The following is a 276,701-nucleotide window of genomic DNA, read 5'->3' on the forward strand; positions in this document are numbered from 1 at the left end:
TGAAACAGTCTTTGCTGTGACCGCAAGTCAGTCACCGGAAAAACCATTGATTTGGATTTGCCGTGGTGACCGCACAGCGCGCATTTGCCACAAGGATAAGATCCTGTTTTCTGAACTGCTGTTTCGTGCGCTAATATTTTGTAACGCATCAAGGCAGCGCCGATGGTGAAGGGTCGCTTGTATACTACACATGCTGATGGTTTCAACTGTATTGCCTAAAAAATGTAATAACTCAGTACCAACAAGCATTTTTTCAGCAATCAGAAGGAATTGTCACAGGAGACAACCACTCGGTTTCAGTGGCAAATATTACAGCCCATTACATCATCAAACAAGAAGTGCGTGCTGTGGGTAAAACAGAACTATTTCGTCGATATATTGACGACATAGTTTGGCTGTCGTATGGAAAGACCCGCACGTTGGCTGTGGAACGCGCCATACGAGATAGGTTTGCACGAAATCACCTCGAAATAACCTTTCGCTGCATCTCCACCAACGAAGATGGCGCTCGGCTGGAGTTTCTTGATGTACTGCACATCATAGACAAGACTTCGCGGGGTGGTTTTTACACCACCCACTATGTAAAACCGACGGCAAAAGGGAGATTATTCCTCAACGGCACGTCCCACCATCCACCTTGGATTTTTAGAGGCATCGTGTTTGGGGAGTGCATTCGTCTCCGTCGACTTAATGAAATGCATGACCGATATAGGTCCAGCCTCTGCGACCTTGAGGCAAAATGTCGGCGCTCCTGTTTTCCTTTTAAAGTGTATTCCGCCATACTTACTGCAGCAGCCGAATGGAAGGAACGTTTTGCCCCCCCCCCCCAACTTCCAGACACCGGAACGAAAAAAGAATTGTTTGGGCTACTTCCTTCACCAACATTCTACGACTGACCGACCGGGAAATTCAGTTGAAGCCATCAGCATGTGTAGTATACAAGCGACCCTTCACCATCGGCGCTGCCTTGATGCGTTACAAAATATTAGCGCACGAAACAGCAGTTCAGAAAACAGGATCTTATCCTTGTGGCAAATGCGCGCTGTGCGGTCACCACGGCAAATCCAAATCAATGGTTTTTCCGGTGACTGACTTGCGGTCACAGCAAAGACTGTTTCACTTACGTCAGCGACTTTCGTGTCGCAACTACGGAATATATGTTGTCACGTGTTTGGTGTGTGAAGAACAATATGTTGGCCAACCAAAAAATAAGTTTTCGACCCGATGGAATTCACATCGAGCTGTTTGGCGGACGTCCGACATAAGTGTAGGGGGTGACCGCGCGGCCCTTCTTCAGCACTACCATAATAAACATTTCCGACTTTTCCAAAAAAAGTTAGACATTGCACAATGTTATAATGTGGTTTTTGTAGAGGAACCTCGGACTGAAAAATTGGACGTTTGTGAAAACAAATGGCTAATTGTAACGGGCGCCACAATAAATGTTCAAGCGATGGTCCTTCCGGCAGTTCGGTGACTGCAATCGCTTTGTTGTTACAATCGTGTTTGTTTTTTTCGTTTTGCGCCCTTATCTTTTCCTCGCCCTTTTTTTCGTGGTTTTTATCAGCGCCATACCTGCCGGTCTGCATTTGCAGTCCTGTAAAACAGAGGAAAGACTTTTTGCGGTTATTCTGGGGTTGCGTGTTGTTTGTATTTTTTGCTTTTATCCCGCTTTTTATTTTGTTTTTAGACACTGATGATGTTTTTTATAGCGAAATGCATTTGTTTTGATAAAACAAATAAAATATAGCGACAGATTTAGTGGTTTTCACACTGAATTTTCTTAAAAATTTTGTATTATTTAAAAGAAATTTTTAAAAAAATAATAATAATAATAATAAGTTATCTATGGCGGAGCTGCAGCTCCAGTTTCGTGACGTTTCATGACGTTTTCAGTTGTGCGCATGCGCACTTGGAAAAGCTACATGCCGGGCGAAATAGGCGAGAGGGGGCTGTGGCTCGCGCAGCCCCTCCCGTGACGTAGCGCTGGTTGTGTTGTCTGCTTCGCGTCAGTGAGCTCCAAAGCCAAACCCGTGTACTGTGTTTTTAAGTTCGACAGTGAGTGCAGTTAAATAATTATTTTGCTATCATTAAATTTATTGTTTGACTGTTAGTCGTGACTTTATAAGATGACTGCAAGTGGGTTTTAGTTTTTACAGATATCATTGAATTAAATAAGTGTATCTAACACCTTGAAAAAGAAAAAAGGGTCATCTAACACCTTTAAAAGTCACAATTAACCTTTATAATAAATAACTGAATTAAAAAGATTTATGAAAGTATGGGGCAAAACATCTTCTACTACTCCAATGTCATGCAGGAATAAGCAACAACAAGAAATACTCAGTTTTAGTTCCTAATGCTACCAAAGAAAAATTAAATTTGTGACTTAGAAGTTAAATGCCTCACTGAAATTCAGGCAATATCAAATGCAGAACAAACAACTGCTAGCAACAGGAATTTTGAAAAGAAGACAAAAAAAGAGTGAAGACAATTTAAAGTGTGGCTTTCTTAACACACCATGTTGACAGTATTTGCAACCAATTGCAGTCATGTGTATTGATATAATGGACATGTACTGTTTGTCTGAACAGTAGCTGCTAAATTGCTTCACAGGAAGTGTTTCTTAAGAATGAACATTCTACAGACAAGATAGTAGTGACACCAAGCACATCCTATTGTTGACAAAGAAAAGCTAGTTACTCAAATGAAAATGTTTATGTAGATCTGATGTTCATGATTACTTTGAAAATAATTAATCAAGAGATGATGTTTTGACAAGTTAAATTACTAGGATGAAAAATCCTTTTTGCTGTTTCCATGATTCTTTCAAAGGCAAAACAGTTCTTTTTAACACTGAAAAAGATGCCAATTTTTCTGAGGAACACCAATATTTCCAAAAGACTTGCACTTGCAGTGCTAGTACTAAATAGAAAAACAGTTTCTTAGTTATCATTTGGGATTAAGGAAGAAGCTATCAATTATCATGCCCAAACTATAACTTCATGATTCATTTTGGTTGGAAAAAGAAACCACAAGATTTAATAATATGGTTTAAATTTAAGTGAGAGTGTTGTAAATTTTAAAGCTTGAAGGCGTTTTGCACTTAAAAAAGGAATGTTAAGCTATTTGCCAGCAAGCAGCAATTATAGCAGCTAAGAAACCAAAATACAATCAATAGTCTGCACACACAAATTCAAGAAAGATGTTTAAATGAACAAGTTCTGAAACCAATGCAATGTGGTTGTTAAATTTGTTAGTTATGATACCAATAAAAAGCTGTATGACTAGTTTTTTTGTGTGACAATAATCTGTGAAGTGTCATAGAATATGTTGAAAACGCTGACTGTGGCTAAATTTACTTAAATGAAACATGAAAATTTTTGTTGTCGAACTGAAATACTTCGACCTTTTTCGACTCATTTATATCTATTTTTTTTCTATATTTCTGTTGTGTTTTACCGTATTTACAACCGCTTCGTTTCGAAGCTGTGCCACGTGTGTTATTGTTTTTCACATTATTACTGAACGTTATTGTGTTTGGCCCGTCGCTGTGCAAGTAAACAAAATACACAAATGATGCCGTCTGCTCTTTACACTCGTGTACATTATTGCGTAACAAAAATCACGTCACAATGGAGTTGCTAATTAAGATTTGTATTACTTGCACAAAACAAGTGGCTAGAAATCTAGAAATGTAGCTTTTCAATATATTGCCAACTTATATATGTTCAGTAGAGGCTAAAATTTGTGGGGGCAGCAGCACCCCCACAAATTTTAGGCACGAGCCGCCACTACTGCTTAACCGAGGCATTATTTGGTGATTATATATGTAACTCATCATTCGAGACTCAAATCCCTAACACTGTGCATTGACCCATTTAAGACCTAATCCTTATAAGTTTAATGGTTATTGTCTAACCAGCAAAACTTTAGACTGCAAATCAATTTCCGACTTGCCCATTTGCGGGGTTCACAGCAATTCCACGTGGTGAGTAGGTTTTGGTTTGTTTGATCAAAGTCTTGGTGAAATTGCCTCTTGTGTTTGAAACCTTTACTGCATTAAACTCGCGATCAGTCCAGTAAAGATTTTGGTGGATCCAGTCAACTGCAACTCCATGGGGTTTGATGACCTACATGTTTTTTTGTGATATATATGATCCTCATATTTTTTACAAAACAAATTTTACGATATTGCGGGTTGAAAGAAAACGTCCGAAAACCTTTTCAGGAATTCGGTTTAAAAAAATGGTTGGAAATAACTACTTACATTGAGATCCGTTTGTACAAACGAGTAGCTTCTTGATCGATATGTAGGCAAATCGTATTGAACCCTGCGATTGCGTACATTGGAAAACATATTATAACTATAAACTTGACTCAACGGGTAAAGTTAAGTTGGAACAACCTTCAATCACAAAATGCATAATCGTAAGTCAGTTAGCTACATGTAGTTACTGCGTTTTTTGCCACAGCAAAGAAATTAAACATTGTAGACAACGTTTTTTACCTTACAATTCTTCGATGGATGCCATCGGTGTAGTAAATGTACTGTTGGCGGAAATCTATGTCTACAGCGAACGCGTCTTTCAAACCGCTTAGAAAGAAGTCCGTCCCGGTACTGCACAAGAACATGTAACTTTTTGTATGTTAAAATGTATCGTTTAAGTTGAGTGTTGTTTTATTTACGATTATATTATTTTAAACCGTAACATTCAAAAACTAAGCCACGTTTAATAAGTTTTATAACACTTGAAAAAACAATTTAACTAATAACGCACCCGGGTTTGAGGATACCAGCTTCGACTGCATTTGCCAAAGCAAAAACGGGAATGCTTCCATCGTCAGATAAAGCTGGTAAAAAATAAACGCTTTGCTTTATTTAATTCAGTAAGTCGTGCCTATACCAAACGAATAAAGTATAACTTAAACAAACCGTAGAAGTTTAACGGTAAAAGACTGTTGGAATTTAACAGTGTTTGCAACCTGTTGTGTATTGCACCTCATGAGTTTATTTATTGACCAAAACATATTGAGTATAGCCTATCTCACACCTTGAACACGAAAGGCCTGAATTCCATTTCCTGGCTTTTGAGTCGACGTTACGCCGTTTCTCACGGATGACACAAAAGAATTTGGGGAAGTTTGGGATGAAACAAGAATTGTTCCTCCGGAGCCAGCTGAAAAGCAGTACACGTTTTAAGAGTACTTAACAGATTTACACAACTAAGTTATATGTAACAAACCACAAAGAGTCTGATGAAAGTGGATATTGTGACACTATAATTAATTTCTAACATATATATTTTAATGACAAGGTTTTGAAAAAGTGAAAAAAATTGTGAAAAACCAAATGTGAAAAAGTTTTACCTGAAAGTATCCCTTGATGGATGGCGGCCGCACATACGTACGAGTCGATTGAATATACGCCAGTACCCCATAAAAACGAGGCCACCGTCGCACACGTGGAAGGGCAGTTAACTCGTAATGGCAAAGGAAAGTCATTGCCTTTGGTGTAGCATAAAGCATTACCTGCGTTCAAAAACGAAATCGAATTAATCACATGGGAAAAAAGTGAATTCCCAAAGCATGATTTCAATAAAGTATCAAGTACTTTCTACACTACTTTTAAACACTTTTTTTACTTTGCTATTGCATAATGCAAGCCAAGGCAGGAATTAGTGCATGTAACGGTATCATACTGTGCATGAGATTCTGTCATGTTACCTGATATCATGTGAAACTGATAAAACTGAAAATTAGTAATATGTACAACGGCACAATAAAGCATGCTTGGTGAGCCGCCAACGGATCGCCTTATTGGGTCAATGTCACAAATACTAATGCATTTTATTTGTCAGTCGAGTTTTTTGTTATTATGCAGAAAAAACTGTTTCACTGGAAGCAATAAGAGAGAACAGAAATAAATCACAAATTTTACCTGTACAAGGAGAACATGGTGACAACCGGTAGTTCCCATCAGCAAGTTTATTAACTGGGCACCAAGCCACCCCTGGACTAAAAAAGGAGCCGTGAGTTGAGCAAGATCGCTGTGTTTTGCCGTTGATAGTAAATGGAACAATGCAACGTTCGCCCTGGGCGGTGCAAGTGCTCTCTGTAACACAAAAACAATAACAGGATGATAGTTTTGCGATTACCGATAATCCGAAAGTGAGTCATTTCTTGACTGACGTAGACTGATTGCCTTGGGCAGCCTAATTGCTTCAGTCTTGCGCTATGTAAAATAGTCTGCAAAAGGGCAATAGGAAGTTGTTGAACTTGAAACTGGTCATATGTGGAATTTATCAACTTGTTTTTGTACAATGAACGCACAAAAGAAAAGCGGCGTTTCCAAACCTTCGCATTGCATGGATTTTATTGAACCCTTTCTTCACCTCAAATTTAGCAGAAATGAATTAGAAAGATTCCTGTTGTCAAACCAAAAAGGTTAAAGAGCACTGATTTACATGTCACATACACAAGTTTGGTTGTTTGTTAGTGAAATTACAATATGTGAGCCGATTTCTTTTCGTTTTGGGGCATTCAAAACTTTAACATACAGCAACTTAATTTTCGTCTTGCAATCGCGCAACGTATACTTAAAAGTGTGCCTATCAACTTGCATACATTAATTATTACATCTAAACAGTAACATAGGCTTACCGAACTGTCCCAATGCAGAATGGTCAATAATTATCAACAAAACAGAAATGCAGAACAGTGTCAGTTTCCACAACATTCTGAACTTGCTTATTCTACACCAGAACCTGCACTTGAAATGTCTGCAGAAACCAAAAATGATCAGAAAATATGTGCCTTTATAGTTTTGGCGCTGTTATAGGCCTTATCGAGCCCGCGGCATATTCGTTACCAATCAGGAATGAATGACTTTGGAAAAGCAACCATCGAAACCATCGTTGCAAAGTGAGTCACGTTCCATGTTTTACATCACTGGTCACGTAATGCAAAGTAAGAATGCTAAGGTCAAATAAGGACAATTTTATCTGCAGTCGGTGATGTAAGTTCCGAAAGCTTTCTGCGTAGAAATGCAAACAACCCTGGGAACAGGGAGTCGAACCGCTTGTCATATGGGTTCAGGTTCGGTTCGGGTTCATTTGTTTTTGTTTTTAAGGGTTCGGGTTCGGTTCAGGTTTTAAAAAATGTATATTTTCGGGTTCGGGTTTTGTTCCGGTTCGGCCAAATTATCCGGCTCGAACCGGTTTGCGGTTTTCAAACCGGTTCAAATTTTTATTCATTTTAATTTAATTCTACCCATCATCTACCTGTCCTTATCAAACTCCCAAAATATTTTGCAGGTGCACTGTTATTTTTGACACGCCCTATAAGTGTTATCTCGCGTATTCTTCAGTGCGTTGTTTTCAATAAAAATCATAACATTTAAAATAGACTGCATTTTTTACTGGTTCGGTTCCGGTTCGGGTCCAACGCCAAACAAAATATGGGGTTCAACTCCGGTTCGGGTTTTCAGAAAAGCGTAGTTAGCGGTTCGGGTTCGGTTCGGGTTTAATGAAATTAACCGCTCAAACCGGTTCGCGGGTTCGGGTTCAGTTCCGGTTCGACTCCCTGCCTGGGAATGCTTATAAGAAATCCCATTCCCAATACATTAAGGTTACCATATCTGCGTGAGCAAAATTCCGGACGGTTTTAATAAACATCGTCGGCGAAGTTGCGTCACAATGCATCGTATGGCATTTTGTACCACGTTACCAACTCAAACAGTGCCATTTTTGAGAAAAAATTCATTACTATCACAGTTAGAAAAAGCGCAGTTTTGTTTTTAAAAAGGTTACAAAACGGAAATTTTTACAAAATCCGATCATTTTAATAGATGGTTGTTAGCTTTTAAGACGCGTTGTTTCGCAGTAAAGTCTATCTTGAATCAAATCAGCAGATGCAACAGTTATAACGTAAACCTTGAAGTCCTCATTGAAAAGAACTGTTAAACTACTGTAGGTTAGGTTAGGCTCAATTCCGGATACTGAGAGGGTTTTTGAAAATTATTTCCGGACACACATTATACGTCAGGTAACCCTGCAATACATAACATCCAAATATATCGTGTGACAGGTTGTCGATGAAAACAATGAGTTTGCATGTTTTTTTTCGTCCACAGTACACAGGACAACGTGATTGCTAATATTTGCGTTGTATGATATCGATGGTAGCCCGGGTAAACAGGCAACACCACGCAATGCCAGCGTGTTGCCTCCGGCACGATTGTACAAGCACCTTCCTGTCTAGTGTACAAATTATTTCAGTGCCGCGCTCAATCCCACAGAAGAAGAATGTTGGACCTAAATGTTGCGTTACAAGTTGGTTTGGTCTCAAGTCTGTGCTTAGCATTTTCAGATATTGCAGCGACTAGACTTTTTAGGAATTCCAGTCTCTACGCAAGTTTACCATATAGCCTGCAGGGCACTTTGAAAATCAGGTTTGGGAATGAAGTAATTGTGTTGTGAATTATACCCTAGTGTTGGTAGTTGCCTAAAACGGTTTCTAACTCTGTTGATCATGATAACTTACGTACCTAAGTGAACAAAGTTTGCACTAAGGGGTACGATTTTGTACACTAAAGCCCTTTCTACAATTGAACACAGTTTAACTGCTTGCGCATATTCTGCGTTTGCAAGTATTCTATGCATCTATACGATGGGAACGGACGAAAACATTAACAAGGACCATTTACGGTAACACATTTCTGTGCCATAAATTCTATACATTTTTAAAACATTTGATGCAGGGGATATTCAAGACTCGCAGAAGTCAACCTGATTGCTGCTCTCGGATATTTATTTGCAGGTACGATTTTACTTGACGTTAGTGACCTGAGCAAGTATTGTAACAAAACGAAAATGTTGTGGGACTATTTATGCTATTGTACGTTCTATGACATTAGTTTAACAGTTAAAAAGCGACGATTATGTTACATCAAACTTATTATTAGGAAGAAACATTTAGAAAAGAAATATGCGACACGTAAAATATTGGTGTTTTTGACGAAGTTTAGCAGCAGTATACATTTCAACAGCTCTGAGAGCAACAAGATCTATCTTATATCTGTTTAGTCATGATTTGTTTCTAAGTGTATTGTTCCATGCAGATTTGTATTTGATGAATCGCGAAGATCCGAAATGGAATGATGTTTTGATACGTGTTCATCATATTGTTGTAATATGGGTGATAACAGTGGCTTTGGTAAGGAATTTACTACAATAATTTTACTATCGGTTGTGACCGTTTTACTTGTTATAGGCCTACGAATCATGCTGTTATTTTGTTATTTACTGTTTGATGGCAGAAATTTCCACTCCGTTTTTGACAAGTCGGTAAGGAAGCTATATAGAGTAAAGTTTGGCACTATACATGGCACATAAGCTACGTTAATAGATTTGAGATGTAATCTATTTAACGTATTTTATGAGATAGACTTATGCACGTTCATTTCTTTACATTTAATTTTATATTCTTAAATTTGTTTAAAATGATTGTTTCGATTTCCATCTCTAGTTTTAGAAAATCTAAACCTAAAGTCCGTCCTTGTTTATACCCTTTCAGTATCATTATGAAACATCTTAACCTTGGCAGCGAGCTTTCGCGTTTTGTAAATGGAATAATGCTCATTACCATTTTTCCACTATGTCGGATCGTTCCCATTCCTTATTATTTTTGGCAAGTAAGCGCCGAGTTTGGAAGGGCTGACTTCAGGTAAATAGATTTTGAAATTTCCATCGTTCCGTCTAACAAATATGAATAGGGGGTTAAACAAGTTTCCACATGCAAGCACTGATCTACAAAACCTTTAGATTGAGCTACTTCGTCATTTTCTCGTGGATATTCGGTCCAGTTATCTTGGATTTGATCAACATTTGGTGGTACAGTCTGATGATAAAAGCAACAATAACCGTGTTTAGCCAAAAGCAGAAACTAAACAATCAATACACTTGAAAACACATAATTTTCATCTGACAAAATTTATCCTATTCAATCTTGTAGTCAATGTGTAGATTCTTAACTATGCCTTTGTGATAGTGTTGCATGTGTAGCTATAGTTTCTGTGTTTTACTGTTGTTCGCACAGAAGTTAAAAATTAAACTTATTTTAAACTATATATATTTTTTAATTTTGCCGAGTTTTATTAGGCTTTTTTTACTGTCATTTGGTGTAAGCGTTGACTTATAGGCTAGTTTATGAGTCAATATAGTCGTTAAACTTGGTCGAAGGATTTTTTAGCATAACTAACAGTCCCAAACGAAAGTTATAAATAAAGAAAACTAATTAGGGTGCGTTGTATTAAATCTGAAAACGCAATAAACACGTATAACAGTAACCTGGGAAAGTGTCAAGATCTAATTTTGGGACATACAAGTTTCATACAAACTTAAAAGAGAAGAAGAAATAGTCAAGAGCGGAAACCTCGCTTTAATACAGAGGTATTATCAGATTACCACCCATCAGCTCATTCATTCGCCTGTACCGCTGAAGTGGGTATAGAAATGGGTATAGACACAGCGTTTATACCCTGAAGCGTAGCAAGGAAAGTTCCGAACAAACAGTGCTAGAGTAAAACATGCAATTAATGCGGCAACATGTAAGTATAATCGCTGTACTATTTGCTTTGTGTTGGAAATAATGCTATTTGTGTATGTGAACATGCAAAACAAAATGCAAATAAAAAAAGCTAATTGGTGCTCAAAACTCGTGCCAAAACGCATTTCCTAAGTTGTTTGCATTCCTAAGTTGGTCGCGGATTGACACTAGTGCCATAATAAGGTTTTAAGGTAGTTTGATTTGGCACGTGTGGTAATGGTTTTATGACTTATTTTAATGAAATGAGCAAATACGGCTGGAAGCGTGTAGTTATTATGCTTATACATAAATGTTAATATTTTAAGCATATAAATCTGCTCTATTGATAGCAAGCCATTAATAAAGCTGTTGTTGTAATCTTTAAATTCTGCAAGCAGCAAAGTGTGTTTTGAACATTTTTGAACTTTCATTGCCTGCCAGGCAGTCAGATGGAGCTCTAACGGGGCGAAAAATTTCAACCAATTAAATTATTTTCATTTTGAATTTTTTGGATTAAATAGACATGTCTAAGCTCCGTTGTACGCCACATTGTGATGTCTGGATGCCACAATTAACCATATTTCATAAAACATGCAAAAAATAAGTATTTATTCCAGTTTCTAAACAAAAAATATTTTGTATACATATAAATTGGACCAACACATTTTGTTACATCGCAAATTACTGTTTTGTCTACCGTGTTCCCATATTGTAAATTTCAGTGTAAATAGCGCTATCATGTGGATAGTTTCGCGCCTCGTGTTCGACAAGTTTGCTGGAAACGTCAGTAGTTCGTTTCTTTTGTCTAGGAAACTACTGTAGTTTGTTTTTCAGGAAAATTAAGTAAATCTTTTGTTAAATTTAAAGTAACCTGTTGCTGCGCACATAAAGTCTGCCAGTAATTCGTGTCCAAGTTGTTTTTGGTAAGTGTTGTTTTATTTGCTTGTTTATCTTGGTCAACATTATGCCAATAACCATTGTCTTGTATTGTTAAATCCTTGTTGTGACATTATGCCTGGTCTAAAGTGTACTCTGTTATTTACAGTTTGACTTGATTGCTCGTCGACAAATAACTGTTTAAAGTCCTGGTCAAAACGTTTCGGTAAGAGTGTAAAATTATAAAACCGGCGTTTTTCATTGTGTTTATGCCATGATATTTACTTTAGAAAACCGTCCGCCAGTCTAGAAGTAAATGCATCCTGCTAATTGAAGCCATCAAGGGCTTTGTTTCAATTAAACTGTTACAACCTTGTGTGGAGTGTTAGCTGGAAGAAGCCTGTAGTTGGGATTTGGCAGGCGCGTTTTTGATCCTAATTAGAAGTACCAGAGTGGACGTCTGTGCCTACTAGGAGCACCGAAGTAGACGTTACATTCGAAGTTTTCGAAACGTTTGTTTAAAACGTTTTGATTTAAAGTGAAGCTATGCCTGGAAGTGAAGGAGGTCAATCCTTTTCATCACCATTATCTAGACACCAAGTAGTGCTGAAAAAACATGCAGCACCATCAATGATCCAACTGAAGCATGACAAAGAATTACTTAATGACTGGTATAAGACTGCAGAAAATGCAATCATGTACAAAGATATTTCATTGGTCAATTCTGTGTCAAAACGTATTGAAGAAGTTTCAACTCGCTTGATAAACACATACTCTAAGTTTTTAGAGTGGGTACCATCAGGTGTAAAGCATGATGACTTTCAACTACAGTTACAGGAAGTCATTCAATGCAAGAAGGAAATGGAAGCAAGAATTGATCAATTTCGAACAAATTTCAAAATTCAGGTTGGAGAGAACATTGATGCCAGTTCTTTATCATTTGTGACATCTCCAGTTGCTGTTCGTACTTTCCCAGCTGTGCAACAGGCCCGAAGTGCCAGAACGCACTTTTCTAAGTCTACCCATTTTTCAGGAAGCTCTGTAAAGACACAGGGAAGTGCTTCATCCAGTGTAAAGCGATTGGAAGCAAAAGTTCGTCTTGAAAAGGCTCGAGTGAGATCATTGCATGTTGAGAAAACACAACAAATTGAACATGAAAAACAACAACTTCAACAACGACTTGAACATAAAAAACAACAACTAGCAGCACAGTGTGAAATTGAAGAAGCTGAAGCAGAAGTTAAGATTTGGGAGGCAGCTTCTAATGCGTCTCCAGAAGATATACATGTTAGATCAAATAAAAATGATATTCCAAAACCTTTTCATAATGATCTTGCAGAAGAAAATGAAGTTCTATTGTTGAAGCCCCCTACATCCAAGCACACCTCTCCGCTGGACAATGCTGACACAGAAAACCCATCTAAAGCAGAACCTGTACAACCTGAAAGTGCTGTTGTGCGGGGAATAACCCGCAGTCAGCAACTGATGGCAGATCTACCACCAGCACGCTTGAAGCCGAACGAGCCACCATTCTCGTATACCGGAATCGATTTTTTCGGTCCGTTTTTAGTGAAGCGCGGCCGCAGCGAAGTAAAGAGATATGGCTGCATTTTTACCTGCATGACGATGCGTGCCGTCCATATCGCAGTTGCCGAAGATTTGTCAACCGACTCGTTCATAAACGCCTTAAGAAGATTTATCGCTCGACGAGGAAAGCCGGTTGAAATTTATAGCGATAATGGAACTAATTTTGTGGTAGCAGAGCGTGTTCTACGCGAAGCCCTGGAAGAGCTAAACAAGGAGAAGCTGGAAGCTCATCTCCAACAAAAAGGAATAAAATGGTCGTTTAATCCCCCAGCAGCAAGTCACATGGGCGGCATATGGGAGAGATTAATCCGTTTGTAGCGTATCTTTAAATTACACGCGACTCGCGACAGTACTTGCGATGTTGGATTGTGTGCACGCTTCATTCTATTCAGTGTCTCGCAATAAACGGACGTAAAACAAGCGTGCCTACAAATGGTGACCCCGACGTGAGCTATTGAGTTGTTTTTGCTGGATTTGTAGGCTAGCTATAAATCAACTCACAGTCATGACAGAAAGCAATGTGACATCAGTTGCAGTCAAAATTCCACCCTTTTGGCCGCAAGATCCAGAGCTATGGTTTTTGCAGGTGGAAGCACAATTCACCGTCAGAGGAGTAACCCAGTCACTGACAAAGTTTAATCATATTGTTTCTGCTGTCACTCCTGAGATTGCCTCAGTGGTCAGAGACATTATTAAGCGTCCATCTAGTGAGGAACCCTACGAACAACTAAAGAATGCTTTGTTGCGAAGAGTAGGTATGTCACAGCACCAAAGGCTGCAAAAATTTCTTCGGCCTGGTGATCTAGGGGACCGCAAACCTTCACAAATGCTACGGGACATGGAACAACTACTGGGTGACGTGGAAGCTAAACAGATTCTTCGTGAGGTATTTCTACAAAGGCTTCCAGCAAACCTACGAATTGTTCTTGCTGCACTAGATTTGGATATAGCTGAGCTTGCCGAAAAAGCCGACAGCATGGTTGATCTAGTTGACCCACAGCCTCTTTTAGCAGAAGTAGACCAACTACAACAAGATGTTGCACTGCTGAAACGCAAACCAGCATTTGAAAACAGGCGAAAATCGCAAAGAAGCACGTTTCCCACGTTGTGTTGGTACCACAGACGCTGGGGGGATAATGCAAGAAAGTGTGTTTCGCCTTGTAGCCGCAAGGGAAACGTGGAGACCAGCCACTAATGGCGGCTGGTGCCGCTGGTCATTTTCGCCGCCTTCTACATGTAACTGACCAAGCAACTGGTCGGACATTTTTGGTTGATTCTGGTGCCGCAGTAAGTGTTATTCCTGCAAACCGGATAGATCGCAATACATGCCAACGAAACCTAAAGCTTGTTGCAGCAAACGGAAGTACCATTGCAACATTTGGCACCAGAAAAATTAACCTTAGGGGTGAAATCTTTTCATGGAATTGTATCATCGCCGAGGTCACGCAGCCGATTCTTGGCGCCGATTTCTTTCGACATTTTGGTTTACTTATTGATCTCAGTCGAAATAGATTGATAAATGCCAAAACATTTGACAGCGTCAAAACTGGCATTTCTAACACTGCCGCGCTTGGCTTGTTTGCCGCAACCAACAACAGAAATGAATTTGAAGCTATTTTTATGGAATTCCCAGCTTTGCAAAGTGCGGTATACAATGATGCTTCCTTGAAACACAACGTCAAGCACTACATTGTTACCAATGGTCCTCCCGCTTATGCCAAAGCTCGTCGGCTATCTCCAGACAAGCTAAAATGTGCTAAAGCAGAGTTTCAAAACTTGTTGGATTTAGGAATTGTTCGCCGTTCATCAAGTACATGGGCCTCTCCACTGCACATGGTGCTCAAAAAGTCTGGCCAATGGAGGCCATGTGGCGATTACCGCAAGCTTAACAAAAGCGCTATTCCTGATCGCTACCCAATTCCTTTAATACAAGATTCTTCAGCTAATCTACATGGTGCGACAATTTTTAGCAAGATTGACCTTGTCAGAGCATATCACCACATTCCGGTTGCTAAAGAGGATATTTCCAAAACCGCAATTATCACCCCTTTTGGATTATTCGAATACACACGAATGCCCTTTGGCATCTGCAATGCTGCTCAGACGTTTCAGCGATTTATGGATGAGGTGTGCAGAGGTTTAGATTTTGTTTTTGTCTATCTCGATGACATTTTGGTTTTCAGCCCTTCGGCGTCTGCTCACCGTAGACATTTGCGTTTGCTTTTCAAACGGCTTCAAACCTATGGGATTGTTGTAAATCCTGACAAGTGTGAATTCGGATGCACAACAATAGCCTTTTTGGGACATCAAATCACCACCCAAGGCATTTCTCCACTCTTAAACAGAGTGGAAGCCATCCAAAAATTTCCTCAACCAACGTCCAAGAAAAGTCTAAGAGAATACTTGGGACTAGTAAATTTCTACCATCGTTTTGTTCCTAGTGCCGCACAAATTTTGCATTCCCTGCACCAGGCACTTACAGACACAGAGAAAACTTTTAAATGGACAGAGGATTGCACAACTGCATTCAAGGCATCAAAACAAGCCCTGGCAAAATCAGTGATGCTTGTTCACCCTAAGGCTGACGCGCCTACACGAATCACAACAGATGCTTCAGGCACTGCGGTTGGCGCTTCACTGGAACAACGCCACAACGGGGAATGGAAACCAATAGGTTTCTTTTCAAGAAAACTTAAACCCGCAGAAACACGGTACAGTACCTTTGATCGCGAGCTTCTTGCTATTTATTTATCTATTCGCCACTTTCGTTATTTTGTTGAAGGCAGGGTGTTTGCTATTTTTACTGATCACAAGCCCTTAATTCATGTGTTCCAACGAAACTCTACTGCATTGTCACCTCGACAAGTTCGCCATTTGTGCTTTATTTCAGAGTTTACTACCGATATACAGCACATAAAGGGTAAAAGTAATTTTGCTGCTGACGCATTGTCGAGAGCCAGCATTAATGCTACAACATCATCTGCAATTGATTTCGCTCAAATGGCACTTGCACAACAAAATAATGAAGAAATTATTGCATATCGCACCTCGGTCACGTCACTTATTTTGTGTGATGTACCTTTGTTTGCAACAGAGTTAACGATTCTTTGTGATATTTCTAAAGGCTACCCCCGTCCTATTGTACCCTATGCGTATCGTCGCCAAACCTACGAGGCGATTCATAATTTGTCACATCCAGGCATACGTGCAAGCCGTAAACTGGTCTCAGACCGTTTCGTAACTGGGCACGAACCTGTCTACAATGTCAAAAAGCTAAAATCCAACAACATACAGCTGCTGCTTACAGCTCCTTTTCACTGCCAACCAGAAGGTTTGCTGATATACATCTGGACATTGTCGGACCTCTTCCCGTTTCTCGGGGATGCACTTACTTATTCACGTGCATCGACCGATTCACTAGATGGCCAGAAGCTTTCCCCATGACTGACGCAACAGCGCAGTCTTGCGCAAGAGCTCTACTCTCTTGGGTCTCACGTTTCGGAACGCCTCAGACCATTACTTCAGATAGAGGTCGTCAGTTCGAGTCAACACTTTGGGCCAACCTTAGTATGTTATTGGGTGTCCATCGACAACGAGCAACCTCCTACCATGCCCAATGTAACGGCATTGTGGAACGAATGCATCGTCAGCTAAAAGCCGCTTTAAAAGCACGCTTAACAACCACCGATTGGATGGACCATCTTCCACTCGTACTGCTCGGAATGAGATCTGCTGTTAAGGAAGATATTGGATGTTCAACCGCCGAATTGGTGTATGGTGGTACACTACAGTTGCCCGGGGAGTTTTTCACGTCGTCAACTGAACCACAAGATCCAACGTCGTTTCTCTCAAAACTACGAGAAGCAATGAGGGATTTGCGACCGACCCCGACAACCTGGCATCGACATTCTCATAACAGAGTGCCCAGCTTATTACGCAATTGCAGTTTTGTTTTTGTTCGAAACGATGCGCACCGTACACCCTTACAATGTCCCTATGACGGTCCATTTAAAGTTATTCAAAAGCACGCTAAGTACTTTTGTCTTGAAATTAATGGGCGACAAGACACTGTGTCAATTGACCGTTTAAAACCCGCCCATATTGAACAAAGTTTTACGTCGCAAGAATTTACCAATCGTGTTGTACCTGTTTCTCCTCCTATCGTATCTCCCCATCCAACAGTGACGCGCTCTGGTCGTGTTATTAATTTACCTTTGCGTTATCGTGTATGACTTGAACACTGGTGGGGGGTATTGTAGCGTATCTTTAAATTACACGCGACTCGCGACAGTACTTGCAATGTTGGATTGTGTGCACGCTTCATTCTATTCAGTGTCTCGCAATAAACGGACGTAAAACAAGCGTGCCTACACGTTCTATACGAAAAATCTTGAATTTGATGCTACACAAGTCACCGATAATAAGTGAAGATACGTACGTTGATGGTGGAACGTATGTTGATGGTGGAAGTTGAAAATATACTCAACTCCAGGCCGTTGACGCCTGTCACGTTTAGTCCAAGCAACGACGTTCCTTTGACACCTAATCACATTTTGTTACAAAAGCCAAGCCCTGTCATGTCACCTGGGCAATTTGACGAAAAGGACAACTACACCCGCCGTCGGTGGCGCCAGGTGCAGTTTCTCGCCGACGAGTTTTGGAGACGATGGGCCAAGGAGTATTTACCAACCATCGCCTTGCGACAGAAGTGGCCAGACAGAAGAAAAAATATCGAGGTCGGCGATATCGTTCTCATTGTTAACGAATCTATTCCCCGTCGAGGCTGGGACCTTGGTCGAGTTATAAATACCTACCCAGACAAACATGGAGTTGTCAGACAAGTTGACGTCAAAACGAAATCAAGCATCATCAAAAGGCCAATTGCAAAGTTGTGCCTTGTTGTTGAGGCTAGCGGTTCCCAAGTGCATCCGACACGCCTCGACAACTAAGTTAGTCGTCGATTACTAGTGTTGAGCGTGGTGCACTAGATTGAAAGAAGACATGAAGAAATGAACGCTATGCTGTTGAGCTAACACCCACGCTTGTTTATTCATACAGGCGTTTGATTGCTGCAACTAGCCAATTAAATTGGCAGATTTTCGTCGCTATCGCGTGTGAATTTACGATGTTTTTTGTGTTTGTGTATTGAAAATGTACTCTTCTGAGCCGTACATTTGTGGAGGAGGATGTTACATCGCAAATTACTGTTTTGTCTACCGTGTTCCCATATTGTAAATTTCAGTGTAAATAGCGCTACCATGTGGATGGTTTCGCGCCTCGTGTTTGACAAGTTTGCTGGAAACGTCAGTAGTTCGTTTCTTGTGTCTAGGAAACTACTGTAGTTTGTTTTTCAGGAAAATTAAGTAAATCTTTTGTTAAATTTAAAGTAACCTGTTGCTGCGCACATAAAGTCTGCCAGTAATTCGTGTCCAAGTTGTTTTTGGTAAGTGTTGTTTTATTTGCTTGTTTATCTTGGTCAACATTATGCCAATAACCATTGTCTTGTATTGTTAAATCCTTGTTGTGACATTATGCCTGGTCTATAGTGTACTCTGTTATTTACAGTTTGACTTGATTGCTCGTCGACAAATAACTGTTTAAAGTCCTGGTCAAAACGTTTCGGTAAGAGTGTAATATTATAAAACCGGCGTTTTTCATTGTGTTTATGCCATGATATTTACTTTAGAAAACCGTCCGCCAGTCTAGAAGTAACTGCATCCTGCTAATTGAAGCCATCAAGGGCTTTGTTTCAATTAAACTATTACAACCTTGTGTGGAGTGTTAGCTGGAAGAAGCCTGTAGTTGGGATTTGGCAGGCGCGTTTTTTATCCTAATTAGAAGTACCAGAGTGGACGTCTGTGCCTACCAGGAGCACCGAAGTAGACGTTACACATTTAAATACGCTCCAAAAAGAGTGAATAGATGCATTTCACTCAATTCAAGCTATCGACATTGTTACAACTTTGTATTTGTTTTTTAGCCATTTAAACTAATTTGGCCATATTTGTCTGAAAACTATTTATGTTTTGTTTTTTGTTGGAAGACAACCACAAACACCCAAAGTTTGAAAACCCATCAACAAGCAATGTTAAGAAAGTTTTGGACTTAACCGGCACAAAAGAAAGAGATTCAACACGGTGCATGTCAAATATATCACCATAAGCCACCTTCTAGAAAGCACAACAGTCACACATTTTTGTCCATAAAGCACAGTATTAGGTAAGCCTTCTAACCCTTCCAACACGAATGGGCCGCTTTGTTTATTCATACAGGCGCTTGTTTATTCATACAGGCGTTTGATTGCTGCAACTAGCCAATTAAATTGGCAGATTTTCGTCGCTATCGCGTGTGAATTTACGATGTTTTTTGTGTTTGTGTATTGAAAATGTACTCTTCTGAGCCGTACATTTGTGGAGGAGGATGTTACATCGCAAATTACTGTTTTGTGTACCGTGTTCCCATATTGTAAATTTCAGTGTAAATAGCGCTACCATGTGGATGGTTTCGCGCCTCGTGTTTGACAAGTTTGCTGGAAACGTCAGTAGTTCGTTTCTTGTGTCTAGGAAACTACTGTAGTTTGTTTTTCAGGAAAATTAAGTAAATCTTTTGTTAAATTTAAAGTAACCTGTTGCTGCGCACATAAAGTCTGCCAGTAATTCGTGTCCAAGTTGTTTTTGGTAAGTGTTGTTTTATTTGCTTGTTTATCTTGGTCAACATTATGCCAATAACCATTGTCTTGTATTGTTAAATCCTTGTTGTGACATTATGCCTGGTCTATAGTGTACTCTGTTATTTACAGTTTGACTTGATTGCTCGTCGACAAATAACTGTTTAAAGTCCTGGTCAAAACGTTTCGGTAAGAGTGTAATATTATAAAACCGGCGTTTTTCATTGTGTTTATGCCATGATATTTACTTTAGAAAACCGTCCGCCAGTCTAGAAGTAACTGCATCCTGCTAATTGAAGCCATCAAGGGCTTTGTTTCAATTAAACTATTACAACCTTGTGTGGAGTGTTAGCTGGAAGAAGCCTGTAGTTGGGATTTGGCAGGCGCGTTTTTTATCCTAATTAGAAGTACCAGAGTGGACGTCTGTGCCTACCAGGAGCACCGAAGTAGACGTTACACATTTAAATACGCTCCAAAAAGAGTGAATAGATGCATTTCACTCAATTCAAGCTATCGACATTGTTACAACTTTGTATTTGTTTTTTAGCCATTTAAACTAATTTGGCCATATTTGTCTGAAAACTATTTATGTTTTGTTTTTTGTTGGAAGACAACCACAAACACCCAAAGTTTGAAAACCCATCAACAAGCAATGTTAAGAAAGTTTTGGACTTAACCGGCACAAAAGAAAGAGATTCAACACGGTGCATGTCAAATATATCACCATAAGCCACCTTCTAGAAAGCACAACAGTCACACATTTTTGTCCATAAAGCACAGTATTAGGTAAGCCTTCTAACCCTTCCAACACGAATGGGCCACTGAGTGAAAGCTTAATATAATCTGTGTGGAAATTATTGCAAAGTGGTAAAGTTCAGTGCTCTGTTGAAGTTCATGTTACAACATCAGGCACATTATGTTGCATTCCTCACCTCGAGTTCCACCCACCTCCTGAATCTTGCATTTATTTGCGGAACAATATACAAGGTGAACGCTCTACAAGCAACGGTAGTAAAGTCACATTTTGGATAATCAGCGCATGGGTTCGATGTTAGTTAATTCAAATCAATAGAGGATACAACCGCAATTTGTCTGTGAACGCCGCTGGTGAAGTGTTGGTGTGTCATCCTAGCTTGTTGTGTGCGACCATTCACTGGGCAACGACAAAATATTTTTTTACTGGTATCTGTAATGTTTTAACTGATTTTGACTAATTCTAGTGCCCTGATTTCAAAAATGCAATCGGTTGATCTATATCACGTCTAGTTTTTCTGTTACGGTATATCCACGTTTGAAAAACAATCTATATGTATAGTCTACACTATAGTGAAACTGGTTTCGAGTATTTTATTTGGAATTAACGTTGTTGCAAGCACAAAATTTCGAATTTAATTTTAAATGTAACAGGTGGACACTCCTAACAAACAAACAAATTGTTTCAAATTTGTAAGTTATCAGGTATAGGCCTACACATGTACTTTGTTAACTTTCGGAACTGAGTGGCAGCAATATCGTCCTGTTTAACTGACCAACAGCAGTTAGCCAGGACCACATTATTCCCTCTTCCCTGACACGTTTTGTTTTACTGATATCCTGTTGGAACCTTTCAGCTTAATTCTCATCATTTATACCCCTACGTTTTAAGGAATGTGTAGATTTATACTCATTTTCGTACCGATTTTTTTAGACCGCTAACTTAGTTATGTACTCTTTCTAATAATTTCAGTCATTTTCTACTGTTTTTGTCCATTACTGCAATATTCCAATCAACATTAGGTAAGTGGAGCCCATTCCTTGTCCTAAACCCCTCAAGCCACATCAAAGTGTGCAAGATATGCACATTTGATACAGATCTTTTTTTTCTTTTCAGTTGTGTTGTATAGGTATTCACCAGTAATGTAGCATTAAACATCTTGGTAATTCATGCAACACCTTATAGAGATGACCTAGCCACTATTAATTTTAGTTTTACCACCTTGCTTTACTAGTCTGAAAATCACTCCATAAAACACGTATAGTTTAAAGTTACCGCTAGCCTGCACCAACCATTTTAGACAGAGCATAAGCATAGAACGCATATTCATGCTATGAAACTGACCGCACTGTAGGAAATTGATGTGTATAATGTAACAAAACTTTAACAAACACATAAAAGCTTGATTTTAAAGTCATTGAATCTGTATGGTCATACATTTTGATTTTGTAAATAACTTAAAAAGTTGATCTGATTGAAGAAAACCGTAATGATTTTTGAAATCAGCACCCCAAAATTAGTCAATATCAGTTTTAACATTGAAGACACCAAAAATTGTGTTGGCCAGTGAATTATTTATGCGACAAGAGATCACCGGCACTGAGAAATGACCACTTGCAACTGGGCGATTAAATTGTTTCGTGTACAGTCTAACAACTTTTCTAACTCTGTGTGGTCGAAAACATCCCGAAGTTTAGCGACTGAATTCTTCATGAACTGGCACAGAAGACCAAGAACCGCAACGATATTTATGAAGAGTGGTGAATAGCGGGTGGCTGAACTTTAGTTACCATAGTATATGCAAATAAAAATACGATCGGTGAAAGGGTATGCTCAATACATGTCAGCATAAATTAAAATTAGTCAGTTTCAGAAGAAGCAACATATAATTAGCTTAATGGCATCATCAGTTCCTGCAAATCCATTGCTATAGGCGGTTTCGATCCATTACTCGAACTATTTTGATGCACCACGTAAGTGTATTGTTTGGCACAATTAAGTGAACGACATACACAGCAGCAATTTTATTGTAACGCCAATTAATTTAACATACCTCTTCCATTTGCTCCTCGACTTGTTTTTTCTCTGCATTCTTGTAGGGAAGCCAGACGAGATCTGAACAAGTCCGAAAATACACATTTCGCTTTAACCCCACCGGATGAAGTTGGAACTGTCATGCATGTGTGGCTACAACTTCGTGTTGAACAAAGATTGAGAGCTGTCAAAAAAATTGCAATCATTGAAGTACGTGCGCGAAAATCGTTTTAAAACACGACTAGATCGCCTTAGTCGTCCCTTTACTCACATGTAGGATTAGAGTATCCTTCGTCAGGATCAGAAAACCCATTGGCTTTGTCATACCTATCAGTACACACCGCGCAGACAGTCTAGTCATTTCATTGAAACTGATTGTAGCTTTGTGAACCAAATCCCTGTAGTAAGCTGCAAAATCCAAAACATAAATTTCCTGTTGATTTCGTGCATAATTGTAAAGCTGGGGATGTAGTTGATTGCCATTAGCAAAGTGCCACGAGAGATGTGCAACAATTTAACCAAATGTCTGGCTTTTAAAATAATTAAATCTTGCAGTGGGTTACTGTCTTACATATGCCAAAATTGCAAGTTGAAAATATCTGAAAAGAAAGTTGCTTCTAATACCTTGATCGTGGTAAACTGAACACTGTACCAGTATGAGATCCTTTAAAGGTTGTCCTATTAAGTGCATTGAGGAAGGCAACTACCCAGTATACGGGTTGCTGCGCTGTCTTTAATTATCAGAAGGCGTGACTCCATGCGCCTCCAGACAGCACAGCAGGGGCGATCGCTTGTGTCCTAAAATTGTCTTTAACGCGCCTTTCCTTGCGCTCAAACTCCAAGACGCCAAGAGCTGTATAACGAACTCTTTTATTCTGCAATGTGACCGAATGGTGGCGCTCGAGAGTATGGCAGCACAGCGAGTGCAAGGGTCAAAACAAAAGGCGGTTTCTGCAACAAGTTTAAATTTAGACAAGGCAACAGACAGAATTTCAGTGACATTTACGCTTACCAAAAGGACCGGACTCATTTAAATGCAAGCGATCAGTAGAAGGTCTGTAAATACAGCATCAATAACATCACATATAAACATCACTTAATCACACTAGTGTCGGACGGCAAAATTTTAAGCAACAATAACCTTACCGGAATAACACGTGGGTGGACGACGGCGGGATTCACGTCTGAATAAAGGTTTCACACAACTTCATTCCGAAAGGTTTACAACAAGGTTTAAACATGTTCTTACTGGTCACTAAATGTACAATTCACACAATGGTCGATTCAGTTTTTAACAGCATAATTTTCCTGTTCCATACACAAAAACAAACAGACCAGTTAAAAAACGCACGGTGACGCTGTAAGTTCCAGTTGCTAATAAACACGAGACGGCCTCGCTTACAAGATGTGATACCAATAAACAATGTCAGGTTGTGACATCACAATGACCGTTCGTTTGACAAACAGTATTTCAGGTTGCACAACACTGCGTCATACACACGAATCAAGGCTACTGGCGGGAAACATAGAAAACATTAAGGCGGGAAACATAGAAAACCAATCGTTTATTAGGTTATCTGGTCACCTAACCTAAGCAATAAATGTTTGTATAGGTTTGGAGTTAAATTGTCCATCTTTTACCTTTTACCACTGGTTCCCAACCAGACATTCGGTTTGTTGTTTACATCATTTGACTTGTTTGATGCCGAAATTATAACTTCATCGATTTAGGAATTAAACCGGGTTTGCCATCACTAATTGTTGTGTTTCGACAGTCGACTTGATTTCCTGGTTATAAAAGATCGTTTAAAGTTGGGAGTGCCCTTGTAGTTATTTTATGACATATTCTACGACAAAACAATAATAATATCTTGTTAAAGATGACCAACTGTTTTCGTTTTACTCACCCGTCGAGTGTTCAACAAAAGAAAAGTAATAAAACTTTAACTCACATCCATATATCACTACGTTAAAAAAATTCAACCTTCGTGATACATAATTATGATCAAATAATGCGAACTTAGTCTATTCATCAAAGCGTAAACTTCAGAATCCGTTTAGTTCATTGTGTTTACTGTATAGGTTTAGCTTATGGATGTAGAATGTTTACGTTTATGAGGCCAATCAACATTTTATTTACACTTGAGTAGGCCACATAGATTGTTTTAGATGCCTGGAACAGTGGTTTCCAAACCATTTCATTTTCATAACACATGTTTTGTAAAATTCCGGAATTGGACTTGCGGCCCAGGATAAATTCAATGCTAAAGCCATTTGAACACTTTAGCAAAACAAATTCTCAAGCTGCTAAAAGTAATTCTCACTTTTACACTGCAGCTTTTTGGATTTCAATTCACCTAAATACAATTTGCTTGATTACGCATATCAACAACCTATAAGAGCGGTGACATTACAGACAAAACTAACATATGAAATTATGCGTAAACAATTGTTACTTGTGATAAAAAAAAAAAAACTTGATTAACACGCAAGTAAGATTGTAAATACATGACCTCTTGAAGGTCAACGAAAATCGTCAGCCATTTAAGAACCAAAAACTTCAGTTTGAAAAAAGCTGGCCTAGAGTGTGAGTTGCGTAGCGTGCGGTACCATGGTCTTTAGGGCGCATGTGGCCCGCGGCTTCAAGGCATGAAAATTGGCCCTGAACAAATTTTGAGCAGGAGACCCCTGGTTTAGGCAATGACTTCAATTCTAAAGCGGTTTCGACGGAATTTTTTAAAAAGCGCAGTTATGTTTTTAAATAAGTTACAAAACGATAAGTTTTACAAAATCCGGTCATTTTAATATTGTGTTGATAGCTTTTAAGACGCGTTGATGAAAAGAACTGTGAAAACTACTGTAGGTTAGGTTAGGCTAAATTTTGGAAATGGAGAGGGTTTTTGAAAATTATTTCCGGACACAAATCATGTCCAGGAATTCCGGACGTCAGGTATAACCCTGCAATACATAACATCCAATTATGTTGTGTGACAAGCTGCCGATGAAAACAACGAGTTTGCATGTTTTTTTCGCACATCAGTACACAGGGCAACGTGATTGCTAATATTTGCGTTGTATGATATCGATGGTAGCCCGTGTAAACAGGCAACACCACGCAATGCCGGCGTGTTGCCTACGGCACGATTGTACAAGTACCTTCCTGTCTAGCGTTCGAACAATTTCAGTGCTGCGCTAAATCCCACAGAAAAATAATGTTGGACCTAAATGTTGCGTTACAAATCGGTTTGGTATCAAGTCTGTGCTTAGCATTTTCAGATATTGCAGCGACTAGACTTTTCAGGAATTCCAGTATCTACGCAAGTTTACCATATAGCCTGCAGGGCACTTTGAAAAGCAGGTTTGGGAATGAACTAATTGTGTTGTGAATTATACCCTAGTGTTGGTAGTTGACGGTTTCTAACTCTGTTGATCATGATAACTTACGTACCTAAGTGAACAAAGTTTGCACAAGATGGTAATATTTTGTACACTAAAGCCCTTTTTTACAATCGGACACAGGTTAACTGCATGCGCATATTCTGCGTTTGCAAGTGTTCTATGCATCTATACGATGGGAACCGACGAAAACATTCACAAGGACCATTTACGGTAACACAGTTCTGTGCCGTAAATTCTTTACATTTTTAAAACATGCGTTGCAGGGGATATTCAAGACTTGCAGAAGTCAACCTGATTGCTGCTCTCGGATATTTATTTGCAGGTACGATTTTACTTGACCCGATCCTTAATTATCTGAGGAGGGGTGAATTGGGGTTAAAGTATTTTACAAAACGAAAAAAAAAGTATTTTACAAATTGTTGCGTGGCAATTTATGCTATTTTACGTTATATGGAATTGGCTCAACAGTTAAAGGCGATGATTACATCACATCAAACTTATCATCAGAAAAAAACATTTCAAAAAGAAACATAAGTTATGATACGTAAAATTGTGGTGATTATTGACGAAGTTTACCAGAAGCTCTGAAAACAACAAGACCTATTGTCTAGCTGTGTAGTCATAATTTGTTTTGTAGTCATAATTTTTTTGGTTAAGTATCTTGTTCCATACAGATTTGCATTTGATGAATCGCGAGGATCCGAAATGGAATGATGTTTTGATACGTGTTCATCATATTGTTGTAATATGGGTGATAACAGTGGCTTTGGTGAGGCATTTACTGTTATAGTTTTACTATCGGTTGAGACCATTTTACTTGTTACAGGCCTACGAATCATGCTGTTATTTTGTTATTTATTGTTTGATGGCAGAAATTTCCACTCCATTTTTGATAAATCGGTAAGGAAGCTATAGAGTAAAGTTAATTATTCACTATGTGACAAAGTTATCTATTGTTTGGGGCTGTAATTTATGTAACGTATTTTATGAGAGAGAATTGTGAGTACCTATATGCACGTTTATATTATAGAATTTAGGCAGTTTGTTTAAAAGAATGCTGGTGTCAATTTCCATTTTTTATTTTAGAAAATCTAAACCTAAAGTCCTTTCTTGTTTGTACCTTTTCAGTATCATTATGAAACATCTTAACCTTGGCAGCGAGCTTTTGCGTTTTGTGAATGTAATAATGCTCATTACCATCTTTCCACTATGTCGGATTGTTCCCATTCCTTTTTATTTTTGGCAAGTGAGCGTCGAGTTTGGAAGGCCTGACTTCAGGTAAAAAAATCCATGGTTTCGCTTTGTAAATATACATAGCGTGCTGAACAAAGTTCCTTGGGTAATGAGTAATCGTACAAACTTGACTACCACACTCAAGGACCAACTCACTAACATGACTTTTAGGTTAAGCTACTTCGTCATTTTCTCGTGGATATTCGGTCCAGTCATCTTGGATTTGATCAACATTTGGTGGTACAGTCTGATGATAAAAGCCACAATATCTGTGTTTACCCAAAAGCAGAAACCAAACGATCAATACACTTGAAAACACGTGATTTTTGTTTCATTAGGGTTTTTTTTCTTCTTCAGACAAAACTTATCCTATTCAATCTTGTAGTCAACTGTAGATTCTTAGAACTGTGCTGTTGTGATAGTGTTACATGTGTAGCTATTGTTTCTGTGTTTTACTGTTGTTCGCACAGAAGTTAAAAATTAAACTTTTAAATGTTTGACGAGTTTCATTAGGTTTTTTTTATTGCCATATGTAAGCGTTGACTTATAGGCTGGGTTATGAGTCAATGTAGTAATTAAACTTTTATAGCAGCAGCAGGTCGAATGATGTTTTAGCATAACTAACAATCCCAAACGAAAACTATAAGTTAAAAACTCTATAACGTATAACAGTAACCTGGGCCAATATTTAATTTTGGGATATATAAGTTTCATACAAATTTAAAAGAGAAAGTGTAATAGTAACGAGTGGAAACCAACGCAGAAGTATCACCAGATTACCATCCATCAGTTCATTCATTCTCCTGGAACCGCTTTGTCAAAAATACAATCGATGTAAAGCAGGGCTTCTCAACCTTTTAACGATCTCGTACCACTTGGGCGCTCCGTACTGCCACGCGTACCAACAAAAGTAAATACAAAATAGACAAACCTACAAATGTGATAGTCTAAAGTTGGTAACAAAATGGTAGTTTCAAATTTTTCAAAATTTGTTTCTTGCATTTCCGATCTATTTTTAGCTTACAACTAGTGATGCACCGAAGTTTCGGTTGGCCGAAACATTTCGGCCGAATACGCTGTTTTTCGATGTTTCGGTTTCTTTTTTGAAAATTCGGCCGAAACCGAACTTTTTGATTGCATGGAATTAATACCCAAATTTTCATTTTCGCCAATACGAAACATCACAAATACTTGCCACATTGTCTGCGAAAAGTTACAAGTTTAGTGAAGCTTTCGCATTGTGAAAGTGATTTTGGTTGTCATAACTGAGTTCACTTGCATCAACAACACAAGGTTCAGTTAAAAACACCCATAAGAAATGCGGTTTTAGGTTCGGCCTGATTCGGCCGAAATTATTCGGCCTCGTGGCCGAATATTCGGTTTCGGCCCGAACCTTTTTAGGCGGGTTCGGTGCATCACTACTTAGGCCTACAACTAACATAATTTATTGCTATTTGTAACTTAAGCTATAAAACAGTAGGTGATATCTATCAAGAGCCATCATTTGACATAATAACGCCCAGTGTCCTACAGCGTTTTGTACGCATAGGCGCCGAGTTTTACAAAAATGCAAGGTGGCGGATCTGAAGTATGACGTCACTGATGCGTGCAACCACAAGAGCTCAAAATTCGAAGCCCAACAAGTTTCCTATAGAATACAACGTTTGTCACAATTGGAAAAAAATACGTGTTGAAACAATATTATAACTTAGTAATATTTATTTATATTTTGAAATAATTGTTTGAAATAATATTTATTGTGGGAACATGATGCTGTAACGTTTATTAGAATTTTAACGGCGTTTAAAAAAAGTTTCGTCAAGTAATTGCTGCTTAGCATCACCTGACGTAACCATTTATCACAACACATTCGCATTGTACACAATAATGGCCAAACATACACTGGCAAACAAATGTGTGTTTGGCGTCATAAACAATACACTAACCCAGGGGCGGGCAACATACGGCCCGCGGGCCGGACCTGGCCCGCGACGGGATTTTGAGCGGCCCGCAGACAGTTTCTGGTCTTACATGATAATGTGGCCCGCGGCCACAGTCTGCCGCAATCCCCCACTACTTGTTTACTACGTCAAAATATAGTTGTAACGGACAGTAACGCTACCCAATAGCAAAAAAAAACTTTCCCGCCGTTGTTACCATTGCACGATACATCCATTGTTACGACATAACTGCCAACCTTGTGTGTGGCCTGCTTTCACGGTTTCCTTTGTTTCCACACGTGTAGCCTAGTTAGTATTTCTGCAGTATCTAAGTCTGTGGTTTATGCATTAAATTTGCTGTGGCGAATAATTTTATGTTATAGTTAGATTGTTTGGACTGTATTGTAATTGTGACGTTCTTGATTGTATTTGGTTTAAGTGGTCAAAAATCCGCTTTGAATCACTGGATAAATACGCGATTAATGTATCGATTCAGGAATACGGCCCGCCAAGTACTTCATTTTCCTATATCAGGCCCGCCGACTGGAGAAGTTGCCCGCCCCTGCACTAACCCAAACAGGTGGTAGTTTTCAGTAACGTTTTGATGCTATTTCGTCAGCACGCTAGTTTAAAAGCATTTTTTTCTTAATTTTCTTTAGATTTTACGATACCGCTATAAACAAACCAAAATTTCCACAGTGGCCGCCACCGTGCTTTACAAGACCAAGGTGGCGGCGCCACCCCGCCACCGCCTACTCGGCGCCTATGGTTGTACGGCTTTTCAAAGCAACTGTGCTTCTTGTTGACAATTTACATGACCTGTATTTTGAAGATCGTAATGATACGAAACAACAGGAATAGTTACGTAACAACAAGAACAGGTTTCGGGGAATTTTTTTCTGAACAAACCAAGAAGATAAATAAAATAGCAAGTTGTGAATCCAGGTTTTTGTGAACAAAACGGAAGCTACTCGCGTACCACCTGAAAAACCTTCGCGTACCACAGGTTGGGAACCCCTGATGTAAAGCCTATCCCAAGGGGCTATAGACCAGTGCAGTGTTTTTAAGGTGTTTTGGGGGACCGAAACGGTCTATGTTTATAGAGATCAGTGATCAGGCCCCACAAAACATTTTTTGTATGTAATGAGTAGGGCAAATATTTTTTGACTTGTCAAAAAAAGTCAACATTTTTAGAATAGGTCAAAAATTGTCAAAATTGTTTACAAAGTCAAAATTTTTTACAAAGTTAAAATTGTTTACAAACTGCATTGTCGTGGTGTTGTAGAGGTTGCACTGCCAGCAAACTATTCGTTTTACACCTTGTAGCCTACTTTATACTGTTGTAATTGGCCCATTGCCCCAATTATTGCGAATCATAAACCATCAAGTGAGTGAAACAATTAGGTGGATATGGCGTGATGCTCAACACACCTCAAAACGTGCAAAAGTTTGGTAGGTCCCAAGTAATTTTACGGCAGCTGCAGGTTAGGTGCAGCTCTTGCTTTGGTTTTGCTTGAGATACTTCATGTATCTTTCGTTCATACAAATGTATTGAATAATTTTCGTTGTGTCTTAGCTGCAGTTTTTTGGCAGTGATTTTTAATTAGCTCATTCCCTTTTCAGAATAGGCTAGGTCTATGTTCAGATTTTTGCCCTTCTGTTGTTAGACTTTTGCACATTCTTTCGCTCTAGTTAGATTAGCCTAGTCCAGTGGTTCTTAACCTTTTTATAACGGCCGAACCCCTACGATATTCTTCAGCCTTTGGTCGAACCCCAAAGTTACATCCTAGGTTTTTGCCCCATTTTCTTTGGTAGGTCATAATTAGTTTTTGTTCAAACGTAGTGGCAACAATTACTGTTTGTCATTTTGTTAAATTCTGACATAATAGTACAAGCAACTTGTTCATGATTGCTTTAATTCCGGCAATTTTTGTTTTTACCAAAATGAAGCATTGTATTTTTAGCATCTGTACACAAACATGAAAAAGATGAAGAAATAAGTTTTTGCTGCCAACAAAATTTCGTTGCTTTCTGCTTGCGAACAATGCTCTTTGTTACGTCAAAAAAGATAATTAAAACCTTAGTGCAGGGGTGCACAACCATTTTGCTAGGAGGGCCGCATCGCAGATTCTTATTTCACCAACGGCCGCCATTTACCGGCTAATTTTTATTTTAAAATGCTTGGTTGATATTATGTATTTACCATCTAATGGCGCCCAAACAGCCCAGATTAGTTTCTAGCTCGGTACACAGATTGAGCTGCACAGCGAGGAGATCAGTCTTAAGTATTTATGATGTCATAATCTATATTGTGATGCTTGTGGTACCTGTTTTGTTCGCATTGTTGGCACACAATAGGCGTACAAAAAGTCTGATACATATGGTTATTAGGCTGGTAATACTCTTTTTAGTACCACAAAAGCTGTTTCGAGATGTTTAAAACAGCCCTGCCTAAGTTTAACCTTCCAGTGTTTTGATATCTGGCAAATACAAATTGCCATTTTTAGCGACTATAGACCCTAAAGTCAAAAACGAGTATTTGTATTGCACTTCAAAAAGACCTTCGTCGAACCCCTGATCCGGCGTTGCCGAACCCCTGGGGTTCGATCGAACCCCTGTTAAGAACCACTGGCCTAGCCATATTTTAACTTTTTGAACGATAATGCGTAATTTAACTACTTGAATTCTTCATAGGTCAAAATTTTGTCAAAAAAAAGTTTTTTTTAAGGTCAAAATTTGTCAAAATTTTGTAGGTCAAAATTTTTCGTTTTTTAGGTCAAAAAATAATTGTCCTAGTAATGAGAGATGTCTATGCCGCCAAACAATTTCATGCATGAATGAGTCCAAAACAGAAACATGTCATTTTCATCAAAAGTTGAAATGTGGCAACGTTAGATATTGTGTTGTATGGCATGACTATGTGGTGTAGGGTCGGATGTCACATTATGTGTTGAAACCATTAATCAATAATGAAACATTCTTGTTTCGTTGTGTTGTATCCGTTTTAACGTTTGATTTAGTTGTCGAGTAGTGTGTTGTCGTTGTAGGCTGTAGCAGTCTTTTATTATTATTCTTACATCTTTTATTGCCTAAATAACTTAATTTTATATTTATTTTATTTCTTGCTTAGAACTGAGGATGCCATTATATCGGCGAAATCGATATTATTTGTTTACAATACATTGCTACACAAAAAACACAGATTGATTTAGGTGTACTGAAAGCTTCAGTTTACTAAGTTACAATAATGAAACATGTTTGATTTGTTTTGAAGTTGTTAGAAATAAGAGATGAATAAAAAAACGATATGAGCGTCATGCCATGTTATTTTTATTGTAACAAATCATTTTTTTTATGTTCATAGCGATGTTAATTTAAAATATATATTTTTTACTACAATTACAGACCTATAAAGGTCTATAGACATTTTTTTCTGTATGCCATAAACATTGTCACCGATTTACAAACGACTGCACATGCAGTGTACAATAAACTTATTTTTTTGTTTTAACCACAGCATCTGATCTCCAGCTCAATATTGCTAAAAAGCACCATGTTGTTTTTGGTGTGTACTGTTATGCTGTTTAGTCCAACAATGGGACAATTGGTACCCGGCATGTATTGTGGTGAAAGAAACTGCTATGATGTTTTAGAAGTTGATGGCCATGCTACTCGTTCGGAAATAGCCAAAGCTTATCGCAAAATGGCTCGTGAATTCCACCCTGACTATTTAAAAAGTAGAGGTGCCTCGGAAAATGAAATAGAAGAGGGCGTTAAACAGTTTCATCTGATAGCAACTGCCTATGAAACTTTAAAAGAGACCCATACAAGGGATGAATATGACTATTATCTTGCTCACCCAGAAGAGTATTACTACAATTACTACAGATACTACAAACAAAAAATGCCAAATGTTGATGTGCGTGTTGTCCTGGGTGGTACAATCACTGCTATTTCAATATTTCAGTACATTAGTTGGATGACTTCATACAACACAGCTATAAACTATATGGCTCAAAATTCAAAATACAGAAATGCTGCAAAAGAAGAGGCAAAATCAAGAGGATTGTGGCTTGAAAAAAGGTATAAAGGAATCATTTTTGAAAAATACTAAAAGTTCTTTATGTTTAATTAGGTAATTTTCAATCCTACAACTTGTTTGCAGTGAACAAAGAAAACAGATGCGGTATAAAACAAGAGAAGCAATAAAAGAAGACGAGGACAAATTGATAAAGAAGATAATTGAGGAAAAAATGGACATTCGTGGTGGATACCAAAAACCGGCTTACACTGATGTGTTATGGGTACAGATTGTACTGCTACCCTATTACCTTTTCAAGTGATTATTTAAAGTCAATTAATATCCATTTGGATGTTCGGTCTTCACTAAGTAGCTGATATTTTAGATTTTTTTGGTTTCATATCCGATGGTTCATGGATTACACAATTCAGAAAAAGGAATTCACAGATGATGATAAAGTTTATCTAATATGCAGAAATATGAAGATTAGACCATTGCAGTGGGAACTGTACAGTGACAAGAATAAACATGAGTTTATGGATAAACAACTTTGGATAAAGAGTAATGCAGTGGTAAGTTTGAGTAGAATTGCATTATATGAGTTCCAAATATGGTAAGTGCTCATTTACACTTTCCCAACTAAAACTAAGTTGCAGTGACGCTCAACTATGGCAACGGAGCAGTATTTTCTCTCTTTTGTTGCCGAATTGAAAAAAGTGCTACTCTCAGCGCAATACATGACGTCATGCTTCCTAACTGTCGTTGCTATGGTGCAATCGCCCAAGTGTGTTGAAGAAACATAAGCAACGCACACACACTCTTTAATTGGCGCACACGCCGCAGTTCGTTTCATTTGTGCTTTCTCTTGTAGTCAGGTTTATTTGAAAAGATATGTTACATCGCATCGTAGCCAAGGGACCCAACATTTAAATTTAGGAACTTCCCTATGACGACAGTTTATGGCGTTTTAGTCTTGTTTTGGGTAGTTTCCCTTATAAAGGCATCTCGCTTAATATACACGTAAAATTGTTTCTGACCTATTTCGTTTTGTAGTTCAAACCAACGCGTTAAGCGGCAAAGCGCTGTGCATATTTGTAAGCAAGCCCAAACCCGAAAGTACACGACTGAAACCTGGTCAAACTTCCAACTTCGGCGCATTCTACAGCGCAAGGGTGCAAAGGCGAGCTGCATCAGTAACCCGTTATTCAATTGACAAAAAGAATAATTCATTTTAGCAAACCTTTAAAGACTCAGATTGTGGCGCTACTTTCTAGCTTACTCAGCAAAACTGCAGCTGCAAGATTAGCGTGACTGTCACGTGATCAACGTGTGATCGTTGCTTCAAAAATTTAAACCAGCAACAAATACTAGAGGAATAAATGCCTTTCTTAATCGTTGATCCACCTGATAAGTTGCGCAAGGTCACGAATAGACGACATAAAATATGTCAGTCGTTGGCACGTTCCCAATTACGTGAATCTAAACAACATAGTGTGATTACTTGCCAGCTAACATTTTTTACAACCATTACGTGTTTTACATTTAACATTTTTCAAATTTCAATACAGTTTAATACTTCGAATTTGGTGCAGTTCTCACATAGTAAGAAATTACAATCAGCGTCTTTGCCGGAACACCAGTTTCGTAATTTTAACGTGTTGGACTCTTTTAAACGCTTGTTATATCACTATTGGCCATTAGATAAGCCAACAATAAAGGAACAATGTGCACGGCTTTGAGATAACGATTCCTAGTTATCGCACAGCGGTAAACTGAACGCCGATTTAATCTCCTAATAACTTTTCAAAAATATTTTATGGCCGAGACGTTTCATTTTCAACGTTAGATGCGTTATTTGGTGTAGAATGCAAACATGCATCTACGTTTTTTTCGCGTACATTACCTCCGGAGGATTTTACTATCATATCGTCGTCTTTTATTCGAAAAACTCGGTCTGTTTGACTTTCACATAGAGATCATCAATCCGGTTAATCGCATATTTCGTTGAAAATCGATGCGAATATCCGGTTTATGCGATAAACCGGTATGCGATTAACCGGACGATTTTCTTAACAAACGATGGGCGACGGTTTGGGATTTTGGATTGCGATGCAATTAAACGGATTATGCGATTAACCGGTATGCGATTAACCGGATTCGTCTGTATCAACAGTACATATATATACCAGATTTTGCAGAGCTGAATTAAAAATTAAAATTAATGTGGCAGAAATTAAAAGCAATTTCTTTTTTATCTAAGAGATCTCAAAATTTAAAATGTTAGTTATTCATTCTTGTATGAAAACCTTTAATGAGTCACTTGGATATCTTAACTGATTTGTTTTCTTTTCAAGACTTACATGGCTGAAAAGGCTGAAGAAGCAAAAATAAAAATGGCAGAGGACCCAAAGATGAAGAGATACAGACGGTGGATGAATAAAGGGGGGCCAGGAAGAATGACATTTGAAGAGGGTTAAACACCCCAAAGAACATTAAACAGCATTCTCAGTGCAATACGCAGTTAATTTCGTGTGACTTAACACTTCTTTCAAATGTGAAAGAACAAGTGTCTGTTTCACATTGTGATTAACACAGACATATTGCACACTTATCATTCTGTTTAGGGGTGCTAGATGAAAGTACAGTAAAATTCCATGCGACAAAAACCTGCCAGAAGTTAAAGCTATGCAGCATTTACAAAACTGCTGCCATTTGTGGTATTTTCATCGCTTTCTGTTCACATCGATGCAATAATGTATTTATTTGTGTTTAGACACAACCAACTGCAAAGTCTGTCGAAATAGTGAAATGCTCTTTCAAAGTGTCATTCAAGTAGTCGTATATTGCAAATGCTTTTAGTAAGAAATTCGAATAAATTGAATTATTTATGGAACGGAACAATGCATTACTTGTTAAAGGCGTCGTTTTTAACAGAAGAATACTTAATTCATCATTCACAAATTTTAATGTTTGCTGTAGAAAACTTTTATCGTCAGACTTGCAGTCCAATCAGCAGTATGGGGCAAACAGGATTGCCTTTCAGACTGCAATGTATGATAAAATATGTTTGAAAGGACAGTTGTCTACAACATTTTTTGTTGCAGCGTATCAATTTGTACAGAAATGTTTACATAAAACTTATAGATTTCTGTATATTAGGTCGTTAAGCCCGGAATTTCCGCGAAGCAAAGTCTAAAATCAGACAACCTTCGATTTCGAACAATGCAGAACATAAATCGTGCCTGCTTTCAGCCCACTTGACAACCTTGGCAAGTATTTTCCCAGGGTCGTTTTTGACACGGAGTCGAAAATAACGACAACCGAAAAATTAAGCCGCCAAGTTGGCCGAGTGGTTAGCGCAAGCCGCAACCGCCTTGTGACAAGGTCATATGTTCTAATCCCATCTCGGTTGCTTGTGTTTTTTTTTTGTTTTTGTTTTCTTCACGGGGTTCGAACCCAGGAACCTCCCGGGGACGAATCCCGATCAGGCGGTTGCTTGTGTTTCCCTGAGCAAGAAACTTAAGCGGCATTGCTCCAACCCAGTGGTTCCCGATAGGTTGTACTAAATTGGAGTCACTAACTGCCTTAACCAATAAAATAAAAATGAAACAATTAAACAAACAAACAAAGTTTCTAGACGAACGAAACAAACGTTTTCGAATAAATCCTTCCATTCATACGAGCCATGACATATCACATGTCATATTTTTGCCAGAAACAATCTGTTCCAGCCACTCCTTGTTCGTATAAAATACTTCGTGCAGTTTACTTCTAGCAGGGATTTGACTTGTAATTGTTGATGTCAAAAAGAAGGACAAATTTTAGAAATAAGGACGGTATGGCAACCCTGCATATAACTAAACCTCGCGTTATATAATGTACACTCGCGGTCATATTTTTTATCAAATGGACGTCGAATGGTAAACTTGCTTCGGTTCCTCAAAAGTGCTTACGTCATAGTGTCGACTGTCACAGTCTTGTCTCGAATGATTTTTGTGTGTGAGCGACAGCTGTTTTGGTCGTTGTTTAAATCTGAAAACAAAGGCGAAAAATTGTTATTTGTCACACGCCTATGATGTTACAGTTACGCTAAGTACAAACAAACGAGCGGATTTTTGTTGTGGCTTAGGCACAGAATACAAAAGTTTGTTTAAGCTGTAGGTTTTTGTGTGGTGGTGTTGAAGAACTTGAAACTAAATGAGGAAATATGACAGCAAATTGCTATCTTACAACCGAGAGTTGTTTGTATCAAACCAGAACAAAGATGAATTTATAACGACATTATAACAAGTGGTGGTTGTTTTATTTTCAACCACAATTAATACAGATGTTTGTACTTGTGCCATATTGAATGTAAATGTAGCTTTTCTGATACAGATCTGTTCAGTTGTCAAAGTTTGTGAAAATTGTATGTACAAATCCCTGTGATTGCATGTACACATTCATCACCAAAATATTTTCCCCACCATTTGGCATTTAAAGGCCAAAATGGACAGAAATGAAATCCTAGCAAACTTTCAGGTAAACAATGAAGTACTGCTTTGTGTAAGATTCTGTAGTTCTGTCACTAAAAAAACTGTTGATCAGATTTTGTTATCTATTTATGTGTTTATTTTATGATTTATGTACATCCTATATCACATTTTACTTTCCACTTTGTAGGCATGTACAGGAATTGATGATATTGGAGAGTGTATGGTTATTCTTGAACAATGTGATTGGAATTTTCATAATGCAGTCACTGCTGCCTTGGCCGACAATCATTTGCAAGGAAATTCTTCCCAATCTGGGTAGGTATTTTTACCTGATCAAGCATTGCACAATAAAAATCCTTAAATTTCAATTTATACTGCCCATTCAGGGTTCAAACGGAGGGAAGGACAGGAAAAATGTTGACCTTTTCCTGTACTTTGGGTGGAACGACAAAAGATATTACCCTCGATGACTCCAATACTGTTGGTATGTATAAAAACAAGTTTTTACTTATTTGTGCTGATTTGTTGTATATATATATGTTTTTCACACAGGTGATCTAAAGCAAATTGCCTCAATTGAACTTGGTATAACCCCAAGTGAAACTGAATTTGAAAAATGGCCAGCTGTATCACATGTGTTACGACCAAATAATAACACAGTGCTTGCCACTATGGGTTTGCCCCACTTTAATAAATTGACTGTGAAAATGACTCCATTACCTGGTGTCACCATAGCAGAGGACACTGGAAACAGCAGTGTACCATTGGAACTTCCCTGCTCTATTTTTAATGAGTAAGTATTTAAATAATTTTAAGGTGTAAGCAGTAACCATTGTGCACATGGTTGGATGGTTGTTTTCAGCAAAAAGATTTTAATGTGCAGAAATGTAACACCTTCAAATGATATTGTTGACTTGACCCGAACATACAAATTGAAGATTTCAAATGTTGAAGACCAACAGATTCACATTATTGACTGTGAAGGTTCAAAAACTTTAAAAGAGTTCAAAGAAGATGCAGCTGCTGTCACAAGAATCCCCTTAGATCAGCAAGAGTGGAGAGGCTTTCCAAAAGGAGACTTTGTTGACAATGACGTGAGTAACAAACTAATTGTGGGTTCATATAGTTATTTGTTGCATAAATAATTCCCATTGTTTGATAACAATGGCCTAATGGTCCATGTGGCCACATTTGTGTATACAAGTGCAGTGGTGGTTAAAAAGTTTATGTAAAATGAAACAAAAAATAATAAAGAGGCAAGAAAGTAACAGCAGCATGAGGGGTAGTGGAGAAAAGGCAGACCAGCAAAAAAACAAAGCTAATAGATTGTCATACAAGAGACCTTCTGGGTTAGACAAGGGGTTACATAAGAAGTGTCGGTACAGCCACCGTCTTCAATTACTGGCAAGAACAGGATTAAGTAAGTAAATTATTGTTATGAAACATTATTAAATTATATGAAGTCAAAAGGGTTCAGAACATTGGCTTTTTGCTTTCAAGCATTTCTTGTTAAAGAGACCAATCCAAATTGTTTCTTAGTATCTTCAACACTTTAATATGTTTGTTTTTGTTCTTTTTCCCACCCTATTCCAATCACCCCAATTCAGGCTACCCTTTCTAGCCTAAATCTTGAGTTACCTGTTCATTCTCTGCATATTAACCGAAAGCACAGTAAAACCATTCCCCCACACCTTAACCCCTTTGCGGTACTGGCCGGAGCCAACAACTTTCCTATTCATCACAACAATGGCTCGAGTTCCACGTTGCCTCAACCTATGGTAATTTCGAGCAGTGATGATGAAGAACCTGTGGAGACATTTGGAGATGATATATTTAATGATGCTAATGTAGGAGTAAAAAGAACAATTAGTTTAAGTAAGTTTTATCTGTAACTCCTTTTGATTGTTGAGTTGATATGACGGGCCCTGCAACACAATTACATTTATTTGTGCTCATCATTTTGTTGTTGTTTTGTAGTATTGTTGTTTACAGATGTAATGTGATGTTAAAAAACAATAACAAAACCGCATGCATTTTTTTGTACAACTTTTAGTTTATTAACTCAGCTTATCAGTCATTTTCCTATCTATTTTTTTAGTGCCTGAAAGAGCAACAGATGAAGTAATTGCACAGCAACAGTTCAAATCAGAATTTTTATCGAGGTATGCTGAAGGCCCCGACTTTTACCTTGACACACTGACTGCTGCTGTTCAAAAAGCGTTTGGATGTGAAGCACGGAAACGAAAGCTTTTAGGCAAGTTTACATTTTGTTCCTCAAAGGATTTGAAAATATTGTATTAACACAATTGTATGCAACATAAAGCAATGAAATACATATTGTTGAGATTTTAATTGTTATTGTTTCTTCTCAGTGACAAAATAAAGGCTCACTTACATAAGGTTATTACAATATGTTGTGAGGTAGCAAAAACAATCCTAGCCAATTCTTATAAAAACAGGCTGTCAAATATGTCACTGTATTGTGACATCTGGATGTTAGTGTCTCCTAATTAAAAATGCAGTGTATTTTACTGTATAAATACAATTACTGTCACTGTTTTCTGAGAAAATCCACTAATGATGGTGAATATAACTTACATTAGATCACCTAGCTCAGAGATGGCGAACCACTGACCCGCGGGTCACAAAGTGACCCACCACGTGAATTCTAGTGACCCACTTGTAGTTTTAAAAATTTATACTGATTACTATAGGTAGGGTTACCAGATTTCCAAGATTAAAAAGCAACACAACAGTTAACTTAACGCTCTTTGCCACATTGCCTATTGTCTTAAAATACCGATTGTTGAGTCAATTGTGAGGCAACAGATGTGCTTATTTAAACGTAAAACTTGAAACGATTTGTTGTACCTTTGTTGACGCTGTTCGGTTCCACATATTCATGCGAATCCTTGTTTTCACGCATGAATTTCATACAACCATGTGCCAGGAATCGTCTCAGCTCAGATATGACTGCTGCGTGTATTAAACTGAAAACTACCTAAGATTGAAGAAAAGATGCAACAACAAGCATCTTAGCATTGACATTGACATACAATAAAATATGTGACCCACTTCGTTTTCTTTCCGAATTTTGATGTCATGTTTGACCCATTCAACTAAAAAGGTTCGCCATCCCTGACCTAGCTAATATATCTGGGGTTATTTCCCTCTTGCACCATTTGTGACCTAAAGCCAGAGGCCCAAAGTAAATGCTGTATGATGCAGCTAACCTAAGGCAGGGGTCCGCAAATAGGGGGTCGCGACCCAAATTTGGGTCGCCAGACCTTCCAGTCTAGGTCGCGAAATATTTTCAATTTCCCAAGAATATAAGCATCGCATCTACAGTATTAATAAATTTCGGCTTTTTTTCAACCTTTTAATTGTCATTGCATTGTTACATATGACTACGTAACTGTTACATACAGCTATATAACAATGCAATAAGTTAAGCGCACCTGTGCAGGCAGTCATGCATTTTCTGATTAGCTGTGTTCTCAACACAGAGCCCACAGTTTTCATTTTTTAGAATAAATACGTTCGTTTACCTACTGTTTTATGTGAAAATAGCAATTTACAATAGCATAATATAGTCTTAACGTTGATATTTTGTTGCTTAGTATTTTCCTCAAACTTACACGCTAACAATATGCTTGGGTCGCGAGAACTTAGAGCAATTTTTTTAGGGTCGCGCCTAAAAGTATTTGCGGACCCATGGCCTAAGGTAAAAGGTTATTATTCAATTTTTCTCAATTGAACTGCATCCTCAGGCCTAGTGTAAGTTTCAAATTAAGTTTGTGCCAATGTCAAAAATGCTGTTGGAATTGGGCCAAGATTAAATTATGTAAATGTTTTTTGCTCCCGAAAAATGTTTAAAATGCCACCAGCAATCAGAATGACATTACTTTAAGTAAAGTTTTTGCCAGAAAGGGAACTTAATTCATAGGTTCTCAACACTTTGTCCATTGTTGTTAATCATTCCAGCTGTTTATCTTCACCATGACGGAAGTATTCAAAGTAACGTCTTCTGCAGTCAGCTGCTCGCCAACCAATCAATTATCGAGTATTTGAATGCCCATTTTATCACCTGGGCATGGGATGTCACTTCAAGCTTCAACAAAGAAACGTAATTTCTACCTGTTTATGCAAAATGTTAATTAAATCGCAAATTATGATACTTGCACAGTTTTTAACTCGTTGGCTCTTATCCGTAGTCTTTTCATTTCGCCCTGTTTAGAATTTTTTGTCCAATGCAATCCAATTAAATATTTTTAAGTTTACTAAACGTTTAAGTACTTTAGAGCACATTTTTAAAAAAGTTCCAACAAATCTATTTAGCACATTTATTGCAAATGGTTTCTTCAATCTTTTTTGACCACACTTTTTGTATCAGCTTGTACATTTTACAAATGCGATCTATATTGTCAGGTTTTTACGTTCGTGTCAACGTTACCTGGGTTCGGGTGTTGCTGACACCGTGCGGCGGATGAAAAAAGATCATTTCCCGATGTTGGTTCTCGCTCAAGGCAAGGGTCGTTCCTGCGATGTAACCGCTATCATTCAAGGTGAGTTTGATTTAAAAAAATTTTTGAATTGACACTCCCAATTACATAAACCACAACGCCGTGTTTACCCTTGAATGATGAACTTCACCACAACAGTCACATGTGTATGTGTGCACAGGGATTTGCCAGAAAGTTTGTGTTCAAGCTTTCTACTAACCTTTTTGTCCTCAGGTATTTTAAAAATTTTCACACCATATTATTAACGTTACTTACTTGCATATACATGTGTAGGTGAATGGTATATAAATAGTAAATTATTAGGTACAATGTAGAAAATATACAATTGCAACATATGAGAAAGCCACTCTTCAAGTTTAAGAAATATTAGGGTCGCATCAAAAAGTTTGGAAACCAAGTCAAGTCTTTCAGCGTGTACTATCAAGTTTCTTTGATAGATACCTAAATATTTCTTTGATAGATTTTTAAAGTGGGTCGTACCACAAGATCGATACTTAAATCTAAATTGTGCTGTGACGTTGTTTGAAAGCACACGGATGTGATGTGTGACGTGTTCAGGTTTTTTTTAAGGTTTGGTTTGGCTGACCGCTAAGTAGTTTTAAGAGACCGCAAGTGTTTCATTTAAATACCAAAAAATAGCCATATTTGCTTATTTGCTTGCAAGTCCAAATTTTGGGAAACCGCTGGAGAAATTTGGACTGGACGTGTTTGTCATTGCCAATTTGCGTTAAAGTTGTTTGTAAACCTGCCCAGATTGCCTGCTAAATGATAATGCTTCAGTAAACTGTCGTTGATTATTCGTTCATCTTTTTTCTAGGTAATTCTGAACTAGGCGAGTTGATGGCGAGGATGATAAAAGCTGTTGAAGATGCGGAGACACAACGAGAGCAGGACATACGTGAAGAGGTTAGTACATAGGAAATCGTCTAGTCCCAGTAGTAGACGATGTAAAGATTTCTTTTTGTAAACAATCGACCGATTATTAAATGTGGTGAATCCGATATTCGTTCTATATTTGCTGTTGAACGAGATTACTGTGTTCTCGAAAGGGACCGTCTGTTTCTGCTTTTTTGTTTTTTTCAAAAATACCGTTACTCCTTCAGGACGCGCGAAAAGCAAGGGAGCACATCAAACGAGAACAGGAAGAGGCCTACAGACAATCACTGGAAACTGATAGAGCAAAAGTAGGTAACATGTAATAACTGATAAGACACGTGGCAGCATTACGCCTGATTCCACCTTATTTTCCATTTGAATTTTTCTTTTATTATGAATAATGTCCACGAAATAAAAGCTCTACCAAGCCCAACTTTTAGTCGTAAAAGCACTTGAAGCCTATACGAGGGTCTGCATGTTTTTGTGAGTTCGAGTAAAAAGACGGAAAATTATAAAAAAAACGTTTTTTTTCATTCAGATGTTAGTGGAGCAAGAGCAGATGCTGAAACAAGAGGAAGATGATAGGCAGAAGAAGATTGAGGAGGATAAACGGTTGGAAGAGATCAAACGACTGGAGACTCTTGTTCCTCCCGAGCCAAGCGCCGATTCTGGGGAAAAGGTAACAGAAATGTTTAGGTTTCAACAAATACAGCGCTCTGATCACTAAGGCAGGCGCGTTGTGAAAAAATTACCCAAACATGTTACTTGACCTCCAAAAAATACCTTGCCTTATATGTTATGAAGGGTCATAAAAATATAAAATTCTATACATACTGTCAGCAACTTGTTCCCTGTATTTTAAAGGCCGCAAATACTTTAAGTTGTGTAGAAATTTATATTAGCCGTATTCACATACTTTTGACGTTTTTGTAGGTTAGCCGAGTTAGGTTTCGTGCTCCCGACGGTTCCACGTTTCAAAGGTCTTTCCTTGCAAGCAACACACTGAACGACCTGGTGAACTTCGTTGGTTCTCAGGGTTACCATAGAGATCAATACAGAATTCTTAAGTCTTGGCCGAAAGTCAACGTGAGATTATTTTGGCTTTGTGTTTTTCTGTTAAGTATGGAGTTTTATATTTAAAATTCATCAAAGCTAACATTCCGCTTGTAATTTGTCGCCCAACGTTGATGCTGACTAACAGTTGTAAGCGGGACCATATTTGAAGCCTGAAATCCGGTTTAAAATCAATTGTTTTTTAAAAACAAAGCCCGAACCGGACAGAAAGATGGAGAAAAAACTGCCGAGTGTTAAGTCAAGTCCGTTTTTTTGAAACTTAAACCCGAACCCGAATAGTCCGCTCTGTGCTGACCAACGTCGCCCTTGCAACAATAAATTAATGGAAAATGATATTTTTGCCAGATCCTCGGTTTGGACCTCACTTCTACCCTTGAATCGAACAAGATTTATCCGCAGGACTCGCTAATTATCGAGGAAGTACCAGACTACGATGTGTAACTTTTCTTTCTTTCGTGTTATTCGACATTAAATTATTGCGCATTGCAGGCCAACGTGATGTCACTGTTTGTTAAAAAAATAGTCCACGTCTCTCGCTACAACAGACGACCACTCGCTGCTCGTCACGTGACCTATGTAACTTTACTCTCTTTTCGCGGTTTTAGGCAATTTTTCCTTACTGCTTTTGTCAAGCTTTCTCTTTGCTGCGTGTTTCGTCAATTATTTTTTGTGGAGCGGATTTTCAACTTCTAACATTTTCGATACTTTTTCCTACAAAGGCTCGAACCATCAGCCCCCATTAACGCCACGCGGCGCACTTTGATGCAACAAGCTTTTGAATTGTTGTGTACATCAACCGTGCGTAATTACTCTGCAAAATGGCGCAGGAATTGTACGTTAATTGTTTGTTTTCAAAAAGCCTGGTCTTCGAAAGCTTATAATCCCCAGATAATAAAATTGTACGTCTGCTAATTGTTACGCGTTTTATACATATTTTCTACACAAAAACAAACAGTTGTAGTTCGTTTATTCCACCCTGCTACCGTTAAGATTTGAATGCACATTTCCAAGTATTCAAATTTCATTTTTAGTACATGGCACGTTTTCCGTCAGCACATGTTGCCACATATAAGGTATAATAGCCTATTCTCTGTTCGTTAATCTGATGTGTTAAAATCGCACACTTTCGCCTCATGGAACGCGTTCTTGTCTTTGTATCCGTAAAGCTTTTAGCGTTGAATAAAACAAAATTGTATGTCACCTCTTTATAAAGGTTGCTGGTGTCTGCATGTACGAATAAGGTGAAAGTAGGCTATGTTTTAGGTCTAAACATGACCGAACTTGCTGGTTTATTAAGCAAATTAGTGTAATAAGCCGGGAAGCCCTCCTGAGTTTTGCATCGATACGCGGTCATTTGGATTGCTGAAAAAACTAACGCAACATAAACTTCCAATTAACAGGCTACACAGGAAATGTGAATTTACCAAACAACATCAATTCACCACGAAGCCAAGTTGATTTTAGAACGCACAATGTTGACTAAATTTAACTTTAACTTTTTTAGCTAGTAGCTTTAGAGCCAGAAACGATATTTTTAAATAGAGCCAACCTAATTTTTTACATATTTTATGTCTTTTTTCAGATCTTAATTGCTCCCCAACGTATAAAAGTTTAGCTAGTAACGCCCTAGAAACGCCCATGGTAAATTACATGCTTGAGCAGCCACCCATATCCAGGCGCGTATGTAGAAACCCAAAGCAACAGCAAAACAATTACCTTGCTGGCTTTATTAAGTTGTGCGGCGGCGTAAGGTCGCCACATGCTTAGAAGGGAACCCTTGTTCGGCGCCAAACAGCATCATGAGAGGAGAGGCAATCGGTAGCGATCCAATGGTCTTCGGTTTTGAGAGTATCAATGAATACCAACAGGGCCCAAAATGCACAGACATCGTCAGCCTTACCTACAACACTTTATTGCACAAGTAAGTGCTCTTAAGAAGATTGCACATTTTCAGAAAATAGAAGGCAATATTGGTTTTACAATGTCCACACTGATACAAATGTAGTTCTATAAAATGTTAGACTGTCTTGTAGCTTCATTCCCAAAGTTTTCCACTTTCTCTTTTCTGTATAATTTGAACAAGCCACAAACGCAAGGTAGACAGTGCACTTGTGTGTAGGTGATGGTGAAACTACACTTTTTTAAAATAATTTCCGTAAGGAAAAAAATGTTTGTCTCACTAAAACAAAGTGTTTCTACAAACTATCTTTGCAAAGTTGTGACATGAATAGTGTTTTATTTTGTTTTGGTCGAGTGGTGTAGGATGTCTTGATAATGAAGTTCAAAAGAGTTTTTTTTTTTTTTTACCAGTAATAAAGATACAAGTTGATTTTGTATTCAAACTTTTTTCTGTTGACAGGTACATTATTGTAGATGGCCGAGGTATTTTTTCTTGGTCACACCGAACATCATCCCCAAGGTCAACTTGTGAGCTCTCATTTCCAAAATATCATAATCGCATGCTACGGTGCTTAATCTTTTGTGAAAAGCACAATGTATATTTTGCTATATGTCATGATTATACCCTTCAGGTAACTTGAAACTAATTCAGATATGATTATTACTGTTTACATTTTTTTACGTACATGCCTCCCTACATTGGATTAACGTTTCCTTTTTGGGAGCTAAAGCGTTGTGACAAGAAGTATGAAAATGTATTCTTGTTTTTTTATCCGACCTAAGATTTGATGCACTGCATTCCTTAGATGATATTTTATGTTATGAAGGTTTACAACAAAAATTTTGAACCAACTTGCAAGGTGGAAAATCAAAACATGAGGGCTATTCAGCATGTGGTTTTTAACTCACAACAAAATGAATTAATAACTACAGGAATAGCTGGCACAACAATATGGAAATATCAACAAATGACAAAAGCTACTTTCCATGAAATCAAACCTATGGCTAACTACAGGTACATTATCTATTGCACAAAGTAGTGGTGCACATGTTTTTCATGTTGTTTTCGTGCAGCCTAATTTTCAAGTCCAATCATCACTTAGCTGAGGACATGTGGTGTACAAAAGTCCATTTGGAAGAAGAGACTCAGCAACTATACTTCTGTTGTGACACTGCACTGTTCGTGTATAATGCACACAGCATGAAGCTTTTGTGGCAAATTAATAAGTGTGTAGGCATTGCATGTCATTTATAATGCATTTTATGAGAATGCTGTTCTTTGCTTTGCAGTGCCCATGGATCAGCTTTGACAAGCATTGCATATTGGTTAAAAGGAAAAATGCTTGTGACTGGTGGAATGGATGCCGAGGTTAAGGTTTGGAGCAGTTTGGGAGGACACATTTGTACTTTTCGTGGACATTCAAGGCCTGTGACAAGGTATTGTGATGTTATTACTTCAGTTTAATTAAAAACATTTACATGTTCTTTTATAGCGCTTTTGCATAAAAAGTCTGCAGACATATGACATTCAAATTACAGTACCACATATACTCACATTTCAAATTCAATTAGTAAATCACACTCTTTTTAGTGTATAACCTAATTAAAAAAAGCTTTACACTGTACTACTTTATCATCTGATGAGAATCGGGTCACTATAAAACAAGTTGATTGAATGAATTACGGTTTGATCAGTAACATTATCCAAACACAATGTCTTGTTTAGTATTGTTGTTCATCCACACTTAAATGGCTTTGTGATGTCTGCTTCCCTTGATGGCACTGTAAAAGTTTGGTCACTGTCCATGTTGGAGCTGATCTACAGTTACAGTGTGTTTGCTGACGGTATTGATTGGATGAGTGTAACACCTGATGGCTATGTATGGTGTGCCACTGTCAGACAGGCAAGTTTGTAGACACTTACATCAATTTGCCAATTACCCCATACCTTGTATACAATAACACTTTACCCTATCATCAATATGGCCAACAGATTAGCACAACTCCCCCAAGCCTATGAGATTGTGGTTTTGAATATTAACTTACATGTATGTACCCATGCAATGAAGTTCATTGACAGCATCATTGTTAAAATATTGCAATGAGGCGATGCTTTATTTATGGGTATAAAATAAAACATACAAACAATGTTGTTTTTATAGCTGCTGGTGTACAAGTTCAACTCATTTGCTGAGTTCTGGGGCCACACTCAATGTAAGGTCACAAGACTACAGGCAGTGGAAGATATTCAAAAGTCAAATAGAATTATTGTAGTCGGAGATGATGGTATGTATGATTTGTAAGTATTTTGACCTAAGTAAAATGATGACAAAACTCAATATATTGTCATAAATGTACCCTGTAACAAGGTAAAATCATGAGGTTCATAAATATTAAAAAAAGTACATGATCTGTTTTAACATGTGAGTTAACATTCTATCACAGTGGATATTATTAACATGACATGCCAAAATTAGTTTTGCACGTTAGTATACATATAGTATACATGTAATAGCAGTGTGACGGAAGCCCCCTTTTAGTTTCTAGGGTTCTTGATGTGGGTACTATGGTATTGTGTACCATAACTTTTGGTTGCAGCTGTAACTATTGTGTTTACTGTTTTTAATTATTGCTATCCAGGTAGCATTCGATTATTTAGAGAATCAGTCCCTGAAACTGATGTCCTCTGCACTGTGCTTCCTCCACCCACAGTTTCACTAACAGAATCAGTGATGGTAGTTTCATACAGTCGATTCAATAACATCTTCTTTGTTTTATTAAATCCATGGAAGATATGGGTTTACACTGGGAAAACTGATCCAGCTTGTAGGTTGGTGTTTGTATTTTTCAGCTCCAAATATTCTTGCTGCATGTACCATAACAAATTTTTAATAGTTCATAGTATAGTAATTTTGAGAACTAAACTTTCACTGTGGACTAATTTTTCCTAAATCACACCTTTCTAGTCCACGGTTATTAGGTTTTCATATTTTGTAGATAACCTTGCATCAGTGTATATTAATTACCAGGACTTATATTTTCAAGGATTTTCTGTTGTGGCACTTATCTTGTAAGATCCAAACAGTCAACCTTTCATGGTGATTCATTTGTACCTTATAACAGGCTTGCTGAATGGGATGTTGCAAAGATACAGAAATCCTCACCAGGAACAGAGGAGGACAGCAAAGCAGCTAAGAAGGAAGTAATGCTTCCTCAACTTCAAAAACATGTGATGAACAGACCTTCTGCAAAAGATGGAGGACATGGAGTAATCAGCAACTGTTCGTCTCTTGAATGTGTTTATTCCTCACAAGGATTTCAATTTCATGAAGAAAATGGCATTTGCTCGGCGAGACCTAGGTATGTAAAACTGTTTACAATCTAACTGTTGAATAAGTAGTGTTGTATCAAAAACCCACAAAACGCTTGGTTGCAGGAAAGCCTATTTATTAACATGCAAAAAAAACTGCAAGATTTGTTGTCATATGAAAAAGTTACTACAACTTAATTTATTAACTTTTGTTGCATATTGCCTTTCAGACATTTATTGGCAATTGGATTAAAAGATGGAAGAATATTGTTCATGGATCAAAAGCAACGAGGCCTCAAATATTTTGAAATGCAAGTGAGCAACGGACCAGTTGTTGACATTTCTTTTGACTTTTGTAATCAACGACTTGTAACAAGATGTGCAAACATGGACAGCGTTATACAGGTAACATTGAGCAACTAACTAAAAATCTTATAATATTTCTAACTGTGCTTTCTGTATGTTTTTAGATCTGGGGTTTACCAGGCATTGACCAGCTGTTTCGGTTTACATTGGAAAGCAGCTTTACTGCATATGCTTTGTTTGGTAACATATTTGTAAGTGGCTACGACAACGGAAGTGTAGTCCTAAAAAACTTATCAGGTAGTGAGTGTTTAAACATAATGCATGCACTTGTATCTTGGCATCATCAAAGGTTATTTCGCACCGTTTCTTTATTTTTAATAAAATAAAAAATGTAAATGTGTTTAGGAATCTTTTTAGTGTGTTAGAAATTCTCATCTTTTCTAGACAACAAACAGTTGATCCAACTAGGAATCAAAAACTGATAAAATTTTCAACTGGAATATTTTAATATCTTACAGAAAGTCAACCAATGATTGACTTGGAAAATATATCAGGATTTGGGAAGTTAGAAAGTGATGGTCTGTCTGATGATCACAAAGCACCAATCATAGATATCAAGTCATGTGAACCTCAAAAGATATTTTGCTCCTGCAGGTTTAATTTCACCCCTAATGATTTTTGCATGTTTTATCACAAATATTACATCCATCACTAAAGCTTTTATCTTATTTTACTTGCATGTTTAATTATGCAATTGTTTTATTTCTACAGCATCCACACTGATATAACACATCGATAGATTAGTTGACATAATTTTAACTTTGTGAAACTGGAATGTTAATCTGGGTTGTAAGGTTATCAGGCTGCTTTGTTTGTAGATTCATACACAATATTTAAATATTTCAACCTTTGCTTGTTACCAAGTAAACTTTTCCATATTTTTGCATGACAATTGCCTTTACTTTTAAAAATGCTTGTTCACCTTTTTAGTTGCATGATAGCAAATTATTGATGCTTCATTTGCATGACACATCAACTAATATTATTAGACCTTCTATAACATGCTTTTATCAGCTCTGATGGAGTAATGAAAATCTGGAACTACAGTAAAATTCTGCTGAATGAAATAGTACTTGATGAAAGTTTGTCAAGCTGCACATTCATTAATTCTTTTGGTGATCTTTTAATTGGCTGGAAACGACATGTCTTTGTGATTTTCCATCACCATGTATCACCTTATCACCAATCATGCATGTCTGTTGACAGTCTGGAATTTCATGACTGTGGTATGATATCGTACTCCATAAAAAGCATTCTCAATTCTGATTTTAGTTGCATGTTTTTTAAACAGTATTCATGTCATTGTTTTGTGTTGTTGCTTTTTACAAAAAAATTCTCAATTGTTAAAACTACCTAATGTTGGATGGGATAGAGTCAGAAATTTATGAAGACCCAGCAATCAAGTATGACTCTCATTTTGAGGAGCAAGAGGACTCCCCATTGACCATGCAAAAATACCTCATCCCTTTCAGTTTTATAAATGTTGAAGACCCACATCAATTTACTTCTATTGAAAATCAACCTGCCAAACAGGAAGTACGCTGACTGAAAATAATGGATTGCAAATGTATACATTTGTGTGCCAATGAGAGTTTATCATTCTTTGCTAAACTCTTCAAACATAAATTATTGGAATACTAAATTATATTTTTGCGTGTGGTTCAGGACTGAACTTACAAACATTTTGTTCTTTAGGATAGTGAAACTAGCAGTAGTGAGCAGTCTTTGCATGCACCATCCGAAACCTACATTTCTCCAGCATCTTCATATGATTGTTTATCATTTCTAACCAGTTATCCAGAAATCAAAAAGTTCCAGCCACTTTATGACTCTGAAGGTAATACTGATATCAGCTATGGAGACAATTAGATACAATACCAGTTAGACAACGTCTTGTGATGTACTTTATATTGAAATCTACAAATGTTCCATGTTTGTTGTTTTATTCTATTATTCACTTTGCTTGTTCTTGTATGTTAATATACGTTTAAAAAAACATTGTTTTTTAGGTATTAATTTCCCTTATTTTGGCACTTCACCTGGCCCAACTCCAACCGAATCTTCAGAGAGTGAAATTGAGATTGAAAATAAAGATCATGTTGAGGATGTGTATGATCCGGTGATTTGGGTAAATGTTTTTCATATCTCCCAATTCATTGTTCTTTAGTACTTGATCCAAAATCAAATTTGAAGAGCCAGTGAAATCTGTTGTATAACTTTGGCAAAATTTCTTATGGTTATCTGTGTAGAAATCTGAAGTAGCATTAGATGCGGCACAGCAGGTTACATTGGCTTCAAACGTCTACAAAGCCGTCAACCTTATGAAACCACAAGTCCCAGGACTGGAGATTGTGGAAGGCCCAGTGGAAGATGAAAGACCATCATCTAGGTAATTTGGTTCCGTAGCAAATACCACATTTAAAAACAAATTATAGCACTAATATCACAAATAGCAACTCAACAAAGTTTTAAGCTGTTGAAGGTCAACATATTTTTTATGTCAATTTTTTGAAGATTTGCAAATGCTCGAATCGATGCTCGTGCAATGATGAAAGCAGCAGTCTCCGCTGTCATTGCAGTAAACAAGTTTAGTAAATCTGCACCAACTACACCAAGAAAGACCAGGGTGCGGTCTGCTGCTGCAGTAAGTTTTTCAGTTGTATTTTTTCTGATTTTTGCTAAACCGTACTTCATACTACTGACAGATCAGAGCAAAGAAAAAAAGAAAGGAATCAGTGAATAGCCTTACAGCACAGAGAAGACGCAGTGTGACTGTTGATGATGTGGATGAAGAGTCCTCTTATCAAGTGTCAACTGCTACATCACCTGCCGTGACCACTGTCGGCTTTGCGGTAAGTTAGTTTTTCCATTGGCTTAGTCATAATCTTATATCAGAAACAAAATATAGATGTTGGTTTGTATTTAAATTTGATTCAGGTCAAATTTAGAATGTCATTAAATTGTGTACCTTATTTGTGAAAGCAAACTACACAATGCTTGTGCTATTTTTATCTAAAGTTGTGTCATTGAGATACCATACTAGTGAAACCTTACTAGTGAAAGAATAATTTTCTTGAAGTCTGGTATAATGTTCATAAGAAAAAATACAGGATTCATGTAAAATACATACATTTTTATTTAAAAATCTAAAAAAACATCAACATGCTTCTTGTCATGACATGTTATTCTATATTTATTTGTTTGCTTCATTCCTTTTCTGAGTGAATGCTTCCTTGATGTTGTTGAATTGAATTTGATGAGACAGGTCTTGTAAATACTGCAGGGGTTGGTGGTGGAGAGGTCACTATAACATGAATTTGTTGTCGCCATGTACTCTGAGCATTGCTCGGTGACACCCTGGCACCTGGCATACAGCTTCTACACCTGGCAGCCAACCGAGATACTTGTCGTTTAAACGCACAATTAAATCTCTGGTTCATGACAACATATACCAAAGGACTAATGAAACCATTGCTCACTGTCATCACAAAGACCCAGAAAAAGGCTGTGGATGTCATTAAACTCTGCAAAAATGTATAAAATACACTGGTATATCATACAAAAGTATTTAAAGTTCATTCTTTGTACTTACATCTGTGGCAACAATAATTGATGTTGTCACAAAAATAGGAGTCCACATCAACACATACAATACGACCAAAATCATTGATGTTTTAATCACTTTCATTTCAATCCTTGCAAACATCTGACCTTTACCAAAAAAAGAAGTTTACAAATTGAGACACTGCTAAGTTCAGGCGACTCTATTTTACCTGTGTAGTGTGAAATTTCTCGGCGCATTCGATTGAGCTTCACCATTTTGACAATAATGTAAATTTTGTGATATTTGTAGCATACAAAACAAAGTGGTAAAATGTAAATCATCATAAAAATCATGCCAAACCAAGCGTAAAGATATGCACTGCTTGTCCAGAAGATAGTACAAATTAATGTCTGAGATAAAAGATAAATGAAGTAACATTTATAACGTTTAGTTACATACAATTAAATGTCAAAACTGATTTGTAATTTAAATGTTTTAACTAAGCCTCAAAATGAAGGTCTTATATGTCTTACTGCAGTTTTGTTTGGCAAATTGATAGTTATTCCTGAGCTGCACTCATCTTTGGAAACTGTGTAGACATCAAATAGTGAATACAATGGAATTAGAATAACACTGCTAACAACGGCCACAAGGACAATTGCAGCAATTGTTTTGTAAAGCTTTTTTCTTGCATCATTGCGAGGTAGCCTTTTTACAAAAGTTGTGACATGGTTGTATCTGCAAATATCTACAGTGAAATTTATCTATTGTTTACTCTTTACATTTAAAACTAACATGTTGTAGAATTTTTAATTATTTCTTGTTTGAAAGATATTTTTAAATGTAATTATTTTTTCCTTCTTATTTATAAATGTTATAAAATTAAGATAAATGAGTTATTCCTATTTTTTTACACAAAGTCATAAAATTCTCCACACAGTTTTGGTTTAAACACACCAATTTAATTAACTTTATACTATGAATTTAAACCTAAAAACAATGGTTCAAATTACCGGTCAATGCTAATGAGTGCCAGTATCCATATAGCAGTGGATCCAGCAATCGCCAGCAAATATATAGAAACCTTGCACCATGTTTGCCCATATTCCCAGGATTTTGATTTTCTGCTTGCTGCCACCAGTGGAGATACACAGTTAAAAGCAATAAACACAACTGACATTGCCACTAAAAATAAAACAATTAGTCTTGTCAAAAAAACACGTTTTTGATATTTGCACAAAAAATTATACCGGGTTAAACATTAAAAACGCATCTATCAATACTGCACTTTAAAAACAATTATTGTAAAAAAACATAATATTATACAGTGGACAACATTTATCTGAAAAACATACCCAATCCTTTTTTTATTTTTAAATAAATTCTGTTTAACACGATATACATTACTGCAAATACATTTTTATTACAGAGGTGCCACTTTACCTACCTATATAATAATGGGTCGTAAATTTCCTCAGCGTTGTGTCAAAAATGGTAACAAGCAAAATTGTAAGGTTGATAATCATGGCAAGACTAAAAGTGATGTACAAAACTGCAATTTCCAGTCCTGATTCTACTTCTCTCTGGTCAGGCGGAAAATCATAAAAATACATAAACCAAGTAAAAACTGTCACGTTTTTTTCTCCATTAGAGACGAACACATACGAGCATTCACCCATTTTGTTCCATAGGTTTTTGGTTGTATCTGCTTTTGTGTTGGTTCTGACATTATAAAAATGTGTCATGGGGTTGGAAACTGAATTCTGTTGTTTTTGTAAATATTGACGTGCACATTTATTGATTTAAAATTAAGAGAAAGGTAAATGTTGTGTAGGCACATTTTTTGTCGTGAGAACTGGACGATACTGGAAATACCTACTTTTATCGTAAATCCAGATATCATTATTGATTGGCTCCTTATCATGTACATATTTGTCAATATTGGTTTTTGGTCTAATGGAGTCAGTTTTTTGGTTGAATTTGTAAATCTGCAGATCAATCCTGCTGAAAGTTTCATCTTGCATTTCCGTTGCCAACATATTGTTTGTGTGTGACTTGCTTAATTTCATGTTTGTCAATATTGAGCAAAAACACACATTGATTATTAATGGTTCCAAGTGTCATCCCCTTTGAGCACAGATTGCTGTTTCAGTGGTTTTAAAGTTAATGTTGTTAATTTGATGAATCAATCTGTTGAAGAACCGTTCTTTTAGTTTTAGGCTTATTTTATTACAGCATTGTTACAAGACATAGGTGCCTGTGATTTTCGTGATAACCCCTTTGTGTGTTGGTTCACTGCATTTGTTTGAGGTTCACATTCATAGTATTTTACAAATGTTAACATAACAGGGTTTCTTTCCGCTGGAACTCTGTTGATTGGCGCGTTGCTTCACAGTTTTAATCAACACAAGCCCCCAGTGTCTCTAATCAAAATATTTAGCTTGGCGTATTCTTACCATGGCGCATCGCCAGCACGTGACCAGCTCCCTATTGTCTTGTGAAGTTGGAGTGGCACCACCAGCCACCATGGCAAGGACCCTCGACAACAATCAACGTGTAGTTGGAAAAATCTGCACTACATTTTGTCAGCTTTGTTTTGGTTGAATCAAGCGTTGCAGCTGTGTAGCGACAGTTGCGCATTTTGCATTTTGAGTGCGAAATTCTTGTTCACTATCCTTCAAGAACAGTTTGTAAAGGGCTCAATTGATAGTTTTGACCAAGGAATTCGGAGGTAGTGAAAAATCAGTTATTTGTCATGTCGGGTAACTGCTCTTCGTGTTCGTAAGTCAATATGTCAGCTCGAGAGTCGTTTCAAGCGGTGCCATTGCCACCAAACTGTTTCTACAAATCCTTCAGTGGCATCGACATCCATCTGTTGACGCACGGAGTAACGCGTGTACAAATCCCGAACTGTTTGCCTGAGCTGAGGGTAGGATAATGGAAACGGAAAATGTTTTTAGACATCAGTTGCAATTTTTAAACCAAAACGTTTTTTTAGGGCAAGGAAGTTCCCTTCGGAAAAAGCGTGTCAATCCCAAGTAAGCAAGGTCAGGTGAAAGGTCAACGGGCAGTGGTAACAGCAACTAAATCTGCAAGGCTGACCAAGGCTAAAAACCAAGGTGATTGATTGTCTCTATTTAACTTTTGTGTTTTAATAGGTGTGCTGTTTTAGATCACTGATTGTTAAAAAAAGTAAATAGATTTACACTGGAATGTGTTTTGTTATTTTTTTGTAGAAAATGGCCTTTACTCGCAATGCGGCTTTCTTGGCGCTTGTTTCAGTATTTTTAACCGGTTTTAATTGGTTGTCATATATTCTTCACTGGTTTATGGCAACCAAAGTTTCTCAACTTCGCTGACCAAAAAACGCATATTATTCCCCCGTCGTTTTGTGGCAAGCGCAAAGATCTTTTTTAGTGACGAAGCAGTTTCACTGTGTGATAGGTCAAAGAGCTGGCAAAAAATGCGCCTATTATACCATTGCATCGAATTTGAGTTTTGCAAATGTGGCGGATGTGTCTCAAGTACTGCACTCCCATTGTGTAGTAAAGATACAGTGCTCTTGACGAGCGAGCACATTTCGTCTTGTCCTTCAACAAAGGGTCTGACGTTGTTTACACTGTAGCGTGTTGTAGAAGCACGCCCTCGACAAGTCAGCGATTGAAACTTGAGATATTTTATTGTATCGGCGTATAGTATTGTGCGTATCGCTTCATAGTCTGCAGTAGTGGAGCTATCTGGATTTCAATTTATCAAAATTGTTTTCGTAGGGAGGTGAATTTGTAATTCGAGTTCAGCCCATCGCATTTTGTCATTTAAAGTTATTCAGAACCGACTGGCAATCACGGAATCCTTGTTGGGTTTCTGTTTATGCATAAACACATTTACAAACTCTCGCTTTGTGATTTTAGCGTCGGGTGAAGTGTTTAGTGGCGATTTAGTTGCTTTGTTCTGTAAGGGCAGCGGCCCCTGTACCTGCACTTTCCGAAAGTAGTTTCTGCGCTAGCATGAGATTTTTTTGTACAAAATCGTATTTTTCTTGTAGGTGACTCTTTGAAAACAAGAAAAAAAGCGCAAGGTAGCAAATCTGCTTCCTCATTTCAGCAAGATTCAGTAAAGCAAATCAAAAAGAAGACTAGAAGTTCTTCTCAGGCTGGTTGGTAATGTTTGGTTGAGCAAATTGCTTGAATAAAGCTAATCAGTGTTGTAACATTTACGTGATGTTTTGACTTTTAAACGTGCAGTTTTTGTTCAAAGGTCCAAGGTTACAAAGTGTGCCGGAATTCGTAAAGAAGCCTTTGCACGAAACTTCTGCTGGAAGCGGGGTCAGTATGATGTACAATTTTTAGACACATGGTGCTTCAAAATAAAAAGTACCTAAAAATCAAATTGAGCCACTTGACTTTACAAGTACCCTATTCTTTCCAGCGCTTCTTGTTTATTTAGTTTGGAAGGACTAATTTTTTTCTCACCAGTTATACACTGTTAAGTTTGGTCGTTTGGTTTAATGGTTTGTTTGACAGAGTGGCATTGGGGTAGCGGGCGGAGGGGGTGGGATTACCCAAGTTCAGATGACATACAAACGACCGGAATTGTTCAAAAACGAAGAAAAAAGTAAACAAGTTGAAGTGGACGAGACGTCTAAAGAAACCAGTTTAGACCAGAAGAAATCGTAAGATGCGTTGCTTATTTGACAATGTATACCTACTTGGCCTGTTTCCCCCATAACTTTTGCCAAAGATTAAGTTTCCAAATATAGTTTCGTTTTCTACCTATATAATGCATCGTTTTCCGGTGCATTGACAAATGGTGAATTTTCATGCTATTATTCTCAGTTCACATAAAAGCTGATAGTCGGGGTATCCATAAAAAATAACAAGCGTTTTAATGATGTTATGCCCAAACAAAACAAAATTTGTTTGAAACAGGGAAGAGTCCCCACAAAAACCTGCATGCAACGCAGATCCCGGAGCGGATTTAAAGTCAACCAAAGATTTTCTGCAGAGATTTCTCCAATCGCCAAGACCCAACACAACAATGAGGTTTGTATACAAAGAGATTTTCCAATTCAATACTTTACAACAGTGCTGCGCGGTGTTAAAGCCCGCGGGAAAGCTCCGCAAAGTGACAACTTTTACAATCTTTTACAACCCTTCAGTTTGATTTACTTTATTTCATTTCGCTTTACTGTGTAAATAAACCGACTGCAAAATACTGTTATAAAAGTATTGAAAGTATATAAAAGTATTGAAAGTATATAAAAGTATTGAAAGTATATAAAAGTATTGAAAGTATATAAAAGTATTGAAAGTATATAAAAGTATTGAAAGTATATAAAAGTATTATAAAGTATATAAAAGTGTTATGATAAGCAAGTTTATGTCATTTACCACGCAATTTGTTGTAGTGGTTTAAGTCAATGAAAATCAACCGAAACATCCAATGTCATTTTGTTTAACCCCTAACTATCAATAGCTTCTTACATATTTTATTCGTTTGCAGTGGTCGGGGTGACAAAATTGCAGAAAAGGATAAGCGACCAATAACACGCGGCCGGACAAAGTAAGATGACATTGTAAACCTTCGCAATGTTTTGAATCGTACTAATATATCACACACAGTCTATAAGCGATGGTGAATTTAGAGCAGTGGTTCTTAACATTTTTGTCACGGTCGAACCCCTATGATATTCTTCAGCCGTTGGTTGAACCCCAACAAGTTGCATCCTAGGGTTTTAACTCATTTTGTGCCTTTGACCATACGTTTTTGCTTACAACATAGTTTCATTGCTGTTTTGCTGCTTACTAAGAATACGCACAGTGTTCTTTATTATGTCAAATATAACCTAGTTACAACCTTCCAACGTTTTGCCATCTAGTAAATAAAAATAAAAAAATTTTTCGCGTCAATATACCCCTAAAGTTTTATTAAAATGTTTGAGTATTTGTACTTCAAAAGACCTTTATCGAGCCTATTAATCAGCGTTGCCGAACCCAGGTTAAGAACCACTGATTTAGAGAGTAATTTGACATTACTTGCTTGTCTAGGTCTGGAGACCACGTCAAAAGTTACCATGACGACGAGGACGACGACCCGGATAGAAGCAAGCTGGCGGATGTGCTCGATTATGACTTGCATGCCATTTATAAAAAAGATGGACTTCGTTTCGACGAGTGTTGGCAGGTTGGAACTTTACTTTTCAAATGAAGAGTTTGAATTGTTGCACTTTAATGCAAATTGTGGGTGGTCACATCAAGTGTTTGTTGATCTTCAATAAGATGTTTATGTTTTTGTGTAGGAACGAATGTTAGAGCGATATCAACTTATGAAGCTGCAACGGGAACAGCGCCACTATGCGGCAGCTAGCAAACGAACGATGCTCGAGCACGATCGAAAGTACAAGATACTTTCACATAAACCTGTATGTATTAATATTTCTCTTTTGAAGGGCTGCATAGTATAACCCAGGGGTTCCCAACCTGTGGTACGCGTACTACTAGTGGTACGCGAAGGTTTTTCCGGTGGTACGCGAGTAGCTTCCGTTTTGTTCACATAAACCTGGATTTACAACCTTATATTTTGTTTATCTGGTTTTGTTTACAAAAAAAAAACATTCCCCAGCCTATTGTCATTGTGACGTAACTATTTCTGTTGTTTCGTATCATCTTCAAAATACAGGTCATGTCAATTGCCAACAAAAAGCATAGTTGCTATGAAAAGCCGTACAACACGGTGGGCGTTAATTGTGTCAAATGATTTCTCTTGATAGATATCATCTACTGTTTTGTAGCGTTGAAAGAAATATGATTGGAACAAATTAGTTGTTCTGCAAGAAGTGGTACCACAGAGAACATTGATGTGCTCTATGGTGGTACGCGTGGCAGCGCAGAGCGTCCAAGTGGTACGAGATCGTAAAAAGGTTGGGAACCCCTGGTATAACCAAAGCAATCGTTTTTAAAATATTGAAAACTACTCATAGTTGAAAACAGGGGGCTACATCACAGTCTTTCTTTTGCATATCTGAGGTGTGAATGTTTTTTGAACTTTTTTACTTTCATTTCTGATTTTTTGTTACGGTGAGCTATCCTTGTTATCAAAAATTCACGTGTTACAATTTAACTGTTGGAAGGTAATTTTGGTGGTATATAATTACTGAATGGTCGAACACAAGTTGCATAAGTACTGACAACATATAAACAAGTTTTACTTGTTGGCGGGTTTTATAATTATTAATCTTACCCCTAAACTAAGTGCAGTATTTTTTTGTATTGAAAACATCTTTATACTTAGGAACTCATGTATCACGATACATTCGCCTGGTACGAGGATCACGCTCGATTTGCTGAACACGTGATGAACTCTCCTCTATTTGCCGGTGACGCCGATAGAGTCGAAACCACTGACGGGTTTGTGGCGAAGCAGTTGGATGGTCCGGTGTCTGCCATCTCCACAAACCGCTCGAATCTCGCCCCGCCCGCTGCCCGACCACCAAGCATCGCTGAAACCTTACTTCGTTCCGCATCTAGGCAGGACCTTGCTACTCCGCAGAGCGAAAAACCTGATCTAACAAAGAAGTACAGGTTCGTAAGATGTCGGTGATTTTTTTCATAACAATGTTGATGGGTATGATATTCTACCCAAAGTCCGTATTGCCGCAGCCTGGGATCGTTCGCAAACACCCTACTGGTAAATTGAAACCCTGTGAATATACTGTAACGTACCACGTTGTGACATTGTTGTAACTTTCGTGAAGAAGGATTGGCAAATGGCCTGAAATGTTATCACACCAATATCCTAAAATATTGAAACATTATATCTTTTCACGTCGTAATGTTTCGTGTTCAAATTCGTTGTCGGTTTTTCTACGTGCTGTAAATCAATGTTATATAGTTAGACAATTGCATATTGCATTGTCAATGGAGTTATATATTTCTCAAGCCTCTATTTAACACTGAAAATGAACGTTTTAACAGCTGTACACTTGAATTTACGCTGGTGTCAATAATCGCAGATTTTCCTTTCGTCGAACCTCGGATGGTGACCAAAGTTCAACAATCGACTCACCAGCTCGTCCCAGCACAGCAGAATCAAGAGGCATCGTTACTCCCATGCCGAGCCCCGTGCCAGCTGCTACTCCAATCAGTGTAGCCAATCTCCGACAGGCGTCATCGGCTAAATCCATGCGAAAGTTCTTAGTCGAACGACCCCGATCAAGTACTTCCATACCAGGAAAAACGAGGTATTATTATATACAGTAAAACCGAAAGACTGTAAATCCTTGGTTTAAACAGAATCAGTCGGTTTTAAATGAAGGAATATATATTTCGCGTATGTGGCATCATCAGTTCCTGTAACCGAAATACAATACGATATAAAAATGATTGCTGAAACAAACACGATAAAATAAATAAAAGCAGTAAAACACTAAAACAAGATTTTACTGTTTCAAACTGTCAACGCTGTCTAAACCAACCTCAAACACAAACAGAACAAGCGAAAACTCCGGGCACTGAATCAAGGGAGAAAAAAATGGTTTGATCTATTACTAAAGTTATCGTTTTGAGGTATTATTATGGGTCCCCTTCCCTGAAGGGGACACATATTGATTTTACTCGAATTGTTTTTTTCTTTTTCTTTCTTTTTTTTCTTCTTTTTTTTCTTCCCAAAGTTTGTCCGACTCGTTTTTCCATCAAATGTTTAATGGATTTGGCTGAAATTTACACAGATGGTAGATATAGTTATGTAGATGTGCATCCCACTTTGTTTTTGTTGGTAACTCCAGTATTTACCCCGTTAGCCCCCTAAAATGGGTGAGTTTTTAAACAGTGTCAGAATTGGCTGAAATTTGGATTTCTTGTATAGTATGCCATTTATAGGTGTCGATTGTTGTGTTCAACCCTGTAGTCCTAACATTTACCCCACAAGCCCCTAAAGTGTAAAACGTATTTGTATGTTACTGGGCACCACAAACGAAAGATTTCTTTGGAGCAATAGTGTTACAAGGGCAACCAGTTGTATGTTGCTCGTTGGTGGGTTGCTTGGTGGTAGTTTTGCGCCATGGCAGTTAGGGACTTGTCAACAGCGTTATGACGTCAGAAACATTAACGGATGTTGCTCAAAACACCTCTAGTGGTCGAAATTTTAAACATTGGCAGACCGGGCTGAAATTTTGCAGTACTATTGATTGAGTCATTGTGTTTTTTATATATTTTTTAGTTTTTGTGTCGAACCCAATTAGTTGCCCTACTAGCCCCCTAAAATGGGTCAGTTTTTTAAAACGTTAAATAGGACATACTTTAAACAAATATCTGGGGTGAATCTAATTTTATAGTTTGTATTCTACATTTAAGCCCAGTGCCGATCACTGTGTTTTACCTTACAACAACCGATTTGTAGGTCGGTTTTTCGTAATCATAGTCATTGACATCAGCAAGATTTGTTATTGTTTTTAAACGATATTGTTTATAAACCATTTAAAATTTATGCTTGGATTAAGTTTCCGCCAACATATATGTGAAAAACTACCCGTTGTTGATGGTGTACAAACTTGCCGCGTAAATATGTTTTATTATCAAAGAACCATGTCACTTTTACAAACTGCTCCCAATGTAGATACGTTCTTATCAAATCGGATCCACCACACTTTACAAAAACCACACGTACGCCGAGTCCAACCAAGCTGGAGGAAGACCTTCTGAAACAGAGGTTTCCAAGCCAGCATCATCAACTCATGCGTTCGCTCGGCAGACTTGAATCCAGCCAAGACAAATGGTACAGCGACGCAAAGTCAAGTGACGACGACGATCAACAGTCTCGTAGCGCTAGGTATTCAGCCGTTAGTCCCCGAAGAAGTGGCACCTTTGAAACCACACCCCGCTCTCTTGTGGCTGGTGATTCGACCAATGGCCGTTCGTGGAGGCGTCCGTCAATCAGAGAAAGCGCCCCGGCTGTTTTACAAGCAAGAGACCCGTCGTTGATTTCCGTTCTGCACCGTAAAAGCTCCAACTACGTCCCAGCAGCTTTTAAAGTTTAATTTCAAGTGTATTGTCTTTGTAGTTTTTGTTTTATTCACGGCATAAAATTTACCTAACACGCTAGCTATATCCAACACTGTGTCGATATGTATTCTCACGATTATTATTTAACGATTTGTTTAATACATTGCGTCTTTGACTGCATTCAGAAATTAGTGATTAGGCCTAGTCTAAGCTCAGATTAAGTGGGTGGCAAATTAAAGTAATGCTTGGAAATCAGGCCTGGATTATCGACAAAAATATGTTTGGTCATTTCGTAATTTGTGTTTCAACTTTCTCTGTCTAAATGAATTTGACTTTTAGATGTAAAAATCAACCAATGGGAGAAAGAGGGGTATGATTTTTCTGTGGTATGTTGGGGCAAGATTAGGAATCACTGGTTAACGCAGACCTTACATATAACCAATACGAATCTTGTTGCGCGTGGTTGCATAAGAGCCACTACACAGAGAATTGTTGTCTTAACGCACATTCATTGGTTCAGCTTGTTCGCCACTCACCAGCATATCTAAACACAAACCTTTGCGCTAGCACGAACGTAATCTGTTAAGCTGTTTGTTAGGTAAGTTAATATTTACCTCGAAGAGATGTCAGAGTCCACCTGGCTCGCTCCAGTTACAAACTTAGGGGATATCGGTTCGTATTGGACAGCTAAGAAAGTGAAGCAGGAAGATCCGATTATTGCACCACCCAAAATTATCATGCCACGACAAACAAGGCCAGGGGAAGCTTCGTCAACGAAAAACAAAGGAGTGTATATTCTTGACGAGCGTGAAATCGGTAAGTCGAATTAGATTATTAAAAAAAATTTCACGATCACATTTATTCTGCGAAAGTTATAAAGCACGTAAGACAAGTGACGTGTCAGACACATTATCCGGACCTACAAAATCTTTTTACAATTTTTAAACAATCGTTTGTGAAATGAGATCTTCTCATTTTTAACTGTTTAACCAAAAACTAATAGGTACAGTCATTTTTTAAAATTTAAACAGTATAAATTGTGTATAAAAACCATCAGTTTTTTGTACTGTATTGGATTTTCTGTTTTACCACGGTACATTCTCTTCCACGTTTATTTTTCGTTCCGGTGTAACTGAGAACTGTAGTAATTTATGCAAAGCGGCGAATTTTTTGAGTAAAAGATTAACAGATGCCAATATGCCTGGAATGCGCAAAGATAAAGATGAGGAAGCTGGTGAGTGTTATAACTATTACCCATATAATACAAAAACTATAGGAACCATACATTTTTACAAGGCATGCGACCATGCGTTTAAGTTTTGCGCAAGGGATACTGTTTTGCCGAACATTTAATGGGCAAAAGTTTACAGATGTTTCTTATTTTAAGGAAGTGGAAACCCATTTGCTTATATCGAAAGAACCGCTGTCCTGCAAGAAGCAAGGATCTTTCAACAAACCCCAATCAATCCTCGAAAATGCTGCGAGATTTTAACCAAAATCATTTACTTGATCAACCAAGGGGAAATAATAACTACCAACGAAGCAACGGAAACCTTTTTTGCAATGACAAAACTGTTTCAGTCCAGTGATGTAAGTGCTTGCATGTAAAATGTGTCATGTTTTATCAAATGTGTAACAAGTACTTTAACTATGCTCCTACTTATCAGGTGATTATGAGAAGAATGTGTTATCTCACGATTAAAGAGATGGCAAAGATGACTGAAAATGCCTTCATTGTCACCCAAAGGTACATTATTTTAGTTACAACAATATAGTTGTAGTCATTTGGTGATTTCACTGAATTTGTATTTTTTTGTTTCAGTTTGACAAAGGACATGAATGGAAGGGAGGATATCTTTCGTGCTGCAGCTGTCCGAGCTTTGTGTGCTATCACAGATTCAAGCACCTTGCAAGGAATAGAACGATACATGAAGCAGGCAATTGTTGACAAGGTACTGATCTTTCCACCAGGGCCAGTGTATGATATCTTTATGTTATGTTTAACTGTTTTTTTTCAGGTGCACTCTGTTGCAAGTGCTGCTTTGGTATCAGCTTTGCATTTGACTAAACACACCAATGATTTTGTCAAGCGCTGGGTTAATGAAGTACAGGAATCTTGCTCTAGTGACAATGTTATGGTGCAGGTACTTAACAAGTAGTATACTTTATGAATGTGACAGTTTTCAAACTTAATTTTGTTTTAGTATCACGCCCTTGGTTTGCTGTACCACTTGCGGAAAAAGGATCGCTTGGGGACATCCAAAATGGTCAGGAAATTTATGAAATCTGGTTTGAAGTCACCATTTGCCTACTGCATGTTGATTAGAATAGCTAGCAAGCTACTCGAGGAAGAAGACGCTGGGTAATTATTTGTTTTAATACATTTATTTCCTACTGTGTGACCAGCTTCAGAATTGGTTTAGAAAATTGGCTTGTGTATGTGTTGTTCCTTCTGAATGAAAAAATAAGGTAAAACTATTTTTCTTTAGACATGACAGTCCACTGTACGACTTTATTGAGAGTTGCTTGCGCAACAAACATGAACTAGTGATCTATGAAGCTGCATCAGCCATTGTCAACATGCAAAACTGCACCGCCAGGGAATTAGCCCCAGCTGTATCAGGTAACATAGATAACTTTATACCTTCGCTGTGTTGTCAAATATTTAACTGCAACTAACTAGGCCACCATAAAGTTAAACTCATGTTCCTATTCTTTAAAGGTACACTTTTAAAATGTATGAATCCCAAACTTGGTTTCTATTTTGGTAATGCAAATTTGGTCTAATTTAGGAAAAGTTACACTTTAGTGACTGTTTATCATTGTGTCGGTTTTTAAAACAGCTCATGTTGCTAGTTTAGCTTACAGACTAAAAAATGGTTGGTCAAATTTCTTTTGATTTATTTTTCGTAAATATTTAGTTTTGCAGCAGTTTATATCCTCTCCTAAGCCAACAATGCGATATGCTGGTGTAAAGACCCTTAGTAAGGTATTGGACCTTATTCTCCAAAAGCCTACATGCTTGCTTTCATTTTAGTCAAGCAATCTAGTTTAATTTGGCTTGATGTTATGTTACAGCTCTGCAACATACTAACTTGCCAGTTACACAATCTTGTGTAGTTTCCTTTTGCACTTCCACTCCATTTGTAGTGGTGCTTGATTTCTTTTTGAAGGCTTCTGTTGCGTAACTCTGTGCCCACTGTTTTTCTGCAGTCCTTCAGCTTTTTCTCAGTTCACCCAAGCCCTCATTTAGATATGCTGGCGTAAGAACACTAAACAAGGTATTACTCACTTTCATGATACTTCATTCCCACTATGCACCAAACATGAAAATTTGTCCTCATGAACTATATTTCATTTGAAGCTAATTAATTGCAGTTGCATGTTTCATTTACTAAAGAGTATTTATTGCCAAACAAAATTTGAAATTACGGTGCATTTTTTGTTTTTATTTTCTTTTAAATTTTAATCAGTGCTTCACATAACTTTAATGCTCAATTAGCAAATGCATGCTTTGTGTCTTTAGCTGCACCAAAATGTTACCTATTTTTTGTTTTGCACATTTTGAAAAAAATGTGATTATTAGCAGTATTTCATTGTACAATAGCAGCTTTTTTGCTCTTATAACAGCAATAATTTATTATTCTACCTATTGTTTTTAGAAGCAAAAGTTTTTTGTTAAGTTTTCTGTACCTTCAGTATATATATGTTTATGCTTGTTGTCAACTACTAAAGGTTGCAATGAAACATCCATCAGCTGTCACTGCCTGCAACTTGGATTTGGAAAATCTTATTACTGATGTAAACAGGAGCATTGCTACTTTGGCTATTACAACTCTACTTAAGGTAAGTATTTGTGTAATGTGAAAACAATTACATATGAATTACCTAATAAATTTGTTAAGTCTCATAATTGCCCAGCTTTTATGTGGAATTAATAATTTTGCCATCTTTTCATAGACTGGAAGTGAGAGCAGTGTGGATCGTTTGATGAAACAAATCACATCTTTCATGTCAGAAATTTCTGATGAATTTAAAGTTGTTGTGGTAAAAGCTATTTCAGCACTTTGTCAGAAGTATCCCAGGAAACATGCTGTGATGATGAACTACCTGTCATCCATGCTAAGAGATGAGGTAAGTCTATGTGTTTGGTTTATTCAGTGTACTCATTTGAAAATATGTTAAGTAAGTGCTTCTTAATCTACACTATTTGACATGTTGTGTTGGTCTATGCTAAGCTTTGAAACTGTAAGATATATATTTCTTGCATATCATGTTATTTCTAAAATGGTAAACTGTAGTGCTGTACTCCTAAAAGGATTTCAGAGCTGCACTAAGGTTTTAAGTTTTAACAGAGCCATATTATTTTACCGAGCCTCAGCTTGACAATGCCTGGCCTAAGCAATATTAAATGACTTGTTGCGTAAAAACGAAAAGTAGTTCATGTGTTACCTATGAATTTAAAGGGTGGATTTGAGTACAAAAAGGCTATTGTTGAATGTATCATAGCAATCTTGGAAGAGTCACCAGAATCTAAAGAAAGTGGTCTTTCTCACCTCTGTGAATTTATTGAAGTAAGTATTGTTGGCTAAATCTCAGCTTTTACTTAAAACCGTGAACCATTTAGTATTGTCCAACATAAACTCAGTGAATTACCTATATGTTGTCTTGTTTGCAGGATTGTGAGCACACAGTTCTTGCCACCAAGATCATTCACTTGCTTGGACGTGAAGGGCCCAAAACTCCAAACCCATCAAAATACATTCGGTTTATATACAATCGTGTTATTCTGGAAAATAAAGCTGTTAGGGCTGGTAAACATAGCATAGCATACATAGTAAATGTGTTCCATGGTGGAAGACTACTCTTTTTGTCACTATGTAGCTGCTGTTTCTGCCCTTGCACGCTTTGGAGCTCAGTGTGATGATCTTCTTCCAAGCATTCTGTCTTTGCTGTCAAGATCAATGATGGATGAAGATGATGAAGTACGCGACAGAGCCACATTTTATTACCACACTTTAAGTCAGAAGGACAAGCCCCTCACTTCTGCTTACATTCTTAATGGTAAAAAGTGAAAAAGAGTGTTTTTATAGTGTGAGAATTGCTAGCTTTTGAGTACCGACTATAAAAGGAATTTTATTAAATTTCTTTATCATTTCTTTATCACTTTATGATATTTGTCATTAACAGTAAACGGTTGGTGCTTTTCTACACAAAAGTGGCACATTTTCTTTTTGTCGTCATTATGCTGAAATTATTTTCTGTAATGACATGGGTACTTTTCATTGATGATTGAATTTACAAGACACAGAATAGATATAACTGGATTTTTATGCAGGATGTTAAATTTCATTTTTCTATTCTAGGGCTGATGGTGTCTGTGCCAGCTCTGGAAAGGTGTTTACAACAGTACTTGAAAGAAGCCAGTGATGAACCATTTAACATGAAATCAGTGCCACTCGTTTCAATACCTACGAATGAACCCAAACCTGATGGTAACAAAAAATATGATTTTAGCATGTTATTTAATTTTAATAAAAATGTGTACTTTGTGCAGAATTTTCAAGCAAGTCTGAAGAAAAACCGGTTGCTTCCAGGCAGGAAATATTTGCAGGTATGTAGATTTTATGAATTGTTGTTAACAGCTTCTATGAGTCTCATTGTTGATGTTTTCTGCAACATTTTTTAATGATATAAATGCAATGGTAAAAGGGACAAGCAATGTATTCAAGTACATATAGGTGGTAAATCATAACATCAAATTTAATGCTTTTTGTTATGAAACAACATATTTAAAATGATTACCACCAAACAGTCATCAGGGTTTGGTCAATGCAATGCAATTTTACCTGCATATTTTGGTTTAACTCTGTTTTGCTACTGAAAGCTGACCAAGCATACTGTAACATCATTAATTAAGCAATCTTGGTAAATATCCTGTAAAGTGTTTCCGTAGATTTACTTATAAGTTAAAATTGGTCCTGTTATACTACATATGTATATATTCAACTGATCAATACTTTCGCTTTTGCAGAGCAATTGTCCAGGGTGCCAGAGTTTGCTGTACTTGGTCAGCTCTTCAAGTCATCAGATCCAGTTGAACTGACAGAATCAGAAACCGAATATGTGGTGAGGTGCACCAAGCATACTTTCCCACAGCATATTGTGTTACAGTTCGACTGCACCAACACACTCAATGATCAAATACTGGAAGGTGTCACAGTGCAAGTTGAACCGAGTGATGGCTTCGAAGTCATTGCATATGTTCCTTGTCCCTCGCTGGTGTTTAATCAACCTGGTAAGAAACACTAACTGTAATAGTGTTTGATTTTCAGCCCTATCATAGTTACCAATAACGTAACTTTCGAATCAAATTAATGACTTACTGACGTTGGTGCAAATTTATCCACGTTTTACACGATTTTCTATGAGTGGTTTTAAATGGAAAGGCAGTTTGTTTGCATACATGTATTTCGGGGTTTAGAATGTGTTAGGGTTTTGGTTACCATTTTTTTTATTCCAGTTTGTTTGTGATTTAGGTGTGACGTATGCCTGTATCGCGATTCCCGACGAAGACCCCACTGACGTAACTACCACGCTATCGTGTATTCTGAAGTTCCTTGTAAAAGACTGCGATCCAAACACTGGGGAGACGGACGACGATGGATATAACGACGAATATGTGGTATGTTGCGCTTCGTGGGATGGTTAAAATCCAAGTTTATTTCTTAGCCTTGGACTTACTAAACTGCAAATAATCTGCACATGTCTGTTTTTAAAACCGGCCCTAATGGCCAAAAACAAAACGTAAACCACAGAACCAGTTTTGACTGGTCCTTTTTTTAATACAGAATGTGAAAATAAAACAGTAGAACCGCCGTCGGGATAAGCGTATACTGTTATTTTATATCCCACGCGAGCCTATATTTTTACCGCCTTGCTATACGGCAACGTATATTAGGCCTTAGTAGAGTTTAAAGCCAATTTGTAAAGTTGTGACAATGTCAAATTGTTTTGCAGCTTGAAGACGTCGACATTACGGTCGCTGATCACGTGCAGAAAGTTCTCAAAGCGAATTTCGGGGCTGCTTGGGAGGAAGTGGGTGACGAAAATCAACTCGAGGACACATACGCCCTTTCTACAGTCAATACCCTGCAAGGTATGTACTGATACAATGTTCAAGCAAATTGTTGTCATATTCGTTCTTGAGGAAAAGCAGGTTCTTTTTGAATGAGGAAATAATGACTTAAATTTTTTCAGGGTGAAATATATATACACCTTAAAACAAAACCCTATACCACTTGTTTTCCATTAGTCTGTACTCAAAACATATTTCGACCCTTCATTTCGAATTTTGCATCTCAAGGAGCTTTTATCGCATGAAAATTTGCTGTCTTAAAAGCTTATTTAAACCTAATGCAATTTATTTCCATATACTGTGACATTTTGATCAATTTATTACAAATGCGTTTTTTTTCACAGACGCCGTCAAGGATATCAGTAAGTACCTTGGAATGCAGGCATGCGAGCGATCCGACAAAGTACCAGAAGGCAAATCAGCCCACACGCTTTTCCTTGCCGGGGTCTTTCGGGGTGGGCACGATGTCTTAGCACGAGCCAAACTTGTCCTCAAAGATGGAGTCACCATGCAACTGACAGTGCGAAGTACAGACATAGATGCTGCCCAGGTTATAACATCGGCGGTCGGATAGCTGTGGGATGCTTCTTTATATGTTCACATGTGCAAAAAGCTTTCGTTGCCTTCATTTTCTACACGTGTTCACTTCTTGTAAATCTTTATTTCAGTGCTTTGTTAGATACTGGTCATTGATGGGTAAACTACAACCAAAAACAAATAAACAATAAATAATCCGCTATCTAATGTGTGTGAATGGAGTGTTAGCCATTGCAGTTGTTGTGTTGCGAATTATTATGGTCATATGTTAAGTGATATAAAGTTCCTCTCCAGAAACGATAAGTGTTGAGCAGTCCGATTTGCAGAAATTTTTCATTTGCGGCAATAAACAAAATACACGAAATACATAAAAAAGTTTAAGCAATGAAACAGGTACGGTAAGTGGATAGCTACGTGTTTTTGTATCGAAAATCATTATCGTTATAAAACGCATTGTAATGTGGGTTTTGAACGAAACATACCATATGATGACAATAGAATTTCTAGCGAGAGGAAAATTTGGTTGTGAAAAAATAATTAAAGTTGATAGAAATTCATGCAATATTTTGCCTCTGAGTCAGTGCCTTGTTTCTCTATGGCCGTGGATTATAATCAATAATCTAATTCTAACATCCCAGCCACATAACGCTTTTAGTAGCGGTGTAGCTGCCGCGCGTTTATCATCCTTCCACCAATTGTGCCCTTACCTTTGTCGCGCTTTATAACGTCCAAACGTTGCGTAGCTATTTCCGGCTTGGTGAATATTTAACGCAATTGTGCTGCTACGATTTGTATCACCGGCGAAATAAACTCAACTCAGCTCAACATATCAAAAGCTGTCTCACTGGAAAACCTGAACACTTTGGCCAGTCGGTACAAAAATGGCACACAGCCAAATTTTAATTTAAAAAAAAAGGTTTTAGCAATAGATAATATTACAAGACTTAACGGATCTTTCGATTTGTAGATAGTTATTCCGATTTAAGTGTTTCCACATGAAAATACACTGATTAAAAATACAACAATATTTGTGTGATAATTTCAGCGTGTCTTCAAGGAGGTGATTTCCCTAACATAAGTCGGGATTGTCGCGTTTTTATTGGTCGAAACCTTTTTTACGTCACAGATGAGAGAAAGCATGGTAATGTTGTTTTCTTTGCAATTTTACTTCTAAGTGCATGTATTCCAAGGCGTAGTGAATTAGAGTGTAGACAGTTCAAAACACCCTGGGAAGTGTGGGTTGTATGAATAACGGCAAGAGTTTTTTGTGATTTATTTATAAGTATGCAGGAAGTGGATAAAGAGTTGTTTTCTTTGCTTCACAAAAAATCCTGGAGCAAGGTAAGAATAAGAATGCCGTAAAAACCTGGTTTATTGCAGTTTATTTCCACGTTTGGATTATTTGCACAATAACCCATATTTCCTCCGTGTGTGTTTTTAGTGTTATTTCCATGCATTTATATTTAACAGATACGATTTGGACTCTTCTGTGAAAAAAAACATTGAAAACTTTTCTAGCATATTAAAAGATCATTATAGCCAAAATTGTAATGAGAATTATAGTCCAAATTGCAGTAAGTGTGCCAAACTTAAACAATGGCACAGGTTAAGTTTTAAATTGATCACACATGCATAATGCTGTGTTTTTTTTATGTACGATGTAAACCTGTAAAAACAAAACAGTACCAGAATATATAAAGCAGAAAACAAAAGAATTTGCTGTGCATCTAAAATATACATGATCGCTTGGTGCACCTTAATATCACTTTAATATCGCTTGGTGCACCTTTATATTGCTTGGTGCGCATTTATAGCGCTCGGTGCACATTTATATAGCTCTCTGCAACTTTATATTGCTCGGTGCATGTGTACATTGCTTGGTTCGCCGTTATATCGCTTGATGTACCCTATATACCGTTTGCTGCACTTTTGTCTTGCTTGGTGCACCTTTCAATTACTCGGTTTAACCTTACTTAGTGATATAAAGGTGCACCAGGTAATATAAGGGTACACCAAGTGATATAAATGTGCACCAAGCGATGTTAAGTTGCACCAAGCGATATTAAGGTGCACCAAGCGATATAAAGGTGCTACAAGTTATATAAATGTGCACCACATGATTTTAAGGTGCACCAAGTGATATTAAGGTGCGCCAACGGGTGATAATAATGCACCAAGCGATCCTGTATATTTTAGATGCACCCAAGAATTTGCATCAGTTACACTACCAAACCAATTGTGTTGGTGTCAATTGTATTTTTTGCAACTTCTTGATATCCTCATATTTGTAAATAACTACTAATTCTTAGTTTTTTTTTATCATTTACAACTGTTATTTAGAACTTAGATATTTCCAATATCAATGAGTGGATTCGATTATCAGCTGAACGATGGAAAGGGTTTTATACCATGGAACTTGTTTTGTCTAGATGCACAGAAGATGTTATTTTGAAGAATGGCATATCTTGGATTGAAATTGCTGCAACCACTGTGGTAAAGGTAAATAACCTGCTATAAATGTTCAGTTTGATCATCAATGTTTGTTTCTTGTTTAAGAACTTTGTAAATGACACTGATTGTGTTATCGTAGTGCAGAAACAGAACAATGGTCTGCATAAAGTGCTAAATTATTCTGGTTTAGAAATTGAGCAGTTTCAGGTTTCATTTATACATAAACCAGCTTGAAATTTAGAATCACATTGAGGAAAGCGTACGGACCATAGCTGCCAGCAATTTTGCAAAGTTGTTGGAAATATCCACACAAATTCCTTCGGTGTCTAAAGAACTATCATCCAATCATGTGATTAATATCCTACAACTTCTACTGTCTTCTGATAATTGTGTAAGTGTAAATACATGCAACTAATTTGCACACAATAAAAACTATGCACTGTTCTAACACATAAGTTTATCATTGACAGAATCCGGTTCCATGTTTAGCATGTATGGAAGCAATTATGAAGCACTTTCCAGCACCATGTAACCCACACAAGGGAAAAGTCTCTAAATATATTTTTCCACATACTCTGAGCTTGAAAACTAATGCTCAAGATGCTGCTATAAGGTATGTTTTACTGTTGTCATTGGGGTAGTGAGTTAAATGTTGTTTTTTCGCAAAACAATAATCATGCAACTTTTTTCCAAAAGGTGTTGGAGCATGGTTGCTTTGCTTGGTGGTGGTGGACAAGGAAGAAAAAATCATGCACTTCAATGGGAACAACAATTTGATGAAACGTTGAAGGCTTGGAAATTTATCAGCACAAACCTGTGGGATCCAAAGCTGGATGAAGGTAATTTCAATTTATAATTTAAAATGCAGATTATGCAATCATGTACTGTTGCTTTCAGGGGAAGTTGATCCATCTATTGGAAGTTTATCTTTTCATTTTGATCCTTTGCCATCCTCTGAGCCAGATCTATCAATTACATTGGTTCAAAGGTAGTAATGTTTTACAGTTTCTCTTCTATGATATGTGCCCCTTTCCCTGAAGAGTTTTATACTTTGATGGTTGGTAAATTAAAAGTATTCCGTTTTAATAAATTTTTGTTTTAATTTTTTTTTAGATTTCTGATGGTTTGCAAATGCTTGTGTGGGCTATTAAATCTAAATTTTCCACATCTTTTAAATGTTTCTGTTGACAAGATTTTTAACCTTTTGATCGCAAATTTTGATGTCACACCAAAGTCACTGGTAATTGTTTTAGTGAACTAACTTATTTTTTGTCTTGTATTGCTTTTAAAAGTATTCATTTTTTTCAATTTTTCTTAGTTAACTTATTATTACACAAACTGCAACTTTAAATGGTTTTCAAATCAAAACCTTTTTGTTACCTAATGACAAAGTTGTTTTTTTCATTCCATTTTGCAGAAACACATTATTGAATCTCACCTTTCTGTGGATTGTCTGCAAACGGTTCACATACATTGTCTTTATGTGTTACGCGCATGTATTGAAAGGTTTGTACAAATGTGGAATGGGAACAATTGAACTGAAAGTGTCCATTTTAGTTCCCAATTACTTCTATGTTTAGTGGTCATACTGCACTGTGTCGAAGAGCAACACAAGTCAATCGCATGTTTTTGAATTTGCTTACAATGTGGAGGGATACAAATCCTACTTTTGGAATGTCTAAAAATTGTATTAAAATTCGACTGAATATCTACGGTGTAATGCTCTATTGGGTCGAGGTAAAAGAGTAATAGAATTTGAAAACAATAAGTGATTTATTTTTGTGATTAATAATATTGATTGTATTGTTTAGTATTTAACTTTGGATTACTTTTTAAAGAGTTGTGGATCCAAATCTAGGTTTCTTATGGGACAAAAGCATTTTACCCAGCCGCTGTTGGAATACATGGTTGAGAATTTTTCACTGATTCCAGATTATGAGCGGGTACTGCTGTTTCAAATGCTAATTTTGAACACAATTTGAGCATTGCTTTGTTCACAGGGTAATACAGATATTCAAGCAAAGAAACCAATTGTAAGTGGTAGAAAAAAATCCAAGAGACTCATAAATTCTGATGTATCCTTTTCAAGAATTGTTGATTCCTCTGCAAACTCTCAGGTTTGCATTGCCTCACTGAAAGGTTTGTGAAATCAGTAGTATTTGCTAAAAAGTTTACTTGAATTATTCAATAAGTTTGTTCACAGTATTGCGGATTTGCATCTACTCCAATGGATCTATGTTGCCATCCTTTGTACACAAATCTCTCCAAAAACATGTCATCCTTTTATTGATGGATATTATGCGTGCAAAAAATATAATTCCTTACACACAGTAATTGGTTTATATAGCATCACATTTGTGAATGCATTTCAAGATCTCCACATTGATAAAAATAATTGTCTGAAACATTTTTCAGTTGTGCTGGTTGTCGAAAAGAGTTGTATCATCTCCTGTTAGCGCTGACAGTTGTTCCAAGTCCTGAATACCCAGCACCTCTTCAACTGGCCTTAACTATCATCAGACATGGAAGTGCGCGTGATTCTGACATGGATGTGAGATCTTTCTGCATGGAAGCCAGTGCTACTTTGTCAAATATTGTTCGACCTAGAATCCCTGCTTTAAACAGGTTAAGCAATTAGTCAGGACTATTACTTGTGTGGCCTCTTTTAGTAGTTTTGTAATCACATACAAGTTAAAAATGTTGGTTACTGATTTTTTGTAAACATGATTGGCCAAAAGAGGCTTTATGTACTGTTGCAAAATTTGTATGTTCACCCAGATCAATCTGCCTTTATGATGAAATATTACAAACACCACCATAACATTGCAGAATACTAATTTTTAGAATCTGTCCAAGTATGGATGTCATAAGAAGTGTCCAAACATCTGCTCAATACACAAGTGAAACACATTTAGTGCATGTAGAAGAGTCTGAGCAGCCCATTTCTCAGACATCAAATGAGGTTGAAATGAACACTGAAACAGATGTAAGAAGTTCAGAAACATCAACCTCTCCACTACTGCCTGTGAACTATGAGGAACAAGGTTATTTCGTAATGATAATAATTAATACAGCACAACTATCAGTGGGTCCTTATAAGTTAAGATGTTTTGTTTCTCTATTTTTCACTACTGTTTTTTATGTTATGAAACTTTTACATGTAACAGGATACAGATCTAATCTATGTGATATATAGATTGCCTTTTAAGTCACATTGACGTAAAAACAGTTTTAATGCCAGCTGTCATTTTTGTTAAATATATGATTAAAGCTGTGTTAACTTGTTCTTTAGAATCTGTGGCAAAAACCATTAGTGAGACAGAATCTAATGACGACCCAGTACCTGAGGCAAATCAGCCTGTAATGAAACTTCCTGTCACATCAGGTAACTGAAGTAGCAAAAACAGCAACCATTTGCCATACTTTGCTGCTATGTAAAATGTCAACCATAAGAGACTTGACTAAATCTCTCCTAATTTCTAATTTTTTTCCGAACTTTTTCGATTCAAAGGATTACATTTCTAAGTGTGAAAATAATCTTTAAAGCTCTTTGGTGTTTAGGTAACAGAGTAAGAAATTTATTTAAGCGTCATTTTTTTCTTTTGTAGACGCCAGTTTCCTTTCGCCGTTTCGGAATACTCACGAGGTGGCAATAGAGAGCGATTGTGATCACGATGTTAATAAGTTGGGCGAAAATTCTAGCAATCATGAAAATCAACTGAATGAAATTTATTTAGGTTAGTTTTAGGAAAAAAAAATGTCAACAAATGCCGTTTGTTTTTCTACAAATGCAAAAATCTGATGTATATTGTACTTTTCAATGGCAATATGAGAATTAAAACGCTTTTTTGTTGTATTTTAATGATCATGAATCGTTTTTTATAAGTTTTCTGTTGTGATTTCATTTTAAGATAACAACAGCACTAGAGGACAAAAACGAAAACTCGAAAATACCCAATCGCCTACAGCTGATATGAATACCGAAGAAAACGAACAGAAAGTGGCAAGTGGTTCATTTTATTTTTTTATTTTTGGTTCACGCACAACACAGTACCTTCATGTGTCATCGAATCAACGGACCTTTACCGCAAACCTTTCTAGACAAAGAAGTAATTGCTATAATCACACAGTGTAAAATTGCAAAATGTTCTAATAGTTTCTCGGCCATTAGTATATGTAAGGCTTCTGATAGTAATTTTTATGCAAAAATTAAATATTCAATTCTATTTTTGGTTTTATCCTTGCTACAAATTTCGCGGGAAAATAAAACAATTACTAAATCGGTTGTAACGAAGTGCTTGGGAAAACCAAATATTCACCCACATAACGACACAACTAAAGTGGCTTGACAACTTTTGCTTGGCGTGTTGTGACGCATACGGATGACGTGAATTTATTAATACCTTCATACGCGATTATTTCTGCCTCCAACAAGCAACGGTTGTTTTTGTGTCTGTGTTTCCCTTTTGATCGATAATTTCAGAAATAGCATTTCACATGACAAGAATAAGTCAAGTATTTTAGGGTCATTGCAAGTGTACATTGCAGTACGAACTTCCGTCAAATTATTTCTGTCAAAAAATCGTATTGAATGTTGCAAAACTATTTTAAATGTTGCAAAGTGTTCCAATTTTGCAATAAAACTGTTTGGATATTAATAGTTGGTAACGTGCATCGTGTGACTATTTGCAGTTTGGTGATAAAAATCGGCCATCTATAGGCCTACAGCACAAAAACTTAGGGCAACAAATAACTACATAACGCACACGTTTACGAACTTTTTCGGCAAACAAAAAAATACCCGAAATGATCTTTCGAACTGTTTTATATTTGCGTGTCTGTCGTCAAGCCCCTAAAAAATCTGGAATTTCATTACATGACACACATTGCATCGAAAGTTTCATACCCTTGTCGCACAAGTCATATTCCCGTGTACGTCGTAACACCTATTCACACAACAGCGTTTACTATACAGGAACTCACTGATGACATCACAGCAATGTTAAGCGACTTCGTTGATGCAAGCCCTGATGACGACACATCTGGTGGTGATCAGTAGCAGAGCCTTTATTCGAACTGCCAACTCCAGACCATCAGTCATGTCACTTTTAAAAGCTCCGTGAATCATCCTCGAGCTTTCTGTCATCCATTGACGTCGGGTTTTTGGGACTGCACAAAAGCTTTAGGAACTCGAATTACGAGCTAATAATAGCGCATGATAAGTAAAATGTAGAGTTGCCTTCAAGTTTCTTGGACAAGTTGTGCATGGACTTACCCAACTACAACATTAATTCAACTGTTTGATTTGAACTTGCAAGTCGCATGGTGCCGATGAATTCCAATGACAATAAACGTAAATGCAAACTCTTGACAATTTTGCTCGAGCACACAAGACAATAATGGGGTAGCGTAAGGTCACAAACTGGGTCTTCCCGAGCTCACATGTATTTTTTTTATTTGGCAATAGGTTGAGTAAGTGCATGCTAAATGTTTGGGAGCATCATTACCTGCGACAAGTTTAAAAGCATTTTACCTGTCATTTTATTTCACTATAATCACCAATAGTTTGATGGGACTTTAAAGCAACTCCTTAGGACCCGTAGGTGATAATTTCTCGAATCAAAAGACAAATATAAATTTCAAACACACTTCATTGTGTGGATTACGAAATAAAAAGTTCTACGCGACAAGGAACAAATCTTTTTGGGGTGGATGTTTTTTTTATAAGCCCCCACTCGTCTCCTTCCGGTAAACAACTCGCAGCCCCTGAGTGCCCATGGGACCCACTTGAGACCCATTGCACTAGAACAGGGGTTCTTAACCTGGGGTGCACGCACCCCCAAGGGGTGCGGGGATGCTGAATCATTAAGGTTGGTTAGGTCTATTCTATTTAAGCAATTACAGAAGGGGGAGCGAAAATTGTTTAGTGATTTGAAAGGGGGTGCGAAAATTGGTTAGTGATTTGAAAGGGGTGCAGCAAGGAAAAAAGGTTAAGAACCACTGCACTAGAACAATTTTCAAGCCGGAAGTAGCTGCGCACAGTTCAAAGTGTTGTGGATTGGAAGTCACATTGGGTGTATAATGGCAAAGCGCTGCAGCTGCACCGTAGCTGTTTTAATGACGTCTGGTGTAGACTAGTGACTTGATGAGTATTGTACATAAAGTAGCGAGGAGCAATTGTGTGGAAAAGTATGTACCAAATATGTCGCGCAGCAGGCTACTCATGCGATTTCCAACCACGTCTGACACACCGTTTGTCTGAGCATATTTCGTGGTGTTGATTGTGCCTACCACAAATGACGCAGACTTTGTTAAAATCGGTTTGTGTGGGCATAAATGATTATTCAGTCATGTACAGTGTTAGGTGCGTTTGTGCAAAAACTATAATACGTCGATACCGAAAGTAAATCGCAAACAGACCGATACAGCTGAGAAATTCCTGTGTCGGTCGATTTGAAACTCCCCGGGAGTTTCCGCGTAATGAAAAGCGATAAGCAGGCGTCTGGGGTGTTTTGGCCGCGCACTCGACAATTGACTCTTAAAAGTTTTTGTCTTCGATGATAATTATGCCATCTTGGTTCTGTACACCAACTTGACTTGCATGCTAAAAATTTAGCAGAACTACGCAATATGGAATAAGGTAGCCGTGAAGGTCAACTTGGTTAATGATTTGCATTAGGGAGGCAGAAATCGTGCAAACACACACGTAGGAAAGTTTTTGCCGGTTGATTTTCTTGCGTTGTTACGTGAAACGTGTGCGGGACAAATACAGCATTTTAGGTTTTATAGGCAAAAACTTATACGCATTTTAGGTTTTATAGGCAATAAACAACAGGTCTTAATTTTTGAAAAAGATGTTTTTTGTGTTTGCTTTCACTTCTGTACCGTTGTTTATTCCTGTAAAATTACTTGAGGGTTGAGGAAAAGGAATGTAGTTTGGTTTATCGCATTGGTGTTGAATTAATGCTAAAGCATTTTGTAAATTAGCAAACCCACGATGCGACTTCCTTCTTTAACATGAGTCATGTTTGCTTTGTTCACACAGCAATACAGTTTCTGTCACTTGACTGCAGTCAACATTAGTTTTAATTAACCTGTATACAAGCAAGCCGTGATTAAAGAGAAGTACTAGTCGAGCTGTAATGAAGTCTTTTCATTGTATACTTGTTAAAAAGTAGACGAATGGTACTTTTGAACTATTATGTTTAACTGTGGTGCTACCAATTTGCATATTGTACTGCTTCTCGCATAAATAAGTCAGCCAGTCTACATTTGGCACCAGGAATATTATTATTAATTAGTCACAGTCTAGTTCTGTTTCAACATTAACTGATATTGAATTGTGCAGGTGAACTTGATTGTGTTATATTTCTGTTGTTAATTTTTGGATCTTGGATGCAATCAATCTATAAATACTAGGATGTATCCATACCACCGGCCAGGTCAAAACAGACCACCACCACCACCAGTACCTCAAAGCTATAGACCCCAACCAGCTTATCCACAAATGAATCGACCACCACCACAAAGTAAGAATAAGTTGTTCGATTCATAATGTTAGGCATGATATGTTTGTATCTTTTTGTATGTAGCCAAATAAAAACCAGTAGTATTTACATTACTTCAATAATTTTAACGTTGCCACTATCAAGTTGTTATTTGCTTCATGACAAAGATGTCTGTGGGTTTTGGTACTGACAAAACTTGAGTAAAACTTGTACATCACTATTTTAGACTATTCACAACAAACCTTTCATGACCCTTCATTTGATGATGATGAGTGGTCAGATTGCTCAGATGAAGGACAGGCAAGTTTACCTGTGTTTTAGACTATTTGCTTTTTTTATTCTATGTATATATATATATGCTTGAAATAGTGTTTAAATGCAAAGATGCTAAGCTATTTTGAGATTAACTAAAAACTGTTTTATTTGAATAAAATATGCGAGGGTTTATACCAGGGAGTCGAACTGTTTGTCATATGGGTTCAGGTTCGGTTCGGGTTCACTTGGTTTTGTTTTTAAGGGTTCGGGTTCGTTTCAGGTTTTTGAAAACGTATGTTTTCGGGTGCGGGTTTTGTTCCGGTTCGGCCAAATTATCCGGTCTGAACCGGTTTGCGGTTTTTAAACCGGTTTAAATTTTTATTCGTTTTAATTTAATTCTACCCATTATCTACCTCGCCGTATCAAACTCCAAACGAAATGTGCCTGTGCACTGTTATTTTTGACATGCCCTGTAAGTGTTATCTTGCGTATTCTTCAGTGCACTGTTTTTTCAAAAAATTCACAAAATATAAAACAGACTGCATTGCTTACTGGTTCGGTTCCGGTTCGGGTCCAACGCCAAACAAAATATGGGGTTCAACTCCGGTTCGGGTTTTCAGTAAATCGTAATTAGCGGTTCAGGTTCGGTTCGGGTTTAATGAAATTAACCGCTCAAACCGGTTCGCGGGTTCGGGTTCAGTTCCGGTTCGACTCACTGGTTTATGGAGTTCAAATTAGTGTTTACATAAAAATTATGGAGGTGTAAACTACAAATTGGCCTAATGTTTTAAAGATTTTTATAGATATGGTTGGAAAGCAATCTGTTTCATTAAACTTTATAGCCCGGGTGGTGGCCCCATTAGCTTTACACAGTTTCACACAATTTTCCAACTAAAGAGTACAGCAAGTAATAAGCGTCTGTACATAGCAGTAGCTATATGTGCTATAGAGTTTGTGGTCATGTAATTTTGGTAATAAACAGCTTGTTTAAGCTATTTTTTTAATTAACTTGTTGAACTATTAAATGATGTTTGATATGAATAAATTTTGAACACTTTATTGAAATGTGATCTGTAATGATCTCTACAGAGCAAATAGTTACCTCATTAGACTTGTATAACCAGTAAACTTAACAAAATTTTTCACTTGGGCAGTTTGTTGTGCTCGAACTTTAAACTCTTCCAGTTACCCCAATTGTTGAAATTAGGCATATAATTGAAGTAGGTTGCATGAAATTTAGATAAGTTATTTAACATACCATTGTGGTGTGTACAGCTTAACTTAGCAACCACCCGATTAACCTGTGGACTTGTCTTATAAAGCACATACGAGACCCATGTGTTTTAGTCTGATGAAACATTGATGATATGTGCTGAATGTAAAATAAATTAGTAAACTTACTTCATTTAGCTCATGTATTATTTAGTCTGTGTTTTTTTTGTAAGAAGAGTTTGTGCACATGAAATTTTACTTTGTTTCACCCAAAAGCCCCAAAATATAAACTAAAAAAATAACATATATACTTATAAAATACATAACTTAAGAGTTTCATGCTGTGTTTATTGTTACAGGCAAAGTATTTTCAAGCATTTTACCCTTTTTGTTAATGTCTCGGGCCTAAATGGTTAAACAGAAAAGGGAACTGCCACAAAATACCAAACATAAAACCTGGCTGTTCTGTTATGGTCATATTCTTTGTTTACTGTCAATATCATAAAACCAATCCATTTTTTCAAGCTATGTTTTGGTTTGTTGTTTAAAGAAAAAAGAACCTGCTGCTGCTGACATTTTTCAGTTAAAATTACAGGTTAAGAATAGGTTAAGGTGTTGACTGCATCAAATGTGGCATATTACTGAATTACTAAATTATGTTTGTCTATTTTTGTTTCAGATTGACACTCCATATTCATCAGCTACAGGATACAACAGACAAGGTATTTATAGTTGAGTATTCGATGCATAAATATAAATGTTATATGTATGGTTAAATATTTTACCTAATGCCCTCTATTTTGTCCATAGCATTCCGGCCAAACAAAAATTAAAAAAAGTCAAGATGTAATTTTTTTGTCAGCTATTCATCTGCCTTTTCATAGACATATTTTTTTTAAATAATGCTTCCTGAACTTACCATTGTGCTTACTACTTCGAGGAAAAGTGATTGAGCATCAGTTCAACAGACACCATATGTTGGTTTAGGTAGCATACTATGTTTATCACCAGACCTTGCTGTATGAACAGGTTTTATCACTTTCGCTTTTCTAATTTGTGTTTGTATAGTCTCAGTTTGTCCAATCGATAGCCTTTTTCAATGGCCCCATGGGAATTTAGAATTCAGGTAATGTTTTTGTCCTTGATTCTTGTGTAGGATTGTAGAAAGTTTAGACAATGTAGACAGTCTAATATGCAAATCTTAGAGAAATAGTGTTTTCTATTGCCGTCACCAGCCAATGGTGCTATTTTGGCGTACTGTATTCTTAATTCTGCATCCCTGGTTTTTTAAACCCTGGGCTTCCTGTTGTCAGACGGATCAGCTCATGACTTAAAAGCAGCAAGCTACTTCCTCCTTTGACATACAGCCGAAACAAGTGAATCTAGTGGATATTGTCAGCTTATTTATTTTCAGCAAGTTAGTCTTGTATTGCACTTCAGACAAAGGCCAGCATCAGGGTTCTAATTTGCTTTTTCTGTTTGATTTTGTTGATTTTTAGTGGTTTGTGAACAATAATATGTGGGTGCTCGTTTTATACACAATATTGTCTGTTGGTTTTAGTAATGTAGGATGTCTTGTGTAGGCATTCAGTGCGATGTAGTTCCTTACCTTACACAGCTTACAGACACTTGGTTATTCAGTGTATAGGTTTTATATTTAAAAAACAGGTCAATAGAAAACATGTATGATGACACATATACTGCAATGGATCAATTTAAAGTTGATCAAAGAAGAAACAGTGCCTATGACATGGCTGAGAGTAATATGTTTGGTGGCATGGGCTCTCAGTTGCAGTTTAATTATAACGATGGGCGAGCAAGCACTTTAGGAAGGCAGAAACCGAAGCCAAACTACACACCTTGTATACCCAGAGACCAGAGAGGTATAAAAAGTACTGTGGTAGAAATAGTATTGCTTTGTTGGACATTGTTTGTATATTTATAATTTTTTTCTGCAGGTTATCAACCAGATGCTAGAAACCACTGGGACAATCCACCACCTCCAATTCCACCAAACAACAGACAAATGCCAATGCCAATTTCAAGACCGCCAGCTTTGCCATCAAAGAACGATATGGGTAAAATAAAATATATTTTAAATGTGTGTCTTATTTGCTTTTGGTTGGGTACAGTTCATTAAACATAAAATATAAACAGTATAAATAAAGAAATAGCTTATCCGCAATTGTTTGTCAAAGCAGAAAATTATAGTATGTTTTGTTTGGTTTATTTGTTTATAGGCATAAATCAAGTGTTCAACTGTCATCAAATGTTTTAACCACCATACACTGAAGAATAAATAGTTTGAACATTTTGTGGTTTAAATAGTTGTGGAAAAAAATCATATTTGTTGACTTCGTTGTACTGCAAGTTACCGACAGTTTTTTAACCTTGTCTCTGTTTGTCTGCATGAATTTGTTAACTCTATTTTATGTTGAAATGTTTCTCCCCATAGTATGAGAAAAAACAACTTACTTTCATATTGAAGACAAACTGTATGTTAATGGTAAAAAAATTAAACTTTGACAGCATCTGACAATGTTGTATGTTGGCCAAACTTAATAATAGACAAAAAAAATTTTAAACTCAAGTCCTAATTTTAGTTACTTAACTGAAAAATACTTTTTTAACAGATGATGTGTATCTTCCCATTGATTCAGAATTTGGTAAGCAGATATAAAAAGTTGAAAGCTAGTAAACGATTCAAAATTTTAAACTTACTTTCTATTGTAGAAAACTCAGAAGTAGGAAAGGGTCACCCAAACAAGCCACCACCTCTTCCACCTAACTCTTTCATGCATGGGGTAAGCCTTTTCGCATTGCTTTCACTTTGTATTTCCTTGAAACCAATTGTTCTGAGTTTAAACAAACTAATGTAAACACTCTATCCTGGTTGGGTTTATGGCAACACATGTTAAGTTCATTGCAGGTATAAAATTGAAAGAAAAAGTGTAAATTAGCTGCAGCACTTTAATATAGATTCACTCTCTTAAAATGTTCTGTAAAACTCAAGTTAGACTATAAATGACTTTGTTTGGAATTTATTGCAAAAAGGGGATTGTGAATAGTGTAAACATAGGCAGTAAACACTTCTGTTCATTATGCCCGGGTAGCATGTAGTCATTTTTTATGTATCATTTTCATTACCCTCAATTATTACACAGCAAATGGGCAGGCCTCCGATGGAAGTTCCACAAAGGCCACCAAAGCGTTTTGACCCACCACAGGCGTTTGACCAACAAGTACAAGATGTGTATGAACAAGAGGATAGGCCCCAGAGGTCTGTTTTCAAACATGCAATGATATATTGTTTATTTCCGTGTGTAATAACTTCTTTTTTTGTCTACAGGCAACCGCCACAACCTCCAGGTATGTACTATCACTAATGTCATTTTATGACAAACAGCCACATAGGGTCATGACTTGTTTAAATGCTTATGGAACTTTGGTCAGTAATTTCTTACAACAATAGTTCAACCTCGTTCGTGCGCGCCAACCAGCCAGAGCATAGCAACAAGGAAAACAGTCATACTACTCGCAAGTGCCTTTCTTGGCATATAAGGAATACTAACACTTGCGTAGTTTCGCTCTATCATGTGCCAAGCAGTAGTTACGCATTTTATGACGTGTTTTGTCAACAGTTATGGCTTGTAATAGATTTAATCAACTTTAATCTGTAGTTACATTGTCAAAACAGTTTTAAATGCGGCTCATGCGTTGAATGTTGACTTTCCCAAAATACTATTTGAAATGCAGTCTATAGAATTTTCATAGAATTTAAATTTTGAGGAGATTGTTTTTTCCTTAAACAGGGGACGTTTTTTAATTTTTTAGGCTCGTTATTTTTTGTCTCAAACAAAAAGTTTAACTAATGAAACCTGCAGACTGTACATAAAATATAATGTTCAGGCATGTTGCTTTCTATATTAATAACAAGCAAAATGCGATTGCTGTTAACGGAAAGAAAATTGTTGTACATGTAAATTTGTAAAACGTTTATACAGTTGTTGTCTCTATTTACTCAGCCTTTCATGTTTCTAATCATAGTATAACGCGGATGGTAAATCTTGTCAAGCGATCTCACAAAATTTACTAAACAGCCCGAAAAGGCCTTCAGTCGTGTTGGTGCTTGGCATTGTTCAACCTTGTTTCGACACGTTATAGTTTTACCACAAAAATAATATCATACCTAAACCCTTGACTGTTGTTCGTTTTAAAACATTGTCTGTATCTTGGCGTTGTAGTTCCCTCACCCCGTCCGTCGCCGACATCCAGCATGAAACAACCGCAGCTGGATCGGCATCAGCAGAAAAGCCGTGACAGTGGATACGGGGAGCCGTTCTCGCGCAATAACAGTGCCAAAACACACACCCCTGCTCGCGTTGGAAGCAACGGTAATTTATATCTTCATCAGTTTGCATGCAATAATATCATGCGTGATAAAAATACATGGCAGAATGCTGGAAAAATTAGGGTCGCCGCATGCGTCGCTTAGAGAAGCATTTCTAAAGACAAACCATTTTTCGTTTTTCCGTTCAGTTTTGTAAAAAGGTGTTTGCATTCAGTGGCGTATCCAAGGGGGGGGGGGGTTTTGGGGGTCCGGACCCCCCCTTTTCAAAAAGTTGTGCGTAAATTAAATAGGCCAAAATCGTTCCGTTTACCACTGCGTGATAACAGGGAGTCGTTATCTCAAAGACGCGAGCCTTCAATCTCTTGTATTCGCTTGTTATCTAATCGCCAATTGTGACGTAACAAAGGTTTAATAAGGAGGTTTATGCGCTAACAATCGGAAAGTTACGTTCCGGCTAGGACGCTGGTAGCAGTTTCTTGCTAAGTGTAACTGCACTAAGTGCAACATATCAAACTGTTTTTGCATTTGAACAATGTAAAAGTGTTAAAAACGTGTAATGTTGTCTTGCTTTGATCCGCCAAACACGTAATAGTTTGTCAAAAACATTAGATCGATGTAAATCGAGTTATGTTATTAGGGTAATTTGGTGCTTACGCAGGCACAATTTATGCCTTCTGCCGTTACCACCTTTAGTGCATTCGTGACTTTGCGCAACTTAACAGTAGGATTACCGCTTCAGCAAGAGATTTAGTTCTTTACAAATTGGACCCTGTTTTAACGATTTTGATTACGTGACAGTAACGGTTATTTTGCAGCTGTAGTTTGGCTGAGTAAGCTAGATAGCAGCGGCAAAATCACAAAACTACAAAGCTTTTGCTAAAATAAAATTACCTGTTCTTCCTGTCAATTAAATGGGTAGAGATACCGCCAATTTGGAAAAAGTGCTTTGCCGCATAACGCGTCGTTCTGAACGACGTGTGACGTCATAATGACGTCATTAGGGATTTCCCAAAAAAAATTTTTTTGGACCCCCCCCTTTAAAAATTTCTGGATACGCCCCTGTTTGCATTGCATGTTTTGGGTCTACACTCTACAGCATCCATTTATTTTGTAGCATTGCAAACCGATTATTGGGAAATTCTTCTAACCCAAGAACTCAATTCACAGAAAGTTGGCTAATTTCCGATAGGGCATTTGCGAATATTTAAAAGCAAATCGTGTGAAAATGCTGACGGTTAGGGCTGTTGGGGTGATGTTTTTAATAATAATAACACTAAATCCAACTTTTAAATTTAGTTCCTAACGTTAAATTCAGTTTGTAACTCCATCCCAGTGTTAGTTTAAATAAATATGCCTTTTACGCCCTTAATTGGAAATTAGCATGCTTTTTTGTTCTTACGTTAGTATCTCTACAAAGTTCTTACGTTAGTAGCTCTACCCGATTATTGTGTTACTTGAGATATTGTATTTATGGTTACAGACAGCTACAGTTCCGGAGAAGCAGAACATGAGCCTTTACGCCCACCTTCAATGCGGAATGACGGAATTTCCTTATTGCCTCAACAAAAATTCAGGAAAGTAGGGTAAGCATATTTGAAACATCGCAACATTTTTTACCGAAATCAATCCACAGATTTGCTTTCAGTTAATTTTTTTATATATAGAAGCGGCGTTCTCCCTCCGATGCCACCAATCAAGCCACCACCAGCAGCTGATCCACGCCCAAGAGAAGATCCCGGTAAGCCCAATGTTGTATGTATGTCTTACTCTCCAAAAGCATGCTCAAACAAGTTTGTACTTTGTTTGACGTCTGCAAATAAGACATTTCCTTATCTATACGCCCTGACCCTTAGTTCCTGTCTTTATCTTTCCTTTCATGCTTGCAAATAGCCTCAAGCACGGTAAAGGAACTCTCACAGATTCTTTCGCGAATGAAGCCGCCCTCTCCCACCCAATCCCCTACAACAAACTTACATCAACTGCCGCCCACTTCGCCGCGTAAGTCCTTTGATCGACCGAAGTTTACACCGAACAAACCCTTTCCAGCAGCGATGCCACCTCATGAACCGAAGTCCCCCAAACCCTTTTCCGAACCACCTATTTCTGGTGATTATTACTGTTTCTCATTTTCAATTCTTTATGTTGTTGTTTGATTTTTGCGAGATTTTTAATCGTAATCAAATGGGATGTGCCGGAAACTGCTGAATCTTGTTATAGCACTAGCCTTGTACTAGTTGAAGTTATGGACCAAAAGGCGCAAGTAGTGTTTGAAATATGACATAGTTTTAAGCACAAGATTTCGTTATACACGCTCATTAATCATGGAGCACTTGGCAAGGGAATGCCCGACTATCGGTGATTGAAAGACTTGTGCTATAATTCTTTCCAGTTTCGGCACAACTCTTGATAAACAATTAACAGAAATTGTTTTTCCTTAATAAACAATTGCCTTTTCTAAAATTTTCGGGTGGTTTTAATTTTTCTGAGCAATGTTTTGGAGAAAAATTATGTTCAAACATTTTTAGTTGTATGAAAATACCATGAGCTACAAACATGATAAAAATCGAAGCAATGTTGATACTAACAAATTAAACTTTCAACCAGTTTTTTTGCCTGATTAACAGCGGGGAGGGTGCCACGGAGAAAGAACGTGGAAGATCAGTCATGGTACCACAATGTGTCCAGAGAAAGAGCGGAAGAAATGGTGTTAAAATCAGGCAGGGTAAGTATACTCCTGGAACCTTGATGAAAAACAGCGTTTTATGTTGATTTTTATTGCAACGTTTATAGAGTCTGTATAATCAAATGTTTTTTGGAGTTTACATGTGCCTGTGTGGCGTAGTAGTATATTTTTCTCTTTTTTGTGATTAATTAACGTAACTGCCAGACAGCCTGTGTACACAGAATACATCTTGTCAGAAAGTACGTGTTTAGTTTTCCTAGGTTTATATTTGTTACAGCACTAGCTGGCAAAAAAGCATAGCATTGTATCACCGTAGCGGCTACGGTATCCTTTGTACACCCAACATTTTTGTAAGCAGATTACAGAGAAATGGACCGTTTGAATAATAGCATGCTCGAAACTAGTTATTGCGCCACAGTGTGTATGTAACGTATACACGAGTGTTGGCTGGCCGTCACTTAGTTATTTGTCATTTGCCATCACAAGCTTACTCGAACTTCCAATTACTGTCGCCAATTTACTAGCAATCACGTGACCTTTGTGACGTGCTCCGGCAACCGAAAGTGCTTCGTGTGTTTGACCGAAGATCTGTTGTGTTGTTTAGAACGGCTGCTTCCTGGTTCGACTAGGACGCGGCGAGGACAACCCATACACAATTACAGGTTGTGGTGGCAATTCCTCCTGTTACAATCTGCGCATCAGAAAGAGAGACGATCATCAGTACGCGCTAGGCTCCAAAAAGGTACGCAAATACTTCCGGCCTGTATTTAATGTCTACACGATTAAAACGTTTTTGCTTAAAATAAAACCTCCAAAACGGCATATTTATGCAAATTTAAGTTAGTGTATATACAAACATGGGCCTACCTTGGTTTAAACTTTAAACACACTGTTAAAAAAGTGTGTGTTGCCCATTATAACAGTGCTATATCGAACGCTATTCTTCATTCGTATTTTTAATTGTAGCTTGTACTCTTTTGAACTGATTGTCGTCTATAAACCGAACCAAGTAAAACAATCGTTTCGGTTTATTTACAGCAACACGAAAGGACATTTCCGTCTGTGTGCGATCTCGTTGAGTATTACAAGACGTCTCCAGTCACACTTGCCAACGCCGAAGGTTCGGTGACTCTCACTGGCCCCCCTTAATGTGAAAACAACTATTATAGGCTTGGTAGAAGAAGTCATGCGCCGGACCTTAACAGCAGAAAAAAGTTGTGTAAAAATCGTTTGTGTGCCTACTAAGCGTTTTTATTCTTTGATACCAGCACGTTTTAAGTGTTATTTTTGTCAAAAGTAATGAGCACTTGACTCTGGAAGTAAGTGATGTTGCTCTATATTTTACGCCGTGTTATTCGTATCTTGTACTTTTTTTCTATTTTCGATTGTCATCACGCTAGTTTCAGACCCATACATTATGCTTTAAGACCGATTCATTGTTGTGCCGCTGTATGATTTTTCGAACACCTTTCTGTTGCCATTTACTTCAACAAGTGAAATTTCAAGTTCAAGCATGATTTTTGAACCCACTGTCGTTTTTCTTCAACGGAATATGAATCTGTGAACTTTGACCTTTTTTCGCCAAGCACTTATTGTCCGCCACTGTTTGCATTTGAGACTTGTGTTACATATACAATAGTCTTTATTACAGGGGCGCCGGCAGTTTGGGAAAGGGGGCAAATTCTGATACACACTTACGGCATCAAATAATTGTGAACGTTTAGGCATAATGTGCAATATAACTAAAAACTGAAACACTCTATGATGTAAAGGGCCCCTCCTACCTTATGTGCCGGCGCCCATGCTTAAACATTTGAAATGCACGTATTTGTTTTGCTTAAAAGTTTCTGGTACTGCTGTGTAATAGCTTTGCTGCAACATAGGCTTAGCCTAAACAGTCGCGATTCGCTTTTGACGGCGTCTGTTTTTTCTCAACCTGTGTTCTGCACTGACCGCATCGACGTATTTTGATTTTGTTTTTCTTCTGTTGTTTTATGCCTTCGAGGAAAGTCTTTCTCAATATTTTTAAACTTCCCGGTGATTTTAAAGAACCTAAATTTAAAACTAATAAACAGGTTGATATTCTTTTTGAATATTAAAGCAAGTTTAAAAAATTCCATGACAGAATCTACATTTTGTTATGTCGTAATATTGCAAATTGCCTTAAAGTTTATAATTGTGATAACAAGGCAAGAGAATAGAAGCCCTCTATTGGTTTTACTTAAACCGTTTTCATTCTGAGCTTAACATGCCTATAAAACTTGCAATTAAGGTGCAAATATTGGAAATATTCTTTGAGACCGGCCAAACAGTCTACACGTACCGGTGGTTGAGAAACACTGTTTTGTGCAATCTAACCGTGGTCATACAGCTGTAGGCTATACACGAATATACTTGCCCTGTTCTGTGCCTTCGTAAATTGTGTTTTTTTCTTTGGGTCTTCACTTTAATAAACTATCACTGTATGCTGAGTGCACTTTCTACAAGGCATAGGCTATCACTACAATAAGACAAGAGTAAAAACGTAATGCTCTTTTAAGCGAATGTTCAACTACAGTACCCTATGTACAAAAGAGACCAAACAGTTGGTTTTGTGCATAACGCATATGACAGGCAATTTATGAGCTATAGCTTACTTCAGGGATCGGCAAACACTGGTTCATGCGGATTTATTACAGGGTCACATGGAAGCAGCAGCAACACATTACGTTGGGTGAATATACCGAAAACAATGCAGGTGTCATGGACATCTATCATCGCAAGTGGTAGTATGTAATAAAAATCAACTAATAGCGAAAAACAACACTCAAAAATCAAAAGTTTGTCCTAAACCGGCCCACACGTGGAGAAGCTTGTCAATCCTTACTTGAGGTTCAGATTGCAGAGTGCCATATTTTCGGGTCACAGATTTTGCTTCTAAATTTTAGACTTCCAGTAATCCATATTATTGTAATGTATTGTATTTCGTTCAATTAGATCCCCAACAATAGGATTAAAATTATATATTCACCAAGAGTATATTATATATTCACCAAACAAACGATCTTCTAAAAAAACAATGTAGATTTACGCCGGCGTTATAAATTAATGACCATTAGTTTTTTTAACAATAAATGGAGACTTTATTTATTATTTCTATGGTTATTGTATGTTTGTTAACTTTGTTTACAACAAGTTTGCGGCGATGCGGTTTGTAACTTGAATACGCAGTTGGCTGATGTTAGAAAGAAAGATGTAACATACAGTTCATTAATTTTTCTACTCTTTGTTGAAGGTGTACGGTAAAAAATAACCGATGGTCTAAACATCCAATTAACTTATTATTCAAGCCTGCTTTAAACTTGTTTGGCAGAAGTTGTTTCGTTTGTTCTTGTGAACGAAACAAGTCCAAGCCATGCCTTCAAGTAGCACTATTGCCTTGAACGCGTTTTTGGAGAACAGAAACCTAAAAAGACCAAAACTTGGACCACCAGATGTATACCCACAAGTAAGGAATATTTTACACCTGTTGGTTATTTATCCACAGTTTATCATTGAAACTTTGATATTCGCAAATTGACTACAAGGATATGGAAGTACAACTGTTTTACACGACCTAAAGTATACTACAAATACATAATTACAGCCTACAACTACGCTATGTTGTTGTTAAAAGCAGAAAAGCAATTACAGCAAACTGTTACTTGAACTGACTAATTTGTGGCCATAACTATTTTGACTAAAGCTTTATTGTGATTAGTTTAGTTTTAGCTTATCATGGAGAGGTATTGAATAAATCTATTATACAGTAATAAATCTATTATACAGTAATAAATCTATTATACAGTAATAAATCTATAAATAGTATGATTTAAGAGGTTTTGTGAGATATATTGTTACATTTGCTGTCAAACGTTTGGGAAAATTGAATCCAATTGCACCAATTTAAATTGAATCCAAAAGTGTTTCTTTCTTTATTACCTATACTGAATGATTGTGATGTAATCTGTTCGCAATCTGACACTATATCAAGAAGGTAAAAAGAAAGACAAACATGTAAAATGTTGAGACTGTAGCGGCCTCTCTCACTATACACCTCGCTACAAGACTATATAAATGGAAGATATTTAACTACTAAAACTAGAAATGTGGTATTGAACATTTAATACAATAATGCTCTTCTCTAATTTTCTTTACCCAAAAACTTTTTAACAGGAACCCAAGCAGAAAGAGGATGAGTTGACCAGTGTTAATGTAAAACAGGGATTCATTGATCATCCAGCAATTTCTGATGAACACTCCAGTGCCCATTTGTACACTATAGATGCAAATAAGGTATATATATATATATTTCTGTACTATGCTCACAATTGTGTCAATTATACCTTCTCTATCGATTTGCAGAGACAATCCTTTATTAGTTTGTTTATTGTAAGTTTTGTGCGTAGCATTTCTATTTTGTGTCATTGCATACCTATAAATTGTAGTTGCAGTTAATCACCTGTGATTTGTTGCAGATCAGTCAAAGTTTCAACACAATTCTGACACAAAAGCAAATCTGCAACACTTTTAATGATGATGGAAAAAAGAGACCTCAGGTTTTCAAAGAAAACTTTTTTGTGGTAAGTTATTTATATCTTACCTAGAAGGTGAGTTTGTAAAGTTGTGCTCTAATCATCTTGCTGTATGTTTGATTAAAGACGACAAGTCCAAGCCACTTGCAATCATGGTTTAAAGAATTGGGTGGCAACCAGTCATTGCGTTACTTGAGCAGAAAAGTGCCAGGAATGAACAAAAAAGAAGATATATTTCAGGTAGGCACAAGTCATAAGATCCAACTGATGGTATAGACCAGTGCTTTTCAACGGGTGTATTGTACACCCCAGGGTGTACCATAACTTTAAAGGGTGTACCACTTTGTTGGGGTGTACTGGTGTGTACCAGAAACAATCCACCTATGGCCAGCATCATAACAGGCAAGTTTGTGTTTTAGAGCAGACTCACTGGAGTGTACAATACAACTGTATCTCAAGTGTATGTAGCTTATGTATTACTATATTCTATTTGTGACGTCATAATTTATTATTTCTCCTGTTAGTCATTATGGGTCCCCTTCCCTGAAAGGGAACACATATATATTGTTTTTGTCTATATATTCTTTTTTCTTTTTTTTTCTTTCTAACTCGGATTTGTTCCCACGTTTTGGTCAAGAAAGAATGGTTCAAACTTTTTCAAATTTACACACGTTATAGATATTGGTCTAAAGATGGTCCATGTGAATTTTGACCCCGTTTGATCCCTCGGTTCCCCCACAGCCCCTCAAAACGTGAAATTTTTAAAACGGCTATACTTGCTCAGATACTTCATTTAGGAGTTATATGCTTTGTTGTTTGGTGCAATATAAGGTATTTCAAAGAATTTTGTACCTTAAAAAAAGATTTACCCATTTTCACCCCTTAAACCCCAAAATATTCGTTTCTGTCTAACACTGGTTTGTTAAATGCGTTTGGTCAAGAAAGAGTGCTTTAAATTTATTCAAATTTGCACAGATGTTAGTTATTGTTCCGAATTTAAACCTGAAGTTTGACCCCAAACGACCCAGCGGTTCACCCACAGGCCCCCAAAACGAAAAAAAATAAAAACGGCTGTACTGACCCAAGTCCATAATCTGAGGGTTTCATGCTTTGTTGGTTGGTTCAATGTGAGCTATTCTAAAGAATTTTGTAACTTTTTATTGGATTCACCCATGTTTACCCCTTAAACCCCAAAATAATAAGTTTTAGGCCAGAAATACAAGCCCCAATGTGCTGAAATGTTAAACAATTGTTTGCAGTAGGTTATTATGGGTCCCCTTCTATGAAGGGGACACATATTGTTTTTGTCCGTATTTTTTTTCTGTCTAACGCTGGTTTGTTAAACGCGTTTGGTCAAGAAAGAGTGCTCCAAATTTAATAAAATTTACACAAATGTTAGTTATTAATCCAAATTTGATCCTCCTGAAGTTTGACCCCAAATGACCCAGTGGTTCATCCGCAGGTCCCCAAAACGTATTTTTTTTAAAAACGGCTGTACTGACTAAAGTACAGCATCTCTGAGTGATATGCTGTGTTGTTTGGTGCAGTATAAGATATTTCAAAGAATTTTGTATCTTTTTTTTCGATTCACCCATTTCCACCCCTTAAACCCCCAAATATTTATTTCTGTCTAATGCTGGTTTGTTAAATGCGTTTGGTCAAGAAAGAGTGCTTTAAATTTATTCAAATTTGCACAGATGTTAGTTATTGTTCCGAATTTAAACCTGAAGTTTGACCCCAAACGACCCAGCGGTTCACCCACAGGCCCCCAAAACGAAAAAAATTAAAAACGGCTGTACTGACCCAAGTCCATAATCTGAGAGTTTCATGCTTTGTTGGTTGGTTCAATGTGAGCTATTCTAAAGAATTTTGTAACTTTTTATTGGATTCACCCATGTTTACCCCTTAAACCCCAAAATAATAAGTTTTAGGCCAGAAATACAAGCCCTAATGTGCTGAAATGTTAAACAATTGTTTGCAGTAGGTTATTCGTTTAGTTTTTTAAAAAATGCCTTAATCGGCCAAATAGTTACTTTTACAGTCCATAACATGTGTACACTGTCAGTCAGATAGAAGTTTTAAATCTCAAGGTAGTAATTATTCGTTTCTGTCTAACGCTGGTTTGTTAAATGCATTTGGTCAAAAAAGAGTGCTTTAAATGGATTCAAATTTGCACAGATGTTAGTTATTGTTCCGAATTTGATCCTCCTGAAGTTTGACCCCAAACGACCCAGCGGTTCACCCACAGGCCCCCAAAACGAAAAAAAATTAAAAACGGCTGTACTGACCCAAGTCCATAATCTGAGGGTTTCATGCTTTGTAGGTTGATTCAATGTAAGCTATTCTAAAGAATTTTGTAACTTTTTATTGGATTCACCCATGTTTACCCCTTAAACCCCAAAATAATAAGTTTTAGGCCAGAAATACAAGCCCCAATGTGCTGAAATGTTAAACAATTGTTTGCAGTAGGTTATTATGGTCCCCTTCTATGAAGGGGACACATATTGTTTTTGTCCGTATTTTTATTTTCTTTTTTCTGTCTAATGCTGGTTTGTTAAACGCGTTTGGTCAAGAAAGAGTGCTCCAAATTTAATAAAATTTACACAAATGTTAGTTATTAATCCAAATTTGATCCTCCTGAAGTTTGACCCCAAATGACCCAGCGGTTCACCCGCAGGCCCCCAAAACGTATTTTTTTAAAAACGGCTGTACTGACTGAAGTACAGCATCTCTGAGTGATATGCTGTGTTGTTTGGTGCAATATAAGATATTTCAAAGAATTTTGTATCTTTTTTTTCGATTCACCCATTTTCACCCCTTAAACCCCCAAATATTCATTTCTGTCTAACGCTGGTTTGTTAAATGCGTTTGGTCAAGAAAGAGTGCTTTATATTTATTCAAATTTGCACAGATGTTAGTTATTGTTCCAAATTTGATCCTCCTGAAGTTTGACCCCAAACGACCCAGTGGTTCACCCACAGCCTCCCCCCCCAAAAAAAAAATTAAAAACGGCTGTACTGACTAAAGTACATAATCTGAGAGTTTCATGGTTTGTTGGTTGGTGCAATGTAAGGTATTCTAGGTGATTCTTTCAGTACTTAAAATTTTGTCTTAATCGGCCAAATAGTTACTTTTACAGCCCATAATATGTGTACACTGTCAGTCAGATAGAAGTCTCAACTCTCAAGGGAGTAATTCACTTGTTTACGATTAAGGCGGGTGAATGCAGCGGGATTGCTCAGCTTGACGTCCGGACAGACGTTTTACGAGACAGTCGTTTCGGTGATTAGAAATCAGCTGTTTTTGCGCAGCTATGCTATGTCGTTTTATTAAGTATCAAGCATATTTTCAATTGTGGAAAATTGTGTTAAAAACTGACCTTGAACGACAATATCAAGGTCAAAGCATGAGATTAAATTAAAAGTATTTTTCTCGTTCTTATGTACTGTTTTTTTGTAATTATATGACAATAATGATGCAAAAAGAATACGGACAAAACTTTTAAAGCTGGGTTATTGCTAAAGTTGGTTAAGTTTTTTCTTAAGAATCTAAATATAACCAGGACGTTAAATCCGCACAAATGCACGTGTGGGGACCCATTTGTTTTTGCTTGCAAAAACAATCATATGTGTAGATCAAACGATGTGTATAGTAAATTGGTAAATATCTAACAATGATTGTGCCCTATTTTTACTGTTACCAAATCGCATATGCATATGTGTGGGGACCCATTTGATTATGCTTGCAGAAACAATTATGTTATAAAGTGCCAGGAAAAAGATAGGTACCCAATGCCAAATATATATCTATTATAAATATAGTAAATGGTATATGTGATACATGGTTAAATATGATGTAGTATATATAAACTGGCAATATATAGGAAAACCACTATTCTAGTGTTTTTTTGCATTCAAAAGTTAACAACAAGTTACAGTTTTTTGGGTGTACAATTTTTGAATAAACATTCAAAGGGTGTACCATTTCAAAAAAAGGTTGACAAGCACTGCTATAGACACATCAGGTTAAATACATATTTTATGTAGTAATCATTTTTATGCGAACAACCAAAATACTTTGTTAGCTTCTGTTTCTTAACACTTTCAGTGCGGTTGATGTAAATTACCGTCAATCTGCACTCTGCGCACAACGTCTTTTGACATAAATATACGTTAAACGCACTGAAAGTGTTAAACAATAGACTTGGGATTTACAATTCTTATGCAAATAAACAGAATGTGCAATTATCATATTTGTGTACATTGGCTAAGCTTACAGCATTATTTGCAGATATTAGCGGAGTATGATGTTCCTCTGGTGCGAGCTGCATGGTTTATCAAAATGACTGCTATGTACTATTTAATTCAGACTGAGGTGAAAAGCAAAAAAAGACCCAACAATGACCCCAACCTTGGTAAATAAATTCTCAATGCTGTTCTTGAATAAAAAAAATATGGGCTGTGTGTAGTTTTAATGCTGTATTCTTTTGCCAGTACAATAGAAACTTGCACTTGAGTTCCCTGAAGGGGACACATATTGATTTTACTCGAATTGTTTTTGTTTGTTTTTCTTCCTTTTTTTTTCTTCCCAAAGTTTGTCCGGCTCGTTTTTCTATCAAATGTTTGATGGATTTGGCTGAAATTTACACAGATGGTAGATATAGTTATGTAGATGTGCATCCCACTTTGTTTTTGTTGATAGCCCCAGTATTTACCCCGCTAGCCCCCTAAAATGGGTATTTTTCCCCCGAAGTTTGTCCGACTCGTTTTTCCATCAAATGTTTGATGGATTTGGCTGAAATTTACACAGATGGTAGATATAGTTATGTAGATGTGCATCCCACTTTGTTTTTGTTGATAACCCCAGTATTTACCCCGCTCGCCTCCTAAAATGGGTCTTTTTACCCAAAGTTTGTCTGACTCGTTTTTCCATCAAATGTTTGATGGATTTGGCTGAAATTTACACAGATGGTAGATATATTCATGTAGATGTGCATCCCACTTTGTTTTTGTTGATAACCCCAGTATTTACCGCGCTAGCCCCCTAAAATGGGTGAGTTTTTAAACAGTGTCAGAATTGGCTGAAATTTGGATTTCTTGTATAGTATGCCATTTATAGGTGTCGATTGTTGTGTTCAACCCTGTAGTCCTAACATTTACCCCACAAGCCCCTAAAGTGTAAAACGTATTTGTATGTTACTGGGCACCACAAACGAAAGATTTCTTAGGAGCAATAGTGTTACAAGGGCAACCAGTTGTATGTTGCTTGGTGGTCGTTTTTGCGCCATGGCAGTTAGGGGCTTGTCAACAGCCCTATGACGTCAAAAACAGTAACGGTTGTTGCTCAAAACACCTCTAGTGGTCGAAATTTTAAACATTGGCGGATTGGGCTGAAATTTTGCAGTACTATTGACTGAGTCATTGTGGTTTTTATATATTTTTTAGTTTGTGCGTCGAACCCAATTAGTTGCCCTACTAGCCACCTAAAATGGGTCAGTTTTTTAAAACGTTAAATAGGACATACTTCAAACAATACTTGGGGTAAATCTAATTTTATAGTTTGTATTCTACATAGTATTATTATTTAAGCCCAGTGCCGATCACTGTGTTTTACTTTACAACACCCGACTTTCTCATGGTTATCTCTTGAATTGCATTATTTTCAACTTTGCATGTGTGGGGACCCATGAGTTTTTGCCTGCAGAAACGACTAAAGTTATAAAAGACCATGGCTAATATGGGACCCAATACAAAATAAGCATTGGAAATATATTTATGTTTTAAAATAGTTTATAGTGTATATGCAAGGGCAATATGTGCTAAGCCACCCTTCTAGTTTACTGCAACTTTGATTACTAAGACACATAAATGGGTGAGATTTTTGAATATTTGCAAAGGTAATGTTTTACCATGTGTAAGGTAGTTGGGAAATTTCTGACAATGATATACAGGGAATGCCACTCTGCAATTAAAAATGTGTTCTTAAAAACATTTCTCCATTCCAGTTGGTGCATTTTTAACAACAGTGTATTCAGATTGGACTCAAGCAATATGTAAATTTATGAGGGAACAACTTGCCAAACTAAACAAGGACAACAGCTCTGTGTTAAATGGCAGTGCCTTTGCAAATGGGTTTGGTAACACCGGCTTAAGCAAGACTCTGGGCACTGTCCAGGGAGTGTTGGGAAGTCAAACCGTCCTCACAAGGGATGACTTAGAAAAGCAACTTAAATATATTAGTAATCTTGCCCATCACATGTATACTGAGGTAAGCTAAAAACAATTTTGCTCAGTAGAAAATCTATCTTTGAAACTTATATATATAATTGTTTAGCATTCTAATTTGCATCACTAATTTTGCCTAAAAATTGTTTAACACAAAGAGATTGTCATGTCATTCACTTTTTTTAAATGTTAATTCTAAAAACCTGCCTCTTTGTGTTTTAGGGTTTGTTTGATAGACATGAGTTTCTTACTTGGGTGGTTGAAACATTTGAGGCTATTCCAATGTATGATGAGATTGCCTTGAGCTACTTTATGCCATTTGTTCTGCAATATATTGAAGTAAGTTGGCTAATTATTATTTTGACCCAACAGTTTCTGTTGCAAACAAATTATTTTCAGGTAAACCTTAAACAAGTTTCATCAAATAAATTATTTTTTAGTTCCCGAACAATTTTCATGTATTTAATAAAAACATCCACATAAAATTCAGTCAAAATAAATATTAAAGTCCAAACAACATACTTAGCCTGGTTTCAATTGTTAAAAAATTGATTACTTTTGCTAAGAAATGGGTACAAAGCAGGAAACACACATTACACAGATGTCACTTTAAAATTCTTTTACGTTTTTATATTACCAGGAGGTGTCCATGAACTTGCTGTTGTCACGACGAATGTCATTTGCTGCTGCTCATCATTTGAACTGGATTTTTATGGATGGGAAATCGTCTCGTTCTGGCACACCCACTACGCCATCTGGGTAAAAACATAGACAAGCATGCTTAATTTGCTTAAGCCAGTGTTTCTCAGTTGTTCATAGAGTGAAAGCTTGTTGGTTATTGTTCAGCAGAAAAATTTCAATTAAAACTGGTTGAAGTTGAAAAATGTCATTACACAATGACACAATGCATGTTTGTGGCATAGTAGGCCTACAATTAGAAAAGCTAGTTGTGATGATAAAAAAGTGGGCTACAGGATTCTGAAAATACATTAGAAAGTGACAAAAAAAGAATTTTTCAGAGTTATTTATATGACTTCATTGTTCTATCAGACGGAACACTCCTGCAAACCAACCAAACAACCAACTACCAATGAACAATCTCAATCCAACTGAAGCCCAGTTAAAACAATCATTTCCAAGCTATTTAGAGCCCATTGTCCACACACTGGGATGCATCATTCAAGTTACAGCCCTAACCTGTACTGGTGCCTTAGTATGGTATCCACCTGGCGACTCTAAGATTTGTGGCTCTCCTCTTGATCTACTTCCCTGCCCTCCATCTTCTCTCCTACTCCCAGAAGTTGCGAAGGAAGATACTGATGCTGTAGAACTTGATCTTGCTACAAGGTTTATTGATCTTTTGTTACTTACTATTATGAAGTTAAATGTGAGCATACATATTAGTATGTTATTTTTTTGTACTTCACAGGGCTGCAATGAAGGAACGTGAGGCAGAGATTATTAGAAGATCATCAGCTGCTGAAATGCATTGGTCATCTGATAAGTGTCAGGAATCAACAGCTGGTATCAGAAATTTGTTATGTTAGATCACTTGCATGGAATTTTAGGTTTAAACAAATTTCTATTTGTTCTGAAAGGTCACACAATCAATCGGGTTCTTATATCACTTGAAGCACTGGACAAGCAAAACTTTGACAGAGGTGATCCCTTGGACTCATTGTATCATAAAATCTTTGACCAAATAAATGCCAAAGATCACAACGAAATGCAGGTTAGTGCTTAACAAACCAACTACATTATTTGCCTTATAAAGCAAGTTCAATACAACTAAGCATGTATGGTCGATGAAACACCTTTTGCTTATACCCAAAGCCACCAATCAAGTTTTGGTCTTGATTTTTTTTCATTTTTGTAGATGACAAAAGCATGTGAACAAGCTGTTATTGGTCTTTTATGTGAATGGGCAATCACTGCTAAACGTCTGGGAGAACATCGTGCTGCTGTTGTGGCTAAATTACTTGACCTGAGACAGGTTTGTTAAACAATGCTTTTATTTCGACACTGAAAAATGTTTTGTTTTACACTTCCCCCAAGATCTATACTCTGGTAGTATCCCAATGAGCATCAGTGTTTCTTAAACATTTTTTTAAGCTTGCGACATACTAACAAACTATTACACATGTTACAGCAGTGATTCTCAAACTGTGTGCCACAGCACACTAGTGTACCGTGAGAAACTTCCAAATGTGCCGCGAAGTATTTCCTATTTTAATTTACAAACATTTCCTGGTGTTTTAGGACTTTATGGCAAAACACTGGTGTGCATGACAACATTTCAAAGCTCATTTTTGATGATGAAAATCATCTCTTATCACCACACTAAAGTTGAAAATTAACATTATTTGAACAAGTTTTGTTATGTTTACCTGCGAACTGTGCCGAGGAATGAAATTTTAGTTTTCAATGCGCTGCATGTTTAAAAAGTTTGAGAACCACTGCTTGACAGGCTAAAACACTTAGTTAATTAATAAAACACTAGTAAATAAAAACACAAAAGTTATTTAATAAACTTACTTATATGTGATGGTTGAGACTGTCTTCTGTAACAAATGATATAAAAAATGAGGTTTTACTATTGTAATGCACATCCAGGTATTATTGTTAGACCCAAAAAGCTTAAGTAAAAATTGCAAAAACAGATCTTGCATGGCACACTGGGATATCTCTGTCGTACATTAGATAGTTTAAAATTCACTGACATGCATTACCATATTGTCTGTTGCCCATCAACAGGCACATTATGAGCAAACCACAGATGATGGAACTGCTGATATTTCACAAAACAGCCTCAATGTTAGCAATCCAAACCAAGCTGACACAACTGCACCAGTAGAACCTGTGCAAACAACACAGACATCTGCCAATACCACCCCATACTTCCAGAACCTGCTTGTGTCGTTCTTGGACTCTCAAGCCCCTGAACTAAGTATGTTTTCTTACAATTTCTGACAATAGGTTGAATCTGAATGGTAAATGATAGAGGTGACTTAGTGTGAAAAAATTGTAAAATACACTAAACTTCAAATGTACAAAAAGTTCCAAACTACAGAAAGTTCCAAACTGCTATACTCCAGTGTAGGTGTGTAAATCTGAAGGCTTTCTACTAGCAGTAGCATTCATCTTTTTGTGTTGAAAAATGTTATTTGTTCTTTTGCAGAGGACCCAGAAGATACGAAACAACTACAGGCTTTCAAAAACCTGGTACTTCTTTTCACTGAGCTCATTGAGCATGGAGTTTTCTCCCATTTACAATACATTAACATTCTCATATCAAGGGGTGACATTACACCAGGTTTGTTACTGATCAAAAAAGTATGTGCACTCCGTAAAACTGTTTGTTCATGTTGTGTTCCAAAATAGACCAAATCACTTCATTGCCGGTGTACAAGGTCAACAGCCCACAAAATGATGACATGAATTTGTCCAGCAACAAACCAACTTCTGTGTTGGGAAAACACATGGTAAGTGATGTTGTGCCAGCATATGGATCACAAATTCTGTTCTTTTGCACTCTAAAAACCTAAACCTTGCTGTTAGATTGCAGTTATTCACATGAAAAAGAGCAAAATGGGTCTACTCTTAGTCAAACTCATCTTTATTTTTGATCTTGTATAGAACTATAATGTGAACACTATGCAAAACTGGTAGTCACAAAATTTCATTAGACACTAAACCAGTGGTTCTCAACCTTTTTACTTTCGTGGCCCACTTTCATTGCACAAAAATTCTGTGGCCCAGTAAATTTTTATGATAGAAAGAAAACAACTATAAAATAGGTTTAAAACAAAAACTGCAGAACATATTTCAAACAGATTAAAAACTTGATGCAAAAATCATAAAACAGCACTTTCCCTTCTTTAATCAAGCACTTTCAGTTACGACCGGGTAATTGGACGATGCATATGCTGCTATTATCTGGCTTTATTGTAATTACAAAGTAGTTTATTACATCATAAACATACGGGGTTGCAGAAACTTAAAGTAACTTCATACTGCAAATAGATTAATTTAAATTAATTTACATTCCTTCTCACTTCCTCCACAAGCCATTATTCTTGTAAAATTGAATGTAGTGACACAAATGAAAGTAAATTTATAAATAAAGCTTTCTATTTGGTTGGTCTGTGGCCCAATCAAAATGCTTCCATGGCCCACCAGTGGGCCATGGCCCACTGGTTGAGAACCACTGCACTAAACATTGAAAGATGTAATGCTTTGTACTAGAGATGGGCCGAGCCAAGAGAAAAAACCGGAGTACTCATTACCAAGCATCGCTCGGCTGAGTAGTTGCACAAACTGACCCCAGCATTAAATTTGCACATTCATGCCCTGCAAAGATAACTGGTGTTAGAAAGGGTATCCAAGAAGAAAAATAACTGTTGTTTTAAATGCGATAGATTGTGGAAAACGCGTACTTCCGGGGCTGTACAACTTAGTACACCACTGGTGACATAAGGGACCTCGGAAAGCTACAAAACTAGCGTGGAATAGGGAATGTTCATGACGTCACAATGCACCAAACGTGCTCGAGCACCGGGCATTAACATGAGAAGCTCGGCACTGGACCAAACAGAACATTTGCGGTTTTGGCCCATCCCTACTTTGTACTAAAGAAAAGCATATACTGGACTTCTATCAACCCAATTTTGAATTAAACAAATCATTAGTTAGTGAAATTAAACCTTATCATAGGATCCAAGGATGGAAGTGGATGAGGAGGATCCATCTAGTGTCCGTAGCATGCACGATGTCAAAATGGAAGTAAATGACATGGAGTTTCTGCAAGCAACAGAGAGTGTGTTCAGTCCTGATTCAAGAGCTGACAGGTTGGTTATAATACCAAATTAATTTTCATCTGAAAAAATACCCCTAATATGTTGTGGCTTTCACACAGCTGGTGCATTTCTGTTATATTACTTTTGTCAACTTTGACCATTTGACTTTTCTAAACCAGGCATTTCCTGGATGCTGTTAAGACTGAGAGACAAGGAGATGCAGCAACCAGACACAAAGGTGGTACATCCCAAATGCGGGGTGCTAGAATGGTCCAAGGGGCAATATGGGGATACAACCATCCCCGACATGTCCAGTATGTTACTCACTTTCCAATCCCATTCCAGGTATGAAGGAGTGATAACTGTGACTGTTGGTTGTTACCATCATACAATGTTAAAAAGTAATGCTTAGGACAATCTATTTTTAAGTACTTGTGTGTTGCACATTTGTTGTGAGCTCAAAGTTATGGGCATTTGCATTTTAGAATTGCAATACTTAACAATACTGAAGTATAGGCTTTAATAGCGTGACTTTATAAAAAAATTAATTGCCTTTATATAGGAGGATGGTGTTCAGCATGAATGGAATCAACGTCTTATGGTTTTGTACGGTGCTGGTCGACAAAAATCAGAAGTGAAACAAGCTGTAAAAAAAGTGAACAGGCACCTGATGAAACTGGTCCAAAACAAAAGAGACCTTGAAGATAAATCTGGTCAGTTGAATGCAAACTTGAGCACGAAACTGTTGACACTGATTGTGAAACTCTACTAACTTTTGAAATAACATGTAACTTTGCAGAAGAGTCAACTCCAAACACAACCTGGGCCCCACCGAACAAGAAAAGTCGGCGTTCCACCAAATCCAGTCACAGCGAATTACTGTCTCGCTTTCGTGCTTTGTCTTACTTTGATCAAAATATGGTCACATCTAATGCTGGTAAAACACTGATGCAAGCCCTCAACAATTACATTTCTGGGAGGTGGGTTTGTTGCACAAATGTTTAGAATAGATTCCATACAACTTAATTTTACTGCATTCTACTTGCTCAAAGATTAGAGTTCCAATCATTTGTTAGCGCACAGTGTTTTAATTACGCTGTGACGTGCTTACTCTTAATTCTTTTTTTCTTTGTTAATTGTGCACTTTACTACACACATTCTGTGTTATTTACCCTAAAGAAGGCAACATATATGGTACGTCCAAACGTCGATATAAGAATACAATTGCCAGAAGAGCTCTATAAATTTAAAACTATGCCTGGTAGCAATAGCTTATATATTAATTTCACTGACTCTCCCTTTCTTAGGAATGTATTGCCAAGATTGGATGTTGTGACTTTGTTGTTTGATCTGATGGAGGAAGCACTAAATGTTGGGGATTTGGTACGACTTGCTGTTTCAATAAGTCAAATTCTTGCCCCTTTATTAGCTGAAACACATCGGCGCATCAAAGAAGTAGATGCCCATGGCAACCATCCAAATATTTCGCACAAGTGGTATTCAACTGAACTAGCTTTAAAAGTGGTTGCAGTCCTTCGGCATTATCAAAGGTAAACATTTTGTGTTTTTTGGGGCCATATGTTTTTTTTGTATGTGTTGTCTTTTTATAGTCTATATTTGTGTTAATTATCTCAGTGTTTGGCAACCATTTTTTTCTAAAAATCTTTTTTCAGTTACCTCACATTAAACGCGGATCTTGCATTGGATGCTTTTGATGGTCTGCTTGCTGTTGCCAAGCGAACTTGCATCTCCAACCCCGCACAGTGTACATCTGCGGACAGGTTGTCATTTCATGCATTTTTTGTGCAATTTTGCACTTTTGGTATAGTAATTTGGTTGGATTTTATTGGAACTTTTGTCATGCAGCTGTGTCAGTTGTTCCTTCTTATCATATTGTTTTTTTTAACATACAAATTGTTAAAATACCTGTAAATAAAAATAAAAGTGAACTTTTTAAGTTTCAAGTACTTTTACTTGTTTCAAACAATGCTGCTACATTTGCAGAAGTATCCTTGTTTTTCTTTATGACTTGTACAACTCATTTTCATACATCAAACTGCAACATATGGAATCATTTTCCAGTTACAGTGGCGTTGTCAAGCAAGCTCTATGTTCAACTAAGAAACCTTCTACTTCGAACTGCAGGTACTTGTGTGTAATTTTTCACTGCAAAGATATAGATTTAAAAGTGTAGTTAATTTCATAATTCAACTTTGTTTACTGCACATTTCTTATGTTTCATTGACCTTGGATGTTTTATTTACGCAAAGTTAACTGTGCCCTTTTTTGTAGATATGATCCCTCTTTTCTGCTCCAGTTTATTGAAAATCCCAGTGTGGAGTCTGCTCTGTCTGTTGCAGAACGATTCAGTAATCGACTGCACGATATGACTTTCAGATACAGTTTTGTTTGTTCTGCTGTAATTACTGTATGTAATGGACAACAAGACTTTGAAAAGTAAATTTTACGTATTTATTAAGACATTACAACAACATGTTAGACTGTTCTTTGTACATACTTTATGACTTGTAGTTAATTACGTTCAGATTTTTTTCATTTGTTAGTTTTATTACAGTTGTAGCAACATAAAGTAGCTGACAAAAATGTTTTATTCTGTTAAAATTCTGCGATTGGCTAGTCATACTGACAAGTCACATATCTATAATCAAAAGTACCAAAGTAATTGCATATTATAAGACCAAAATGATTTTGATTTCTTTTGTTAAAATAAGTTAGTGTGTAATGCCTTTTTCAGAAAGAGCATTTTATTGCATCGTAACTTTCTTGCTTAATTATCAAATGTCAAAAATAACAATATACCTTGTTCTTTTAGGGTCAATGCTCTTGCTGCATTATGTGTTGAAATGAACACTCGATGTAGTGAACTAAGTGCAGAATGGCTGGGTGTCCTTAAAGCTCTGTGTTGCTCATCATGCACTGCCAATTTCAATGATGTTCTTATGAGTGTTGAGGTAAGTAAGGCTTGCCTAATCACAAGGAAAAATAAAATATTTGGTAATGAAATTTTAACCATGATCAGTATACAAGTTAATAGGCAGCCTGTTTTTTTTTGTTTTTCATATGCGGTTCATTGCAAATTCCATTTTATTGCACACTGAATCCAAAACTGTAGCCTATCGTTAATTACGAAAATGATTTGTTTTTGCATAATGTATGTATCATCAACATTTTAAAGAAACCAAAAGTATGTTAAGCTCAAATAACTAAATATTTATTTTCTTATTCACTAGTTTATTTCAATTTTAAGATACACTTTGCTGCAACACAAAGATTTACGCAACTTTTGTACCTGATTTATAACTTACTTTTGTCATCAGGCAAGTGATTCTCAAATCCGTGATCCACTTGCACTGCTCACTGCTGTTCTCATTGCTCGAGGTTGTCTGTCTTTAGAAGATGTCATTCAGCATGTTGCTATTCCATCACTCCTGGCTGCTTGCAATAACAAATCCGGTGCAGGACTCAGCAATCCTAACACAGGTAAGTCGTCTTTATCCGCAAAATTTCTGAAAGATTAAACATGTTTTGTGTTCTATACAATATATGTTTCTTTGTTTTCTCACTCCTTAATGCATATTTTGTGTTGAGTAATGGTGCATAATTGTAGCATACAATAAAATCGGAATGTAAGTAAAAAGTAAAATTGGAATGGAATTTAGTTGGAGTTTTTTGAATGGTTTGCAGCAGCAATATGTTTGTTAGGTGCTCGACTCACATGTCATCTTCTGCTACAACTGTTTAAGACACCCAGCTCATCCACTGGCAGCAATGCTTTCAGATTACCAACCTCTGCAGATCGCCACCTACTGGCTGCAGCACAACGCAATATTGCTGTTGGGGCTGTACTTGCTGTGCTGAAAGCTGTTCTAAAATTAGGTAGGAGCTTACAAAACAAAAATGTCATCATTTGGCACAAACCTTCTACAGTTAATGTCTATTGTCACATTTGGTTTAAAAGCATTATGCTAGTTCTTATTGCTGAGAAAAACAACTGCATTAAAAGTACAAGTTTTTGTTGTCAAGGGTCTGTAGAACTAAGCTCTGTAGAAACTAGTAACAATCATATTTTCAACCCATTGGAAGGTCTGTTTGTGTGATAAATTATGCCAATGTTGCGTGGAAAATGTTTGAAGATTCTTACATTTTCACTAGGTTTTGTGTAATGCTCTTCCTGATAGTTGTCTAATAGACCTATTTTGATGAACTGTCTATTACTTTAATTGCTCAGCAAAGGGGTTGAAATGCCATGCATATTGATTAAATCTCTTCCATAGTAAAGTTTGGGAGGCTTTAATATTAGAATAAATAATCTTTTCTTGTAATAATTCTTGTAAAAAAATTTGCAAGGTATGTTTTACTCCTTAGGTGATGCTGGTCTTTCTGGAGGAAAGAGCTCTTATCAAAATGATGACAGTGTGTCAAGGTTTTTTGCTCCAATTCAGGGTTTTGATAACTTTGATGACATTCAGATGCCAGGTCAGGCACCTGAACATGGTGGTCGAATGGTAAATGTTTTTTATGTGGAAGTGTTGGTGCGTTAGGTTTTAAACTTCACATGCATTGATGCAGGGTGGTGGGGGTTCTGCAATGGATGAAGCGAGCTTAAGTGAATTTGCCAAGCATGCTGTACATATTATTTGCTCACAGCAGTGGGTTCGTGAAAGGTATACCCTTTACAATTTATGTATGAAAGCAATCAAGCAAATGTTAATATTTTTTTATATCTCATTACTTTTTTTTCCTATTTTGCATTTTGGAATATTATTTTTTTGTGGCTAAATGTGACTATTTATTTTTACATACAAACTTGCTGCTAGGTGTTTGAAAGATCCGGTTATGGACCTTCTTCTTGACAAAGTGTTAACTCAGAAACAGCGTCAGAATCTTATTCAATTGATCTGCTACCCAGATGAAGATTTGCAGGTGGGAAGTAACATGTTTTAAATTTTATATATTTTGTACATTGTAAGCAAAACCACAGTATGCCAGGCCCATTGAAGGCGCCATATATCAGCTGGTCACCAAGCATTCACCACCATATGGCAAGGCCTAGGCTAGAAAAATATAGCTATGATTTATATATGAGCGTGCCATAATCGCTGGTCTGCATAGATGCTTCAGTGCTGATCCCAGTTATGAATTTATGTTCATCTTAAGTGTAAGCAAAACAGTAATGTAACTTGTCAACAACAAAGAAGCCATTGTGTTAGAAAGATAATTCAATATACTGTAAATTGAGGACAAGTTTTAACATATATTTATTTTGTATTTTAGAGACTATCATCTTTGAGTGGTGATCCGCACAATTATGTGGTGAGCATATTAAGCAGCATGACAAGATGGACAATGAGACAATGTCTGCTTGAGCTGCAAGTGATGCTTCAACAATCTCCACAAGAGAAAAGTTTACCAGAGCATATTGCAAAGTAGGTTTTTGTTGTTTACTGCCAAAACTTTTCATTGCTTTTTGACTACATGTAGTTTCAATACTGTTGTACCACTAGTGGTATGTAATAACCTTGCAGGTGAAAGTTGCAGAAACTGTGTGCTATGTGAGAGGTGTTAGATTGCACAATGTGTAATATTGTTCATTTTGTGTTAGAAATTTTGGTTAAAATTATTTAATGTTTGCTACACTTTCATCCATTTTATAATTAAAAATGGTAAGTAACACTGAACAAAATGTCTATATGGTACACAATTTGAAAAGTTATGGCATTACTAATATATATGCCATGATTGTAAAACAAACAAATGTCATTTGATTCTGGTATTTAACAGAGCAACAATAGAAGTTTTCCAGCGCCAGCAGCAGCAACAGTTAATGGAGTCAGCAAGGGAGAGAAAATCATCATTGACTGGAGCTGAATTGGATCGATGCAATGTTTGGCTCGTTGCTCCTTTGGTGGGAAAACTTCCTTCACAAGTAAGTAGCAGCAAGCAGCATGAATTAGTACATTGTATGGTACAATATAGGAGCTTTGATTTAGATCACTCACCATTGGCAACATATTTTAAACATTCTTTGTTTATCCCTAGGACTTTTTAAGAGGTTAATATGAATCACAAACAATAGTTGATTAGGAAATTAAGTGGTTAGAAAATCTTAAAAGGGTATATACAGTGGCTTTGTAATCATATGAGTATCAGTATTTACCCACTTTTAAATGAAAATACTGTTCCTGTTGCTAAATTTATGCAAGAATAAATGTCACCAATGCTAAAATTTAAACTGTGAAAGGCAAAGGCACACCATTGACAACCTCTATATTATTTGGGCTTAGGTCCAGGGTCGAGTATTACAAGAGGCAAGTACAATCTTGGAAGCTCCACAAAATTGGTCTACTTCATCAACTCGCAGCGGGGCAAGTGTCAGAGCTGAACGCCATGACCACAAACAAACTTGTTCACTGCTTCTAAATCATCAGCCTTTCCTCACCTTAATTCTCACCTGTCTCAAGGTTTGTGTTTTCCAGCCTTGAACAGAGGCTCTAAAATGTATTTGTGCACACAAATGCTGTAAAGGGTTTGATGTAATTGCCAAGAAGTGTGTTGTGATTGTTATTTTTTTCCTTTTTTATATCCTGTATAACTTTCATGTCTCGTTTAGAACTGAACATGTTTTTGTGTGGCAGCTACAAAAGCTTGTGTACTTGAATTTTCCAGGGTCAAGACGATCAGAGGGATTCTCTGTTGGACTCGTTGCAGTCACAAATCATAATGCTGCACACAGAGTGGCAGAGTGCACACACACAGAGGGATGGTGGAAAGGAGACTCCATATCTAAGTACCTCACAAGGAGTACATGAAGCATTGCAACTTCGTCTCAGTCTGGTAAGATCAATACTTTTTTTTCTGCTTTGAAAAATCAATCATACCAAATTTTTTGGAAACAAAATTCATGCAAAATTTTTTGTAAATTTTGTCTTGATTCTATTTCCAGGTGGGCGGAATGTTTGATACAGTACAAAGCAATGCCCAGTGGACAAGCAATGTTGTTGTTCTTCTAACTCAGCTCATAAACTCTGGGATGGTTGATGTTCAGGCAAGTGCCCCAAAATAAGCATGTTGTACCTAGTGTTTTTTTAACTTGGAGAATTTTCACAGGTAAACGCTGAGCTCTTTGATATTGTATTTGACATGATTGCAATTCTTCTCCATCACACACTTGGTGGCGATGGTTCAAACCGAGGTGAAGTTACCAAGCGTGAATATATCAAGATTGTTTCGAAAATGAAGGTTAGGAAATATTATCGTGTGCACTCAGTGCTGTATATCGCACTATGTAATTGTATTTCACAAAAAACACTAGATCTTAATACGCACTGTTGTACAAAAATGTTTGCTGATTCGTTTAATTCATGCAGAAAGAGATGGGTCGACAATCAGAAAGCATTCGTCGATTGCGTCATCTGCTTCCCATCCCAAAAGCAGAAGTTTATGTGGTTTGTTGTGAGCCATCAGGTCCTCTACTTGATGTTCGTGGAAACAAAGTTCCAGTCCCTGTAGATAGTACACAAGGTTTACAGGCAAGTTTGTAGAGCTATTCTGGCAAATGTAATTTAGTTTACAAGCAAGTTAATCGGTTTGGATGTACAACTTCCTCGAAATCATAACTTTTAATTGCTAGAAAATTGTAAAATACTGCTGTTTTGTAAATGCTTGGTTTCAAAGTGTGTTCTTCTCAAACAGATACTTCAGGCAACATTTTAAATTTAAAAAAGATAGCTAGAACAATTGATTGTTGATCATATTACAAAAAGAGTAAGTTAAACAGCTTGATGGTAGGCTAAATGGAACACTTATTGTTGGGGCTATATCACACAAGTTCAAAATAATCATAGATATCTTCATTTTTTCCTCTGCTTTAAAGGTGGCAAGTAAGCAGAAATTAAATGCATGGGATATCATAGAAGGTTTAAAGCAGCCTGCTCCACTGTGTCTTGCTTGGTTCGGGGCACGGAAGATGGAAAGGAAGGCTCCAAAGTATGAAGTAGAACATGCCCTTATGTTGCACCATCAACACAACAAGAGAGAGTAAGTGAATTTCAGTAGGTTTGAAACAGTTATATATACAGTAATAAAAAAATGTGAAATTGTATTCAAATAATTCCTCCACTTTTGACTGTTTGTCAAAGGTGACACTTTGCACACATTTTGGGGGCAAGACTTTAATTTAGTGCATGATGGGCAAATAGTCATGTTAGCATGCAAACAATGTGTATGTTCAAATTTTACCAAATTTTAAGTTTTATTGCGACGGGTAGGAACCAGGGAGTCGAACCGGAACTGAACCCGAACCCGCGAACCGGTTTGAGCGTTTAAATTCATTAAACCCGAACCGAACCCGAACTGCTAATTTCGATTTTCTAAAAACCCGAACCGGAGTTGAACCCTATATTGTGTTTGGTGTTGGACCCGAACCGGAACTGAACCAGTAAAAAATGCAGTCTGTTTGATAATTTGTGATTTTTTTCAAAACAGCGCACAAGAATACGCGAGATAACACTTACAGGCCGTGTCAAAATTACAGTGCACGGTCAAAATTATTTTGAAGTTTGATAAAGCCAGGTAGATGATGTGTAGAATTAAATTGAAACGAATAAAAATTTGAACCGGTTTAAAAACCGCAAACCGGTTCGGACCGGATAATTTGCCCAAACTGGAACAAAACCCGAACCCAAAAATATACATTTTTAAAAACCTGAACCGAACCCGAACCCTTAAAAACAAAACGAAGTGAACCCAAACCGAACCTGAACCCATATGACAAGTGGTTAGACTCCCTGGTAGGAACCATATAATCACGCAATACATTATTATCCACTTGTTGAGATTTTAGGCTTAATGCTTACAATTACGTTCGATTGTTTGATCCAACTACAAATATTTGCCGATTAACAGTTGGCGCCGTGAGTTTCTCGTTCCACCTAAACTGCCTCCTGAGGAAGAGGAAGAAGAAGTTATCCAACCTCCGGCTAAAATTCCTGAGCGCAAACCATCCAAGACAAGTTTTCCTGGAACTTCTTCTGGAGATCCGATGAGGAAAAAGCCCAAGCGTCGACCAGTTTCCCAAACCAGCAAAACTAAAGTATTGTGAAGAAATGTTTGAAGATTTAATTACTAACACTCCACAACCAGTGTTCATTGTTAATTGCCAAGTAAACATTTGCAAGTCTTGGTCAATTAAGCAACAGAGACATAACTTTGTTTTGTCAGGGGTTGCAATTGCAACAAATAACCAGGCCTAGTAATGTTCACCTCTTAACTTTTAATAACAGCGTATTTAACTAAAAAATCATTAACATTTTTTTTTCCATTTTTTGCAAACTTTATATCAGTTTTAACTTGTAATGCCTTTATGACTTTTTATTGATTACCACTAGTTTTCATTTAGCAATGATTCCTATGTTACTAATCAGATTACAAAGTCACCTTTGCCATTTCGACCAAACCTGCCCATTAATACTGGTGGAAATATTTCCCAACCTGCAATGCACAGCACCCATGGTCCATCACAACAGCACAGTGGTAACTACCAGAACTACAATATCACCAACCAAGCACAATACAACTTTCCGCCAACTCAATCAGCCAGCACAAATCAGGCCAGCAACTTCACTTCCACTTCTGGATTCCCACCAACCCAACAACACCTTCCTCCAAGTGAGTATTTGTGGACATTTTTGTATCATTGTACAATTTATACTAAAGTTACATAATCTACACAGGATGGACTGCTGGCATTTATTCATACTATCTTAAATATCATTTAACATTGGTATTGAAACTTCAAGCTTAAAAATGATATCTTTTCAAAATTATCTTAACTTTCAGAAACCCAGTTCGACTGTACTTGCTTTGAAAAAGGTTATTTCAAATGCTACAGCAGAAAATTTAAAAGGGCCGCTCTATTGCTCGAAGGAATTGCAAAAACAAAAACAAAGTAGTTTGTACATAAATGGTCTTTTTTGTAGATAAAGGTAATACTAGACAACATTTGGCGAGTTGGATTCGTGCTCGTCAGCCATCAGTTCCACAAGTGCGGTTTCAGAGTGTTTCTGCAAACCAGTCTAATGCTTATCCTGATGTGAGGCAAAAAATTGTGGGAATGTCGGTAGGTTGAAACTGTCCATGTCCACTGCATAACATGTCACCTAAGACTATTATTATAAATGGATTTCTTATTCAAATGTGGTATAATTTATCTAATCTACATTGCTTACTGTAAAATCGTTTGACAACTAAAACAACCAGATGCATTGTTTTAAAAATTGCTTTCTTTTTAATGAGTTCACTGCTTCGTGACTGCAGCTTCTGTTGGAAGGTTTTACTTGACTTCAATAAAGAACTGTATGGTGGATATTTTTTTTCTTGTTTTCAGCAGAAAAGTGGACAGATGAGCCATGATATGTTCCCACCTCAGCAGAGGCAAGCAATCAACATGCCCCAACAAATGCTTAACCAATCAGGAAGCTTTAATAACTACAACAATGCTGCTGGTGGAAGTATGCAGCAGCAGACCCAGCAACATGGCATGATGAGTAAGAATAAGAAATAGTCATGTTTGTTTTTTTGGTTTGGAGATTTGTTAAACCAGGTGACAGTTTTTTGATTGTTACATTTTTGTTGGATCAGCCCTGCTTTTTGCTTTTCTATGGTAGAATATGCATAAATGTACTGTATAGTTTTAAACATTAGATTTTTTTAAATCAAAAGTTTTAGGGCCTTTGGAAAAGCCATACAAAAACTATAAGTATTATAAGTGTTCTATATTATTTCATGTGAGTTTGCTACAATAATGGGGCTGGTAATTGCCAAGATGTGACTCTGACAGAACTGTGTTTTTAAACGTGGATATGTACTGTTTAGATTACAACAATGGTGCTGTGTATCGCAACACAGGGGGTGCTGGTAGTTCGGGCCAAATGGGGGGCTATCAGCAGCTTACTGGGGGTGGTGCCTCAGTGAACCAGCAGTACACAGGACCTCCACAACAACAACCACAACAGGGTGGAAGTAATTTTGTAAGCAATATGCCTATGGGTGGCAGTCAGACATCGAGAAACTTTAACCAGCGCCAGAACGTGGGAATGATGGTGATGCAAGGACAGAACCAACCGCAGCAACAGAACCAGTACAATATTAACCAGATACCAAATCGTGGAGCGCATATGACAAGGTTGCAAAAAAGTTTTAATGTTTGGAGTAATTAAGAATGCTTGTAAGGGTTTAACATAAATTTAATTAATACATCTCACATACATTTATTGATGGACAGGATCAATCCACAAAGTAACCAAATGAGTGGTGGAATGGCGGCAAATCGTATGCATACCATAAGTGGTGGAGGAGGTATGCAAACAGGTGGAGGTATGGGGCAGCAACCAATGATTGGACAACAACATCAGACTATGATAAATCAGCAGGTAAATTAAATGTTACATTGGGTGTGTGTTGCTGTGCAAGAATTGCATAAATTACCAGCTACAAGCATATGTATTAAATCCATGGGTCAACAGACAAATACTTGATGAGATTGCAGAATAGATTTACTTGGCTTTTTAAAATGCTGAAAAAGATATGTTTTGATTGACAAAACCAGTCTGTGTTTTTACTTGCAGTAAAAAAGCGGTGCAATTAAAGAAGGCAGTTTCATGTAGGCTACTGAATGTTGGGTAGTGCAGCTTTTGAAAAATCACTTTTAAGGATACAACTATTTCAATGTAAAAAATATTTATGAAACAAAATGATGAATCTGTTGTATCTTTAGATTGAATTAACGGGTTTTAAAAGTTCTGTCAAAACTGGGAGGCACTTTTCATTTCAGAAACCGGATATGTTGACTATTAGTTAAGGGCCCACAGAGACAATTATTCTACTATTTAGTTGAAAAAAGGTTGTGCTTAACAAGCTTATTACTGCAGTTTGCTTTCCTGAAACAACATAACCAACATTTGATGTTTTAGCCTCAATACAACCTGCAACAAGGAACACCAATGATGGAAATGAGGAGAAATGTTCACCAACAGGGTCCACCCCCTCAGTACTAAACCTCTTGTCATGTTGTATAGCAATATAAATTTTTTAAATATGTTTATTGTCAACACTGGTTTTGAATAGGATGCATTGAAATAGGTAAAATGTAGAAACTCAAAATAAGACACAAATTATGTGTTAGATGTTTTTTAGTATTATTTCATACAAATTGTGCTTTTTCCTTTTGTTTTATATTTCACTTGCAGTATCATTTGTCGCAAATTGTTGTTTGCGGACCTGATTCTGGCTTTCATATGTCAAAAGCCATTTATGGTTTTGTGTTGCTGCCATTTAAAACAGACTATCCCTTGTGTTTGGTCTGGAGTGCCAGTACAAGTCATCATCAAATGACTGTTGTGAGGGTCGATTTCCTGCTTGCCTCTGCCGTGCGATATTTGCCGCCAAAAGCTTCACCTAATAAAAAAATTCAAATTGTTGTCAATACTTAAAACAACACTGTAGCAAAAATACCTGAGTCATAGTTATAAGATTTCCTTTCTCTGGGACAAGGCTTGGAGCTGTATGGAGTTTTGTTAAACCTGTCCGATAATAGTGGATTATTAGATGGTATACAAACTAAATGTCTTTGTAACAAACCTTCCATGTTCCTTTTCCTTGCCTCAATCACCCGCTGGTTAATTTGACTCTTGAGCAATGTTGCTACTTGCAGAAATGAAATGTATGCAACAATACCTGCATATAAAACATTCATACTGTTTTAATTGGCAGGTCAAAATTAATAATCTGCCTTTTGAACTGCTCCCTTTTGCACAAAAACAGCAATTTATTAGACGCTGGTACTGTAAGGCTACTCACAAGCAAGTTTCTTGGTTGGAGCTGTCGTGTATCCAAGAGTCAGCATACATTCATATGTGAGTCTTTTTATCAGGGAGTCATTTGCAAGAGGACAAATAGATTCTAGTGCAGTGAGGAACTCATCATTGGTCATTAAACCTTTCTCCTTCATTTCACAGTTTGCCAGTTGCGATTCAGCATCCTAGTTGCATTAGTCTGGTTAACTTGTTATAGTAAAAAGAAACAGAATGCTTGTATTTACCAATATTCTGGGCTCCCTATTTTTTGTTGTGATATGTATAATGTAGTTCATGACCAAAGTTTTTGAGATTTTGTTTTCACTAAATGCCACATACTCCATAGCAAGCATTTCAGCATCATCTTCCTGAAAAATTAGGAATTTTAATGTACCTACATGTATGTTTTAATTTTTATATTTCAAAAAGGAAATTCATATTAGTTTTCAAAACAGATTGATAAATGTTGGTTCAGAATAAGAAATGTAAAATGGTACCGTTCAAGCAGATAAGATAAGCATTGCACATACATGTAAAAAGGGATACAATACTGTAGCAAATGTCGCAAAGTCTGATACTTCCTGCCAATCTACCACATCAATCAGGTCTGCCACAAGATGAATGTACCGAGCAACACTACCATCGAAGATTCCAGCTAATGTAAGCCCCAGGACTAGCACTGTCTAAGTGAAAAATATATAATATTACAGGACATACACAAGCTATAATTTACAATGCCAACCTTGTCCTGGGCAGCATACTTCACTACAGCAGTTACAAGATCATATGTTGCCATTGGAGAAATTTCTTCTTCTTGGTATCTCTCAGACATGAAATTGTACATGTATCCCCTGAAAATAATGTAAATTTGTTTGGTTGGTTTGAAACACACTGTACAATCATAGACTCGGTATCACTTTGACAAACAAAATATTTTGGCAAACATATATTTACTTAAATGTGTATGTTTCATCTTCTGGTCCAGCATGCTCATCCCTCCAGATAATGCTAGCATAAAATTGCTCCAAAAGGGAGTGAACCCTTTGCAGTGTGAGCTCTCGTGTTGCACATACAGTTGATGAGCTTGACATGACATCCATACCAGCTTGTCGTTTTGCATCTTGCCATAATGGGGCCAGCTGGCGCCGAACTGACATTGCATCACTGGTGTGTTCTTCTAAAAAAAACATAGCAATTTCAAAATACTTGTGACAAAGTTATGAACCAGTGCCCACCGATACCAAACATTTGCCATGACATATTTTTGACCAAACTAAAAAACCTTCCTTTACCTTCTCCCTATAGATAATATGGTCAGGGTGCTCCCTAAAGCACTTTAAGTTACTTATTAATTAGACAAGGTTGATGTTTCAACACCTGTGTTATTCCAATTCCGATCTTCTGGAATAGGGTCATACCACTTTCCATGATGTTGAGCATACTGGTCATTCTCTTGTGATCTAGATAACTAAATTAAATCACTGGTACTTTTTCAGAAGCAAGCATTACCTACCCTTGGGTTGGAAGAGATGGAAGGGAAACCCTTACCATGGGTCTTGAGAGCTTGATGTGAGTACAACCATTGGGAAGTGTAACTACCAAGTCACTTTTAGTTATTTTGTGAGGACATATTGCTGTTTTTTCTCCACAGCTCACACAAAACTTTGCATGTGATATTTCGTCAAAGGTTTTTCCTAAAAAAGAACTTGTGAAATGCATAATGAGGCATGGAAAATGTTGAGTTGTTTATTTACCTGCATTTACTGATGTGTAAATCATGGCAGAGTACTTGCTGAGAAGTCTTTCTTGGGGATTGAATGGGTCACTTGTTGGATCGACAAGAGGTGTGGTATCTTCTTCCAAACCACTTTCTAGTGACAACTGTGACTCTGCATCACATCAAATGTAAACAGATTAAGTTTTTACAATGATTTTGCTTGTGTTATTTTTATCACTCAAAATCAGAATGCAAACCAACAACTGCTGAAATTTAGTTTGTCACTGTTAATGCAGATATATTTTACTGGTAACTAGGAATAGAAAAAAAATTCTGAGTAACGGAATCAGTTAATGAGTATAGCGGAACATTTTTTTAGCCTAACTATCTTCTTCAATTCTTTATTCAAATAGAATCCATTTACAGGTATATATTTTACTATGTATTAAGGATTTCTCAAAACATTATTCATTTATTATTTTGGCATACCAGTGCTGGTCTTTTTTCCTGTATCATCATGAGTCATCATCCTACTGCTTCCTGGCCCACCAGCCATTGATGAAGGGGGTAAAGTCCCAGCATTGCTGCCAGCATCACCAGCTGCAAGATTTTCAGCTTGTTCCATTTGTGACAACTGACTTTGCAAAGTGTCCCGATGTTGTCGTACCAGTTCAAGTTCAGTGACAGCTGATGATATTAATCTTTGAAAGTTGCTCAGCTTTGATGACATCTATAGCAGTGGACAAATGTTTGAGACATGACAAAAACACAATTTAACAAATGATGAACTACAATTTGCTGTAAAATTGTTATTATTTCTATGCTAGCAGTTCAGCTGTTTCCTGATTTGGAAAAATCCTACATTTGCCTTCAAAAGACCAGACAGTTGTAACAGAACATAGTATGATCTATTTTGCTTCCTGACTTGGTGCTTTTGTTGTGAAACGCAGTGAAGAGCCTACTTTTTGTGACCTGTCCTGACCAAACTCTTTTGAATACAGTGAAGCCGCAGCTTGGTTCGTTATAATTCAGTTATTGTGCCTTCCAATTTTTTGGCTATCCACCATTTCAAAGTTGCTGAGCTACTTGATGATTGTTTAAGTGGAATTGTGTCAATATGTCATATCACCCCAAAAAATAAATGTTGTCTTTAATAAGCTGTTGTTTTATTACAACTGTGCTATTTTTACGAACAAATCACGTCAACACATTAGGTTTTTTAAAAACTTCATCAATTTGTACCTCATCACCAAGACTTTCAAGTTGAAGTTCCTCATTAAAAAAATTTGTGTCAGTTTCATTTTCTGAGAATTGTTTTTGAGATAGTTGACTTTTGACTTCTTCCAAATATTGGTCATATTCCTCGAGGCTTTTTGTTTGAACTTCAATGATTTGTTGTTCCAGTTTTGATGCTGCCTCTATGCTTGATAATAGTTGTGTCTGTAATGTTGGAGGTTGTAATAATAGAGCTACAGCAAACACAAGTCTCTAAATTCCTAACAAACCAATTTTAGACCCGAATTTTAAAATGAAATGTTGTTGTTTTATAAAAAGGTTTATGTAAAATCACCAATAAAAAATAAACGGCATGTCTTACAGATGAGTAAATTAAATATTTTTAAATTGCTAAAACTAACCTTTTTAGTGGAGATTACAGGCCTTCGGAAACCTCTGCGTGGTCGCTTGTCTGGTGGAAGATCAAAAGTGTCCTTAAGTGTGTCATAAGCCACCTTGTACCTTCTTAACATATCTGCCTCAGATTTTAAATCACTGTTTTTATCCTGGACAATTTGCACAACATTCTCCAATGAGTTTGCGACTTCTTCACTTTTTGACTGCTCTTCATGGATTTGTTGCATCAACCTGGAAAAGTTTAAAAATGTTTATTTCCAGGCTAAAACCAGCAAAGGTGGAAATCGTTACAAGACTGATAACAGAATAGAAATGATTTTCAGAATCACTTGATTTTCATGATTTTCAACCTGGAAAATGTGTTATATCAAAACTATGGCCATTTTTTATTCAGTGGAATTAAAAATTGCCCTGTCTTGCTTTTGTTAAAGTATCTATTTTGTAGGAAAATTTTGGTAAACTGTCTTGTTGTCATTATTAAAAAAACACTAACATTTCTATATGGTCCTCTTTTTGATTGCTAAGATCCTCCAGTGACACAAATATATGTTTTCCTTCTTCAATTTCAGCCTTGAGTTGTTTTATTTCTTCGTCTTTAGTGGCAATGCTCTGATTAGCTTTATTTACATCTCTTTTGAGTTCCTCAATTCGTTCTTGCAGATTTTCAAGTGTCTCATTTCTTTGGTCTTGTAACCTCTGAACATACATTTAATCTTTTCATCTTTTGCATTTTTATTTTGTTGTGCCTGCTTACCTGTAGTGTAACAAAAAAAGGAATACGTTCGAGTTTTGCTGATTGATCTTTGCTGCTGGGTTTTGATGTTGTGTAAGAATCACTGTATACAGCATCTTAAAAATGAATGTGTTGTTGTTGGTTGTTGTTTTACTAACAGTAATGCACTGTATACAATATAAATGAAACAATCTTGTAACAATACAAACCTATTAGCTCCTCGCGAATAAGTTTCAACACTGGTGTGTATATTCCACAGTGTGGAATAATCTCTTCAAGTGACTGGAAGGCCATGCCCACCCTGGTTGTAATAGACTCTGATGACTGTAAAGTTTCATCTCTAGCTTTTTTCTCAAGAACAGTCATCAGATATGATGTTGCTGCAAAAATGAATTAATTATACCTATAGAAATTAGTCACACGTTTTATATTTAGCATTAGAAAAGTGAAATTGTGTTCATAAAATGCTTACAGTTCCTTCGGCAAATTTTGGACAAGTCATACATAAATAAATGCAATGCAGAAACTTTATATTATGCTATAATGCAGAAGCTTTATATTACTTTCACTCCACAGGTGAAAGACTACTATTTATTTGATAATGTTTGTATGGAATAAATTAATTTGCTACTCTACCTGGTGAATTGTAGTCTTTTCGGGAACCTTTAACCTGTCTCTGCCTCCCGGACATGTTATTTGTTTTATCTTGTTGAAAAATATATGAACCCCTTAACAAACCGTAAAAGATTTGTCTTTGTTAAGTTTAGCAGAACAGCAGTTTTTGGAACAATTTTTAGAAAGTACAGGAAACTACGCAAACTTTGCTGCTTTTCGTTTTTTTTACACCGAGTGACCAGCTCTTTGCATGGACTCTTGTTGTCTTGGTAACCAGGGACTTCCCCTTCAAGGAAAATAAAGTGATATTTTTTGTGCGGTAAATAATTTATTTTACTGTAGCTAAAACAATAAACAGTAGACTATACGTCCTCTTTTTTGCTCCATCAGTTCAACTTACAGTGTATGTGGACTTAAACAGAAATTGTGTAAAACCTCAGACAGTTTTGAGCAGCATCGTAGCATAGTCTATACCAGGGGCGTGCAACTGTTTATCGCAGTGGGCCACAACATACAGTTAAAATAATGCTGAGGGCCAGACAATTAAGCAACATATACATTTTTTCAACAGTTTATTTAATAGTTTATTTAAAAGGGGCACACAATCAAGTAACTCTTTGAATACTCTTTGATCAATGGGATATGTGCTAACCGTTTCGTAGAATAAATCTCAATATATTTACTGCACCTATAAATCTTGTTACTGAATCATTAAAGGCTGTTCTTTCATAATGCACACGATGATGCAACAACGGGAATATGTCGTCACAGTGGTTAAAACCTTATAAGGGTGTGACGTTGTACAAAGTCAAAAATGCCAGTGTTGGTGTACAAATGGCAGCATTCCATGCTCTAACAGTAAAAAGTATTCATAATTTATAGAGTAATTTGAAGTCTGCGCGGGCCACGAAAATAGGTGCCGCGGGCCGGACACTGGCCCGCGGGCCGTATGTTGCACGCCTCTGGTCTATACATACCCATGTAACGTAAAACATTCACGTGATACGATAGGGTTTGTTAACCCCGTTCTTTTGGTTTGTGGGGTAAGTGTGCCGACGTTTTCGAATCGTAAGGTTTAATTCCAAAGCAGGAAATTTGTGGGGAGCATATACGAGGATTTCATACGTACAGTGCAGGATTTCATACGCGGTCTTTACATTTTGCATCGCATAACTATTTCTGACTAGCCTATATATGGTTATTCAAGTTTTAAGGTCTATAACAGGGATGGCGAACCTTTTTAGTTAAGTGGGTCAAACATGAGATCAAAATTCGGAAAGAAAACAAAGCGGGTCACATATATCAATTTCAATGCTGAGAAGCTTGTTGCTGCATCTTTTCTGCAGTTTAATGCACGCAGCAGTCATGTCTGAGATGAGACGATTCTCTTATAAGTCTGGTAACCCTACCTATAGTAATCAGTATAAATTTTATGAAACTACAAGTGGGTCACTGGAATTCACGTGGTGGGTCACTTCATGACCCGCGGGTCAGTGGTTCGCCATCTCTGTAGCCTAACCTAATAATTCGAAATTCGAAAATCGAAAATCATTCGAGTCCCTTCGTGGTACTAGAACCAAAGGGCTTCCATATTACGAATCCATTTGTCTTAAAGCCAACCATTTATCTGATTTGCTTTTTAATTGCTTAATGGTCCGGCCGTATTTTCCTGACAGGCATATTGACTCTGCGGTCCTTTTGTCCGAGGCCTAGGTATCTTTATGTGGTGTTTTAATTACTGGCTTTGTGTACTTTTGTTTATCTGTTATTTGTGGTTATTTTTATATCAGTTGTAAGTATTTCTGTTCATTCAGAATCGGTACTGGAGGATTCTAATGTCTGGATGTTGTTGGTGTGACTTTCTTTCCAGTTTAGGAGCAATCCAGTATATTAGCATTGGTTGCCAAGTTACCTTTTATCGCACAAAAAAATCATACCTAGAATTGGGTAGTTTATGTCACAAAGGGGATTTTTAATATTTTCGCCGCTTGCAGTAACAAATTTCGATTTCTGGTCTGGTTTCTCACCGTCGTTGCATGGCCATAAACTGCCACATACCCCTGAGTCTATCAGGAACATGGCCTTGTTCAATTAAGACCCGTACGTGGCTAACTGTTCGCGAGGTGGAGCTGCGAGCACCATTGTTCACAGTTTCGGGCATTGTCTCCAAAACGTGCATGATAGTATTATAATTTGCTTTGGTTTTGTGGAATTCCTCTGTGGTGGAAGGGAGGCACAGCATGTCTGCGTTTTCCGTCATAAAACTGATCATAACTGTTGTACTGATGTTGGAAATTCTCCCTGGTCGATTTCAAATTTCAGTCATGATATGTTGGTCTTTGTTTTGATAAAATTTTGCGACCCTGTGCGTAAGATTGTTGTGTGCGGGTATTGGCGCAAAAAGCAACATGCTTTATTTAAAAGGTTGCCTTAAGTTGAGTTTATTTCTCTGGCGAAAGAACATAAAGCGACAAAATCCTTTACTCATGACGGCATGACTATGGGCATATTTTTTTACCAAATCACTGAAACCCAAATATAAAAAAATAAAGGAGAGTTATGATTAATAATATTTTCAAAATTATTAGGTAACTGTAATTGCTACCTAGATTTTAAGACTGAAAACAAATGCAGCATCATCCGAACACAAAATTCTGATGCAGATATTTATTCTACAGATTACGCACTTAAGTTAATAATAGAAAACGAAAAGTAATATTATTTGTTATTAAACCAGTCAGAGAAAAAGACACGTCGTAGAGTTAGTTTACATTTCTCCTCAAAGTCGGTACTTTTATATCCCGGAGCTCATGTTCGTTTTTTACTTGCTTGTATCCATAAAAGTCCAACACCGATGCACACTTGTTTTGTATGTCAGCTACCTGCTGAAATGTCAGGTGGAATCTCCACCGTTGTGTTGTTGCTGCTGAATTTCTTGTCGTACTAAATGGATCCAACTTTCCATGTTTCGATTTAGTGTTTTGTAGAATCCAGTCCTTCATCTTTGTGTTCAAATCGAGTCCAACAAATCGATAAATTGCTTGAGCGTATTTCAAAGGCTGAAGCGCAAGGTCTTCATACCTGAAACGGCACGAAATTAGGAGGTAGGGTTAATGTCAATTCAAAGTTTGCGGTAAAAGTATTTCTACAACTGCATGCGGGATTCAAATTCTTTAGCGAAAATGGAGGACACTTGTGCACAACAGCACTATGAAAATAATAGGACAATAGAATGGTGCCACAAAACATGTCAATGCAACATATTGCATATACAATCGGCCACTCTTGTTTTAATTCGAGTACCACCGATATGCATGAAGACACACTCAACAAATTTGCGACAGTGTGCGTTGGTGGTTAGAACTAATGCAATTGAATCTTACCTGACCATCATATAGTTTCTGCTTAGCCACTTGGTATCACAGCTGGTGGCCAATCCTGCTTGTCCGTTGTTCAACATTCGTGAACACAGTTGCTCTGAAGAGTTTGGGGAATGAATACTCTCTGTATTTATTTTTATTCTAGAACTTTGAATTCCTCGTGGATCCCTTACAAGGTGAATAATCTGAAAACATAAAATCTATAAACCGCTTGCAGGACAATGATAGCAACCTTTATGTTCAATGTTCAAGAGTTGAAAAAGTGTTTACAATATTTTTTTTTTATTCGTTAAACTTTGAAATAGTTACAGCTAGTTTTAAACATTTTAATGAAAATAGAAAACAAAGTGAAAGTACTTTTACCTTCAAATTTAAATTCTGATTCACAGCAAGTTTCTTTAAATGTTGCATTTTGCACAAACGAATCGCTTTTATCACCGACATCTGAAGAAACGCTACTTACATTAAATTCGGTTTGCCATTGAAAAAAATCAGCGGTCTCATTGTTCGTATAATTACAACTAATCTCTTTTATGTCTGGCTGTATTAGCATTTAGGTAAAAATAAACTTCAGCAAGGATTTAAGAACTTTTAGTTAAAGACACTACATATACTTATACTTGTTGTGGTCATTTTTATTAAAGCATATCGGTTTCTATATTATTTGCGGTGTTGTGATTGTCGTGTAACGTGTCGTTTAACATACGTTTTAGACAAGCCAGATCACAAAGGCCCTTTTTGTGTCGGTTTTGCAGTGCATTTAAAGTTTATTAGTGCTGTGTAAGTTGTATTCTTAAGAAATAGCGTTATATAAGGAAAGATTAACTGCAGTGAATTAGCGTGTAATCTACGTGATAATTGGATAATTTAATTGTGTGTGTGGTAATTGACCCAGGTAGTTGTGTTTGTGTCTTGGTTAGTAGCTTTACTAAACTATCTATTTTGTATTAATTTAAATAAGACGCCAAGCAAATCTGTGTGGGAGTTTCTAATAAAATATGCTCTGTTATGTTGTGTACTGTTTCTTCTTGTAACTTATCTGTGTGGCAGACGCATCTTGAGGTGATATGTAACCCATACAGTGGCTAGTTAAAAGCGAGCTGGGACGTGAAGTCATAACCAATGGGTTTATTCTTCAATACTCACCTTTTTAGATCTACAAATACTGTTTGCACGTGTAATGTGCACTGGCCCACAATGTCTACATCTTGTTCGATCACCATGAGGACACAATTCCTTGGTGCATAATTCCCTTGAATTATGTCTGTTCAGTTTTATAGTTTATTCAGCAACAACATTATCTTTAAATTTATTTTTTTGAGACAACAAGTTTTTTGTTTATCTAATTATAAAAGAAGGCACTTGTGTCTAAGAAACATACATCTACTTACCTAAAGCAAAAGTTTTCTTTCAAACACAAATTGTGTTGCAAATACTTCCCTCTTTCAGCAGGGTTTTTATATCTCGGGGCAACATCAGGAAAGTCACATTTGAGTATATCACCGAGAACTTGCACCTTTTGGTCAACGTCTGTTTCACAGATGCCGTAAAACGGCATTAGAGGCTCGAAGGTGTAAAAGACGTCATCATGTTGGTTGAACAATTGACCGAGAAACGAAGTTCCCGATCTCATGTACGAAAATATAATCACTCCTATATGAAAGAAAATAAACGTTAAATATTGGTCAAAAATAGTATACAGTTGTATTGCTCAATGTCAGTTTTTAAATAGCAACAAACAATAAAGCGTAAAGTGTTAGTACCATTTAAAACCACGTTGTTATATACTTACCGTTTGACTGAGGAGGCAATGGATCGGTAGGTTTGTTGTAATAAATGTTAAAACGTTTCTTGTAGGCATTGGCATACTCTGATGGGTCGGACAACAAAGACAGCTTCACAGCGTCTGATAAATCGTCCTTTGTCACGTTAAACAGTTGAGATAGACGTGATTGCTGATCTTTCATTCCTTTTTCTGCAAAAAAGTCTTATGTCTGTCTACTGAAGGCCACAATACCAAATGAAGCCGGTGCTGAAGTATTCCGATGCGACAAGGCGTAGGAACTATAGTGATGCACCGATCGCCTAAAAACGTTAGGGCCGAAACCGACTATTCGGCCATGAGGTCGAATGACCAAAAATCCCGTTCTTATGGATGTTTTCAAGTGAACCTTGTGTTGTTGATGCGAGTGAACTCAATTATGACAAACCAAAATCTTTTTCACAATGCGGAAGCTTTACTAACCTTGTAATATTTTGCAGACAACGTGGCTCGTATTTTATAGATACAACAAATAGTTAATTTATGATGTTTCGTATGGGCGAAAATGAAAGTTTAGTTATAATTCCATGCAATCAAAAAGTTCGGTTTCAATCAAAGTTTTTTAAAAATTCGGTCCGAAACCGAAACTTATCAGCGTATTTCGACTAGTAGGAACATAAACATCTAGCCTGTGATGGGATTTACGGGGCCTATCCGAAACTGCATGGCGCTCTACCAGCTGAGTTACACCAGCTTATTAGCAGTCTGCCGAGATTCGATCTACACATTACCTTACCAATTAAGCCGTAACCTAAAATTTTCAATGTATAAGTTCACTGCGTTAAGTTGTAAAACGAACCGATTAAACATGTGCTCTTAACTATTGTATGTCACTAAAACTACGAGCCACTTTTAGACTTTCTGCACAATATGTAACTTTTATATCACATATCATGTTTTCTAGTATAGTATAAATTTTTTGGCATGGCGAACCGTCTTTATGATAAATATTTCAGGTTTTAGGCAAAAATAATTGGACTTTAGATCGAATAGGTTCGGTTTTGGCCAAATCTTTTGTAGTTGGGTGAGAACATTACCACTTAATTATTATTAATACCGTAAAACCACTCTTTTATGGGCTTTGTCCTTGGTGGTTGCAATACAACTCTGTGCATCCGAATCAATTCAAAATGTGTGGTTGGCCAACATTCAGGGAGATAAGAGAAGATGGCAATGCTTGTTAAAAGAAAACCAAACAAACAGAATCTTTGCTTGAAATGCATTGTTTTACTAAGTTGGATTGCTGTGAATAAAAAGTTGGATTTGGGTTATACTATAAGCTAAAGGTTCGGCATCGGCCAAATAGCTTGTTTTAAATTACGTTACACATTGTTCAAGCTTCGCTGGTGTTTCCGTTTAGGTGGGTTTCAATTGGCTAGCAGAACCTGTGGGTTCACCCGCTGATCTATTCAACCGGCTAAGTTCGTGCGGTTGCGATCCTACGACAGAATTCACCCAGTATACACATTAAGCATCGTTTAAATTAAACACCTGGACACGATGACCAATGTTTTTTTCGGTGTAATTGCTGTTTTACGAAACAGTTTAAAATGGCAATTGGAGAAAGTAACAAAGCAAATAAAATTTTACTTGGGAAAAATGCATCGGGTCGAGTCCCTATTACACCAGTAAACGAGGCAAGACAAAACCACAGGCTCAAGCTCGTCGAAGGTGGAATCACATGCACCGTTACCTGTCTCGCATGCTCGACTTGTCAGCTTCGTAGTAGGAGATCCCTGGGTTATACGCGAATTTTCGTTTTGTATACTCGGCAAAATATTGGCAAAAGACAGGCAACGACGAATAATTACGTCGAAAGCGGAGCGAAATGATTCTGGTAATGTCACATAAGATTTGGTCAAATGTATTCCACAAAACTATCAAGTAGTTTTTTCAGGCCACAATCATATTTAATGCATCACTAGTATTGACTATCTACACCAGCGCCCTTTAACCTTTTTTAAAGAAAGTTCGTTGCATATCAAACAAGTTAACACTACGACTATATACGCAAACAGTTGCCATTCTTTTGTTATCTGGGTTAAAGACATGCGTGGCGACCACCGTGGTTATTTTTGTTTGTTTTAAAAAAAATCGAAATATAAAGTCGAAATAATAATCAAGAACAATATTACTTTCAACAAAATAGTACTTGCAATATGGAACAGTAACCGTGCCCTAAAACGGCAACCACATTTGTTTTTGACGTCAATCACATACTTGTTTGTCACTGAATGGTTAGTAATTATTATGTACAAAGCGATTATGTTGTAATAACTAATGATTTTCACGCTGATCATCATCAAACTAACAATTACTTCTTTACTTGTTGAAATGTTTTTAACGTTGCTAACTCATAGATAAATGTTTTAATAATGTGTTCTAAAATAAGAAATATTAAAGAACCATTCATGTAAAACACCAGAAAAACTTAAGAGACACAATTTTGACAACTTGAGTTACGACAGACCTTATATCCTATCCTATTTATGCGTAGCATTTTTTCTACACATGGCGAACAATGCATCCACGACCTCGCATAACTGTGGATGTCCGTTTGAAAATAGTTTTTTTTTTTTCAAAAAAAGAGTGATGAGCAAAAGATGGGGTATGGCAAGTCAGCGATTGTAAAGACACCTCGGTTTCGGGAGAATAAAATGTTACGATCAATCTAAACCGGTGCAAAAAAGTAAAATTTGGTTTGTTACAACACAAATACTGCAAAATTAACATTGGTTTGTTAGTGATTAGTTTTTGCGCACGAGAACTGCGCCAAAAGATAATTACGCGATTACTGTTTATAAGTAGGCCTACTTCTTGTAGTACATCTTGACCAACTTCGGCCGCGTTCCTGTCAAAGGGACCGATAAGATGTAAAATCAATGTTGTTCGCAAAACTTGTGGTTTTGGCACCAAAAAAATCCTCTGTAACAGCCAAGTATTGTTTGTACGAAAAAACAATTGCGTGAAAACCACCAGACTTGCTTCTGCCGGAAATATGTCTTTTTACGTTGGAATGAATAAGATTTTTGTCGTTTCACACATAATTTAACTCACAAAAACTTTAGTTTAAATTTTTCTGCCGCCATCTTGCATTTTTGTAAAACTCGGCGCCTATGGGTATTACTGAGCAGGGGATACTCGTGAACATTCCACTGGATTTAATTAAATTCAAAGTTACAAATACTTCGTAGTTTGAGAAGCGATTGTATAGATAGGAGGTGTGAAAGCAAAACAAGTTTACTCTTGCGCTCCTTATCATACCAACAATGACCAACATACACAATTAACAAAATAGCAGTATTGTTTGTTTGCGAGACTGCGATAAAAGCTGGTTGTAAGTAAAGTGAGGTAATTCATTTTTGTGTATCCCCTAGAATCTAGAACAGCTCTTGCATATTTTTCATACAATTGGCAATTATGAAATCGCCCCGCCTAGAAGTAAAATTAGAAAAACACACAACTGACAAAAAATTGCTTTTTCTGGTTTACAGCTGATTCAATGCGTATAAAGTTGTTCACAAACCTTGCTATCTCAGTTATGACTCGCCTATCTTGGTTAACGAAACCGAATAAACGCATTTTAATGTCCTGGATCTGGCGAAACAATGCTGCATGGTTGCATTAACAGATATGTTCATATGACTGTCGAATAAACGCATTCTTCCCTGTTTTCGTCGACATGCTTTCGCTTTGGCTGGAAAAAACAAGTGCAAGTCGATGATAAAATTAAAAGTAAACAGTTATAAACACTAAACCCGTAGCGCCTGCTTCTGGTCGATTTGTGAAATTAAGTGCTTACCTGCCTCATCGTATGTTGCACAGCTTCGTTCGAAGCGTATGGGAGATCGCCAGGTTACATATACGCATTATCGTTTTGTCCATTACAGGCAAAATATCCACAATGGCGCAAAACAATAAAAAGTCCAAAACATACAAGCCTAACTGAGTCCAGTTAGTTGACAAAAACTGTTATACTTTGTAACACAGTCTTCGTTGATAGATAATGGTTTAATACGAAATCCATACAAGAAATGAGCATATAAGTTTTATGTTTCCCGAAAAGTTGAGATTTCAAGATTTCGGAGCTCATGTAATCAGTATAAATTTTATGAAACTACAAGTGGGTCACTGGAATTCACGTGGTGGGTCACTTCATGACCCACGGGTCAGGGGTTCGCCATCTCTGGTCTATAGCCTATAGCCTAATAATTCGAAAATCATTCGAGTCCCTTCGTGGTACTAGAACCAAAGGGCTTCCAGATAACGAATCCATTTGTCTTAAAGCCAACCATTTATCTGATTTGCTTTTTTAATTGCTTAATGGTCCGGCCGTATTTTCCTGACAGGCATATTGACTGGCGGTCCTTTTGTCCGAGGCCTAGGTATCTTTATGTGGTGTTTTACTGGCTTTGTGTACTTTTGTTAACTGTTATTTGTGGTTATTTTTATATCAGTTGTAAGTATTTCTGTTCATTCAGGATCGGTACTGGAGGATTATAATGTCTGGGTGTTGTTGGTGTGACTTTCTTTCCAGTTTAGGAGCAATCCAGTATATTAGCATTGGTTGCCAAGTTACCTTTTATCGCACAAAAAAATCATACCTAGAATTGGGTAGTTTATGTCACAAAGGGGATTTTATATTTTCGCCGCTTGCAGTAACAAATTTCGATTTCTGGTCTGGTTTCTCACCGTCGTTGCATGGCCATAAACTGCCACATACCCCTGAGTCTATCAGGAACATGGCCTTGTTCAATTAAGACCCGTACGTGGCTAACTGTTCGCGAGGTGGAGCTGCGAGCACCATTGTTCACAGTTTCGGGCAATGTCTCCAAAACGTGCATGATAGTATCATAATTTGCTTTGGTTTTGTGGAATTCCTCTGTGGTGGAAGGGAGGCACAGCATGTCTGCGTTTTCCGTCATAAAACTGATCATAACTGTTGTACTGATGTTGGAAATTCTTCTTGGTCGATTTCAAATTTCAGTCATGATATGTTGATCTTTTGTTTTGATAAAATTTTGCGACCCTGTGCGTAAGATTGTTGTGTGCGGGTATTGGCGCAAAAAGCAACATGCTTTATTTAAAAGGTTGCGTTAAGTTGAGTTTATTTCTCTGGCGAAAGAACACAAAGCGAAGAACACACAAACTCGTGACGGCATGACTATGGGCATATTTTTTACAAAATCACTGAAACCCAAATAAACAAATTAAAGGAGAGTTATGAATAATAATATTTTCAAAATTATTAGGTAACTGTAAGTGCTAGTGCTACCTAGATTTTAAGACTGAAAACAAATGCAGCATCATCCGAACACAAAATTCTGATGCAGATATTTATTCTACAGATTACGCACTTGAGTTAATAATAGAAAACGAAAAGTAATATTATTTGTTATTAAACCAGTCAGAGAAAAAGACACGTCGTAGAGTTAGTTTACATTTCTCCTCAAAGTCGATACTTTTATATCCCGGAGCTCATGTTCGTTTTTTAATTGCTTGTATCCATAAAAGTCCAACACCGATGCACACTTGTTTTGTATGTCAACTACCTGCTGAAATGTCAGGTGGAATCTCCACCGTTGTGTTGTTGCTGCTGAATTTCTTGTCGTACTAAATGGATCCAACTTTCCATGTTTCGATTTAGTGTTTTGTAGAATCCAGTCCTTCATCTTTGTGTTCAAATCGAGTCCAACAAATCGATAAATTGCTTGAGCGTATTTCAAAGGCTGAAGCGCAAGGTCTTCATACCTGAAACGGCACGAAATTAGGAGGTAGGGTTAATGTCAATTCAAAGTTTGCGGTAAAAGTATTTCTACAACTGCATGCGGGATTCAAATTCTTTAGCACACTTAACAAATTTGTGACAGTGTGCGTTGGTGGTTAGAACTATTGCAATTGAATCTTACCTGACCATCATATAGTTTCTGCTTAGCCACTTGGTATCACAGCTGGTGGCCAATCCTGCTTGTCCGTTGTTCAACATTCGTGAACACAGTAGCTCTGAAGAGTTTGGGGAATGAATGTTCTCTGTATTTATTTTTATTCTAGAACTTTGAATTCCTCGTGGATCCCTTACAAGGTGAATAATCTGAAAAAATAAAATCTATAAACCGCTTGCCGGACACGATGGCAACCTTTGTGTCAGCGGTTCTCATTCCTTTTTGCTTTTCACCAAATGCGACCTCTTTACACACACAGTTTAGAAAGTTTACTACCAGAATGTGACCATCATACTGTCAAATGTCACTGTTAACAGTTCGGCTTTTTGCTGTACAGAAGCCTCTTAAAATTGTGGTTATGGCTCATGTCACGACAAACTATTTCAATATTCAAGTTTTTTTTATATCAATACGTCAAAAACATAACCATAGAAGTATTTATTTGCAAACGCTTTTGCCTCTATTCTAAATCAAACTGTCGTGTGTGTAACTATGCTGAAAAGAAGTCCCGTGGAAAATTTGTATAAACATATTTTCGAGTTGGCCCATTTGGGGTCGCGACCCCCAGGTTGAAAAATACCGCTTTATTTTCAATGTTCAAAAGTTGAAAAAGTTATTACAATATTTTTTTCGAACCAGGACACTCCTGGCGAGGAATCCCGATCAAGGTTTTTTATGTCTGTATATGAGTCAGGCGCGCCAAACCATTCGGCCAAGTTCCTGCCCTTATAGAATTTATCTTAAAATTGGGAGCAACATCTTAAAATTGGGAGCAACATTACAAAGTCATAGCGTCCTCTAACCAATGATACTATTGTATAGTACCATTGCTCTAACCGATTTACTATGCTTTTTCTCAGGTATGAAATGCTTTTGTACACGAAAATTCAAACGTTAATGTAAACATTGTACACAATGATATCATGGCCGCTACACTAGCCTTTATGGTTATTCAAGTTTTAAGGTCTACAACAGGGATGGCGAACCTTGTTAGTTGAATGGGTCAAACATGATATCAAAATTCGAAAAGAAAACAAAGTGGGTCACATATTTTTTTACATGTCAATGTCAAGATGCTTGTTGTTGCATCTTTTCTGCAAGTCTTGTAATCCTAGGTAGTTTTCAGTTTAATACACGCAGCAGTCATATCTGAGCTGAGACGATTCCTGGCACTTGATTTTATGAAATTCATGTGTGGAACCGAACAGCGTCAACAAAGGTACAACAAATCGTTTCAAGTTCAACGTTTAAATAAACATATTTGTTGCCTCATAATTGACTCAACAATCTGTATATTGAGACAATAAGCAATCTGGCAAAGGACTTAAAGTTAACTGTTGCGTTGGTTTTTAATCTTGGAAATCTGGTAACCCTACCTATATTAATCAGTATAAATTTTTGAAACTACAAGTGGGTCACTGGAATTTACGTGGTGGGTCACTTTTTGACCCGCGGGTCAGTGGTTCGCCATCCCTGGTCTACAACATATTAATTCTATAACATATAGAAAAAGTTATTACAATATTTTTTGTGTTTGTTGAACTATGAAAAAGTTACAGCTAGTTTTAAACATTTTAATAAAAATAAAAAACAAAGTGAAAGTACTTTTACCTTTAAATTTATATTTTGGTTAATAGCAAGTTTCTTCAAATGTTGCACTTTGCACAAACGAATCGCTTTTATCACCGACATCTGAAGAAACGATACTTAAATTAAATTCGGTATGAAAAAATTAGCGGTCTCATCGTTCGTATATGATCACGACTAATCCTTTTTATTCACATCAATGGGTGGCTGTATAACCATTTGGGTAAAAATAAACTTCAGCAAAGATGAAGAACGGTGCATCTAACCCACGCAGTGGCCAGTTATAAAGCGAGTTGGGACGTGAAATCATAACCAAGGTGTTTTGTTTTCTACAATACTCACCTTTTTAGATCTACAAATAACGTTTGCACGTGTAATGTGCACTGGCCCACAATGTCTACATCTTGTTCGATCTCCATAAGGACACAATTCCTTGGTGCATAATTCCCTTGAGTTATCTCTGTGAAATTTTAGAGTTTATTCAGCAACAACATTATCTTTAAATTTAACTTTTTTAGAGACAACAAGTTTTTTGTTTATCTAATTATAAAAGAAGGCACTTGTGTCTAAGGGACATACATACTTACCTAAAGCAAAAGTTTTCTTTCAAACACAAATTGTGTTGCAAATACTTTCCTCTTTCAGCAGGGTTTTTGTATCTTGGTGCAACTTTAGGAAAGTCACATTTGAGTATATCACCGAGCACTTGCACCTTTTGGTCAACGTCTGTTTCACAGATGTCGTAAAACGGCATTAGAGGTTCAAATGTGTAAAAGACGTCATCGCGCTGGTTGAACAACTGACCGAGAAACGAAGTTCCCGATCTCATGTAGGAAAATATGATGACTCCTATATGAAAGAATAGACGTAAAATATTGGTCAAAAATAGTATACAGTTATATTGCTCAATGTTTTTAAATAGCAACAAACAATAAAGTGTAAAGTGTTAGTACCATTTAAAACCACGTTGTTATACTCACCGTATGACTGATGAGGCAATGGATCGGTAGGTTTGTTGTAATAAATGTTGAAACGTTTCTTGTAGGCATTGGCATACTCTGATGGGTCGGACAACAAAGACAGCTTCACAGCGTCTGATAAATCGTCCTTTGTCACGTTTAACAGTTGGCATAGTTGTGATTGCTGTTCTTTCATTCCTTTCACTGCAAAAAATTGTTATGTCTGTAGGTCTACTGAAGGCCACAATACCAAATAAAGCCGGTGCTCAAGTATTCCGATGCGACAAGGCGTAAGAACTAGTGATACACCGAACCGACCTAAAAAGGTTAGGGCCGAAACCGAATATTCGGCCATGAGGTCGAATAACACCGGCCAAATCAGGCCGAACCTAAAACCTCGTTCTATGTTTTTAACCGAACCTTATGTTGTTAATGCGAGTGAACACGATTATGACAAATCAAGATCTCTTTTTTTGAAAATTCGGCCCGAAAACGAAACTTTGGAAATCAGCGTATTCGACCGAAATGTTTCGGCCAGCCGATACTGCAGTGCATCACTAGTAGGAAAAGAAACGTGATAGGGTTTACGCGACCTATCCGAAACTGCATGGCGCTTTACTAGCTGAGTTACACTAGCTTATTAGCAGTCTGCAGACTCGGCATGCCGAGATTCGATCTGCCCATTGCCTGACCAATTAAGCCGTAACCGAGCCACTTTCTGCACAATATTTTACGTATTGTGTAACTTTTATATCACAAACCATGTTTTTTTAGTGTAGTATATATTTTTGGCTCGGAGAACCGTCTTTATGACAAATATTTTAGGTTTTAGGCAAAATATTTTGGCTTTAGATCGGATAAGCTCGGTTTTGGCCAAACCCTTTTGTCGCAAACTAGTCGGGTCAGATATCCCTACTGTTGCTATTTGTGTTGACGCTGTCTTTGGCACACCGAGAACTTTCGAGATGTTTACTGTATTCTCTCCACCATAGAATGAATTCGTTATTAAAAACGCACCACAGCTGCACCCAAACCACAGGTTACTCTAGTTCAAACACAAGGCGTGACATGGCGTGATGATAGAACCTATCAGATGCATTGTTACGTCATAAGATGTCTAGGTTGCAATGTCCTGAACAAGTTAATTTGTGGCAATACCCCCTTTTTAAAGCGAAATACGTGAATTTCGACATCACAAAACACACACAAATTGACATTTAAGAACGAACACGAAAACACAACGTCAGGCAAAACACGTATTTAATTAGACCAACTCATGTAACCGCTTCAACGGTTGCATCTTGGACCTTTTTGAACTCCGCCTGATTTTTCAATGGCCATCCCTCGTTTGGCGGTACTACCCGATATTTTGCCTTAATCTTCGACGTCTTCTTTTGAAACCGCGTCAAAGCTGCGTTAGCTTTCCTCCACAGTGGATCTGGATCATCCGCTGGTCGGACTCCACCAATATTTCCAATAACCAAATCATGCGACGGGTTATTCAAACATAACGCTTCGACCTCTCCCGTAAAATATGGAGTATTCACTTCCATGTTGGCCACCTCAGCTGATACGACAGAACCGTCGGCCAAACTAAGAAAACCTGGCCTGTCCGAGACTTGATCATCATGGACGAATTTCCTGTCAACCAGAACGCCCGTGCAACCTGTGTCTCTTAACACAGTGACCGTCTGGTTGTTTACCACGCCTTCACGTAATGGGAGATTGGACTCCTGGACTCCCTCCATCGAACATGCTGCCGCGCTGGACATCCTTACCGGTGGCAACGCACGCGAATAGCAATCTTTCGCGATGTGTCCCACTTTGTCACACAGAAAACATTTTCTAGGCACTCTAGCATCAGGTTTACGCTTCGGACAGTTCTCAGTCGCATGCCCTGCTTGCTTGCATTCAGCACAAAGCTCGCGTACTTCTTGACGCACATCGTGGGCCATCTCTCGGTTGTGTGCTGCCAAAAACTGCTCGGCGATCCCAGTCAAACTATCTAAAGTTTTCGGTGCCTGTTCCATTAGATGAGTCGATAGCTCCTTCGGACATGACTTGAGGAACTGCTCCTTCACCAAAAGCGAACTTACATCTTTCCATTCGATGGAAAATCCAGACAACTTCACCCATTTTTGCAGGTAGTTCTGCAGTCGCACTGCGAACTGAGAAGGACTTTCTCCTTTCTCCGGCTTTGAATTTCGAAATCTACATCGATATCCTTCCTCGTTCAAGTCGTACCTGTTGAGTAGCGCCTGCTTGAGTTGGTCATAATCGACTGCGTCATCATCAGAGAGCCTTGAGTAGACATCCAATGCTCGACCCGTTAGCAAGGCACTAAGCGCGCTTGCCCATTCGGACCTGTCCCATTTGCAAGTAACAGCAAAACGCTCAAAACGCAACAGATAACTGTCCAGTTCATCTTTGCCATCTACGAACGCAGGCAGCTTCGGTGCTTTCGCTTTGCCCGCTGACGCTTCGCGTTGTGCTCCGCCGATTTCTGCCATTTGCAACTCCAAACGCTTTAACTCCAACTGGTGCGCTCTGTCTTGGGCCTCTGCCTCGATACGCCTTGTTTCAGCTTCAGCCTCGGCTGCGCGGCTACGCTCGTCAGCTTCGGCCTCAGCCTGTATTCGCCTTTCCTCGGCTGTGCGGCGTCGCTCCTCAGCTTCGGCCTCAGCCTGTATTCTCCTTTCCTCGGCTGCGCGGCGTCGCTCCTCAGCTTCCGCCTCAGCCTGTATTCGCTTAACTTCAGCTTCTCTAGCCAAACGGCGCTCTTCTCGTTCAAACGCCTGTTGCTCGTTAATAAACTTTGCTAAATCGGCGCCAGCCAAACCCAGCTGTTTTCCGACTTCTACAATCTTTTCCATCTCTTTCTTGGTTCACTACCAGGTAAGACAACAACACTGAAAACTAATCCCGGACGAGCCCCCAATTGTCGCAAACTAGTCGGGTCAGATATCCCTACTGTTGCTATTTGTGTTGACGCTGTCTTTGGCACACCGAGAACTTTCGAGATGTTTACTGTATTCTCTCCACCATAGAATGAATTCGTTATTAAAAACGCACCACAGCACCCAAACCACAGGTTACTCTAGTTCAAACACAAGGCGTGACATGGCGTGATCAGTGTTTCATACCGGAACGGAACGGAACGTTATACCGGAACGAAATAAATAATTTTTGCCTCAAATACCGGAACGAAATACCGAAATAAAAAATATTCAAAATACCGGAACGGAACGAAATACCGTTATTTTTTATTACGGTATTTCGTTCTGGACATTTGACATGTAACAATTGCTAAAAATTTTGCGCCGTTAGACTAAGCTAGGCTATAATAAAAATTGAAGATGCTACAATTTACATCTTGTTGACCATCATTGTCAAATGTTATGTGACGTAACAACTACCGACAATAATTCTTGTGTGTTGCAACTTTCTTTCTTTATTCGCTTAATAGTTGGAAAGAACATAAAGAAATGTTCTTTTGTCAAGACCGAAATACCGAAAAATACCGTTACAAATATATTTCGGTCAGACCGGAACGAAATGAAAATATCGGTCTGGAACGAAATAACGAAATAAATAATTTGCTCAGAACGAATAACGTTATTTAGTTTCGTTCCGTTCCGTTATGAAACACTGGGCGTGATGATAGAACCTATCAGATGCATTGTTACGTCATAAGATGTCTAGGTTGCAATGTCCTGAACAAGTTAATTTGTGGCACCTTTGTAGTTAGGTGAGAGCAATACTACTTAATTATTATTAATACCGTAAAACCATTCTTTTATGGGCTTCGTCCTTGGTGGTTGCAATACAACTCTGTGCATCTGAATCAATTCAAAATGTGTGGTTAGCCAACATTCAGGGAGAGAAAAGAAGATGACTACGCTTGTTAAAAGAAAACCAAACAAACATAATCTTTGCTTGAAATGCATTGTTTTACTAAGTTGGATTTCTGTAGATACAAAATTGAATTTGGGTAATACTACATGCTAAAGGTTCGGCATCGGTCAAATAGCTTGTTTTAAATTACGTTACACACTGTTCAAGCTTCGCTGGTGTTTCCGTTTAGGTGGGTTTCAATTGGCTAGCAGAACCTGTGGGTTTACCCACTGATCTATGCAACCGGCTATACCCGGTCACGTTCGGGCGGTCGGTTGCGATCTTACCACAGAATACACCCAGTACACTTTGAGCATCGTTTAAACTTTAAATAGCTGAATCGATGACCAATTTTTTTCGGTGTGGTTGCTGTTTTACAAAACAGTTTACAATGGCAATTGGAGAAAGTAACAATGCAAATATAATTTTCCTTGGGACAAATGCATCGGGTCTAGTATAGGGTTGCCATACGTCAGGATTTTCCCTGACATGCCAGGGAATTTAGTGCTTAAATCTGCGTCAAGGAGAAATGTTAAGTTGTACTTAAAAGTCAGGAATTTAACAAAAAAAAGTATATATATATAAACTTACTATGAAATTAATGAAGAAAAGTGTCTTGTAAATAGCTACAACCGCTTTTATACCTTAAAACGTAAAGAGACAAACTGGCGGCGCTGTAACATAATGATGTAATATTCGCATTGACGTCATGAGTAAGAGCGGACGTGACTTGTAAGTTTTCCCATTACGTGATTTATATACCTCAAGTGTTTGATTGCGTGAGACCGCAGAGGTACATCCCATATAATTGCTAATTGATGTTTTGAACACAGGATGGAAACGTTCTGTGCCTCCAGGCCAATAACAGATCCCATGTGCGTAGTTTAATGACGTTGTTTTGATATGTGTTTATATACCGTATCTTTCAAGTTCTCGTTGGGCAGATTTGACTGGGCTTCGCCCCAGCCCTGGACATTATTCTATTCGATTCGACTTCGGTTGGGCGTATGAATCACATTACGTCAAGCCACGTTTAAATTGCATTACTGTTGGTGTTATAATAAAACAAACTAACCAACGGCTGGACTATTGCTGTTAGCACAATCGGAAGCGCAAGAACACGTAATACACATACATACCTAATTCCTACAATTGGTGACCCCGACTGCGATTTGCTACCAGCAGTAAATTGCAAGAAGAGAAGAAGAAATACGTCAAACAACAACCACAACAACAACAACAACAACAACTGTGACCGTGAGTACCAAAACAATTGTACTTTTTTGGTCGGAAGATCTTTCATCATCTAAACGAAGATAATCCTTCTTAAACCATTCAACAAATAACCTTCTGATCCATTCAAGCGTCAAGCAACAATCAAGCAAGCGGTACAATTTAACCCCGCAACAATCAAGCATCGCTTAGACTACGACTAGTCGACGAACAAGCATTAAGCCTTGCCAAGTGCTAGAAGGTTACTATCAATCAATCAATCCATCCACAAGGATTCAAGAGCACGAGCTTTCAATTTCTTGACGAATCAATCAAGCTCGAGCTATTGAGGAGGATATGTACTATTCGAGGTACGGAGATCGGAAACACGAACTGTCTATATTATAACTGGATTACGGAACAAATGGAATAAGCAAAGACGACATCAAGCTACGTCATGAATCACTACTTCAACGATGACGCTTCTTGAATCTTACCAGTTAAGTTTTCCTTATTGTTTTTGTTATGTCATTAAGTTCTTTGCCTACCCCATTCTTGGGATATGTTATACTAACACGTAACACCTTTGTTTGTCTCTTTATTTGTAATGTGCTAGTTTAAAAGCTACTTATTGTGAAACACACACTTAATTTGAACTATTAATTTCGAAACTAAGCTTTTTATTATCGCTTTTGCTTGTCTCGATATCCATTAGCTTCGTGGAGACTCGACTTTACGAGTTGAGACACTTTATTCTCTAGTATGCCACCTAGGAAAAGTTAGCTCTTGGTAGCGTTTGTGACTGATAAACACAATTAATTACTTTTCGTGGTTCTGAGAAATACGTTAGCTTTTCGCGCGTACCTGCTTTACACCAGTCCTTATTGTCTGCAAGCAACATGCTCTATTTTTGACGGGATGAGCTTTTCCCCGCACTTATATTCTCCCATGACACTTCACAAGGTTGCTATACCTTTACTGGCTAGATGGCGTCCCAATTGGAAACATGATGCATTAGACACTAGACCAGATATCTTTGCTAGGCCATAGCTGCCTCAGATGTTGCTTACCGAAGCATATTGCGTGAATAACTTTGACCACGTAGAGTAAAAGCGATTATTATTTAGTGATGTTTTGTTATTTGTAATTGCATCTAAATTTTGCTCTAGCACAAAGCAAACCGTTTTGTACGTGTACTGCTGTTTATTTTTATTGTTACAGAAATGTGAATTCATACAACAACTTGTGGCACAATGAAGGAGGACATTTGAATTTCCCATACCACTGCTGAGCCCGATTCTCGAATTTTCGGATAACTGTCGACAACCGAGCTCGAGAGACGCGCAAGCGTTATGACAAATTGTACTGTTAACGCGTATCAGTTTTGGTGTGGTTAATTAAATGTTTTTCTTCGTATCGTCACAATTGTTTTCACATGTTTTTTCGCAATTCTTTCTTGTGAATGTTTCTTGTAAAACACTTTTTGGAGGAAGACTAATGTAACATAATGATGTAATATTCGCATTGACGTCATGAGTAAGAGCGGACGTGACTTGTAAGTTTTCCCATTACGTGATTTATATACCTCAAGTGTTTGATTGCGTGAGACCGCAGAGGTACATCCCATATAATTGCTAATTGATGTTTTGAACACAGGATGGAAACGTTCTGTGCCTCCAGGCCAATAACAGATCCCATGTGCGTAGTTTAATGACGTTGTTTTGATATGTGTTTATATACCGTATCTTTCAAGTTCTCGTTGGGCAGATTTGACTGGGCTTCGCCCCAGCCCTGGACATTATTCTATTCGATTCGACTTCGGTTGGGCGTATGAATCACATTACGTCAAGCCACGTTTAAATTGCATTACTGTTGGTGTTATAATAAAACAAACTAACCAACGGCTGGACTATTGCTGTTAGCACAATCGGAAGCGCAAGAACACGTAATACACATACATACCTAATTCCTACAGCGCGTAGGTTAACAAACAAAGTTACTGTTTTGCAGTGTGTATGCACGCGTAACAATACCTGTTTGTTACTAGTTGTCTGACTACGCGTTAAATACGGAAATACAAATCCGCGTTTCCAGAAAACACAGAATTTGATGCTACGTGGGAACGTGGGAAGTTTCATTTGCTTTAACTCTGTACCTAGTATGCAAGGAACCAACTAACAACAAAAAGTCGAGACATAAAAACGCTTTTACAGTGGTATTTTATTTCAAATTTAAAAAGGTCTTGGTAGCTCCCATTCTTTGTTTGCTTTTTCTATGTGAAATTGGTCCGAAATGTTTTTAGAGGGGTCAAGGTTGGCGACCCTGATATATGTGCTCATTGTTTCAGGATAGTAAGAGTAGTATGCTTTTAGCCTAACAAACTTAACTAAACAGAAGCCTACACAGAAAGTTAATTGACAAGGATCAGAGTATCGTATTTAACGTTTCTAGGGTAGCCGTCCGTGTGACTTCCGAATTTTCTAAATTTATTCCGGAATAGAAGTGTTTAGATCGCAAAAAGATTAACGCAGCGGTTCTCAAACTGGGGTCGGTCTTTCAGGTCATTTTGCCGGGACCGCGAAAAGGTGGAAGTAATTATATATTCTTATTTGGCGTCAGTTCGTGCAACTGAATAAGTTTAAATCAAAATGAAAGTGAAAATCGATCGTCTCCATTGCTAAACAATAGGCTTTATTGCATGACAACTAACAAAAATGCAATTGTTCGCGCACAATTGTAATGTTTTTGTCTTGTCTGTGATGTCAGATTTGGAACATTGTTATGCGCAATTTTGCATAACTGGCTGAAATCCTGCTATCAACTTTCGTTTTTCTAAAATACACATTACGCATTGCGAGTCCTTGAAATAATGGCAAAGGGACCGTTTAGAAAAAAACAACCAAAATGTTTGAGAAAAACTGGGTTAACGCAACCGAGATAAAATTTGTCAGGGAATGTGTATCATAAAATATAGCAACCCTAGTCTAGTACCTATTACACCAGCAAACGAGGCAAGGCAAAAAACACAGGCTCAGTATTGCTCGTCGAAGGCCAAATCACATGCACCGTTACCTGTCTGGCATGCTGGACTTATCAGCTTCGTAGTAGGAGATCTCTGGGTTATACGTGAATTTTCGTTTTGTATTCTCCAGGCAAAATATTGGCAAAAGACAGGCAACGACGAATAATTACGTCGAAAGCGGAGCGAAATGATTCTGGTGATGTCACATGCGATTTTGTCAAATGTATTCCACAAAACTATCAAGTAGTTTTTTCAGGCCACAATCATATTTAATGCATCACTAGTATTGACTATCTACAACAGCGCCCTTTAACCTTATTTAAAGAAAGTTCGTTGCATATCAAACAAGTTAACACTACGACTATACGCAAACAGTTGCCATTCTTTTGTTATCTGGGTTAAAGACATGCGTGGCGACCACCGTGGATATTTTTGTTTGTTTCGAAAAAACAAAAAAAATCGAAAATATAAAGTCGAAATAATAATCAAGAACAATATTACTTTCAACAAAATAGTACTTGCAATATGGAACAGTAACCGTGCCCTAAAACGGCAACCTCATTTGTTTTTGACGTCAATCACATACTTGTTGGTTACTGAATGATTAGTAATTATTATGTACAAAGCGATTATGTTGTAATAACTGATGGTTTTCATGCTGATCATCATCAAACTAACAATTACTTCTTTACTTGTTGAAATGTTTTTAACGTTGCTAACTCATAGATAAATGTTTTAATAATGTGTTCTAAAACAAGAAATATTAAAGAACCATTCACGTAAAACACCAGAAAAACTTAAGAGACACAATTTTGACAACTTGAGTTACAACAGACCTTATATCCTATCCTATTTATGCGTAGCATTTTTTCTACACATAGCGAACAATGCATCCACGACCTCGCATAACTGTGGATGTCCGTTTGAAAATAGTTTTTTTTTTCAAAAAAGTAGTGATGAGCAAAAGATGGGGTATGGCAAGTCAGCGATTGTAAAGACACCTCGGTTTCGGGAGAATAAAACGTTACGATCAATCTAAACCGGTGCAAAAAAGTAAATTTTGGTTTGTTACAACAACTACTGCAAAATTAACTTTGGTTTGTTAGTGATTAGTTTTTGCGCACGAGAACTGCGCCATAAGGTATAATTACGCCATTGTTGTTTACGCCAACACTTCTGCGTAATTCAAAGTTACAAATACTTCGCAGATTGAGAAGCGATTGTATAGATAGGAGGTGTGAAAGCAAAACAAGTCTACTCTTGCGCTCCTTACCATACCAACAATGACCAACACACACAATTAATAGCAGTATTGTTTGTTTGCGAGACTGCGATAAAAGCTGGTTGTAAGTATAGTACGGTAATTCATTTTTGTGTATCCCCTAGATTCTAGAACAGCTCTTGCATATTTTTCATACAATTGGTAATTATGAAATCGTCCCGCCTAGAAGTAAAATTAGAAAAACGCACAACTGACAAAAAACTGCCTTTTCTGGTTCACAGCTGATTCAATTCGTATGAAGTTGTACACAAACCTTGCTATCTCAGTTATGACTCGCCTATCTTGGTTAACGAAACCGAAAAACGCATTTTAACGTCTGGGATCTGGCGAAACAATGCTGCATGGTTGCATTAACAGATATGATGATATATGACTGTCGAATAAACGCATTCTTCCTTGTTTTCGTCGACATGCTTTCGCTTTGGCTGGAAAATACAAGTGCAAGCCGATGATAAAATTAAAAGTAAACAGTTATAAACACTAAACCCTTAGCGCCAGCTTCTGGTCGGTTTGTGAAATTAAGTGCTTACCTGCCTCGTCGTATGTTGCACAGCTTCGTTCGAAGCGTATGGGAGATCGTCAGGTTACATATAATCAAGAAACAATATTACTATATCAAGAACAATATTACTTTCAACAAAATAGTACTTGCAATATGGAACAGTAACCGTGCCCTAAAACGGCAACCTCATTTGTTTTTGACGTCAATCACATACTTGTTGGTTACTGAATGATTAGTAATTATTATGTACAAAGCGATTATGTTGTAATAACTGATGGTTTTCATGCTGATCATCATCAAACTAACAATTACTTCTTTACTTGTTGAAATGTTTTTAACGTTGCTAACTCATAGATAAATGTTTTAATAATGTGTTCTAAAACAAGAAATATTAAAGAACCATTCATGTAAAACACCAGAAAAACTTAAGAGACACAATTTTGACAACTTGAGTTACAACAGACCTTATATCCTATCCTATTTATGCGTAGCATTTTTTCTACACATGGCGAACAATGCATCCACGACCTCGCATAACTGTGGATGTCCGTTTGAAAATAGTTTTTTTTTTCAAAAAAGTAGTGATGAGCAAAAGATGGGGTATGGCAAGTCAGCGATTGTAAAGACACCTCGGTTTCGGGAGAATAAAACGTTACGATCAATCTAAACCGGTGCAAAAAAGTAAATTTTGGTTTGTTACAACAACTACTGCAAAATTAACTTTGGTTTGTTAGTGATTAGTTTTTGCGCACGAGAACTGCGCCATAAGGTATAATTACGCCATTGTTGTTTACGCCAACACTTCTGCGTAATTCAAAGTTACAAATACTTCGCAGATTGAGAAGCGATTGTATAGATAGGAGGTGTGAAAGCAAAACAAGTCTACTCTTGCGCTCCTTACCATACCAACAATGACCAACACACACAATTAATAGCAGTATTGTTTGTTTGCGAGACTGCGATAAAAGCTGGTTGTAAGTATAGTACGGTAATTCATTTTTGTGTATCCCCTAGATTCTAGAACAGCTCTTGCATATTTTTCATACAATTGGTAATTATGAAATCGTCCCGCCTAGAAGTAAAATTAGAAAAACGCACAACTGACAAAAAACTGCCTTTTCTGGTTCACAGCTGATTCAATTCGTATGAAGTTGTACACAAACCTTGCTATCTCAGTTATGACTCGCCTATCTTGGTTAACGAAACCGAAAAACGCATTTTAACGTCTGGGATCTGGCGAAACAATGCTGCATGGTTGCATTAACAGATATGATGATATATGACTGTCGAATAAACGCATTCTTCCTTGTTTTCGTCGACATGCTTTCGCTTTGGCTGGAAAATACAAGTGCAAGCCGATGATAAAATTAAAAGTAAACAGTTATAAACACTAAACCCTTAGCGCCAGCTTCTGGTCGGTTTGTGAAATTAAGTGCTTACCTGCCTCGTCGTATGTTGCACAGCTTCGTTCGAAGCGTATGGGAGATCGTCAGGTTACATATACGCATTATCGTTTTGTCCATTACAGGCAAAATATCCACAATGGCGCAAAACAATAAAAAGTCCAAAACATACAAGCCTAACTGAGTCCAGTTAGTTGACAAAAACTGTTATTACTCTGTAACATAGTCTTCGTTGATAGATAATGGTTTAATACGAAATCCATACAAGAAATGAGCATATAAGTATTATGTTTCCCTAAAAGTTCGGATTTTCAGATTTCGGAGCTCAGTTTCGTTTTTTACTTGCTTGTATCCATAAAGGTCCAACACCGACGCACACTTTGTTTGCGTGTCAGCTACTTGCTCGAATGACAGGTGAGATCTCCATTTTTGCATTGTTTCAGATGAATTTCGTGTCGTACTCCATGTAACATTGTTTTTAAGATTAAATTCAGTGTTTTGTTGAATCCAGTTCTTTATATTTATGTTCAAATCGAGCCCAACAAATCGATAAATTCTTTCCGCGTATTCTACTGGTTGCTGCGCAAGATCCTCGTACCTGAATTGCAAAGGATATTGTTCAAGTACGATAGAAAGGCGACGAAGAACTGTTATCATCGATTTCATGCCGTTTAAGGTACATCGGGACTGTTTTAGGCAAATCAACCGAATCATTTGTGACGTCAAGCAAAGTCGTAATTAAGGTAAGCTTTTAACACAAAAACTTAAGTTTAGTTGTCAGGCAAACAGTGATGTTTGTGCATTAAGATAGTTGAGTTGCACTATTGTCTTATAGATTCTCCAAGTTTTCGGGTTGCTTAGCTCCTTGTTGCTGGCCTGCAATTAATCTTCTGATGTTTTCTGTGCTGGACCAAACCATAATGATAGTTAACGCAACTAGTTTTGCGCTGCTTGTACTTTAAAGTATTCGTACAAAATATTTGGCTGAAACTCAATCTGCAACCAAATATTTGGTACAATACTAGATTTAACCAGCGTTACATACCTGGGAAAGCAGGAACGTTAAATTTGACCGCCTTGCATTACGCTTCGACGTTGAGTGGCGTTTAATTTCCACAAATTTGAGTCTTACCTGACCATCATGTAGCGTTCTTGTAGCCACTTGGTGTCAGAGCTGGTGGCCATTTCAGCTTGTCCGTTGTTTAACATTCGTGAACAAAGTTTCTCCGAGAAGTTTGGAAGAAACACGCTCTCCGCCTTGACCTTTATTCTGGAACTCTGGATTCCTCGTGGATCTCGTACCAGATGAATAATCTGAAACAAAGCTAAAGCATTAAAGTATTAATAAGTATTACTGCAAACCTCTTGTAAAACGATCACAGGGTTTGATTATTGTATTGTAAAAAACTAGTTACGTTAATTTTTATACGTTTGTTAAAATTATTTTAAAATGATTAGCAAATTTTAAACATTTTCTAGTAGCAGAAACAATGTAAAGGCCATTTACCTTTAAATTGATATTCTTGTCAATAGCAAGCTTTTTTAAATGTTGTATTTTGCACAAACGAATGGCTTTTATCACCGACATCTGCAAAAAACGATGCCAAAATTAATTTCTGTAAAGTTGTGCTATTTTACAAATATTTGTTTCGTAAATAAGTGTAGCTCTTATCTCATATTTTAGGATTGGTGGCGAGTGCGAGTGGGGTAAAAGGCGTCTGTTTGATCTAACTTGTTACGAAAAGTAGTCTTGTCAATCACACTTAGGTTGCAAAAAAATTTCTTCGAAATCGTTTCAGGTCTTAAAACCTATAAAATTTGTCACATAAGCTATTTTCTTAGTGTGCGGTATGCCTAATTAGTTAGTAAACCACTTGTCTAAACATGAGTGTATAATTAGGGCACTACATTTCTACCTGCCTTTTTGGATCTGCAAATGTTGTTTGCTCGAGCAATGTGCACTGGACCACAGTGCCTGCATTTTTTATGATCACCATAAGGACACATTTCCTTTGTGCACAATTCCCTTGATTTCTCCCTGCGAAATTGTGTTTGTCAATAGCCAACAATTTTGTATTGATTTATTATTATTATTGATTTTCATTTATTGGCTCTATGCTTTTACATTATTGATTTTATTTTTGATAAACTTATACTTAGGCTATACCAACCTGAAGCAAAAGTTTTGCTTTAAGCACAACATATGATTTGGATACTTCGCCCTTTCCGCAGGGTTTTTTATATATCTCCGAGCAACATCAGGAAAGTCACATTTGAGTATATCACCGAGAACTTGCACCTTTTGGTCAACGTCTGTTTCACAGTCGTCGTAAAACGGCATTAGAGGCTCGAAGGTGTAAAAGACGTCATCATGTTGGTTGAACAATTGACCGAGAAACGAAGTTCCCGATCTCATGTACGAAAATATAATCACTCCTTTGCGAATCAAATAAAAATGTTAACTATTGGTCAAACTTTATGACAATTTCTAAATGAGAATTTCGAAATCCCATTGTCACACATGTTGTAATATGCGTCATATTATTTTGATGAAAATGTTAACTAGGCTACTTTTCCGCTAGACATGTTTCAAACAAGACTTAAACAAACTTTGAATATACATAACAGAGAGAAACGAAAAACAAATCAAATCAAGTTTTTTGCATAACCGCAATCCCCCACGTGTCGCTCCACTATAAAAAAAAAATATCCAGGGGCGTGTGCGATCCAAGTTGGGAAACACTGTTCGAGAGAAGGACTTACCGTTTGTCTGTGGAGGCAGAAAATCAGTTAACTTGTTGTAATAAACGTCAAACCGTTTCTTGTAGGCCTTAGCATACTCTGATGGGTCGGACAACGCAGAGAGCTTCACAGCGTCTGATAAATCGTCCTTGGTTACGTTAATCAAATGAGAACTATGTGATTGTTGGTCTAAAACAAAACAATTTGACTGTTTATGATAGGCACATCAAGTAGGCTACACACATTTTTTTGGTATATGGTGCCTATTTTGTCAGAAAACGTCAATTAGCAGTACAATAATTTGTGTTTTGTGCAGCTGATGAATTTTGTTTCTAGCATCATGACCGAGTTCATTGCATGGGCAACAACTATTCTTTACGAAAAATAAGTACCAATGTGATGGAAATTATTTGGGCTTTTGTTCCAACAAATGCTCGGTTTTGGTCAAAACCTTTGGAAACGGGTTTGGTGCATCGCTATAGATCAGGGGTGTCCAACACGTGGCACGCGTGCCAAAAGTGGCACGCAGAGCATTTGAAAATGGCACGCGAGCTTTTGCACATTCATATGGTAAACATTAGGATTTGTTACGCAATTAAATTTGCTTCTATTGATTCCTCTTGGCCTTTCGTCTGACTTTGGTAAAGATGATCATTAGTAAAGTTATACAACCCACTGTTAAATTGCATTTTTTAAATCAATTCACGTTTCAATATTAAAACGTGAGTGTACGTGCAATGCTTATGTTGCAATAAAATGCCCATTTATTTCGAAAAATTGTAATTGTTGCGTTTCAATCGATGTTAGTTCAATTAATTACGTGACTACAAACGCATTTGTGGTTAGTTGGAAATACGTTTTCAAAACCGACGTAACTTGAACAAAGATGCGATTTCGACGTTACACAAAGTACTCCACGTCGGTGCCCCTGCAGTGCAAACTATTCGTATCTTGTGTCGCATAAACGGAATAAAAGGTTTCTGGAGTATCATAAACAAGTTTACTCGCACTTGACGACACGTTTTTTTTCTAACCATTTAATATGGTTCTACATATTGGCCAAATATTCGGATTGAGCCCGTACCGTTAAGACGTTTTAGACATGGTTTGGAAAAAGTACCAAACGTTGGCACGCGAGTATATTTTAAAACAAAAATTGGCACGGCGATGTAATCGAGTTGGACACCCCTGCTATAGATACTGTACAAGTACCGTAAAACCATTCTTGAACTGGTTTCGCCCTTAGTGGTTCCAATACATCTTTGTGCACATGAAACACTCCAGGCGGTGTGTGTTTCTTACTTTGAGAAAGCTTTTCAAAAGAATAGAAGATGAGAATAGTTGTCAAAAGAAAACCAACTACCCAAATCTTTTGCTTAAAATACATGATTCAACTAAATAGCTGTCAAAAGAAATTAGATTTATACGCAACTAGCCCAAAATAACACTTGCTTTTATTATTCAAGACAGCTGGCATAAAAACGAATACACACAAAATGTTGGCAAACAAAGCCATTGGCGCTTTGACCTAACTATTAAGTTAGCACACGGCGTTTGAAAGGTTGCCTAGCCCAGCTCTAGAGGTCTCCCCTAAACCAGTTCAGACACACAAATTATCAGTTGAAGCCTTTTTTGAATTTTTTGAATGTGCAAACCGTTCTAAAAAAATAACTCTGTTTTCTTGTGTTAACATTTCCATGTCAATCGTCTGTGTTCATTCAATTACTGTAATCTTCATATGGCCCCCGCATGTGAAAGGTTGATTACCTCTGCTTTAAAACGATACAAAATTGGATTAAATAAATAAACCATTATCTGAAGCATCGATTCTCGCTTTTTCAATAACAAATTTACGGTAAATACGGTAAACTATCTTTACAATATAACTATCTCTATTCTTTGGGTATTAAAAACACAAAAGTGCATGCTGATAGCGTTATACCAGTGAACTGTAAAACAAATTGTGGCTAAAAATGCAGTTGCGAAACAACTTTTATTCTTCGGATTAAATTTCTTTTGGACTCGTGTTTCGGAGCCAAACTCCTTTCTAATGGACCGGAATTTCCCAAAAGAGCGTTTTTTGCTGTCAACTGATTTCTTGTACTGTAATCAGCCTATAGTTCTGCGTAGTGCTTTGCTTTCTGCAGGAGGTATTTGGTAGTGATGAACCAAGCATTTAAACGCAAATCGTACAACTCTAGCCAATACACTTTTTCGTTGTATATCTATCGATTATGTCAAAGTACATATGTATAATTAAGCTACCAAAACAAGGAAAAAAACTACAACTTTTTTTCACCGGCTGCTCCTCATTTCTCATCTACGTATTCTGACACCTTGCGACTTATGCTAAAAATTATTTTTTAATTTACTTACGAACACTTTTTGAGCTTATCGTGAAATAATGCGACAACAAAAATATTTTACTCTTACTTGAGGCAAACATCATATTTGAAAGAAATCCACCACGAACTTGGCAACTGTTAAAAATGCTTAATTAAAGATAATACTGCTAGAGAGCTTGTTCATAAAGAATCAGACTGCATACAGTCCATTGTAATGGAGACGGTTCATCAATCGATGTTTTCTTGTTAAGCTTGTGTTTTACGGGCTACGGCGTATATTAACCACGAGCTTTCTGGCTTTTTCATTTTTGATCAAGACAATGAAGTGAAGGGATTTAAAGTAGACCCACTTATGTACGATACCAGTGCTCTTCAACTTCATTTTCTCGAGCAAACACTAGAACTGATGCTGCTTATTACATTCTCGCTTGTGATTTGTTCAACCCTTAGGCGTTTTTTTATTTCAGATCGACCTCAAATGAATATTTGAAGTGACATCTATCAAACGAAACAAAATAGCATTAAATTAGTGGTGTCTGTATGTAATCATACACACGAAGTTTCTGCAGCAAAGTACTTTTACTATAACATTTGCATTTTTTGTTCAACGGTCAACACATATGCACCCATATGCGACTACGGTGGCGATCCGCTGTTGAAAAGCGCTGCAAGAAACAACCGATTCTTTTCGCGTCACTGCTGAGAAGCTTAGCATTGACGGTACCTCCAATTACGTGTTACTTAGATAAAATTAATCGTAACCGCTTTAACGGTGTTTAAAATAAAAAAATCTTTGTTTAAGTTTTACACTACAGATTGCCAATTGATTGTTAAAATTTTTACAAATTCACAATAAATACACCTTGCGGCACCTGCGTTTTTGCAAAATGGTGTACCTTATTGTACTGAACGCTCCATTACGTTTTAACCTTGTGCAGCTATACTTCCGGCTTAATGATCGTTCATAACAATTGTGTCGCTATGTTTTACTTCCTAAAGCAAAATCTTAACTCAATTAAATACTGGTTATCCCTATCTGAACAAAACTTTTCTTCTGCGACCTGTTTAGGAGTGGAAAGTTCGGCAACCTGTTCCATTAATCTGTATTAAACAATGGGATTTGTTTAGGCTTGATAATTTAAAATAGGGTCTGACTTAACACGTAACATCATTTGGGTTTTCAAACGAATTTAACATAATAGCCCCGTGACTACAATAAATCACTTTTTGCCTTTGTGAGTTGCTTTAATTTTACAAGTGAAATATACCACTGAAACGATCGGGTATAGTTAGTATGCAACTTACTAAATTAACAAGGCAGCTTCGTGTGAAAGGGGCACATATTTGCACTTAGATGGTATTCAATACTTTTTACAGGGTATTATATATACAGTGTGCAAATGCAGTAATGTAAATGTCTATACATTAATCTTCGTTAAATGTCTCTTGTAAGAATTTGACATTTCCCCATAAATGCCCTTAGCAGCGTTTCGGTCCGTGGTCGTTTACAGGGGTCTGCGAAATGTGGGTCTCGACCCAAATTAGGATCTTTAAAATATAGTCAAAAAGTTAGGGAAACACTGGTCTACAGTTCGAATTTGACATTAATGCTGATTTTTTTATCTTAAAAATTACTATACCGTGAAACTTTTCTTTTGGGAACTTTCTTTCTTTGTTCTTGGGTTGTTGTACAACATCTTTCTGCATTTGAGATACAAGCAAATGTGAAGAATAATTTTTGGTCGTCTTACAACAGTAAAAAGCTATAATTGTGCCTAGAATGTGTTCGACAAACATTGCGGCTGGTTATATTATGATATTTTTCCCCTCCGATTTTGGTATCTAAGGTGAGCTATAAAACGTGGTTAATGTTTTACGACCTTATTAGCCAACTAAACAAACAAACAAACAAACAAACAAACAAACAAACAAACAAACAAACAAACAAACAAACAAACAAACAAACAAACAAACAAACGTTTCTTTATAGTTTTGGTCACCTAATCTTAAAAAATACCCTAAGCCGTTTCACACCTAATTTAGAAAAAGCATGCAGAAATTCAAATTCGTAAAAACATAAATCCATTCACTTGGCAAATCTATCGCCTCTACGATCAGTTTAGCCCACATGCTGTAAAGGTGGATTAACCAAATAAAACCCTCCTCGAGGATAGCTTAATTTCCAACCCAAACCATTTTGCTCTTAGGCAAGACGAATGCATCTTATGTCTTTACTGAATGTAAAATGTTACACAGGCAAGCGGTTTAGGCTACCTACAAAGTATTAGACAACTAAATATAAAGCATTCTTATAAACTGTTAATCCGACCGTTGTACTCCGTGGTACTTTTACTATTGTTTACAAAGCAAATGTGGCATATAATCAATAAACAATTAATTCTCGATTTTGTCTTTTGGCCTGTTTTCTTGTTAGAAACCATTGTTGGAACTGGTGGTCGCCAATTGAGATGACCAAGTGGTAACAACACGCGGCCGCCTTGTGTTCACAGGGTTGTGGGTTCTAATCCCTTTTTCGGCGCTTGGGTTTCCTTTAGCAATAAACGAGTTTGAGCGAAATTGCTCCACCACCCAGCGATGGTTTACACCAAATTTAAGTCAAGTCAAAAACATCAAATGAAAAGTAATTTAACGGTCTTCAGACTCTCATTGTGAGCTTTTATTGCACAATCTTTTATTGCACAATCAATGCCACTGAGTGGTAACAAACTTCTACGCAGGTTTTCACTTATGCCTATGTGGCTTATTATACGGTTGTCAACCGTGAACATGTTGTGTCTCTGCAAAAAATGATTGACAGATGGTCACGCTCGACTGCAGATAGTGGCTCCGCAGTCCGCGCTAACGTTGAGTCGAAAAAAGAGGTAGGTTGTTGTGGTTCGGGTTTAGTTGTTCTTCGGAGGTTCGTTTATACTGCGGTTAGTGCGGTACTGTGAGTTGGATAGAATTGCTTCCTGTGTTTAGGCCGTGCGTAATCGCCTGTTCTGGCAGTAGTGGGTGAGTCGTCTGTCATTTTCCAAACAGGAGATAAAAAGTATAATACAAACCTAATAAAGTTGGAACATAAAAATTGATGTATGTATCCAAGTAAAAGGTTTAGCATGAAGTCTAGAACCATGTTCATTTGCAGCTGATTTGAAGTGCTAGATTTAAAAACATTTGTTATCCAAAATGACAATACCCAAACAATGTTTTATGATTATAGAATTCATTTTGTTGTAAAACGGCAACTGATTTGTAACCAATGAAGTGCCGAAGATAAGTGAAGCCTTTTTTGCCAAATCCAGTTTAAAATATCTGTTGGTTACAATGCCTGGTGGATCAGAGAATGACCTGCTGATAAGTGGTGCAACAAGACGATATAATGGAAACAATTCTGTTCGATTGTCAAGCATCACAGAACACAATGGGGTATATGACAAATTATCATTTCATAAACACATCAATGTCCTGTGTTATTGCTAGTGTAATGTGTTTGTAGACTGTGGAATTGGCCATAAATCAGTTTTACTTTGTTCATATTTCATTAGATAACCCACACTTTGCAATATAGTGTTACTTGTAACTAATTTTATGTAGATTTTCATACTATGGTAAAAAAAATGATTATCATAGTTGCTGCAATTAGGGTCTGAACGTTGTTTTAGATAACACTGAATATCGCATCAAATGCAGATGTTTGCAAAGAATAGAAGAAAATAAATTCCTTGTACCAGACAAATGTGGTCTTTAAAAAGGACCGGGAAGTTGATCAGTACGAATAGTAATAGTACATAAATGCAAACTTTTTCTTGAACAATGAATTGGAACAAATGTGCTACTTCATGGTTATTTTAAGGTCCTGTACAATCCCCAAGCAGTAATGAAACCATTGCCATAACTTGCATTTTATGACTACTTTTAGCAGCATTACTAAACATACAGGCTATTTATTAACCACCTGGTACAATGTGTAGGAGCATGCTGATAATGGCCAAAAGAAGTTGTCAACGTTTTTTGGAGTGGTTGTGCCATGCTGTTTGTCAATGTTCAGTGTTATCCTCTTTCTTCGAATGGGATTTATTGTTGGTCAAGCTGGACTACTGGAGGGTTTGGCCATGCTTTTATTAGCCTATGCAATTATAGGTTTAACTGTCTTATCAATTTGTGCAATTTCCACCAATGGTGCAATTGAAGGCGGTGGTGCCTACTGTATCCTTTTTTGATGTTTAAGATGTTAAATGTGCAAAGAGAGTACAATCAAAATGTTTGTTAACAATTTAAAAACAAACTAAAAAAAAAGTTTTTCTTGACCCTTAATGGTTAACAAAGTTATGATAAGCCGAGCATTGGGACCTGAATTTGGAGGAGCAATCGGTTTGATGTTTTTTCTGGCCAATGTTGCCTCATCCACTTTATACATATTTGGTATTGTGGAAGCTATTGTTTCCTATTTTGGAGGTTCAGGCCAGTTGGCCAAGTAAGTTGGAAATAGTTTGTTTCTACTTTGTTACAGCAACAATATACATTTTCATCATTAAACTTATAAACAGGTCCATGTTTCAAATATACTAATATATTTTTATATATTCTAATATTAAACAAGGAAAATTTAACAGTAATGCTATGATTTTACTATTAACATGTTGGTTAAATATATTTTCTTTACATTTTCCAGGTTAAAAACTTTTTTTAGGTCATATCTATAACATAAGCTTGTGCAGACATTTCTTTGTATGACTAAAATATTTAAAAAAGGTCTTGTAAGGATAAAACATAGGATTAACTCATGTAGGTATCATATGACATTACTCAAAGAACTTTTACAATATTAGAGGTGTTTTTCCTGATGGATACTGGTGGAACTATCTCTATGGGTCTGCAATCCTTCTCATATGCCTGGTTGTGTGTTTGGTTGGAGCAGAAATTTATGCCAAAACAACATTTTTAATCTTTCTTATTGTGATGGTCTCAATAGCATCTATAATCATCAGGTAACAAAATAATATATTGTGAAACTATTAAGCAGTCTACCAGTAGCATTTGCAGAGATGTTCCATCAAAGACATTTATTTAGAAGTTGACATGTGTTTAATTTTTGCAGCTTTTTTGCCAAGAAACCATTGCAGGTATTGCTACCAGTACTTAACTCCACAACAGCTGTATCATCTGTATGTAATGTGTCTGTAGTGAATTATACAGGCCTCAGTTATGACACCATGCATGGCAACTTATTTGGTAAGCATGTATTTTTATGATATTGTTTTTTTGGTTGCTTAGCATGAATAAATTGATTTGAATATGTAAATGGAGTTTAAAGGCACTACATGTTCAGCAGTTCCTTCCCTCGCTTATGTAGATCTGCATTTAAATGCAAAATGTGTTACTTTTCAAGATTTTTTTTGGCACAACACCCAAAGATTAGGGCTGTACTGCAAAATAAGGCTTATCTGTCAAAAAATGTATTTAAACAATCGTAAAAGTAGATAAAGAACATATTGATATAAGGTTGTGCTTTCAGTAACATTGACAGTAAAGGTTTAGCAATAAGGCACACCTGCAGGTGACCTTATCATTATCCCTTTTTGAACTTGTTTTACCACTGGTCCTGAGAGGCAAGTTACCGATTTAGCGCTGTACTAAAACAAAAACAAATAAAGCAGCAAATGGTTTTGTTGGACTTTGGTGCCACCAACTATTGTGCGCGCTGTACGGGTTTAGTACAGCAATTATTGTTAACATTACGATTTTACTGTTGACTGGCCATATAGCTGATACAACAATTACAAGCTATCAGATTTTGTATTTTTGTTGGAATGTGTTTAGCGTTAATTAACTTTTGACCTAACTTCTATTCGCTTTATTCTGCGTTAATCTGGCACTTTGCGTTCTTGGTTTATGTATCACGAGACGCCAGTCCAGCACGTGTTTGAACTCTAGTGACCTCGGCCCCGATATGCAAGAGAGAGTTTAACATGTGATTACATGTAATGCAAACGGAAAGTCGGCTACTTTTGGCCTATTTGGCCGACAAATTACCGCTAATTCAGAGTTCACCACTGTTTTTGTGAACTTTTCACCCAAACTTCACATATTTTTTAACTCGGCTCCTAAACACTGTTATACCAGTTAAGATAAGGCTTGGTTGTAAACGATTTTGCTTCCTTATGCTTTTGTTTACCTACATGTTTACTGTTTTGTTGCAGAAAAATTCAACGTGGATTACACAACAGGCGCCAAGCAAAACTTCGTCACAGTTTTTGCCGTTCTGTTCAACGGTTGTACTGGTATCATGGCAGGGGCCAACATGTCTGGTGAGTTCCCTGTTGAATGCCTTTTAATTGTGCGTGTGATTCTTCTGCGAAAGGCTCACACAAATCGAAAAATGCCCATGTTGGCTAAACAGCTAAATATGTATTTATAATTTGCGTGGCAAATTCATTGAAATTAAAATCACGACCATTTCAGGCAATTATCTGGGCCTGTTCCGTGTTTTGGTTACACTTTGAAACGACCAGATACATGCACAACAACCGCATGTACTTCTAACCATAGGCGTCGATTTAGGGGTGACCGGGGTGACATGTCTCCCCTCCTGAAAAAACAGGGGTGACAACATATGTATTGTCTCCCCTGTTTTTGTTTGAAATAAAGTATTGCCAGAAAGACCACATACACGTCTATACCGTAAAGTAGTTGAAACCTGCTGTTTGTAAGATTGAAGGTCACAATCAATGACAAACGCAAGTGTCTCGTGGTTTGTTACGCAACGTAACAATGGTTGCAGTAACAATCGGCATTGTTATGTGATTGTTTTATTCCCAGTACTGGCTGGTTGTTCAAGTATCTTATATTTGCTTTATGTTAACTGCAGGAATGACTAGTCAAACAAATATTATAGGCATTTTTGCAGCCAAAACGCAAGCAACCCTCGAATAAGACGTTGCCAGTTTAATGTTGAGTTGTTTAAAAATCGTCACATACAATGTAAATGAACATCTTGAACAATGTTTACTTAATTCCTATGGGAACTTCACTATCTGTCTGTGCGGAAGTTTGCTATATCTGCAAACTTTGTTTCGTTTGTTTAACCCAGGGGTCACCAAACTACGGCCCACATTTTTTTGGATTCATAGAATTACAACGCCCAAAATAGACCACAACCAATTTGTTACGTCACAGACGAGACTACAAGTGTTAATTGTGCGCGAACAATTGCATTCTTTTGTTACTTGTGACGTAATATACGAGAATTGCTCGTTAGTTGATGCTAACTATACAATTTAACAGTCGGATCACCAGATTTTAAATGGGATTGTAGAAAGACCATATTTTGGCCCACCTATGAAAATCGCATCGCGGGCTAAGTATGGAAAGACGGCGCTAGAACATGTTAACTATGCGGCTCGCGCGAATCGTTATTAAAGTTATCCGGCCCGCAGTGTAAAACGTTTAGTGACCCCTGGTTTAACCGAATAAGGGTCATAACTTAGATCGTGCGCTCGCCAGGACAACGGAGCAGTTAACGCAACTGCATTGTGTTCCTAAGATTGTGGGTTTGAACGGCTGATGGATGTTTCCAAAACATGGAAAGGTCTCCCCTAAAATTTTGCAAATAATTAAAAAATCGACGCCTATGCTTCTAACCTAAACCGACGAAACATTTTACGATGTAAAGTTATAACGACCTTTAATGTAGCTTGGTGTCGGGTGCTTGTGTTTTGATTTAGAATCATATCTAAAGCTAAAATAGCTTTTAAGCATTATATACTAACGCATGATCACTTTAGCTTCTTATAACGCCGCTTTTCGATTTGTAAGCTTAGCAAAATATTTAATACCTTCTGGCGGAAACTTGCTAAACCAATTGTTGCAAACAATGGCACAAATATCGCATCTGGCGCTGAGTGCTACGTAGCTTGTTAAGTAACACAGTTTTTTTTTTAAATAATGAGATAGATCAACAAGTCAAACAGTATCTTTGTTTGTACCAATTGTTTAATCTTTGCATTTTATGTTTTCCGTTTAATCGAAATTGTCCATAAGTTACTTAGTACACAGTTAAGTTTTGTACGTGCTTGTCCTTAACTTGGTCACCTTCCAGTCATATATAGACAAGCCTAAAAAAGTGTTTGCGCACCAAAAAGCACTTCCTCGGACATTTTGTTCTTTATGCCAAAACAAAACACCCAATAACTTTGTGGGTTGGTTCGATCGGAATTGGCCATTGGAAGGTCACACAGTGTAGTGCAAAACAAATGCTTAAACCACGAAATACTATGTCTTGTGTGTGGTTAAAGTAAGTTTTCCTTTACCCGAGCATGAGACAATAATTAAGTCCGTATGTTGTATTGATATCGTCAAAGCTTTTGTCTTTGTCGTTGCAACACAATAATCGACTGATGGGGCTCGTTACAAGATCTATCAAGCAAGTGGCGTATCTGACTTGGTATGTCGTTAAGCTTGCGAGGCAGATCTTGCCCGCAGCAAAACCATTGCTTGCTAAAAAACAGCATTTTGCCATTTCATCAACACAGTCAGCGTTTGCCCGTTGCGTGAGATATGCTGGCGTTTCATGAGGTGACGCAACCCGACTTCCCGTATCGCTTGTCATAGAAATTCTCGTATCACCTCGGGTAGCCAACATGCGATGATGGATCCAATGTGTGTCCTTGCAAGCTGTTTTTAGTGGAAACGCCCATCTAATGAAAGCAAAAGCCGTGCAGTGGGATTGATACTGCGCCGATCCCCACAGCTTGTGCAATGTTAGGGCTTCGCAATTGGAAGTTCCCATTTCGTTGCCAATGACCGGTTAAAAATAAGTGGCAGATTTTACACAAACGTTTGCAATGTCACTGTAACCCATATAACCGCTTTTAATGGTTTAAACTGGTTTGAGGCAAAGAAAAGATGTTACCAGGTGGGACCACTACATTGGGTCAATCTGGCTGACATATTTATGCATTTTTGAGTTTTAAGAGCAAAATCTTTTAAAAAAAAAAAAAAGTTGAAAACTCTTGTATTTTGACATCTTAATACTGTTTCTCCATTTGTGTTCTGTAGGCGACTTGAAAAACCCGAGCAGATCTATTCCGGTAGGAACGATTGCTGCTTGCGTCGTAACTTTCCTTGTTTACACAATCCTGGTGATTCTCATCAGTGCAACATCACCAAGGTAGAGTACTTTATAGGATACTTAAAAAATACAGAAAACAATCAAAATTAATGTAGAATTATTGACCCATGACAAAACTTGATTACCGAGCCCCCAGGCAAATCCTTCGTTTTTTCATTTAATTTTTTTTTAATGTTCCGCCTTTTCACAATTTGTGGGGCTTTTATATTGTTTTTATATATTTTAAAGGGCTTTACTGCAGTGTAGCTACAGTTTTCTCCTTTCCATCAACTTGTGGTCACCTCTGGTCGCAATCGGAGTTTTTGCGTCATCGCTTTCCGCGGCACTTAGTTGCCTCATAGGTGCTTCAAGGATTCTTCTCGCACTGGCACGAGACGAGTTGTTCGGTATGACGAAATGCTGTGTGACGTATTTTTTAAACAGAATAACAGGATGGTGGTCCAACAACCTTGGTGTGTGGGCATTCAAGTGTAGGCTAATGATTTCACTGTTGCCGTATTCTTGCATGCGTTTTGTCGCCCACGTGACAAAACTGTCTCATGCCGTGTGCATGACTGCATAATGTTCTCACTCAACTATCGCTACATTACGGAAAACCACTTTTAACCCGTCACTTATATGGGGTTAAAAGTCGTACTACACAGTTGTACTACACCTTGCGTTGCATTTACGACATGCAAAATATGTTGTTTGATACGCCAAGCATATCGATTAACGCAAGAAGCCAATAAATTGAGGCAATTTGGAATTTGCTCCTCTTCATGGTATTATATTGTACTGATCAAAGTGCAGTTTGTTGCAGTTTGAAACCACTTCAACCGGTTTTTCGGGTGCAGGACATGGGTTTGTTGTCTTGAGACCACATATCTCCATTTTAATTTATGACCCTTTCTTCGCATCATGGTAAACACGCGTGTCACACTTGCATGAGAAAATCCACGCTTTGTGCGTTCCAGTGTAGGTGCTTCGTCAACTTGCTCACAGCCAGACAGGTTGCGAAACAACACAACGCATTCTCGCTCACGTGACAAATCCACTTTATTGCGCCACGCACTTGACTGGCAGCTCTTTGTTATCTAATCTGTTGGTTGCGTATTTTCAAAGTCCAACCATTACAAAAATTCAAATCAAAAGTTTTGCCCATTGCTTTTGTTAACTTGCCCAAATCAGCATTAAAATCAACAAATTTTCTTGACAACATTACTGCTTTTATATGCAGTTTTACAGATCAATCCATGCAATGATTGTATGGTGAACACCGAAGGCATTTAATTCAGAACACACTTTGTATGGGCTGTGGTTGTGTCCTTTGACTGATCGCCCTATATAGGTGAAGTGACTATTGTTTGGTGTCTGATAGTACGTGATTTGGGTGCCGTGCGCCAAGCGATGATGTAATGAGTTTTGTGGATTTAATGCATGCCACTTACATGCTATTGAAGCAGCAGGTTTATCCCAGCATTGTTTGTGTTGTCTGGCGCTCTAGTTTGCAACGATTATGGGGCAATTGTATTTGTATGCAAACTGCTTGATGAAAATGAGGCGTTGGTTATCCTGTTCACTGCACAAGTCAAATTATGTAACTGGATCACAGGCTCCAGGCTGTCCACTGTGCATACATAGTTAATGCAAAACTTTGCAGGGGTAAAGTTGATCCCTTGGGCCTGCTAACGTTTATGAAAACGATCATGTTGTAAATAAAGTTACCACTGCCTAAACAGTGTGAAAAAAGTATGAAATAATGCAAAAAGTTTGTTTAGGACTATGTACTTTTATTTTTGCCAAGGTGGTAACAATAGTGCTTAAAAACTGCTGAACAGGAAATTAAGAAAGGAAAACTTAACCCATGATTTGCCCTTAGGAATTCTTCTGCGACCAGTTACGAAAACAACACACAGTGGAAACCCCATTGTTGCAGTATTGGTGTCATGGTTCCTGGTTCAGATGACATTGTTTGCTGGCAAGGTCAATACCATTGCTCCCATTGTCACCATATTTTTCCTCTTCTCATATGCTGCAACTGATCTTGCCTGTCTTGCACTGGAATGGGCTTCAGCTCCGAATTTCAGGTGCAAATCTTCTTCTTTTTAATTTCAACCCCCCGAAAAAGGTCTTTGCTAGTTAAAATCAATTTAAGATGACCTTTTTTTCCAGTGATGGGATTCACATTTTTTGTTAACCGGTTCTATCATAAAAGTCATTTTTTTCAGCCGGTACTGTTACAAAAAGTTCATTGACAGCAACCAGTAATGCTAACCGGTTCGCTGATCTCATATAATTTTGTAACACGGTTCTAAAGAACCAGTGCGAACCGGCGCAAACCGTCTGCATCCCACCACTGCTTTTTTCTCTTTTCACTCTTATCAGCATGATTATTTAAAGTGAGAGCACTGTTTTACTCTAATTTTTGTGAACCATTACCGGGCCTAACAATATATATTTTTGCAGACCGACCTTTAAATATTTTACTTGGCACACCTGTTTGCTTGGGTTTATCAGTTGCATCACCATGATGTTTCTTATCAATGCAATTTACACATCCATCAGTGTCCTTGTTCTTGTCATCTTACTCATCATCATACACTACAGGGTCCCCTCCTCATCATGGGGTTACATCAGCCAGGCTCTTATCTTTCACCAGGTATTTCTACTTTTGTAATTACCCCATTGTGCGTTAATGGTATGAAATCTGTACTTGTACTGTTACATTTGTTACTTATTTCACCAAAATTGTATTTGTTTTGCGTTCAGTGTTTATCTGAACATAAGAACACATAAATGCATTACTGTTTTTACACCTAGGTACGTAAATACATGCTGATGCTGGATGTAAGGAAAGAACATGTCAAATTTTGGCGTCCACAAATTCTTCTCATGGTAAAAAATCCACGTTCTTGTTGCCAGTTGATTGATTTTATCAACTCTATCAAGAAATCAGGTGCTGATGGTTATATTTTTTATTCGCTAGCTTTTTACTTGACGCATTGAATTCTACGTCTTGCGGTGATTTTAAACACTGTGTACAAATAAATGCATATGTCTTTCTACACAGGTCTTTACGTACTGGGTCACGTGAGCATCGGTCATCTGGCAGACATGGACACAGACATCTTAAACTATGAATACAAACACTGGCTAAACTTAGTGGATGAGCTGAATGTAAAAGCGTTTGTTGAGCTAACTTTATCTGGTTCGGTGAGGGAAGGCACAGAACACTTGCTACGAATATCCGGTAAGTTGTACCGACTGTCTCTTGCGCTTCTCCCATGAGCCTGCTATTCCAGAATCAATCTTTTGTGTAAATCGTTTGTTCAGTCTGATACCAATTACCCCTTTTCGGCATTTTACTATAATATGGGCTATGTTCGTGAACTGTTGGTCAGTGTATGGGGAATGTTAGTTCAGTTTAGAAAAGTTTTTTTTTGCCACCATTTCCATCAGGAGTGCGAATGGAACTGCATTTTTTTGTAGCAGTGATACATTCGCCCTGTGTGGAAAAGTGCTAACTGTAAAAAATATTTTTTGTGTTGACCAAAATTAAATAAGAGCAACAGAAAAAACTTAACATTGGCAGGTTTGGGCGGAATGAAACCCAACACTCTTGTTCTTGGATTTTACGACGACAGTTCATGTCAGGATACTTTCCTTAAAGTCGGAGCTTTCGGTGAAAAGAAGCGAAGGAGTGGGTGAGTCACAAAATGTTTCCCCCTCTTGTTTCCCTGATACTCTCTATTTTTTCCCTGTCCGCTATAGCAGCGATGAAATAATAATGGACGATTGCCATAACTCCTAATCAGTCACATGGCATCAGTTGTGATTTAATTATGGGTCCCCTTCCCTGAAGGGGACACATATTGTTTTTGTCTATATATTTTTTTTCTTTTTTTCTTTCTAACGCAGATTTGTTCCCACGTTTTGGTCAAGAAAGAATGGTTCAAACTTTTTCAAATTTACACACATTAAAGATATTGGTCTAAAGATGGTCCATGTAAATTTTGACCCCGTTTGATCCCCCGGTTCACCCACAGCCCCCCAAAACGTGAAATTTTTAGCGCGGCTATTGTTCCCACGTTTTGGTCAAGAAAGAATGGTTTAAACTTTTTCAAATTTACACACATTGCAGATATTGGTCTAAAGATGGTCCATGTGAATTTTGACCCCGTATGACCCAGAGGTTCACCCATAGGCCCCCGAAACATAAATGTGTCTAACGCCCGTTTGGTCAAGAAAGACACTGTAGGCAGAAGTACCGAGTAACTCCCTGGTTTACGATAGCGGGAGGGCTCAGCTTGACGTCGGACAGACGTTTTACGAGACGTCGTTTCAGTGATTAGAAATCAGCTGTTTTGCACAGCAATGCTATGTCGTTTTATTAAGTGGTCACTCACATTTTCAGTTTTGGCGAAGGTTTTACACCTATGACGTGATTTAAACCTAATAACCGTGCTTCGGTTTTGTATATGTCAAGAAAAACTTTGTTAAGAAAAGTTAAGACGAAAAAATTAACTTGAGTTTTGCCAAATAAATGTTTTTTTAAATGCTCGTTGTCAGGTTGGCTGCCGCATGATCACGGGTTACTTAAGGTCAACTAGTCGGTATTACAAACACAGCTCAGAACTTTCTTCATAACGTAGCGTTTTTTTGACAATCAATTAAGGAGTCAATACTCAAGGCATGTATAAATTAGGCTTAACAGTATTGTTGAACACGAATGACGGCGTGCTATTGAAAACGGTGTCAAAAGGTCAAACAGTCGTTTGGCGTGTGCACCCTGAGAGGTTACTACTGGTCAATGGTACTTGTTTTGCGAAACAAAGTTAAATGAAAAACAATTTGTTATGTATACACTTGTAGCAAATTGCTTTTTAATTTAAAGTGTCTGTAACACAACTGTTACAGCTTTCTAAAAAAATTGTGTTCAAAACCCGACCTTGGAGGACTATATCTGGGTCAAAGCAAGAGATTAGATTTAAGTCTTTGTTACGTTTTTTTAATTTTGTAATTACATGACAATAATAGTGCAAAAAGAATATGAACAATTTTTTTTTATTGTTGGGTTAATGCTTTCTAAAAATTTGTCCTTAAGAATGTAAAAATCAACGCAACATTTGTTTACTGTAAATCCGCACAAACGCGCGTGTGGGGACCCATCAGTTTTTGTTTACAAAAACAATCATATGTGTAGATCAAATGATGTGTATAGTTAATTGGTAAATATCGTATAGAATATATAAAATGGAAGTATATCAGAAAGCCACTCTTCTAGTTTGGTTTGTAATTTTAATCATTTGGTGAACTTCGGACCTTTTCTGTGCTAAATGTTTTTCTGCAGGGCACGAACATTTCCTAAACTCATAACCTCATTATTTATAAACAAATCACATAACTGTATGACAGTAAGTCTTAATGCAGTTTATCACTATAGGTCACGGCTGTCGGCCATTATTGCTGACGAACGGCGAACTGAGGATGAAACCTTCGAGTCGAGAAGCTTTTTCGAATCAGGAACTTCAGCGTTTGACCTTTCCGATGACGCAAGCGAGCAGGGTCACGGGTTGCCAGTGGAAGAATATGTTGCCATCATTTATGATGCGTTGAAACTTCGCAAAAACGTCTGTCTGGCGAGATATTTCGACCAGGTATTTTCGAATTCAACTTTCTTGTATTTTGATGGTGTACAAGCAGAACAACAGCAACTTTACCGTGATTTTTTCTCTTCTTCCTTGAATGGTACGCATATTGTTACGCTTATTTGTGTTATCCGTTTGGTCAAGAAAAAGTGCTTCTAATTTCCAGTTACATCTCTATCGTAAACGCACAATGGATTTTAAAACCAAAGTACGCCAGGCCTATTGAAGCGTTGTAAAAACAAGCATTTCCTATGTGGCATTGCACAGGCTAGAATAACCTGCACTTTTGATAGACCTGGTACAACGCCTTTAATAGTCCTGGCCAGGTTTTTTTTAAGGTTTGATTTGGGTGACCGCTAAGTAGTTTTAAGAGACCGCAAGTGTTTCATTTAAATACCAAAAACTGTAGTTGTAGTTGCAAGTCCAAATTTTGGGAAACCGCTGGAGAAATTTGCCAAAACACCTTAAAAAAACACTGGTCCTGGCTATGATTTATATATGAGTGTGCCGTGATCGCTGGTCTGCATGAACGCTAAAGGGCTGATCCCATTTATGAATTTATGGTCATCTTAGCTGATGCACGCTGTCTAACTCTTAAACTTTATCATATAACTCGTAAACGTTTATTAACAACGCATTGTGTTTGTAGCTGGACAAGACGGCTGTGATGCAAGACAAAAATCGAGTTCATTATATCGATGTTTGGCCGATCAACTTCCTCAAACCGCTTCTCACGAACAACAGAAGGGGAGGGGGAGGCACCTCTCTTTATCCCCCTCTAGTGGACGAGGTTGCTGTTTTTATTTACAATGTTATATTAAAATTCGAAACTTCTATGTTAGAAATTGTAATTTAGGTACTAAAGCAGAAGGTCCCGACTAATCCGTTTGCTATTTCCCAAACGAACTGTGTAGTTTTTAATGCTTAGCGTATTTTCCAGGCGACTACCGAGTCAACGTCATACTTTGATACGACGTCGGTTTTCCTGATGCAGATGGCTTGCATCCTCAACATGACTCCTTTCTGGAAAAAGAAAACCAAACTCCGTATTTTCCTGTGTGTCGAACCAGGAGATGATTCCTATGTGACACCTGGTGACCAGGAGCTCGAGGTTTATTTTAAATAGCTAACTTTTAAAATGATTTTAAATGGTAGAAATTCTACGTATGGTTATTTGTGACCTCTATTCGTCTTTATATTAATGTTGTTTCCTTAGGAATTTCTCCAGACCGTTCGTATCAACGCCGAGATCAAGCAGGTGACCTGGAGTGACCCGACCACCCATCCGGATGACAATTTGAACTCAGGTGACCCCACCATTCAGACACCGAGCAAGCACGTGATGCAGCAAGACAACGGCGAGAACTTACACGCCGCTCATCCGATGACAAAGATTGTAAACGATCAACCCAAGTATCTAAAGGTATAAGCTTACAGACCGTAGAATGCCGCTTGTTTGATATAAGGATGTTTATTGCATGCGTTTAGTGTCACCATAGGTCTTACCACAATGACGCCACTATAAAATATTCTTTGTTTGCACAGCGGGTCAACACCCTCATTCGATCCCAGCACGAGGCGACCGCCGTTACGTTCCTATACTTACCAGCGCCACCTCGCGACGCGACAAAGTATAAAGAATACAACGGAATGTTAACTGCAGTCAGTGACCAGCTCGGCCCCACACTCTTCGTACACGGCCTCTCGCACGTAATTTCCACCACATTGTGACGTCACCAAGTTTACGTACTTCAGTTAGTACTTTTAATCTTTCTTTTGAGTAGTAACGTAGTGTGTTTTCGTATTACAGTAGCGATCTTTATAATGTTGGCGCTTTTGTTTCATACGCAAGATTATTCTATTTTCTATTACGCATGGCGCGACCCAACAAAGCAAGCACGTCAATACTTGTATAACTTAGTTATTGGGCAAAACAGGCTAAGACTACTAATGTAATACTTACATCAAAAAACTTTAATAGAACATGCTATTTGATTCCACACAAAAGGTTATATAAAGACATTGTAAATTTACCTTGTTGAACCTCTCAAAAATTGTTTACCTCTTTTCGTTTAAGTAGGAAGGTTTCAACTGTAATTTTTTGTCTTATGCGATGTAGCGAACAAAATCAAATGAATCAAAACATTTTAAACCAGCAATCCGAATTTATTTCCGCAATGCAAACATTCCATGTTAATACTGTTTTGCAAATGGTATGTATGTATAGCAACAGGATGGTATTTACTATGTTGCTTTTTTACGGATACAATCTGTGCTTTTTTGAGTGCCTTGCTATTTTTTCGCATGAATGTGTAAGGACACCCAAGTATCGAATACTTTTCATGTTGCGTTTCAAAGACCATTCCTATACTTTTGTATGGCCACAAGACCATTATCAGTTTTTCAATGTATGTGATTTTTATGTCTGTTACTGGCATCGTTAGTTTTACCTTTTTAAAACATAACAGCCTTTCATCAACTTCAAACGTGCACAGGACATGTTGTCAGTAGCAACTTCTCAGTTACCAAAACAAAATATTTCTCATTAGATATGTTACTGCAGGTGTGTAAATCACAGTACTTTCACCACTTTTGTTCTAGATGAGTTTCTGTGTACTGTTTTTACTGTTCCTGTATTTAGCCTGTGACTAGACCCAAACACTAATCATCACATTGCGGCATTGGGACCTTGTGCTTTTGCCATTTCTTTTCTCTACTTCAACTTTATGCGCTTAAGATGCCTGTAAGCTGGTTTAACTTGCTCATGGGCGATTCCTATTTTAAGGTCACTTGTGCAATAGGACTATTCTTGACCTGAAGCCTTTCACCTACTGTGCAGTGCAAAATAAACGAAAATGCATAGGTTTATATTCGCTTAGACAGCAGTCCAGTTATGAAAAAAGGATTAATTTTGACACAAGATTGGATCTCTGGGCAAATAGTAAGTAAGATCATCTCAGGGTGGTATTGAAGTTGAACATTGAAGACATTTGGTGCAAAGCATTTTGTATTACCAAGTATGTATTAAAACTGAGCATGTGGCTGATGATAGTAGTGCATAGAAATATGTACTTCACTTGCCAAGCAATTGTAATAAAAGCAAATTGAATCAGCTTCACAGATGATTAATAATCTAAAAACATAATTCACTTAACTGAATGATCCAGTGTTTAACAATATTGACCCAAAAGTACAGTTGCAGACATAAAAAGCAACAACTGCATGGTACAAAACTTTCCACAAAATTACAATAAAGGAACAACATATGATCAAGACTGCTTCTTTGCAATAAGACTTGGTATGCCAGATCATATTCATTTTGTTTTCCGGAACAGCACCATTGCAAAAAAACTTTAACCACAATATTTTGTCTGAGTTATCATACTATTACGATGTATAAACCACAATAAGCTGATAAACTTGGTAAAAAAATAAGATGAAAAACTATTGCACAGTTGAGAATAAGAAACAGTGCTACACAAGTGGAAAATGATTTCTAGTGTTAAGAACCAGTGTTAGGTAGACTCAAGTCTATTCAACGACTTCTCCCCAACTTTAAAGACTTGAGACCTCACTTTGATTGACTTGGAATTAAAAAATCTTTCTGGTGCCAGTTTAAGGTATAAATTAATTTTGGGCCGTATGTATTTGTCCAACTTAATTTGATATCAAAACAACTCTATGTTTTGATTTAGGTTAACATACGGGTGGGGAGATTGTTCTTTTACTTTGTGACATGGCAACACTGATCCAATTTCTTGCGCATGTTTATAATTTGAACATTACGATGATGAATTTCTTCTGTCTTTGTAAAACAAAATTATGATTAAATGACCAAATGAACCAGCTCTGGCCAATTTTAACTAAAACCACCAAGACTTGAGCGGGACTTGGCTTGTCTTGAGACTTTGGCATTCAGTTTTCCGAATTTACTTGAGACTCTAACACCTGGTAAATTGATTTGACTGTGATTTAACTCATGAGACTCTTCATTAACCACTGTTAGGAATTCTCTCCATTTTTGGTACATTTCCCTTGCCACTTTGTATGGCTCCTCTGTAAAACAGTTTTGGTATCGTTTTTTAATTTTATCAAGTTTAAAATTTAATTCATTTCAATCTTTTCAATGTTTTAATTTTTTGGTTGCAATGCTTTTAAAGTATACATGCTAGACGAGTTTTTTGTAATGTCAAAGGTTTAAGCCTTGTTCACATAATCTTACCTTGTGGTGAACAAGGGTAAATGTCTTCTGCTTTGGTAAATGGCTTCTCAACAGTTGATAATACAGTAGAGCGAAATTTATTTTCATCAAAGTCAGTGCCATTAATTAAACTTTCCTTCAGCAATTCAACAAAAAGTACCCACCGTGGTCTGCAGACACACAATACAGTAAAATGGACAAATTAAGGTTTGTAGAAACTGAAAAACCCAAACCTAACATTTTTGTCTTACTTGTAAAAGTGTTTGACAAGTGAACCCCAATGTTTGTTGGCATAATCCAAAATTTCACCATTGGGACCCCACAATGTTACTTGGATTCTGGCATTGAATTCATAAAGTTGCTTTTCCTGCTCAAGAAAAGCAATAATTATACTAAATAAAACAGTTACTTTCAATCTGTTTTATTTAGTTAACCTTTTATTGATTAAAATTATGCAGTAAAACAACATTATTGTGTCTGGTAGGAAACACTGAAATTTGGGTTTGTTGTTGTCAAATATAATATATAACTTCATTCAAATTACCAGGGTTGTGGATGCAAAGTTTAAAAAAATATATTCTAGTGTCGGAATCTTGATAATTTTGCAGCTCTGATTTTCAGCACATTTTATTAACAAACAGCAATAAATTGTGTCAGTTTACTGAAAAAAAGTAGAGTATGTGTGGGAATTTTTTTACCGACGTCACAACCCTGTGAATAATGGACCTGTGTATTTGTAGCCCATGCTTTTGCATCCTTAATCCAACATCCCATCATAAAGTGAGAGTCAGTGCTCAAGATCCGATCAAAATCTTCAACCAACTCAACAAGATAATCACTTAAAGTTAAGAATGGCAGATACCTTTTATTCTCGAATTCCTGTTGAAAAGGTTTTGTTTATTGACATACTAGCAAACAATCCTACAATTTTAGGCATATACTAAGTGTAAAAATGTTGTTGGTTGTGTTTAAACAGATAGGATGTAAACCACCAACATTCTTTAAGTAATCAGTTATATTAATCAAACATAGAGTTGTTGAAAAGTAAACAATTTTAAAGAAATAATATTTTTGTCACTATTTTATCATGAACATTCATGGTCAAGAAAACAACCTGCTTAGCCAAACTAAAAAAATATCCTTCCCAGAAACTGTGTGGTAAAGTAGCCACAATTAACACTTTAGTTTTTGGTACTATGTTCTCTGTACCTCAAGCATAGCATAGAGAAGTATCCTGTGGATTTCCTGCATCATCTCCCTGGTGATGTCAACAGTGTCATATGCCACAGTACTGCTTTGAGGCAGATGATCCAGAGATTTCATGAACCTGTCCCATGCATTCTCAAGGCTGCAAAGATAAATATTATTTTCTACTAAACCCCCACACTGCTGAAAGTTATTTGGGCATTCTTTATTTTACGGCTTTGTGATTACTGATTATGCAACATTAAAAAACGAACAAACACACCTATGCACCAGCAGTAAGTCAAATATATGGATTTTTATTCTGTTTTGATAACAGCTGTTAAATGTAAATTATACTGTATAAGGTCAGGTTGACTTATATCACTAATTTTAAACACCAATTGTAACCTATAGTAAATGACAAACCTTGAATAATTATACCAATTGGGAAGACGATTTTTGGTTGTTGTGGGTCTAAATGAGATGGGGCCAGTTCTCAAGACTTTTTCTGGGCTTACATTTTCCTCAGAAAAATTGTAGATTCCTGTGCCTAGCAAATTCCAAGTTGCTACAGCATCTTCATTGTCAGAACCATATCTATATTGTAAACAAACACATTAAATAAAGGCCCGTCCATAATAGAATGACTGTGTTAAACTGGCTGAGGGCATTAAAAATGTTGGCTGACCCCTAAATGTACTAATTGTTAGACCTAATTTTAGTATTAAAGTTGCAGCATATGTTTGAAAACAATAAAACAACTAGAATGGTGGCTTTCTGATATACTACCATTTTATATATTCTATACAATATTTACCAATTTACTATACACATCATTTGATCTACACATATGATTGTTTTTGTAAACAAAAACGAATGGGTCCCCACACGCGTTTTTGTGCGGGTTTACGGTAAACAAATGTTGCGGTGATTTTTAGATTTTTAAGGACAAATTTTTAGAATGCATTAACCCAACAATAAAAAAATTTTGTTCGTATTCTTTTTGCACTATTATTGTCATATAATTACAAAAACTTTAAAAAAGAACAAAAAAAATAATTTCAATTGATTCTCTTGCTTTGACCCAGACATTGTGGTCCAAGGTCAGGTTTCAAACACATTTTTTTTTCTAGAAAGCTGTAACAGTTGTGTTACAGACACTTTAAATTAAAAAGCAATTTGCTACAAGTGTATACATAACAAATTGTTTATCATTTAACTTTGTTTCGCAAAACGAGTACCATTGACCTGTAGTAACCTCTCAGGGTGCACACGCCAAACGACTGTTTGACCTTTTGACACCGTTTTCAATAGCACGCCGTCCTTGGTGTTCAACAACACCGTTTAACCTAATTTATACATGCCTCGAGTATTGATTCCTAAATCGATTGCAAAAAAACGCTACGTTATGACGAAAGAAAGTTCTGAACTGTGTTAGTGATACCTACTAGTTGACCTTAAGTAACCCGTGGTCATGCGGCGGCCAACCTGACAACGAGCATTTAAAAAAACATTTATCTTGCAAAAATGTCAAGTTTATTTTTTCATCTTTATTTTTATTAACAAAGTTTTGCTTGACATATACGAAACCGAAGCACGCTTATTAGGTTTAAATCACGTCATAGGTGTGAAACCTTTGCCAAAACTGAAAATGTGAGTGATAACTTAATAAAGCGAAATAGCATTGCTGTGCAAAACAGCTGATTTCTAATCACCGAAACGACGTGTCGTGAAACGTCTGTCCGACGTCAAGCTGAGCCCTCCTGCTATCGTAAACCAATGAGTTACTCTCTTGGGACTTCTGCCTACAGTGTCTTTCTTGACCAAACGAGCGTTAGACACATTTACGTTTCGGGGGCCTGTGGGTGAACCGCTGGGTCAATCGGGGTCAAACTTCTGGAGGATCAAGTTTAGATTAATAACTAACATGTGTCCAAATTTAAATAAATTAGAAGCACTCTTTCTTTACCACATGAGCGATAAAAACCAGCGTTAAAAATTTACGTTTCGGGGGCCTGTGGGTGAACCGCTGGGTAATTTGGGGTCAAACTTCAGGTGGACCAAGTTTGGATTAATATCTAACATATGTCCAAATTTCAATAAATTTAAAGCACTCTTTCTTTACCAAACCAGCGTTAAAAATTTTACGTTTCGGGGGCCTGTGGGTGAACCACTGGGTAATTTGGGGTCAAACTTCAGGTGGACCAAGTTTGGATTAATATCTAACATATGTCCAAATTTGAATAAATTTGAAGCACTCTTTCTTGACCAAACAAGCGTTACAAACCAGCGTTAGACAGAAAAAAGAAATAAGAAAAAAAAAATACGGACAAAAACAATATGTGTCCCCTTCAGGGAAGGGGACCCATAATTATGAGGTGTGTTTTTAAAGACAAGAATGTAATTCTGATTTACACAAATCAACAAACTGATACCTTCTTAGTGTAAATTCCTTTAGCCAGTATGTAAGGTTTGTAGGTTGAACTGTGTAACCTGCTTCCAACATTAGATCAAATACAAGGTAATTTTGGTTGTTTCCTTCAGGAACTATGCCTATCCCAACCATTGTAGAGTTAACAGCAGTCAATGCTTCCCGTGGTTGCTAAAACAAAAAGAAATCTGATCACCAAATTTCCTGCTGTCAGTTATGTTCTTTTTTTCTCTCATTTCAAAAATTTCTCTTTGTAAATATGGTACTGTACATATGGTTGTCAAAGATTTATATGTAGTGTTTGATTTAACTGGTGGTGTTGCATAACTTCAATGGGGGAAACATACCTGCAGCTAAACTACACTTTTTAATGTCCTATTATACAGTTATATGTGCTATGAATGCAAATCCTACGTACAGAAGTTTTAATTCATTAAATACCGTGTTAATAACTTCCAATCGTCCAAAATATCCAAGAACACCGCCTGAATTTTGCATCATGCACCAAATGAATGGTTGGCCATAGTAAAAATGTGTGCGTTTGTAAATTGGAAAGCCTTCTGAGAACAATTCCAAAACCAGCATTTTGCCCTACAAAAGGCAATGCAAACAAACCATCACATGATGCAGAATGCCTTGTGTACATTTGAGGGAAGCAAACAAATAACAATTTTCCCCACCTGTGGTACAGACGTTAGTAATGCTTTAATTTGTGGTGTTTTCCAAAAGCCAGGTGCATTGTGAAACAACCAATTCTGCATTAACCTAGAGATCAATGTTAAATAAACATACCAACAAAACTACAAAGAATGAAGCAAAAATGGCTTGATTGAATGAAATAAGAGATCTGCATTAAAATGCAATAAAAATGCATATACTGTATCCTAAAGACAAGTGTAAATGATAGCTATGACCTGATATTTGCCAAAACATAATTATCTTTTTCATATAATTTTTCCCCCTTGTTTTGCTATTATATTAATATTGGAGATAACAATCAATCCCTAAGCACATGCATGTTTCTCAAAAATAAGCTAATGTATATACTTGCCAGATAGCTTGAGGGTCAGCAGCTTTCATTGCTTCATAAACTGCATGACCAGCATTGGCAAGATAAGTTGTGTCATTGGATCGGGGAATCATTTCATTAAAGGAGTCAGCACTGTAAATGTGATTGCTTCCATTGTATTCCTTGATTTGCTCCTCAATAAACATCTTGCCTATTGCACTGAAGAACAAATTTAGAAATATTTTTATTGTTACTGCTTGTGAAATCTGGGACTTACTTATACAATGGATCATCTGGTTCCAGCAGAGATGAGCAGGACAGATTGCAGCTAAATCCAACCCACGATCCAAGACGTGAAATACTTGCCTGATATTCAAATTGAATTTATTTGTCAATGGATTAAAAAAGTTTACAAAAACTCACATTTGGATAAAGGTTTCCCAAAGCTAGTGGCACATGCCCAGCAAACCCAGGCAAAACAGGTATCATGCCAAGTGAACGCATGCGTTGTAAGATCTTATGCTGTAAAGTAAGTTGACTTTCTTTCCAGGAATCTGGCAAAGGGCCACCCCAGCCTCGAATGTTACCCATTCTCCCCCTGTGATATCAGATACGTTTGAATTTTATTACCTAAAAGATGTCTTGAAACCTTACCATGCTAAAAAGGCTGGACCAGCAAAATGGGCATCAAGATCTGTCTTGGTAAGTCCAAGTTTGAGATAAACTCTCTGCCAAATAGCCTCCTGGCCAGTAAACGCCAATGGTAGGTTGATTCCATTTAAAGCCATCCAGTCAATTTCACGCTCCCACCTTTATATACAATACATTTCTCAAAAACATAAAATAAATTTAAAAAAGTTTTTGTTTGTCATCATAGATTAATAAAAAAACTCACAGGCCTAACAAAAAAGATACCTTGTCCAATTCCACCACACAGATGTATAACTGACAGAGCAGACATTTTGATAATACCGGTACTTCACCCCAGCTTGTATAAATATTCCTTCGCTGGGTACAGCTGGAAGGGGTTTAGGCAAATCTCCCATTTGATCCCCAGTCCATGACATCTGCTTTCTGTATCCACAACCAAACAATTTATTGTTTTGTATAAAATATTAACTTATACCACACTATAAGCTACAAAAGTTAATGCAGATGCTGATACAAAGTTAGCCCTTAACACTTTTTACCTGCAAAAATACTTGAGGTAATGATTAAATCCATATGCAATAGCAACCGCACTGCTTCCAGTGATGTGTAAAATGTTGTTGGACATTTGAAGCTGAAACAGAATTACAACTTGATTAAATCATAATAGTTTTTCTGAAGCAGACTACTTGAATACAATTAAAGTAATTGTTACAAACAAAGTTCCAATACATTGTTAACTTACAAATGCATAGTCTTGATCATATGGTTCGGGTAATATTTCAATTTTAATTTCCTCATTTCTTTCACCAACCACACGTTTTAGAAGATCTTGCACTGCTGTGGTTTGTTCATTGTGAGGAACAAAGCTTCGAACATGCTCAAGGGAATTGAACTCTCTTGTACAAACCACAATACTGCAGGCCAGAAAAACTAACAACACCTGAATGTGCTCCATGTCATTCAAGTAAACAGCTCAGCTAAAATTTTACTATCTGTGTTCAAACATAATAGATGTCAAATCACCTTATTTCCAAAAAGCAAAAAGTAAGTAATTGACATGTCAGGCAACATTGGTAATATCTTCGGGCCATATTGCCTTCAGTTGATGTACCAGTTCTCATGGGCCATTCAGCAGAAGCAATCCCAAGGTAAAAGTTTTAAAAAATCCGGCTAAATTTTGGGTTATGCAGTTGTACAGTTACCTCAAATTTTTAAATTTTACTTTGTATCATATACAAAATAGAAACAGTAGGTCCTGTGACCACTTATTTTTAGTAAGTATATATCGTAGAATCTGGTGAAGTCTTTGCGACATTACTTTTAAAGAAATAAATTTGTGTTTACCAAAAGCAGGTTTAAAGATTTAATTTCACAATTGCTGCAGATAACAATTACAAATTGTTGTATTTTCATTGGGAATTAGGTTATTTTCAGAGTTAGTCCAATGTATAAAATAACAAAAATTACTCTATTTTACAAATGTTTTCCCAATAGTTTTCATGAAACTTAAGTGGTTGCTTTTATCATATAAGGCAGGGGTGTCAAACATGCGGCCCTTTAAAAGTTTTTGTGCTGCCCGCGAAGTGACTTTCAGAATTTGTGTCTTAGGCGGAATACCATGTCAGACTATTGAGTTTACATAATACAATCATTCTATATTAGTGGTTTTAATAGGATGATCGGAATAACCCATCTTGTGATTGTATGTATCTAAAACTAATCTTGTCTAAAACTCAAAAAGTCCAGCACAGATCTTAAAAGTTGTCTGTATTGTCCATTTCTGCCAGTTATTACTTATTTACACAATACAAAAATACTAAATGTAAGTATTAGTGGCACAAAATGTTTTGGAAAAAAAATGCTTTATGCTAATAGATTTTGGGAAAAGGATAGCTTCTGAACTGTTTGTACAGAACCAGCAAAGTTTTAAAACACCCAATTAGATTTTTGACTTGAGTACCGCTTCTAAATTACAAAATAATGCTCCAAATATAAGGTTTATCACATTGAAACAACTATAATAAAACACACCTTTTTAAATCAGTGCACAAATTTTGTCCTTAGCGGTTAAAATATTTGTAGTTCATTTATGACCAAAATGTGAAGAATCCTACAAATTTTCTGCAGAATCTGCCTGACGAGGTCAAGAGTATTCAATTTTTTGCAAAGACCACACAAATACATAATACATGTTTTTCTCAAATGTGATTTAAATTCTGTCCATTTCGGTAAATAACCTCAAGGTGAAAAACCTAATATGCGAACAAATATTTTAGAGCATTAAATTTATGATATTACCAAAAGAGTACTTTCTCAAAATCCAGCTTTAGGGAAATGCAATACCAAAATTACATATACTGCAAACAATACAAAATTGCTTGGATTTTGGTACTCGTACAACTCGTTAATGTCGTAAATGTTTTCAAAATATCATTCGAATCAATGCAATATGCATAAAAAAATGGAAGTATGTGAATTAAAAAATTTAAACAACCTACACCTAAAGCCAATAAATTAATTGTTTTCAGTATTAATTTGCAAAATAAAAGTTTTTTTATCGTTATCGCGCCCAAGTGGTCCAAAAATGATTGACACTTGAGTGCTGTGGGTGAAAAAGTGGAAACGCGGACTCGAGTGGAGTATTCGAGTTTTGTTTCGATTCGATTCACCCAAAGTGTTTTGTATATACTTTGGATTCACCCATTATGTTGCCGGTGTTGCGTCAACTTTGCAGGTCCACTTAGTCGGCGTCAGCGCTTGCCTTGGTTAAAAGTTGTTTAACCAATTCTCTCCCATAAGTATTTTTATTTTGAGTTCAACTTGTATTTCTCAGAATGTATAGCAAGCGACCTCCTTGTTGATCGTAAGACAGATGCACGATGCAAAATATTTTTATTTGTTAGTTGGGTTCTCAATTCAATATGGTAATTAAATGACAACAATTTAAACAAATTAAAATAAAAGATGTCTGGTCGCAGCAATGTGATTGTGGGCCCAACAGCATCTCAAGAGACAAAGACCAAAGATGCAAACCCACAAGCAAAAAATTCTGGAAACTCACATCATGACAAAAAGCCGTTTAACAACAAAAAAGCTAAATCTAAGACAAGGTGATTTTCAGGTTATGTGTCCTCTAAAACAGCATGTTCTTTGGTAAAGCAAGTTTGATTGGTACTTTTGGTGTTTTATAAGTACTGCAAATAAAACATTTCAAATACAGAATATGTTAATACAGTCAGTGACTAGAACACTGGTACTCAATGCTTTTGCTGTCAAAAACACTTCAAAGGGATTTTTAATGTTTTTAGTCACTATTTTGCTGTTTCAGGCCCGGGAGTGTTTCAACTGATCGACATCAAACACCCAATGGTGTAGTAGCTCTACAAAAAGAAAAAGGTTTTCTTCCTACAGACCCAATTGGATCTCAGCCAAGAACTTTAAAAAGTGAGATGTTTGCAAAGTGTAAATCATGCCTATACAGCAAAACCTTATGTACATTTGTAACAGTAATGTAAATTAAAGCTGTATTGTTTAGGTGGGAAAGTTTCACAGCCCCGGTTTCCAAAATTTTCAAACACCAGAAATGAAGGAAAAGCGCTGACTCCAGACAGACCAGTATTCAATGGAAGAAACTTTCATCATCCATCCTCAAAGTCTGGAAACCAGCAGTCACCAAGGCAGACTGGCACATTAATTGACTCCCTGTTCAAGCCCAAACCCACTGAAGACAAGCCTTCTCAGTCTGCTGATGTGTTTAAACAACTTTTTCCCAATGGAAAACCAAATGGCATCAAGCAGAACTTACGACAAAAATCAGGTAATCAGTGTTTTTAATATTACTGACAGTATTGCTACTATACTCAATATGTGAGTCTGGCCTCTTATTTTCCTTAGATCATGCCATATCGCCTCCAGTTGATGTACCAGTTCGGATAAGCCATTCAGCAGAAGCAATTACAAGGTAATTAAAAAAGTTACATAAAGATAAAAATTATTTAATGCTGAAAAGTTTTAGGATATATGGAGTTGTACGATTAACCTAAATTTTCAAATTGGGTATTTAAACCATGAAGATATTTTTAAGTAAATATCAGTAAATTTAACTCTATCCTCCTAAACTTGTAGCAACTGGACACCAAGTCAACCAACATCTGATGCTAAGGACAGTGTTAAAGATAAAGACCCAAAAAGTATGTTGCAATTTGTGTTGCATTTAAAAATGAAGTCAGTTGTTAACTCCAAACTGCAATAATACATGGCCCTTGTACTTCCAGAGAGCTCTGCTTCTTTGGGTGGAATATCACAGTCACCTGTCACTAATGGGGATGAAGGTAGCAATATTGTATCAGTTAGGTAAACTATAATTCACATATTTGTTTGTCTTCTATTTTAGTTGGTCAGAATGGGAAAAGAAAGCGTAACAAAAGACCAAAAAAGAAAAAGCCGAAAGATGAAGTCAACAATGGTACAAGTGTGCAAAATCAAAGTTGTGTTGCAAAATAAACTGACTTCATGTTTAGATTATGATTCTGTCAGCATATGGTATCTGTAATCAATGTGTAAATCTATGTTAAATGCTAATTCAAAGGTTTATTGTTTCAAGTTCGAAGCAGTGTGAACAAAAACAGCACTGAACAAAAACAACCAATTGAAGAAAAGAAGGTTGACATTCTGGGCCTAGTAAATAAAACAAAGGATTTAAAAATTAAGGATTCCATGCCAGGTAATTCAGCTATATTTTCACTTTCATATACTTTCCAAATAAGTTAGTGGACAATTGTTGGGGTTATTGAGTTTTGCTAATCTTTTGGGCAGTATATGTTGATGTGATTATGTAACTCTACATTGAATATGCATTAAAATGTCATTGTACAACTGCAGAGGCAGCAAATGAGGCTAAACCTCCCCAATCTACATCAGAAACACATCATAGTGTTAAGGAGGCCAGCACCAGCCAAATAAAAACCAACCAAACCCAGCAAGGTAATAAACCATTTCTTTACATTATTTGTAACACGACCACATGTAAAAAAGTGACCAATCATCAATATTTTGTAGTTGTTGTGAACAACCAACTACCACCAGCTCCGAATGGGAACCTAGAGCAACTTGGTCTTCAGCAGGCAGCTACTAGACTCACTCGGGATTACATTGTTTCCTTGGAAAAGGTTAATTTGCATATAAATCTGCAGTTCAAAGCAGTTGTTCACAACTTTTTGCTCAAATATTTTCTTTAGGATATCACTTTAAATTTATCTTTGCTACAGAAACATACACCTGTTTATATAGTTGATATATACACACAAAAAAAGAAAGAAATGGTGATGGTTTTAGTCCAACTGTAGATCATTTCATGATGTCTTGCTTTTGTTTATAGCAAATCTAAAAGGTGTTTAGTTTGTGGCTATATGGTATAAGGTCAATTTGAAATTAGACATTAATAATTAATAAATGCATGTCTTGCAGTGCAATGCATTTTTAGGTAACCTTTACAAATGTGATGCTTTTTTTTGTATTTCACTGAACTGTATGCATTGTTGAAAGATCACCCCTTCTCCTGCCTGCAACAATGGGTTTGTTTTGCTTTTGGCAGAAGTCGTCACAATTTCCTGAAGCTAAGTTTGTGTGCAAACTGTGTAATTACCATCTTGATAGTGTTATTCTTGCTCACCGCCACATAAAAGAAAAACGACACCGAAAATTGTGGAAAGAGAAGAAACAGGTTAGTGCTTTTCTGTTGTTATGTCAACATGAAAACTGTTGGGTTGTCATTGATGTAATGTTGTTGTTCCTGTTATGACAACAGTAATACTACTGATATAATATGACATTTCATGAATTTGTGTTGATCAACATTTCTGCTTTATTGCTTTGTTTAATTGGACAAATTAATCTTTGTTTCGGTTCAGCATCAGTTCATTGATATTTATATGTACCTCTGTCGAGGTATAGTCATCAATGGTAGAGTTTTTTGGCTTATGGTATAATGACATGTAGTCTTCTGGTTATTACTTAACACTTCTAAATGAATATCTTCAGCATTTAAATGGGTAGTGTGCTTTGTAATGTCCTAAATTTATTTAAAGTTATTTATGATGTCTAAGTATTGTAACTCATGCTTGAAACCTTTAGGTCAAAGGGCATGTTTTTTTAGAAAACTACTCTGATTTGCATAAACTTTATTTTACCATCATATTTGTAGGATGAAATGTTAAAGGAGATTTCCCTCCCCCCACCACAAGCCTTAAATGTATTGCAAAATCTGCTTGTTGAGAAAGTTTTAAAGGGAGCTGTGCTAAGTGCTGATGATGTGAAGTTGCGAAAATCTGTTGTGCAAAAACTGGATGACCTGATAAGCAAGCAGATGACAGGTGAGATAACTTAACTCTGCCACAGGGGTGGGGAACATACAACCTGTTTAACTTCTAAATGTGGCTCCAGATTACAGTTTGACATCCAACCATATTATAACACCATTTTTTGAAAAAGATGGTACACATTTAAGCAATAATTTTTTTTGACATGACACATGGTGTCTGCTTAAAGTGGAAAGTTTTTGCCAATTGCTGTTAGGTAATTTTTTGCAATCCATTTTTAGAGGTTTGTCCATAAGTTTATGAAGTTCGTATGGCTCGTCAAACGATTTTCCCACTGTTATATTATAGAATCTTTGTAAATATAAAACATTTGTGGTTTACTTTCACTACAAAAAACAGAACTACATTATAAGAATGCACATTTTTATGAATGTCTTATTTTTTATTCTTTCACAGAAAATGTCTTTAATGTGTGTCTCTTTTGTAACAATAGGATCAATGGTTGTCATGTATGGTTCATCCATAAGTGGATTTGGGTTTAAATCAAGTGACATCAATGTTGATCTTCAGTATCCTTCCTCCATGAAGGCCCCTAATGCCCTCCTAAGAGTTCTTGACATCCTGGAGCGTTCCAAAGGTACACAGCTTTTCTGCTCAAATGTTTTTCTTTATTTTTGTGTAAATGACTAGCTTTTGTGATGATCTGTATTCAAAGGCTATCCAGAAAATTTATGCACACAATTTGCAAATGAACAAAATCGAATTTATATGATAGCACTGCTTTGGTGCAGGGGTTTTCAACATTTTGTGGTTAGCAACCCCACCAATACATATGTAGATGGTAAACTTGCATAACTCAAGTCAATAAGAAAAACAACATTATGTTAGCTGCAGACAGTGTACCTCTTTCAACCTGTCTCATCAATGCCTCTGGTGATAAGGCTTTGACTGCTAAGCCTAGTGAAGCAAAAAAAGATCAAGTCTATCTCCTAAATATATTGACACCTAAATACTCCAGTGCTAACCTGATTCGCCTATTCTTGTGTATTGAATGTATAGTTTCAATGACAGAACAACATACCACATAAAGGCATGTAGATACTGTGGTTTCGCTTGGCTTCAGGTCGTATTTGTTTTGCGACGCAGGTCAGTACAAAGACGTCAACGCCGACTTTCGCGCCAAGATTCCTCGCATCGAATTCACAGATGTCGCAACTTCTCTGTCTATTCGACTAAGCACCAACAACGAGTTCGCTATCACCACCACTAGGCTGCTCATGTTCTACGCCGCTCTTGATCCCCGCGTACTGCAAGTAAGGAAAATTTGTATGTAAAATTAAATACCGTTGGTATCCCAGGCAGTGTTATCATGTTGCTGTTTTCTCGTTCACATAAGCTGGTGTTTTTTGGGCAGGTTCCTCCAAGACCTATTCTGAACCATTTAATATGCAGTATGGCATTCTATATGGCCCCATTTCGAGTTTAATTGTTACTTTTGACGAGACCTTTTTCGGTTTATAAAAAAATTGACCTGTAGAGGTTATAATGAAACAGGCGTAAGGTAACTTTCCGTTTGTTTATTATAAATGCAGAAAATAGGTTTAAAAGCATTTTAGGCAGATTATTTAATCAGACACCACTTCCACTTGAAATTTGAATACAATATAACACCTATTATTTTCTTTAAAGCTCTCCTTGATATACCAAATCGACTGACGTACATTTTTCTCGCAGCTTTCCATGGTGTTTCGGACGTGGGCCCAACTGTGCAAGTTGGATCGACAGCACGAAGGGTCGCTACCTCCATACGCATTCGTTCTTATGACAATCTTCTTCATGCAGAAGCAAAACTTTTTACCAGTGTTACACGAGGTTTGTACCGAACTGTACAGCAGTTGTATTTTTTGTTTCAATGAAATCGGATAACAGTACAGGGCTAATTACTGGAATTAAATAAGCTGTTTTTATTGCAACAATCCGTAAGGTTAATACATGAAAATGGAAATTAGTTGTGTATTTACTTTGGTGTGGTTGGTACGTGTATTGACCTATGGCCAGGTAATTTTGGTTTCACTGTATAATCTTTTCCCGATTTTCAGATCATTTCTCCACACGATATGGACACAATCTTGTCCATGTCCATGAATTGTGCGCAGCTTGTAAGCAAGGGCGACACCTTGTGGTACATTCCTTCTCCTGCGCCAACTTGTAACTCTGCTGATCGCGTGAATTCACAAGGAACAGAAGAGAGTGGGAATGGTATGTACTACGTATTACCTTTTTATTGGCTTGCATGTGATTTTTCTTCAAACAATGCTATTAGCCTGTTCCAATGTTTGCAGCAGATGATATTGCAATATTTCAGAGATTTGAACTTCTTATAAGGCATGCCTTAAACTTTAAACAGGGCAGATAAACTTATGTAATTATGTGGTAGTACGTCTCTGTTATGTACTGATTCTTAGCATATCTATGACCGACTTTTAGACCTTCATGAAAGTTATGTTCCTTACACTTAACACAAGAGCAGCTAAATTTACAATTTTGTGCCTGATTTCACATCTAAAAAATTTTCGTGAAGAGTCAGAAAGCGAACCGGATGCCACAGCCACCGATGGAACCGATGCGGCCGACTCCGCCGACAGCCGGTCCGAGCAAACCGACGTCGTGTCAGAGAAACGTCAAGAGACTCCTCTAAAGCCGGTTTCGCTAATGGCGGAGTGCGGTGGGCGGGACGAGGGTGTGGCACTTCTCTGGTTAAAGATGCTCAAATTCTTTGCTCTTGAATACAACATTGAAAATTTGGTACGTTCTGTATTTTATATACTTGTAGTTAATGGTGTTTTAAATGTGGTTGTGTTACATTAAATTTACTTTTGCCTTTGTCTTCAGATAATTTCAGTGCGTCATTCAAGTGACGTCAAACGTGAGGACAGAAACTGGGGTAAGAAGCGAGTTGCTGTACTCGATCCGTACTCGACTAAACGCAATCTCTGTCGATCAATGAACTCGCAGGTAAAAATTTCCAACAATTTTTTGTCAAATTAAAACTAAGGTTACAAATTTTATGCTAACGACTAAACATCTTTTTTTTCTGCAAAAACTGAACTTTCACATAAATTACTCTGTTTTGGGGTTAAACATAATTTTAACGCTTATAATGTCATGAGCGCCAGTTTGCTTCTTTACAACATTTTTTTTAAATCACAGAATGTCTTTTCGTACATGATGACTCGGCTCAAAGCAGCAGTTCTCTACTTTCATGGTTCACCGCGCAAGCAAGTCAAGCGCGACATTATCGCACCCGCTACTATGACGAAGCAATCTGTAGAAAAGTGCGTAAAAGATCTGATCACAGAAATGATAGACGGTGTCGAAAGTCAGATGAACAATACTGGTTTGTACCTTACTTCATTACCACAATTTTCAAAACAATGAGCTTGTTGCGTCAAAAATCGTATTTAAAAAACAGTTGTATGGATGTTTGAAACTATGTGTTTTTTTGTGTAGATGTCCTCACCGAAGCGACAGTATCACCCGACTCTCCCACCCAGCAGGTGTAACTTTTGTTGAATTATTACCTTTTTTGATTTTTGTCCCACCATCCACATTATACGCGTACTTAGCAAAATCACTAAAATTGCGTATTCGATAAAGACATGGTGGTCTGAATTCCAAATTTGATAAAACAGTTGGTTGTAAGATACGCATTTTCTGTTATAACATCATCATTACCCTAAAGCAATAAAGTGAAAGAGTGAAAACCTGAATTTATAACAGTAGTTCGCGTACTAAAAAAACATGGTGATTATCTGTACATTTCTTTTGCGTTTGAACTATCTGTTTGATCCAATTATTTTCTACATTTTAGAAAAACCTGGATGCTCAAGAGGTTGAAGACGGAAGTGCAATAATGTAAGTTTCCTAAAAAACACATATAAGTTAGCTTTTTTTGTGTCGATTTCAATTTTTAAAAATCAAACTCAATTCCAGATACGAGTACAAGTTCACACGTGACGTCATCACGGAGGGGAATAACCCGGTGGTGGTTTGTGGATTGTGCAAGAAGGAAGGTCACGTGAGAGAGAAGTGCCCAGATGAAGTGCAAACCCACAAACTCCATGCACTCCCGAATTTGACCCCTGAACTGCGAGATATGCTTGATCGAGTTTCGCAGTCTGTCATGGGTGGGTGATATTGCAAAAGTGTCGTAAAAACTATTTTTCTGCTAAAGTACTGTAATGGGTTGTTGAGGCCCTTTTTTGGCCAATCACACAAACTACCTACATTTTGGTCCTATAACTTTTAAACGCACTGTTAAAACGAAGCGATTTCTCAAAAAGTTGTATATTTTGAACTCTGTTATTTGTGCTACATTTCATGGCATTGGAAGTATTTTGATTTTTAGTGTACACGGCATAAGTTCCAAATCAAACAGTCCATGCTGACACTTATTCCCGCCGCTTCTGTTATTCTTTTTCACAAAACACCACATATCAAAAAAGTTACCCTAAATGTTATCCTATATACATATTTGTTGTGTTAAGGTCTGTACATGCCTAGTCGTGAAGAACTCAACCAGCGTCAACACATTTGCTCAAACTTAACACGTTACCTGCAATACAACTACAACTCCCATTCCACAATGCAACTGTTCGGCTCGTCCAAGAACGGTTTCGGATTTAAAGGCAGCGATCTTGATATATGCCTCACCCTCGACAATAACGACAACGGAGAGGTAAATGTTTTGTACAACACCTCAATTGTACGTGTAATACTCTTTGACTTAGCTGGTATGTTTGCGAGAGTTGAGTTTTTCAGGAATTTGAACCGTTTTGGCAATTGTTGTGCCTTTAGGTCAGTGGTTCTCAATCCTGTACGGATCGCGTACCACCTGACATTTTTTTCTATCGCTGCGTACCACCCAAACCTAAACCCTGTTTGAATGGATAGACCAAGAAATAAGCCCACTTTCTCAACCCCTGGCTAGCATATTTAGCAATTTTAAAAGAATGTCCAAAACACGAGTTTCAACCAAACCAGGGCTGATCAGTTAGGTCAGTTCAGTTGCTATTTTAGATCGGACTTAAATTAGGAATCACAGAAAGCTACTCGCGTACCACCTGAAAGTCTCCGGCATCCAACTAGTGGTACGCGTACAACAGTTTGAGAACCACTGCTTTAGGTGATGTCAATATATTTAACCCACAATATATTTAGCTGGTAGTCTTGTTACTTTAAAATCTCGCATGCGGTTTGAAAAACGTTAAGATTCGACTACCCGGTATCGTTAAATTCAGGATTTTACATTACAAGGGATGGTTGGTGCTCGACAGAACGTACAGCGCTATCAAATTCGTATAGTGATGCATGCGTGACGTTAAAGTGCAGCGTTCAAACAGTTTTTACTCCCAATCGTTATTAGCTACTACATAAAATCTTTAGCAGACTGTGTACCTATGATAATTGTTTTTTTAACAATCTTTGCAATCCAGGGTCTCGATTTCGTATCGATCATCGAAGACGTTGCACGTTGTCTGCGAAGGTGCGGAGATTTGCGTGGCATCCTCCCCATCACCACAGCTAAAGTTCCCATTGTGAAATTCGAACATCGCTCTACGGGTTTGGAGGGAGACATCAGTCTGTACAATCTGCTAGTGAGCCTTTATTTTTTTTACACCAGGAGTCGGGCCTTATTTCTACCAGCCGGCCACCGACCGTACTCGGTCAAAACTGAACAAAAATCTAAAAGAAATAAAGCTTAAGTTAAATGTTAAAGTTGATTTTCGAATAGAGTTCCCACAACAAAATGTAGTATTAATTAAAAAATCACGTTTAATATTGCCATAATTTATCACATGTGATATCATAAACGACCATTGTTCGGTAGAGGAAACTCTTGTATATTACACATAACTTAACAGTTAAACCGTCGCACCGTCGCACCGTCTTTACTTAAAATATGATTTTAGTTTCCTGGTGACCCCTCGGATTCGCTTTGCAGACACAAGTTTTGAACTCATGCTTTGCGGCTTGTAAGCAACGCGGCCTTTGCGTATCATTCCTTAAAGTTTGGTGGCTCGCGGCGAAAAAAATGGTGGCTCATGATTGACCAATGCTCACTATAACGAATTTGGGACATTGTATTAGGCGCAGCGCAACACTCTGATGCTTTCTTGTTATGCGAACGTCGACGAACGCTGTCGTATTCTCGGTTACGTCATGAAGGCATTCGTCAAGCGATGTCACATCGGTGATGCGTCACGTGGCTCTCTGTCGTCATACGCGTACACACTGATGGTGATCTTCTTTCTCCAACAGCGATCTCCTGCTGTATTGCCTGTTCTGCAACAAGTAAGTTATGATTGGAAAATTATGGGATCTTGCTGCACTTTTTATGATTTGTTAAAGCACTAAAATTGCTGTTTAGCGAAACAAAAATCAAAACATATATACTAAGTCAGTATATTTAAGGCCATTTTTAATAACACTGAACGAAATATGCTACAGACGTTCAATCTCTGTGCAAAAAGTTGCAATTATTGCCAGTTGTATTTGTATTTTCAATGTTTGTAAACTTAACGTTGATATAACACAGCTGGATACAGACGGTACGAAGGAAGTTGTGGTGGATGGTTGGAACTCGTGGTTTTTCGACGACCTTAACGATTTGGTGAGTCTCTATTGCAGATCTATAAGTAAGCAATGACATTGTCTGGAGCGCGGTACAAATTGGGTCATGGATTTTAATTGTTTTTCAATCTTTTTGTATCCCAGCGCACTAACCATGGAATTGAAAAACACCCCGCACTAAAATTACATTCACAGAATGTTGCTTGATAATTTACTCTTGTATGGTGGTACGTTGAAATGTGGTGTTGTATATAAAATGGCGGAATATACGTAACACCTGTTTTTTATTTATTGAGATCTTGGTTAAAGGCAGAAAAAATCTTGTTTTGCCCCAGCGATCGAAAAAACGACGTACATTTTACCCTGTTTTAAACGTTGTGCGTGTCCAAATTTTTTGTTTTTAAACTCTATTGTTTTTTTCATGATATCATTTTTGTGGAACAGGAGAGGGTTTGGCCAGAAATGGGCAAAAACACGGAGACAGTCGGTGAATTGTGGCTCGGAATGATTCGATTTTACACTGAAGACTTTGACTTCAGGAAACACGTTGTCAGTATTCGACAGAAGAAGTTACTAACAACCTTTGAAAAGGTAACAGTTATTAATAAGTTCTAACGATGAATAACATAACATTTGTTATTGACAAAATTCCAGGCAATTACATCGTATCGATTGTCATTTTTAATACAAAAACGAGAAAAAATCTAACAGTACCTAATCTCTGACTACAGGAGTGGACTTCAAAGTTTATTTCAATCGAGGATCCGTTTGATCTCAATCACAACTTGGGAGCTGGCGTATCACGAAAGATGACAAACTTCATCATGAGAGTTTTCATGAAAGCGCGACAACACTTCGGGAATCTCCCTAAAGCTCATATTCCTCACCTGAGAGAAGTGGTGAGTTGCTCCGGCTACTAACAATACACGCATGGTTGCAGAGTCGATATGTGTAAGGCCCTACTGCGACTCTTGTTAGTACTCGATTCTTTTTTAAAGCCGCCGCCTGTTTTCGGTTGTCAATTCTGCTTGCGAGATGAAAAATGGACAGCAGCTTTCCAATGCACATCAGTTAAAACATTAGCCGGAATACGTTTTGTTACGCCGTTTTGTTACAAAGACGTCTTTAAACCCGTTTATGGTCCGCCTTAAGGGTTTACGACGAGTCCGACTGTAAATTCGACTATTTCTTAAACCTAAGGCTCAAATTCTGATTCTGCAACCCAAGTGCAGAATCCGATAGATTTGCAACTTTGTTTATGCAGGTACACACTTCAGAAAATTACTCTCAAACCCAATTTACTCTCAATGCTTATGAACTTAAATTAGACTCATTCAGTAACTTTAAAGGGCCCGGTCAAGCAACTTTTATGCATAAGACGTAATTATGCTCTGGCACTATGCTTTGCATTTTTCATAATTTGTGCTTCATCAGTTCCTCATTCAGATAATCTCAAGTTGTTTAGTCGCATTACAACATATTGCTTTTTTCATTTTTTTGGCAACTCAACCTCTTGTTGAATGCTAATAATCACCATGTTGTTTCGCCAGAGCTACTTCTTTGATGCGAAGACACTAATGGACGGGGAAGAAGCACCGAACGACAGATGTTGTCGAATCTGTGGAAAGATCGGACATTTTGTGAGAACCTGCCCCAAGAGCCGACGAAGAAAGAGGGACGGAGACGCTGATGGTATTGGTTGTTGTCATTTCGATGGGGGTGTATAACAATTTGTTGTGTATTTATTTATTTAACATGAGTTTTCTTCACAGAGGATGGCATGAGTGAAGTTAAATGTTTCTATTGCGGTGAAATGGGTCACATCAAAAAAGATTGCCAAGCACTAAAGGAAGGTTGGTTAGTTTTTTTTCGCAGGAAACCTTTACCGTTTTGGGATGGACTAATTTGATTTTATTAGTTTTGGGTTAAAGTCTTTAGAAAATAATTCTACAAGGTAAAAACGGGGAAATTTGAAGGTCAAAAACAGTTTTTGAACCATTAGAAATTATTAAAATGTGTTACGCCACAATACCTAGAATCCTGACTAAGCAAAACGATTTGGAAAACTTTTTTCTGCTAAAAGTCTTAGTTTAGGCTTAGATTGTAATTGTTGATTTTTTTTGCATTACGTTACAGACAATCAAAAAGTTCCGACTCGGCGTCAGATAAGCGGCGAATCCCCAAATAAAATGGGTGGACGTCCCATCCCAGCGAACCGCAATTCTCCAATGAACCACGGACCACCTACACCAGCAAGGTTGATAGCACCAGCAAGGTTGGCAATAACAGCAGTTATGTTTGGTTTTTTTCTTCTTGGTGGAACTACATGCATTTTTTGATATTCTCGTAGTTACAGTAAATATGTTTGTAAGCAATTATTTGCTGCACTAAAAGAACTTGTTATTATTTTTATTTTTTGAATTTCAGGTACGAGACGGGAAGAAGTCCTTCTTATAATCACCTTGCAAACCAGGTACGGAATGTATGCTTTATGCACAAAATACATGCTTTATGTTAAATTCATAAAAATAAAGTAGTATTAAGACATTTCATTTTATACACAGAGTCCTGCAGAGCGATACGGAAAAACCAACAAACGGCTACCGTAAGTTTATACTTTCTAACATTACAGCAAAACTTTCAAAGTATGTCTAAGTATGTTGTTATATCTCTTTCTACAGACTTGATGCGTCACCTTCAACCAACAGCCGCGATCAAGCGAACAAAAATACTCCCCGAGCCCGTAAAAATTCGAGTGGTGCGGCGACACCCAGTGGACAACCATCTCCAAGTGCGGGATATCGGCATGATCAGATTAACGATAATGGCAAACACGTGCCTTCCAGGTTGGTTAAAATGTCGACAATAGAAATACGAAAAGTTCGAGTGCTGTTATTTCATTACACTGTTAAAAGCGTATCTCCATGTATTTTTCTGCTACTGAATTATCAGGTTTGTTATAATTTTTTTTGTATCACATTGCGGTTTTAAAGATTATACGTGATAATTGGAACATATAATGGCTGTTTTTTTGCCAATGCTAAATTCTTAACTTACATGCTTCGTCCACCAGGCTGCAAGTTTAGTGTATTGTTTCGTTTAACAAGCGTAAAGTTATACAAATTACTAGGGATGGTCCGAGCCAAGCCTAGATAGCATCGCGTTGCACCGAACATAAATGTGAGATGCTCGGTGTTTGACCAAACAGAAAATTTGCAGATTTGGTACATTCCTACAAAATACTTCTTTTTCGTTGAATAACTTAACTTTGACATTTTCTAACCTTCAAGTCACCACAACTTTATGTCATCTTTCTTAGAGCTAAATCTGGGGGCAAATGGAAACCGTTTCCCAACCAGCAACAGCTGCATGTTACAATGCCCTCTCCAAACCGGTTGTCTCATTCACCAAGCAACGAGGCCCAAGCTGGCGCCTCTCATCAACGGTCTATAGCCCAAGTTAGCTCTCCACAAAGCATGCCAACTCTCAGTCAAATCGAATCGCAGATGTTTGGCAATTCGCCCCGCGAAAAGGACCGAAAAAATGCAGGTTCGTGGTCGGTTTTTCCTTGTTCAAAATTATCGCTTGCTTTGTTGTTTCTGTTTGTGGCTGTTGCTTGGAAAACGCTAAACTTTATGACACAGCGTCGTGTGAATTCTGATTTCGAAGCATTTGAAATGTAATTGCTGATAAATACATTTTTGTGTTGACTATTCAATCTCATTCTGAAATGACTTTGTGAGTTTTAGGAAGTTTTATTGAATCATTTTTTTGGAAGTCCCGGCACAACATTAGGTTTGTACTTGATTATCTCAGACTGTTCAAACATTTTATTTTCATGAATGGCTTCTCTCAAACTGTCGGGTTTGACAACGTTTACCCATAAAACTCATTCTCATAGTTTATTTATTCATAATCAGAAGAAAACCTGTTTTGTACAATTTTTGGCATAACACTCACTCGAAAAACAAGTAGCAGATTTCGCTGTTCGTCACGTAATTGATCGCAGTTCACTGACGAAGATCAAACAATACAACGTGATGTTTCGCGCCTCGTTAAACACATTGCGTGTCTGAAATCATTTTTAAGAGCTTGTTTCGGTTTGGAGTCGGTCACTTTTCACAGAAATTCAAACTCCGGCCGCCATTTTATTTCCATCATTTTTGGCTGCGGTCTAGACATCGACACCTCGTTATCCTCACTCAGCTTTAGTATGCCCTTTGGGCCTTTGCCGTCAATCGTTGTGAGATGTATCACGTCGTCGGCAAATTCTTGCTTGAACTTTAATAAAAACGAAGTGTAATTTTCGGATTACGGTTATTACTAGACCAAGAGTAATGATTTTTTATGTATAAGCCGACGTTTAAAATAAACTGATGTGTTTTTAAGCAGTTGGGCGATGCTGGAAGGTGTCAGTATAGGTTACCTGTACGACGTATGCCGGTCTTGCCATCACTATTTCGTCATAATATACGTCAATGACGTGACTTGGGTCAATTTTACCCGATCGCATTAGGGCCTGGTCGAGTCGTTTTTGTGACAATCTGTATTTCGAAGCCCGCACCACCAGAAGTGTGTTCATATGCTCCTGAAAAATTAAATGCAAAAGCGCGTGGTCAAACAAATTTAACAAAGTCGGTGGTACAGACATTTTTTACCTTATAAAGCTTGATTAGCTGTGATTCTGTAACATTGTTGAAGGCGTAACCAGGGAAAGCGCCTAATGTGGGAGCTCGGTTGCTGCGCAAAATGTCCATTTGTCGCGCTTCTGTTAACAGAAATGAACAATATTTTGCCACCCCATAGTATAAGTATAGGTCATTTCAATACATACCTGTACTCACGAAATCCTCTCCCCTTGCCCGCTCGACCTGAGGCGGAGATTTCCCGCGTCCTGAATTCAGTGAGAAAACAGCCACTGACACCTTTTTACCGCTTGTCGTGGGACATTCCCGCGGCGTGGCATCTTCGCCTCTTATCACACTCACTTCTTTTACCCCCTCATCTGCTACGTCATCATCACCCGGAGTGACGTCATATATGTTTTCGGTGGTCGTGTCTGAGTTGTAGTCTGTGTCGTTGGCGGAAGCTGTGGCCTCCGCTATGGGGCTAAGTGCCAGTCGAGAAGCTGATTCCGGTGAGAGTTTCTCGCAGTTCTGTTGTTTCTTGGCTCCTGTATGACTTGTGCTGTTGCACGACGGAAGGGGTACGGTGCAATAGCTGTTAAAAACCGAAGGACCGGATTTTTCCTCATCCAACCTTAGCACGCTTTCCGCTTTTTTTGATTCCCTAATTTCCGCGCTATCCACCCACTTTCTCTCCGCATATTCGTCATCCGTCGTCATTTCACATTTAATGGCGACCTCGTCTTCAGTGTCGGTCGCCACGCTGTTCATTCGACTGGATCTCCTCTTGATGTTATTGTCGCTGGTTCGGGCACTGTCTAGCGAAGACACAGACACCGTGGATTCATCGCCACTATGATCGTCTGCAAAGTTTTCCGTGAGTTTTTCCGCCACCAAATTGTTACCATTCGAAGAAAAGTTTGGGGAACCGTTTTCTTCTGTTGCATAGCCGTTGTGAAGATTAGAAGTTATCAGTGGAACATTTCGTTCAACTGCGTTCTTCGTTTCGTGTTCAGAAAGAGTATTGGGAAATTGACTTCTGGGATTGTCCCCGCCAAAAATGTACTGTTTTCTTTCTGGATGTTTTCTTCTCTCGTTACGACTGCAGCGCTCAGGATATGTCCATGTTAAGACGACCCGGATCAGGTCGCTATCTGCGCGGACGCTGCACGCGAATTCGGCAGCACTGGTGTCGAAACTGTTTACGTATTCCAGCAGGTTGGGTGGAATGTTCCCTTTGCAACAGCAACGGGTCGTTGTCGGTGAAGCGCTCATGCTGTATCTTTACAAGCACTGACTGTCCAATTCAATATAGTTCAAGCACTGCGTTCTTCACTGCAGATATACAATCCATTCGTCACGCCAAACAATAAAAAACTGTGCGAATAGCTGCAAGATTTGTATAATCTACGCTGTTCTGTGCAACCGCTGCTCAAATCCACAGATAAAATCTGGATGAAGTGAAAATACAGTCTACCAGTTACACAAGCTATTCACGACAAAGGGTTTACTCAAACACGAAAATTGCAACCACGGCCAGCGTTGTGCGCAGTTCCAAATTAACCAGGAAAAACGCCACAAGCATCAACATCTGTTGGTACCTCGGACTGTCACAGCTGACATTTGACACAAACCAGGCTGTCTGGCACCGCTCTGTATATTTTTTGTTATAGCACATAGTAGTGTTTACGGTTTAGTTTGTGAGTAGGCAATGAATTTGAATGATTGTTAATTACCAAAAGGTATACCCTGGTGGGATTAAGTACAACGCTCTTGTCAAACCTATACTAATTTTGTTTGAATTACCAAATGCCCTTGTAGAATGGTCATAGCCATTATGAAGATGCCGCAAAAACGACTTAAAGGTTAAAAATTTCAGAATTAAAAAAAGGTTGTTGTGCTTTACAAGCTTGGTAATAATTGATCTTGGCATAAACTATTGTTTAGTAGTTTGGAAAGTTTTTTGAAAGCAGGGAATCTGCGATTCTGTTGTTAATCTCGTATTTTCGAATTCAGAGCACGCAGGCAGCGAACCGCCATCACCCCGTGGCCAGTTCTTTGCTTCCCCGGGACCAGTGGCCGTTGTTCCCGCCGCACCGATGCTCGGACTTGGGGTGAGAATTCCTACACCGGGTCAACATGCGAATGCACAACAGAACTTCTTCTCGCCACCCAACCAAGGACCACATTTTCCGCCGTACGGAAATCCCGAATTGTCCCCACAAACACCTCCATTTCCATTCTACAGCTGCAGTCCAGGTTCATCACCCTGGAACGGGCAGTTCTTCCACCGTGGCGGCAGTTAAAGTGGATTTAGGGCGTATTATAGATTTGCTTGTTAGCTCACAATTTACAAAGGCGATTGCTTAGGCTACATCTCTACGTCTCGGTTGATGGCACAAAAGGTGCATTGTCTCGTGCGATCTGTTGATACTCCACACTGATATTTTGCCTTTTTATTTCAATTCGATTGTCGGCTATGGCGCCCTCATTTTTTAACGTAGTCATTTTAATTTTTTACAATTCGTTACATTTTAGTTTTTTAAAACAAAACTCCCCGCACACCACGTGAACCGATTGTTTTGCTCTGCGGAAGCAACGTCACTGTTCGCCTGACACTGCTCTCCAGTTTTAGGCGGGATTTTAGTTTTTAATTAGTTGCTCGGTTTTGTGATAAGCGATGCTGATTGGCTACAGCGTAAGCACGTGAATCGAGGTGATTGGTCAAGAGCTTGGCATTACCGTAATGCAAATTAGTTCTTCTCTTAACCGACACAATCACCAACTGCATTACCTGACCGTGCAATGTGTGTGATGAACTAAATAAATACTGGTGTAGTGGATTTAACTGCACTCAAGCAGTATCAAACCGCCCGCTGTATCGTCTATCTTTTGTGCTTTATTTTACACAAGCCGTTGTTGTGGCAACGACCACGTGACGCTGTCCGACAGTTTTAGTTTGGCAATAAATGGTTTTACGGTGTATTTGGTATTTTTTGTATAATTCACCTGAAGTCTATTCTTAACTGTTAAGCAAAGGGACATCGCCAGTTCCAATTTCCACAAGAATTACTAACTGTCGAAGTTTGTAAACCTGATCTATGTGTCATGAGAACTATACGGTGGCGGCGGCACTGTGTCTGTATAACATGCAGACATCAAATTCGCTTTTACTGATATAATTTGCGGCGCATAAACAAGCAGGCACAGGCATTACACACAAAAAAATGCGAGAAGCCAAACCCGCTTGGCCAGGATAGATACGTGGTGATCACGTATGTTGGGCGTGCATAGACAGCGAACACAAACGTGGCGAGCATAATTTCCTTCATACAGCGTAATATAATATTCAAAGTACAAGTTGTTCAGTCTACCACCTTAGTTTTAGTTTATCCTTAAACCAACTGTTCCCAAGATTGTTAAACCATACTTGCGACAAAAAAACATTGTCCCGGCATTGGGAATATCTTAGGACCATGTGAACATGAATAAACTTTATGTAGTTTTGGACGGCTTTCATACATGCTATTGTGTAATATGCTATAACGCAACTAACGAACACATGTGATGATGGAATAAAGGAAAGATAATAGTTAAGCATAAAATCTAGTAACACTTTTGCTGCAACACTTTGCGGTTATGTCGCCCGCTTGCTCACTGCAAGTCATTCAAGTTGATGGTAGTCCCCGAAAAATGCGTGTTCGAAGCCAGATTGTGTGCGGATTCACCCATTGATGTTAATACGCTGCTGTCATCAAAGAAGCTGGTACCGCCTTGGTTGTTGACGGACGAAACCTTAGATAAAAAACAGACATTGGCCTTAAACTTCATGTTACCCAGTAAAATTCAAGTTCAAAATATGTGCTGTATTTTGAAACACTTGTGTTTTAAATTTCTGGTAACTTGAACCCACAGTGCTCTTGAATCCATCGCTGACAATGTTGATGGAGTCGGGAATATCGGAAATTCCACCTAAACCGTTCGAATCTACCACGTACTGACGCAGAACGTCCTGGGTTTCAACTTCATCCGCGGTTTCCGGGCCTAGGTTGTGCAAACATTAAATTAAATGTGCAGTCAAATCTTGACAGTTACATGACGTGTTGAAAAGATTATTCTACAAAAACATTCAATTACAACATTCGTTACCTGAGCTGTTGGGTACAGGATCACCGCAGATACTAATTTCACCCTCCAAGCGTAGAAACGGTTGGGAATTAGATGGTGCAAGAGCAACCATTTCATCAATAAATGGGGCAAGAGGAACATTAGCTACCTGGTCTTGAGACAAGTACTGAGAAGTGTCAATATTTTCACTATCATCTGAAAGCAGTGAAGCTGACCAACTGCTGTCTAAACCTTGCATAGAAGAATCTGGTTCGATGATGCAGATTGTAGAGGCTTGGCTGGTGTCAGTATCACAATTTGGCAATCCTGGTATTGGTGTGTCAGATGTGATGATCACCTCGTTGGCAACAGGTCCAGAATCTGCAAATTGCTCTTGGTTTCTGGCAAGTGATTCTTCTGCATCGCTCAGCAACGAATCAATGACTTCTTGGCCAAGTTTTTCATTCGAAACAGAACTCTGAAAGATTTTGTTGTAATTAGGCAACATTAAAGTGCTTGTTTAAAAACAAAATACTGAAGCCTAACCTCGATCATGTTCTTTTCATCAGGACTGGCAGATTGTGAGATCAGTACCCTGTCATTAAGCTTTTCACCAGGAGCCCGGGATGGAGCTGTTAAACATTTAAATTGGTAAATATCACTATATTGTCATCACCGACTCCCAAAACTTAACAGTATTGTTTTAACATTTGAAAAAAGGTTGCATTTGTTTAAAAAGGAAAACTAAGGAAATTTTTATTTTCTTGGGCACAGCAAACGTTCATTCAATAGCATGGATATGCTGAACTATACATTTTCAAAATTAAATTTCAAGTCCAACATAATGTATGTGTACAGTCACAACACTTGGTGGTCGGTTTACATGGCAACCAAGGAAACCGTTGCTCTCCCAAGTACATGTTTCAGTAATTTTACCCATTAGCTTTATGGATGAGGGATCATGCTGGCATTTCAGTTTGTGTCTGCTCAGCCCATGCTTGGATAGAAAGTTGTAACCACATACTTCACAGGTGAACAACTGCATGTCTTTGCCTGAAACAGAACACCTGATTTCAGGGAGTGGTCAAATTACTGACTTGGCATGGTCATGCATCACATAACTCAGCCAGCTCGGTATGTTTTACAAATGCATCTCAACAACATGTCTGCATTTAAGAGGTGGGCAACTTTGCCACACAAAAACAAATTCCTGTTGGTCTTTAAACCTCACAGTTTATTTTACCATTAAATTACGTAAACACACATTTTTGTCAAAGTGATTAGGCTTACTTGTGATTGATGGACCCAACAGTTTAAGTGCTTCTGCTTCATTTAAATTTACTGAATGCATTTTTAGGTGAGAAGTAAGGTGGTCCAAACGATGGAATTGTTTTTCACAGTCGCCATAGCTACAGTTGTACCTAAACCATATAAGTGATAAATTTCTTCCTCTTCAAGGAGTATACACAGTAATATAGAAAGAACAATAATTTCAATGTTGGTAAAACAATCACACAGCAAAATAGTTTAACTAGCTTCAAGTTTTGGACATTTCAAAGTGTAAGCATTACTTTTTCTAATGTATTATCCATCATCCAATAAAGTTTGATTACCTTTTTTCTTTGTGTGTTTGTTGGTGTCGATTTAATCTTGACAAATTAGTAAAAGTCCATTCACATTGGTCACACTGAAATGGTCTCTCGCCAGTATGTTTATAAAGATGCATTTTTAGTTCACAGCGCTTGGAAAACTTCTTTTCACACAGTGGACAGTGGTGTTCTACTTTGTGGGGGTCATGTGATCGTTTATGAATCACCAATGCAGACATGGTGTGGAACTTTTGTTTGCATATTGAGCAGAGTAACGATGGTTTCTCATTATGCTTTTTTCGCAGGTGCAGCTCAAGTTTTCTTTTGCCAGGGGCTATAAGGCCACAGTACTGACAAATTAGCTCAGGTTGCAATTCATTGTGTGATTTCATATGGACAGTAAGATTGTAATTATTGGAAAATACTTTGTCACATCCTGGGTATGTGCAGGCAAATGGTTTCTGTTTGTAATGCGATTCAAGGTGACGTCGCAACTTGTAAGGAGTCTGAAACGACCAACGACAGTTGGCATATTTACATTTATATAGCTTTTCTTTTTCATGGACAGTTGTTTTGTGCTTATTTAGCTGGGTTAAAGTGGAAAAACCTTTGGTACAGTTTTCCTCAGTGCATTTATACGCATACTTCGCACCTTCAGTATGAGTCCCTTTGTCTGCAGTCATCTTAACATGCTGACCAATACCAGGCAATTCAGATTCATTTCCACTTCCAACTTTGCTGGGAAGACTAGCATCTACTTTAACAGAGTTTGCAGTAGAGTTTTGGCTGCTTGAAGCAGATGCTGGAGCAAGTGTGTAAATACTATTTTCACCATCATTCTCAATATTTTCAATTCTCATTGTAACAAAAGTTGGATGTGATGTTGGTTGGTCAACAACCTCAGGCTCAGCTTCAGACTGCATAAACAAACTAGAGGGTGGAATGTAAATGCAGTTCTGCTGGTATGCCATGTCAATGCCATTTTGTGATGCCTGTGACATACTTGCATCCTGATCCAAGCTGACAAACTCTGTGACATCTTCATTCAGGGTTGATGCAGGAATAAGGATATTTACCAATTTACTGGAACAATCATCTGTATTTATGTCTTGAAAAGAGTCCTGACCCAACATGCATGAGTCCATGGGTAGGGAAACCCACAGACTACTGCTGTCATTTTGATTGATATCCAACTCGATACCATTATGACCGGATGTCACCTTATTGTCAGGTGCGAGTAAGATATTGGTTGCATTGGTATCATCTGAACTGGAAGAATTTTTCAGGGCCTGTAGAACACTTTCAGGTACTATAACAACATTTACATCATCTTTGCTTGACTCTTCACTTATGTCTTGAGCTTTGGCTGTTAATTGTGGTATGATGCCACCTTCATTTGTTGCCATTCACAGACAGTTAACAGAAATTCAGTAGTATATTTAGCTAAAAAAACAAATTCACAGGTGTCACAAATAAAAGTGAGTTTTTCAAAATGTTTGACCAAAATTTTTAGCACATATAAACAATACTTATTTGTTTTAAAATATACACAGGCATAGTTTATGACATAAGTAGAGAACAATTGTTGTCACAAAGGCATATTACTTCAAAATGTATACAACATCGAAGAAAAAAACACAATTATGCACTTCATATATGTCATAGACAATCAAACAAAAAAATGTCACCAATCTCACCAAACTCGTTTAGCAGTAGCTTTTTAACTAACGATATCTACAATTTTGTTATCGAGCACTTTTTCAATGTCCTGTAAACTATGATTTCTTTTAAGTAAAAACATCGACTATAAGTGTAAGGCATGTATTTTTCTTACAGCTTAAACAATCACGTAAAGTAAGAGTAGCATTGTGATGATGAAATTCTCATGAGTGTTTGTTAGTTATTTGATCACCCAGAGCATCCACGGCATCCACAATGCACACATTCCACAACTTTCCCTGCTTCCAGTTTAGACTTGGGTACTCGACAAATGCAGTTTGTTCCAAAGTTTGTGTCACGTGCCTGTATACATCGCAGGCAACACAGGTTTTCATATCCTTGCTTCTTCCATTTAGCTATTAAATTTTTGTCAGCGATGTTTTCTTTTAGACAGTAGTCATATAGCTCACGGCTGATAGCTTTGCGACGAAAGAACAGATCATATATATAGCGCGACTTCTGGTGATGCAACTTAAAAATAGGCCAAAGAGATTCGACTTTTCTCATTCCATCGTGTGATTCCGTTTCAGTTTCACGCATTTTCTGGTCCAACTCATCGAGTGTTGGTTCGATCAACTCCCACCCATCCGGTGGTGGCTTACGACTTCTTCGCACACGGGGCATGACTAAAACACGTCTCGAAAAAAGATAAACGCACTAGCTTGCACAAACTCGACACAACAGTTCAGTGAGTTAACTCAATACTGACAGCCAGCAGTTCTTGTCTCGTCTCATTGCCTGCTCTTTATTTGAATCCAATGATAGAAAGGTTTCTCCGTTTTAATTTTGTACATTTTTGCTTGTTTGTGTATAGTTAAATTTCTTACATTTACCAAACAGTATTTTATTTAAATCATTAATAAATTAATAAAATATAAACTACAAAATAAAATAAACTACCTCGTATATCGCTGTATCCAACAAGATGTACCTGGAACTGATTAAGGTTTTCGAAACTACACAGTTTGGGTTTTTGCAATGGGGCATTTTGTTTAAACACCTCGGCATAAAATTTATCCAAGTCTGATTTCGATTGGTTGATGTGAGGGCCAACGGTTTGATTTTGCGTACCTTAAGTACGGCATGGTGATACGGTACGTTTCGATTTTTGACATTTGGTACGATACGGTGCCACGGCAGCTCTTCATAACGAGGTACGTGGTACAGTCATCGCAATACGTACTGTACCGTACTGCCATCCGTGACAAAGGGAATACAGCTTAGGTCATTGTTACTAGAGATGTACCGAATATTAGGTTTGGCAAATTTATTCGGCCGAATCGGCCATTTTCGCAAGGATTCGGTCTCGGCCGAATAATTTGTTGCGATTCGGTCGAAACCGAATCTTTCACAAAGAAAAATTTAATGCGTTAAACGTGTCTTACTTAGTGAGGTACAAAGCAATCTTTTAAATTACAACATATCTTCTCGCGTCTTTTTTATATATTTTGAAACATTATAGTTTTTTCCCACTGTAAACAAAAGAATCAGTAGTCTAATTCATTGGCAGGTTGGCAACCATGCTTGCCTGGTAGATATACTTATGTTTTTTGACTTTGCGTGACGTCGTAAATGATTCGGTTGATTGAGTCGACTTTATGTGGCAAAACTGCCGAATGTTCGGTAACCGAAATTTAGCCGATTCGGTACATCACTAATTGTTACGCCGTGATCAGACTTTCAAATGTTGAGAACGAGTCAACGCCACTTTATGTCCAAATTTCCGAACAATGCAGCAACAAGCAAAAACCAACTTTTTACGTTTTACGATTTTTAGTCATTTAGATGCTAAATAACTAGTGATTCGTATAAAAATAACATAACCACTTGACCAAGCAACTTATTAACTTATTAGTTGATTTTTTTGTACGGTTTGTGTACAATTAAAAATTGCCGTGTGTGAGGTATGCGACGAGAAAAGGGTTGAATTGCTCTGTAAGCCTACAATGCTGCCCCTAGCACAGCTCATTTCCACGTTCAGTCCATGGAATGTCAGTCTTACAAAGTAGTAAGCTACATAACTCCAAAAAAGCTGTATCGAAAATGCAAATACGCTCTGTGTTTGTTTATGTGTAATGGCCAGAATATCAGGCTAGGTTTGTTCTTCATCTGCTTTTGCATTGTGTGAATCGTGGCAATCCAAACTATTATCTCATGGACCACTTTTTTGTGTGAGAAATGGCTGGGTGACGTTCCGAGATCAGCACGTTGTTATTGGTACCACGCTTCCATGCACATGATGTGTGATTGGTTAACTGGTACTCACGCCACGAGGCATATGTTTACCTCTTTTTTCTCCCGCTATTTTAAAGGGCGTACTGTTTAGATTCTGTAACTTATTTATTTTAAAACAGTCAAGTCATAGATTACTGCTTTTAGTGCTTGCAGAAATAACAACTGATGATTTTTAAAATTAATGTATTTCTTCTGTGGTACTATGTATTAAATTTTTAAAACCAGACACATACTTTTAAGATGTGACGTCACACAATGTTGTTGTCTGGAACTGTGGGTAATTATGTGACATTGCCGAGGTTCGTTCGCTGCAAGAAGATTCGAGACGTTTGAGGTTAAAAAGTTTACATATCGGCTCGTAACCGACAAGGGGTCGTCGTGTAAAGCAATATTACAGTTCGGAAAGAAATTGCTGTTGTTGGTTGCGTACCTACAAGCATTGCACAATAATTAGCCAAGCCTAAAGAGCTATAAGTATTTAAGTTGCGCCATGTTCGCCATTTATTTGTCTCGTTCCGCCGCACAGCAGTTCATTGCATTTCAAGACCACAAAAGAGTTTTTTTTTCACAAAAAGAAACTGCGTTAATTTGTATTAGATGAAACTTCTTTCTTTCTTGTGTTCTTGTGTACACCAATTCAAAATCATTTGCATTGTTGTTTGTTTAAAGTCATATCATACCTGTCTTAGCAGTTGGTTAGTTGTTTTGTTGTTGTTCCGGGTTATTTGGCTCTTATTTGAAACACAGATATGATGTATATTGTAGATTCTACTGTTTGAATAAAATCACATTTTAAATATATATATTTATCTAATAGTAAGTTCTTTTTAAGCCATATATCTACAGGAATCAGAAACAAATACAGACAATAACAAAGCTTACTGGTCAAAGCCACCCTTGGCTTGTTAAAAGTCAAAGTCTGAATAGTTTTGTAATGTTGAGAGAGAGTTAGGTTCCAAGTTAAAAAACTTGCCAAAGCTGATCTAATGATGGATTCTGACATGGTTCAAAACAGCAATGCTGCGAAAAATGCATATGATGCAGAACTTTTAAAGGTTAAAGAAAAAAAGCGCACAAGACGGGATTCCTCCAATCGAAGCAAAGAAACAGTTACTGGTATATTATCTTGTTTGTTGAAAGTGTTTTACTCCTGATTGTTTTTTAACATAAATATGTTTTTTTAGTCAGTGCTGTTAGCAATGGAAGCACAGCAATGAATGGAGTGTCAAAGAAAAATGGAAAGTTTGGTGATCGCAAGTCAAGGTCCTTGTATGGGCGTGGTTTACCTAAGAAGGGTATATTGTGTGTTTTGTAACATTGCATCAATATAAATCAAAAAATCATCAAAATTATACAATTTGTCAACATTGATTTGTGCAGGTGGCGGTGGTGGTAAAGGTACATGGGGAAAGCTTGGTGATGAATTGGAACAAGTCAGTTATTTGGATGACCATGATCCAAACTATGACTCTGAGGAGGAGGTTAGAATTTTGTAAGCACTGTGACTTGAAGTAGTAAACATTGACAACACATTCTTACAGAATAATGCGATATCTTACAAGCCAGTAAAGCCAGAATGGAACCGTGATGAAATTGAAAAAACTGTTGTACCAATACTCAAAGAATTCTTTGAACATGCACAAACAACTGAAGTCATTGTAAGTTTCCTCATGCTCTTTGTTTCTTTGAAACATTTTTATATGTGTGTTTGTTTTCTTTGCAGGAGGCACTGAGTGATATCAACATTAGAGACAAAAAGGCTTTGGTAAAAAATTACAATATATATGTTTATAATTTCTGGTGTCAATTTTGTGTAACTTTGTCTATAGGTTATCATTTGCTTGATTACCTTGGCTATGGAAAGAAAGAATGAGTTTCGTGAGCTGGCATCACAACTTCTTCTTGCTTTGTCTCTTCCAAAGCAACATGTGCATATGAATGGGAATGGTAAAGATTTTACTTGCCACACATTATTTCAAGTAAAACACTTTTATTTCACCAATCCTTTTTTTAAGGCAATCATTCAGGTCAGCTTGGCAGGCCTTTCTTAAACTCTGAAGATATCAGGCTTGGATTTCTATCACTATGTGATGACCTACCAGACCTGATTCTTGACACCCCTGATGCTGCTCAGGTGAACTTTGTTGTGTATTGTATAAAATTTTATTGCTGAAAATCTATCAAATTGCTTTTGTGTTTTTATTAAGTTTTGTGTTGGTTAAGTAGTTCAACAAAGTCTTTATTTAAGGTGCTTGGCAAGTTTCTTGCAAGAGCAATATTTGATCAAGTTCTGTCATCCGAAATCATCGATGTTCTGAAAGATGATCCTGACTTTACTTTGTCAATGTATGTGCTATTGTAACAGTTTGCTGATTTTACAAAGTCTTAAGCTTGCTCTGAACCTTGATAAGTAAATAGGATTAGACGGGTTGTCAAGGAAATGAAATAAAAGTGTTTTGATTTACATTGTTGCCTCAGGACATGTGCCAAGGAGGCACAAAATCTTCTCAGCATTCCTCATTATGACCTCAAGATAGTTTGGGGCAAAGCTGGTGGAATTCAACCTGTTTCTGTTCTAAAGACGAAGGTATGCACTTTCCCAAGCATATTGTTGACAAACATTTTTACCGGATGTGTGATCATATGCTGTCATAATAGGTTGAGTAATGTAGCTGTATTTCTGTGCAACAGGCAGTGTTGTTCAGTGTGGTATGTTTGCCACACTCATAGTGACACTTTGTTACTCGCAATGGTGATGCAATTGTGCGTCATAGGCTGAAGTGGTGTGTACACCTCATGTATGGAACCTAATGAGGTCTTTGTTTGTGCTCCACTGTTTGATTGTAAATGTAATGTTAAGCTAACAGTAACTTGTTTGTTTTCCATGAAGCTACAGAGAAATTTTTTTGATTTTTTTTGTTAACATTGTCTCATATCAAGTGTAAACCCTGACTGTCAGGGGTATTGTGGCATGCCCAGACTTGCCTGATTTTGCTTTAATAGCCAATGGTGGTTCAATTTACACATTGTTACTAAAAAAATTAGATGAGTAAAACGTTTTGTTATGCTGTAGTAAGTGTGGTTGTGCACTTGGTCACAAGTTTATTACGTTGTGGACATTAAACTAATAGCAATCTTTTGACTTACAGTAACACTTAGGTCCTTATTTAATGTTTCATCTATTTGGTTACTTGTTTTTTTTACTATCTTTATTAATAGTGCCTCCACTTGATTGCAGTGACCAATTCTTAGGAATATACCATGTTTAATAATATTTTATAAGCAGTATAAAATGCTTAAAACTACACAGTTGCAGCACAAACTCGAGGTAATGCCTTAGTGGCCAACTGCACAGATCCAAATTAATTGAGTGAAACAGGTGGTGTAATCAAAACTGCTTTGATATGTGAAGCAAAAAAAGCTCCCTTAAGCAATCTATCGTGACTTCATGGAAGCTTTAAGTCTTGTAAAACTCGTTTGACCCCAAGCCAGAACACGCTGCGTGCTGTCGACAGGCGAACCCACATGAACCTTAAGTAAGCGAATCGAATCGATGCCCGAACTACAGTGGACAATTTTCGAACACCCGGTGCTCTGGCAATTTAAGTAAGGCTTGAATTGCTGAATTGGCATTTATAAGATTTTCGCAACCTGTGCGTAATATAACTTTTTGACATGGTTTGCTAAAATGGTTGGGAAGGGTGAACTTCATCAGCAGTAAACTTGTTTCCTTTGGAAGAGTGTGTTTTCCTGCTATATAGTCACAGGCACAATTCGTGAACGGCGTCAGTTCGACAGTGCCAGAATTAGTATAGTTATGTGACAATTCATGTCAAAGGCTTAGTATTGAAAAACCAGCGCGCAAGGTCCGCTTGTCCGGGTTGCTGTTGAAATATTTATACCGGACGCATATTTCCAAAATGTAATCTATTTCGCATATGGGGCTTTTTTAACCAATCACAGGTATCGTTTTCACCGCCGCTTCGTCAGTCCAAACCAATCAGAGAACACTTTGCCTTTGACCAATCACAGGACACGATGCGTGACAACTGACAACCATGCAATCAACTTATTTTAAATTTTAAGTTCCGTTTCGCAGGTGCAGCTTTTTTATTAGCATTGCTTAGAGTTATGCCAGTTTAAGCATATGTATGTAGTTTTAATGGTAATAGCATTGTTTATAGTGATGCCAGTGTAAGCGTACTATGCGTGTAGTTTTAATAGTAATGGTAATTAAATTTAAAAAAACTGAACTTTAGTTGTTGTGTAGGCAAAACCATAGACTTTTAAAGTTGCAGCTAAAACTAAAAAAATAGAAGCACAACATTTCGTAGAAGCACTTGCTGGATTGGTAGTAACAAAAGAAAGAACCGAAATGTTTTTTGGAGGAAAAAACTTCAGCAGAAGAATAGTCAAATTGGCTTGGATAGAGTGGACAGTCTTTCTGCAGATGTGAAATCTCTGATACAAGCTGGAATTCCAAGTTGTCTTTGTACCAGCAAAAATTTATCCAAATCTGACCTTGAATTTTTGTCAAAAAATTGGTTTGGTCAACCAATCTGACGACTGGGGGTTGGTCCAAATTTTGACCGTGTATCAAGCCAAATTGGGGACAGCTATGTCAATGAAATTAATTATTTGAGCCCTAATTTATACCGATTTAATTTCCAATAAATGTGTATCAAACATTTTCTAGTCCTAAAAAATTCCAACATAAAACCAGTGCAATTAAATTCAACACTCTATGCCTTGTATCTATAAATGTTTAAGTCAAACTTAACAACGAGGCAACTTAACAAATGCAATCAAATAGGACCAAGTTGCTTGTAGCAGATAAAGAAGTGCAGTTGCCAACAACCACTCTTATCCAAAGCACACTATTTCAGGATTGAATGCTGTATCAGTGTAGGACATTTATTGTTGCCGCATGGAAGTATGCTTAAGCCTCAGCATTTTCGACGATGTTTGTGTCATGATTAATTTGATCATGAACATATCATAACTCAATAGAACAATCTTCACAAGAGATTGTATATATTTATGTATCATTTCTGAAAAAAAGAACCTCTACATTGCCAAAACTATCAAACTTCGGAAAGGATAGACTACAGAAAAAGTCTGGCTGACCTGACACAAGCATTTCAAAATTTATGTTTAATGTATAATTGGGGTCTTAAAAAAGTTATTTCAGATTGACGCAGTGCATTCCAGTGTGTCAGATTGACACAGTTCATTCCAAAAATGTTTTAATCTGTATGTATTGTCTCAAAAGATTATGAAAAGTATTGTTACATTTTAAAGATCTGTTAACTTGTGAAACTAATATGTGCAACTTGTTTCATATTGGTGATAAAATGTGATTAATGTTTGTTTAATAAAAATGAAATGGTTTTGGATATTTGTGGAAAGAAAAGACAACAAATTAAAATTGACTGCTTGCTTATGGTTAAACACTATGCCTGCCTTTTTTAAAGTCATCATTATGCTTGCCATTTTCCAGTTTATTAATTACACATATACGACCACAAGACTCACGAAGGCAGTGCAATTCGGGAGGCTTATACAGGACACTTTAACGGATACACTGCAGAAAATGAAAAATTTGGTGTACTGGGTAAATTGGTAGTGAACAAAAAGGTTTTTCAGGCCTAAATTTTTTTAATGACAACAAGGTCAAGGCAACCAGTAGTTTTGACACCAATATAAACAACACTAGTTTTTGACAAGGATATTAATGTGAGGTTTCCAACATGTTTATACAATCATACTATACCAAAATCTAAAATAGAATGATGGTATTTCATTTTGTTATTTCCAACTATTGACCACGAAAGCTTTCGTTTACACATTTTAAATATATATCTTTTACAGAACCTCAGGATTTGATACATGTGTTTTGCCCCACCATAACTTAAATGAGTGCTTTTTGGAAGGAGGTGCATAGGCAATTATTGTTCTGTACTTGCCAAAAACAATTTTAGGACAGATTGGAGAGGTCAACAAATCAACTGACATGGGCCTATATGCTATTAAAAAAACTAAATGCAAAAAATAGCACCCACAAACACTTGGTTACAAGAAAATAACACAGCATTTGAACTGGGTATTTGTATAATCCAAAGGTTGTTAACAACAAAAGATGTCAACTCATTACAGAATTGATAGTACACTGCAAAAAATAATGGCTCACTATTGAGCCATAAGGACCAACCTTTAACTGCACTGACTCATTTTTCCCTTATTTTTTGACTGGAAATGAGCCGAAACCATTTTTAATTTTCAGCCAACAAACTTTTAGTGTGAAAGTAGAAACATGGCTCATTACAAGCCGATACTGGATTGATATAAGCCATGTTTAAAAAGATTTTAAAAATGGGCCATTCCAAACCATTTTTGGCTTGAATTCAGCCTTTTTTATTTTTTGGCTTCATAGCTAGCTAATTTTTTTTGCAGTGTAAGATTATACTGCTGATCACTGTAAACATTTTGGAAGTTTAAGCAGTATGTTGATTTCAGATATTTATGTCATTTAAAGTATGGTAAGTGATGGTGATTATAGGTCTCTATAGCCTTACAGCCTTTTAAAAGTAGCTTTAAATATAAAAGACCAGCCCTCATTGTTGCCATTACATGCAAGCATTGCATTTTAGTAAACATGAACACTTCTATCTTGCTGCTTGCTTTATCCGCGCTGTTGTTTTCACGATGCGATGGTATCTAAATCAAAATTGCATATATTTCTCTGAATGTAGCCTGTGTGCTGCTGTGCAAAATATCAGTAATTTTACAAAGAGAAAAATATAATCAGTCTAGTTTATTGCAATACATTATATACTGGTCATTACCTGCACTTTTGTACTGAATGCTTCCATTTTCGCCATATTTTCAAAATAAAATATTATTTTGACTTGAAAAAGCAGTGACGACCTTACAACATCAAAAATACGCAAAGTAAACCACTACGCAACGGCCTACGTGACGTAACGAAAGTCCGCAAAAATCCGTCCCTCTGATTGGTTAAAAAAGCCCCATATGCGAAATAGATTACATTTTGGAAATATGCATACCGGACGTGTGAACTGCATTGTTATCACATCCCATTGTTTAATCACACGCAGGTCGATATCTTGTATCGTCACCTTTATATGCCACCATATCCCGACTTAACGCATGCAATAAAAATAGCCTTCATAATAATTGACTTTTATGCACCTCGGCCTGTTGGTAAGTCAATGAAACTCTAATCTAGATTGGTCATTAGTCTATGCGACTTATTAAAATGTTGTGACGTTGCCCCGAAACAGTTTAGATCATTGTAAACATAATACTAAACCGATAGATGGGACTTTCCAGCCACACTGAGCAGTTTCGGAAAATCCAAACATCTTAGTTTCCAGTGACTAACTTGTTTTGTAGCAAAACCAACAGCTGCTAAAAACGGCGACTTAATCTTCAATGTGTCGGTTGATCAACAAACGATACCCACAGCGGTTCTTGCAGCCTACTGCACGCAGACCTTTATGGCCAGCGCCGGCATTTACCCACCAATGTAGATACGCCAAGATTTGCAGACTTGCTTTTGCTGCAGATCAGGATTGCCGCAGACTTTACCATGCATGAGTGGTGTCAGTCGCCGCTTCTTGTGTTGGCGCAGCAAATCGCGCGGCGTGATGTAAATTTGCTCTATCGTCACGTGGTAGGAAAGTAAACAAACACTCTTGCGTCGTAGAAGTGTAAATATCTTCTGGTTGTTGAAAGTCAAATTGAGATCCTGTTGGGAAAAAAATCGTCCTTTCACTGAATCACATTTTATGATAAGCAGTTTTTCTCTATCAAGGGGTAAAACTGAGCCTTGCGAATAGCCTAAAGTAATTACCGAGGCTGGTAAAATACAATATTTGCTGCATCCTCAAACGTTTATTTTTTGTTGTCTACAACGTAAACCTGTTTGTTCCAAAAAACGGGTATGTTTTATCGTGCTTCATCTGTGCGCGTGGAGTCACCCAATGCCGGCGACGTCTGAGGAAATTGTGCTTCCTCGTTTTGTAACAAACGAGCTGTTGTGACCTTTGGATCTTGGCACTAAAACTTACTAATTGTGGTAAGGGCTTCGCGTGCCAACGTTTTTCTAAATAATAATGATTCGTGCCAGCAGATAACAGCAATAAAAAGAAAGCAGAGTGTTTTGTACATATCAGGCTGAATTTTACAACAATGGCATGATAAAAACTATGAACAAGCAGTGTAACAAAATGTTCAGGCAAATCGGTTGGCGTGCCATGAAAAACCTACCTCACATATTATGTGTTGCATTTTTCCATACTTGGTCACATTGGTACATTTTAAATACATTGTTGTTTGAAATTCCCGATTTGACGCACAACTTACGTAATACCCTTTCATGCAGATGACAACTTTGCTGAAGGAATATCTTTCATCTGGAGATAGCGAGGAAGCAATGAGATGCGCCACCGATCTCGATGTGCCGCATTTTCATCACGAGCTCGTATATGAGGTGATTCATCACGAGTTAACGACATACTTTGATTGCAGCAGATTGCAATACACCGCTTCTGCAATATAGTTTCCGTGTGTTAGAACCTCCCCTGGCCAAACTGGTTAAGTGAAATGTAGTCTATATGGCACTAGTTGCGGTTCCGTTGCATTTAGATGTTTGATTTGCGGTTGTATAATCATGACGTTTTGTTAAGCAGAGACCGTTTGTAAGAAGCCTCCATAGACTCATATCGCGTACTAAACTAAATTCCAGTAGATTTCCTCACCCATCAATTTACAGACAACTCAATTTCCAAAGTAAATTGCATTGTGTGGTCGGCCAATTCCTTCTTAGTCAGAGCACTATGTCCCCGCTGGAATTTCTGCGTTTTGTCGAATTCCTCGCGGACTATTGCGGTGGAAGCAGACCTTGTGTGTAATAGGATCCCATCCCGTCAACAGGATTGGTTCCCCTCGTAAATGCGTTTACCGTTATGCCTTAATGCTTCCTAACTGTACAATCTTTCGTGGAAAATTTTTTATCCTTATGTCGCCAGACAAAAACTTCTAAACATTTTAAGACTGTTACTAACTTCAAAAACCAATGGTTATCGAACGAGTAACAGTCGATTTACGATGATGTGATATAAGAAATATGTTTGTTGGAGTTGTGGTTTAGTGTACGACTTCGGGTCGCCACCAATGTGAATAGAAAAGGCAAAAGCCAACAACTTCAATTTTGTCATTCAATCGGTTGCAAAAAAATTCAATCGGTTGCAAGTTCGGTGACTATTTATTTATGTAAACCGTCCGCTCTACACAAAGCCCAAATCGTTCGGAATCACCTGTGTTCATGCATCTGTGTGAGACCGGCGGTCGACAATTCGAAACCTAACCGAACTGACTATTTCTCTCTGACAGGCTGTTCTGATGGCAATCGAAGTCAGTACAGAACGTGCTGGAAACATGCTCGTTCACTTACTCAAGAGATTTGCTGACACGACTATCGTCACGACCGACCAAATTACTCAGGTTTGTAACTTGGTGTCGGAAATTTCAGTCTTGCGCAACCATATCCATGAGTGGTTTAGAATCAGCTTTTGGTGGTCTTTGGAAGCAAAAACTGATCTACATCAAAAAGGGGCCATTTAGTAAACGTAACTTTGGCGTTTTTATTAATTCTATAGCTTAATCCGTTGACCAACAGTAACGATATGTATCCATACATTCGTATATTCTCATGAACGAAATGTACGACCGCCGTAATTCGATTTATTGATGGAATATTTCACAGCGATTTTGGGAAGGTTGATTTATGGGCCACGAAAGTCGATAATCTTATTAAATTAGCCTAAAATAAATGGAAATTCCCCAAAACTGTCAGTGGTATCCATGGGGATTGGGATACACCATCCCATTTCCACGACTGATACGGGTTTTCTTGATGTGCTCGTTCCGCCAACAGTTGATTTTAAAATGTCAAAATTTGGGAAACAACCTTGCCTTGTCTGGTCGATTAAAATGATTTTGCACGGCCAAAAAAACGTTTATTGGGCGCTGTGCAACAAGCCGACATAAATATAAAAATCCAAAAAAGTTTTTTCGTGTTTTCTTCATAGGGATTTGTTCGCATTTACAATGAGATGCCTGACGTCAACTTGGATGTACCCAACGCGTACTTCTACCTGGAGCAGATTGTCAACAAGTGCTACGATCTGAAAGTTATCGGCTTGAAGCTGAAGGTGCAAGCTCCCAACAGGTCCGTGTCTGCCTCCTGTGTTGTAACAGTTCTTATACTTTTTTTTTGAAAAAATGTATCGCTCGAGTACATTTTACAAAAGTAATAAACATGACTTTGAAAGCTTCGTATTGTGCAAGTGCCCAATTTCCTTTTTTCCTTTCAGGAGCCGCAAGCGTTTCGTGAGCGAGGGAGACGGAGGAAAACTGAAGAACTATCGCAACGACAACTACTTCGATCTTGTGTAGACCTGCAAAGGTGGCTGCTCGGATATCGTGACTTTCATGATCACCATATTTCCTGTTGTGTGGGCTGGTGTCGTTTGTTTGTTTTTCTCGTAGCGAGTAGCATCCCTCTTGTTCCCCACATCGTTTCTGTTTTACTCCCGTCAGACTTTGCAGTGATCGAAATGCCGTAGCGTGGCACCTCTTTATTATCTTTTCTTCTCCCAAGAGGCCCTGCTTCCACACCTTTCCGCACCGCCTAACAATAGAAGTCTCCTGTTGGCACATAGCGCCTTGCTTCTACCATAGTAGACGGTCTACCCCTTGTGACGTCATAGGGCCCCTTTGTGACGTCAAACCCCGCCCTTACCCCAATTGTTCCCGCACACCCCATGTGCTCTCGTACCGTTGCGTTGCTTAGTATCGTGTTTACAAGTTTCTTTTTACTGCGTTCTTTGTTTCGTCGTGTGGTTTCGTTGCTGGGGCAACAGCTTTGCCGAAATTTAATGGCTGTGACGTGATTTCCCTCGATTTTATGTACGACTCGTCGGATCTGATCAAATCCAAGTTTAACAGGCTCCCGTGCAAGATGTCACGTTGTATATTTCTTACAGTTGCATCCCGTCACTTCCCTCGTACAATACGTTATATCACGGCTGTGTAGTGGCGTGGCAAAATAAAGCAAACGTGTTTTGTTAACTACTGTTTGAGTGTTGGTCTCGTCAAACAACTTAACAGGTAAAAAAAAACTTATTTTAACGAAAGTGCTGAAGGTTTTCTTGAGTAGAATGTTATATACAACGACCGATGGTTTAAACTCGCAGTTCAGTCACAATTCGAGGCCCACAAAGCGGTAATCATACCTGACTAAGTATATGGTAACCAGCGTGTAATTACCAGGTTTCTGTGCAGACGAGACGTGCAAGACACCAAAACTTCAAACCTAAATGCTTACTTTTCTGCGTTCCATGCCCTGTTTGCTGATCAGTACCACGTGATTTCCGTTTCTCCCCACCAGCTATTAACAGTAGAACGATTGTATAACTTGTTTTTAATGTGTCATTTCCCGTTTATTATGTCAATACTATACAGGTTTTTTTGCCGATATAAGATTGACGCAAATTTAAAACCGTTTGTGTTTGGCCACTTCCGGCGTAGTTTCAACATTAATTAATATGTACTCTCACATTCTGTTGAAAATGTAGCCAATAGCCATAAGTTGCATTGATCGGATTTGCATTGCCTGTTTAAATCCTATAAAATCCTATCCGATGGGTAGCATTTTTCGTCTGAAATGAAGAACGGTAAAGCTTCCGCGTCATTGCAGTGGCGCTAAACGGTTAGTAAAGCAAACTGACCCGTCGATAAATAGGAAATCAGGTTAAACTACAAAAATATGCTCGTGCAAAAGTGAAACGAACTATATAATCTACGGCTTCTACGCCCTAGGACCCTATGTTTGCAAGGACTGTCTAACGGACAGTTAGGTCAGTCAAATAGAAATAAGGGTGTCGTTTGATGTGAAGCCGACAAATCGAATTCCAGAGTGAGTCGAGGGTTTCTAAGGCAAAACAGATCGAGATAGTTCTACAACCGTCAAACGTACCAATTACATATTTCTTCGTAAAGTTATAGTTACTGACATATCAATAATCTTACTTTTATGTTAGGTGCTGCATCTCAATATTCTTTTTAGACGGCTAAAATGGAAAGTTTGGGCGAGCGCTAAATTTTATGCCTAAAGAATGTGTTCCAATGGCAATGGAATACCTAAAACAACTCAACATATTGTTTGGTGAAGATGTACTGCCGAAGGAAATTAACGGTTACCGACTCCCTCCGGGTTTTGAACCAGAAACTGCAAAATTTGCTTACAATCATATGGAAATTAACAAGTGTGACATATTGGTAGCAACCTATCCCAAAACAGGTAGGCATGAAAGCAGGTTCATTTTTTCTTGACGCTTTCAAGCCAAGGGGAAAATGACCCCAGTTCTGAGTTCAGTCATTACGCCAAAGTTTCTTAATTCAACACCAGGCAACAATTTTGATATGGTATATGGTTGATATGGATCAGGAAAAGAAAGATAACCCTTAGTTCAAGATAATCTTTTCCTTTTTGGACAAAATACCGTTTTTCAGGTACAACTTGGATTGTATCGATCGTTTATCATATTTTATATGGGGACAATCCAAGGGATCTGGAGAAATATTCCGCTCTTCAATTCTTCTTTCACTATCTGGAGTTTGGGGCTGGTAAGACGCTTACATCTATATGTATTCAATAAAACACAGAAATATATGTATGACACTTTACGTTTTACCCCTCTACGTTAAAAAACAAGCCCAAAACCTCAAGGGAGTGGTTCTCAACCAGGGATGATTATACTTTACTAAAAATACACTTACCCTCTTGGAATATGACCTTTAAAGTTGACAACAGACCCGTTTTTAAATAGTTTTGTGTGGTTTACCATCTACTATGTAGTATATTAGAGAGGAGTTAAAATATCTGGAACTTCTAGTTTGCAAGTATGAAGTGTTCAAGAAGATTACATTCCCTCGTCAAGTATTCGTAACGCATCTTCCCGAACCACTGGTCAACATAAAGAAATTTAAAGCCAACGGTGCCAAGGTAATTTATGTGTTCCTAATTAAACATTTAAACAAAAACAGAATATATTTTTATTGTACGCGACATTGACAGACCGAACAGAACCAATTTCTCTTGTCTTTCAATTTTACTTTGAACGGGGTAATTTTTTTCCGAACATTTACTAAACTGCTGCGAATATTTTTGAATCTGCAGTGAATGTAACAGTTTTTCACTGTTTAACAGATTATCTACGTGATAAGAAATCCCAAAGATCAAGCTGTTTCGTGGAGACATTTTATCAAAGATTTTGCTTACTCGAAGTTCGAATTTTGGAAGCCGTTCTATCCTGAAGATGAAAATAAATTTTATGACGTTTACTTGGCAGGTACAGCAAAAAAGTGCAAAAAATGTTGTTTGGTTGTGAAGCTTGACCAGATTTATAAGCCTAAACCAGTGGTTCACAACTGGTGGTCCATGGACCACTGGTGGTCCTGATGACTGTTTGGGTGGTTCACAGGACGTCCACTACACTTAGTGATAAACTAGAGATGATTGCATTTTACACGTTGAAAGACTATCAAACTGTTAGCTGTTTATAATTGCATCTTACTTCTTAAAAATCGGTTTTAAAGATATGATTCGAGCCCAAATGGCTGTTTCGTATGCGTACTTCAATCTTGCTCAAAAATGAAATGGTCCCCGATATTATTTTTATTGGGCCGGTGGGCAATAGCCCAAACAAATTGAGAACCACTGGCCTAAACAAATAATGTAGTTTTGTGATAGGAAATCAATACGCATTTGCCAAGAAAGGTGAAGGATATCTAGAGCAGTGCTTTTCAACCGGGTGTATTGTACACCCCAGGGTGTACCATAATTTTTAAAGGGTGTACCACTTTGATGGGGTGTACTGGGGTGTACCAGACAAAAAATATAATATACCTATGACCAGGTATCACAACAGGCAGGTTTCAGTTTTAGAACAGACTGACTGGAATGTACAATACATGGCACAACATGCATCTCAAGTGTTCACAGATTTTAAGTTACAAAACTCTATTTGTGACATCATAATTTAATATTTCACTTGATAATCGTTGTTAATGGTGGTTCTTTCAGATGTAGAAAGTGAATTGTGGATTATGGCTTGTTGATATTGCGCTCATCATCATTTCTGTTAGGACCACAGATTCAGTGTGTTACAGGGTTGAATAATTTTTTTACTGGGGTGTACAAATTTTGTGTAAACGTTAAAAGGGTGTACCGTTTCAAAAAAGGTTGACAAGCACTGATCTAGAGTGTATCAAAGAATGGTATAAACACAAAAACGACAAAAACGTTCTGTTCCTCGTCTATGAAGAAATGAAAAAGGCCCGATAGTTTTTAAGCTTGTTTTTTTTGCTTAAAACATTCTCTTGATTGCACCCTTGTGTTTAACTTACTTTATTTGAAACAGCAAAATTTCCAGAACTCTCATAAGGAAATCAAGAAGATTGCAGACTTTATTGGAAAGTCTTTAACAGATGAACAATTGAATAATGTTGTAGAGAAAACCTCATTCTCATCGATGAAAAGAGAGTCGGAAAAAGGAGCTAACTTCTTCAGAAAAGGTTGTTTTTTGGTTAAAGATAAAATAAAATTTACTACAGTTTGTGTTCGAAAGTCAAATTGGAGACTGGAAGAACCACTTAACAGTTGCGCAATCGGAATTGATTGATCGCAAAGTGAAGGAAATACTTGGAGACACCGACATCGAATTCATATACGAATGAGAACACTCTAAACTGAGTTTCACAAAACAGTAATACAACTTTGCACTTTAGAAAGAATATTCATATCGCCTTGGTAATGAAATCGTTAAAATTAAGCTGTTAAAAAAGCAGAAAAGCCAATCTTGGGTGATTTGAGAGCCTTAACCCTTTAACTGCGGGGGGCGCATAAATGCGCCCCGAGACATGCCTCGTTGTAAACAGCGATAAAAATCATATCAGTGCGAATATTTTTTCCAACTGGGGTGCGTTTGAAAGCTTATGCATATTGGATTCAATTTATTCGAAAAAAATGATATGTCAGTATTTGAAAAAAATTAATTACAGTAAGGAGAAAGTAAAAATTCGGAAAAAAACATATTTTTTTCTAATTTTTGTTTTTGAGCCGTTTTTTTGTTATTTTACGCTTGGTTGATTCACAGACAGCTGTTTGGAGTTGATTTCAGGGCTTTGCGTGCGTGTTGCGGCGATCTTTGTTTACAATTTGATATGTGTGCAGCTGAATTGGGCTTGGAAGTGGGTAGTTGGGGGCAGTGAATTTGCCTTGGCTTGCTTGAATATAGTGCTTGCTTGAAAATAATCAGTCAGTTTAGCTACTATTAGTGGTGACAGCAGTTATTTATACGGAAACAACTGTTGTAGAAGCCTTTTGACTCGGGAAGTTTATGGTTGCTGACCTATATTTTGATTGTATTTGGTCATCAACTGTGTTTATATTTGTCAAATGATTGGAGGATTTGGCCTCATAAATGGACAACAAATACAGAAGAATCAGTGCAAAATTCCTTTGGAATGCTTGGAATTGTGGTTTTTCTGATAACTTCTGTGAACTGTGTTTCAAAATTATACATGTTGTGGTGTAATGATACATAATAAACATCCCATGTACAAACACTTGTGAATGCATTATGTGTACAGGTATTTGGTAAACATTACAATAAGTCAGTAAATTGAAAAGATTGCCAATAATTATTGTTAAAAACAAGTTTATACCCTTAAAAACATTAATTTTGTCCTTTACTATAGTAAAACAAGAAACGAAAATTGTTCATTATGACGTCATGGCCTAATTAATGACGTCATCGTAAAAACACACATCAATATTTTTTTAAAGAATTGTTTGTAGAACAACTTAGAACTAATAATTGTAACAAAAAACATAAATAAACTGAAATTTTATGAAAAAATAGAATTGAAATGACGTCACTTCGTAAGTGATGACGTCATTGACAAAAAAAATTTCTTTAAATTGTAGAAAATTTTATACCCAACAACTTTTCCAGAGAAAGTTTTTGCCTATCTTCTATCGATTTTGCATAAAACCTTAAAGAGCAAGAGCATGTCTAAACCATAATTTTCGTCAAAAAGAATTCAGCAGTTAAAGGGTTAAACAGAAAGCTCTAATCGACTGTATGCTGGCAATTATTCTTCTGAGTAGAGACGTTTTTCTTGAAAATTGTACTTGACAAGAAGTGTTTTTCGTTTTCGTATTTGTGCATCGCAAGTACTGAAACTTCGCTATTTAAACTTTCAATTAATCTCTTTTCTTATCCATTCTCTTTGAATAAGAAACTAAGAACAAGAAAAAAGGTCTGATATCTGAAACATCGTGGACCTAAATCTTCCCGCAAAAACATATCTAGAGGTACACTAAGCGTAAAACATACCTAACAAAATTTGGCAACCAACTCCAGATACAATAAATACTCGGTTGCTGGTCAGACAAGACGAAAACTAAAAAAGTTGTTTGTTCAATGATTTTGTTCAAGCATTTGGACACTTTCTTGATGTTGGCAAGTCAGTTAAATTTAAGCCCGGTCACAGCCTAAGATAGGGTTTCTCAAGCTGTGTGTCGCGAAATTAATTTGCGGTCGCGAAACTTTATGCGTTACAATAAATGGTAAACATGCGTAAATTTATTGCACAAACATCATTCACGTGTATAGGCTATATCAAGGGGTCACATAGAGATTCCTTTTCTAAAATGGGCTCGCAGAGCAAGAAATTTTGTGAAGCGCTGGCCTTAGGGTCACCTTTGACACGCTTCTCTCACAGGAAAAAAAAACACACCAACGCCGTGTCGCGTCAAGCAAAGAAGGACACATTAGGGCATTAGCCTAATGATTAGGCTAAGCAGGTTAGCCTGCACAAAAGCAGCCAACATTTCGACTTGGTTGAAGATGCGAAAAAGTACTTCGGTTTCGTAAAAAATGAATTTATACGCGCTTAATTGTGCATAAACGTTCGGTTTGAAGTGTTTAGGAATGATTGGTTGAGGTACAAACTTAGTTAACGAGCTAAGTAAATAGGTCAAGTTTTTAGTGGTATATGGTTGAAGCTTGAAAATCGAACAGTAAGAAATGGTCGCATGTTTGAGATGTAGTCTATAATAGTTTGTCAAGAAATGGCGCAATATTTTCTCAACCAAGCGCACATCCATTAAACAATATCTATTGAATTGGTAAGAAATAAAAATTTAACTTAACGCTTGTTGGCTTGTCAAATATTTGAACAGTTACTCAGCACGCAGACCATTGAAGTGTACTGCTGTAAATCAGCAGGCTTTCTCTGGCACTTTTTAAGACTGTGAGCCAGTTTTAGTTTCACTTGAGTTTTGTAAAGTGATCGCACCATTAAGCGATTGCTTATAAGAGGTCTGCGAAGAGATTCAGGTGAAAAAAGTAACAGTCCTACAGAAATTAAATTTAACAGTTAATCAATAATCTTACTTTTATGTCCTCGTTAGGTGCTGTACTTCAATATTCTGTTAAGACAGAAAAAATGGAGGCCAAATTCGGGCGAGCGCTAAATTTCATGCCTAAAGAATGTGTTCCAATGGCAATGGAATACCTGAAACAGTTTAAAATATTTTTTGGTGAAGACGCAATGCCGAAGGAAATGAATGGTTACCGACTTCTCCCTGGATTTGAGCCAGATTCTGCAAAGGTTGCTTACGACCAAATGGAAATTAACGAGAGTGACATATTGATAGCATCTTACCCCAAAACAGGTAGGTCTAAAAGCAGGTACATTTTTTCTAAACGCTTTCAAGGAAAACAATGACTCCAGTTTTGACATTATCCAATAAGTCAATGTTTCTTAATTTAACACCAGGCAACAATTTTAATATGGTTGATATGGATCAGAAAAAAACCCATTAGTTCGAGGTAATCTTTTCCTTTTTGGACAAAATACCTTTTTTCAGGAACAACTTGGGTTGTATCGATCGTTCATCAAATTTTATATGGGGACAATCCAGCGGATCTGGAGAAATATTCCGCTCTTCAATTTTGCTTTCACTACCTGGAGTTTGGTGCTGGTAAGACGCTTACACATCAATCTTTACAGCACGGAAAGGTCTTTATGGCACTTTCAAGTTAGCCCCTCTATTTAAAAAAAACAAAAAAAAACAAGCCCGAAACCCTAAGTAAGGATATTACAATAAAATTCGTGCGATATATGAAATGAAACTTGTGTTTTCCGTGTACTGTGAATAATACTATATGAAACCAATGTTACCGCCGACATTTATGAATCTTATGTAGTGTGCAAATATGAAGTGTTCAAGAAGATTTCATTCCCTCGTCAAGTATTCGCCACTCACCTTCCCGAACCACTGGTTAACATGAAGAAATTCAAAGCCAACGGTGCTAAGGTAATTTGTGTGTTTCTTATGATACGTTAAAGCACAACATCGTTTTTTTTACTGTACGGGACCTTGACAGACCGAACATAACAGATTTATCGTATTATTAATTTTACTTTGAACTTGGTTATGTTTTTTTTTCAAATATTTCCTAATCTGCTTCAAATATTCTCCAATCTTTGGTAAATGTAACTGTTTTTTTTTTGCTTTTTGGCAGCTTATCTACGTGATAAGAAATCCCAAAGATCAAGCTGTATCTTGGAGACATTTTGCCAAAGGTTTTGCTTTTGCCAAGAGCGAGTTTTGGAAGCCGTTACTTCCTGAAGATGAAAAAGAATTTTATGACGTTTACTTGGCAGGTATACAAAGTAAAATATCCAAAGAGTGTTGCTTGATGGTGAGGGTGGACCAGATTTGTAAGCCTAACCCAATGTGGTCTTGTCTTAGGAAATCAATACGCATTTGCCAAAAAGGGTGAAGGATATCTAGAGTGTATCAAAGAATGGTATAAACACAAAAACGACGAAAACGTTCTGTTCCTCGTCTATGAAGAAATGAAGAAGGTTTGAAGGTTCAATAGTTTTTCAAAGTGTTTTTTCTTGCTTAAAACATTCTGTTTATTGCACCCTTGTGTCTGACTTACTTCATTTGAAACAACAAAATTTTGGTAGAGCTACTAACACCATAACGCAAATGACAACCAAAGTCGATTAGAGGGCGTAAAGAGCTGAATTTTTTATTTAGCGGCTATAAATGGGTTGGGTTCGGAAATAAGTTTTTAAAATTTTTACATTAGTAAGTAATGTTTTGGGTTAGTTTTATTGAATTTTAAGTGCTAATACCTTACCCCGACCCTAATAGCCCTAACCGTAAGCATTTTTGGAGATATAACCAAATCGACTTTGGTTGTCATTTGCGTTATGGTGTTAGTAGCTACCCAAAATTTTTCAGAACCCACATATAGAAATCAAGAAGATAGCAGACTTTATTGGAAAGTCTTTAACAGATGAACAATTGAATAATGTTGTAGAGAAAACCTCATTCTCATCGATGAAAAAAGAGTCGGAAAAAGGAGCTGACTTCTTCAGAAAAGGTTGTTTTGTTGGACAAAAATGAAATAAAATTTACAACAGTTTGTGTTCAAAGGTCAAATTGGAGACTGGAAGAACCACTTAACAGTTGCGCAATCGGAATTGATTGATCGAAAAGTGAAGGAAATACTTGGAGACACCGACATCGAATTCATATACGAATGAAAACGCAGATATCATTAAACTCTACAACTGAGTTTTACACGTTATACAACTTTATATTTTAGAAAGAATATTCATATCTCCGTGGTAATTTAATTGATAAAATTAAGCCGTTAAGAACGAAGTAAAGCGAATGTTAAATTTGATGATTTAAGTTCCTTGAACAGTAATCTCTTATCGACTGTATCGCAATCTTGTTTTTCTAAATAGAGGGGATTTTTTTTCTTGAAAATTGAAATTGTATTTGAAAAGAAAGGTTTCCGTTTCCCTATTGTGCATCGCAAGTGCTAAAACTTTTTTGTTTTAACAAGTAATCTCTTTTTTATCCGTTCTATTCGAATAAGAAACTAAGAATAAGATCAAAACAAAAATGGTGTGATATCTGAAACATCATAGACAGAGATCTTCCCCCCCAAACACAAAATTGGTAGCAGAGGATGGTGATATCTATGAGGCCACAAAGCGTAAAACATACCTGACAAAATATGGTAAACAACGCAAGATACAATAATCACTACTCGGTTGCTGGTCAGACAATTTGGCAAGAAACGTGCAGGCGACCAAAACTCACATCTAAACGCTTACTTTTCTGCATGTCATACCCTGTTTGCTGATTAGTACCACGTGATTTCCGTTTCTCCTCGCCAGCTCAGTAACACGAATGTATCAATTTGTTTTTAATGTGCATTTCTCGTTTAACCCCCCAATTATATACAGGCCTTTTTACCGATATAAAACGGAGACGCAAATCTAAAACCGTTTCACCTAAGATTTAGGTCAAGCGTTTGGTCACTTTCTTGTTGTTGTCCGGTCAGTTACAGGTTTGAGCCCCGTCACAGCCTAAGGGCACCTCGCGGCGAACACGCTTCTCGCACACGAAAAAAGTCATCAACACAGTGTCGCATCCAGTTACGACGTACACATTTGGCTTGGTAGTACTGAGCCTGTAGAAATACAGCCAACATTTTCAGGAAAGGTTGGTTGAGGTACAATACTTGAAATGAAACAGTTGGAAATAGTTGCATGTTTCAGATGTAGTCTAATAGTTTTCCAAGAAATGGCGCAACTTCAATCAATCGCAAATCCATTAAACACGTATTCATTTTTTTTAACTGGTAAGATAAGATTCTTATTTGGTTAAACCCAACGTATGTAGGCTAGTAAAATATTTGTACAGGACACAATCACGCAGATCTTTAAACCGTAATACTGTTTTTTCTGTGTAAAGAAACACTCTTAGTGAGTTTTAGTTAACCTTTTTTGAAGTGATTTTAGGCGTAGATTATGAGAGGTCTATGAAAAAATACAGGCAATGAAATTAACAGCCCCACAGAATTTAATTTTTTTATTAATAATCTTACTTTTATTTCCTTTATTAGGCGCTGTACTTCAACCATATATTAAAACGGATAAAATGGATGCAAGGTTCGAACGAGCCCTAAATTTCATGCCTAAAGAATGTGTTCCAAAGGCAATGGAATACTTGAAACAATTTAAAATATTATTTGGCGAAGGCGCATTGCCGAAGGAAGTTGACGGTTACCTATTTCCGCCTGGATTTGAACCAGATTCAGCAAAGGTTGCTTACGACCAAATAGAAATTAACGAGGACGACATATTGATAGCAACCTATCCCAAAACAGGTAGGCAGGTACATTTTTCCAAACGCTTCTAGAGAAAAAAAATGACCCAATGTTCGATGAAAGCACTTCAGATTGACTCCAGCAGGGATTCTTAAACTTTTTGACTCTAATTTTAATATCTCACCGCCCCCTAAATATGTATTAACCAAAAAGTATTTTTTTACTTGATTTTTTTCTTTATACTTTTCCGTCGATAAAATCAATAAGAATGATACGTTTTTCATTGTTTGTTTTGTCAGAAAACAAAATAGTCTACATCGTCGGTTTTACTGTCAAGCTTTTTTTAACATTCAGCAAACCCTTCATTTGTGTATTTGACCAAAACTGTTTTCAGGCACTACTTGGGTTGTAGGAATTGTTCATCAGATTTTATATGGGGACAATCCAACGGATCTGGAGAAATATTCCACCCTCCAATTTTTCTTTCACTACCTTGAGTTTGGTGCTGGTGAGACACTTATACATGTCATAAAAACACGACATGATATTTTAGAGTTAGACACTTTGCTCCTAAAAAGTTAACCCCCTTGTGTTTAAAAAATCTCTTTTGATACAAAATCTATGTTGAGACAACACTAAATAAGTCCAAAACCCAAACGTATTGTTTAACGCATGCTCGACATGAATGCGTATAACACACGTACTACGAAAAAGGTAATTTGAGTATTCGCCCTGTTTTAAAGTAATATTAAAACAATATCACCACAAAAAGCGTGTAAAACTTATGTAGTTTGCAAATACGACGTGTGGAAGAAGCTTTCATTTCCTCGTCAAGTATTCGCGACTCACCTTCCCGAACCATTGGTTAACATGAAGAAATTTAAAGCCAACGGTGCTAAGGTAAGTTTTGGGTTCCTAATTTAACATTTTTTTACTACGACCTTGACCGAACCGATTTCTTGAATTTTTTAAAAATTATCTAATCTGTTGCGTTTAATTTTATCGACTATTATATCAGTTATTTTACCTGTTTGGCAGCTTATCTACGTGATAAGAAATCCCAAAGATCAAGCTGTTTCGTGGAGACATTTTGTCAAAAATTTTGCCTACACGAAGAGCGAATTTTGGAAGCCGTTTTTTCCTGAAGATGAAAAGGAGTTTTATGACGTTTACTTGGCAGGTACAAGGGAAAAATCCAAAGAGTGTTGCTTGGTTGTAATGCCTGACTAAATTTCCTAACCCAGTGTGGTCTTGTGTTAGGAAATCAACACGCATTTGCCAAAAAGTGTAAAGGATATCTAGAGTGTATCAAAGAATGGTATAAACACAAAAACGACGAAAACGTTCTGTTCCTCGTCTATGAAGAAATGAAAAAGGTTCGATATATCTTAAACCAGATGTTTTTAGGCAAGAAAAACACTATTTATTTCTTGCCAGGAACATTCTGTTTATCGCCACCTTGAGTTGAAACTGCTTAATTGTTTAAATTTCAGAACCCACATAACGAAATCAAGAAGATAGCAGACTTTATTGGAAAGCCTTTATCAGATGAACAATTGAATAATGTTGTAGAGAAAACCTCATTCGCATCGATGAAAAAAGAGTCGGAAAAAACAGCGCCAGACAATAACGAAGGAGCTCAATTCTTTAGAAAAGGTTGCTTTGTTTGGCATATTGGAATAAAAGTTACAACAGTTTTATTTTTAAAGGTCAAATTGGAGACTGGAAGAACCACTTAACAGTTGCGCAATCGGAATTAATTGATCGCAAAGTAAAGGAAATACTCGGAGACACCGACATCCAATTCATATACGAATGAGAACACACAAATATCTTTTCACTCTAAAACTGTGTTTTACAAACAGCAATAAACCTGTACATTTTGAAAGGAATGGTATCGCCTTGGTAATTAAATTGGTTCATCTAACCAAGTAACGCCAATGTTTTACGAAAAGAAATGTTTTCCTAATATTTGGTTTTTTAACAAACGTGCCGTAAGTATATAGCAACCCAGAACCAAACGTCATTTGTAATCACACGTTATAGTTGGCGAAAAAAGTTTACATTCTGCAAGAAGTTGTACTAACACGCTTTGTCGAAAATGTTTACGTTATTGCAGATTGTAAATTGATTGTGTGTCGTGTCGTTTGTTTTACCCATACAGGACGCAAAAATACGATTCCACGCGAACCTGCAATATCAAGAGTTACCTAGCAAACCAATAGTTTCTGTGGTGACCCATGTGTTTCTTCCTACAAGAACAAAGCTAAGGACGAGTTTCATTTTAACTACGGTTTGGTAAATAAATTGAACATGATAAGAAATAGGTCCAGCTAGGACCTATTTTCAATGAGATTATACCGGATCGAAGCAATTGCTGTTTTCATGAACGCAGGTTCTGCTGCGTCATGTAGACAAATATTTGAATTTGTTGGTAACATACCGGCCGAGTTGTGTTGTGCTGCTGCGTTCAAGCTGTGTAACATTAACTTCTGCCTATAATAATGTTGGAAGCATTTGTTTTCTCTGATAACAATTTAAGTTAGTTTTGATTGAAGTTTACATGCACAAGTAAAATTATTACATGACGTTTATTCCTGGTAAAATATAAGTTAAAGCAGAAAAAGATTTAGTGCTTGGTGCATTACAGAAAGCAATTAAACCTAGCAAATGAATTTAGGTATTATGCAAGACCATTTACTTTAAACAGGTTCATCTCAAATTCGATTTTAGGCGTCGTACGGCACAAATTTGTCAGGATGGATGATAAAATAGATCCAATGTTTAGGCGAGCAATTGATTTTATGCCAAAGGAATGTCTTCCACTGGCAATGAAATACCTAAAAGAATTCAAACAATGCTGGAATGAACATGCACTGCCAAAAGAAGTAGACGGTTATCGACTTCCTCCGGGATTTGAACCAGAATCTGCAAAGTTTGCCTACGACCAAATGGAAATCAAAGAGGGTGATATATTGGTATCAACTTACCCTAAAACAGGTAAAAAAGGGGGTGATGTGCCAAATTTTAGGTTTGACAAAATTAAAGTTTAACATTCGGTTTCGACCGAATCGCAGCAAACTATTCGGCCGACAACGAATCATCGTGAAAATCGCTGATTCGGACAAGTCAATTCGGTAAACCTAACCAGGTATAGGTACATCACTGATACACAAGGACATCATAAAGGAACGTTCAGTGAACACATCCTGTTTTTAGTGCCAACCGTCGCCACAAAAAAAAACAAAATAGCCTCAAATATTTTGTTAACAGCGAACGGTAGCCAACACAGTTTAAATACATTGAAAAAAAGTGCCTTTATCCAACCCGCCCTGAAACTGCAAATTAATTAAAAAAAACGATTTGACAAGAAAACCGCCACCCTGGTACAGTCAGTTGTAATGTCACATGAAGCAATAAATTATAATCTATCTCAAAGTCAATGGAAGGCGGGAGTAATAGAAATCAACATTTACTGGCAATTATGATGTAACAGATAGTTCGAACGGACGGTTTTCCCATCTAACCAAAGACTTATTTTTTAGGAACGACTTGGGTTTTATCGATTGTTCATCACATTTTATACGGAAACAATCCAGAGGATTTGGAAAAGTATCTCACTCTTCAGTTTTTCTTTCACTACCTTGAGTTAGGCCCTGGTAAGATAGCAGAAGCCAAAAATTGTGACACAAACAACTTCCAGTTTGTGTCGAGAAAGTTCATAAAAAAACAATTTTGTTTGAGAAATTCAACCTAAGTTATATAAACTGTGGAAGCGTAAATAGTAGGCTACTTTCGGGAGTTTAACCAAGACACGTCGCAATTTGCATTCTCAAAGTTCACGATGAAGTCAGTTATATGTTTTTAGTTTGCAAATATGACGTATGGAAGAAAGTTCCATTCCCACGTCAAGTTTTTGGCACTCACCTTCCCGAACACCTTGTTAACATGAAGAAATTTAAAGACAATGATGCCAAGGTAGGCTAATGGCGAAATTGTATTTTTGGAGTCCAGACTTATTTTTTTTCATTCAGAAAGTTTATTAGTGTATGGTTATACCCAGCTTCTATCTTTCAGGTCATCTACGTGATGAGAAATCCCAAAGACCAAGCTGTATCTTGGAGATATTTCACCCAAGGTTTTCCATTCATAAAGAGCGAATATTGGAAGCCGTTAATTCCTGACGATGAAAAAGAGTTTTATGACGTTTACTTGGCAGGTAAAGAAAATAATGGGTTCCTGTTTCACTGGTTTTGAAAGCTGATCTCTTATACACCAGGGATCGGCAACCTTTTTTGTACTGTGGACCGTTTTTTAAACTTAATTTTTTTCGCGGACGGGTCTTAAAAAAACTACAAACATTCAGCAATGAAAACGCCTAAATTGGTGTATCATCCCAAGGATAAATGGGCAAAATTTTCCAAAGCATTTAACCTAAAAAAGTCTATGGCCCGGTAAGGAACTGTTCGCGGACCGGCACCGGGCCGCGGCCCGGCGGTTGCCGACCACTGTTATACACTATATATGTTTATCGCAGGAGAGCAGCCAGCTTTTGCCAGAAAAGGTGAAGGGTATCTGGAGTGTCTGAAGGAATGGTATAAACACAAAAACGATGAAAACGTTCTGTTTCTCGTGTACGAAGAAATGAAAAAAGTTGGTTCTCAGTTCGAACCGAATTATGATGTTACAAATACATTCTACATACTGTTGTGTAAGAACACATTTTTCCCCAGAACCCACGAAAGGAAATAAACAAGATAGCGGAGTTCATTGGAAAGCCATTGACAGATGAAGAGTTAAGTAATGTTGTCGAGAAGACCTCATTCACATCGATGAAGAAAGAGTCGGAAAACCCAGAGAACAAAAAGCGAGACGGATACAACTTGTTTAGAAAAGGTTATTTAAATTGATAGATCTTCCTTGATTTAAAGTCACATCGCTACTTTTGTGGGTTCTAGGTGAAATTGGAGACTGGAAGAACCACTTAACAGTTGCGCAATCGGAATTGATTGATCACAAAGTGAAGGAAATACTTGGAGACACCGACATCGAATTTATATACGAATGAAACACAAGCAATTAGATTTACATGGAAATATATATTTTTTAAATCGTTGTTTAGTACCAAATATTTATTGGCCTTTGTTTTCAAAGCTTAATGTGCTGTAAAGCAAACTTAATTGCACGCACAAGGGGAGAGGTTATTAAATATTTATTTTCAATTAAAAGATATACATGATCTATGTCCTATTTCTGTTCTTTGTTCAACCAAAAGATTTTTAATTACATGGAAATTATTATATTTAAATAAAATACTGTTTTCAATTCGACGTCGTTAATTTAGTTGCGCTGCGTTTACAAAGCTTGACAGTGCCCAAACTACTTTTTTTTTCTGGAGTATCTGACTGTTCAATTTTCTTAAAGAGTTGGAGACATGCCGCGTTTGCCGTGGCCGTTCAAACCATAAATCCATAAAAATGCATCGACTTTAATTGACTCGAACTCGATCGCGCAGTATTGCGTAAGTGATGAAACCAGAAAAAAAACTCTCAAATGTACAAACTTGGTACACCAAAAACCGGCATTTGCAACACTGGCCACAAAAAGTTTAAGCACATGCATTTCAAATAGTAATTGCCTTTGCTTGTATCATTCAGTGCATGCAAAGTTAAGTAAGTAACGACTAACCAAACATCAAAATATTAACTTTGGATCAGTAAGCAGGTAGGCACATTTATGTTATGGCGTGTTACATTCAAATATAGTTTTCGTAAAGCTGTAACAAAAACAAAATATGCAGACAACTATAGTACAAGATTTAGCCATATTTGGACGAAAACAAAACGAGTCTTCAAAATATATTTTTTTACAGTGCTTAACTGCACAAAATTTGCTGAATTCGCTTTACATCGGCGTGAAACAAGTCCGCAGTAACTCCAACTTTCTGCTAAACAACACAACGACAAAACATCTCGGAAATGTACAACATAATTAAGAAATTAATACAGCTCAAGAAGTAATGGTTGCATAAGCTGACAAGATGTTACGGCTATGGCGATTAGTTCTTATTTGAGGCAATTTAATGGTCTTGTAGCGGTCTCTCTCACTTCCGTTATCGTGTGCCTTCATACTACAGCGAACCGGACAGATTGCCTTCTTTCTCTGACTCTCGTCTTATGCGTCGTATTCGCTCATTGTGTTATTCTATTACGTTGTACCTCGAATAAACACCTCGCTATATCAAAAAGCACAGCTTGATGTACACAGTATTAACAAACCAGATTTTCGAGTACGTTTGCTGGCGCGTTGCCTTTTTTGGTGAAAACCTGGTCCACCTGGATTTGGATCACTAGTGGTGGTTGACAGGAAATGGAAAATATAAATTAGTAAACGAATACAAATGTTGGCGATAAAATAATACGATAGAGTATGTGGCATGCGGGAGGTCCGAAATGTGCTACGAAGAACCTGGTAACGTAAACTATAACTAACAAAGTACTTATTAAAAATGATGACAAAAAACTAATGTGGCTTATCTCCCACTAAATGTTTCTACACAGATGTACGGATATAAAATAAGTACGAGTAAGGTTCGTGAGCACAGCTTTTGCGATTAAGTGTACACTTTAGTGCGGACAAGTTGTATGTACGTGAGCGTAAACATTCCCAGTGTAATACAGCCGAGTGCGACAACGTTAAGCCACAGATCCCAGTCAGTGATATTCGTGTCAGGGTAGCCAAGACGTTGAACCAAAAATTCCTCGCCAGATATCTGGTAACTGTAACCAAGTAAAAATATTCGAATCAGGTTTGGGATGAAGATGAAATAAAAACCGACAGTTTTTTTACAACTTGTAAAGATTGTGCTTACTCCTTGGGTAAAGCAATGTGTACTAAATCACAAGGTTAGCTACACACTGTTTCGACCTGCAAGGTTTCATCAGTGCAGCGGGTGACAAGACTTGTTATGCCTAGTTGTGGCACCAAAAATATATTGTGAGCCCCGGCTTTTCATCCTCGAAAAAGTCCCAAAAATATCTTTGCTTGGCTACATTAACATATATTGCTGATGTTTTGTCACCAAATGCTCGTATGATATCTTATTGGTCGCAAAAGTATCTGTCTAAAGCGGACTTATTTGCCTTCACCACGATACAAGTTCGCAAAAAGTTTTCAAACAAAGCTTTAACTATTTGAGTTTTAGTGAGTTTTATTCCTACCACGCGGTGACGCCATCGGCATTGTTGGTAAGGTTGAGGTCCGGAGCACTAGCAAACTGAAGAATCGACGATGTAAATGCGGTGTCATTAAGCGACCCGCATTGCTGGAAGGTCTGAAACCGGAACTCGTTCACGCACAGACCCTGTAAAAAATGAATACAATTCAGCATGACAATAATAAGCTCAGTTTTGTCACGATTACAAGTTTACACAAAGACTTGTACATGCGAAATGGAAATACTAGATTACGTTTTTATTCACAAAAAAGAAGACAAACATAAAACAAGTTGTTATTCAATCTTGATTCAGGACGAAGGCAATGCCAGTGCAAATAGAACAAAGTTTCCCAAAAGTAAAATAATACAGCAAACGTTCATTGTGTAATCGCTAGTGCTTATTTAGTCCAAAAAAAACTGTAGACCATAACCAATGTGGAATTGGTGAGCGCAATATTTTGGGCCATAATCAATTACCGATCGACGGTCATTATTGGTCAGATTAGTGTCTGTTAAATACCCTGCTGACTGCGTACACGCGTGTTATTTATACCACACAATGAGCTGGAGGAAATGGTTTTTGCAGCAAGATTTTGTTTTTTAGTCTGATCCAGAAATACTCACCGAATAAGCATACTGCGCAACACTAATATATTCAATCCATGCCAACCACGGAAGAACTGATTCAACGTTAAGAAGGAGACCTGCAAAGAGCTGAAAAACATAATAAGGGTTACTTATTTACTGTATAACAGCCTAGAAAATGCCTCCTAGATTCTGAACTTAACTAGGCCTCTGTTTTTTTAAGTCCTTGCGATTTATTTGTACGCCAAATGGAGGCGACAGGCATTGCAATTCTGTTGTCGGGTTCAAGGTCTACACCTAGTTCAGTTGTGTATTTTGCAATGTATATATGTACACAATATCTGTCAAGATTCAGTTCAAACACAAAACAAATAAAAAAGTCTGTTACACAAGTTTAATGACGAACATAACGGCCTAAATATACGTAAAAAGATACAAAATTTATTGATCAAACTATATTATTTTTTAAATGCTTGTTGATGTATACTGGCGTAATATCTTGCTAATGTGAATTATTTTGTTGTACTTTAGAGGTTGGTAGACAACCCTACTTCCCACACAAGCAGGTGTTTTACACCGAGCTACAACTTTTTGTTACTGCTGTGCACCTTTTAATTGATCTTGTGTTGTATGTGACTCGAGCGTTTATGTAAGCCTCATAGTCATATCACTGATGGCATGAGCATTTACCCAAACGTTTGAATGATAAAGCATGTCGTTTTTTACGTATATTTGTGCCGTAGTCGCTGCACGATTAACTACAAACGTTTCATGTAAATATAACTGTAAATTACACCCTGTGGGTAAATAATTAACGCCGAGGTATTCAAGCCAAATAATAGGAATCGTAAACAATAAGCGAAAACACTTACTATTGAAAAGACGAACGTGAGTGAGATGAAGATACTTGCGACAGCAAATGTGCTAAATGTAGCGGAGTAGAAGAGAGCTATTGACACGGCAGCGTATCCCGTGAGCAAAACAAACAACACGAATATGAAGAAAGACGCAGGTTCCGCTTTAAGACCTAACAATAAAAAAGTTTTACAGTTTTATACCATAACCAGAACTCTTGGTAAAGTACATCAACTCTTTCTGAAAGTAAATTACCAAACTTATTGTAATCTTTGTTTATGTCTTTTCAGTAAACACACAAATTTCATATTAGTTTACAGTTTAGAAGGAGTAAAACGTAAAACCGCAGTAGTTTATACTTACCGACCATCCAGTAGGTGACAGAACAGAATATGATGGGAGCGATGGTCCTCATGGGAATTAGGTCGGCAACGAGTTTTGAGAGAAAATACGAGATGACTTTGTAATAACCGGATACGTACTCGTGTCTGTGAACCGAAAGTAAGAACTGTTATGCGACAAGCAATTGCGAAAAAGTTATGTGCCACTACCAAACATAGTAAAAGTCATTACAACCTACTGTTAAGTCAAAAACCACTGCATTTCGCAGAGGGTAAAGGCTGCTGCTAAATGTCTGAGGGAGTTTGTGTATAAAAACCAGTACGTTGTTAATTGCAGTTGGTTTGCGGCATGTGGTGTGTTGCAACACAAGTTACAAACTTACAAAGATTTCATACAAACGCTAACGGATAAAGCAAGATAAACTTTGAAACACATACAGTTATCAGGCAAACAACCTGTGACGTTGCACTCACATAAAAATGTCTTTCTCTTTCACAAAAACCTCTATGGCGCTGATCGATGAAAACAGCAGATTGGTGGCAATGAAAAACAGCACGCCAAACCTAAATAGAAAATAGATGAAATTGAAACTGCAACAAGCTTTGATTTCTGTACACAGCCAGCAACATAGTTTAGCTTGAGTAAGACATTGAAAAAGTGTGTACTGCCATAATCAGTGTTGTTAAAAGTATGATATAAAATTTGTTCACTATATTCAATCTTCCAAGTTTGTTTTAGATTATGCTAGTTTTAAGGCGTCCTCCAGTGTTCCTATCATTAATGATATTTAGTTATTTACCATTACCAACCATTTACGACATTTTATGATATTTACACACAAACCATTACTTTACAATGTATAACTTTTACCTACATCTAGCTGGATGGTTCACATACAAACACACAAATGTGTAAAAATCACGAAATTTGGGGAATATAACCCAATGAAAAGAAAGGGTATCTTAATTGCTATGCACTTTTTAGCCACAGTGGGGTATGTACTGTAGACTCCAGACCAGACGAAAGAGTACAAAGGTGTGTTGGTGAACTGTTGCACTATGTTTCGGACTCGGTGAGGAAAGATTAGATTACAACGTTCGCATATTGTAATGTCATTGTCTAAAGTTACATCATGCTCCATTACCTGTTCTGCGTGCCAGTGGTTGCAGAATTGTCAACTTGGTAATATAGGAGACCGAAAACGACCCCCACGATGAGATTTAGGACAAGCTGTAAACGTTTCGACGTGTTTATTCAGGGCATATAACAATCCTATACATGTCTGGATAAACGTTCTGTTACATTAAATTGTTATTTTGCTATCGTAACGTTTAAAAGAAATGTGTCTTTTTAATGCGATTTTTAGTTTTCATTAGATTAGGTACTACAGCTAAAAAAATGTTGCTTCAGATTACTTGTTACATTAACAACAATATTCTCTTACATTTCCAATTGACGCAAACGGGTTTCGTATCACGTTCTTGAAAGCTCTACGTGCAAGTATGCCAAACTGGTACCAGAATGGTGTTGCGTACGTCTTGGTGTCGTGGCCTGAAATTTTTGTTCCATCGTTGCCTAAAAAATGCAAGTCAAGGTTATGTGACCGAAAGTAACCTTTGGCTCTGGCCATGTGACTCTCGCGACTAAATTCTGCCTTTTCCATACCTTGACTTTGTTTAAGAATGGTAGCAAGTTCGGTTTCAGTGGAAGACTGGATGTCGCAGCTTGAGAATTTCTCGGCAAGTTGCTCAGCTAAACTTGTCGCTTGTGCCTCTGTGATCTCATCAACTTCTAATCGAATAATAACGACAAACAAATCTTTGGCGTACGTTAACAATTTTTTAGCAAATTCGTTCTTCGAAACTGGGTGAATAGTTTAATTCAGGTTAATTTTTTTTGAAAGAATAAACATGCGCAATTCCACTCCACATAAGCAAAATGTTTTTGGGAATGTTTCATTCACAATTCCACTCATGTGTCGGAAAACAATGCTGCAGAATTGCTTAAAAGTGCATGGAAAATTTGCTTCAATCAAACTTTTAATAAAATTATGTAATTTAGGGTAAACAAACCAAACATAATGAAAGCTGTAAAGTAAAAGAAAGATTTAAATCCTTGTTGTAAAAGAAAAATACACAAACATAAAAAATTCAAACCGGAGCAGGCAGTGTTAAAATAAGAAAACAAAAACTTTATTCAGCACCGAAATGCAAACCAAAACACCAACGTAGGTTTTTCATGCAAACGCACAATGTGAGATACAACAAAACCGTTGCGAGCAAACCTTACCGCTGCTTGCCGTGGTTGTTTTCAATACAGGGACTACTAAAAGTGAACAAACGATGTTTTGTGTGCTAGTATCATGTCTGGTTTTTCACAATGCATATGTTTCCCGATTGGTAGAAACATGACGATAAACACACAACAAACAGCAAACCGGGAAAACGATTACTCCCACATACTCACAAATTGCCTTAAATCGAGTAGTTTAGAGAAATTTTCACAAGGCTACCACTTCACATCAAGGCTACCAAACTTATTGCCCAAGTCATGTTAGTGTCGATTATTTGTTTAGAAATAAAAAACAAAATGGGGAAACTACAATCAGAGTTGCAAGGGTTACGTGACGTGAAAGAAAAAATTGGTGCTTGGTCATTGTTTGCATTGCTCTTTATTGGAGAAAAATTGTAAACATCCATCAATTAAATATTGGTGTATGATTAACCAGTGAACTTTCACGGCATGTCAGTTAGTGTTACAATGCTCGGCAACGTGACCACGTCTGGCTAATATTTGGTAGCAAGGTCAACATCCGATGGTATACCTGCGTTGCTGCCATGGTTAGCTCTGGCGAGCGCTGTGGAATCGCCGTTGATGACGTCAAGGAAGAAATCTGCTGGGTTGTTGTGTTCTTCACACTGGTACCCTACAAAATAAAACGAGGCATATGTCTTATGAAATGAATATATGGGTTTCAACTTTCTTACAGCAAGTTCAATAGAGGCGCAAACACACGATGTCGTCCATAACATTTCAGACACAAATCTTTTTTAACTGTGCAGTACAGTTCGACATTTTTTTGAAATATCAATATTTTTGTACGCACACAAAAAATGGTGACGTAAGTAAAAAAACGTGAAACTGAAACCGAAGTTCCGCGACTGGCATTTAATACAAAACCACCATTTGCATAAATGCCAACATGGCAACCTATTTACTAACCTATGCTTTCGAAGTATGGCAATGCTTTGTCGTAAGGTCCGTGATACACTAAATGTCCGAGTGAAAGGAGCGTGAGTGAGTCAAAGAGACGAAAGATGGAATAACGAGGTTGATGGATGGAAAGAATGATTGTACGACCTCGGTTAGCTAATCTGAATACAAAAGACAAAATTATAGTGCACGGCAATATTACCCCCTTATTATTACCCTCCAAAAATTATCCCCAAAAAATATTGTTAATAAAAAAATGTGGTCGGCAACATATGTGGCCCGTGGGTCGCAGCCCTTGAACACAACTTCTGTTGTATGAACGTTTTTCTTCACATTCGCTATCCTACGTCTCACAAACAACTCTACACATGTGTGTATACAAGTAAGGCTCTTTTAAACGCGTTTCATAAAGATTGCATATAAGAAGCTGGCGGTTCACCGCTTGAAGTCTGGTTCTATTTTAGTTTAACAGCATGATAAACAACAAAGCAATCGAATTTAAAGCGAAAAGGGGAACGGCCAAGTCAACACCTGCAGTTGATCGAAATCGCTTTGTGGCTAACCCAGGCACCGACGATTACCAAGCACAACGTTTGCTCAATCTTTGTACCTTTTAAGCAACACCATGACAGCATTTGCGGTGGAAGCGTCAAGACCCGTAGTTGGTTCATCGAGGAAGAGAACGGACGGTGAAGTGATAAGTTCCATGCCAATCGATGCTCGTTTCTTTTCACCACCTGACACGCCTCGGATCATCTCATTGCCGATCTACAAAACAAAAAAAGTTTTTTTTTCACGTATATATCACGAGGCGATTATTAATGACACGATAAGTGCTTAACGAGTTCCTATGCAAAGAATGATTAATTTTGATGACAGTTGAGGAAACTGTTTTTTTTTATTTGTCAGTATGTGCAATTAATATTGGGCGTGTGTAAGTCAACCTTTTGTGTACCGATCACTTGGTACACAATTCTAGTAAAAACAAACATGTTGACAAGGGAGCAAGAGGTCATCGTAGGTTAACGTGTTGAGTGAAAACTGCATATGAAACATTACTAAACACTAATACAGATAGTACATGCACCAATCGTTGTGTCCAAAACGTGCATTTCATGACCATTCTGCAAAACGCTGATCGGTATTACTGGTCATAAAACTTGGAAAGCACCAACACGCATTTAATTCGCTCCAGGCAATAGCATCGACCTTAATCTAATTTCAACATGTTAACTAAAAAGTCCCTCATATTTAAATTGCACTATGTACTTTATAATGTCTTTAACATGTACCTTCAGTACAATTACGGTGGATGTATGCCTTTTATATAGTACTGTCCGTTGTATTCAATTAACGCCCCTAGTTTTTTTGCCCTTTACAAGACAATTGTATTTGGAAATTCTACAAGCAGAAACACATAGGCCTTTATAAAACACAAGTTATAAAACAAGTGTGTTAAAATTGATTGTGAAAGTATAAACAAATTTTCAGTACCTTAGTGTCAGCGCAACCAGTAAGACCAAGATCAAACAAAACCTCATCAATCCGTTTGCTTTTTACGTTGTGCGAGATTGAGCGTGGTAAACGAAGGTTGGCAGAAAACCATAGGTTTTCTCGGACACTCAAAGTACCAAGTACGATATCATGCTGCAAAAATTGTTTTCATGTTATTATCATTATGTCATTAAACCAGTAAGGCAACTAAAGAAGTATACTTTAGAAATCATGACAAGAATCATTAGTAAACAAATTACCTGCACAACATATCCACTTATGCGCTTAAAATTCGAAGGCAGAGGTCTCCCATCAACCAAAACTAATCCAGACAAGCCATTAGGATCTTTTCTTCCAGCAAGTATGTCCAACAGCCTAAAAAACAAATTGGTAATAACAGTGTAAAATTAACATAGTGACATGTGCGAAGCTATTAAGTTAGTTATATTATTTGTGAACTGATTTGTGAACTGCTAAACATGACACATGTGTCACCCAATCATCACCTAAAAATTGGTCATATTTCAATTAAAATAGTTTCCACTTTATGCACAGTATCTAAATAACCTTAAAATGATCATACACATACCAAATTACCATTTAAATGACCTTACACACACCAATTATATACTATCACTAAATCAGAAATTAATATTTAGTTGCTATATTTAATTTGATCCTATATTTTATTGGCATTCAAATACAAAACATTTCTGCAAAGAATCCTAAACAATTCACCACACAAAGATAATATCCTAGAAATGGGGTGGTGTTGTAGCTGAAATGTATACATTTATGTATATGTATATTTGTTGCATAAAGTTTTTTTTTATTCTTACCCCAATCGTTTTGTTTGTCATGATCATAGTTATTTTTTATTTGATTGTTTGTGATTAAACTTTTGCTGATTGTCTAAATAAACACAGCAATATCACTTACGATGACTTTCCACTTCCAGTTGGACCCATAATTGCATTCAATCCAGGCTTCATTACTCCACTGCAAAAGAAATTAAGTTTTTGTGCATTGCAATATTTTACACATACTAGATTTATACAATAGAATGGAAACATACCTGACATTATTCAACACCTGCTTTGGGTTAGACTTGCAACATCCACTTTTCACATTGACATTATAGTTGATATTGTGGAAAGACATAACAGCATTGGGCCCCTTTAACTTCTCACTGGATTCAATATCCAGCGATATATTCGACAAATTATCTGGGCTGTCATTTCGAACATGCATAGGCACAACATCATTTTGCTTACTCATGATTGCCAACCACAAGATCTTGTAACATAACAAAACACACCTGTGCAAATTGAGTGAGCACAATTTAATATTTCAGAAGTGTTAAGTGCTATTGCTTCTATAATTTATGTTAGAAACGAAAAGATTATGTACATTTTGCACAAAGCGAGAAGTCAATCACAGTCACACTGTTAGTTTGCAGTTTGCACACTTGACTAACTGCATATTTACACCAGACCAAACATTATCTATACATAATTATATAGCTAATTTTTAGCTATATTATATTATAGTTAAACCAAATAAAAAGCTTGTTATTTTTACGAACACAATATATTATTGTTTATATCTGGTATTCATTTACAAATAAAACTTTTACTTAAAACTGTTAGCTGTTTTTCACCACACATGTGTAATTGTGTACAAAAGAATACAATAACTACATGTAAAATCATTATACCATTTCAAGATACTTTTTGAAGTTATGTTTTGCACCCAACCAACAATAAAAAAATAAACACATCATACCAAAAACTAATCAAAATAATCAAATAATAACATTCCCCTTCCTTTCACAAAACAATGTATCGGTGTATTACACTATTGCTCGTTACGTCTTCACTACGTACAAACTACAAACTGACCTGTGAGTAAATTTAAATTACTTTCTTATGTAACAACTTTGTCAAAAATTAACGCAATGTACACATTGTTCAAAAGGTAATCAAACAAGTTTCGTTACCTAACGTTTGACTGTAACTGTACGAGTACGACACAATAACTCTCCTTAAACAAACTCAAGTCTGTTACATAACATGTGTTTGCTGAGTCAGGATACGTAATACGTTAACCTAAACGTTACATAAGTCCTAGCCCCCGACCTACAAATTGCCGACATTCTATGCGTCACATCATGTTACGTAATTGTAGGCTTTTAATTTGTTTCACTACCAACTCAAAATGTGAGGTTAAAGGAATCGTTTCCACTTCATTTCTGGTCAGCATTATTTCTACAATAAACAGGATCTTGAACTTGCTTCGCATAGCTGAACTTGCAGCCGGCGCCTTTTTTTAAAATGAGCTATTTATTGTTCTGTAGCGACACCACGCGACACGCAAAAATGGGAGCAAATGATCGTCAGGCGCATGGGCCCTGGCAGAAAGTTTTGGGGGAAATTTTGACACCTGAAAGTCATACGCCTTCAGAATGTTAGCCCTGAGCGAAATAATTTTCAGGCTAAACGGTTTGTACGGACCCTTAAGGTAGATAATTGAAACACTTACATATATCTGACTCCTATAAACAAACTAAACGCTGTTTAACCGCTGACGCCAAACTGCAATTACATTCCCAAATCTGTATTTCAACAAAGCATGTCACAACAGCGCCACTTGCGGCTGAACACGCAACGTAACACAAATGCGGCAACGCCAAAACATCAACGGTGATCTATCAACTCTAATGCACGCTCTGTTATGCCCATGTACACTTGTTATAGCCTACACCAATTCCCTGTTATGGTAACTGACTTTAAGTCTAAAATACGCTGACTTATTTAGTGTTCAGGTCACATATTGTTATACGAGCATAAAATTGTAAAAACTACGCCCGAGAAGATTAACTAAGTTCCAAACCGTAATTATTCATTAAATTGATTGTAGAAACGTCCAATGTAACATGGCTGGAAGCCGTTAAGATAATCACATGCAAGTAAAATGTTTTGAATTAAAAGTCCAAAGACTCAAGTTCGATACAGGTTTAAACTTCAAAGCAGTGGTTCTCAAACTTCTTTTAAAAAAAAAACGGTCCCTTATTTGCCGTTATTTCGAGGATTCGCGGTCCTTAAACCTAAATGTGTATTTTAGAAAAATAAAAGTTGATTGCTGGATTTTAGCTAGTTATGCAAAATTGCGCATAACAATGATCCAATAACAGAATTACTTTTCGCGTTCCCCCAAAATTGCCTCACGGACCCTTAAAGGACCGCGAACCCTATAGTTTAAGAACCGCTGGTTTAAAGTCTTAGCAAGTTTGACGTCTGTGAACATGTCGAAAGAGTGATGCGGAAACTTCCACCCTATAACATTGGAAAAAAACTGTTTTCAAACTAGGATCCCACGATAAATACAGTAGGCTACTTATGAGTTGGGATTTTCTAAATGATAAAATTATAACCTATGCCTATGTCAAACGGACGTAACTATTATTTGTAGCGAAATTCACCATTTAATAACTCATACCCTTATTTTCAGGCAAATAAAAAGTAAAACACAACAAAACGGACACAGACCAAACATTAAATTTTTTTTCCAAACAACCTTACCAATAAAACGAAACTGTACGACGACTATATCAACCGCAAATAAATGAATTCGACACAATGTCAATGCTCAGACTTTATTCATTTATAAACATTTGTGCAAATTTAGGTGTACACTTTAGTGCGGACAAGTTGTATGTACGTGAGCGTAAACATTCCAAGTGTAGGGCAGCTGAGTGCGACAACATTAAGCCACAGATCCCAGTCAGTGATATTCGTATCTTTGTAGTCGAGAGTCCGAACAAGGACTTCTTCACCCGGTATTTGGAAACTGTTAGATAAAAAAAACTCAAATAGGTTGTTTTGTGTGTTCGTAACTGTTAAGCAACGCCGGCTAATAAAAAGGCATCAGTTGGTTGGAGATATAGTTTTATCATAATTGTAAGCGGGACGAAAATTCGAGCCCGAAGCCTGCCCGAGACCAAAAGTACAAGCCCGAAGCTCCGCCCGACCCCAAAGCTTTTTTATGGATCCCGTTTAGGCTCAAACGTTTGATTGACAGGCCACTACATAAAAGCGTACAAAACTTACCACTGTACAGAATATAATTAAAAACGGCTTTTTAGGGCTGTTTGGCATTAGATGAAGTCCAGCAACTAGCTATACTTAGTTGGGTAATTTATCTCTGAAATAAAACGATCAAAGAATTTAAAGTCAGGCCCGAATCAAGCCCGTTTGTTTAACAAAATCTAAACCCGGGCCCGGCCCGAACCCGAACCACACCCGAAAAGTACTCGCCGACTTACAATTCTGAGTTACACTTACAGACAAGTTTTGATATTCTTGCAACAAAAAATGTTAACACCGCTTACCATGTGGTTGAGGTTTCATTTATGCTGACAGGTGCAGCAAACGAAAGAGCTGCCGTAATCCCACTGACGTTAGTAGTCGGACAATGCTGGAAATTTTGAAATCGAAACTCATTTACACTTAATCCCTGTCAAAAAAGAAGTTCAAAACCCGGATTGATGAAACCATTTCAGGGATTTCAAGTCCTCCGAACAATAAAATTTTCGAAATTTAAAGGGTTTGGCGTCAGCTTGGGAATAAAGTACGTTCATAAAGAACCGCTGTTCTCAACGTACTCACCGACAGAACGTATACTTGGACATGCTCAGGTATTCCATCCATGACAGCCAAGGTAGAACCGTTTTTAGATTTACCAAAAGGCCCGCAAAAAGCTGAAATTATGGAAACGCATGTGTTAATTCCCATCAGTCACCTCATGTAAGAAACTTAACCAGCTTACGATGCACATGGTATAGAAAAACGCCACGAAGGTGCGAGCAAGGTCATTGGAATCGAACGATACAGAAAAGAAGAAAGCCACCGACACAGAACCGTACCCGACGAGTAAAAGAAGTAAAACGAAAATCAAAAAAGCTGTCGGGTCGGATTTCAGACCTAAGCACAGAAATAGTTGTTGGTGTTGGGACCTAACGCCATAAAATGAAAATTAATCTTGCTAGTATTTCTGGAATACATTTTATCAACATATTTTTCATCGTCATTGTTTTGAAGAGCATAAATAGTTCCAGCAGTTATTTGACGCTTGACACCACATTACCTTCTATAGCAGTTTGTTCTCTTGTAACTAAAAAAGCTCCAACTTACCAGTCATCCAATATATAATGACTGCTAACATGATAGAACCCAACGTTCGCATTGGAAATATATCAGCTACCAATTGGGAAAGGAAATACGAGATGACTGTGTAGTAACCAGATGTGTACTCGTGACTGCAAAACATTTTTGTTTTGTTTTTTGTTTTTGTTTGCAACCTACATTTCACTATTTGCCCTTTTGTACCGACATTTTATAAGGTGGCAGATATTTTTTAGTTTCGATTATGACAAATTGATTTTCCTTATCTGGATTTACTCACACAAAAATCCGCTTTTCCCTGGCGAAAACATCCATCGCGGGCTAGGAGGAGCTAGGAGTTCAAAATCAAAATTGACGAGACGAAAAAAAGCACTCCAAATCTGCATAACAAAGTATTGAATGTTAGCAAACAAATTAGACGCCTGGTTTTAGTGACAAGCAAGTGAAATTTCTCATTTATTTAGATATTGGGCACGATGAAAACGTATTTTGGAAGTAACACAATCTTCCACGATTTAGCGCAGGCTACTGTGACCCACTTCTAGTCAAGCACTAGACCAATTCTTGTGCAGAGTTTAAGGGAGGGTGGTAACATGAGGTCATGTGCTTTGTAACACAGAATTCCAAGCGGATTCAGTTACTTTTACCAGACATGTTCACTTGTACGTTAAGTAGCCTACTTGGATTTTTCACCTCGCACCTGTTTTGACTCCCCATCGTTACAGAGTCGTCGACGTCGAAATACAACAGACCGAACACGACACCGTACACCAGACTCACGGCAATCTACACAAAATAATAACAGTTTACCTAAACTGTAACTTCAAAAAGGAAAGTTGACTGATTGCCTACTCGTTGCCCAAACAGTCAAACGGAATTGGCACTTTTAAGCAACCTGATCATTAACGTCGAGACGTAAAAAACACCACTTGCTGACAACTAGTTTACAATTTTACTAACGTTTGCAATTGCCGCAACAGGATTTCGTAAAATGTTCCTAAAAGCCCTCCGTGAAAGCACTTTAAATTGGGTGTTGAATGACGTCGCGTACTTGCTGTTAACGTCCAAGTCTATTTGAGTGTAGTCCTTCCTAGATAAAAATGCTAAAAAACACAGTCAGGAATGATTTGGCTTGTTGATTGTTCCTTTACATCGCAAGTCGGCAACCTTTAAACCGGCGCGTGCCAATTTAGTTGTTATTTCCATGTGGAAATGGTTGGCGTCCCAACATTTTTGTGGGTAATAGTAGTTTGTGCCAGCTGATCCTTATAGTAAGCAAAATGCATAGTGTTTTTTTCCATGTAGACTGGATTTTAAGACAATGGCACGACAAAACTATAAACAAGTAGTGTAACAGGTTAAATTATGCCTTTACTATAAACAAGCAAATCGGTTGGCCTGCCATGAAAAATCACCTTGCGTGCCAAAGTTGGCACACGTCCCAGGGGTTGCCGAACCCTGCTCTACATCCAACTTTGAGGTTGTTATGTTGGGTCAATTAGTGCATATGAAACATGTGTGATGTAGCTTTAGTTACAGAGATTTTCATCATACAAGACGAGTTTACTTGTATTTGAAATTTATTATCCTTGGTATTCAAATAGTCGTTGATTTTGTTTCAAAACTGAAGCGAGTTCGGTTTCTGTGGAAGAATTTATGTCTGATTCGAAAAATTTCTCGGAAAGTTGTTCTGCCAAAGTCGTCGCTTGTTCGTGTGTGATCTCAGCATAACCTTGTCAAAACAAAACGGGCATAAGTAAAACAAAAAAACACTGGTCAGAACAAGTTACAATCAAGGTCAGGTTCATACAACATCATAAGCAACATGTGATTAAATGGGTTACCTCTACTTTTGTGATTCGTAGCTGCGACGGCAGTTGAATCGCTGTTGATAATGTCAGCAGGATTGTTGTGCTTTTCGAGGGCATAACCTTGTATGACATAAAATATGCATTTGCAAGTTTAAGTTAAAACACTTTGAACAGAAGGGATGAAAAAACTTTTGCACAGTAATCTAACCGAGCAAGAACCAACAGTTTGTGTCAAATGGCACCAAATTTCAACACGGCTGGTTTAAAAACCTATGGATGCCTAAAACACTTTTTGCACGACAAAGTCAGTGTGAATTTTTGCTGACCTAAGTGTTCAAAATAGGGCAGTGTTTGGTTGTAAGGTCCGTGGTAAACCAGATGCCCCAGCGAACGAAGAGTGATGGAGTCGAATAAGCGAAAGATGGAATAACGAGGTTGATGGATGGAAAGAATGATCGTACGACCTCGATTGGCTAATCTGAACAGACAGTACATTACAATCAGCTATCGAGAAGTCATCAGCTAAAACTATATGAAACGCTTATTAATACACAATCATTTCGTTCGTTAATGGGTAAGTCCAATCAAGGACAAATTTAGCTTTACCTTTTTAATAACAACACAACAGCATTTGCGGAGGAAGCGTCAAGACCCGTGGTTGGTTCGTCCAGGAAGAGAGCGGATGGAGATGTGATAAGTTCTACGCCAATTGATGCTCGTTTCTTTTCACCACCAGATATGCCTCGGATAAACTCGTTGCCGATCTTTTAAATTAGAGTTGTTTTGGTAAACATGCACAAAAATACAATATTGATACGTTTTGGCAGGAGTGAAAAACAAATATAACAACAAATATTGATGCACCATACTTGGGTATCGGCGCACTTGGTCAGACCAAGATCATGCAAAATCTCATCGATCCGTTTACTTTTAAAGTTATCCGATACAGAACTAGGCAGGCGAAGGTTGGCAGTGAACCAGAAATATTCCCGAACAGTCAATGTCCCCATTAAGATATCTTCCTGTGCAAAAGATCTGGTTTAAACGATATTTTGATCTGAAAGTACTTGTAAAGTGTTATATCCATGTGACGAAACTCAAATAACTAACTATACGGATAAAAACACGTACCTGAATAACATATCCACTGAGACGTTTAAAATTCGAAGGCAGAGGTCTCCCATCAACCAAAACTAATCAAGCCATTAGGATCTTTTCTTCCAGCAAGTATGTCTAACAGCCTAAAAAATTAAGATATCATTTCCATACTTAGGCTCTTCATTAATGCATCTTTGTTTGAATAGCTATAATTATCTATTTTTGAACTTCCACTGTAAGTTATTATTTTTAAATATAAACCACGTACGATGATTTTCCACTTCCAGTTGGACCCATGATTGCATTCAGACCAGGTTTTATTATTCCACTGTAGAAGCAAAGTCGTATGTTTTATGAATTGTAAACAAGCTTAGGACGGATTGTTTACCTGATGTTATTTAGAATTATTTTTGATTTCCGGTGAGAACATCAACTTTTTACATTGACATAATATCTGACATTGTGCAAAGACATGACTGTACTTTTTGATTCAATGGGGCTCATCAATTTCTCATGGGAATCCAGAGATATATATGAGATGTCATTATCACTGCCTAATGGCTTTACACAATTCCACTTTTTCATAATTGGTGGTCCCCAAAACGTACACGAAACTTCAACAAAAACGCTTCGTTAAAGAACCTCCAGGGCACCTAAAGAAGAAGCAGCCACTAAAACAAAACTAAAAATTACTTAAATTTAGCATCCTTCAATTATAGACAAAATTGGGAACAAACAAATAGTAATAACCCTAAGGTAAGAAAGTTTTATTGACCAAAATGAAGTTTTTAGCGCAACTCTCGTTTGTGCTGAAGGTTGTGAGTTTAAATCCTGTCTCGGTATTGTCTTTTTCTGAGCAACCCACTCCGTAAACATAAAAATATTCTAACGACAAAAAGTGCAGCAGGCTCAAAGCTTTTACAGTTACAGTGCCTTCAGTCGCTACTCGTAATACCCCAATGTCGACTATAAATCCGCTGTCACACACAGAGTTGCAAGCGGGCCCAAAATCTGAGCCCGAACCCGGCCCGAACCCGAAAGTATAAGCCCGAAGCCCGGCCCGAACCCGAAACGTTTTTGAGAAGCCCGTTTAGGCCCGAAATTTTGATTGACAGGCCTATTCACGAAAGCCTTGCAACAAAGGATGAGAAATAAAAAAGGGAAAGACAACAAACACAATGAACAATAGTAGACAATGGCGTAAACGATATGTTTTTGAGTAGGGCTGGCATTATCGCAAAGGCAGAGACTTGTTACTTAGCTGAGTGATTTTATTTAAAAAAGGGCGGACACGGAACGTAAACTCAGGCCCGTTTTAAGCCCGTTTTCTCACAAATACCTAAGCCCGAACCCGAACTCGAACCCGGCCCGAACCCGAACCCGGCCCGAAAAGCCCGGCCCGACTTGCAACTCTGGTCACACAGCTCGTGCCAATTACTTGTTTAAATGCATTAGTCACATAAAACCTGAACTTTCAACATGGCAATGAGTTTATCTGTTGAAATCTCAGTGTTTGAATATGTATCGGGGGTTTCCATCGTTGGCGTATGAAAATACGGATTAGCAATTGGAGTTTAATCAAATAACTGTTGGCGTATGAAAATACGGATTAGCAATTGTTTATATTTTGTTTTTTTCTCTGTTTCTGTTTTGCTTATGATTTAAGTTCAACTTGCAACCGCTTCTTTCAATCAATCTCCATGTAACATGGTTTGAACCCTAGACGTTCTCGGAAACAAGCATCGATCAGTTTTCTATGTCTGTGAATGAGTCCAAAGCACCCTTTGTCATCTGTTTTCTTTTTTTAGTTTCGTTGGAACCTTGCATAAAAATTGCTTAAGAGAGACATCTCGTGGTTTTAAATACCTTGGTTTTGATGACACTGGGATGTAACTCGTGGATGTAAATGTGTTTTCGCATCATGATCGCAAATTCCACTGTTATAGTATGGATCTGAGAATTTACATTTTCACGTAAAATAGCACCTCGTAGAAATATTTGTGCAAAGAGACCTCATGGTCCACATTAATGCACGATTTTTGACAAGTTTGGCTTCTGTTGACGAGTCGCAAGAGCGAGGCGAAAACTACCACCCTATAATATGGGAAAACTGTTTTAAAACTAGAATAAAGAACCACCATAAATACAACATACTTAAGAGCTTGGGATTTTATAAATATGCTGTTTACATTAGAGACGTAGCGAAATACACCACTTAATAACTGAAGCATTTTTTCAGGCAAATAAAAAGTGATTTGCATGTAGTGGCATTTCATACACAACAAAACGGACACAAACAAAACATTAAAACAATTTTCCAAACAAACTCACCAATAAAACGAAACTCTACGACGAAATATAGCAACTGCAAATAAAAGAATTCAACACAACTCTCGCGCTCAGACTTATGTCATTCAAAAATATTTGTGTAAATTTAGGTGTACACTTTAGTGCGGACAAGTTGTATGTAAGTGAGCGTCAACATTCCAAGTGTAGCGCATACGAGAGCGACGACGTTAACCCACAGATCCCAGTCAGTAATATTCGTGTCATTGTAGTCGAGAGTGCGAACAAGAACCTCTTCGCCCGGTATTTGGAAACTGTTAGATGAAAGGAACTCAAATAAGTTGTATTGTTCATCCGTAATTGTTAATCAACGCCGGCTAATAAAAAAGGCAACAGTTGGTTGGAGATATAGTCATATCATAGTTGTAAGCGGGCCCGAAATTCGAGCCCGATGCCTGGCCCGAACCCAAATTGTTTTTAAGGGTCCCGTTTAGGCCCAAAAGTTTGATAGACAGGCCACTACATAAAAGCCTACAAAACTTACGACTGTACAGAATATAACTAAAAACAGAGTTTTAGGGCTGTTGGGCATTAGGTGAAGTCCAGCAGCAACTATCTATACTTACTTGGGCATATTTATCTCTGAAATAAAACGGACAATAAATTGGAAGTCCGATGCGAATTAAGCCCGTTTGTTTGACAAAACCTAAGCTCGAGCCGACCCGAACCCGGCCCCACTTATGTATACAACTCTGAGTCATATTTTTGAAACAAAAATATAAACACCGCTTACCATGTGGTTGAGGTTTCGTTTATGCTGACAGCAGCAGCAAACGAAAGAGCTGCCGTAATCCCACTGATGTTAGTAGTCGGACAATGCTGGAAGTTTTGAAATCGAAACTCATTTACACTTAAACCCTGCCAGAAAAAGAAGTTCAAAACCAGAATTGATGAAACCATTTCAAGTTCATCGCGTTCATAAAGAACCGCTGGTCAAAACGTACTCACCGACAGAACGTACTTGGACATGCTCAGGTATTCCATCCATGACAACCAAGGTAGAACCGTTTTTAGATTTACCAAAAGGCCGGCAAAAAGCTGAATTAGAGAAATGCATCCATGAGTTACCTACTAAGCAGGTAAGCAATTAAACCTGCTTACGATGGACATAGTATAGAAAAACGACATGAAGGTGCGAGCAAGATCATTGGAATCGAACGTCACAGAAAAGAAGAAAGCCACCGACACAGAGCCGTACCCGATAAGTAGAAGGAGTAAAGTAAAAATCAAAAATGTTGTCGGGTCGGATTTCAGACCTAAGCACAAAAATAGTTGTTGGTGTTGGGACCTAACGCCATGCAGAAGAAAACAGAAAATTGATTTTACTAGCATTTCCGGAATGCATCAACTTATTTTTCAATGTCATTGTTTTGAAGAACATAAATAGTTAGGCAGTAAATATATCTCACTTTTGATAAAGCATATATTACTTCAACAATAGAACCAGTTGTTTGACACTTGACACCACATTAGCTACTATAGCACTTTGTTCTTTTGTAAGTAAAAATGCTTCAAACTTACCAGTCATCCAATATATAATGACTGCTAACATGATAGGTCCCAATGTTCGCATCGGAAAGATGTCAGCTACCAACTTTGAAAGGAAATACGAGATGACTGTGTAGTAGCCAGATGTGTACTCGTGACTGCAAAGCAAAATTTTGTTCGTAAACCATAATTCATTATTTGCCCCTTAAACCGACTTTTGGAAGGTGTTAGATAATTTTAAGTTTCGATTATGAAAAATCGATCAACCTTAGCTAGGTTTACTCACACGAAAATCCGCTTTTCCCTGGCGAAAACATCCATCGCGGGGTAGGAGTTCAAAAGCAAAAGGGACGAGACGAAGAAAAGCACTCCAAATCTGCATATCAAAGTATTGAATGTTAGCAACCAAAGTAGACGCCTGGTTTTAGTGACAAGCAAGTAAAATTTTGCTATTTATTTAGATCTTGGGCACGATGAAAACGTATTTTGGAAGTAACACAATCATCCACGATTTGGCGCAGACCACTGAGACCCACTTCTATAGTCATAGCCTGTGATTTTTTAAGAGTTTTTTTTTGTTTTGTTTTCGAAACCAGAGCAATTCTTTGCAGAGTTTAAGGGGTATAATAATATGATGTCATGTGATTTGTAACACAGAATTCCAAGAGGATTCAGTTACTTTTACCAGACATGTTTAGTTGTAAGTATAATTGGAATTTCACCTCGCACCTGTTTTGACTTCCCACTGTGACAGAGTCGTCGACGTCGAAATACAGCAGACCGAATACGACACCGACCACCAGACTCACGATAATCTACACAAAAGAGTGACCTTTCACCTCAACCGTGCTTCAAAAAGGAAAGTTGTCTGATCGCCTACTCGTGCCCAAACAGTCAAACAAAATCGTCACTTGTGAGCAACATGATCATTACCTTACGAGACGTAAAAAACACAATGTGCTAAGAAACTAGTTTGCAATTTTACTAACGTTTGTAATTGCCGCAACAGGATTTCGTAAAATGTTCCTAAAAGCCCTCCGAGAAAGTACTTTGAATTGGGTGTTGAAAGACGTCGCGTACATGCTGCTGAAGTTCAAGTCGTTTTGAGTGTATAGTCCTTCCTAAATAAAAGTGCTGAAAAAAAAACACAGTCAGTAATGCATTTGCGCTTTTGATTGATTTGTAATATGTGTTCCTCTGCACCAGTGGTTCTCAATCTCATACGGATCGCGTACCCCTTGACAACTTTTTCTATCGCTGCGTAGCACATAAACCAGTGGTTCCCTACCATTTTGTAGCCACGGGCCCCTTTTATAAATTGTCTCTGGCGCCCAACGTAATTTACCGCAGGTCTTTGATACTAAACATATTTGCCTCCGTGAACCCTCTGAATCATCTCACAGACCCCTTTGGAGTTCGCGAATCCCAGGTTTAGGTATCACAAAAAGCTACTCGCGCATCACCCGAAAAGTTCCGCGTACCACTAGTGGTACGCTTACCACAGTTTGAGAACCACTGTTCTACACCCAACTTTGAGGCTGTTATGTTGGGTTAAGTGCATACGCAACATGAGTAATGTAGCAATTTTTCAGTGATTTTGATCGGAATGCAAGACCAGGTTTACTTCCATTTAAAATATAGTATCTTTTGGGATTCTAGCAGTCGTTAAATGTCCCACCGTTTCCTATGCATGGACAACGATTCCAAAAACCAACGAACTTTTTACGTTGAAATGTCAGTGATGGCTTTACGCCAAACGCCCGAAAAATATTGTTGGACTTTTGTAAATTATTGAACCTTGATTTTGTTTCAAAACTGATGCGAGTTCTGTTTCTGTGGAAGAATTTATGTCTGATTTGAAAAATTTCTCGGAAAGTTGTTCCGCCAAAGTCGTCGCTTGTTCGTGTGTGATCTCAGCATACCCTGGCCAAAACAAAAGAGGTACAGGGAAACAAAAACGCTGCTTAAGACGGTTTGTAATCCAAGTTAGGTTTACATAAAATCATAAGTAACACGTAATGAGCTATGCATTCATGTAGATTATCATCTGTTTTGTGGGAAACGAACAATAAGAACGGTGTTGGGTTACTTGTACTTTTGTGATTCGTAGCTGCGACCGCAGTTGAATCTCTATTGATAATGTCAAGGATAAAGTCAGCAGGATTGTTGTGCTTTTCGAGCCTGTAACCTGGTATGACATAAAATATGCTTTTACAGGGTTAAGTTAAAACACTCACTACTTTGAAGAGAAAAGAGGAAAAAACGTTTGTACACTACCGAGCAAATACCAACGGTATTTGTCAAATTGCATCAAATGTAAATACGGCTGTTTTGAAACCTATAGATGTCTAAAACACTTTTTACACGATCTTTTCGGACAATGATAGATGGCCTTTATCATGCTCACCGGTATAAGTCAATGCGTGTGAATTCTTGATAAGTCATTAACAGTATGTTTAATCACTATCAAAAGGGTTTCAAGGCCATTAATATCATTAATGAGTGTGCCTATGGTTGCAAAATTTAAACTATTAGTTTTTCTTCTGACCTAAGTGTTCAAAATAGGGCAGTGTTTGATTGTAAGGTCCATGGTAAACCAGATGTCCCAGCGAAAGAAGAGTGATGGAGTCGAATAAGCGAAAGATGGAATAACGAGGTTGATGGATAGAAAGAATGATAGTACGCCCTCGATTGGCTAATCTGAATATACGATACAATTTAATGAACTATCAAGATAACCATCATCAAAACTTGTGTGAAAAGCTTCGTACAAAACTATCATGCCGTTTGTTAATGTGTTAGCCTGATCAAGAGCAAAATTTAGTTCTACCTTTTTAACAACAATACAACAGCGTTAGCGGTGGAAGCGTCAAGACCCGTGGTTGGTTCGTCGAGGAAGAGAACGGATGGAGATGTGATAAGTTCTATGCCAATCGATGCTCGTTTCTTTTCACCGCCAGATATGCCTCGGATAAACTCGTTGCCGATCTTTTAAATTAGAGTTGTTGTACCATGTGCTTTTTATCGCATATTGATTTCGTGAACACACTGCATTTTTTAGACTACATTGTAAATAACAGTTTCGGGATCTTTGATTCTGGATACGGATGATTTTTTTTACAGTTTGTAACATAGTATGTGTTTTTTCAACACCCCAGCATTTTATCATTATAAAAGGCTTTCCTGTCGATAACGTTGATCTCAGTAGACATACCGCCAGATTCTACGGTAGACCCAGAAATATGTTCGAAGTTATGCAAGTAAAAGGGCATTATCATGTGTACTTAGATAGTGTAATAGGCTATCATTGGGTCAAAAAATGTCAAAAGCACTAAGTTATACTTGGGTATCGGCGCACTTGGTCAGACCAAGATCATGCAGAATGTCATCGATCCGTTTACTTTTAAAGTTATCCGATACAGAACTAGGTAGGCGAAGGTTGGCAGTGAACCAGAAATATTCCCGAACAGTCAATGTCCCCATTAAGATATCTTCCTGTGCAAAAGATCTGGTTTAAACGATAATATGGCCTGAAAGTACTTGTAAAGTGTTATATCCATGTGATGGAACTAACTTTGGATAAAACACTTACCTGAATAACATATCCACTGAGACGTTTAAAATTCGAAGGCAGAGATCTCCGATCAACCAAAACTAATCCAGATAAGCCATTAGGATCTTTTCTTCCAGCAAGTATGTCTAACAGCCTAAAAATATCACTTACATAATAAGGCTCTTCGTCAACACCTTTTTTGTTCAAATATCTATAATTATCCATTTTCAAACATTCACTGCATTATTTTAAATATAAACCACGTACGATGATTTTCCACTTCCAGTTGGACCCATGATTGCATTCAGACCAGGTTTCATTATTGCACTGTAAAAGCAAACTCGTAGTATTTATGAATTTTAAACAAGTTTAGCTCGAGTTGTTTACTTGATGTTGTTTAGAACTGTTTTTGATTTCCTGTGAGAACATCCACTTTTTACTTTGACATAATATCTGACATTGTGCAAAGACATGACTGTACTTTTTGATCCTATACGGCTCTTCGAATTCCCATTGGAATCCAAAGATATATACGATATGTCATCTCGACTGTCATTGTCGATGCCGAATGGCTTTACACGATTCCACTTTTTCATAGTTGTTGGTCCCCAAAACGCATCTGAAACTTATGGCACAAAACGGCATCAAATCCGTTACGTCAACAAAAAAGCTTCGTTAAAGAAACTCCAGTGCTACCTAAAAGAAACAGCCACTAAAGCAAAATCGAAATATAGTTAAATTTAGCATCCTACAATCATAAACAAAACAAACCAAAAGTTTTAACCTTGAAACTTTAAGAAACTTTATTCACCAAAATGGAGTAGTTAGCGCAACTGGCTTGTGCTGAAGGTTGCGGGTTTCAATTCTGTCTCGATATCTTGTCTTTTTCTGAGCAACACAAAAAAATATACTTAAATCAAAAAGATATTCTACAGGCGACAGTGCAGCAGGCTTAGTCTAAGTCCAAAATACTCCAAAAGCTGACTACGTAACACGTGGTTGAAAACGACACTTGCATGCTGGTCCACAGCTCGTGCCAATTACTTGTTTAAATACAGTAGTCACATAAAACCCGAACTTTCAATATAGCAATGAGTTTATCTGTTGAAATCTCAGTATTTGAAAATATATCGTGGGTTTCCATCGTTGATGTACAAAAAGACAGATGAACAATCAGCGTGCAATTAAATAGCTGTTTCTGTTTTGCTTTTCCTGCTATATCTGCTTCTCTATATGTTTCTATCTCGCTTATGATTCAAACAACAACTTTCAATCTATTTCCATGTAACGTTTTTAACTCTTTTTTTAACGTTCTCGGAAACAAGCATCGATCAGTTTTCTATGTCTGTGAATGAGTCCAAAGCACACTTTGTCATTTGTTTTCTCTTTTTTGAGTTTCGTTGTTACCCTGTATAAAATTGCTCAAGAGAGACATCTCGTGGTTTTAAAGCTCCGGTATTGATGACACTGGGCTGCAATTAGTGGATGTAAACGCGTTTTCGCATCATGATCTCAAATTCCCCCTTGTAGAATGTTTGTGCAAAGAGACCTCATGGACTGCATTAATACACGATTAATTTTCAGTGCTTTTCACATGTTGTGCGTTTTATACATGCGTGGTGGCATTCAGTATCTTTTTCAATTTCACACTGCGGGATAATCACTGAAACTTAGTTTATCAAAACTTTTCATTTTTTGGAGGATTATTTCAATAATTTATTAGGCTGTAAATGCCAACACAGCAAATCGACACGTATTGATATTGCAAAAAATAAATTCATGGGTTACATGTACTAAAATAATTTACTGGCTCTACGTAGAGAGCAAATTGAGAATTGTTTAACGTTTCGCTCTTGCAAGGCATAAATTACCTAAACACTACATTGGTTTGAACTCATGAAGTAGTGAAACGCCCGGACAGTTCAAAAACTACGTCAATTATTTTTGAAAGATAACAAATAAACACAACGAAACACAAACAAAATCTTGTTGCAAAATAACATACACTATATTTAAAGCGCAAAATAAATGCAAAATAACATACACTATGTACATCTATTAATCGACTCATTTCAAATTAAATTCTGTTTTTTGGGCAGGAAGTGCTAACTGAAAAATATCATGTGAGAAAACCGACTAAATGTTTCACAGTAGGGTTGAAAAAATTATAAACTGTGTTTCATTTAATTTGGGGCGGATTTTTCGCTGAGCTTGTAAAACTTTGTAAACTTACCAATAAAATTGTTGCTTGCAATAGGATCTTAAAATTCAACATGCAGCATAGTCGCTCACTTCTATGAAATATTACATTTTGTTTGTAATTCGAATTCGGGGATCAGTTGTATTTGTATTTCTAAATACATACATATTGGCGAAAAAAACTATATATTTAAGTGTACACTTTGGTGCGGACAAGCTGAATATAGGTGAGCCCATACATTCCAACTGTAATGCAACTGAGAGCAACAACGTTAACCCACACATCCCAGTCAGTAAAAGTCGCGTCATTGTAGTCGAGATTTTGAAGAAGAATTTCTTCTCCGGGTATTAAGAAACTGTTGGATAAAAACAAGTCAAAATTATTGTTACATCCAGTGCTGGGAATCAATTTTTTTGTCAGCTGGTTCTATCACAAAAGTCATATTTTTCAGCCGATTCTGTTACCAAAAGTCCATTGACAGTACGCAGGAATGCTAACCGGTTCGCTGATCTCATAAAATTCGTGAGACGGTTCTATAGAACCAGTGCGAACCGGCTGAATACCACCACTGGTTACATCTACATGTAAAATTTACCCTTAGTTATTGCCAAACCGTTCATGCGTTTGAAAAGGTGAAGGTGCATTTACAACAACAATATATGTAAGCTTACTAAAAACACTAGACTTATATAGGTTTTCTCCAAAAAACATTTCAACAATAAAAGTTTTCCACTTAAATGTCGATAAAAAAGCTCTTGTATTCAACATTTTATCTATTTTGCTTTATGTAACAGTGCATTGACTAGCTGGACGACATGACAACTGTATATTGTTTTAAAAAATTGTTTTTCACTTTGTTAGAATTATAAGAATTAGATAGGTACTGGTGAATTTCGGTGATCGGACAGATTTTATGTGTGAGAGTTAGAAATTTCTGCATTATTTTCCGAGTTATAAGTACTGTTTCTTTCCAGTCAGGTTGCACTGTTGGTCAGCCTTACCAGGTGGTTGAACTTTGGTTGGTGACAGAAAACCCGGGAAACGAAACAGCTGACGTAATCGCACTGATGTTTGTTGGGCAAAGTTGAAAGGTTTGAAACCGAAACTCATTCACACTTAACCCCTGCAAGGAAAAAAAAACAGAAGGTATTTTGTAAAGATATTTTAGGGCCATTTTCCAGTTTAATAACAACGATAACAAACGAATCCTGGTATTATGCATACATCGATATAGACACAACAATGATTTTGCATGGTAGGTACTTTTTCAAATGATGGCAAAAGTAGAAACATTACTTACTGAAAGTGCGTACTGGGACATGCTGAGGTATTTCAACCACGCCAACCAAGAAAGAATAGTTCTCGTGTTTAAAATGAGGCCGGCAAAACACTGAAAATAATGGTTATATTTATTCACATTTACATTATGTATGTAGAGGCAATCAAACTGACTTACCACAGACATTGTGTAAAAAAAGAACATGTAGATACGAGCGATGATAATTGATTGGAACGTTATGGAGAAGAACAAGGCCACTGACACAGAGGCATAACCGATAAGCAAGAGAAATAAAACGTAAATCAGAAAAGATCGTGGGTCAGACTTTAGACCTAAACATAAAAAGAGTTGTTGAATCTTGCTGGATTTGAAAATTATAGCGCCACCAATCGAAAAGAAATGCATCACCTGTCATCCAATAAGTAATGATAGCTAACATAATGGTTCCAATTGTGCGCATCATAATGATATCAGCCATTATTTTGGCAAGAAAATACGAGATGATTGGATAGTAACCAGATACGTACTCGTGACTGGAAAGTAAAACATAGTTTTGAAAACAACTTCTTGGTCACAAAACTTGGTCACATGAAACTCACATGAAAATTTGTTTCTCTTCTAAAAAAACATCAATAGAGGGGTAGGAAAAAAGAAGTACCATGGTCGAGACGAGGAAAAGTATTCCAAACCTGAATATATATACATCATCAATGACAAATTTAACGACAAATCTTAATGCCAGCAAGAAGCGGCGGGAGAAAAAAGGCATGAAACCAGAGCAAAAAAATCAAATAAATTTGGACAGGAAATATATTTGAACAAATAGAAGCAAGATTTAGCAAGCGGTGTTGACCCAATTATAATCACGTGGGCCAACTTAGTGAGTTTAAACAAATTTCGGGACATTTATGATTTGTCTTGGACTCGAACGCGAACGTAACATTGGTATTATATAGAAAAGGTAATTAAGATAGTGAGGTGCCAGTTTTTAATTTGTGCTTCAAACTACAAAAGACCCGACATTTTAACAGATTTTTTGTATGGCTATATATGTGGATGAAAGGAAAATTTACCCAACCCACCTGTTCTGACTTCCAGACGTGGCAGAGTCGTCGACATCGAAGTACAATGCACCGAACACGACACCGACCACGAGACATGTTGCGATCTACACAAAAGAATAACCTTTGTTCCAATTTAACTTCAAAACGAGTTGACAAACTGTCCACCGACATGGTTAACAGCTCTGACAACATTTTAACGTTAATCGAATTAAAAAGACAACTAATGTATCGAATACCTTAAAAATGTAATTTCCAAACAAACTGTTACAGCTCCCTAACCAATTTACTAACGTTTGCGACTGTCTGAGGAGGATTTCGTGCGATGTTCCTGAAAGCTCTCCGTGAAAGTACGCTAAATTGTTGAAAAAAGTTTGTCGCGTATTCGCCGCCGGAATTCCATTCGTTATGCTTTTGGCCGTTTCTGCTTAAAAGTGCTGAAAAACGCAAACTTGGGCTATTGTTATATAATATGTGACATTGCAAACAGACAGATGTACCATTTAAATGACAACCCGTTTCACCTGATCAAGCATGATCTGTCATTGTTAGCCTATTTTTAAAATCACGTCATTTAGAGATCTACTTTTTTGAACCTTCGTTTTGTTCAAGCACAGAAGCAAGTTCGATTTCAGTAAACGACTTTATTTCCGATGTTTGAAATTTTTCGGAAAGTTGCCTTGCCACAGTAGTCGCCTCTTCGTCTGTTATCTCATTATTTCCTGATCAAATTACAGCGATTATTGCGTTGAAACAAAACCAAACAATGCAGATTAAATGAATAAATGAATAAATGATTATACTTTCTTGATTTGTAGAGGCCACGGCAGTTGAATCGCTGTTAATAATGTCAAGGATGAAGTCAGCTGGAGTGTTGTGCTTCTCGTAGGTGTAACCTAAAACGATGTAAAAATGTGCTTTTTAAGGTTTTTTAGAATCTTGTAATCTTAGATTTTTTAAAAGGATAATCTTCGAATCGCATAGTTTTAAAACGTAACGAAGGTAAATTCTTAGCCTATTACTGACCTAAAGTATTTATTATCAGCATTTTTACAGACCTAAGTTTTGAAAATAAGGTAATGATTTTTCGCAGGGTCCGTGGTAAACTAGATGCCCCAGCGAAAGAAGGGTGATGGAATCGAATAAGCGGAAGATGGAATAACGAGGTTGATGGATGGAAAGAATGATTGTACGACCTCGATTGGCTAATCTGGATAAACGATACAATTACTTCAGCTATCGAGCATACCTCCAAAATATGTTTTACCTTTTTAACAACAACACAACAGCGTTTGCTGTGGATGAGTCGAGGCCGCTGGTTGGTTCGTCGAGGAAGAGAACGGATGGAGAAGTGATAAGTTCTATGCCAATCGATGCTCGTTTTTTCTCACCCCCAGATATTCCTCGGATAAACTCGTTGCCGATCTATTGAAGCACATAGTTTACTATATAAGTGAGGCTTTTGCAGAGCAACATATAAGGTCTCATAATATTTCTGTGTTCAAGTAATTTGGCCACAAAAACAACTTTGATCGGGCATAATAATCTCCTTTGGTATATTGCGCTTCAGAGTTGTAATTTGTAAATGGGCATAAATTTTTTTGGCGTCGTACCCCAGATGCAAGTCGATATCTGGCACAAATCCAATATCTTTTGAAAAAACAACAATAAAGCCTACTTGGGTATCGGCGCACTTGGTCAGGCCAAGGTCGTGCAGAATTTCATCGATCCGTTTACTTTTAACGTCGCTAGATATGGAACTAGGCAGGCGAAGGTTGGCCGAAAACCAAAAGTATTCGCGAACAGTCAATGTCCCAAAAAATATATCGTCCTGTATAAATTCAAGTTAGATATAGTATAAAAAGTGTGGCACGAAAAATTGTTATTTGACATTAATTATGTGTATAAGAACGCAAGAGATTAAATTGGAGAGAAATTGTTAACCTGAATAACATATCCACTGAGACGTTTAAAATTCGAAGGCAGAGGTCTCCCATCAACCAAAACCAAGCCAGACAAGCCATTAGGATCTTTTCTTCCAGCAAGTATGTCCAGCAGCCTTAAACATTTTGAAATATTACTTTAGTGTTTGTGTAATTACCCTTCTCATAAAACATGACATTTATTTGTTAATCAACTTGTTGTGTGGCTTGAATAGTTAAACGACTTACGATGATTTTCCACTTCCAGTTGGACCCATGATTGCATTCAGACCTGGCTTCATTATTCCACTGTAACAAACAAGGTTAATACATGTCACTTATAAGTTGCTATATATATGGTTTAAGATAAACTTCCCACAACATTGCTGCTATAGTTTACCTGATGTTGTTTAAAACTGTTTTGGATTTCTTGTGAAAACACCCACTTTTCACATTGACTTTGTAACTGACGTTGTGCAAAGACATGACTGTGTTTGTTGGTCCCGTTGAGCTCTTAACATTTGCTGTAAAGTCAGCAGATATAATTGATATATCATCCTGACTTTCAGTTCTATTAATTGCTGGAGTCACACGATTCAACTTTTTCATGTTTATTAGTCACAAAGATCATTAGTAATACAAAACCTGAACTTTCAACATAGCAATGAGTTCATCTGTTGAAATCTCACGATATTGAAATATATCGGGGGTTTGCATTGTTAACAATAGGAGTGTAATCAAATATCTCTTTCTATTTTGCTTTTACTGCTATATCTGCTTTCCATCTGTTTCTATCTCGCTTATGATTCAAGTTTAACTTGAAATCGCTTGTTGAACAACAAATTTCAATCTATCTCCATGTAACATGTTTAACTCACTTCCGCAAGGTATTTTTTACAGTTTCTTTCTTTTCACGGGGTTCGAACCCTAGACTTTCTCGGAAACAAGCACCGCTCAGTTTTCTATGTCTGTACATGCGTCCAAAGCACCCTTTCTTATCTGTTTTCTCTTTTATGAATTCCGTTGTTACCTTATATAAAAATTGCTTAAGAGAGACATCTCGTGGTTTTAAAGACCCCGGTTTTGATGACACTGATGGGCTGCAACTTGTCGATGTAAATGTGTTTTCGTATTAACATTTCACGAACAAAAAAAAAACTTTTCACGTGGGCAGGAACTTGGCCGAATGGTCTGGCGCGCCTGACCCACATACAGGCATAAAAAACCTTCATCGGGATTCGTCCCCGGGAGTGTCCTGGGTTCGAACCCCGTGAAAAAACTAGAAAAAAAACATCTCACGTAGAATACTATTATGGCGCCTTGTAGAATGTTTGTGCAAAGATACCTTACATATGGTTCGCATTAATGCACGATTATTTTTCAGTGCTTTTAATTTCAAACTGTAATAAATCTTGATTTGTATTTATCCATCTGGTCCACTAAAAGGCTTACTGGAACTACGTTTATCAAAGCTTTTCATAATTTCAAGTAAACCTTTTTCTGCAAACTGTCTGGCAATCATGGGACTTTAACATTATTTACAAAACCCTAAAAAGATTTGTAGGCTTATAAGAATAGTTTGTTAAGCTGTTAATTCCAACACATTAAAGCGACACATATTGCCATTGCAAAAAAAAAACAAATTCACAGGCCTACATGTACTAAAATAATTTACTAATTTGGCGCGCTTCAGACAGCACATTGGGAACTGTTTAGTAAACACAACGATCACATCACAAACAAAATCTTGTTTTGTAAAGCCGTACAAACTTTTATTGAATGCACTGCAAAATAACATACACTATATTTAAAGCATGTGCCTTTATGGTTCATTTTACAATGTGCAGCTATTAATCGACAACTCATTTCAAATTGAATTTGGTTTTGTTTGACAGGAAGTTCTAACTGAAAAATATCGTGTGAGAAGACCGACTGAATGTATCACAGGAAGGTATGAAAGTGGTGTTCATTCAATTTATGGCGGATTTTCCATTGAGCTTGTAAATTTTTCAATATGGGCCTACCTACAAAATTGTTGCTTGCAATAGGATCTGAAAATTCAAGATGCAGCATCGTCGCTCACTTCAATGGAATAGTATATATTTTTGATTTTTGTAATCCGAAGACGGAATCAGTTGTATTTGTATTTCTAAATACATACATATTGGCGAAACAAACTATATATCTAAGTGTACACTTTACTGCGGACAAGTTGAATATAGGTGAGCCCATACATTTCAACTGTAATGCAACTGAGAGCGACAACGTTAACCCACACATCCCAGTCAGTGAAAGTCGCGTCATTGTAGTCGAGATTTTGAAGAAGAATCTCTTCTCCGGGTATTAAGAAACTGTTGGATACAAGAAACAAAAAAATTACTTTCAGATCAATAAGTGTAATAAAAAATAAGTAAAATCTTATGTTATTACTCATCTAATCTTGTTTATGGTAAGGTGATATTCACTACACAGGTATACATAAAACACTGCACATGGGTTTAAATTTCTTCATAAACATATCTTCTTCCAACTTATGTTTTTTACTTCAATGTCGATGTACGTGGTCGCTGCATGTAATATAATATCTAGTTTGCTTTATGTGTCAATCATCTTTACCAGGTGGTTGAATGTTGGTTGGTGACAGAAAACCCGGGAAACGAAACAGCTGACGTAATCGCACTGATGTTTGTTGGTAATGGGGCATCATAGGGCAAAGTTGAAAGGTTTGAAACCGAAACTCATTCACACTTAACCCCTGCAAGGAAAAAAAACAGAAGGTATTTTGCAAAGATATTTTAGGGCCATTTTCCAGTTTAATTACAATGAAAATAAACGAATCCTGGTATTATGCATACATCGATATTGACACAACAATGATTTTGCATGGTAGGTACTTTTTCAAATGATGGCAAAAGTAGAAACATTACTTACTGAAAGTGCATATTGGGACATGCTGAGGTATTTCAACCACGCCAACCAAGAAAGAATAGTTCTCGTGTTTAAAATGAGGCCGGCAAAACACTGAAAATAATGGTTATATTTATTCACATTTACATTATGTATGTAGAGGCAATAAAACTGACTTACCACAGACATTGTGTAAAAAAAGAACATGTAGATACGAGCGATGATAATTGATTGGAACGTTATGGAGAAGAACAAGGCCACTGACACGGAGGAATAACCGATAAGCAAGAGAAATAAAACGTAAATCAGAAAAGATCGTGGGTCAGACTTTAGACCTAAACATAAAAAGAGTTTAGACCTAAACAAAAACTGGATTTGAAAACTATAGTGCCACCAATCGAAAAAATGCATCACCTGTCATCCAATAAGTAATGACAGCTAACATAATAGTTCCAATTGTTCGCATCATAATGATATCAGCCATTATTTTTGCAAGAAAATACGAGATGATTGGATAGTAACCAGATACGTAGTCGTGACTGGAAAGTAAAACATAGTTTTGAAAACAACTACTTGGTCACAAAACTTGGATAACTTACATGAAAATTTGTTTCTCTTCTACAAAAACATCAATAGAGGGGTAGGAAAAAAGAAGTACCATGGTAGAGACGAGGAAAAGTATTCCAAACCTGAATATATATACATCATCAATGACAAATTTAACGACAAATCTTAATGCCAGCAAGTTGCGGCGGAAGAAAAAGGGTATGAAACCAAAGCAAAAAAATCAAATAAATTTGGACAGAAGATATATTTGAACAAATAGAAGCAAGATTTAGCAAGCGGTGTTGATCCAATTTTAATCACGTGGGGCAACTTAGTGAGTTTAAACAAATTTCGGGAAATTTATGATTTGTCTTGGACTCTTAGCGAACGTAACATTGGTATTTTATAGAAAAGGTAATTAAGATAGTGAGGTGCCAGTTTTTAATTTTTACTTCAAACTACAAAAGACCCGACATTTTAACAGATTTTTTTTTGTATGGCTATAAATGTGGATGAAAGGAAAATTGACCTGACCCACCTGTTCTGACTTCCAGACGTGGCAGAGTCGTCGACATCGAAGTACAATGCACCGAACACGACACCGACCACGAGACATGTTGCGATCTACACAAAAGAATAACCTTTGTTCCAATTTAACTTCAAAACGAGTTGACAAACTGTCCACCGACATGGTTAACAGCTCTGACAACATTTTAACGTTAATCGAATTAAAAAGACAACTAATGTATCGAATACCTTAAAAATGTAATTTCCAAACAAACTGTTACAGCTCCCTAACCAATTTACTAACGTTTGCGACTGTCTGAGGAGGATTTCGTGCGATGTTCCTGAAAGCTCTCCGTGAAAGTACGCTAAATTGTTGAAAAAAGTTTGTCGCGTATTCGCCGCCGGAATTCCATTCGTTATGCTTTTGGCCGTTTCTGCTTAAAAGTGCTGAAAAACGCAAACTTGGGCTATTGTTATATAATATGTGACATTGCAAACAGACAGATGTACCATTTAAATGACAACCCGTTTCACCTGATCAAGCATGATCTGTCATTGTTAGCCTATTTTTAAAATCACGTCATTTAGAGATCTACTTTTTTGAACCTTCGTTTTGTTCAAGCACAGAAGCAAGTTCGATTTCAGTAAACGACTTTATTTCCGATGTTTGAAATTTTTCGGAAAGTTGCCTTGCCACAGTAGTCGCCTCTTCGTCTGTTATCTCATTATTTCCTGATCAAATTACAGCGATTATTGCGTTGAAACAAAACCAAACAATGCAGATTAAATGAATAAATGAATAAATGATTATACTTTCTTGATTTGTAGAGGCCACGGCAATTGAATCGCTGTTAATAATGTCAAGGATGAAGTCAGCTGGAGTGTTGTGCTTCTCGTAGGTGTAACCTAAAACGATGTAAAAATGTGCTTTTTAAGGTTTTTTAGAAACTTGTAATCTTAGATTTTTTTTAAAAGGATAATCTTCGAATCGCCTAGTTTTAAAACGTAACGAAGGTAAATTCTTAGCCTATTACTGACCTAAAGTATTTATTATCAGCATTTTTACAGACCTAAGTTTTGAAAATAAGGTAATGATTTTTCGCAGGGTCCGTGGTAAACTAGATGTCCTAGCGAAAGAAGGGTGATGGAGTCGAATAAGCGAAAGATGGAATAACGAGGTTGATGGATGGAAAGAATGATTGTACGACCTCGATTGGCCAATCTGGATAAACGATACAATTACTTCAGCTATCGAGCATACCTCCAAAATATGTTTTACCTTTTTAACAACAACACAACAGCGTTTGCTGTGGATGCGTCGAGGCCGCTGGTTGGTTCGTCGAGGAAGAGAACGGATGGGGATGTGATAAGTTCCATGCCAATCGATGCTCGTTTCTTTTCTCCACCAGATATGCCTCGGATAAACTCGTTGCCGATTTATTGTATGTAGTCTACCATTACCTGTGGCTTTTGCAGAGCAACATCTCATAATGGTCTCATAATATTTCTTTGTTCAAGTCATTTGGCCAGAAAAACAACTTTGATCGGGCATAATAATTTCCTTTTGGTATATTGCATTTCAGAGTCGTAAACGGGCCTAAAATTGGCGCCATATCCCAAGATACAAGCCGATATCTGGCACAAATCCCATAGTTTTTCAAAAAACAACAACAACAAAACCTACTTGGGTATCGGCGCACTTGGTCAGGCCAAGGTCGTGCAGAATTTCATCGATCCGTTTACTTTTAACGTCGCTAGATACAGAACTAGGCAGGCGAAGGTTGGCCGAAAACCAAAAATATTCGCGAACAGTCAATGTCCCAAAAAATATATCGTCCTGTATAAATTCATGTGAGATATATTATAAATCTGTGACTTTAATAGTTGTTATGTGACATTAATTGTGTGTATAAGAACGCAAGAGATTAAATTGGAGAGAAATTATTAACCTGAATAACACATCCACTGAGACGTTTAAAATTCGAAGGCAGAGGTCTTCCATCAACCAAAACTAATCCAGACAAGCCAATAGGATCTTTTCTTCCAGCAAGTATGTCCAACAGCCTAAAAATATCACTTACATATTAAGGCTCTTCATCAACACCTTTTTTGTTCAAATATCTATAATTAGCTATTTTTAAACTTTCACTGTATTATTTTAAATATAAACCACGTACGATGATTTTCCACTTCCAGTTGGACCCATGATTGCATTCAGACCAGGCTTCATTATTCCACTGTAACAAACAAGGTTAATACATGTCACTTATAAGTTGCTATATATATGGTTTAAGGTAAACTTCCCACAACATTGCTGCTATAGTTTACCTGATGTTGTTTAAAACTGTTTTGGATTTCTTGTGAAAACACCCACTTTTCACATTGACATTGTAACTGACGTTGTGCAAAGACATGACCGTGTTTGTTGGTCCGGTTGAGCTCTTAACATTTTCTGTGAAGTCAGCGGATATGATTGATATATCATCCTGACTCTCAGTCCTATTAATTGCTGGAGTCACACGATTCAAGTTTTTCATGTTTATTAGTCACAAAGATATTTCAAACTTTCGTCCAACTGCATCTATATCAACATAACAAAAAGTTAAGCGGCATGGTTTCCGCTACAGGTCATCAAATGGCTTTCAACTGAAACTCATCTTAACTTGATGATTCCACAGGTAAGTTGCCACCTGTCCTACAACCTACGTCAGTACAATAAGCCTACCGACTTTACTGTTCTCAAATTACATTTTCTTTAAATACAACACCTGGTTTGTAACGACATCTGATGACTGAAAAATGATGTACATCAGTCAAGCTCGATTATACAAACTAGTACGCATCCGTCAAACTCTTATTTTTAATAAGCTATTGCCAGGGTTGCCATGACGTCCGTTCGTCTATCATATTTGTCCTATATTTTGATAAAGGGCGTCTAAAAATGTGAATGTGAAACATTTTTATTTCATGTCCCCCTTATTGGGTTATCAATTATAAGCTTACAGGTGATTGCAGAACGGAATATATGTGGGGAAAAATAATAAACAACACTGTTCTACATCGTTACCAACACAACCGATGCCGTTTTTTTCTTCTTAACACCATCTTAACAAGTGAATGTATTTAATCTTTACCGTCTCCTGGCTAGCCTAATTAAGCCAAATCAACAACAAAACATTTAGCCTTAGATGTCGTATCAAATATGATCTAAATTGAAAAACAAAAACAAAACCACGTTATTTACAGAAAAACAAATAGTTTATTTGCTACCTTTCTTCCAAATGCTATACAGTTTATACACAATTATTTCGTCATACAATAGCGCCCTTTAAATGAGCATTGTGTCTTTTTTTAGTTACCACAGAACGTGCCACTTCGAGCTACACAGGAAACAACGTTGTTTCGGAAATCCGAACAATAATGACAAATATTAAAGGCTTAAAACAAGGGCTCCGCAAGTATAATGTGACTCGACATTTCTGGGAGATAGAAGCATACGCCGGGTGTTGGAAAGAAGTTTTACTTTAATACGTGTCACGTCATGTTAACACTGGTGTATTCTTCTATGAAATGCTTTGTGCACGAAACGCTAGCGTCACAATGTAAACATTTTGATATGTTATTTATTTACCGCTACACCAGAAAGGGTTGTGGTTTTCAAAATTAAAATTAGTCCTTAAAATCTTACCCTCACATAACTACGGTGTAGCTGCAGCGCGTTTTGGTATCATCCACCAATTGTGCCCTTTACTGTTTTGCGATTAATAACGTCTTAATGTTGCGCAGCTATTTCCGGCTTGGTGATTGTTTTAGTGCTACTGTGTTGCTATTTTTTCTTTCACCAAGCGAAATAAACTCAACTCAACTCAACCATGACTGTACTGTCACAAAAAAATTATGTTTTCCGCGTGGTGTCGGTCTGGCGCGCCTGACCCATATACAGACATAAAAAACCCTGATCGGGATTCGTCCCCGGGAGGTTCCTGGGTTCGAACCCCGTGAAAAAAAAAAAAAAAATTACTTTTTAGTTACCCCGATATCCGATGCTTGTCACAAATAATGCATTATAGATCTTTTTTCGAAATAAATTTGTGTAAAACTTCTCGAGCCACAAGTAACATAGTAATATTAAGTTGCCTATAGGTTCAGTTAAACTGGGCATTGTTCCGAGACAAAGTTTATCTATAGCCCTACTAGGTTCAACCGTGGGTCGCAATTTCGAAAACTACTTGGTGGTCTGAACTTTCTAATGTGCCATTTCATAATTGGTCACAAGTGGGTCATTGGCATCCAAACTCCACATTTTAACACGAGCCCATTTTTTAAAACACTTATAAATAGTTTATGGCCGGATGGTGCGATTATAACAGTCAGAATTCCATGCCATGACCTGTTACGGGTTTTAGTTGCGCGAACAATAGATGCAGTCCTCAAATTGCTGCTTTTTTAGACTGTCAGAAACGAAACACCGCACTGCCCATTTTTTCCAACCTTTTGCGCCATTTTTGTCACGAGACAAACTTTATTTTGAGAGGTTGTAGCGAGAAACGCTCATTACATTTCTCTAACAATCAACGAACCGTTGAGTCGCAAAAGATCAAATTTAACGTAATTTTAAACAACGCTACCTCAGAATAATTTATCTGATGTTGATTTAATTTTAAGAAATTAAATGTAAGAGTCTTATAATTCGGTTTTTACTGTAGCTCGCCAAAAGTAAAAGATAATATTTAGTATAAGTATACTTAAACGATTTTAACGACCACTTAAAAAAAATTGGATATTTTTCACACATTTCTTTTTTTAATTCTAGTTAAATACGAAATTGATCATTATCATTTCATGTCAGAGTGAAATTTGCTGCAATATCCACTTATAATGGTGCAATATGCCTTTTCCCTGAAACCAACGCTATGAAAAAAGGCCGGAAGATAAAATCTACAGTAGCTTAACGTAGAATGGAATATTTCTTAGATGAGCAACGTGTCCAACCATGCAAGTCCGAGACGATTACATCACATGATCGGCGCGTGGAAGCCCTACTTAACTATAGACCAGCGGTTCCCAAACTTTTTCATATTTTTTTCAAAACGGTCCATATGCCATTATTTTGAGGGCTCGCGGTCCTTGAGCCTAAATATGTATTTCATAAAAACGACTGTTGATTTCAGGATTTTAGCTAGTTATGCAAAATTGCGCATAAAAGTCATCCAAACACAGCTTGTGACATCACAGACAAGACAAATGCACTACAATTGTGCGCGAACAATTACATTTTTGTTAGTTGTCATTCAATAAAGGCTATTGTTAAGCAATGAAGACAGTTGATTCTCAATTCTACTTTGATTTAAACTTATTTAGTGGCACAAACTGACGCCAAATAAGATTATAGAATTACTTCAACCGCTTCGCGGTCCCCCCAAAATGGCCTCACGGACCCCTAAAGGACCGCGGACCCCAGTTTGGGAACCGCTGCTATAGACCGACCAGTTTATAATTACCTTGGAAAAATTTTCTGCAAAGGTCGGTAAAAAAATAAATGATATCCCGCATAAGTATTCAGGTTTAAAACTATTGAGTGAAGCTATCAAAATGTATACATAAATGTATACGAAGACCATAGTCTTTTAACCTACTTTCTACATTTACCTCTTTACTGTTATGTAGATAGTACGGGGGGCTTAATATTTAATTTAATAAAACAAAAAACGTTTTCACAACCTAAAGCACCTGACAGACTGGATATTAAACCAGTCTAGACAGTCTATTAAAAGCAAGGAGTGTGTCGGTGTTAACGTTTATTACGAGTTCGACGAAGCACAAAAAAACGAAACACGTCAAGGAAAAACTATTAACACTCTGCTTGTTCCTCGAGGCTTACGTAAGAAGATGCGTTCGAAGAAAAAACTGTTACAAAACTCTCGTTGCACAAAACGTACTCGTCCTCTTCGTCTTCACTGCCACAAAAGGAAGTTTCCTGTACAGACAAGCTTACTTTACTGCACAAGCGCTGACGGTTGATATCGGATAAAGATTTGGTATTTGTGTGATAGGAATCCGAGAAAGCGTCGTTGGGTAAGCGGACAAGTCGGCGTTGTTTGAAGTTGCCGCGTTTGGTGCAGTGTTTTGGGCACGGATTGTTGTTGTTGTTGTTGTTCACAATGCTTTCAGCTGCAGTCGACGTGCTTTCGTGCATGTCTTTACAGAGGTCTTGGTCTTCAGGTGGGCATTCCACTGTAATTTCAGCCACAGCTGGTGCTGCGGGAGAGCTTTCCTCCCCTTGGTGCGTAACCGAGGGAGCCTTTTCACTAACTGACATCTTTTTTAGTGAAAGAAGTACCTCGTATACATTATCCGGTTCCTCGTTGGCACAATTATTAGGTGGAAACGAAAGGGAAGCTTTCACCGGTGGCCGTTTCTTATCCTTGACCCCACCGTCGCTCACAGTTGAGTTTCCTCGCTCCTTGCGCTTTCGTGACAGAACTCGAGCTATCCTCTTAAACGATTGCTTTCGCGGGGCCTTTATACTGCCTTGTGCGGTCGCACTGGTCCGTGCAATGGTGTTGTGATGCGCCACTGCGCTGGCCGCAACGCCACCGAAGCTGATAGACCTCATGGGCGGCGTCTTCGCACGAGAGCGTATTTCACATTCGTCATCGAAATTGTCCAATGAGGTGCTTGCCTCCTCGGATGCGTTGCTTTCCACTGATCGACGAAGAAAGATCTGCGAATCGGATTCGTAAAAACCGATGCGCTGCTGGCTGCTGCTGCAACTGCTGCCGCTTGTGCTTTGATCTTCATTGGAAGAGAACTCCGCAGCTTGTTTCGAGATTACTTCCTCGGAACGGCGAATAGTAGAAGTCGGCTTTGAGTTGCTCTGATTGAATCCCAGCGTGTCGCCAAAGTTAAAGCTTCGTCTGTAACGTTTCATGCTTGAGCGTCCGCTACCCGAAAGCATTGACTTGCGGCGAAACACACCGAAATCTTTTAAAGTAGATGTAGATGTCGCTGTGTCGAGTGATGTGCCCAAAAGCCGTGGACTTGGGATAGCACTGTGGCTACTCCCGCCGCTGCCGTAGCCAATATCAATTGAAGAAGAAGATGTAGAACTAGGAGATACCTCGGGAACTTTCAGATCAATTGTCACTGGAAGTGGTGGAGCTTGCTGCTGTGGCCTTCGCATCTGCACCCGCCGTGACAAGGTTCGACAGACACTAACAACGCGACTGTAGGCGGTTAGCTTTGCTGCGGTCGCCATCTTGTTATTCGTCTCCGTCGGTGCTTGAGTTTTTTCACTGGCGTTTAAATTCGCAGGACAGGTGGCGTGTTTGCTCATGCGCGACGAATACACGATCCCTTCAGGCTTTTCAGGACATGGATTGACGCAATGAGGTGTGATGCAGGCGATCGGGCAACCAACGCTAAACGACGATCTTGGAAAAATCTGAAAAGTGAAAGACCTTGTTAATATGTTTGCCGAACAACAAGATATCAAGGGTAAAATATGTGCTATTGTGAAACCATGCGGATGAGAATTTATTTGGTAAGCATTTTTACGTAAGTTTCCCAAAAATCCCCTCAAAAAATCAGATGTTGTTGGGAAGAACGAAGTCACTGGATCCATCGTAAATTGATTTTCGTGATTCAAAGTGCGTCACGCGGAAACAAACAAACGATTCACGCAAAGTATATGCGTTTACATGGTTTGAACCGGACAGGGACAAATGGCGCACAAATGCATGATCCCTGGGGAGTAAATGAGCGAAACACACCTGGCTCTGCCAAAAATCCACTTGCATTCCACTAACAAACCAAAACAAGGTGGCAGACAGCTGCTCTGTGACAAACCGAAATCGATTTCTGTTGGGGTCTGTGTTTTATTTCGATTGTGCAAAGAATTTAAATCAGGGGGTGTGGCAGGAAGCCAGGCTCTGAATAGTTTACACGCTGGTGACCAGATAGATAGAATTTCACGAATAAAACGCACAACACGGAGTTTGAAAACTTTGACTAACTTTTACAAAGTTTGTTTCCGGATCTTTACACAATGTGTCTTCGTTATGCGTCCAAAAGGAAACGTTGCACCGCAAACATTTGGTTAACTTTAACTCCAACTCACCTTGTACCAACCATGCGTGACCTCGCCTTCGCATGCTTGACTGAATAACTTGTCGACTGCCACATGAACAAGTCCAACAAAGGCCCGGTTTCTCCCGCGATAGATACAGAGCTGTAATTGAATAACGCTTGGTAATTCTCCTGCTGTGTATTTTTAAACAGGTAACGGAGAGTGAAATAAACATATTGTGACGTCGATCCTGGATTGATCTTCCCATTGTTTTGCCACGCTTCGTGTGGACGTAAGTGACATGTTTTTAACCCAACTGGATGCTTGGGCGCACGCTAGACAACTGTTAAATTTGAATCCAGTAAATTTGTTTCAAAACAAAAGGCTCCTTGGTTTAATCAAATATTGTTCGAAAAAGCTTTTGTGACTTTGTATTTCGTCGAACTCTCGATTATTTAATTCTTGCTTTTTTGCGACGCGATTTAAAGTGTAAAACCATGAAAGGGTTTGTTGAGTATCTCTTATTGTCTTTTGTTGGAATTAATGCAACGCGAAGTAATTTAACATTGCTTACAGAACAACCGAACGTTTTGTAACCCTGTTCCGCAGAGAAAAAGACCCGCGGACCGAGAATTCTTTATGTAACGCAAACAAGGGGAGAAATGTATTTTCGCACACGTGATCGCAGCAGCGTTCACTAGCCCTAATTGCTCGTTAATTCGACAAATAGCTACGACATGGCAGCTGGCTGGTTTTAACAAGATGTGTGATGTGCAAAACATGTTACATAACCATTACTTTACCGAAACTAAAAATTACAATTTTTGTACATTTCTCGAAAATAAAAATCACGTTTTTTAAGCAGCTTTGCCGAAGCTAAAACTTTAAGAGAAAGGCTCGGTAACTTTGAGAATCGAACGAACTCGTATTGACGTCACAAATCCAAAAAGTCAGGTGGCAACGGTTGCCCCTGGCGGCACACTGCCTGGGATGAAATTTTGCGTCGTAATATAACTTGCGTGAAATGCGTCGACGATTTGAACCAACGTTACTTTCTCGTTAGTTTAGACTTACGCGCCAGTGCGATGAATTCATGTTGCTCGTTGCTTAATAGCTTAGTGACGCGAAGTGTTCTATAATTAGTCCACAAGTGCGCATTTAGCTGCGAAATAAAAGTTCTCCAGGTAACAGACTATCGCGAATTTATAGTCCTAAACCGTGTTTTTGCAAATAATTACTTGGTGCGTTTGTTGGATATACGTATAAATATTGTGGTTTAAATTTGATTCAGCGCTTTTCTTTTGCCTTTCATACCCAGGTTTCAGACAACATATGTTAAGGCATCAAACAAGACTGCGTTTTAGCAAATGTTGTTGATGGCTCATCACAATTATGTATCATACATGTTGGTGACATTTGGACCAGACAATGATTCAGCAATTAAATTGAAGTACCTAATCTTGAATATTGCACAACACACCTGTTAGGTTTGTGAGTAGGCCTTAACATTATTTCTTGGACCGCAAAAACGAGCTGGCAACGCTTTAATTCACTACAGCTTCACAAGTTTTCTTACCTGCATGATTTCGCGAAATTGGCCGGATTTGAATCCTTGTTCACCAAAAGCAAGTCTTTCCATCACTGACTTGTCAAAGACATGTTCAAGTTCTGGGTCCTTGTCAGTGAATGTCCCGGTGCTTGGTTTACCCTCAAGTACATGATTTCGGATAGAGTAGAATGTCCGAATCGTCGTACCTGTGGTGAAATATATGTAAATTAGTTGTCACGGGATTTTCGTAAGGCGGTGTGTTCAATTACGGGCGGTTAATCATGCGGCGTTATGAAACAGGATCGAGCATGTGGCACAAGCAGCAGATTAATTGTCCCTGCTGAGTGCTGACGATAAAAAACTTCGTCCAAAGGCGGTTTTGCTACAAGTGGTTTCATGAGAAATGATGTGACAAAAATCGAATCATATAAAAAACTTATCTTACGATTTGTTTTAAACTGTTCTTGTTGCAAATATGGAAAAAGAAATTACCGAGCAAGCTCGGAAAAAACCCATTGCCCTAAAAGCAGTGCGTTATTTTAGACCAGGGGCAAAAACGGTACGCGGGGTTAGATGGAAAATCCCCCAGATAGGCTTGACGAAATAGTTTCCGAAACTAAAACCGCAATATAAGTTAGGAACTTACGCAATGTCTCTGTGTCCCGTGTTGCCAGTTGCTCCCGAAACGCATGGACACGCAAGACCAATCGCCGAGCTTGGGTCTCAAAGCTAACCTGAAGAGAATAAACATTAATTGTGAACAAAATCGGCAGCCTTTCGAGAACAACGACAGCCATCAGGCAATTACGAACAAGATCAATGTTTAATTATTATCAAGTCAATTGTTGCGGGACCTTGGCCAGGCACAAACGTAACTGTTTTGGTGTTTTTTGTCGGTGATCGTGGCAGCGGATCGATAGGGTGAGAGCGAGTTCGTTGATTTGCTTTGACTGCGATTCGTTTGTTTTTTTGCATGGTCGTGGATCCGACGTGTTCAAGTATTTCGCCTGCCCTCTCGAAATACTTCGCGCCACTTCATACTCGAGGCAAAAACCATAAAGTCTGCACGTGTGGTGCCTGCTTGCATCGGCAATTTCGAGTTTGTTTATCATCCTGTGCATCGCAAAGCAACATTCACGATAATCAACAAAATTTTCAGCTCTTCCGGCAGTTTTTTATTCTACTGTGCCAACGTTTTTCCTTGGGGTGAAGGAATTCACGATAATGTCCAAAAACCTTGGGGTGAAATTTTGTAGCTTTTGCCAAATAAAACGTTTGAAAATCGAAACTTAAGAATTGCGTCGGGTTTCAGATCTTTTTGAGGCCGATAATTTTCGGCAAAATTGACCTTAAATGCAGCATTTGCTTTATAATTGCAACGTGCAGTTCAATTATTTTTCAATTGCAATGTTCATTACCGCAGATCGATTCCTCGATAGTGAAGGTATACTTGCAAAATTAAAACAGAAAAACCCCTAACCCAGCAGTTCTCCCTCATTTCCGAACAGTTTAAAACTCTGCTTATGGTTGAAGTGCAATAGTTCGTCTGTACTAGTCGCCTTTGTCAGTACCCTTATAAATATTTCATTAGCTTGGCATCGATTTCCAAACGTGATGGGATTGCATTTATCCGGTCTGGCGCATGAACAGACTTGTCACCGCGCTGCCAATGCTGCCAAACATTGTATTTGCTCTGCAATGCCCGAAAGCGAGGAAAAAGCTCTTGATGCTTTCCTCGGCAGTGTTACAGACGCTGCACCAATATGGGGTTAAACCAATAATTAGCCATTCCGCATCGATTACAGGTGTCAACGAGAAATGGCGTTTCGCATTTGATAGTTTTTGTTTGCTGTGCTCCCCTCCTGGGATTATCCACCGTTTCTCAATGTTAAATTATGAATATCCCAATGGCTATGTATATTATGGACAGATTTGACTTAAATGATCGATTAACATTTATCGCATTTGCGGTTGATGTAGATAATTTTTCAAAACCACGTGGGTGATTGCGCAACACCAAGTTACTTACCAAAATGTACATCATACGTTGACATAAACTAACGATTAGTATATACAACAACCCTGTATCTTGTGTTCGACAATATTTACCTTCAGGTATCCTTGGGGTAAAATCACCAAAGATTGACGATCCACCACTTGAGCCGGGCCCAGCGGT

General features: G+C 37.5%; 35 protein-coding genes, 1 long non-coding RNA gene and 2 pseudogenes across 46 annotated transcripts in view; 19 read left to right on the top strand and 19 right to left on the bottom strand.

Annotated features, from left to right (window-relative positions):
• Positions 1-2,861: 2,861 nt before the first annotated feature.
• LOC145223529 (uncharacterized) lies at positions 2,862-6,180 on the bottom strand. Its single transcript, XM_080089939.1, has 8 exons — positions 6,159-6,180; positions 5,942-6,115; positions 5,371-5,532; positions 5,055-5,180; positions 4,782-4,854; positions 4,511-4,621; positions 4,271-4,334; positions 2,862-4,133 (listed from the first exon to the last, which is right to left on the bottom strand). The coding sequence occupies exons 1-8, from the start codon at positions 6,178-6,180 to the stop codon at positions 3,945-3,947; spliced, it is 921 nt and encodes a 306-aa protein (XP_079946065.1). The 3' UTR covers positions 2,862-3,944.
• A 2,060-nt stretch (positions 6,181-8,240) lies between these two features.
• Positions 8,241-10,234, top strand: LOC145223838 (TLC domain-containing protein 4-A-like). Of its 2 annotated transcripts, XM_080090234.1 has the most exons (7): positions 8,241-8,452; positions 8,619-8,708; positions 8,762-8,820; positions 9,122-9,216; positions 9,274-9,347; positions 9,577-9,726; positions 9,825-10,234. In XM_080090234.1, exons 1-7 carry the CDS (start codon positions 8,307-8,309, stop codon positions 9,964-9,966), a joined length of 756 nt encoding a protein of 251 aa, XP_079946360.1. In that variant the 5' UTR covers positions 8,241-8,306; the 3' UTR covers positions 9,967-10,234. The 2 variants fall into 2 exon arrangements, with proteins under 2 accessions (XP_079946360.1, XP_079946361.1); XM_080090235.1 differs by lacking the exon at positions 8,619-8,708 and having other exon boundaries at positions 8,245-8,452.
• Positions 10,235-11,025: 791 nt separating this feature from the next.
• On the top strand, positions 11,026-13,471 carry LOC145223944 (uncharacterized). Of its 2 annotated transcripts, XM_080090360.1 has the most exons (3): positions 11,026-11,510; positions 11,633-11,689; positions 11,754-13,471. In XM_080090360.1, the coding sequence occupies exon 3, from the start codon at positions 12,010-12,012 to the stop codon at positions 13,366-13,368; it is 1,359 nt and encodes a 452-aa protein (XP_079946486.1). In that variant the 5' UTR covers positions 11,026-11,510; positions 11,633-11,689; positions 11,754-12,009; the 3' UTR covers positions 13,369-13,471. The 2 variants fall into 2 exon arrangements, with proteins under 2 accessions (XP_079946486.1, XP_079946485.1); XM_080090359.1 differs by lacking the exon at positions 11,026-11,510 and having other exon boundaries at positions 11,517-11,689.
• Positions 13,472-13,555: 84 nt separating this feature from the next.
• Positions 13,556-14,245, top strand: LOC145223530 (uncharacterized). Its single transcript, XM_080089940.1, has one exon. The coding sequence runs from the start codon at positions 13,556-13,558 to the stop codon at positions 14,243-14,245; it is 690 nt and encodes a 229-aa protein (XP_079946066.1).
• A 2,374-nt stretch (positions 14,246-16,619) lies between these two features.
• LOC145223531 (uncharacterized) lies at positions 16,620-17,282 on the top strand. The gene has a single exon (XM_080089941.1). The coding sequence runs from the start codon at positions 16,620-16,622 to the stop codon at positions 17,280-17,282; it is 663 nt and encodes a 220-aa protein (XP_079946067.1).
• Positions 17,283-17,492: 210 nt separating this feature from the next.
• LOC145223532 (uncharacterized) lies at positions 17,493-17,999 on the top strand. Its single transcript, XM_080089942.1, has one exon. It carries the CDS (start codon positions 17,493-17,495, stop codon positions 17,997-17,999), a length of 507 nt encoding a protein of 168 aa, XP_079946068.1.
• Positions 18,000-25,626: 7,627 nt separating this feature from the next.
• On the top strand, positions 25,627-27,630 carry LOC145224715 (TLC domain-containing protein 4-B-like). Its single transcript, XM_080091276.1, has 7 exons — positions 25,627-25,863; positions 26,025-26,114; positions 26,168-26,226; positions 26,579-26,673; positions 26,731-26,804; positions 27,033-27,182; positions 27,309-27,630. The coding sequence occupies exons 1-7, from the start codon at positions 25,718-25,720 to the stop codon at positions 27,448-27,450; spliced, it is 756 nt and encodes a 251-aa protein (XP_079947402.1). The 5' UTR covers positions 25,627-25,717; the 3' UTR covers positions 27,451-27,630.
• A 4,935-nt stretch (positions 27,631-32,565) lies between these two features.
• On the top strand, positions 32,566-35,991 carry LOC145224906 (dnaJ homolog subfamily C member 25-like). The gene is made up of 4 exons (XM_080091519.1): positions 32,566-33,160; positions 33,243-33,416; positions 33,484-33,670; positions 35,453-35,991. Exons 1-4 carry the CDS (start codon positions 32,631-32,633, stop codon positions 35,573-35,575), a joined length of 1,014 nt encoding a protein of 337 aa, XP_079947645.1. The 5' UTR covers positions 32,566-32,630; the 3' UTR covers positions 35,576-35,991.
• Positions 35,992-37,420: 1,429 nt separating this feature from the next.
• Positions 37,421-45,246, top strand: LOC145224240 (FAS-associated factor 1-like). The gene is made up of 14 exons (XM_080090697.1): positions 37,421-37,619; positions 37,761-37,888; positions 37,960-38,057; positions 38,126-38,366; positions 38,457-38,667; positions 39,181-39,448; positions 39,672-39,827; positions 41,558-41,699; positions 42,002-42,138; positions 42,914-43,002; positions 43,200-43,280; positions 43,511-43,651; positions 43,906-44,058; positions 44,392-45,246. Exons 1-14 carry the CDS (start codon positions 37,587-37,589, stop codon positions 44,485-44,487), a joined length of 1,974 nt encoding a protein of 657 aa, XP_079946823.1. The 5' UTR covers positions 37,421-37,586; the 3' UTR covers positions 44,488-45,246.
• Positions 45,247-45,735: 489 nt separating this feature from the next.
• On the top strand, positions 45,736-63,343 carry LOC145224123 (uncharacterized). The gene is made up of 30 exons (XM_080090553.1): positions 45,736-45,967; positions 46,406-46,577; positions 46,773-46,960; positions 47,020-47,172; positions 47,236-47,382; positions 47,672-47,849; positions 48,108-48,231; positions 48,586-48,775; positions 49,069-49,305; positions 49,486-49,660; positions 49,726-49,858; positions 50,080-50,215; positions 50,636-50,847; positions 50,994-51,157; positions 51,317-51,458; positions 51,631-51,749; positions 51,871-52,010; positions 52,136-52,265; positions 52,327-52,473; positions 56,164-56,284; positions 57,211-57,321; positions 57,423-57,490; positions 57,689-57,837; positions 58,094-58,207; positions 58,668-58,727; positions 59,213-59,348; positions 59,464-59,586; positions 60,456-60,745; positions 61,177-61,404; positions 62,778-63,343. The coding sequence occupies exons 1-30, from the start codon at positions 45,846-45,848 to the stop codon at positions 63,196-63,198; spliced, it is 4,830 nt and encodes a 1,609-aa protein (XP_079946679.1). The 5' UTR covers positions 45,736-45,845; the 3' UTR covers positions 63,199-63,343.
• Positions 52,734-54,844, bottom strand: LOC145222283 (neuropeptides B/W receptor type 2-like). The gene is made up of 6 exons (XM_080088381.1): positions 54,613-54,844; positions 54,179-54,350; positions 53,699-53,903; positions 53,395-53,575; positions 53,214-53,332; positions 52,734-53,145 (listed from the first exon to the last, which is right to left on the bottom strand). Exons 1-6 carry the CDS (start codon positions 54,842-54,844, stop codon positions 52,828-52,830), a joined length of 1,227 nt encoding a protein of 408 aa, XP_079944507.1. The 3' UTR covers positions 52,734-52,827.
• An 827-nt stretch (positions 63,344-64,170) lies between the features above and the next one.
• On the top strand, positions 64,171-71,040 carry LOC145224125 (coatomer subunit gamma-2-like). The gene is made up of 19 exons (XM_080090556.1): positions 64,171-64,397; positions 64,551-64,753; positions 64,831-64,910; positions 64,986-65,115; positions 65,182-65,307; positions 65,368-65,525; positions 65,653-65,786; positions 66,377-66,444; positions 66,899-67,009; positions 67,124-67,297; positions 67,630-67,737; positions 67,842-67,977; positions 68,048-68,227; positions 68,530-68,658; positions 68,721-68,777; positions 69,198-69,461; positions 69,703-69,848; positions 70,184-70,322; positions 70,646-71,040. Exons 1-19 carry the CDS (start codon positions 64,361-64,363, stop codon positions 70,873-70,875), a joined length of 2,610 nt encoding a protein of 869 aa, XP_079946682.1. The 5' UTR covers positions 64,171-64,360; the 3' UTR covers positions 70,876-71,040.
• Positions 71,041-71,964: 924 nt separating this feature from the next.
• LOC145224819 (proline-, glutamic acid- and leucine-rich protein 1-like) lies at positions 71,965-78,663 on the top strand. 2 transcript variants are annotated; one of them, XM_080091405.1, is made up of 18 exons: positions 71,965-72,179; positions 73,179-73,337; positions 73,531-73,680; positions 73,760-73,902; positions 73,986-74,128; positions 74,187-74,277; positions 74,403-74,529; positions 74,707-74,795; positions 74,870-75,026; positions 75,128-75,232; positions 75,290-75,428; positions 75,493-75,619; positions 75,705-75,914; positions 76,134-76,333; positions 76,582-76,674; positions 76,898-77,026; positions 77,201-77,292; positions 78,265-78,663. In XM_080091405.1, exons 1-18 carry the CDS (start codon positions 72,123-72,125, stop codon positions 78,346-78,348), a joined length of 2,295 nt encoding a protein of 764 aa, XP_079947531.1. In that variant the 5' UTR covers positions 71,965-72,122; the 3' UTR covers positions 78,349-78,663. The 2 variants fall into 2 exon arrangements, with proteins under 2 accessions (XP_079947531.1, XP_079947532.1); XM_080091406.1 differs by lacking the exon at positions 76,582-76,674 and having other exon boundaries at positions 71,972-72,179.
• A 1,972-nt stretch (positions 78,664-80,635) lies between these two features.
• LOC145224504 (uncharacterized) lies at positions 80,636-91,769 on the top strand. 3 transcript variants are annotated; one of them, XM_080091018.1, is made up of 15 exons: positions 80,636-80,818; positions 81,024-81,097; positions 82,944-82,986; positions 84,223-84,342; positions 84,898-84,930; positions 84,998-85,068; positions 85,429-85,544; positions 85,614-85,633; positions 86,509-86,658; positions 88,096-88,198; positions 88,280-88,353; positions 88,506-88,721; positions 89,240-89,337; positions 89,903-90,040; positions 90,337-91,769. In XM_080091018.1, exons 1-15 carry the CDS (start codon positions 80,710-80,712, stop codon positions 90,445-90,447), a joined length of 1,476 nt encoding a protein of 491 aa, XP_079947144.1. In that variant the 5' UTR covers positions 80,636-80,709; the 3' UTR covers positions 90,448-91,769. The 3 variants fall into 3 exon arrangements, with proteins under 3 accessions (XP_079947144.1, XP_079947146.1, XP_079947145.1); XM_080091020.1 differs by lacking the exon at positions 86,509-86,658 and having other exon boundaries at positions 80,642-80,818; XM_080091019.1 differs by lacking the exons at positions 80,636-80,818; positions 81,024-81,097; positions 82,944-82,986 and adding an exon at positions 83,865-84,147.
• A 715-nt stretch (positions 91,770-92,484) lies between these two features.
• On the top strand, positions 92,485-117,373 carry LOC145222588 (mediator of RNA polymerase II transcription subunit 12-like protein). Its single transcript, XM_080088742.1, has 44 exons — positions 92,485-92,785; positions 93,493-93,612; positions 93,795-93,899; positions 93,978-94,091; positions 98,142-98,265; positions 99,877-100,118; positions 100,298-100,414; positions 100,716-100,834; positions 101,126-101,422; positions 101,505-101,599; positions 101,674-101,807; positions 101,952-102,068; positions 102,830-103,022; positions 103,254-103,388; positions 103,457-103,557; positions 104,789-104,922; positions 105,051-105,216; positions 105,434-105,584; positions 105,671-105,851; positions 106,179-106,421; positions 106,545-106,652; positions 106,876-107,016; positions 107,164-107,328; positions 107,705-107,843; positions 108,210-108,372; positions 108,595-108,768; positions 109,258-109,397; positions 109,462-109,556; positions 109,710-109,815; positions 110,167-110,318; positions 110,674-110,818; positions 111,177-111,353; positions 111,559-111,726; positions 111,836-111,937; positions 112,000-112,131; positions 112,260-112,421; positions 112,766-112,929; positions 113,797-113,983; positions 114,315-114,558; positions 114,870-115,009; positions 115,277-115,436; positions 115,765-116,074; positions 116,174-116,321; positions 116,862-117,373. The coding sequence occupies exons 1-44, from the start codon at positions 92,693-92,695 to the stop codon at positions 116,943-116,945; spliced, it is 6,687 nt and encodes a 2,228-aa protein (XP_079944868.1). The 5' UTR covers positions 92,485-92,692; the 3' UTR covers positions 116,946-117,373.
• LOC145222589 (uncharacterized) lies at positions 116,972-122,720 on the bottom strand. The gene is made up of 18 exons (XM_080088743.1): positions 122,462-122,720; positions 122,035-122,205; positions 121,847-121,941; positions 121,586-121,788; positions 121,098-121,323; positions 120,703-120,900; positions 119,950-120,190; positions 119,498-119,632; positions 119,257-119,437; positions 119,121-119,203; positions 118,698-118,920; positions 118,486-118,594; positions 118,274-118,426; positions 117,989-118,111; positions 117,748-117,928; positions 117,529-117,624; positions 117,403-117,470; positions 116,972-117,345 (listed from the first exon to the last, which is right to left on the bottom strand). The coding sequence occupies exons 1-18, from the start codon at positions 122,514-122,516 to the stop codon at positions 117,223-117,225; spliced, it is 2,664 nt and encodes an 887-aa protein (XP_079944869.1). The 5' UTR covers positions 122,517-122,720; the 3' UTR covers positions 116,972-117,222.
• A 2,155-nt stretch (positions 122,721-124,875) lies between these two features.
• On the bottom strand, positions 124,876-132,486 carry LOC145223533 (carbohydrate sulfotransferase 1-like). The gene is made up of 7 exons (XM_080089943.1): positions 132,366-132,486; positions 127,613-127,795; positions 127,212-127,473; positions 126,967-127,099; positions 126,184-126,264; positions 125,824-126,005; positions 124,876-125,521 (listed from the first exon to the last, which is right to left on the bottom strand). The coding sequence occupies exons 1-7, from the start codon at positions 132,484-132,486 to the stop codon at positions 125,203-125,205; spliced, it is 1,281 nt and encodes a 426-aa protein (XP_079946069.1). The 3' UTR covers positions 124,876-125,202.
• A 390-nt stretch (positions 132,487-132,876) lies between these two features.
• On the bottom strand, positions 132,877-133,726 carry LOC145225247 (carbohydrate sulfotransferase 1-like). Its single transcript, XM_080091931.1, has 2 exons — positions 133,552-133,726; positions 132,877-133,393 (listed from the first exon to the last, which is right to left on the bottom strand). The coding sequence occupies exons 1-2, from the start codon at positions 133,626-133,628 to the stop codon at positions 133,075-133,077; spliced, it is 396 nt and encodes a 131-aa protein (XP_079948057.1). The 5' UTR covers positions 133,629-133,726; the 3' UTR covers positions 132,877-133,074.
• A 1,346-nt stretch (positions 133,727-135,072) lies between these two features.
• Positions 135,073-136,326, bottom strand: LOC145223534 (carbohydrate sulfotransferase 3-like). The gene is made up of 5 exons (XM_080089944.1): positions 136,152-136,326; positions 135,759-136,020; positions 135,514-135,631; positions 135,196-135,276; positions 135,073-135,078 (listed from the first exon to the last, which is right to left on the bottom strand). The coding sequence occupies exons 1-5, from the start codon at positions 136,324-136,326 to the stop codon at positions 135,073-135,075; spliced, it is 642 nt and encodes a 213-aa protein (XP_079946070.1).
• Positions 136,327-137,088: 762 nt separating this feature from the next.
• Positions 137,089-139,265, bottom strand: LOC145224503 (uncharacterized). The gene has a single exon (XM_080091017.1). It carries the CDS (start codon positions 139,001-139,003, stop codon positions 137,405-137,407), a length of 1,599 nt encoding a protein of 532 aa, XP_079947143.1. The 5' UTR covers positions 139,004-139,265; the 3' UTR covers positions 137,089-137,404.
• An 8,412-nt stretch (positions 139,266-147,677) lies between these two features.
• Positions 147,678-151,574, bottom strand: LOC145223535 (carbohydrate sulfotransferase 1-like). The gene is made up of 7 exons (XM_080089945.1): positions 151,490-151,574; positions 150,209-150,376; positions 149,732-149,881; positions 149,362-149,483; positions 148,953-149,033; positions 148,578-148,759; positions 147,678-148,043 (listed from the first exon to the last, which is right to left on the bottom strand). The coding sequence occupies exons 1-7, from the start codon at positions 151,572-151,574 to the stop codon at positions 147,731-147,733; spliced, it is 1,101 nt and encodes a 366-aa protein (XP_079946071.1). The 3' UTR covers positions 147,678-147,730.
• Positions 151,575-155,211: 3,637 nt separating this feature from the next.
• LOC145224124 (solute carrier family 12 member 9-like) lies at positions 155,212-170,163 on the top strand. 2 transcript variants are annotated; one of them, XM_080090555.1, is made up of 19 exons: positions 155,212-155,414; positions 155,756-155,961; positions 156,507-156,741; positions 156,862-157,009; positions 157,365-157,523; positions 157,634-157,767; positions 158,736-158,843; positions 161,593-161,704; positions 161,894-162,051; positions 163,527-163,734; positions 164,114-164,306; positions 164,468-164,603; positions 164,718-164,897; positions 165,240-165,351; positions 167,091-167,304; positions 167,945-168,085; positions 168,236-168,406; positions 168,512-168,718; positions 168,841-170,163. In XM_080090555.1, exons 2-19 carry the CDS (start codon positions 155,860-155,862, stop codon positions 169,024-169,026), a joined length of 2,904 nt encoding a protein of 967 aa, XP_079946681.1. In that variant the 5' UTR covers positions 155,212-155,414; positions 155,756-155,859; the 3' UTR covers positions 169,027-170,163. The 2 variants fall into 2 exon arrangements, with proteins under 2 accessions (XP_079946681.1, XP_079946680.1); XM_080090554.1 differs by lacking the exon at positions 155,212-155,414 and adding an exon at positions 155,430-155,547.
• Positions 170,142-177,784, bottom strand: LOC145224127 (alpha-N-acetylglucosaminidase-like). The gene is made up of 16 exons (XM_080090557.1): positions 177,515-177,784; positions 177,312-177,403; positions 177,037-177,195; positions 176,776-176,931; positions 176,545-176,719; positions 176,399-176,487; positions 176,164-176,340; positions 175,793-175,877; positions 175,554-175,703; positions 175,117-175,283; positions 173,108-173,278; positions 172,706-172,844; positions 172,223-172,375; positions 171,748-171,863; positions 171,518-171,666; positions 170,142-171,351 (listed from the first exon to the last, which is right to left on the bottom strand). Exons 1-16 carry the CDS (start codon positions 177,725-177,727, stop codon positions 171,155-171,157), a joined length of 2,388 nt encoding a protein of 795 aa, XP_079946683.1. The 5' UTR covers positions 177,728-177,784; the 3' UTR covers positions 170,142-171,154.
• Positions 177,785-179,610: 1,826 nt separating this feature from the next.
• Positions 179,611-197,330, top strand: LOC145222297 (terminal uridylyltransferase 7-like). 2 transcript variants are annotated; one of them, XM_080088396.1, is made up of 36 exons: positions 179,611-179,882; positions 180,101-180,216; positions 180,308-180,589; positions 180,667-180,733; positions 180,898-180,962; positions 181,047-181,103; positions 181,166-181,237; positions 181,376-181,495; positions 181,654-181,755; positions 181,831-181,940; positions 182,366-182,494; positions 182,975-183,143; positions 183,583-183,726; positions 184,236-184,402; positions 184,824-184,961; positions 185,189-185,348; positions 185,671-185,894; positions 185,982-186,104; positions 186,300-186,486; positions 186,600-186,646; positions 186,961-187,004; positions 187,083-187,276; positions 187,637-187,827; positions 188,585-188,746; positions 189,240-189,443; positions 189,688-189,762; positions 190,167-190,313; positions 190,454-190,621; positions 191,273-191,414; positions 191,495-191,575; positions 191,859-191,997; positions 192,150-192,195; positions 192,287-192,327; positions 192,404-192,568; positions 193,042-193,271; positions 196,364-197,330. In XM_080088396.1, exons 1-36 carry the CDS (start codon positions 179,737-179,739, stop codon positions 196,651-196,653), a joined length of 4,944 nt encoding a protein of 1,647 aa, XP_079944522.1. In that variant the 5' UTR covers positions 179,611-179,736; the 3' UTR covers positions 196,654-197,330. The 2 variants fall into 2 exon arrangements, with proteins under 2 accessions (XP_079944522.1, XP_079944523.1); XM_080088397.1 differs by having other exon boundaries at positions 179,641-179,882; positions 191,859-191,979.
• LOC145222300 (uncharacterized) lies at positions 193,611-195,889 on the bottom strand (annotated as a pseudogene). Its single transcript, XR_013859309.1, has 3 exons — positions 194,557-195,889; positions 194,149-194,490; positions 193,611-194,003 (listed from the first exon to the last, which is right to left on the bottom strand). The product of XR_013859309.1 is annotated as an uncharacterized LOC145222300 (transcript).
• Positions 197,331-197,510: 180 nt separating the features above from the next.
• On the bottom strand, positions 197,511-201,952 carry LOC145222299 (uncharacterized). Its single transcript, XM_080088399.1, has 7 exons — positions 200,068-201,952; positions 199,745-199,875; positions 199,391-199,507; positions 199,001-199,086; positions 198,497-198,932; positions 198,261-198,391; positions 197,511-198,142 (listed from the first exon to the last, which is right to left on the bottom strand). The coding sequence occupies exons 1-7, from the start codon at positions 201,447-201,449 to the stop codon at positions 198,002-198,004; spliced, it is 2,424 nt and encodes an 807-aa protein (XP_079944525.1). The 5' UTR covers positions 201,450-201,952; the 3' UTR covers positions 197,511-198,001.
• A 2,849-nt stretch (positions 201,953-204,801) lies between these two features.
• Positions 204,802-215,154, top strand: LOC145223358 (programmed cell death protein 4-like). The gene is made up of 13 exons (XM_080089775.1): positions 204,802-205,113; positions 205,182-205,292; positions 205,378-205,478; positions 205,539-205,655; positions 205,721-205,762; positions 205,827-205,944; positions 206,013-206,131; positions 206,246-206,343; positions 206,476-206,584; positions 212,405-212,512; positions 213,415-213,525; positions 214,113-214,252; positions 214,398-215,154. Exons 1-13 carry the CDS (start codon positions 204,984-204,986, stop codon positions 214,477-214,479), a joined length of 1,386 nt encoding a protein of 461 aa, XP_079945901.1. The 5' UTR covers positions 204,802-204,983; the 3' UTR covers positions 214,480-215,154.
• Positions 209,478-211,552, bottom strand: LOC145223359 (uncharacterized). The gene is made up of 2 exons (XR_013859469.1): positions 210,843-211,552; positions 209,478-210,714 (listed from the first exon to the last, which is right to left on the bottom strand). It is a non-coding gene; the product is annotated as an uncharacterized LOC145223359 (long non-coding RNA).
• Positions 215,155-215,243: 89 nt separating the features above from the next.
• LOC145223537 (amine sulfotransferase-like) lies at positions 215,244-218,823 on the top strand. The gene is made up of 10 exons (XM_080089946.1): positions 215,244-215,308; positions 215,356-215,449; positions 216,169-216,385; positions 216,598-216,711; positions 216,981-217,090; positions 217,295-217,436; positions 217,838-217,883; positions 218,338-218,422; positions 218,520-218,661; positions 218,714-218,823. The coding sequence occupies exons 1-10, from the start codon at positions 215,244-215,246 to the stop codon at positions 218,821-218,823; spliced, it is 1,125 nt and encodes a 374-aa protein (XP_079946072.1).
• Positions 218,824-221,321: 2,498 nt separating this feature from the next.
• On the top strand, positions 221,322-230,627 carry LOC145223538 (uncharacterized). The gene is made up of 15 exons (XM_080089947.1): positions 221,322-221,492; positions 221,567-221,830; positions 222,026-222,139; positions 222,366-222,475; positions 222,684-222,825; positions 222,914-223,029; positions 223,418-223,559; positions 223,613-223,719; positions 227,936-228,302; positions 228,848-228,961; positions 229,171-229,280; positions 229,380-229,521; positions 229,840-229,955; positions 230,036-230,198; positions 230,261-230,627. Exons 2-15 carry the CDS (start codon positions 221,602-221,604, stop codon positions 230,368-230,370), a joined length of 2,082 nt encoding a protein of 693 aa, XP_079946073.1. The 5' UTR covers positions 221,322-221,492; positions 221,567-221,601; the 3' UTR covers positions 230,371-230,627.
• Positions 224,762-227,524, top strand: LOC145222832 (amine sulfotransferase-like). Its single transcript, XM_080089050.1, has 8 exons — positions 224,762-224,834; positions 225,099-225,362; positions 225,697-225,810; positions 226,093-226,202; positions 226,341-226,482; positions 226,563-226,678; positions 226,796-226,958; positions 227,012-227,524. Exons 1-8 carry the CDS (start codon positions 224,777-224,779, stop codon positions 227,119-227,121), a joined length of 1,077 nt encoding a protein of 358 aa, XP_079945176.1. The 5' UTR covers positions 224,762-224,776; the 3' UTR covers positions 227,122-227,524.
• Positions 230,628-230,774: 147 nt separating the features above from the next.
• LOC145222831 (broad substrate specificity ATP-binding cassette transporter ABCG2-like) lies at positions 230,775-240,344 on the bottom strand. 2 transcript variants are annotated; one of them, XM_080089048.1, is made up of 17 exons: positions 240,083-240,344; positions 239,947-240,006; positions 239,268-239,382; positions 239,008-239,160; positions 238,124-238,281; positions 237,523-237,674; positions 237,125-237,226; positions 236,590-236,625; positions 235,966-236,091; positions 235,745-235,875; positions 235,445-235,530; positions 234,774-234,863; positions 234,322-234,446; positions 233,976-234,130; positions 233,143-233,232; positions 232,523-232,665; positions 230,775-232,081 (listed from the first exon to the last, which is right to left on the bottom strand). In XM_080089048.1, exons 1-17 carry the CDS (start codon positions 240,283-240,285, stop codon positions 231,916-231,918), a joined length of 2,091 nt encoding a protein of 696 aa, XP_079945174.1. In that variant the 5' UTR covers positions 240,286-240,344; the 3' UTR covers positions 230,775-231,915. The 2 variants fall into 2 exon arrangements, with proteins under 2 accessions (XP_079945174.1, XP_079945175.1); XM_080089049.1 differs by lacking the exon at positions 236,590-236,625.
• A 3,787-nt stretch (positions 240,345-244,131) lies between these two features.
• Positions 244,132-247,573, bottom strand: LOC145223539 (broad substrate specificity ATP-binding cassette transporter ABCG2-like; annotated as a pseudogene). The gene is made up of 12 exons (XR_013859489.1): positions 247,488-247,573; positions 247,368-247,427; positions 247,133-247,242; positions 246,871-247,023; positions 246,608-246,765; positions 246,328-246,479; positions 245,981-246,121; positions 245,793-245,922; positions 245,151-245,268; positions 244,891-244,976; positions 244,471-244,570; positions 244,132-244,324 (listed from the first exon to the last, which is right to left on the bottom strand). The product of XR_013859489.1 is annotated as a broad substrate specificity ATP-binding cassette transporter ABCG2-like (transcript).
• Positions 247,574-249,253: 1,680 nt separating this feature from the next.
• Positions 249,254-255,162, bottom strand: LOC145223540 (broad substrate specificity ATP-binding cassette transporter ABCG2-like). The gene is made up of 16 exons (XM_080089949.1): positions 254,874-255,162; positions 254,754-254,813; positions 254,526-254,640; positions 254,276-254,428; positions 253,764-253,921; positions 253,482-253,633; positions 252,980-253,121; positions 252,687-252,855; positions 251,923-252,054; positions 251,663-251,748; positions 251,220-251,309; positions 250,967-251,091; positions 250,547-250,701; positions 250,394-250,483; positions 250,179-250,303; positions 249,254-249,699 (listed from the first exon to the last, which is right to left on the bottom strand). The coding sequence occupies exons 1-16, from the start codon at positions 255,080-255,082 to the stop codon at positions 249,534-249,536; spliced, it is 2,127 nt and encodes a 708-aa protein (XP_079946075.1). The 5' UTR covers positions 255,083-255,162; the 3' UTR covers positions 249,254-249,533.
• Positions 255,163-256,875: 1,713 nt separating this feature from the next.
• On the bottom strand, positions 256,876-258,443 carry LOC145223541 (broad substrate specificity ATP-binding cassette transporter ABCG2-like). Its single transcript, XM_080089950.1, has 5 exons — positions 258,374-258,443; positions 258,143-258,297; positions 257,987-258,076; positions 257,688-257,809; positions 256,876-257,041 (listed from the first exon to the last, which is right to left on the bottom strand). The coding sequence occupies exons 1-5, from the start codon at positions 258,441-258,443 to the stop codon at positions 256,876-256,878; spliced, it is 603 nt and encodes a 200-aa protein (XP_079946076.1).
• Positions 258,444-260,289: 1,846 nt separating this feature from the next.
• Positions 260,290-261,609, bottom strand: LOC145223542 (broad substrate specificity ATP-binding cassette transporter ABCG2-like). The gene is made up of 5 exons (XM_080089951.1): positions 261,349-261,609; positions 261,198-261,257; positions 260,971-261,085; positions 260,705-260,857; positions 260,290-260,451 (listed from the first exon to the last, which is right to left on the bottom strand). The coding sequence occupies exons 1-5, from the start codon at positions 261,555-261,557 to the stop codon at positions 260,290-260,292; spliced, it is 699 nt and encodes a 232-aa protein (XP_079946077.1). The 5' UTR covers positions 261,558-261,609.
• Positions 261,610-263,550: 1,941 nt separating this feature from the next.
• Positions 263,551-267,445, bottom strand: LOC145223543 (broad substrate specificity ATP-binding cassette transporter ABCG2-like). The gene is made up of 15 exons (XM_080089952.1): positions 267,237-267,445; positions 267,086-267,145; positions 266,858-266,984; positions 266,581-266,745; positions 266,188-266,333; positions 265,979-266,130; positions 265,722-265,814; positions 265,515-265,640; positions 265,213-265,442; positions 264,940-265,025; positions 264,455-264,544; positions 264,270-264,394; positions 264,036-264,190; positions 263,880-263,969; positions 263,551-263,703 (listed from the first exon to the last, which is right to left on the bottom strand). The coding sequence occupies exons 1-15, from the start codon at positions 267,443-267,445 to the stop codon at positions 263,551-263,553; spliced, it is 2,007 nt and encodes a 668-aa protein (XP_079946078.1).
• A 3,246-nt stretch (positions 267,446-270,691) lies between these two features.
• LOC145225250 (uncharacterized) overlaps positions 270,692-276,701 on the bottom strand; it is a 6,176-nt gene continuing 166 nt past the window's right edge. Inside the window, exons 1-5 of the mRNA XM_080091937.1 lie at positions 276,635-276,701; positions 275,172-275,259; positions 274,553-274,731; positions 273,028-273,138; positions 270,692-272,352 (exon numbers count right to left, since the gene is read on the bottom strand). The exon at positions 276,635-276,701 is cut by the window's right edge and continues 166 nt beyond it. Of these exons, the coding sequence (XP_079948063.1) occupies positions 270,760-272,352; positions 273,028-273,138; positions 274,553-274,731; positions 275,172-275,259; positions 276,635-276,701 (2,038 nt within the window). The 3' untranslated portion in view covers positions 270,692-270,759. The remainder of the gene's footprint in view (positions 272,353-273,027; positions 273,139-274,552; positions 274,732-275,171; positions 275,260-276,634) is intronic.

The sequence above is a fragment of the Phallusia mammillata genome, chromosome 4, assembly GCF_965637545.1.
Source record: "Phallusia mammillata chromosome 4, kaPhaMamm4.hap1.1, whole genome shotgun sequence".
NCBI classification, from domain to species: Eukaryota; Metazoa; Chordata; class Ascidiacea; order Phlebobranchia; family Ascidiidae; genus Phallusia; species Phallusia mammillata.

Coding starts and splice junctions, on each gene's coding strand:
- LOC145224503 (XM_080091017.1), bottom strand. CDS start 139,003: ATGGAAAAGATTGTAGAAGTCGGAAAACAGCTGGGTTTGGCTGGCGCC.
- LOC145224906 (XM_080091519.1), top strand. CDS start 32,631: ATGTTGTTTTTGGTGTGTACTGTTATGCTGTTTAGTCCAACAATGGGA. Junction 33,417..33,483: donor CTACCCTATTACCTTTTCAA/GTGATTATTTAA, acceptor CTGATATTTTAG/ATTTTTTTGGTTTCATATCC. Junction 33,671..35,452: donor GGATAAAGAGTAATGCAGTG/GTAAGTTTGAGT, acceptor TTTCTTTTCAAG/ACTTACATGGCTGAAAAGGC.
- LOC145224240 (XM_080090697.1), top strand. CDS start 37,587: ATGGACAGAAATGAAATCCTAGCAAACTTTCAG. Junction 42,139..42,913: donor TGTAACCGCTATCATTCAAG/GTGAGTTTGATT, acceptor TCTTTTTTCTAG/GTAATTCTGAACTAGGCGAG. Junction 44,059..44,391: donor AGTCTTGGCCGAAAGTCAAC/GTGAGATTATTT, acceptor TATTTTTGCCAG/ATCCTCGGTTTGGACCTCAC.
- LOC145222283 (XM_080088381.1), bottom strand. CDS start 54,844: ATGGGTGAATGCTCGTATGTGTTCGTCTCTAATGGAGAAAAAAACGTG. Junction 54,351..54,612: donor TACGACCCATTATTATATAG/GTAGGTAAAGTG, acceptor TTTTATTTTTAG/TGGCAATGTCAGTTGTGTTT. Junction 53,904..54,178: donor GCACTCATTAGCATTGACCG/GTAATTTGAACC, acceptor AGATATTTGCAG/ATACAACCATGTCACAACTT.
- LOC145224125 (XM_080090556.1), top strand. CDS start 64,361: ATGCCTGGAATGCGCAAAGATAAAGATGAGGAAGCTG. Junction 68,778..69,197: donor CAGGCAGGAAATATTTGCAG/GTATGTAGATTT, acceptor TCGCTTTTGCAG/AGCAATTGTCCAGGGTGCCA. Junction 69,462..69,702: donor GCTGGTGTTTAATCAACCTG/GTAAGAAACACT, acceptor TTTGTGATTTAG/GTGTGACGTATGCCTGTATC.
- LOC145222832 (XM_080089050.1), top strand. CDS start 224,777: ATGGCGCAACTTCAATCAATCGCAAATCCATTAAACACGTATTCATTT. Junction 224,835..225,098: donor GTATTCATTTTTTTTAACTG/GTAAGATAAGAT, acceptor TTCCTTTATTAG/GCGCTGTACTTCAACCATAT. Junction 226,483..226,562: donor TTATGACGTTTACTTGGCAG/GTACAAGGGAAA, acceptor GTCTTGTGTTAG/GAAATCAACACGCATTTGCC.
- LOC145223529 (XM_080089939.1), bottom strand. CDS start 6,180: ATGACTCACTTTCGGATTATCG. Junction 4,335..4,510: donor ATCCATCGAAGAATTGTAAG/GTAAAAAACGTT, acceptor ACGCAATCGCAG/GGTTCAATACGATTTGCCTA. Junction 4,134..4,270: donor TTGTACAAACGGATCTCAAT/GTAAGTAGTTAT, acceptor AAAAACATGTAG/GTCATCAAACCCCATGGAGT.
- LOC145223838 (XM_080090234.1), top strand. CDS start 8,307: ATGTTGGACCTAAATGTTGCGTTACAAGTTGGTTTGGTCTCAAGTCTG. Junction 8,821..9,121: donor TCTCGGATATTTATTTGCAG/GTACGATTTTAC, acceptor TGTTCCATGCAG/ATTTGTATTTGATGAATCGC. Junction 9,727..9,824: donor TTTGGAAGGGCTGACTTCAG/GTAAATAGATTT, acceptor CAAAACCTTTAG/ATTGAGCTACTTCGTCATTT.
- LOC145222297 (XM_080088396.1), top strand. CDS start 179,737: ATGTCTGGTCGCAGCAATGTGATTGTGGGCCCAACAGCATCTCAAGAG. Junction 179,883..180,100: donor AAAGCTAAATCTAAGACAAG/GTGATTTTCAGG, acceptor TTGCTGTTTCAG/GCCCGGGAGTGTTTCAACTG. Junction 180,590..180,666: donor GAACTTACGACAAAAATCAG/GTAATCAGTGTT, acceptor TATTTTCCTTAG/ATCATGCCATATCGCCTCCA.
- LOC145223531 (XM_080089941.1), top strand. CDS start 16,620: ATGTTATTGGGTGTCCATCGACAACGAGCAACCTCCTACCATGCCCAA.
- LOC145222831 (XM_080089048.1), bottom strand. CDS start 240,285: ATGAGTAAGCAAAATGATGTTGTGCCTATGCATGTTCGAAATGACAGC. Junction 239,383..239,946: donor ACTGGAAGTGGAAAGTCATC/GTAAGTGATATT, acceptor TTTGTTTTTTAG/GCTGTTGGACATACTTGCTG. Junction 234,864..235,444: donor ACCACTGGCACGCAGAACAG/GTAATGGAGCAT, acceptor TTTTCTATTTAG/GTTTGGCGTGCTGTTTTTCA.
- LOC145224715 (XM_080091276.1), top strand. CDS start 25,718: ATGTTGGACCTAAATGTTGCGTTACAAATCGGTTTGGTATCAAGTCTG. Junction 26,674..26,730: donor GGGTGATAACAGTGGCTTTG/GTGAGGCATTTA, acceptor TACTTGTTACAG/GCCTACGAATCATGCTGTTA. Junction 27,183..27,308: donor TTTGGAAGGCCTGACTTCAG/GTAAAAAAATCC, acceptor CATGACTTTTAG/GTTAAGCTACTTCGTCATTT.
- LOC145225247 (XM_080091931.1), bottom strand. CDS start 133,628: ATGTTGAACAACGGACAAGCAGGATTGGCCACCAGCTGTGATACCAAG. Junction 133,394..133,551: donor AGAAACTATATGATGGTCAG/GTAAGATTCAAT, acceptor GTGCCGTTTCAG/GTATGAAGACCTTGCGCTTC.
- LOC145222588 (XM_080088742.1), top strand. CDS start 92,693: ATGCCTTCAAGTAGCACTATTGCCTTGAACGCGTTTTTGGAGAACAGA. Junction 108,769..109,257: donor GAAAGCTGTTCTAAAATTAG/GTAGGAGCTTAC, acceptor TTTACTCCTTAG/GTGATGCTGGTCTTTCTGGA. Junction 115,010..115,276: donor AAAAAATTGTGGGAATGTCG/GTAGGTTGAAAC, acceptor TCTTGTTTTCAG/CAGAAAAGTGGACAGATGAG.
- LOC145223541 (XM_080089950.1), bottom strand. CDS start 258,443: ATGGCTGATATCATTATGATGCGCACAATTGGAACCATTATGTTAGCT. Junction 258,298..258,373: donor CATTACTTATTGGATGACAG/GTGATGCATTTC, acceptor TTTTATGTTTAG/GTCTAAAGTCTGACCCACGA. Junction 258,077..258,142: donor TTTTTTACACAATGTCTGTG/GTAAGTCAGTTT, acceptor CATTATTTTCAG/TGTTTTGCCGGCCTCATTTT.
- LOC145223944 (XM_080090360.1), top strand. CDS start 12,010: ATGCCTGGAAGTGAAGGAGGTCAATCCTTTTCATCACCATTATCTAGA.
- LOC145223543 (XM_080089952.1), bottom strand. CDS start 267,445: ATGAAAAACTTGAATCGTGTGACTCCAGCAATTAATAGGACTGAGAGT. Junction 266,746..266,857: donor TCAGTGGATGTGTTATTCAG/GTTAATAATTTC, acceptor GAATTTATACAG/GACGATATATTTTTTGGGAC. Junction 266,131..266,187: donor GTTGTGTTGTTGTTAAAAAG/GTAAAACATATT, acceptor TCGTTTATCCAG/ATTGGCCAATCGAGGTCGTA.
- LOC145222589 (XM_080088743.1), bottom strand. CDS start 122,516: ATGTCCGGGAGGCAGAGACAGGTTAAAGGTTCCCGAAAAGACTACAAT. Junction 120,191..120,702: donor TTGAAAGTCTTGGTGATGAG/GTACAAATTGAT, acceptor CCACTGCTATAG/ATGTCATCAAAGCTGAGCAA. Junction 117,471..117,528: donor AAGGAAAAGGAACATGGAAG/GTTTGTTACAAA, acceptor ATTATCGGACAG/GTTTAACAAAACTCCATACA.
- LOC145223533 (XM_080089943.1), bottom strand. CDS start 132,486: ATGCACGTTTTGGAGACATTGCCCGAAACTGTGAACAATGGTGCTCGC. Junction 127,796..132,365: donor TGTTCCTGATAGACTCAGGG/GTATGTGGCAGT, acceptor ACTTTTTTGCAG/AAAAAGGAATGAAAGATCAG. Junction 125,522..125,823: donor AGAAACTATATGATGGTCAG/GTAAGATTCAAT, acceptor GTGCCGTTTCAG/GTATGAAGACCTTGCGCTTC.
- LOC145223532 (XM_080089942.1), top strand. CDS start 17,493: ATGGTGGAACGTATGTTGATGGTGGAAGTTGAAAATATACTCAACTCC.
- LOC145223540 (XM_080089949.1), bottom strand. CDS start 255,082: ATGAAAAAGTGGAATCGTGTAAAGCCATTCGGCATCGACAATGACAGT. Junction 253,122..253,481: donor GCCCTATTTTGAACACTTAG/GTCAGAAGAAAA, acceptor ATGTCATACCAG/GTTACAGGCTCGAAAAGCAC. Junction 251,092..251,219: donor AGGGAAAAGCGGATTTTCGT/GTGAGTAAACCT, acceptor TTTGCTTTGCAG/TCACGAGTACACATCTGGCT.
- LOC145223538 (XM_080089947.1), top strand. CDS start 221,602: ATGGAGGCCAAATTCGGGCGAGCGCTAAATTTCATGCCTAAAGAATGT. Junction 221,831..222,025: donor AGCATCTTACCCCAAAACAG/GTAGGTCTAAAA, acceptor ACCTTTTTTCAG/GAACAACTTGGGTTGTATCG. Junction 223,720..227,935: donor ACATCGAATTCATATACGAA/TGAAAACGCAGA, acceptor AAAAAGATTTAG/TGCTTGGTGCATTACAGAAA.
- LOC145223530 (XM_080089940.1), top strand. CDS start 13,556: ATGACAGAAAGCAATGTGACATCAGTTGCAGTCAAAATTCCACCCTTT.
- LOC145224127 (XM_080090557.1), bottom strand. CDS start 177,727: ATGGAGCACATTCAGGTGTTGTTAGTTTTTCTGGCCTGCAGTATTGTG. Junction 175,878..176,163: donor GCTGACCCTCAAGCTATCTG/GCAAGTATATAC, acceptor ATTGATCTCTAG/GTTAATGCAGAATTGGTTGT. Junction 171,352..171,517: donor TTACCCTTGTTCACCACAAG/GTAAGATTATGT, acceptor ACTGTTTTACAG/AGGAGCCATACAAAGTGGCA.
- LOC145223542 (XM_080089951.1), bottom strand. CDS start 261,557: ATGAAAAAGTTGAATCGTGTGACTCCAGCAATTAATAGAACTGAAAGT. Junction 261,086..261,197: donor ACTGGAAGTGGAAAATCATC/GTAAGTCGTTTA, acceptor AAAATGTTTAAG/GCTGCTGGACATACTTGCTG. Junction 260,858..260,970: donor TCAGTGGATATGTTATTCAG/GTTAACAATTTC, acceptor GAATTTATACAG/GACGATATATTTTTTGGGAC.
- LOC145222299 (XM_080088399.1), bottom strand. CDS start 201,449: ATGGCAACAAATGAAGGTGGCATCATACCACAATTAACAGCCAAAGCT. Junction 198,933..199,000: donor ATGAAAAGAACATGATCGAG/GTTAGGCTTCAG, acceptor AAAATCTTTCAG/AGTTCTGTTTCGAATGAAAA. Junction 198,392..198,496: donor TCCTGTACCCAACAGCTCAG/GTAACGAATGTT, acceptor TGCACAACCTAG/GCCCGGAAACCGCGGATGAA.
- LOC145223537 (XM_080089946.1), top strand. CDS start 215,244: ATGTTATATACAACGACCGATGGTTTAAACTCGCAGTTCAGTCACAAT. Junction 217,091..217,294: donor TTAAAGCCAACGGTGCCAAG/GTAATTTATGTG, acceptor ACTGTTTAACAG/ATTATCTACGTGATAAGAAA. Junction 217,884..218,337: donor GGTGAAGGATATCTAGAGCA/GTGCTTTTCAAC, acceptor AAGGTTGACAAG/CACTGATCTAGAGTGTATCA.
- LOC145224124 (XM_080090555.1), top strand. CDS start 155,860: ATGCCTGGTGGATCAGAGAATGACCTGCTGATAAGTGGTGCAACAAGA. Junction 157,524..157,633: donor ATAGCATCTATAATCATCAG/GTAACAAAATAA, acceptor TAATTTTTGCAG/CTTTTTTGCCAAGAAACCAT. Junction 163,735..164,113: donor GCTTCAGCTCCGAATTTCAG/GTGCAAATCTTC, acceptor ATATTTTTGCAG/ACCGACCTTTAAATATTTTA.
- LOC145223535 (XM_080089945.1), bottom strand. CDS start 151,574: ATGTATTTTAAGCAAAAGATTTGGGTAGTTGGTTTTCTTTTGACAACT. Junction 149,882..150,208: donor TCTGCCTCCACAGACAAACG/GTAAGTCCTTCT, acceptor TGATTCGCAAAG/GAGTGATTATATTTTCGTAC. Junction 149,034..149,361: donor TTGCAGATCCAAAAAGGCAG/GTAGAAATGTAG, acceptor CGTTTTTTGCAG/ATGTCGGTGATAAAAGCCAT.
- LOC145223534 (XM_080089944.1), bottom strand. CDS start 136,326: ATGAAAGAACAGCAATCACAACTATGCCAACTGTTAAACGTGACAAAG. Junction 136,021..136,151: donor ATTGCCTCATCAGTCATACG/GTGAGTATAACA, acceptor TCTTTCATATAG/GAGTCATCATATTTTCCTAC. Junction 135,632..135,758: donor AAAGAAAACTTTTGCTTTAG/GTAAGTATGTAT, acceptor AAAATTTCACAG/AGATAACTCAAGGGAATTAT.
- LOC145224819 (XM_080091405.1), top strand. CDS start 72,123: ATGCAGGAAGTGGATAAAGAGTTGTTTTCTTTGCTTCACAAAAAATCC. Junction 75,027..75,127: donor TAATGCTCTATTGGGTCGAG/GTAAAAGAGTAA, acceptor TACTTTTTAAAG/AGTTGTGGATCCAAATCTAG. Junction 76,675..76,897: donor GAAACTTCCTGTCACATCAG/GTAACTGAAGTA, acceptor TTTCTTTTGTAG/ACGCCAGTTTCCTTTCGCCG.
- LOC145224504 (XM_080091018.1), top strand. CDS start 80,710: ATGTATCCATACCACCGGCCAGGTCAAAACAGACCACCACCACCACCA. Junction 82,987..84,222: donor TACAGGATACAACAGACAAG/GTATTTATAGTT, acceptor TTTTTTCTGCAG/GTTATCAACCAGATGCTAGA. Junction 89,338..89,902: donor TGGTGTTAAAATCAGGCAGG/GTAAGTATACTC, acceptor TGTGTTGTTTAG/AACGGCTGCTTCCTGGTTCG.
- LOC145224123 (XM_080090553.1), top strand. CDS start 45,846: ATGAGAGGAGAGGCAATCGGTAGCGATCCAATGGTCTTCGGTTTTGAG. Junction 46,961..47,019: donor AAACCTATGGCTAACTACAG/GTACATTATCTA, acceptor GTTTTCGTGCAG/CCTAATTTTCAAGTCCAATC. Junction 51,750..51,870: donor TGTATGATCCGGTGATTTGG/GTAAATGTTTTT, acceptor TTATCTGTGTAG/AAATCTGAAGTAGCATTAGA.
- LOC145223358 (XM_080089775.1), top strand. CDS start 204,984: ATGATGGATTCTGACATGGTTCAAAACAGCAATGCTGCGAAAAATGCA. Junction 212,513..213,414: donor ATCACGAGCTCGTATATGAG/GTGATTCATCAC, acceptor TCTCTCTGACAG/GCTGTTCTGATGGCAATCGA. Junction 214,253..214,397: donor AAGGTGCAAGCTCCCAACAG/GTCCGTGTCTGC, acceptor TTTTCCTTTCAG/GAGCCGCAAGCGTTTCGTGA.